The sequence below is a fragment of the Passer montanus genome, unplaced genomic scaffold (genome assembly GCF_014805655.1).
Source record: "Passer montanus isolate IOZ18808 unplaced genomic scaffold, ASM1480565v1 scaffold2, whole genome shotgun sequence".
NCBI classification, from domain to species: Eukaryota; Metazoa; Chordata; class Aves; order Passeriformes; family Passeridae; genus Passer; species Passer montanus.
The window spans coordinates 11416222-11633173 of NW_024366591.1; the positions used below are offsets into that span (position 1 = coordinate 11416222).

Consider the following 216952-nt stretch of genomic DNA (forward strand, 5'->3'; position numbering starts at 1 on the left):
TTCACCAAGGTTACAAAAAAACCCAAAACAACCAAACAAACAAAAGCACCCAAAAAAGCCCAACAAAAACCCATAACCAACCAACCAAGAAAAAAACAAAATCAAAAAACCAAAGTCCTATTCCTATGTTCTCTGTCTCTTCCACTGCTGTGATTTTCTAGACAATGTTACTAAATATGGCAACTTCACTATATTATTTTTCCCTGACAGATAGAAGCCAAATCCACTTTCTTCTCTTGACTAACACTGGGAGACAAAGCACAACACCTCCACAAAGACACTTTTCTTGTAGGGCATTAGTTCTCGTCATATTTGTCTAAACATTGAGTTAGAATCATTTAATAATTGGAAGAAAAGAGGTTCAGGAGCAATTTCTTTGACTCGCACAAGAAGTAAAATTAGCTTATATAGTGCTAAAGATACAAAATCACCCCTTATGTGACTCAGTAAATGATCAGTGCGCAGCCCTCTGTGGAGGGATGGAACCAGGATTGTAAGTTCAGGGAATCCCACACAAAGTCTTGTCATTGAAGTGGAGGGAGCTCTGTAGGCCAGTGAGATGGAGCATGTTCAGTATCTGCTTAATTTGCTGTGGTGACAGCTCTATAGACAAAATGAAGTCAAAAGGAATTGTTCCCATTCAATTTCTAAAGCAATATTGTCATGATTTTTGGGTATCATTTTGTTTTTTTGGAGGTTTTTGTGGGGGGTAGGAGGTGTTCAGGTTTTTTTAAACAAAATATATTTTATTATTTTTCTGACTGTCCTGTAGCTTCTTATATTGCTTATGCTATCTTCCTCATCAATATCTTTGCTTCACAAGCTATCTTCATTAAATAGTCTGAAATGATATCTTCATGGTAGTCTTGCTAACTTACACTCTAGCAGGATAATTCTCCTGCTTTGAATTACGGAGTTTTCAGATGGTCATGATGTCTTCTTGGTCTAATTCTGTGTCTTAATAATGATGATGCAGTCAATGTGAGGGTGAAGAAAATAGTGAGCTCATTAATATCCTTTATATCTAGTCCTTTAAATCTTAGACTGGGGAGGAAATCTCATGAAGTAGGAATACTGTGATGTTCACATGGCTACATTTGCAGGTTGCTGGAATTCTTTATTCTAGAGTATGGAAATTTCACCGTTTTTGGCTAAAAATATATATTGTTTTAAATAAACACTTTAGCTGTAATCTAGACTGAAAATATAGCAAATAAATAGTCACATCTCATGCTTTCAAACTAAATGAAACAACTGTTCTACTCACTGCCTCATTATATTTAACTTTTGGGATGTACACGCAAGATGATTCTCAGGAATTGTATATCTTTCAGGAGAATTTTCAAAAAAGTTACATCATCATATCTACTCTCAATTACTTTCAGGCATCAAACTGATTTTCCAGTGTGAGTGCTACACCAAAAGGATAGCAGCTCTTTCTGAAACACCACACCCCAGCCATGTCTTGGAGCACCAGCACTGGTTGTGTAGCTCATTCTTATTCAGGCTGCTGGTGTCCCAAGTTCTTATGGAAGAGGAAGTTTCCTGTCAGTACTTCATCTTTGAGGGATGTGATCATTAATTTAGATTACCATTAGCTTCTGAACAAAGAAAAAATGTAATTTACAAAGGGATACTCTTTGCTTCTGTCCTTTGCTCATCCAAACACAAGAAATCTGACAAAAAAAACCCTTCTGACAAATGTTGGATGGACTCAATGTCCATCCAAGTATGATTCAGGTGATCTGTGCCTAGTCAGGAAGTCTGACAGCCACAAAGTATGTATAGTGTCACTGCACACTTAGAAATGGATTTTTCCTCCTGTACATAGCTCAGGATCTTGGTTTGCCAATCATTTGGTTACCTCTTCAGTGAAGGTGCAAGAGCTGTGAAAATCATAGGGAAAGATGAAATATATTGCTTCTTTTCCTCTGTTTCTTAGAAAAATATCAATATTTTGCTCCTAGAACCATAGAAGTTGTAAAGGGAAAAATGTGCATGTATTGCTTTTATCTACATTTAGCTGTCTTGGTGTTATTTCTTCCTCTCTCACTGACCTTAAAAGAGAAAAGTTTTCAAAACTTCTAAACACTCCTTGTAGGCTTCATGAGGTTCTTTGATTATTTTTTTTTTTGTTCACATTAAAAAAGCCAGAGAGTGCAGAAAGAAAGTATTTCAGGTGGGAGGAAGGCTTAAAATAATCCGTGTAACTTCCATTTACCCTGAGAGGAATGAGAGTCTGTCAGCTAAGACTTATCCTGTAATACAGTGATTCAAGGACAGAGCAATGCCCCTTGAAGGTCACCTTCTGAGCATGAGACTTCCTCAGAGCATGAAATGAATTGGAACAGAGAGCTGCATTCTGTGTCTCTATTACCACAGTCCTATGAAATCTAAACCACAAATCTGTCATCTTCCCCCTTCCCCTGATGCAGAGCTCCTTCAAATTACATGAAAAATAAATCACTTTACAGTATTAAAAACTCTGCTTAAAATAAATAAAGGGAGTGAAGGGAGCTTACTGGAAGCTTAGGTGCCAATCACAGATTTATTCAAATCCACTGCTTTTGTCAGTGAAACTCCAATATCCGTTAAAAATTAAAATGTCAGATTCTTCCCTGATTTGCATACTAGTTCTACTTCAGTGAGACTGTAAAGATATAAAATTTGGGAAGAAAACTTTATTCAATATGATTTGCTCCATAACGTAACAGACAGTTATGTGGCATATTACTAGGATCACCTATGTTCCTCCAAAAAAAACATATAACACATGTTCAATAACTTTTGTGCTAAGTCTTTTAAGCAGTGAAATTTCTTAAGGCATTTAGGATTTATTTTTTTAACATTCCTGTAAATGTCAGTGGCTGTTAACATCTGAATCAAACTGTTCCCAGTTCATGTGACTGGAAATGGTGCCCAGAGCAAAAAAGCCAGACGTTCTGACTCTCATATAAGTATAGTCTGTGTGAAATGTTTCTCTGAGCAGAAGTAGAAGTTGCTGAGATCACATCAGAATACATTTTGGCAGGAAACAAGGTAAGGCTGCATTATGACCACTTTATTATCATTATTGCCTTTAATTAAAGTATGTTTGGAAAATACATGGTCTAAGAGCTGAAGAAAAACACAACAATCTAAATAAGGATTCTGGCTGGACACAGGGCTAAGTGCCTGACATGTTGCTGGCAGTATCTGAAACTCTTCTGGGATTATATTGGAATTATCTCACAGGATAGAAGGCTGAATTTGGGGTTTTAGCTTATAGCCACTTCAGGGAGCAGTTCTGAACAGCCTTAGGCTCTTAAGAGGTTTTCTACCTTTTAAGTAGAAGGAATGCCACACAGCAACCAGCTGTGCATAAGGATAAAGGGAATTTTTAGGCATGAAGACTGAAAGAGACAAACTGAACTCTGTGCACGTGTGAATGAGATTTATTTGGAGTGTTGCATGGGTGGTATCAAAGACAGAAAACTGTGCCAGTCAGAGATGGCTGGACTGGGAGCAGCTGCAGACTTGCACTTGCATTTGCATCCAAAGGTGTTAGTGTCGCTAAATATACTTAAGACGTAAGACTTGACATATGCACATAGTTCCAGAGAAATTGGAAGGTCTAAAACCATAGCAGAAGATCTGTAACTGAATTCCTGCCTCCCTATGAAGCTCACAGTCCAAAAGAAAAAAAGGTTTTTTGTTGTTGCAAGAAAGTTGATCGTAATTACAATCTCAGATGAGTTCTCTAAACTTTATCTGTCATTAGGAATAAGCCTTTTATTAGACTAAACACTGGATGGCCAATGCAAATAGTTAGGGTGTATGTTAAGATACTACTTTACTGAAAGGAGAAACAGGGAAGAGTAATTAATTCTTCCTCTCCAGTCTCCACCTCTCTTCTCTTGTTGTTACCCAAGACTGTTTGCATGTACCTGGCCACATGGAAGCAAGCAGTAGCTTCAGACCATGACAGCTGTAGTGCTTTGTGCTTTGTTTCTCTTCTCTTTGCCCTGCATCCTGCTTACAGCATGTGCACCAGTAGGAGAGGAACAGGACAGAGACGCAGCTGCACTGCACAGGAGGTTTGCTGCTTTGGCAGGACAGCACTTTTTTTCCTGTGTAACTACACGACAGGCTGCCCACATAACACTGCACTAACTTATATTTATGTACCCAGGCTACCAGACTAAATGGATGGATTTCTTGGCGGGGTTTTTTATCATCTTCTTTAATGAAAAAATTTCTTTCCTACTTGCCTGCAAGAGGAGGAATGGTAGGGGTAAACTAGGAAAAATAGGTGTCAATTAATTTGACAAAGGAGACTAATATTTCCAAAATAGCCTTGATGTAGTATCAGACTGTGCTCATTCTACATCCTATCTGTGCTGTATGTGGATTTTGATTTAAAAACAAATCCTCAAAGAAAAACATGATGAGTGTGTTAAATAAATAAAGAGCAGATAATGATACTTTAGAGCAGCTCATGTGCAATCTTCCAAGATCTGCAAGTGTTTTCTCTAAGCTGGATTGTCATCATTATCTGACCATTTTTAACTGATAAGAAGTTATGAGTTGTCTAGAGACGTTGAGGGAGAAGCAGGGGGAAATCTTACCGCAGACAAAAAGCGATACCCAAGTATTTAAAAATAAAAAACCAAGTAGGTGGCTTAGTACATCAGAACCATTTTATCTGGTTTGAGATGATACATGAGGTGGCAATATAAACCCAGTTTCTGTGGATATTTTTTTAGAAGAAGAAACAGTGTAAAATATGAGAAAAAAGCCACAAACTGTTAAAATAACTAATACCACATAATCAAAGTTACATCTGTGTGCCTGTAGGAAGCACTTGCACTCAAGAGTACAGAAGAATTGAAAAGCACCTTGTTTTGAGGTTTTATTACTTTTTTTTAACAGAAAAAAGTGAGACAATGTTCTTTCATGAAGTTTTTGTACACATGGTTCTATAACAGAAAAATCTAGATGTGCCAGGTAAAAGGACATTTAAATAGTAAAAACTTATTTTAGATAGATCTGAAATAGTCTTGTAATCAATTCCAGTTACTGAAATGCTTGGTTTTTGCAAACTGTCTGTAAGATTTCTCTTCATCAGTCTGAGTCATCAGATGAAATCCCCTAAAACTCAGCAGTTTTTAAAGTTTATCATCATACTGAACTTATGTGATTTTTGTTTTTTATATGTACATACATCCCTGACCTGGATCAAACTTCTTTTTTTTATTTTAATTAAAATTATTTTCAACATAAGAAAATAATTCTTTGTTGCATATGAAAATCCAAAATGAAAAAAAAATATATTTACATGTTCAAATTTTAAATCCTTACCAATGCTAAGTTCCTTATGATGTCTTCACAATTCTATATAGGAAAATTCAGTTTATTTCCAATGCTTTAATCATTACATTCCAATCTGGAGGTTTCTCTGCTTCATGCAACAGCCTGAAGCCTTTTCTGTCAGAACTTTATGACTTTCTTGAATGTTAGACTCTGTAACACAGAGTAGTTACCATTTATATACATACTATATTTCAATGGAGAGTTTGAACTTGTGTTCTCTAAAGCTGCCTTTACATACACTCATTATAAATATTTCAAGACTCTCTTCTCTGCACTAATTTTCAGGATAGCATCAGAAGAGAATGTGGAATGAAACATAATCAAAACAGAATAACTCACAGCAGCCACTATTATTAGAAGAATTTTTAAGTAACATGACATTCTATCTTTTTGAAATATAAGCTATACTGAATGTTAATATTTGAGTAAGAAATGGTTTTCTAGGTCATGAACAAGGTATTTTTGTCTTTTATCTGCATGCCTTCCCCAGACAAGAGTGGGCAGAATCTATTCATTCCAAACTACAACAACAGGAGTATCAAGAGTTCTAGGCCACAGCTGGAGCAGACCCTAATTGAGGGATCAAGGCAGCTGTGTCAATATACATGTATATTTTTAAATAAAGATGGCTTTGGTGTGGGTTTTTCTTAAGGTCTCACTGAAATCTTCCATGCAGTTAGGGTTTTAATTGACAACATAAGAGCCCTATTATAGACATGATTTTGGCTAATGCCAGTTTAAGAAACTGTGCTGAGAATTATAGGAGTTGAATTAAAAAATATATCTTTTATGCTTTTTTATCTTTAAAAGGAATTATGATTTATATATGGAAATTTTTCAACTTCTACTATCAGAAAAATCATATTTCCAGCATACTGCTAAACAGATGTTTATTCAAAGCTATTTCCAATTGACTTATTCCTGCCTGTGCAGACAGTCTTGAAAGCTGTGGTTTAATGGAAAGACATCTGATTTTCTGTCTGGGACACAGCTGGATTTCCACATCAGAGGGAGAAATGTTAGACTGTTAATATAAAATTTCACACTGAAACTTTGGATTGCTTAGAAAACTGTTATGGCACTTGATATTTTTTTTATTTGCACTGAATTAAAAGGAACAGCAGAAGCTTATTTGTGTCTAATCAGATATTGACATGATGGCAGAAGATAACAATGGTGTCATGAATAGTTCCTAATGGGAGTGAATAACAGTGAGGTCAGTGGAATGGAACAGAAAGAAAGCAAGATCTGTAAATATCCTGTCAAATTATTTTCTCCTTGTTTTTTCAGACTGGTATAAGGTATTTATCTGACAATATAAAGATTAAAATAAGGTGTAATTTTTAATCTTGCATATTTCTTCTTCATTGATAATCATCTTGTGCCTCAAGTTAAATTTTAAAAAAATACATAAATAAAAGAAACCAAACCTACATCCAACATAAATCACCAAGCAGACTCCCCAAAACCCCAAACCTTGTCTTCTGCTCTGCTTAATGCAGAGTGAGCCCTTGGTCTATATTAGTCTTGTCATGAGTGTCCTTCTCTTTTGTATACTCACATTGAGCTAGAGTATCTTACCACAAAAGCAGCATTGGTAACAGCAATGGTTGAAAATAATGCTTGGTACATTCACATAAGTAATTATATGTTCCTGCAATTGTACAGGAGAAATCCAGCACTTTGTTGTTTGTAAGACAGCAAAGGTCGTCTTTGCTTTTTCAGAGCTTGAGAATTCATGTATTTGGATGGAATGGAAATATGAGGTTAATGTCTACACCCAGAGTTAAACTACGCAGGAATCAGAGAGTTCAAGACAGCTCAAGGCAATGCTTCCTTATGATATATTACGGAAAAGACAGATCTTCCATCTGTCCTCAGTTTTCCTTTTCTAATTCTTCCTTTACTTTCCTACACTTCCTTATCATGCTATATTGAGATTGAGCATTTCATGTCATATTCATCCCATGTCCGTGACACCTATGATCTGTACTGCCTGAGCCCTTCTGTAGCTTGTTATCCTTTGATTTGAAAGTACTGACAGATTTAGAGCTCTCTTTTCCCACTTTACACGTATTTGCTATAAACATGAAACAGCCACTTAATTTTACTAGGTCAGGATGTCTATCCTGTCCACACTAAGAACCTATTTCTAGCTCTTATTTTCTGTAAGGCTACTGATATTTGTCCATCAAATACCTCTTCACTGCACAGTGATGCAAAAGCGAAAGTGGTGAAAGGCAGGGGGAAGAGAATAAATGTAATTGAGTTAATGAGGTTATCCATGTGAGGCTGCTTAGATTATCAGCTCTCTAGTGCAGGAACAGGGCACTCGCAGCACTTTGTTTAGTGCTTGGTGCAGCTGGTCTCACCTTTGACTGACATGTCTGTGGGCACAAAACACAGCTAACATGATAGCACACCCTGAACAAGGTGTCCAGTACAAGAGTGTTTGGAGTTGTGAGACTCAATTAAAACAAACAAACCAACCCCCTTATCTAAGGACATCCATTAACCTGAATGACGGACTTGGGGAATTAAATTTCCTATTGCTTACACTTAGAGTGTTTCCTACATCATTGTGTCTGCAGTCTGTCAGACTGCTAGGAGCTTGATGTTGAACCAGATGTATCTCCAGTCCGAATCCTGAGTTTTATTTACTCTTTCAGGTAATATATCCTGAAATATTTCGGTATCTGTGGATATTGGGAAGATTTCTGGCACAGAAGCAACTACAGTGCCAGATGATAATGGGAACACCCTATTTAAAACTCCCTTTATAACTTTTTTTTCTCTTTGTTTACACTGTGCTACGGTAGCCTGACACTACTTTAGTAAAGAAAACACCTCCTGTAATATCATCCCAGGTGAACTGGCTCAGGGAAGCCATTCAGAATTTTTCTAATTGAACATTTAATCTTTTTTCCCCAGGTGGTGTACATGATTTTTAAAAATTGAAAAGTAAGGTCCCTTAGGTCATAATTTATCTTTCCTATTGTAAACACATACAAAAAGATGAGCTGTTCTATGGGCAGTTCACACAAAGTCTCTTTCAGTTTAATTTAGGACTGTTGCTGAGTGTATAAATTTTGTTATTTGAACATCTTTCCTGAACATAAATGAAATGGAAATGTCATATCATTTAATGTGCAAAACGGGCCAGCTTGGATGTTGGGAAGAACTTCACTTTCTAAAAAATTTTATTTAAGCTCTTAATATAAGGATAATGACAAGGTTGGGGACAGATCACAGTAAAACATTTTATTGAAATGTTTCTTGCCAATTGTTGCATAAATTAATGTTTGCATTGTACTTCAGGTTCTATAACCAATTTCCCAAAGCACTCTAGGCTGCAACAGCTTCATGGAATCATAGAATTTGCTTAGTTGGAAGGGACCCATCAGGATCATTGAGTTCAACTCCTGTCCCTAAGCAGAATACCTCAAAAATCACACCATGTGCCTGAGAGCATTGTTCAAACACTTCCTGAACTCTGAGAGGCCTGGTGTTGTGACCACTTCCCTGGGGGCCATGTTACATTTTTAGGAGAAATTAAGACCTTGAACAAGCAAGCATTCTCTAAGTTATAACTCCCTACACTCTTTACAATTCTCTCTCAGAAATTAAGTTTTTATTAATTAAATATAATTTTCCTTAATCTCTTTTCTACATGTTTTCACAGGGTAAACTCTCTTTAAAAAGGTAGGGAGGCAAACATTTAATTATTTCCTTTCTCTTTCTGACCAGTTCTGTTTGGAGTGACACTGTAGAATACTGGAATCCAGCTCAGGGTTTTCACAAAGGGGAAATGAATCTGCTGCATAAAGCTAAAGTAAATTGTATAAAAATTATAAATAAAATAGATTATGAATACAGAAAATCCTTTACATTGTCAGTCATGTCTTGACAATATTTGAAAGACATGGGCATTAACATTTACTAATGTTATCCAAGAAGAAAGATATGGAAGGCAAAATTAAAAACAATTAAAATTCCTGAACTGTAAACTGGTGAGATAATTTCATTGTATTCCTTACCCAAAATTATAGATGAAAGAAGGTGATGTTTGGTCCTACATGCTTCCACTCATTACTGGCTATCTATCAAGAGCTGGAAGTGACTCCTTCCATCATAGCCACAGATGTGCCTCTCGGAACAGTTAAAAAGATTTTGAATGAATAGATAAAAAATGAGTGAAGATACAGCATTTAAGGACAGGACAGTTATCACATATAGAAAAGAATGGGGTTACTTAGCAGAAGGGAGAAATGAACTGCCAGGGGAGGTGCAGTAGAAACTGGTAAATGAATGTAAGCATTTGAAATAATCAACAACTTCAGAAAAATGAATTAATGAAGATAAACCAATATAGAAAAAGAGGTGCCATTTTGTATCTAGAAACAGGTCACCCATCATATTGAGGATATTCTTGGATAAATCATGAAATGATTTGTCTCTTATAAGCCTACCTGTGCCAATGATTTAATGACCTTGGATAAATCATGAAATAAGAGACATCAAATGAAAAATTCTCATATACAGCAGTGGTGGAGGCTAAGTCAAAAAAAAGTTGCTCAGGACAAAAAATTCAATAAGAGGGTTGATATTAGGTACTTGGTCAGATGAAGATGTTGAAGTTGAGGAAGAAGGCATAAGACTATGAAAGACTGGAAATGGGTATAGTGAGCAGAACAGCAATCTGGAAAAATTTAGCTTTCTATTGATCAGGAAATGAACATCCAGTCCCCTAACAGGATTGCACTAATTGCTCTATGTGTTTAGCCTCACAAAAGCTGTAGTTCAGTGGTACCTTCTACGCATATCATAATGCTATTGATATAAAAACATCATCATCCTAATTGAATTTCATGACCTTTATCTAGGCATCTGGGTCCTTTATCTTGACTATGTTTCTTCTGTCTCACTGTAGTTAAATGGTTTGCCACCTGTTCAACCCTTATTGATAATCGGGACCTTAACTCAGTTTATTATGATAACAATTCAGCTGAGAAAAGGAAAGCCATTTTAACTACAAAACCAGTAAGAAACCACTGTACTAACTAGGCTGTAGGTCCCTCATGCTAAGGTCTAGCTGAGGATATACAACATAAATTATGGATTGAGCCCACTTTGCGTAGTTGCAGCTGTCTCAGTGCAGGTAACTGCCTAGTGAGGCAGCCAGGACTGCTTGGGTGCTAGCAAGTACTGTGTGTAGGTAGACTGGTAGACCAGCTCATGTCCATTGTCCTGCTTTCTAATTGCCAAAAGTATTTGAAACAATGCAGCAAATTAGTACAAAATTAAAATTATCACATTCTGAAAACCTGTTCAAGTGATTTACAGAGTATGCCCCAGGACTGTTCCCTCTATGGAGAACATACTTAAGGCAATTGATAGGAGAATGTTTGGTGTTTCAACAAGAAATGAGAGCTGATCAAATGCTCTCTTTTTTTATTTGACCCAAATTTTACACATCCACGTATGTGTATGCAACAGAACAATAACTGATGCCTAAAATAATGGAAAAATTAATATTATTTCTTCTCTTCATGTATTTTTTAAAACAATCAATGTAATCAGTTGAGATTTTAAAAAACTTCAAAAGGAATCTCAGGAAAAACTGATCTTTGTCGATTTTTCCTTTAGACTAATAGATAATTTCTCCAGTAGAAAAGATAAAATTACAGTACTTAGTACTTTAGTTAATCCCTTGTCTCCTGAAGAAAAGGAGTAGGCTCAAAAATACGCCATTGTTTCATGGTGTTTTGGGCTCTCTGCAGGCAAAAAGGTTCACTGATACGATCAAAGTCTACATTTTTCAAACCTGTCATTAAGTACTCTGGGAGTTGTCCAAGAAAACCAAGAAGACAATATGTAATTTTCCACTCGATTTAACAGAATATGTTCTTTTCTATGGAATGAAAATGAGGAGGCCCAGTTTCCTACAGTTTTGTGTTCTTTGTTCCTTTCTCTATCCTCTAGTACAATAAATCTTGTCCACTTTCATTTTTTCCTATGAAATGCTTGCTTGTGGTAGGTAGTTCCAAGCTACGTTAATCCTATTTGATCAGCTGACACAGTCAGTTCTGCTTATCTTCCCCCCCTTTACACAAACAGTGATTCTGCACGTGTGAATTTTGCAGGGGTTTAATGATTTCCATCTTAAAAGTTTGGTTGATGTTCCTACTGTGTTCAAAAACTATTATGAGGTCTGAGGAAATAACGTTATTGCTTAAATTTCATTTCTTTAGAAAACAAAATTATAACTTAGACCGTTACTCCATGTTTTGATAGTGTTTTACAGTGGCTTAGATGATAGAAACTGGTTTTTCTTTACAATAACAGTCTGGTCATCTGATATTTTGCTATTTCTTGGTGTAACCTAAACTGAGTTTCACTGAATTTGTTCAGCATATACCAGCAAACAAGTGCTGGCGATCTGCATTCAACATCCAATTTGTCTGAAATAAACTTTATGCGAGGAATATGGGAAGCTATGCCACAAGACACCTCACTTTTCAGTCTGTAATAGGGAATAAACCAGATTTTCAGACTTCCTCATTGCTTGGGTTTGAATACAGTAGCAGTGCAGTACACTGTGCTCCAAATACAGGAGTGAATGGTTGTAGTATTTGCAGAGGCCTGGACTTCTGGAGCCTGTTTCTGTGACCTAACCCTGAAATGCAATGCATAAATCTCGGGAATGCTGGCAAGGGTTTGAGTGCAGCTGTTCAGCCAACTCCTCCCATATAAGTAACTGTGTTAGGTTCTGCAAGCTTTTATGATGAAAAGAATATTTTACAATAAAGAAGCAGTAAGAATATGGAAATGCAAAGGGAAAACAATAAAGCAATTTACTGCAATGTCTATGAGTTTTGCTATGTCAACATGATTGTATTTTTAAACAAAAATGGCTCTATTTCACAATACATAAATGTATTATTTCATTTAGGTGAAAAATTCAGAAGGTTAAATGCTTCATAGAGATTTTGGCTTCTAGCCAGTGCCCTTCTGCAGCAAGTAGCTGGCAAGCATTGCTTTGCTGGAGACACTGCTTCTTCGAACACATTAATTTTAAATGATAGTTCTCACTAGCTAGAAATTATAAGAAAGTACAGCACTATGTAACAGGCATTGAAAATTCCAGACAATAGTTTTTTATGCACTAAATAAAAGTTCCTAAGCAAGTCAAATCTCACCTAGGATCATTGCTTGTTAGGTTCAAGCTCCTTGAACCTTCCCAAAGGAAGCCTTTTAGTAGGTAAACCGGGTTTCCCAGTAGCTGGATCACCTCTATGTAACATAAATACAATGCATAAGGCATTGTAACAAGTAATAAAAGAAAGAGCAGAATCTCATATCCACTAGAAGCTAAATGAAGCAAGGGCAGAATTGGCTTTAATCCTGGCCACTATGGTCTCTTTTCTGGTTTCCTGATTTATCCTTTGCCAGTCACACCTAGAACTTGTGAAGTTCTAAAAGGCAATTCTCCCTATAACTGAAAGAGATGGGAGTGTAGGGGCAGGAAAAATTTTTCAACTGCTTTGAGCCTGACTTTCGTAATGTAAGGGAATATTTAATGGTAGTTGGTGCCTTCTGGGAAGATAAATTTTGCATCACACTCAGAATGGCAGTCAGGGCAGTCTTCTTTCCGCCACAGGACAGCAGGAACTGGGACCAGGTTCCAGCACTGAGCTGAGTGAGAATGAGTATGAAAATTCAAGCCATAGATGGGTGGAATGTTTTGGTCTGCTTAAACAAATCTTTCTTCATACTCTCTGCATTACCATATCCCAGTCAGGAACGTGACACCAGAGTACTTTAAAATTCTCCTGTTACTCTATGTGCCTTTATCTCCAAACCAAACCCAGGCACATTGAGCCACTCACTAATATTAATCTCTGCAGGGTGTGTATGGCATATGTGAGGATCCCCTGCAGCCATGTCTTCTCTGGGAGCCGTGTGAGGAGAGGCTGGAGAGCACACAGTGCTGGGGGAGCAGAGCCCAGCTCCCAGGGCCTGCAGTACCGTGCTGAGGCTCTCACACTGCTGCTGCCCCAGCCTCAGCCCACCTCTGTGTGGAGCCTGAGTCCTTGGAGATGGAGATTCAGCCCCCTCTAGTCAGCCTCTACCCTGGCCTGCTGTGTTGTGTCTTATGCCCAGGAGAGTGCCTGCCCTGGGCTGCAGCAGCCTTGTCTCCCCCCGAGTCTCCCAGCAGGGAAGAGGCAGGGCACAGAGCCCACGTACACATGTGTGTGTAGCCTGACCAGCCACAGTGGGCTCCTGGAAGGGCTGGCTGTGAGTGCAGAGCCTGTCCCTCAGTCACTCTGCAGGGTGCTACAGGGGCACACGGCACAGGTCATTCTTTGCCCTCCACATCTTTGCTGTAGTGGTGCTGATGCAGCACCACTGCTGGGATGCTGCTTTGGGTCCTTGTCCTTTGTGCCTTGTCACCATTCCTGTGCATTAAACCCTTTCCTGGGGTCCTGTGGGTAAAGCCTAACCCTGCCCAAAGGCTTGGACTCCAGCAGGCACAGCCTGAGGCAGTAACAGAGTGTTGTCTTCACTTTACTGGGACTTATTCAACAACTAATGTTGAGAGCAAAATCAAATGCCAGTCAGTAAAGCGTGATGAAAACTCATCCACCCCAAGAAAGCTGTGGCTTCACTGAGTGCAGGCTTCCCTAGGCACCCCTCTTTTCCTTCAGGCAGCCCATGTTTTCCATAGGTCTGAACTAGCAGGATGCCAATTGGTCACCCAGCCTTTTTGTGAGGAATTGGAGGGAGAACTCCTGACCCGACAGGAGGGCAGCACTCTGCCTTGGCTGTGCTCCAGGAGGCTGAGCCCTGAACCCAGGTGTGGGCAATCGGGGCTGCCCTTCCCCTCCCAGCTGATCAAAGGTGAGGCAGGCACTGCTGGGGGAGCTGCTCACCTTTCCAGCGAGGCTGCAGGGAATGGTAACTATCTTGAAAATAATCACAGTCCTGTAACAGGGTTTTGTGTTTTTAACACAAAATGTGGAGGTCTCTGGGAGCACAAGGACAACGTGTCTTGAGTTGTAAGTTTTGACTCTCTTCTGTGTGTTGCTGTTTGCATCTCCTTTGCATCAGGAGGAGAGTGAGAGGAAGAGGATCTCAGGTCAATGCTTGTAGTGTCACCCCTCAGTGGTTTTGGTTGAGCACTGGCAAATATTGAATAAGCTAGGCAGGCAAGTTCCCTGTCTAGCCTCAGGAGTTTGTTGACAATTTATAGCAAGCTAAGAATAAGTTATGGTAAATCAGAATGAGTTATTATCACTCTTTAAAATGAAATATCTTCATTGGACACCTAAATCCTTTTCTTTTCTCTATTTTCTGTCTGTTGAAAGTCTCTATTTTTTTGGTGTAAAATATTAAATGCCATGTCAGCTTTTAAAATGTAGGTTATATTGATGCCAAAATGATTTCTTGCTGACTGTTGACAGCATGGTTTTCTCTAGAAGCTAAAAGACTGAGAATAAACATACCCCAAAATATTAACATTTGTTTTTTTATTATAATATATTTAAACTTTGAAAATATCTATGGCTATACATTATTTGGGGTTTTTTTTTAATGACTGACTCATCAGGATGTGCTGTATGAAAACTTCTAGGAAACCTAAGTACTTACATGATTAAACCTATTATAAGCTTCTAGTATCTAATTAAGAAATGAAGATTGGTCTTTAACTTGACTCACTTATAAGCCTACCTGTGTCAATTACTTGGTTTTGCAACACAATTTGCAGAGTAATCACTGCTGGTGATTTGTCATTAGTTGGAAGTGTATAGGATTTGCCAGGCAGCTTTACAGGGAAGGGAGTGTTTCAGAACACTGCACTAATTCTACAGTTCCCTTACACATTTGGTCCTTTGTAGCTTTATTTTACTCCCACATTATGTTAATTTCTGGCAGATTTTACTAGGAAAAGGGTTTTTAAGTGAGATTGGAAGATACAAGTACTCCAGTTGTAATCAAGGCTTAGGTTTGTCAGTTCTAGTCAGCTAAAATACCCATCAAGGTATTATTCTACTGCAATGGGTCTCTCAAACTGTGCCTTAATTGTTACTGTATCTTCAGTTGGACTGAAATTATTTGTGCTTTCAAAAGCCTTTTCCAAGTGCATAATAGCAATGTAAGAGGTAAAATACTGCAACAAAGTAGAAACTAAGTAGCATAACAGAAAGCAAAAGCAGGAATAGAGTAAAAAAGAAAAATCACATAACATGCTCTTGCAGGTTTTGCTATACTAGTTCTTGTTAGTATATTTATAGTTGTTAAGTGTTAAAAGTAGAAAAAAATAGATGTTTGACTTGGTTAGATAAGGAAAAATAATTTAAAAAGAAACACCACCAAATCATCCTACTGACTATACAGTCATCTGACCCAAATAAAACACTCAAGTTTTTGTAGACAAGAGGTTTCTTTCTCATGCCTGAACCACAGGCCCCTCAGGACAGGGCTTACATCAGAGCAGTAAGTGACCAGGAAGCACAAGGAAGAAATTATGATAGTCCAAATTAATTAATTTGCATGTGTTATTACCAGTGTTATTGTTTCCAAAACAAATAAAAAGCAATTATTTGCTGTTTATATAATAAGAGCCTAGATTTGTAAAAGTATTTAGAAATCTTTGGGAAAAAAATTCTGAATGTCTTGGAGAAGGTGGGGGGAGGGATTGAGGGGAGGATGCCTGTATCACTTTTGAAATGTGAATGGTACTCCTCCTTCTTCTTGAATGTCTGTTGAGGCAGAGGAAAGAAGTGAAATCTCTGGTGGGAATTACATTAAGAGTTAGATAAACCAGTAAAATGTGTTTCCCTGGAATGAAGTTATTGGTTTAAGCAATCCCTGATGCAAGGGAAATTGCAAGTGAGGAAGGTCATAGCCATGAGGAATACATAAAGTCTTTCACAGAAACTGAGTCTAATAGACTGGGAAGTTTAGAGATGGTAAGTTATAAACAGAAGATCTATCTAATTACTACCTGTTTGGTGTTAAACCAAGGTATTGGACAGCTGAACTGATCCAACTTGGCAATTTTGCATTCTCAAGTCCTTTGATTTCTATTCCAGTTATATTAATTCCAAATTTTAAAAGTGGAAGGAAATATTTGTCTAAAGGTTCAGGAAACGTATTTATGAAGTCTTGAAGCTTATACATCTAAAGCAAAAATGAGGGAGAAGCAGCAACTGATTAAAACTTTTTGAACAAGCTTCCAAAGTAGTTAGGAAGTGTTCCCACCTAAATCAATTATTAAATATGTTGGGTGAAATAGAGGAGTACTTTACTGTATCTTTTTCCTTAGTAGCACTTGAATGCAGCTATTTTTCTTTTTTTGTTTTATCTTGTTTCGTGCCAGATGTTCTTACCAGGGAAAACAATGGTGATGTGTTTTAATATTGATGAGCTGATTCTCCTGGGAATAACAGTATATCTACCTTCTCAGAATACAAATTGTGGGAGGTTTTTTATAGCATAATTACCACAATGCATGGAATTTTAAGTGCGCCTCTTTAAAACTGTGAAAAGAACTTTCTGTTTATTATCTTTATTTTAACTAGTTTAAAAGGAGAATTACTCTTCTTTTAAAATTCTGTATTGTTTTGGTGGCCTTTAAAAAGCAAGTATATAAATCACCAGAGGTATTGTGTAATCTGTCAAAGCAGCATATGCTTAAGCACCTTATAAACTATTAAATAATCATAATATTTCTCTTTCCAAGTTTGTTAGTTTATTTGTTTGAGCAGTTGCAGAGCAGTTGCATAGTGATTAAAGTACCTTGCTTTAACTTATTTTCTCTCCTTTTTCCTTTCAGGAGCTTGAACTACTGAAATCATAAATGATTTAGTGACAAGCTGAGCTTGCAATGCAGGCAATAAAAACGGTGGAAAAAGAAGTGACTTTTATAAAGGAAACACTTTTCACAGAATCCTTCCTAAAGCAACAAGAGTGCAGCAGAACCCCGACGAGCAGGCAGCTCCAAGAGCAGCAGCCATTGGAAGGAGCTGTCTGCAGCTCTCAGTGCTGTACTGAGCATGTCCCAGCGGAGCCCAGTGCAAGCAGCACATTATGCAAAAAGGCAGCTCCAGCAGATGGGAGAGAGGCACAGCAAGCGTTTGCTTCACTTGCATCACCGCCGCCTGCAAACAAACCTGGATCGCTAGAGGGGATCTCGTCAGCAGGCCAAAGGAATGAAATCCGGGAGGATGGCTTGATTGCCAAAGGTGTTGCACTGCGAAAAATCATGGGGAATCAAGATGGGAAGCTAAAGAAAAATACAGGTGATGTGCAGGAAGGAGGAGAAGATGCCTCTGGGCCCAAGGATACGGACGGCACAAAGAAGGTATCGGGAGGCAGAAGGGGACTGGGGAAGCATGCAAAAGGAAGCGAATCGGGTAAGAAGAAGGGTAAGTCAGACTCCAGGCCCTCTGTGTTTTCAAATCTGAGGATCAGAAAAAATCTGTCCAAGGCTAAAGATGGGAATAGCAGTTCACGGGAGGATGTTTTGGAAAGCCAGGCCTTGCAGCCTGGGGAGCTGGACAGTACTCATTCAATTGTAACCAAAACTCCCGATATAAGCATCTCTGCAGATGAAGGGGGTCTCTCAGACACAGATGTTGAACATTTTGAAATCAGAAATGAAACTGTTCCAGCTGCTGCAGAGACACAGGATGGACAAAGGACCAGCTCTGGCTCTGATACGGATATATACAGTTTCCATTCAGCTGCAGAACAAGAAGATTTGCTCTCTGATATCCAGCAAGCTATTAGACTGCAGCAGCAGCAGCAGCAGGGGGCAATTAACATTGGAACTGAGGACGCTGTCACCAAAACAATGGGCCAACACATGGCTAATTCTCAAGCAACCCCCTTAGATTTTGAACGGTTTTTTTCAGTAACTACCACTGACAAAGAGAGGAGCCCAGACACTGAGGGGGCTTTTCCAGCAGTATCGGAAATTGTGGAAAACGTTCCCGTCTCCTGTGCAGCTGAACGTGAACCGAAAGAGGCGGTAAATGGCACAGGCTCTCCTGGTAACGGCTTATTTGAAACACAGGAACGCCAGCTACTGACTGAGGAGCAGCCTCTTGCTGGAGTGGATGCTGTAGCCAGTGAGCTACAAGATGGTTTGAACAGAGCTGCAGCAGAAAACGGGTCTCAGACAAACAGCTGCACAGAACCTCTTCCATCTCCAGTGGCAGATGCTGAGGGTAAAATTGCTGAGGTGCAGGCTGTTGATTTTCAGAGCTCAGTAACAGAGAGTGGTATTTCAGATGCAGGCCGTGATCATGCTGCTGAGACTCAGGAAGGGAAACACACTCTGTCAGCCAGTCAAGAGGAGATGCATAATGGTTTATCCACGGAAATGAAAAATGGCAGTTTGTCCTCTGAAGGAACAGCGGACAGTCCGATGCTTGGTTCCCGATGTTTTAAGCCCTATCTAATTAATCCCTGTTACATCAAAACCACAACAAGGCAACTGAGTTCTCCCAACCATTCACCTTCTCCCTCCCCATCCCAGAGCCCACTTTTCACAAGGAGGCAGGACTCCTTCCACAAGAAGGAAAAAGTCTCAATCAGGAAGAAGAGGTCTGCTAGTCTGGCAGGTTTGTTCAGTCGTTCTGCAGACTGGACAGAAGAGGTGTCTAATCACAAAAGCGAGATAACAGAGAAGGTGAGCTCTGCAGACTATTTGGAGCACAAGGGGTTTAGAGAGAAATTTCAAGTGGAAAGAGTGCCTTTGACTCATTCAAGAAAGTCCTCAGGGGTCCAGGCTTCTACAGAGACATTTCCCAATGTCTTTTCAGGTGAGTGATATACATAATCAAGAGGTTTGATTTTGTGGGGTTTTTTTACCCACAATAGCTTTGAAAATATTTTTAAAATACTTTAATTCATTGCATGCAGTACCTTGGCCTTATAATCCAAGGCCTAATCTTACAAACACAGTCACATTTCATCAGTCTGGCAGTACTGCCAGTAAAGGAAGTGCATAACTCTTTGAAGTTTTTCTTTCTACTTGTCTCCTTTGTCTACTGAATGCCTTAAATTATTCTTGTTGAAAAATGCTAAAAGCTGCACGGTTGTAGGCAGATCAGCTCTCTGCATAAATAGATCTTTCAAATGCAAAGCTTTCTGTAACTGGGGTCCTGTTTGGGGTTTTCTTGTGCTAGGTGCTGTTCTCTTGTACTATAAACACATGAGAGCTGCACCTGGTGTTAGACTGAGACAATGATGAGGATTTGCTCAGTACAAAAAGGAAAAAGCCATGCTAAGCACAGATGGACAGCACTTCAGAAAGGAACTAATTTCCTCTTCAGAAGGGGAAAGGAGGTGAAGAAAAAAAGTCAATGTATTGAAGGGCAGCAAAAACAGGGGAGGAGAAGGGAAACTGGAGGTTGTACAATTTGGTAGCTGTGACAGGCTGCTGCTCAGGCTACATAAGGTGACTCATTCAGTAAACCTTTACCTTGCCTGTTAGGCAGCTTTTATCCTATCCCAAGGACATGGGAATAGAATAGAAAGTTCACAAATGAAGTAGTGTGAGTAGTTATGTTGTCCTTCGCTCAGAGGGGTTTTTTTTTCCCTTTCTCTTCCCCTGACCTGAAGTTTCTTTCTAAAGGTAATATATTCATAATTAGGAACACTTCTGCCACATAGGAGGCATGTATACAAAGAAAACTCAGCAGCATATTCCATACGTTTTTCACCTGAGGAATCTGTAGAACTAAGAGAACATACCCTGCTATTAAATAAAATCAGGGGTTTTTTTTAATGAAATCACTTCTAGATGCATGAGCACTAACCATACATGTGCACAAGATCCTTGTGAAAAATTGAGTGAGGTTTTTTGTGGTTTTATGAAAAGCAAACAAAAAAGTACGATTTAGGAAGTAAATAACTGAAATGGTTTTCCAGATTCAAATACATTGCTTTAATTCTTTATTAGCCTTGAACTAAAATCCCCAATTTCAGTGTAGAAAATTAGAATTTAAAATTTTTAACACAGAAAAACCAGCCCCGCTGAGATTAGCCCAACGTGAAGTGAGCTGAATCTTTTTTAAAAATTTGCTTTAAATCTCTTTCATCTGTTTATTAGACTTAATTTTGGACATGCTACCTAAACTGTTCCAGTTTGAGGAGCTCACTACTTCAATAGCATATAAAGAGCACACTAGTTTTTTTGAGCTATCAATATTTGACAGCTTATAAACAACTCAGAAAATTTTTAATTGCTATGTCTGTAATTAGACTTTATGGTGGTGCTATGATGGAAATAAGTTGTATATGGCAAACCTCAAGAACATGGTACTTCTTTTTACATACCTGTTTTCTGGGAAATAGACTTTTTCACATTTCCTCACAAGGTGCTGATTTACTTAAAAATAATTTTTGTTTTGGTTTGGGGTTTTTTCCCACCAATGCTTTAGACTGTTATTGTGAAGGGACCAGTGTCCAATGCAACAGTAGTTCTATCTCTTATGGAAATTACAGTGACCCTCATTTGCATGTACATACCAGCTGTCTTTACGAGCAGAGGACAATTATATCTTTCAGTTCATGCAGAAAAGCTTAAAGTGAGGGAACTGGAAATGACTCATCTCTGCTTGGCCATTCATAGTTTCAAAAAATGTATTTACAAGCTAAAATTCATTGAGAATTTAAAGATAACAGCTAGCGTACATAAAAAAAAGGGAAATTAAACTTCACATTACTATTTCCATAAACTATTGCTATTGCTGTAAGAGCAGAAAAGCCTCTTTAAATAAACCATTCTACACAACAACGATTACAGAAATAATTTCTTTGTAATTTGATACTACTTGTGAAAAGTGTTGTATTTTACTTGCGTGCATGAGATACATTGATTTGGGAATTAGCATCAGGCTTTTAGAAATAAGATTTTTTTTTCCTAGTGGGATATTTCTAGCCTAAAAAAAAAAAAACCAAAAACAAAGCAAAGCCAGTCCAAAGCAGCTTCTTGCCTACAGCATGAAATCCCATTTTGCTGTGCAGCAACTGCAGTGTTGCTCTGCATTTCTAACTGGAATCAAGTAAAATATTCCACAGCACTTTATCATTGATTAGCTTTTAGAAATAAGATTTTTTTTTTCCTAGTGAGATATTTCTAGCCTAAAAAAAAACCCCAAAACAAAGCAAAGCCAGTCCAAAGCAGCTTCTTGCCTACAGCATGAAATCCCATTTTGCTGTGCAGCGACTGCAGTGTTGCTCTGCATTTCTAACTGGAATCAAGTAAAATATTCCACAGCACTTTATCATTGATTTCAATGACAGCAGGTTCTGTGCAGATGATTGGCCTACTTTTGCACCGTGTTGTGGTTTGGCTGTGTGCCATTTGGTTTTCACAGAGAGCCATATGAACTCTTTAAGACTCCTTTAATGTCAAATGTAGATGGAAGCCAAGTACTTGAATGGCAGAGACTTGGCATATTTTAATTTTGCTTTATATAAGAAGAAAAGTATAGTATGTTGAATTCTATGCATTTTTTAGGAAAATGGTATGAACAAGTTTAAGGGCACTTTGTAATTCAGGCATTGGATCTATTTCATATTTTGTGTGGACATCTGTATTTGAATGTGCAGTGACAGTAATTACAAGTTCTAGATTACCCAATGCACAGTGGAGCCACGATTTTTAGATGGTGGTCCCAGGAGAACAAGAGCTCAACAAGAGCTGGTTCTCTCTCTTTGGTGTGTGGCAGTGAATAATTTGCACTAAAGTGAAGTGAGTATCTGGGTGGGGAAATGAAACTGATGTTTCCAAATGTTAACATAACTCAAATGAAAGAGCCAACAGACAGATTTAGTAAAAAGGATTTCATTCTTGCATTAATTTGAGGTGCAGTGATTGCAGAGGAGCTAATAAGGGTGTCTTTTACATGAATTGAATGAGTCCCAGCAGCTGCCCCAGATGGTAATTAAACTTGACCCAGACAAACCTATGCCCTTCCTAATCACTGTTGTCTGGTTGTAACACACTTGCTGCATGAAGCGCTTTCAAACAGATAATTTATTTTTAAATTTATCTTCAAATTTATCTTCAGAAATTTATATTTTTTTTTTCTGCTCTATCTGTAAAGAGGAGACAAACAAAAAGCCCTGGTTACCATAAAACAAAACCTGAAGCCAGCGCTCCGCTTGTGTACTCATGTCTGCTGATTTCTTCCACTTTATTTCACTTTTGTACTGTGCTTATGCTGTCTTCCCACTTGCAATTGCAGTGCAGTGTCTGCAGGCATGTACGTACATGGGTTTAGTATAGATAAGTATGTGAAAACTTGAAAAAGTTGGATGAAAGTTTGTTTCTGAGATATGAAGTAGATATTTTTAAATGCTTTTTTTAAGGCTTAAAAAAGGCCCTCTCTGATTCATGTGATGCTGCACACAATATGGATTTGTATTTGTTGGCATACTGAGTGGATTGTTTATCATGCAGCTGTTATTTAAGATTACTTATGGTTTGCTGTTTCACTGCTGATGTTTGTCAGCCATAATACAGATGATTCTTTTATCAGATGGGGTGTAGCCTCCTCTAACTAAGGGAGCTGCCCAGCAGCAAGCCTCCATGTGGTATGTGATCATATGCTACACTGAGTGCTGCTAGCAAGCATCTGAAGGGAAAGATCCTCCTCTTTTTGCCTAATACACACAAAATTTGGGGCAAGGGGATGACTCCAATATTGCACTTCAACTGTACTAAAATGTTTACAACAGTAAGAAAGTGGGCTGCAATATGTTATTGAAAGACTGCTGAGTACTGATAAGTTACTTTAATGTTACTGTGTCAGCACTGCAATATGGGATTTGGAGCCACATGAGTAATTCCACTGGAATTCAGTGCTGCCACAGGCTTGTTTTGATGGGATCTCATGATTAATACTTTGATCTTTATCTAGAACTTCATTGGGAGTAGCAGGTTTTGGTCATGAGATTGGGTGGCTCTATCTATTGGGAGCCACATTCTGAGCAGCATCACATTCTGAGGTATGACTGGCAGCCTGACATGTCTGGAGTAGCACTGTGGGGTCTTGGTTGTCTGATGGTCTTTTGTGGGGTGCAAAGGGCTAAAGAAAAAGGGCCAATTTATAGCCGAAGTGTGTGCATCTCTACTTGATTCTGAGACACAGTACCACTACAATATCTGTCACACAAGGCACCTGTCTGGAACTGACCATTCAAGGATGTTGTGTGCTTCAGTGACTTTGTTTCTGTGAAATGAGCAGTGGATTATTCCAGTGGGAATAATTATGTGGAGGTTAAGTTTGATTATATTTCTTGGGTCTCATTGTGCTTTATTATTTTTTTATGAGTACTGATAAGTTACTTTAATGTTACTGTGTCAGCACTGCAATATGGGATTTGGAGCCACATGAGTAATTCCACTGGAATTCAGTGCTGCCACAGGCTTGTTTTGATGGGATCTCATGATTAATACTTTGATCTTTATCTAGAACTTCATTGGGAGTAGCAGGTTTTGGTCATGAGATTGGGTGGCTCTATCTATTGGGAGCCACATTCTGAGCAGCATCACATTCTGAGGTATGACTGGCAGCCTGACATGTCTGGAGTAGCACTGTGGGGTCTTGGTTGTCTGATGGTCTTTTGTGGGGTGCAAAGGGCTAAAGAAAAAGGGCCAATTTATAGCCGAAGTGTGTGCATCTCTACTTGATTCTGAGACACAGTACCACTACAATATCTGTCACACAAGGCACCTGTCTGGAACTGACCATTCAAGGATGTTGTGTGCTTCAGTGACTTTGTTTCTGTGAAATGAGCAGTGGATTATTCCAGTGGGAATAATTATGTGGAGGTTAAGTTTGATTATATTTCTTGGGTCTCATTGTGCTTTATTATTTTTTTAAAATATGGATTTTTTAAAATATGGATATATTTTTAATAGCTTGGGGCATGGTCTATTAAAACAAACAAAAAACAAAACAACAAAAAAAACCACACCTGTGTGTAGGACTTAATTGCAGAAAAAAACCCAAACCAAACTATCTCTTGAAAAGGGCTATTTCCCCCCCCCCTTCCTGTTCTAAGACTGTGGGGTCTTGGTTGTCTGATGGTCTTTTGTGGGGTGCAAAGGGCTAAAGAAAAAGGGCCAATTTATAGCCGAAGTGTGTGCATCTCTACTTGATTCTGAGACACAGTACCACTACAATATCTGTCACACAAGGCACCTGTCTGGAACTGACCATTCAAGGATGTTGTGTGCTTCAGTGACTTTGTTTCTGTGAAATGAGCAGTGGATTATTCCAGTGGGAATAATTATGTGGAGGTTAAGTTTGATTATATTTCTTGGGTCTCATTGTGCTTTATTATTTTTTTTAAATGTGGATGTATTTTTAATAGCTTGGGGCATGATCTATTTAAAACAAAAAAAAAAAACAAAAAACCAAAGGAAAATAAAACACACCTGTGTGTAGGACTTAATTGCAGGAAAAAAAACCCAAACCAAACTATCTCTTGAAAAGGGCTATTTCCCCCCCCCCTTCCTGTTCTAAGGAAAAAAACCCTTGGATTTCAAAAGCAACTCTAGGGATATTTTAAGCTGACTATATATGAAGGATTAAGTTTTAATGTGAATAATGGTGATAAAACACTACCAAAATACTAATTACCCAAGATATTTTGTTTGTTTAGTGTTTTAATCAAGCTCAGGATATGGTCAAGTGTATTCCTTATGAACTACCTCTGCCAAAATTTCAGCTTACATAAGGAGTAGCAGTGATGAACCATATATGTGTAGGTGTGGGTGACTGCAGCTCTGGTTATTTTTAGGTGCATTTAAAAACATCACTCTGTAGCACTTAGCTGGACTGCAAGTTTCCAGAAACTTACGTTTATGCAGGCAGTTGATCTTTTTTTGGGAATGGGGTGAGTTGGTACAACAGTAACAGGGCAAAAGCAAAAAAGAAGCTCTGATAGGAAGGTGATGGACAGATGTTAGGACTTTACATTGTGTCACTCCATTCCTGCCTCTTGATATGATAATAGAAGGCCTGTTGCATTCCATTAAATGTGTTAGAAATGGCAGCAAAGTGGGTTCAGGAGCTACTATATTCTCTAAGCAACAGCAGCATCCTGCATTCTTATACTGCTGTTAATATAAAGAAAATTAGGGACAACAAGGTGGGCTTTTTTATCTTGCATGAAAAAATGACTGTTCCTCCTTTTATTTCCATGTTGCTGCTGTCCAGAATTTTTTCTTCACGCTGATGGAAATAACTGGGCTTTCTGAACAGGAAGTGAGTTATGTTTTCTGATGCTAAACTTTGTTTTATTCTCAGATAAATACTGACCATGACTTCTTTCATCTGTAGTTGCACAGCAGTAGAACCATTAAGTAAGTTAGCAGTTTTACAACAGTAAGAAGCAGTGGTTATGAGATTGTGCATGTAAACATCACAAGTTCTAAAAGTAAACCCTAATATGTGTAAAGCTAAATGTAAACACATAAATATAGAAGAAGTAGATAAATGTTGACAATTTTATCTTTTTGATGTCTTGACATATATAGATAAGTAGTGGCAGGAAAGCTTAGTCACAAATGAGATTTATTGAGACATTCTTATTTGTCAGTATAAGTATGAATTTTTTGGTGTCGGGATCTATATAAAAGTTATCAGCAATGCCAGAGCTCTGAACCTGGTGTGAATTTGAATCAGGTGAAAACACAGATAACTTTACTGTGGAACTAATTACAGAAGGCACCTTTCATTCTAGAGTTCATTGGATGCTGAGATCTGTCTCAGATGTCCCTTGAAGATGCAGAGATAGGATAGGTGTTTCTTTTTCCCGGCTACATACTTTCTTCTTCCTTGCACTGATAAAGAAAAACAATCACTGTAAAAAAGAAATCTAAGCTGTAGTATCACAATAACTGTCTACATTAACACATCTTAAAAGTCATGGAAGAAAAGGGAGTTTTCATTTTAAAAAAAATTGTCCTCATAAAAGAGGTTGTGTATCCAAGTGCTGTTTTGTCATGCAAAGAGTCAAGAAATAATTTGTGCTGAGAAATTGTTGAAAATATTTGATTACATCACTGAAAGAACATAAAGGCCCAGTTATAGAAAGGGAGTTTGGTTTCTATGTTTCCTTCAAATGGAAGTCTAGAAGAACATGTTTGCACAAATACATTGATGCACGTCTAGTTTTTTGTTTTTGTGGATTGTAGTGATTTCTTTCTGCTTTTGCCCTTTCTTAGTCTAACTGTTGTTTATGGATACAAAGAAAAGCTTTTGTACATCTTGAGAAATATTAAAAAGCAGTTATTAAAATTGGAGATTAGCAGGCCTTGGGAACACAGGTCATGGAGGGGAAAGAAAGCTAGGCATGCTTGGGAGCTCATGAGTAGGTTGAAGGAAATGTGTTATTTGTGTCCCACTTTAAAGACCGCCGAGTTTGGTTCAGTTAGTTGTGTCTTGTGACTTTTGGCTGCTCAAGCACACAAGCTTGAGCTTGAGAATTTACTTCTAAGGTAGGGATAGGCCAGACTGCATTGAATGTGGAATAAAATGTCATTGAGAATAAAGTTTTACAAAATTGGGTTGTAAGGAATAATGTGTATCAGGTTGGACTGACAAAAGAGAGGAGCTTCTTACTTTAAAAGAGCTAGACATCAAGCATTGTGGCTCTCCAGCAGTCTGTGAGAACCTGGCACAGACTACTACATTCACATCACAAATCACCACAGAAACTAAAAGGGTAAGGAGACAGAATTAAATACTTGCTGAGAGGAAGCTAAATACCTGGAAAACACAATATGAAATTTGCCAAAGATGCATATGGTGCCTAAAAGATTTGGTAGACAGACACACATAGGTTCTTCTTCATAATAAATAGGTATAATTAGGAAAGCTTTATAAATGTACCTCTGTAAGCTGCAATGATCCTGCATTAGATACTGCATTAGAGCCTGAACAGAAATCATGTGGAGAGAGACGTCATTTAATGTTGGGGTGGGGGGACATGTTGTTGATATTTTTAGAAAGATATTTTGTACTCTGTGCCACTGCTATATCATAATTGAGGAATTGTCTGGTATTTAACAATCATTTTAAAATTTTCATCTTCTGAAAGTTACTATATGAAAACTTCTGAAAAAGGTGTTCTTCTTGCTTTTTTCTATATCTGTCACATATATATGTTCCTAAATGACATGCATAAATGACATATAGCAAAAGGTAGGGATAAAAGAATAGTTTAATATTCTGTCTCGGCTTATCCTGTTATACATATGTCATATGCAAAAAAATTCACTGTGGGGGAAAGGTGTAAAATCTTAGTCACCATGGAAGCAAAATTTCAAAGAGCTTATGTTCAAGTTAGGGAGACAGAGTGCTTCATAGACTTGCTAATCTGGAAGAATGCTGAAAGCACTGTGACAGTCTATCACAAATATTTTAATATATTTTGAAGCTCTGGTGATGGCAAAGCTATGATACCTTCTTTTTATAAAAAGTAAGATATTATTGTTGCAAATAATCAAGCCGATTTTATCTTGTTTTTGACTGCAGCAGCAGCAAGTCTTTGGAACAAGTCTTGAAGGAGGAAATGATAAGATATAATTAACTGTTGAATATATGACAGAAGGGTAAAGAAAAACAACAAAATGCAGCATGGTTTTAGCAAAGATCAATAAAACTACATTGATAATATTTTATTTACAGCTGCTTTCTAGACAACACAAGAGTTGTGAGAAGGTGTTAATTTGTATTTCCGTACATAATGGTAATGCTGCAAATCATTTATCCAAAGAAGAGAAGTCCTGGTGGTTTTAGATAAGGGACTCTGTCATGTTGCTTCACTACCACCAGAGGAACTGTGTCATTTTGGCCTGCTCCCCCCTAGTGTTGTGATTGATGGGCTAAGTCAGACTGTGGAAAGTTTATTACATAATTAACACAAGAGTAGACCTGTGTCCTGACCTTTGTCCTGACCATAGCACTTGTGGGATTTGATATTTTCATTGCCAAGTAAAATTTTCATTCTACTTCTGTCTTTCTATATTATGACACAAATTTCAAAATTAGGAACTGACCTTAGGATTTCATTCATCAGGATGAAGGTCTGTGTTAATTAGATTTTCACATGCTTTCTAGCATGATTTGTGGAAATATGGTGTCTGTTTATGTAATTTTATAACAGACCACTGGGTTATATGCTGAAATTGGTGGTGTTGTCATATCTCATAGCAAAAATGAACAAGTGGTTTTAAAGTACAACTGCTTGGTTCAGTCAAGGAGAACTATAAATCAAGTAGGAGATGCAGGTTTTTTGAAAACTGTAACATCCTTTCTAAGGTGAATTTTTACTTCCTTAATTCAGTGATCTCTCTTTTTCACCTTTAATTTTGGAGAATCTTTTATTTTTTTTTTCAATTTTTGTCAGACCTCTGCTTTTTCCATCAGAGCATTTCTGGAAGAATTTCAGGGCTATTTTGCTGAGGTGCCATTTTGCCCTGCATGCACTTGGGAGCAGTGGCAGGATTCTCTTCCAGTGGCAGCTAATGCCCTTGCTTCCGAAAGGGAGCATGCACACTTGTTCCTTAGCTCTCTTTGGGATGCCTCAAGCACTTGAAGCTGTTAGCATTATATGACGCCCTTTCTTTTTCTGTGTAGTATGTTGCTCATTCTTAGCTGAGTTGAAATCTCAATTTATACACTTATTAAAGCTGTCTTGTGCAACCCAGAATCTGTTTAAATTTTTAGTGATAAATGTACGGCTAAAATAAAGGGAAAAAATACTTGCTTGAGTTGCACAGGGGTTGAGGTACTCTGGTTCTATCCTCAGAGCTAATGAAGAGTTACATGGAAAATTTTTAATACTAAACAAAGATACTATGAGAGATCGGACATTGTAAAAGGAGCATGATTGAGATGCCAAGAAATTCAGACAACTTGGCAAAAGTAAAGCATGATGTTTACTGTGACAATCAAGTACAAGACTCAGAAAAGTAAAATTAATTGATAGTTTTATTCTAGTTGTTTGAATAGTCTGAGTCTATTCAATCAATACATTATTCTCTGTAATTTAATAAATATATATTTCTGACTTTGAAACTGTGTGTAGGCAGCCATAGAAAACTGTGGGAATGAGGGAGACAATGTTGATATGTCTTTTTCTTAATTCTCAGGCTTAGACAGGCTTTCTACTTTGGCTTCTGAATTTAAGATGATGTGTGGGTTTAGTTCATGTCATCCATATGAACATAGCCAGGAAATCTGGAGGCAGAACGTCAGAGAAGGAAGTACAATCTTCTTTGGTATTTCCAAGTATCCCTAACTTTATTAATGTTCTAAATACTAAAATATAAGATATAGATATGAGAAATAATATTTTATGTATAATATGCTAATATACATTATAAATATATAAAGATAGCAATATATAACATCTGTAGGGGTTTTCCTCCCTTAGAACATAGGCTTTCATCAGTGAAAGCAGAGATCAACTATTACATGGATAATAAGAACAAAAGGAAGTATATTTGACAGTATTATAGCAATGTGTGCCATAACCCTAGACCAATTTTGTTATATTTAAGTTTTATGTTGCCTAGAAATTATAAAGTGTATTTTATTTTGTGTTTATTCAAAGCAGAAGGCTTTTTTTTTGTTATGAAACAATATTGTGTGGAGGCCTGTTGCTTACTAGGTTTTCCATGTTTTATGTAACCAAGCTGTCAGAAATACGTCACATGATTTTAGGAAAGTGTCTGTCAATAAAAATTCAATCCCTTAAAAAAATTTAAAAAGAAAAAAAAATCCCAGAAAACAAAACAGCTAAATCAACCTCACAGGACGAAAAATCTAGAACACTTTACCAATCTAAATCAGAAGAGGATTAGAAATTCTGCAGTGAAAAAGACCAATAAATGAAGTTTCTAATCCTGGAATTTTGGGTGTAATCTCCCAGGTCAGTCTTCAGGCAAACAACAGACAAAATTAAATTGCTTCTTTTATACTGCAAATGTATATTTAATATGCACTTATGCAGTACTTGGACTTATCATTTGAAGAAAAGTTGGCAAGAATAGCAATTTCTCTTTTCATTCTGCACATTCCCAGGTTTCATGTGCATCTTGAAAACCTCTTCTTTCTCAACAGTCATGTTTTGCACATTATATTTAGGCTGAGTGGTACAGGTTAGGAAATTTGCAAAACTGGAAATTTTAAAAGATTGTGACATGAAATAAAAACACTAAATAACTTTAATGCTTTGTATCATTGAGGTAATAATTTTATATGTAAAAAATTAGTGTGCTTGAAATATTTCAGACCTGGTAAAGTATGCTGAACAGCAAAAAGATGCAAATGGAGTATGATTGATTTACCTTGAAAATGATTCATTAAGCTTTTGCTGTATATTTTGAGCGAATATGATGAATGGGTGACTATGTACTGAAAATTATTTAAGAAATTACATGTAGTTGCAATTGTCATCTCAGCTGAAAATATTAACATTGCAGTATTTTTGTCTCTCTGACACGTTTGTCCTGTTCTGGCATTCTGGGGCATGTTTGGTGCTGCACTGTTGAGGTACTTTGCCAGATGACAGAGGCCTGAGTTAGCTGCCACCTTGCTGGCAGCTCACAGAGAAAAGGAGATAGAAAAAGAACTGGAATGAAGGAATGATGTAGACTAATATGGAAGTGCAGATAGCTGAAGTACAGCATTTCCTAACTTTTGGATGCAACTCCTTTTTTTCCTTGCCTATTTTCTCTGTCTTTTAGTTTGGGGTTTTTAGTTTGTTTTTATTCTTTGTTTCTAAAACTATTTTCATAACTGAAATCCTTTCTGAATGAGAAACCATAAGAAGACTACAATGCAACTCCTTTTTTTCCTCGCCTATTTTCTCTCTGTCTTTTAGTTTGGAGTTTTTAGTTTGTTTTTATTCTTTGTTTATAAAACTATTTTCATAACTGAAATCCTTTCTGAATGAGAAACCATAAGAAGACTACAATTGTCTTTTCACATTTTGCAAGACTAAAAGAAAATATTTGAAATGGAAATTCACTATTTTGTCTATTTCTTCTTCCTTTTCCTTTATTTCCTGTACTGTTTCCCAAAAATAGAGCAAAGCCTGTGGCACATTTGGCTTCAAAGCTTATGAAATCACTTTGCTGTGTGAGCATTTCTGATCTTACTAAAATGGACAAAAGGAGGAGTAAATTGGGGAAAAGGAAGCAAGCAGATGTCAGCTTTTGAAGATGCAAGCAGTATGTGCATAAGCCATGTTAGCTCTTGAGGTCACTGAATAGGCTGTTCAGAACTGGTGCTATACTGAAGCCATTCGCTCTGCTTTAGGAAGAATAAAAATAGAAAGTTTGTCTCCAGTGTGTGTGTAGGTTAAGATGTACGGATGCAACTGCTGTGTTAATGGTGAAAGTGTGGTGTAGTGCTCTGTTTTTCGGAGAGACAATCACTGAGACTGGCAGAAGGGGGAGCCTTTGGAGTATAACTCATTTTGATCATTAGTCTCAACTGGTGCTTACTGACAGCCGTGCTCCTGGGCTTTTGCAAATCCAGGGTAAGGAGGATAGAAGAACATCTTTAAGGAAAAATGCAAAGTTATAACAGCACGATCCTCAGGGAAGCATTATTGCAAGCTCTGCTGCAGCACAGTGCCTCGGTGTGTATGTTTTCTGTATGACTATGAGTACAACTACTCCAGTTTTCTTTCTCTCCTATTTTCACTTCCATTTATGTCTCTTTGTCCTCTCGATAATTAGGCAAATTCAAAGCTAACATTTTTATTATATTGCTGCTTCTTAAAGATTTTGTTGCTCACCTTGTACCTCTTTGAAAGGTTTGTCTCCTGAGCATATCAAAGATCTGTAATGTGAATTCGTCGAGTCAGGATTTGCTTGTATTTCTCTGTGGACAATACTGAACACTCTTTTACCCACATTTTTCATACAGGGAGATGGTATGAATGGAAACCGTACTGGAACATGTGAATTTTCATTTTGTAGTGAATAGATTACATATCCTACAGAGATGTCTTTCATGAACAGTGGTGTTCAATTCTTGATCATAGGGATTGAATGAGGACCTGTTGTGTCATAGTGGAGGAGACAAGACCAATAGTGCTTCATCTTCATGGGAATGGGAGAAAGAGGCAGGTCATATGGAGGTGGAGAACAAGGAACTTGGAAGCTGAGCCAGACGATTCTGGCTGAGTCACAGTAGCAAAATTGTAACAAAATATAAACAGAAGGTCAGAATACCTGATCCTTAAACTCATGTTCTCATTCTTCCAGTTGATTAATTGTGTAATCCTTTGCAATAGAAGAAAAACAAAAGTCTCTTTATCCCTCACTGGGGTTTAATAAGTTATTCTAAGCTTCTAAAAATATCTTCTGAGTTTATAGTCATCTAACTTGCTGAAGATTTTTGGCAGGGTCCTCAGAATACTTATTTGATCTAAAGCTGAAGTTCTTGTCTAATTCTAAATTTAGTATGCCTTGCCAAAATAATTAGGGGAAAGGTAAGAATTGGGTTCAAGAACTGCAGGACCTGGCATTTCTAAGAAGAGATGTTTTAAATGTAAATAGTGGTCATTTAACCTCTTAGGGGATAAAAGAGATCTCAGAGATCTTGGGGTTTTTTTTACTGTTTTCATGGCAGGTAAAGGCAGTCAAGAGAAATTTTTTGCCATACCATTTATACTCATAGCAGAAGTCAGCCGATCATCTAATAATTCTAAAATTATACATAATTTAATTATTCCAGATTATTTGCAAACATCTTCACCTCCAGAAAATATTACCACATGTAATTACCTCATGAATGATTAACGTGTCTGAGGCCAAAAGCTGTTGCTGCTGCCTTTTATTTATAAGTTAACAGTGTAAAATTGTATTTCAAAATCTTGTACTTGACTGAAATTTAGCCTGAAATCAGTTTAAATCAAATTTTTGATACTTCTAGGTTAAGAAGTACTTGCTAATATAATTAAATAATTTTTACTGTCTTATTCATTCCAAGACTACTTCATGCTCAGGTGGGCAAAATTATATAATTTATCTTACCATAGTATGAATTAATTAAATTATTTAATGACTTTTTTTACACATATACTTATTTTCTGTTGTTTAAATAGTAAAGTTTTTTAGAAAATAGTTAAAAACTACTATGAAAATTAAACTCCAGTTGAATAGCAATTAAGATTCTGAACAATGCATTTGAACTTGAGCAAGACAGTTAAATGCTAGAAAAGTTAGCAAATGACTGCGTGAATTAAGGGGGGAAAAGCTACTAGTCCTTTTTTGTAATTTACAGATATTTTTCCTGCTAATTAGGTCACAGCAAAAGGAAGGGGCTATTCTGGTTCTGAATATGCAGGAGAAGACTCTCTAAACATGACAAGATTATTTAAATGTTGAAATGTCAAAGGGAAAAAAAGAAAATCTATCAAGGCTGGCATTTAGTAGTCATGGATAACTATTCAATATATAATATAGCATGCAGAAATGTAGGGGTTTTTTGTGTAATTCTTTCTTTTTGGGTGTGAGCAAAGTGATCCTCTGTGGTCAGCAAGAAAGATGCCTTGAACTAATAAATTATTTCAAAGAATTAATAGCTGAACTCTGCTAGAGGGTTATGTTGAATAAGCAGTTTAGTTGGCATTGCATTTTAGGTGGTGCAGCCAAGGAACAGAGACAAACTAACTTGTAAACGTAACAAAATTTATGTCTTGTACAAGTTTATCTCGTAGTTTATATCCTGTTTTATTCCCTTGAATGTATTTTATTTTGTCTAATAAAGGGCTAGCAAACTTGGACTAATAATCAGATAATTATCAGATCTTTAGATGTGGAGAAGAAAATCTTGGAAACTTCCAACATTTTAATACATTGTTTATTTTGGAGTGTATTGCCACATGAAATTAAAATATTACAGAGACTTCTAGCCAAATGTGACTTACAGTATCCTTGTAAAATTGCTTCCACATGTTTAAAAGAAAAACCTTTTTAGTATGTTCAGAAAGCCTGGGAAATTTTACATTTTGAATAAAGTTAATGTTCAATCAGAAATCTTGCACATAAAAAAATTAGAGTTATAATTATCAATATTATTATTATGCTTAATTACACTAAAGATGCTTTTTTAACACAGTTTTGGTTTTTGTTTGGTTTTTTTTAAAATACCTTTGACTTTGAATGAATGGGTGGAAAACAACAGGCTATAGAAACTTATTTAGGTACAAGCTGTAATCCCTGCTAGTTTATACTCAAACATGAAATCAACTTTATTACTCTATTTGTCTTTTCTCTTCCAGTAGATCTATTTCATCTCTTTATCCATATAACGTGAATCTGAACTTTAGCATCTTTTTCCATCTGACATTTTAGAGCTTAAGCAACTTAATTTTCTTACAATGTAGATTTTACTTCAACCTGCGTATGTTACTATTTTTTATAGTCTATTTCTGGCTAAACTCACAAAGCATTGTCATAGTTCAAACCACTAAGATTTTATCCTCTTATATATTATATAACATATACTTTCCTTACATTTTCTTGTTGGATAACAAAAGAAATCACTTTGATCATGAAATCTAGCCCTATAAGAGGAATAAGTATCTTCTTGCTCTTTATAAGCTTCACTTTTCTGAATTGCTGCTTGTTACACTGCATTTTAGTTTGGAGCACTCCACCACTCTGGAGCTGTATACAATACAATTTTAATCAGAATAGTTATGAGGATTTTTTGTTACTATTTTTTTGTTGAGGGTTTCTCTCAAGAAACACAGCAAAATTTCTCAAAGACTATTACAATTTTATGATCCAAAAAACAAAGGCTCGTTCCAGGAGCTAAGCTAAACTCTGTATTAACTTTGTGTGACTTCTTTGGAAGAAGTTGTTTCATTTCTTGCTAATGTCGTGATTTTCCCTTCAGAAAAATTTTATAGGAAATTGATGTTACAATAACAACTCATGTTTTTTTGTTCCTACTTCACAGTACAGCAGGCACACATAATATATACATATATTTTCTTGAAAATTGCCTTGATCTTAATTAATCAGGTTCCAGAATACTTACAATCATTATGTAGAACTATTTTATATTAAAGACTTACTATCAGATACATTTCTTAAGAATTTTTTTTAAATTTAATATGTTTTACTTCTAATAATTCATGTTTTCAATACACATTGTGATACCTAAATACTCATGTCCTGTGTGTAGCTACAAATTCTTATTGCTCTGTCATCACCTTGGCAGGACGAACTCTGCTGGAAAAGCTTTTCAGCCAGCAGGAAAATGCACCACAAGAAGAAGCAGAAAAACTGTGTTCTCGCATTATTGCAATGGGTCTTTTGCTTCCATTCACTGACTGCTTCAGAGAGCCATGTAACCAGAGTGCCAAGCAAAGCACACCCACGTTTGATGTAAGTACTGAAAAACTTGCCTTTTGTCTCTTTTGTGAAGCAGGACATGATTTTCTAATAGTTTATCCCTCCTGAAAGAATTTGGTTTGTCATTTTAAAGAAAATTGCCCTTAGGAGAGTGACCAGCTATTTTTCTGTGCTCAGGTATGTACACTTTTATATCCATTTAAGCATGTTCTCCCATAACTTGAATTCATAACTTTAAGTCATATTGTAAGCCTTAGTCTGTTCTTCATTTACAGTTTTCATTGTTGTCTTCTTTGAATCAAAGCACTTTGTATGATTACCAAGATTTCTATCACTAGCTGCTTCACCAAAGAAATATATATCAAAGGAAAAACAGAAAAAAACATGTCACAAAATTTCACAGAACACGAACTAGATGTGTACGCTAGTTTTTATGTTTTGGGGGTTTTTTTCCCCTGAAAATGTTTTTTGATACAAAATAGTGCAGGGGTCAGTGCCAATATGCTGGCATTCCAGCTACGGGGTTATCTGTACCTGTGGGCTATCTGGCCAGGTGTTTGCCTACTGTCACAAACCTCAGTGCAGACATAACCTCACATACTTTTCCTTTCTCTTGGATAATTGATTCAACATTGGGATCTTCTTGTTGTAACCTATGGCAATTTGTACTGTTTTATGTGGCTAAAGATAATTAGGTTTTTTCTCTCTACTAATTAGCTTCAAAATATTGTACAAATATAAACTAATCTACTTAGTGTCTTGCTGATATAGTTAAGATCGTCCCTACTCTACACATTAAGCTGAAGTTTGGTTACAAACACTCAAAAAAATTGGCATAGATACGAGAAAACATGATTACTTCCTAACTCTTTAAATCTTTCTCATCTTTCCTGAAGAATAGTTTAACACAACTGGTGAAGGGAAAACTGAGAGAATAATTTTTTCCAATTTATTATTATAAAAGCTTTCCTAAATAACCCAGTTTATCTACAAAGTTCTCTAATAATATAATATGTTTATATTTTGGCTGTGGAGTTAAACGGTTTGTTTTTCTTTAAGATGCAACATTTGAAGCATTTTTTAAATTAATTTTTGACATTAATTGAAAAATGCAGTTTAACTATAAAACCCAGGTTTCTCAGGCAACTTTAAATCACACAGCATTTGAAAGTGCTTATGGTTAAATATCCTCATAAGAGTTGCTGGAATAGAAAACTTTCTTATTTTTCATGTTGTTTAAAAGAGTCGGATAGTATTTTCCACTCCTCTGTTGTTACCATATATTTAGCAATCTCCTTCAGATTATTGAATACCTTTTTTTTAAAAAGCTTCCTTTGCATTCTAAATAGATGTTTTATCAGATTCAAAATTTGCAAATGAACAGAAAATACTCTTTTTTTCAACTGATATACCATGCTTTTTCTGAGTAGCAGATATTTTAGTTATCTTTTGTTTAACATATCCAAAAAGAGGGACATAGTAGTAGCCTAGTGCCACATCAGCCATCTGCCAAGGTCAAGAATTTAAGATGTTGCTGGATTAGCAGTGATCTTAATTTGACTTGCTCTATCAGTAAGCCACAAATGTCACAGTTTCTGTGACTATTTTTCTGTATAAATCCCCTAAATAGATCACACTCCTGGTAAAACAATATCAGGAGTGGTGTACAGCTCTGTTATGTAACCAGTAGTTCATCGTACTTCAAAAGAGCTTACAGCTGTCTTGAACACCAGATCTCCATAACTGAATTCCATGTGGTGCATAGCTGAGAGCTGCAGATGCTGACTTTTGGAATATGCTTCTACTCCAGCCTTGGTGACCAAAAACAGTACAGGAACACCTATCAGTTTATTCATTACACATTCTCTGGAAGAAAAATATCTAGAACTTGCAGTATAAATTGTAATGGCTGAAAACTTGAAAATTGTGCATCTCCTTGCTTCTTAGAGTAAATTTAAGTATTTTACAGGAATAAATGCTAATTGCTATGTTAGGGAATTAAACATTTAAAAATTAGCTTGGAAAAAATTATGGTGATGCTGAATATTACTTTAAAAAGACATGTAACTTTGGTTAGTTGTATCCTCTCTTGTATCTCTCTCCATGTGTGTACTTTGGGGTTTTTTCCTCTTCATATTTTTCTTGTTTGTTTGCTTGCATTTTTTAAATTCATTAGAGCAAAAATTTAATATTGGTCTAACAGCTTATTTTAAAGATGTAGGAATCAGGACTTAATTAAGAACTAGCCTTAATACCTAAATTTCACCCATCTAGAATTAAGAGGTACATCTTCTTTGACCTTACTCCAAAATTAGGAGCAGAGCCAGATCCATATTCGAAGTTCGTCTTTGAGTTCATCAGACCCCTAGTTCAATTTTGGATTGCCTCCAGTTTGGCTGATATCCTTTTCACTTAGCTGAAACTGCCATCAGCAAAGCTCCTGCAGCCCTGTCCTGGTCCCTGCCACCTTGTTGGCCTTCCTCCCTTCTTTATTGAAGTCATGGTGCTTGCTGTTCCTTGGTGTTACTTCTTTGGCTATCTTCATTTTCATCTTAGTCTGGTGCCTGTAAAGTCTCTTAGTCACTCTTTCAGAATATTTTTTTTTTTTTTGCAGAATTTCCAACATATTTTCCACTGAAACCCATCTTTGAATCCTTTTCTCCATTTGTGACTGATCCCTTGTATTTCTGAACTTTAAAGTACTATTTTTTTAATTGAATAAAATCCATTATTCCCTTCTTGCTTAAGTGTGGTCCTGCAGACTTGTTGTTTTTAAGATGTTAGGTTAGAGTTTATGAAAACAATTCAATAAGTTTTGTTCACTCTATGATCTATTGCTCATGGCTTGAGATGGATATTATCAGATTATTTAAAAGTCCTATTCTCTCCCTCTGATGCCTTTTTCTGGATGGTGTCTAGTGAATTTAATTTAACATGGCTAATGCTGAAATCTCTTGAAATGTTTTCAATTGCACATTTTGATTATATTCTCATTTTCTTTATTATTCATGCCTGCTGGTCACGTCTACTTCTCCCTGTCTTAGAAATGTTTATCCAAATCTCGTGTCTGTTTTCTCTGTAATGCAAGAGGTCTGGTTTGCTTTTCTTCTCCCAAGATATTCCAGGCTTCAGTGTAGGCCATTAAAAAATAGTACAAGCCCTCTTTTTGATTTCTCTTTGGATCCTATTTCTTTCTCTTCCCCTTTGTCTGGCTGCAATTAAGCCGTGCATTAAAAGTAAAGACTTTCACAGCTCTTAGTTTCTTAGGCTAGTTTTATAATGGATCCTAAAATTCAGTTTAATTGAAATTCTTGGCACTTGTGTCTCTGGTGTTCACTATGGTTTGAGGATGTGATGCTTATGCCTTTTTTCATATATGGCAAACATGAAGGATCAACAAATGCCAAATGAGAGCACACATCTTCAGAGATCTAGCAGCTGTCACCACATTAATGCTGAGGTTAGTGTCCACTTTCAAAAGGCTTTTATATTACTCAGGCCTTTGGATAGATTTTAATGATGATTGGACATGACATGTTCATGAAGTATCTCTGACCTTTTTGTCAAATTAGCCCAAAGGTCAGAAATTTTAGAACTGTTTTAATAACATGAGAAAAGTTGCATGTTCAATCTTGGCCTGTTTTATCAATTATTTCTTTCGAAACTGTTGATGGCAGTTGTCCAGAATAAAAGATTAGTCTGAAAAATAAAAGTTGAAAAAAAGCTTTAAAAGTAACATAAATAGACAAAGGTTGTTTTTTTTATGATTTGGCTGTTCAGAATCAGTGGAAGCTTTTGTTATAGTTCTTCCTACATACTCTTACAACATAAAGAGGAAGTAAATGTTCAGTGGCAGGTTCTCTGTCTAGATACTCATTGCCCTTACTGCTGGTTTCCCGTTTGCATGGGAGGCTGCTAATTATTGCTTCATTTATGTCATGACAGCTTACTCATCAGGCTATCTTTAGTCTTTAATGCTTCTGCTAGTATTTTATAAGATAAAAACAGAGTTTAACTAAAAAATAAAGTTGAGCAAGTAAATGGGAAACTTAGATTAGTAAAAGCCTACAGAAAGCGTGTTTTCTGAAAAAATTTCTTGCCTTTTGAATAGCTATTGCCTTTAAAATTTTTCCCTTTTTAGCAGACATGAGTTATTCAAGAGGGTTTCTAAAGATTCAAATTAAAACAAAATATCTTCTGAGTGAATGATATGCAAGACATTAATGCCTTCTGAAAAAGTCTTCCATTCATAAACCACAGAATCATAGAATTGTTAAGATTGGCAAAGACATCTAAGATTATCAAGTCCAACCTTTAACCCAGCACCACCATGTTCACCATTAAAGCATATTCCTAAGTGCCACATCCACATTCCTTTTGAAAGCTTCCAGGTATGGTAATTCCACCACTTCCCTGGGCAGCCTGTTTAATGCCTGACTACCCTTTCAATGATGAAATCTTACCCAACCAAAACCTCCCCTGGTGCAGCTTGAGGCCTTTGCCCCTTGTCTTGTCACTTGTCACAGTGAGAGCTACCTACCTTCCTACATGTAGTGCAGCTGTAGCCTCAAGGTTTTTAGCATGGTGCCTCATTATATTATCTTAGTAGAGTAAAATAATGCTGAAATTGACATGTCTAAAGGGTGCATCTTCAGTAAGAATGTAACAACAGGCAGGTTTTTCCTTCTTGTTGGAGGATTACATTCTTTAATAAGTAGAGATCTCAACTGCTTAGCTCCTCTCTAAATAATCACCAAAGGTATAAGATAGAGCCATCAGTAGTATGCATAAATTATAAATATTTGCATTAGAATCTAAATTGTTCATACCAAGGAAGGAGCTGGCATTTTCCTATCAACATGAGGCAACTTTCTTTATCAACTCAGAGGTAAGAAATACTGATAGTACTTGCTGTTTGAATTTTATCCAGTAGTTGCAATTAACAAACACTGTGTATGTGTAGTCCCTAACTATGACTTCCCGTTTCAGATTTTCCAGTTCACGTTGTATGTCTTAAACTATGGACAGCTTTTTCTTTCATAACAAGTTCCTAATTTTTGCCTGACAAGCTTTTCAAGTAACTTTGTGTTGTTTCTGAGCATTAGGTTTAAAACACCTAAATTCTGAATGCAAAATTATTTTGTGATAGGGGTCTTCTTTTATAATTTTGTAAGTGCTTTTGAGAAGAAATATTCCTACTGAATTCCTTGTTTGAAGAACTTAATCTCTATTTCACACTTAAGGGTCTAATAATAACTACTTTTCAAGTGACACTAAAAAAATATCTTTCATCTTTCTTTGTGATTTGATTTTGACTCAGCTATATCTCTACATCTCTTTTCAGTGCTTCTATTTAATGCTTTTACTGTGTTGAGTACAGCTGTTAATGCCTTTTTGATTTATTAACAGTTTCAGCACATTATAGAATGAAAGGGCTAAATAAAGTCTTGTGGATGGTATATTTTTTGCTGTGTTATGATGTGATGTCATGTTTGGCAGTTTGAGATAGTCACTTCCCCTTGTGCCACTTGCAGTTATGATGCCTGACTAGGCTGTCATCTGTTTCTAAAATATTGCTTCCCCAAGGAAGCAGCGAGACAGACAGCATGAATGGAAAATGCTGCAAAAAATGGCTGTTTTCCTATTATCTCCTGGCCACCTGTGGTGATGGAAATGCTTTCTAAGGAAATAAAGATACTGCTTTCTTTCTGCTGAGTAGGAGCAGATGGTGGGACTTTGCAAGTCAGAAGGAAAAGAAATTAGTGACATGAAGGCTTGACTTAATTTTAACTTATTTGTACTGCTGACATCAGTCTGAAAATTAGTAGGAAAACAGATTGTAAATACACTCCTTTCTCAGAAGACAGAGACACAAGATACCAGTTTCCAAAGAACTTTCCCAAGTACTGACCTCAGCTAGGAGAACTTTAATTCTAAATTGCAGCACATAGCTGGCAACAATGCATGCAGCATTTTTTCAAGCATACTTTCAAGGCTTGGGCATATAATATGTAAGACTGAATGCAGTCCCATCTCAGAGTATTTATCAAGGCAGTGCATTGGAGTACTCGATTTTATCATGGTACATTGGAGTCAATAGTGAATAAGATTTTAAAAGTGAACATGTGAAAACTGGGTACTATAGCAGAGAAAACAGATGGTTAATTTGCTGTCTGAATCTTGTTTGCAGTGTAGGTTACCATAGCAGTTCCTTTTGGCCGAATCAAAGCCCCCATGTCTCCTCTTCCATTGCCCAGTCACACTTAGGGACACTTTGTCTTTTGTGGTGAGCAGTTCTGAATGTTCTTGAGACTAGCAAAATGCAAACAGTTGGTTGGTCATTGGGCTGAAGTATTGTTCTTATGCTACTTCCCTGCTTCCTTTCTTAGAAAAAATAATTTATCTTACTATTGTTAGCTCAAGCCCCGAGGTCTTCTACTCCTTTTACTCTTTTGTTCTTTGTCTTTCTTCATTCTGCTTCCTTGTGGTGATGCTACTATATGCATTTTCAACTTAGATGTTTTATATGTAGGATGTTGCTAGGTTTTCAGGGGACTTTTTTGCAATTTGGATAACTTGCTTGTTGTTCTGAAGAACTGCCTCAAGAGCCATATACTGAATGTTAAGTTTACACCACCTGTTTAAATTTTTTAGTATCATTGGGCATGTGATGAAGGTGGTGGTCAGCCTGTCACCTCGAGTGATATTTATATTTTATGACTTTCTGTAGGTTAGTTCTTTTTCTTCAGAATGTCAGTCATGAAAAGATGTCTTTTCTCACTTGGAATTGCAAACAAATTGAGGGTTGGATTTGCATATATATTGCATTTCTCTTTCAAAGAGAGTTATTGCAATAGTAAAAATTACATTGTCAAATCACATAGAGAAATTTTCTAAGGAAGCAGGTTGATTTGCATAATTCAAATTTTTCATAGTCCAAACTTATGGAAGAACTGTGTCAATGTAAAGGAAAACAATTCCTGATGAGGAAGCTTCTTGTCTCAGCTTATATTTTCTGATGAGTCAATGAGAACACAAACCCTCAGGTCATGTCAGTAGCAGCTGATAGCCTGTGGTCTTGGGATGTAGCCTTCCAATTAGGTATTCTAGTTGGATGGGTAGAGAAGCTAGGTCTTGATCTGTTTTCTTGAAGGTTAGCCACTCCTCCTTCTTCGAAGGAAAGTTTACTGTAAGCTCACCAGTTGAACCTATTCAGCTCTGATAAATGTAGAAGTTACTGGGGAGCAGGAAGACCAAGACAACACTGTTACAGAATGAGAATAGATGTGGAAATCTGAAATTTAGTTTCCTGATTTCCTTTCCCAGTGAGAGGTCTAACTGCAGAGCTATTGGCTTTTTTTTTACCTCTCCTGGGATATAGTGTTGAATCCTGAGTGAAGTTTAATGGGATCTAACAGGTTTTTTCTCTTTGGTTGCGGAGGCTGAAGTCATTTGAAGGGAAATAAATGTTTCATGATTTTTGACAATTGAAGTGTTTTTAAATTCGTTGTTGAGGCACATTGGTTCCCTGAAAAGAAAAAAAACCATTTCACTCAAGTAAAATGCTTATGAAACAAATTTAGTTCATGAGTACAATGTGCTGCTTCAGCTATACATTACAGTATTATGAAGGACTTGCTGTTTTTCAACCTTGGAAAGCATCTGTGCTCACTAGTGCAGCCAAAGGCAGAAGAAGTTAAGGGCCATGTTTAATCACTGCTCTGTTTCTGTCACTGGCAAGACAGAGCTTTGTTACTGAACCTGTCTTCAAAAAGTAAGCCACTTTCCCCATTCTTAAAAGTATTGATTTCTTTATTTTAAAAGCTGCTTAAAATAAAGCAGTCTCCTGCTGATAAGAGCATTCTGAGGTAGTCTGGCTCTAGTTTCTCAAACTAAAACCTTGCTTCTACAATTAACTCTTTGTATGCAGTGGAGAACATGCAGTTGACTTTCTTTCATTTTAGAGGCTGTATGCTTACTATACTAGAATGATTAAACCTCCTGAATGAAAAAAAAAAAATTCCTTCCACACACTTGAAACAGAATAAATACCAAGGAATTATACACAAATTTGGACAAGGTCTTTGGAGCTCTTAGCCTAGAAAACACCTCTGTGACGTGGAGTCTGGTCCCTTCTTATTCCAAGTAACATAAAATGGAATTCCTCTATGAGTTTATCTCATTACATCCTAAGTGCAGTTATACTTTTTCCTTTCTCCATTCTTCAACTTCTTCTTACTGAAAGAATGTCATCCAGAATGATTTGATGAGTAGGAACATCCTCGTAATCACTGCTCTGTGTTTACTCCTGGCCCATTTATAAGTATAAAACCTAATATAAAGGTTTTATACTAATAAAGCCTGAGAACATGCCAACGCTTCTGTTCTTCTCTTTTCAGGATAACTTTGAATGTTTATAGTTCTCGTGAAAAAATTTTCAAGTTTACTATCAAAGAAAAAAAGTTCTGCAAAATAGAGCCCTATTACATCACAGCTCAATACAGGAACCATCAGGCACATTAGTGCCAATGCATTCTCATGTAAGAAAGTTTAGAGGTACTGCCAAAGTACTTGCTCCCTCTACTGCTACCCAATACTAGAGCATTGTGCTGCTGTACTGCCTCACCTTTCCCACCTGACTGTGCTTTGGCTTTTTTCTCTGAGAATTTTCTAAATACTTCTGGTAAGATCTTTTCCCCCTTGATCCTCGCATTGCTGATTCATGATTTTGCAGCCATTTGGGGTAAAGGTGCCTACACCTATTGCTATTTCAACTCCATCTCCTCACTTTTAAGCTTTTCTCACAGTTTCTGTTCTTTGAACTGGAAGCAGATAAACAACTGATTAAAAACTGAAATGACATTGAGCAGATGGTTGTACTACCTGTATATTTCCAGCAGCAATATAGCACACATTCAAGGTTGCATATTATATTCCTGCCGTGAGGGATATGCTAATCTGTAATTTAGTCTGTGGCTCAGGGAACAAAACTGGTCTCTCCATGTAAAAAACATGTGACCTCTCTTCTGAAAGGTCCAGGGCCGCCAGAATGACTTGTGATGTTTGCTGCAGGTCTGACTCATGGCCCTACTTTTGGGTTCATCAGCCACATGGCATTTGCTAGGGGCCTTTTTCTGAGTAGCTTCCAGTACTCACTTCCATTTTTTAAGATGAGCCGGAAAGAATCTCCAGCTTGAGCAGTGAGGTGAATATTTGAGTTTTAATTTATGACATAGCTTAAGTGTAACACTGTGGCACCAGAGAATGAAAAGTTGTAACAAAAAGCCATTCTCTGTGCATACTGAGAGCTGTCTGGGAAGAGAGTGAGTTAAACTACAGACCTGACTCTGTGATTCTAAAGGCTAGCATCTATAAGTGGTAAAATGTATATTGATTAGGTACCATCAGATCCTGCAGGCAGTTTGCCTCGCCCATGTGCAGATGCTCTGCACTTTTAAGCACCAGAGGAAAGTGCTGTGTAAGGATGTGTGGAAACAAGAACTCTTCTTGACACCATGTTTAGTGCACTGGACTCAGACAGCTTGAAGCCTCCAGATATGAGTCTGAATAAATAAGACTGGGATCATTCTTTACTAGGACATATATGTGATTTTTTTTCCCCTCAAAAGAAATGCTATAAAGACTAAATAGTGGAATCTGAGCAGGACGAAGGGGAAATGGCAGATGTATCCAAAACTTGATCACGGTAAGTGTAGTCACTGACTGTATGTACAATGATATTTAGTAAAAATTGCCTCTGAAATGAAAAGATTAAAGAAGAAAAATTTGAATGTGGAAATCTAGGTTCATGGATGATTGCTTTGTAATTATTTGTACTAAAAACAAATCTGTGGGGGTTTTTTATTTGTATTATTTTGTTTCTTTTGCTTGAACAGGACTTCAACACCACAGAATTTCATATCTCTTTCTTCAAACATTTCTAAAAATCATGCACATTTATGGTATTATCAGATTTGAAAGAGAAATGAGGTGGGTTACTATATTAACTGACAAGTAGCTAAAGACAAAATATAAAGAGGATTAGGTTTGGATCATAGCTTCAGTACATAGGAATTAAGATATTCAAATGATTTGTATCTTTTGAAGGGCATGAAAGTAGAGACAGGGTTAATCTTTTCCCTTTTAAAGTGCAATTTATGGACTATCAACTTGCCATCCAGAACTTCAGACAACCTTTCTGTCATGAGGGCATGAAGGTTTTTCATATTTATATAGCATTTATAAGCTTGCAAGTACCTGAAAGTAGTTGCTGTTAAATACCTTATTTATACGGATATGCTTTCATTATAGTGCAAGTCCCTTGGAGGCATTTTTGATAATCTACATTTACATCTGTAAATTTCCATTACATGAGGCATCTATTCTATTGTTCTTCTCTGTATTGAATAGAAAACAAAGAAATCCCCCCCAAATATAATGCAAACAAAAATTACTGTCTTTTATACTCACAAACAAAGCTCCCATGCTGGGTTAAGAGTTTTTTATCAAGTTGTGTGATGTTTTAGTTTATTACTGCTCATATTTTATAAGCTGTAATTTATATCAGCAAGAACATAGGTACTTCATATTTTCTTACCTTCATAATGTATACCATCTGTACAATAATTCTGAGCTTTTTTTTTTAATACATCTTGATTCATGTGGACTAATCTTATTTCAAGGATCTATTGCTAAATTATTCTTTCAAGAACTGGCATGGTGAAATGTCATGTCCAGGAACAGTTTAACTCTTTGTCTTCCTCATTTATGCTATGTCAACCTTACCTGGAGTCAGCTGTCTTTTGTTTTACTGTCCTATAACCCTACATGTAATCCTGTGAAAGTCATCTGTGCTTAGCCAGTTAACCCTGTTCTTCCCTGTGTTCCCTGGACTGCAAAAGATGGTAGTGGTCAAGAAAAAAATTGTCCTGGTTTGTCTCACTGACTTTTTGAAGTCTTATTTTCCTCTGTGTTTTTGAGATTTAAATTGTGCAGCAACATGACTATATTTCAAGACTATATTTCAATATAGATAGCAAATTCCAGGACTTTTTCTTCACACAACATGTACAGGTAGGACTCCCTCTCCTTCTTACTCAAACAGTATTGGAAATTGGGCAGTAACTCAGAAACAGATATCCTCTGGAAATAAACAAAGGGAAAGAATTAAGTAACTCAAAGGACTGAATTAATCAAGCCTTTTCAGATGTTCAAATAGAGTAGCATGGTAATGCTACTCTAATGGACAGGGGTTTTGAGGATAATAGAGTTGCGGGCTATGTGAAGAACCTGATGTTATTTTTTTATTAAGCTTTTTATCCTTTTATTTTTACCTTTATCTAAAGTCAATGTATATGTCTGGATTTTTGACATGTTTTTTGTACTGGGAAGGTCTAATGAGCTTCCTTTGCCCCTGACTGAGACACCCTCTGTGAAACAAAGGTTCTTTCTTTATTACCAGCATTTGTCTGTCCAAGTAAGTTGCTCCCAATAGAACATTTTTACTCTTATAACAGTTTATTTTTAGGCAAGTAGAAACTTAGTCACACAAAACAATGATTATCCAAAAAACAAGCAGCATTTTCTTCTTACACCTGCATTTCTCTTCAAAGTTCATTATCTGTCAAATTAAAAAATATATTTTTAATCTAAAAATGAAATATGTACCAACTTTTACTCAGGCAGTAGAATGAGTGAAGTCCAATGAACATCATCTTTGTAAGAAGGTATTACTGTGATATGGCTGTATTTTCATCCTGTGACTTGATTTTTTTTTCTAGTTTTGTGCCACAATATTTGCATCTGTCCAGATAATTTCTTAGGTTACTTGTGCAATTCCTGTGAATGATCTCTATAGAATTCACAGTATTATAAATGTTTAATCACAAGGTGTGCATGTTGATGCAGACTAGGATCACAAGAATAACTACTTGAATTGTGATAATCTAAAATCTTGCTGTTAGCCTAAAGGTTGCTGTTAGCTTCTCATCAGAAACTCTCTATGTCCTGCTTTTAATCAGACTTAAACTCAAAACTGTTGAGCAATAAAGATATAATCTGGTTTGAGCTCAGAGGACTGAGAATACCTCTAGCTGTTGGTTTAGGGGTTTTTTTTACTTTTTATTCCAAAAGAAAATCCACCTTTTTACCTGCTTTTCTAAAAATAGTAAAATGGAAATGATAAAAATAGGGCTGCAGTTTAATATCAGTTTAATTCCTGCTGAAATAATTCCATTTATTTTCCTTGCTTATGTGTTTGGTGGAAAATGATTATGTATGGTGTGGAGAGAAATATTTGCCTCCAAGCCATAAACTGGCCACACGTGATGAAGTGCAGTCATGATGGAGAGAATGTGTTATCACTATAGGAAAAGAAGTGACAAAGAGTTCCTCACTCAAAAAAGTTTTGAACTGTATCTTAACATGTTGTTGGGTTGTAGAAAATGAAAAGCTTTATTTTTCTGTTGTTAATGAACATAACTATTTCAATATAGATTTATTTTAAGTCTTTATCAGACTGAAGAGCATAAACCCAAGTCTGTCTTGATAGAGGAGATGTTGAGTTATTTGTACTGGAAGCAAAAGCTTAGCTATTTTGACCTTGCCTTTCTATATGAACTTTTCCACTGTTTTGTTTGTTTTTTTTTTTTAATCACAGCAAGACCAGCTTTATACTTGGGCTGCAGTTAGCCAACCCACACATTCAACAGATTACATTGAAGGAAGCTTTCCAAGGAGAATTCCATCTGCGTGGCCTCCACCCAAACCTCCAGATGAAGAACAAAGGCTCAAAATTTCAGAACAAGGTAGAGTTCTTGGATACAGAGAAGATAAATGTATAGGATATAAGAAGCTGCTGTGTTTTAGAATCTGAAACATAAACTTAGTATCTTAGCTACTAACAAACACCTGGTTTTGAGAATCTTGGATTAGCATCAGAAATAATGTCAGCTAATATGCATCCAATAAAAAATATTCACCAAAAATGCATTCTTTTTGTTAGCAACCAAGATGTGTACCTGGCATCTGTTAAATAATGGATTTTGCCAAGTGCTGTGATCTTTATTATTTTCCAGTATGCATACCTTTAGAGCTATGAGATATGAATTCTTTTTTCTTCTTAAAAATATGAAAACTTCAGAAGCTGACTGGCACTATACTGAAAGTTATTAGAGTGATTTAAGGTATTCCTTTGTAGATTCAGCAGTCCTGTGCTGACAAACGAGTAGGAAAAACTATCTAAAAAAATAAAATGAGGACTTGTTTACAAATTCAGTTTACCTTAAAATTTGTGAGGTTGTGCTACCAGATGAATTTCTCCAGTCTTCTTCATGCTCTTTAAGAGCTTTGTTGATACTTACAATTAAAACCAAGCAAGAAAAATAACTCCCTTGTAATTGACAAAGAAATTTAGAAGAGGATTTCAAGCCTGTTTTCTGTTGGCAGCGTTGACCTGTAAATACCACAGGTTCTTGGAGGCTTTGCTTTCCATTAATTAGTATTCAGCAGCTCTCAAAACTATAGACTGCATTCATACCCATGCTCTCCATGGAGAGCCACTAGTTATTCTCAAATTTTTCATTCTTTTCCACTCCTCCTTTTCATTGCTCTGAGTTGAAGAGTTAAGTCATTATTTCAACAGATCTCTTTGTATTATTTGTAGGCTTTGGGTGGAGTTAATTTCAGATTTGCTTCTCTTTGAGACTTTTCTACCACTTGCTCTGGAATATGACCAAAGTATTTCTTGCATGGACACCTCTTACCATGGCAACCTTTTACTTTTACTGGTATCACTTATTTCAGTGTTCACAAGCAAAGCAAATGGTGTCAACAAAAATGTGATATTGCTGTATTATTCTGTTTAATACTATGCCTTTTACCAAAGGAATTCTATTGGAGATCAAGGAAACATTTCTGCATCCATCTCACTGATGCAATTCAGAGTGTGGAACTCTGTAGTGCTGGATGGTTGAGCTAGTCCAGGTTTTAACCAATGATCTCCTGTTTTATGCTGTATTCAATGAAAGTGCTGCCATATGTGGTGGTAGAATTCACTGCCAACTACTCAAAGACTTCTGTATCTCAGCTGGGAGACTTACCTAATAAATGCAATTACACTCTTTATGAACATACTGTGCATACTTGAAAAACAAAAGGGTGAATTTCAAATTAAATTATTTTGAGGTTAGTGTAAGTCAACAAGAGTTTTGTTTCTCTAAAATCTAAAAGAATGTTGATAACATAAAATATTTTGAAATTTAAAGCTCCACTTAGTGTATTTCTATCAAAAGGATAATACTAATGGTTTTTAAATGTATTAATTTTGTATGTGATTTGTTTCCATCCTATGTATTTTTGTTTATTATACCTACTACACAGATTTAATGTGCACAGCACTTGGCTACTCCTTTTCTCATCCACCTCCCTCTCAAAAAACCCCACAAAAATATTAAGAATTAGAGTTAGAAATAAAGGAAAAAATTGTGTATTGGGAGCTTTTCGAAATTTAATACAAGTAGTTCTTAAAATGTATTCATTGAAATTTTGGTGTGATTTTACAATATAGGACATGGAGGAAAAGCAAAAGTTATAATTCTTTTGAGTACAACTCGGGCAGATGAATAATTTAACTTTCTTTAATTGTTCACATGCTTACCATTTGGAAGAAGCTGGAGGTGAGTGATGTGAAACCTGAGGATAAACATCTTCCTCAAAATTTGTAACTAAATTATTTTGTGTATTTATGCCTTTGCAGTCTGTAGAAGACAAATATTTTTTTTTAATGTTTAAATTATCTGCAGGGTAGGTGTATTTTGTTTTGCATATAATTATTGCTGTCTGGATTAAAGAGCTATATTAACACTAGAAACAATAGCTCATTAAAAAAAACATGCGTTTTAGACAAAAGCATTGATTGAAAGAGGATGCAGCATGATTTTTTATAGAATCTTTGTTTTTATTGTATACAATAAAATACTGTATACAATATTAGAAAAGATAGTAGGCCTTCAAGCTTTAAGGCAAGAGACAAAATTCTTCAAGGTAGTTAATAATCTGTTTAGTATAGTTTGCATTTAATAGTGTTCCTGTTTGCTCTGTAACATGTGAAGCATTGCTGGATGTGTGAAAAGGGCTGATAGAGTGGCTGGGAGTTTCCGGGGTTTTGGGGCAGTGGATTTCATCAGGTTAATTATTGTTGTTTGGTGATTTTTTTAGGTTGGTTATTTATTTAAAAACAGACATTTGGAAATGCCTAATATGAATTTAGGTTCAAGTCAGCAAATAGTTACGCTAAAAGCATTTTTCAGTTCTGGATTTAGTTAAGGTTTTGGACAAAATGAGCCAACGTCACCAGTAAGATCAATGTGTATGGGATTAATTTTCTATTTGAACACCCAAATCTCTTCCTGTCTCTTCTTATGGCATTTCCATAAGAAGAGATGTGATAATGGCACTCCACCATTATCACATCTCAGCACATTGCCTGAATCTAAACTCAAGAGGGTACTTTATTTTAATTCCTGGCTGATGACACTATTCTACTTGACATACAGGAAAAGGCAAGTAAGCAGGCACTAAAGTCCAGTCATCCTATCTCCCATGGGGCTGTTAAACCACTTGTGAACACATTCAAAGATTATGCAACTTCTGCAAAATGAAACAGTCTGAGACCACTAAATATCAGTTTGGGTTTACCTGAAATCTATTTTAGTCTCTTTAAAAAAATTATATTAAAAAAAAAGAAAAGGAAAAAAAAAGAAATAAAAAAGAAAATTGTTTTATCTGCTTTAAAGGAAAGGTTTCATTTCTCATACAGCACTCTTTTCCCGAACATTTTTTTTTTCTAAAGTGGTGGTAGTGTTTGGGTTTTTGGGATTCTTTTTTTCATTTTGCTTAACAAAAAGGGTTGATTTTTCAGAAGTAGATTTTATTTCCAAATTTTGTCTGACTAGCCTTAAAGTGCTCATATCACCATGTCTTCAGCTTATATTTAGAATCCTTTCTAGAAGGATAACATTTCTGAGATAAAAATAAGCTAGATAATTCTGTCAAATTGTTTAATATTGACCACTACACAGGAGCAGTCTGTTCCTATTTTCTTATGCACTTTTATTTAAGGGAGGTAGTTGTGCTAATTTGCATGGCAGAAAATTCAGCGTTGTGGGTATATGTCTGATACCAGGAAATCAGCATAGAATAAATCTGTTGAGAGCAAAGATCAAACAGATACTAACATTTCTCTAAAACACAAGACAAATCTAAAATCTAAATGATTAGTTATTTCTTGCTAGGTGCAGCTTATCCACATCCAGGTAAAAAAGTTGTGGATTGTTAATTTTCAAGCCTGGTGACAAAACTCACTTGCAATGAAGCTTCTTCCTTGTATGTCTCACTTTCCAACAGCTGGAATTGTCAGAAAGCTGTGAGGAGGCCAAAGGTCCAAAAATTATGAATCCAAAAGCTCTGGTTCACAGCTGTTTCACTCTTTCTGCAAATTGTCAAGAGATTTCCCTGTTGAATAGTGGTACCTTCAAACATATAGGAAAGATGCCACACATATAGTATCTGGTAAAGTGCAGAGAAAACTACTTCAGTTCTTGTTATGTGTAAATAACTGAGCTATGATCAGTAAAGAGGCATCATTAGCTGCAGTTCCTAAACTGATTAAATATATTTGCACTGTGTAGCCTCCATGGAGTTGTTTGCTTGTTTGTTTTCCTTTTTCTGATTCTTTCCTATCAGGCAAAGAAACTAAGACACAGTGTGGTTCTTTAAGGTTAGAAAAGTAATCTGGTTTTAAAATAAGAAATAGGATCTAGCTGTAGAGTGTCTTGCATTTAGTTCTATTTTTAAGATCTGTATTAGTACCTATATTATTGTGGAGTTTTCTGTGGTAGTGGAAGAAAGGAAAACATAGTTGGCAAGAGTAATCCATTTTAAGGATAGGTAATTTTGGGATAATTTGGAAAGTGGGATAGCTAACATTCTTTCCTTTTTAACTTTACACTCCTTTCCGGAATTTCTTAATGTGTATTTCAAAGATCAGTAATTTTTTTTTAATTTATAGAATTTTAAAATCTGTATCTTCTTTTCAAATTCAGAGTCGAAATCTACAGTCCTAGAAACAGAGAAGCAATGCACAGGTGGTGTTCAGCAGGCACAGGTAAGAGTCTAACAGAAATGTTTTATAATTTTTTAAAAGAGGGCAAAAAGCAATACTTCTTTTCAGATATTTTTGAAATAGTTTTGTGCACTAAATGTTCTGTATGAAAAAATTCCCAAGTGAGCATGTTTTATGTGTTCCATAGTGTATCTAGGTATAAAGATTGAATGTTCCTGCCTAAGATGATTCTTACTGTTATTGTCTACTCAAAACTAAGTTAACCCTCAGGTGGCATTAGTAAGGAATAGTTATAAAAGATCATATTATAATAGCTAATCTATAAAAGTTCATGTAAATAATAGTGTCAGGGATTTTTTTTTTCTGACTCTCTTCTCAAGCTTACAGCACTGGTAGTGTGTGAACAGGTTTAGAGGGCATGCTGGACTTAAAAAGGAGACAATGTAATACTGGGACAGTGGAGAAAGTCTGGGTTGGACTTATGCCACAGAAACAGTGTATCTTATTTTTTTAGCATGTCATATACGTTCTTCTATTCATCATTAAAGGTGGTGTAGTTTAATGGGGCTGAGGAACTTCAAATTCTGCTTCCTCAACAGGAAACAGACTTATCTTACTTGTGAATAACACTATTCATTTGTTCTGGAAGTCATTAGAAGGAAGGCTAAGTTCTGAAATCTTGGTTTGAAATAACCAGTGACCAAAAGCTCATGGAATCTCTTTTCTTTCTCCTCTGTTTAGCAGCTTGTTTCCCTTGCTTCCCCCTTTGGGTTTGTTTTGGGGCTTTTTTATGGGGTGTTTTTTGTTTCTTTTGGTTTGCTGGGTGGTTTTTTTGTGGGGTTTAAGGGGGGTTTTTTGGGTTTTGTTTTTTGTGGAGTGTTTTGTGTTGGTGACAGGACAATTCAAGCATTACTGTATCAAGCAGCATTTGTGAAAATGGCCAGTAATTTTCTTTTCAGGGAAAAATAAGGAATGTGAAGTTAAATACACACTACTGATCATTATACTTGCAAATTTCATTTGGGCTTGATTACATGTTTTGTGAGCCATGGGTGGGGAGAGTATGTGCATCAACTTTATGGCTTGCCTTGCCAAAAAATTTTAAAGAGTTCTTCTAGTTGGTTATCTAAATTCTTCTAACTTCATAATATAGAATGTTTTAAAACTGCAGCTTATCAATTAAAATAATATTACAAAATAATTATTCATTCTGGTATTTAAAGTTTAACCTAACATATATTTTTCTCATGCTATTTTTATATTCCAGTCACCCAGGTTTCACTAACAATGGTTTCTATTATTAATGGTGACAAAGCACTTTTTCCCCATACTTACAGAAAGCAATTGCATGTAAGGAGCATATTTAAGCAGTTTTTAGGATTATAATTCATTGCAAGGAATGACCTATATAAATGGTTTTCTTATTGGAAATGTAATTAATTGAAATAGGTTTATGAATATGCAGTTATTCTACGTATTAAAGAAAAAAAGTATCATGAGCATTCATGTGAGACTGAAGTTTATCCAGGAGCTCTGGAGCACTGCATGATCACTTGAATGGCATTTATTTGTGGTTGGGAGCTTTTCTTTCTTTTTAAAACTAGCCTAGTATGTTGTCCAATCCCTGAATTCCGTTTGCTAGTGTTTAGGAGAGCCCCATCCCTCTTACTCCGTCGTGATCCCTTATGGCAGTAACATGAACTTCTTCCATTCCACACTACTGTTCATCAATAACCTGCAGGACTAACAGAATCACCTCACTTGCAGAAAGTCATCTCAAGCTTCTGCTGTATTATGTCATCATCATTCTGGTTTATTTTAAAAATCAGGGTGGAGGTTTTTTCTTTTGAGGAACTGTATGTGGATAAAGTGTCATATGTTTAAATTACTTCTGTAGTGTCCCAAGAAATCAAGCATATTGTACCTATCTATGAGGTTTTAACTACATCAATCTATAAAAACATCTAGAAAGTAGCACGGCCATCATGTTTGTAGGTAAATCCTGTACTGCAATCAGATCATTCTTGGTGTTATCTGTTCATTTTTTAAGTGATGAACATGTTTCTATTAGAGAACTACCCTCTTGTGTGGTCTACAGTTTAAATTTCTGAAAAAAGAAAGCATTGGCTGAAGTTAGCCTAGTAGGTGATTTTTCTTTTTCTTTTCATACATAAATGAATGAGAGCTCTAGTTTAAAATTTAAATTGATCAACTAAGTCTGCTTACAGACATCTTCCCTCTCCTTTCTCTGGGAAAAGACATTTCCCACATACTGCTAATATAATTGAAGATTAATGGCCAGAACAGTGTTGTAACATGACGTGGTGATAAATTTCTCAGGTATGATAAACAATGAACAAAAAGAAACAGAATAATTTTAAATTAAATGCACAAGTAATACAGCCTGGATTGTATACTTTTTTGTCACTTGAAGGGGCTTCTTCATATATATCCTCTCCATTTCCTTATTTTTACAATATTATATATAATCTGCATGTTTTACAGCATAATTTTTGAACTTTTTTAGAGTGTTTTTTTGAGTCCAAAATATCTAATTTTTCTAAATTACAGCTACAAAAACCAGGATGTGGGGTGTGCTTGCTTTTAATACAGGAATTGTTAAGCAGTGGAAAAGTAAGAAAAGTTGGCAGCCATTTCTAGTCCTGGTTTTGAAATGCCAAATAGCAACGATGTCTGCTTAGTCTTCCCAGTATGAACAGAGAACATTTTGTTAGCCTTAACTCCTTTAGTGAAAGAAGATGAGAAAAATTGAGTGCCCTAATTTAGAAACTCCAGCTTCAAACCTGATCTTTAAATTTGACAGCTGTACTTTGTGCAAGAGCCAATTTCTGTTCTATTTGTTCCCCCGATCTTTTGTACTGTCCTTGCACTTTTTCTTATATTTTAACTTAATTTTTGGAGTAGCTTGATTTTGTTTACATGGTAGGTGAAAATAGATTCTTTGCAAAAAAGATGAATCAAAAAAAAGACTCCTTTAATTGTAAGATGAGTACATGTAAACTAGGCTTTAGTTAGTAGAGGGACATTACAGAGCCAGAAACCTAAAGTTGTTTGAAAGGCACTTAAACGCATTGTTTTATACCCCATATTATACAATTTTTTAAAAATTTCTGTGTTTGATATTTTCTATTCTGTGGACCACACAATTTTAAAAACAAAGCCCTTGCTACATTTATTTAATTGTCAACATCCAGATATAATGAATATTTCATGCCACTTTGTGCCTGGTCCCTGTAATCCCACCTTTCAAGAAGAGGTTTTGCCAGACATTGCAGTGCATAGGAGTGTGGTTATAATATAGTTTACGCTGACTATTTAAACCATATTTACCTCAGAAAAGCTTGTCATCACAAAATTCTTATGCTTATAATGTTTCTGTCTTTGTTTGGTTCACCACATTTTACCCAAGAAATAAATCCTCAACCAAAATTATATGCCCTTTTGGAATTCCAAGTACTTCCGCTGGTACTAAAAGCCAGACAAAACGTTGGCAGTTCTGAGGTGCAGAAGACGGGTTTGTACTGCATAATCTGTTGGCATACTTTCCAGCAGTATCATAGGGAAACGATGCTAATCTTAAAAAAAAAAAATCGCAAGCCAGGTTTTGCCCTCTTGATACTTTCTGCTATATAAAAACAGACTCATGGAGTGTATCTCTAGAATATTTCTAACCACCCCAGTTTATGTAACTCCTCTCTCCATAGGGACCTTTCTTCTTATGCTAGTTTTTGACTATGACTTATTGTAATTCCTTAGGGTAATAGCTTAGTGAGATTGGAAATGTTCCAATTTTGACACTTAGTAATACAAGAAAAGTAATACAAGAAAAAAGGTTCTGAAATCCTTTAAGATAAATACATAGTCAGTCTGTTTAAAAAGTATAAAACATTGGTGGGACTGGAATTTACTTTTCATTATTATAAAATGTCACCATTAGAATTTGTCTCAGAAACATGCATGCTGCCCAAAACTCTCTCTTAAGAGAAATTTCAGAGATTATTCTTTACAAGTGAAGGTAAGATAAAGAAGGTAGACGAAAGATTAGTCTGAAATGGTGAAGTACAAAAAAGAATTTTTAAAAAGGTGAGATTTTATAAACCTGATTTAGACTGTTATGACACTGGTAGTCTGGTATAAAGCCTGTTCTATTTTGGTATTAAATGGTTTTCATCAGCACATAGACCAACTATAGACAAGACTAGTGAAACACTGGCTTAAACAGGAACCTGAGGAAAATTGGGAACTCTTCTTCTTGGTTCGCTCACAAACAGCTCTGTGGCTGTGGCATTTTTAACTGCCTGATTCTGCATGTTATTTCTTGAGATATTTATTAAGAAAAAAACTTGTGAAGAAGTGTCATTCCTCTTCCATCCTTTTGCTTTTTGACAGGTTACTTTTTTGTAAGGGGGAAGAGGGGAAGAGAAGGCTTGAGAAAGCAATAAACAGTTACTCTAAAACAATTATTTTCCTACAAAGGTATGACTGCCAGAGTCCTGGACTTCAGCAGGGAAAAATAAGTTAGATATTTGGGTTAAAAAAAATCCAACCAAAAAAATTGATGACATATTCAAAAGGATCTACTATATACAGATGTCTCATTGAGGAAATAAAGGATTATGAAAGAAGTGAATATTTTTGGATGTTTCCATATGAACCAACTGATAGTGAATAGAATTATATATCTTCTTTTAAGAACTGTACCAATGTAAACTTTCTACAAAATCATGCCACCATACCCAAATTTCAGAAAACAAAAAGTTAAAAAAAATTCAGAGGTATTTCTCTGTGGTTTTTTATCTCGCAAAATGTAAAGCCAGATTTGTAATATGTGATGTGGAGGAACTTACATTCTAATTGCAGGTCCAATGTTAGAATTGGAGTAGCTTAGCTTTAAGCAGTTGAATTTCGGGAATCATATGTAGACAGATGGTGTTTTCTTGTTAGCATTCAGAGTAAATGTTTTATCAGAAACATACAGAAAGGAAACAATGTTTGTAGGAAAAGAGGGGGGTTTCTTTGGCCGTGCAAGAAGGATGAGAAGACAAATAGAAATATCACAAACGGGGGAAGAGGAGTACTTTAGAGTCTGGACACCCTAAAGAAGTCTGCCTACTCAGCCACTAGATGGCAGTTAAGTATTTTTTAATGGATTGCAAGGCACTTGCAAGTCATTTCCAGGCGGTCCTGCAGTCACCCTGCAGCAGGAATTTTAATTTTCTTTTCTTTTTTTTCCTTTTTTTTTGTTTTGTTGTTTTTGGTTTTTTTTGTTGTTGTTGTTTTTGTCACAGTCAAAGGAGTGGCTTTCTGCTAATTAATAAGCCTTTAGAATGTACCTACACTTGCTCTGTTTAATCTAACTAAAATTTAGCAACCTGAGCTTCTCTCAAAGCAGATGCTCCAATTTCCCAATCCAGAAAAACACTAAATATTTAGAAAGCACTGCTCTGTCACTGTTGTTTTGGTTAGTTAGTTGTTTGGTTTTTTTTAAACAGTGAAATGAAAACATTTGGTTTGGCCTACCAGTCTTCTGGATGACTCTCTTTGAAGTGATAATTAAAAACTTATCAATGAATTACTATCATTTAAATAAAGAGGTCAATATCCTGTTGAAGATGAAATTTTTTTCTTCAACCACAATCGTGAACCCATATTCTATTTAGTTAGGATGAGGCAGAAGTTTAGAAAAAATAAAAGGGAAAAACTTGTGTCAGACATAATTAATTGACAAAAACATAGAATATAAAATACAGACGACATATTTAAATGAAAAAACAGGAGTATAGAATGTCATGCCTGTGTGGTAAAAAAATGTAAGCAGTTAATTCTCAGAACAAATATTAGTGTTTTGTATTATATCCAGACTTCACAATACTTGGATTGACTTCTGTTATTTTGCTTGAAGGCAGTGTTTGCCTTTTTAAAAGAAACAATACATTTTATTATTTTCAGTGGAGTTGCAATAACCCATTTTTTGCACTCTTCCTCCTAGTCATGGTGAGACTAAAATTTCTTTTCTCTAATCTGTCTTCTTAATGTTAATGTCAAGATGAAGTTTTACTTCCGTGCTCATTTTAGTTTCAAAGATTCTTTATTCTCTTTTTCCACTTTTATTGAGACAGCCATATATCATAGATCTGAAACACATAAAAATCATAGCACAGTTCAGTGTTGAGTGGAACATTAGGAAGTCATGATGTACAAACTCTTTTCCACCAATGTCCTCCTCCAAGCAAGGTTAGTTTTGATGTTTGGTGGTTTTTCTCAGGACTTTGCTCATCTCTGAGCATGGGTATGAGGTAATGGTAGTATGTATTTCCTGCTTTGCCTAGTCAGTGGTAAAATGCTCTGTTTCTGATTCATTGTGTTGATAACAGCCAAAAGAGATGAAAATATGCACTGTAAAAACCTGAATTTCCTCTGAGTTACTCCTAATTCAAGTCCTTTCAGGCATTGATTAAAATTCTTAAGAAATCGTGGTTTAAATTCTTGCAATTAATCTAATTTCACAGCTGCTTCATCACAGATTTTATGAGAATGTATATTAATAATATTAACAACAAGAGTAATAAAAATGTAGATTTTTGCATCCTTTTGTCATAATGGGCATTCTTCTTTTTTTGTCTTGACTATGATTTATACTTAGACAAAGTTGATTGAAAAAAGGGGTTTTTGTCATTTTAGGTACAAATTCTTGGGCATGCAGCATCAATGTTAGGGTTTGGGCAATAATTGATGGGAGGAAAAGGAGAATGAGAGTAAAACTGAGAAAATAATTTATTTTAACATGAATTGTTTGGCAATGCTTTAAATCCTTGACTATAATGTTAGAGACTTTCACTTCCTGGAAAAGAACTAGGGGATAGGGATTGCATAGAAAGAACTATCACTTTTCTGTCTGTGTTTGATTCTGAGCATTAATATACTTCTTCTCTTGCCTTTTACAGTGAGTTTCTTGTAAAATAACAGAGTACTGTAACTTCCCTTAGGGAGCAGTGAATACAAATGCATGATAGGTATATACTTATTGAAAATTCTGTTTAAATTGTTTACTCTCTTCTCCTCTGACTCCTCCCTATTCCTGCTCATGAAAATAGATAAATTTGATGTAGTGCTTATGCCATCTATACATTCCTGGTTATAGCAAAATTTATGAGCTATATTCATTAATTATTAAAATACTTTTTTTTTCTTAAATTCTTTAAACCAGAAATCCTATTTCAGATTAAAATCTATAAACTCCTCTTGTACCAAAATAAGATTTGTACTGTATGTTCCATTATTTACTTATGAAATTTCTCTCATTTTTTGGAGACTACTGGTAAGAGATTTTGTTTGTTTGATGGTAACATCCTGTACTTGGATTATGTCAAATATTTTTGGTACTATAGTATTTACTTTGCAAGCTTTTTTGAAAAAAGAATTCCACAGAAATTGAATAGAACAAATGAAGAAATTACATTAAATACTGGAAAGCAGTTTGAAAAAGTGTATGTGTGTAAGTCTGTGTGTGTGTACATATAGTATGTGAAAACTTCTTGCAACATTCCTAGTAGGACATTTCATTTGGCAAGTGGACTTAAACTATTTGAGAGACCTCATCCACACAAAAGTGAGAACTGTTTCAGGTTCTTCTTATATTTCTCTTGGCATTAAATATCAGGTGCTACCTTTTAGTGATGTAAATCCTGAGATTTTCAACAGGACCCTCTATGTGGAAGGGAGATAAGAAATGCTTTTCTTGGTAAAAAGAACTATTCATTTAACTTAAAAATGCCCTAAATAATTATTTTTTTTAAAAAGAAAAGAAAACTAAACAAGCAATTATGTACCGCCAAACCTAAATGCGACCCTAAAAGTAAGGCTGAGAATAATTTCTGCTCTTTGGATACAAGACAGAGTAACCAGTTTATCTTCTACTTACATTTAGATCAAAAGTTATTATGTTTTCCATCTTAAGTTAGTATAAATAAAAGCAGTAAAATCACTTTATTTTCTTTTCTGTATTTTGAATACCTGTTTTTCTTTGTATTTATTCTTTAGAGAGCAAGCCCAAAACTATTCATAGAAAGTAACTTGCATATTCCAGAATATGTAATTGCTCTTTATCATTATTTAATTTTTTCTAAATATACAAATTGCGTTTGTTGTTTTTTTTTTTTTTTAATGTTCATGATACCAGGAAGATTTTAGTTAACTTCTCAATACTTAAAGCTCAATTTTGATTACTTGATTTTGATTGACTTTTTTTAAGTTTCTTTCACTCAAAGTGATACAGCTTTATTTCTAATATAGCTTTCACAGTTAGAGTTACAGATGAGAGACTTTCAGGCCCCTGCCTTCAGCATGTTCATGGATACAGTTTGTGGAGACTCTTTCCATTTCTTCAAACCTGTTCTGTTGTGAGTAATAGGCTCATGCTTCAGTGTATCTACAAAGATTTATTCTTACTGTGGATATTTTTTGCTGCTTATTCCCTGTTGGAAGCTCAAGACAAAAGCAGCATGTGAACCTCCCATTTTGTGGTCTGGCTGAACTCGGATGAAAAGGGCAAGTACTGTGTAGAAGTATCATACTCTGAACAGTTGCTTATCAGGATGTGGCAAAGTTCATCTGAAAAATCATTACCTTTCTTGCTCTCCCCTATAGAGATAAAAGGTATTCCAAGCCCTTCAAATTTAAACCATTAATGTTCACATTTCGGCTCATAGAATCTATATTGTTATTTCTAGCATAAAAGCTTACAATTGTTGCATATAAAGAGCACAAAAATAATAATAGAATTAGTTTGCACAGTGACTGCTTTCCAGGTTGCTGGATAGTTTCAACTGGAATTGAAAATCAGGGAAAGGTCTGGTGTGAAAAAGTTCAACACCTTTCTCTAATATGTCAAAGCAGTAACATTCAAGGTATGCCAGATTTTATGTTTTAACAGAATGAGATGAATTGTTGCCTTGGCCTGGATACACAGGAAAACTACCCAAACACTTTAGTATAATAGTTGAAATACTTTAGAAAAAAACAAAGGTGACAGAAGAAAGGAAGCAATTAATCATGTGTCAGGCATTTCAGTAAGCAATCTAATATTGAGGAGAAACTAAATCCAGACAGTTTTTATCACAACTCTTAAGGAAATCTGTGACTTTCAAGCTACCTGTTGCTTATGGACTGCTGACAGTAGCTAGGTTCTAATTATCTAGCACTAGCAGCCTCTTTGCAATCTACAGCTCAGTAAATAAAAGACACCAGAAACAGGTAACATAATGTTATACTAAAATTAATAAAGTTCAGCTTTTCTTTCAGTACCAAGTCTCATTTACATACTTGTTTTATGCTGGATGAGTGTTAGAACAGTTAAATGAATTTCTGAGCAAAATTAAGCTATGTGGATAGTAAATCCATTTTGAAGTTTTATTAATTTCTGTACTGTTTCATGCCTCCCTAATAATGAAATTTCATCTAGGCCATGACAGAAACCTTCAAAATTTGACAGGAATTTTTTGGCTGGCTTTTCAACCTGGATAGTCAGGAGATTGCTCATTGCACATGGAACATGCACAGCCTGTTTGAGAAATGCTGGGGATTGTGCTATAGCCATACACCTCTCACTGTATTTTTGTCTTGCTCACTCTTTCATACTCAAGCTACCAGGATAAAGTGAGGGTTAAGCTTCCACAAGAGTTATTTGTGAAGGTTTAAAGTAATGCTGTGTAATACTACAGTAATTAAACTTGATTCCTGCGCATCTCCTAGGGTGGTCAGTGGCTCTGTGAGATTTTTATTTTACCTTGTCTTGTCTTCAGTCTATGAAAATTCTTTTGAGTTTTCTATCATAGTAAAACCTGGGGATAGCCTAAGTTTATTTTCCAGCTAGGTTAAGAGTTACACCTTAAAGAGAGAAAATTCTTTTAGTCTTTGATGTATCTCAAGTTGATTATTTATTTAAATGGGTAATGTAAAGAACTGAGATCTTATTCTCTGAAATATGCTTAGCTCAGGGATAAAGGATTCAAACTGTTCAGGAACAGAAGCTTCAAGAATCTAAGCTCTTTTTTCCTCTGACTTCAAGCTTTCCAAGTCAGCACTTGCAATGCATGCATCTTTCTTCAAGGGTGTATGTTCCCTGTTGATTTTGTGTTAGTTTATTTGAACTATTTGAATTTCAATAATTATTGATCTCTGCATGTAATGGTTTGGGGGTTTTTTGTCACACATGATAGGTGTGACAAAACCACTAGGTTGATTAGACATGTCCCAGCTCTTTAGGACAGGAAGAGCTACCTAGTCCATTGCCAGCCTTGTGCAGGCTGGTGTAATCCATCTGTTGCAATGTGTCACAGAGTGGAAGAGCAGCTCTCACATATTTGATAAATTTTATGACTTCAGACAGGGCAATGCACAACACTGTTTTTGCTTCAGGCCTTGCTTGTTCATTGCTATACTGGGGAGCATCACTTCCTTGTGGCTGTAGGAAGAAAGATGGACTATTGTGAAAAAGTGTACCCCTTGTTCCCATATGTGCAACTTCAGAATAGTAAAAGCTTCACTCAAAAAGGTTTAATCAGGTAGTCTGAGGAGGAAACTAGTACCCAATACTAATTCTACTCCTTCAGTAATTCTCCCTGATAGTATTGGCAAGTTTGCCAACTTTTGTTTCAATTTCTGCTGCTGTAAAAATGCTGCAATGAGCCTTGAGATTAAGTGAAATGTGAGAATTAATTAAATGGATGCTATTTTGTTTGAATGCAAATCAAGTCTCCACTAGTACTTCTCATTTGCCAATTACTGTAGCACTAAAAATGCCTGTTAAATGTTGTGTCTCCTTTTCTTAAGGTTGATCTGCAGTTGCAAGAAGTAGCTTTGAAAATGAGACAGCTTTAAAGAGAGAAACCTGAATAGAGATCACATTTCTCTGACTGAATTAAATTCTTACTGTGGCTCTACTTTGTGCCATTCGGTGAGCGTGCGTGTTCAAAAACGTTTCACTTCGCGTAGAAAAGCAGCATTTATTAACAGAGCCGTTGGAAAGAGAATCCTTCCAAGTTCCTGTGCTTTGCTAGTACCTCCAAGTGCTTCCAGGCACACTTACTAGAAGACATGAGGGGCCTTATTTTGCCATCTTAATTCTGTTTAACTGTATGCTTCTATATCCTGTGTGTTCTTGCAACTAGGTAGTAGCATAGCCTCTGATTCATGAAATGTGATGCAGAGAAACTAAAAAGTTTTTTTGAAAAAAAAAAAAAAGATAAAGCAAATATAATCCTATCATCTAAATATAAATTCCATCCAGAGAGGAAATTTCATGACTCTAAGTGACAACTGCTGAAAATTATCAAACTGCTGATGCAACTTTTTGACTTGTTGTAGCATAAGGTATTAACTTCTAAAACAAAGCTATAACACACCTTTATTTTTCAAATATGCCAAAATTACCAACAGGAACTGTCATTATGTTTTGTTTTTTTTTAAAAAAGATACTTTATGGTTGTTCATAAAGCATATAAGTGAGTGAAAGCTAAGTTATAAAAATATTGACAAGTATATTATACATACACATGTCTGTATATCTATATACACATAGACCAGGCTAACTTTTACAGATGTGGGGTTTTTTTCTGCCTGGAAATTTAGTTATAGAAGGGTCTATAGGTTTCAGTCACTCATCTGACAAACTAGGTTGTCAACTCTGTAGAAGGAGGTAGCTGCACTCTGATCTTTTACATGTTTGAAGATCCTCGACACGTTCTATCTACATAGATCAGCTTTATGCTGGACATCTGAAATGCACATGTGGAAAACATGACAAGATTGGAATGAATTCTATGTAATGTACATGTGCAGATCCAAGTGTACAACCTTTAGCCAGCAAAGCAAATATTTCCAGATCCATGTACAAACAGTCCTATCAGTGCAACCCAGAGATTGGTCCCAGATTGAGCATCCAACTCATTGCACGTGGAACATGTACAGCCTGTTTGAGAAAAGCTGGGCACTGTTCTTTAGCCACACACCTCTGAAATGTTTTTTCCTGCTCACTCTTTCATACTCAAGCCACCAGGATAAAGCAAGGGTTAAGCTTCCACCTTTCTTTCTTTCTTTACAGAAAGAAGACTGTTCCACAGTACCTGGGTCCTGGGTAAGAACTTTAGGCAAGACAGAGTTTCCTCATATCTCTTTTAAACCCCATAGGTTTCTGCTGTGGAAATGTCCTCTGGATTGAAAATGAAGCTTCTTTTCATTATGTGTGTGTGTGGGTTTTCTTAATCTCAGCCTTCTGGTCCTTGTCAACAGCTTTTGACCATCTTTTGCATGTGTGAAAAATGAAGTAGTCTCTTGCTTATTCTCTAAGGAAATAGAGAAATTTTTATTTCTGATTGGATTTATATAGTTTTGATTTTCATTCTTGTTTGATAAGCCCTTTCAAATCTAGAGGTCAACTTTAGGACAAAGGCAAAAATACAATTAAACTGCTCTGAGGACATCTTAAAAGTCTAAATGAAAAATGCGTCTGTCTAAAATAATTATTGCAACACATAAATACTGGGGCTGTGTTTTGTTTTGCTTTTGGTTTCCTTGTTTTTTAGACCAAATAAATTCAAGTACATCATATCCTCTGGATAAATATCTCTTCATTCACATCAAAGTCTTGTTTGTTCATACTGATGTTGTTTCTATGAAAACCTGGATATGTTGGTGATTGTTAGGTATAACCTGATAGGAAATCACCAGCTTGTTTGAAATGCTGTATCTTGAGGCTAGCAGAAATGCTGCTTCTTAGGGTGTGGTGAAAAACAGCCCCTTTAATTCATCAGGACATTTTCATTTCTTGTTTGCATTGCTAATTCATCTCAGTGCATTGCTCATTTTTAAAAAAAACTTTATAAAATAGTTCTTCTCTTGAAAGAAATTTCATTATATGCAGGGCAAATTGTCTTGTAGAAGAGTGGATTCTAGGTATTTCCTGCAACTAACATAGAATTACAGTATTCAAGAACTACTTCTTTTTCTTGTTAAAAGTTGAATCTAATCTCCCAAGTAAAAGAGTGTTTAAAACAGTGAACTGGTCTGAGATCAGCCATTTTTAAGGCAAATCTCTTCAGAGCCATTGAATATTGTGCCTAATCCTGTTGGCAGCAGTTTGTTTATGACGGAAATTAATTACTGTATCTCTTATAAAACCTTTGTGGAGTGTTCTTACAGTATAAAATGGGAGCTTAGGAGAATTACAGTCTGGGGAAACTGGATTTGATCTCAGCTGAAAACTGGTGTGTGGCCTTAATAATCCTAGCAACACATTTCCTTTGATAGTGTTGCCTTTTGAAGAACTGATAGGCCTTATTGCATTTGCAGGTGACTGGTAGGGGGATAAGAGCAGATGAAACAAAGGGATAAACAATATTGTATTCCTCCTTTATTAAGAAATTCTTCAACAAAACTGTTGCTGCTATGAACTATTGAGTTATTAAAGGAAACTGGATGGACTGAAGCACCATGAGTAATTTGTAATGGAAATGTCTTTCTCAACCTTTTTTCCGTCTTATTATACTGTTTGTTATTTTGTTTGTGTTAATTCCTTCACTATTCATTTTTTCACGTTCCTTTCTTTGTTTTACATTTTTTGTCAACCTGTGGCAGGGGGACCTAGTTGTAATATACAACTTTTGGTTCAAATTGCTGTTCCAGAAAGTTCAAACAATCGAAGAGATTGTAAGTTTTTTGATAAGGGTACTTCAAAATCAAGCAATTACTGGCTTAAATGTTTTTGCTGTTTTACTTCTGGGATTGCTTTAGGACAATTAACAAATTCTAAGATAAATAAGAAATTGAAATGTTATGGCTGAAAACCAATCCTCTGCAGAAATATTTTTTAAGTATTATTGAACTGTTAAGTATTATTTTATTAGCAATCCCCAGCTGAAGTTATAACTTTCTTTTCCAAAAAAAAAAAAATTACTTTTAATACTTGCGCATGTGTCAGAAGATGAGAAAAATGTTTCCATGAAACAAATCAAGGCAATTGGTATATCAAGTATTGTATGTTTATTTGTCGGCTTCTTTACAAAATCTATAATTTGAATATTTAAAATATTTCCTATTAAGCAAGACTATGGTCTCATTTGAGATGCATATGATTTGGTAAAAGGAAATAAAAAGGCACTTAAACAAGTTTTGCTGTAACCACTAGTGAAACATCTTGCATGACCAACTTAATTCAAGTAAATCCTTGAAATGCTGGCTAGTATTTCTTTAAAATTGTAGGAATTAATGTGCCTTTAAGGTTAATGGTTCCTCTACTCACTCTACAGCAAGCAGGATCAGATGCTTTAGAGAAAGAGAGAAAAATGTGAAACCTGTCAAGTACAGAATAATCATTTCAGGCAGGAATATTTCCTATCACAGTCTGTCTCTTGGCAGAGTTATCAGTTTGGGGTGGGATGAAAGTTCTCCCTTAGTTTTTTCTTGCTTCTTTTCTTTCCTAGTCATGCTGGCTGGAGAAAAGCATAATTACTCTGTTCTGAGATTTAGCTGTTTTCCAAAAGATAGTGTTCTGCATTCCTGATCTGTGTTGTATCATTAAGGTGTAGATTGAAATGCAGCAGTCAATACTATGCTGAGTCTGCCACTCATGGTGATGCCTTTAAAGAAACACTTAACATTTTTTTCAATTAACAGAATTAAAGTAATGTTGAGCCCTCCCACCACTATGTCTTCATATCCACATGTAGGCAAATGCCTGCACTACTTGTGCTCAGCAGTTGGTTGTTTTCTCAGTCAGCATATTTGCAGGGAGGGAGGGGTTGCTACTGATTTTTCCTTTTTCAAGTGTAATCACAGTCTAAAATATGCTTTTGCTGTCGAAGGTAGTGTCATATATAAAAAAGTAAGTTTCCTAAACTGTCTTCTTCCACTTAAAACGTAGTTAGCCAAAATGATTCCTTCACTTTTTAAAGCCTTGACATAACTAGCTTATTTCTGGACCTCTGGAATACTATTGTTGACCTAAATTTAATTTTTATGTAGTGATGAATGTTATCCTCTTTTGAGCTTATTATTTGTTTTCTTTGAAAGGATGCTTTTGAGGTGAAATCTGAGGAGCGTGCCAGTGTCATCCAACAACTTGAGCAAACTATTGAGGATCTGAGGACAAAAATTGCAGAACTAGAGAAACAATTTCCTGCCGCAGAGGTACAGACTGCTGGGAGGGAGCAGGAAAATGAGCACGCACATGCAGACTCTGGGGAACTCAGCAGTGTGACTCTTCAAAGGAATGAAGAGGAGACCACACCCAGGACTGTGTCACAGGCGAGATCTGTACAAACGTCACCAACAGAGGATTATTTAACACATACAATGCCTTCAGCCAGTGCACTGCCACAGCCAGCCCCACCACCACACTTAGAAGGGGGCAAAAGTGAAGGGCCTACTCAGCAATTGCCAGCTCTAGAACTACAGCCCACATTTTGTTCTGAAATCTCCTTAATTCTGTCACCGAAGCTAATCTCAGTGCCACTGGATGCAAGCCAATCAGTACAGAGTACACCGCAGTCACCTCTTCCAGGACCCAAAGCTGACTTGTCCCTTGCATTTGAAGGAGAGACTGAAATGACAATTTCCCATCAGCCTCTAAGTACTGTAGATGTAACTTGTAGTGAACATCCCTCTTCCTTGCCCCCAGAGCCCACATGTAGCATTCCTCCATCACTGCCAGTGACTGAACAGGCTGCCTCCCTGTCTGGAGCACATGGCCATTCCTTTGTTACTCCCATGTCTGTGGCAGGATTACCACTGCCACCACCTCTACCTGGCTCAGGACTCCCTTCCTCTGCTGTCTCAGCAGTGACAGGCCTGGAGCACTCTTTCCCAGGTGCCACAATGTCACCTCTCCCTCCTCCTCCACATTTGCCAAGTGGGGAGATAGCAACGGTGCCTCCAGCTCCTTTCCTTCCATGTCCTGGATTCCCTCCACCACCTCCACCACCACCTTTGCCTGGAGCAGGAGTCCCATCTCCTCTGCCCGGCTGGGGTATCCCACCTCCCCCTCCACCACCACCACCTTTACCTGGAGCTGGTGTGCCTCCTCCACCTCCTCCTCTGCCTGGCCTGGCATTGCCACCCCCAGCACCACCGCTTTCTGGAGCAGGACTGCCACCACCTCCCCCACCTCTGCCTGGAGGGGGCATTCCGCCACCACCTCCTCCACCACCACCTCTGCCTGGTGCAGCTGTACCTCCTCCTCCACCTCTTCCAGGTTCAGCTGTACCTCCTCCACCACCTCTGCCTGGTGTAGCTGTGCCCCCTCCACCACCTCTGCCTGGTGCTGGTGTCCCTCCACCCCCTCCTTTGCCTGGGTTGGGGATGCCTCCTCCGGCACCACCACCATTGCCTGGAAGTGCACCACCCCTTCCAGCACCAGTCCAGGGCAGCAGCTACCCAGCAGTCCCACAGGGCTTTCTTCCTCCTCCATTACCATCTGGTTTATTTGCAATGGGGATGAATCAGGAGAAAGGGAGCAGGAAACATGTAATAGAGCCTTCTCGGCCAATGAAGCCTCTTTACTGGACAAGAATTCAGCTCCACAGTAAAAGGTAAGTCATAGAGATATGTACAGTGGTGGTTTTGCTTTGGCTGTCTTGATAGTATTGTTCATCGTTAGCAAAAGTCTTTCCTGCTATGTAGGTCTTTGAGAGAACATCAGTGCAAGCAGGTTTTTATGTATAGCTGGATATATAAATAGGGTGCCCATTTTCTTTAAAGCGTGCAAAAGTTATTTGCACATGAAAGCTCTCTCATGGTAGCGTTTTCAGTGTCCTTTGGGGCTACATATCACATGTGGATAAGAGATCTGAGGATGATGGTGTGCCACCAAGTGTTCTGTGAAATTTTTTTCAAAATGTTGTATTTGTGATTCCCCTCAAATTTCAAGGTAGCATTGGTCTCTCTAGAGCATCTTGCAAGTTTTGGTAGTGTCTCCCTTCTAGATGAATGTATGCTGAACACATTCTATCCTTCTCTTTCCTTTCTTCAGTGACCTTGAAATACTTTTTTTTCCACCTTGTACACTCAACAGATTCAGATTCAATCTGAAATTTATTTGCATAAAGCGATTCTGATAGCCCCTACTTTTATATGACTTCGTTTCAGTTGTTGTTGATGTTTTTTGGGGTTTTTGTAAAAGATCGTTGCTGGTCGTGAAAAAAACTTTCATTATAAGTATTTTTCTTATATCTCTGAGTAGTAATTATAAAACCCATCTGCTGTTATTTAATAATGAATTTATTCTTTCTTCTCAAGTTCTTGTCACTGTTGCACAGGTGGTCAGTAAATAACTGTCTATTTCTACTTCTCTTCCTGTCCATGTCTGTACATTTTTATAGCCTATATACAGCCTATTTTTATTCCTAGGCATGTAGAGTGGGTGAACATAAGTAAGCCTGACTGTATCACACATGAAAAAAGAAGAAAACCCAGAAGTATGAGGAAGAATCAACAGTAGTTTTTATCAAAATGCTGCTAGTAGAATTTAGGCAACAACTTATAAATTGCTGCTATTTTATTTTTTTAATTCCTCCATTTATGACCTTATTTAGTTTGACGTTGCCCTACATAGGTCTTTTGCTTAACTTTAGAGATTCTAGTGCTTCACTTGTGTGGGAAAAAATTGAAGAGCCTTCCATAGATTATCATGAGTTTGAAGAACTGTTTTCTAAAACAGCTGTTAAAGAGAGGAAGAAACCCATTTCGGACACCATTACAAAAACAAAGACCAAACAAGTGAGTACTCATTTAATATCAGATCTTTTCTAGGTTATTTTTTCACATAAAGACAGAATTTTGCATGCAGCTGAGATGAATTATGTCTGGTGTAGAATTGTTACCATATATAAATACACACTATAGAAAAATAAGAGAAGGAGAGAATGTAGGATGTATTTCAAAGCTGTACATATTAAAGGCTGAATATTTCTTTTTTCATAAATTACTTTTCAAGTTTGTATTTTCTTAAAAATATCTTTGCTATATCCACTTTAACAAAAATAATACTAAAATAATTAGGTGCATATATGATGCTTTGAAATTGACTGCAGATGTGCAAGGAGTAGTATATATATTATTCTGATTAATTTTATACATTAAATAATGAGTTGCATATGAAGTACCATGACTTCAGAGAAAAATTATGCTTCAGAATCTAATTCCTAGTGTTATACCAATCAGAATGGTTTTAGGTTTGTGTTGTGTTTATGTATATAAAGGATATGAAGTTTATATAGACAATAAATGACAAGCACAGCTGGGAAAAATCCAACATTAATCAAACCGGTTTCATGACACAGAATGGTGTTCAATATAATAAAAAAGGGAAGAATACTTTAAAGTGTAGAAGTTTAAACCCCAGAGTAAAAGAATTTAATCTGAATGTTTACATGACTATTTGGCTGTAATCTTCTTGGTGTCTGTGTAAGAATCAAAATTGTGGGGTATGCTAAGTAATTTTCAATTAAACTTTCAGGTCAGAGAGGGGGATGATCTTATGTGGGTTCCTAAAAAGCCATTAAAGTTCTTGTTTTATCTTTGTTTTGTGTTCCTGTACTCAATTCAAAGCTAGGTAGATCTTTCCATCATCTTTTGACATGCAGGTTAGCGCTCTACAAGACTTTATTCCAACATGGGATACAAAGTGGTATTCTTTAAGATCTCTAGTCACTAAACCTTACATCTGAATATGACCTATGAGTTCTCCACCTCTTAGTTCTGGAGATCTTGCCCCCATAGACACATTTTGGTCAGGTGCTTCACTGTGCTGACAACTTGCAGCAGGCAAAAGAACTGGTAATGAAGGTAGGATGATTATCCCAAAGTGTTGGATAAAACACAAGGATGGATGGATGGACGGATGGACAGAAAAGATAGTGCAAACACACCTACCCTGTGCTGCACTAGGTTGTACTAAGTGGATGGGAGGAAATGTAAGATTCCATTGCTATCTTGCTGTCCTGCAGTAAATCTCCAAAGTGCAAGACCTTTGCTTCTCTTCCCTCCTTGTAGAAAAAGCTGGTTGTTAATGGTTATTCTTAGCTTAATTACTATCGTAGTGGTTTAAGTATAAAAGGGAGTGCAAAAGTGATGCTGTGCCCCTGAAAATTTTGCAAGATTTGGGGATGAAAATCTCCCAACAGAGTGGAAATCATGGCTATTTACTTCTGTAACATAAAAAGAGCTTTAAAGACAGTGATTATGAATAAACATTATATGTGGATTTTAATACTAAATATTTATTTTTCTTGCAATATCATAAATTTAGATCTGTTGTCAGTAACTTAAAAAAATGCAATGAAAGCTCAATTAAAATGTCTGATAGTGTTTAACTTCTTTGAAAAGAGCAAGTTTTTTCTGACAGAAATTTCCACACAGAAGTTTAAGGCAATCAAGTAGTTACTGTCACCCAGGACAAACATTCCTGTGAGCCACCTTAATTCACATAAGATAATTGTGTTTCTCTTCCTCTGATAGTCAAACAAATGTACTGCTCTCAAAACCAGAAAGAAATTGTCTAATAGAGAAGTCTGGCTTGTATCTGGGGAGAAAAGATTAACTAAACAGATAAACAGGCTTTCATTAGAACTATGGTTAGAGCTATCATTTATTGCAGATGTCAAGTTAAATACTCATGTGTGAGAATCCAATTAGGGCTTTTCAGAGTATTTCCATAACACAATTGAAATAGAACAGCTTCACAAATATATTCCACGTATGAAATCTCAGCAGTTTGGAATGCAGGACATTATTTTAGAATTCTCTTAATCTATAGTGCAGTAAACACTTGGATAATGAAGTCTATCCATGTTTAGGAGAAGAAACAGTTACTTGGGGAAAGCATGACTGTAATTCCATAAGTATGGTTTTTACAGGGAGCACCAAATGCTGTTTAAGTGCTTACTGACTTACATGGCTTCTATGATAGTTACGGGTGTTGTAAAGATCTTACAAATGGTGTTTCTGTAGTGATTTTTACAGGGACATGTTATGCAAAGCAGATGTGTTTTGTCACCTGTTGAACTATGAAGAAGCACTGTACAGAACAAAACCAGGACTCTCACTGCTGCTTTCCCAAAAAGCTCTTGTCTGGCAATTGTTTTTGCTCCTTGTGTTGATGTGTAGGGTCTGCTGAGTGAATGTATTGCTTAGATGGACTGGATGTAAAGCACTGGCCACACTGGAAATAGTAGTAATGAAAAAATGTACAGATAACTTTCAAATGTATAAAGTATTCGGTACTCTGTATAAACATATGAATTTAATAAGACTGTTTTTATTGCAAGCTGAAATAAAAATGTGTTTTTCCACATGCCAGGAGGGAGAATTCTAGCTAATCTGTAGAAAGATTTGATAGTTTTGGGATGTTTTAGTGGGTGAAAGATTAATGATTTTGAAGTACACTGCTGTTCTGCACACAGGGCTTTCATTGTCTAAGGCAGTGAGTGTATGGTTGTTTGTTGTGTATGTATATAGCTATGAACTATATAATTATTTCTGAATAGTGAGTACTATTTAAGTGGCAAAATTATTCTTATTGCTCTGAGTTGATTGGTTGTTTGGTGTTTTTTTGTTAATGAATGAATCAATTTCAGCCTACCCAACTATTTGTTCTAATTTTTTTTCTTGGCATGATCATCTGCAAGTAATACAATATAAACCTATAAAACTTTTAAAAAAATCAATATTATACGTAGCATTGAATGAAGGTTTCACTAAAATCCATTCCAGAACCTTAGAGAAAGAATAAGTGTTATTATATATTTGTGAATGCAGCTGATTTTATTCTTACCACCTCTTATTTGGTGCTATGGCACAAACTGTGATTTATTTTGCTCTATTAATGCATATATATCAAATTCTCAGCTGCTGTAAATGTGTGCAGACTCACTCAACGAGAATGCCTACTAAATCTTCAAAGAAAGTCCTTTATAGGCTATATTGTAGGTGGGGCTGCCATTACTACCTATTAAAGTGGTCTGACTTTCATTAGAAGTGCCTGTTATAACGTTACCAAAATTTAGCTCTTCAGACTGCAAGTTTTGTTGGGTTGGGTTTTTCCCCCAGTTTGTGTCTCCTGCATTTTGCCAGTGTTAAGAAAGGAAACAAGGTCTGCTTTTGCTTATGTCCACATAGTTTCCTAGACTTGAATTATGGAGAAATTTTACAACATGTATATTTTTAGCTGTATAAAGGGTGTCTTGAATTTTGACACTTTACAGGTTATAGGACTGTTCCTGTTGCTTAGGAGGGACTTCAGGAATAATCCTGAAGATTTTTCTCTGACCTTTTACTAGTAATTTGGAAAACAGGAGCCTAGAAGAGGGAGGCAAAGGAAGATTAAGAAAAGTAACTGGGGAAGGAGTGAATAACTGGGGAGATCTGACAGTTGAAAATAGAGAGCATATTAGCTGTGAATTCTGTGTCACCTCTTATTCTGTGTAAAGCAATTTCATTCAGAAACTTTTTGTAAAACTGGGGTGGTTTTGATCTGGGCGATTCTTTAAACAAAATTGTCAATCTCATCAAACCTGTGACGTTTGATCCAAGCGGAGGGTAAAACTCACTCTTGTGTCTTGTTCAGATATGTCATGTAGTTACAATAGAAGTTTGGATTATGTGGCTAGGCAGCCTTTTTCACAGAAGCCTTTTCATAGCTTGTGTCATCTGCATGAAATGAGCACAGTCCATAATGATTACTTATTAAATTAAGCTGTTACCTGTGTCAGAAATTGCTTTATAGAAGTTGTTGAAGCACTTATAACACAAGTAATTAGTAAAGGAGGCAGAAAATAGCTTTATGATTAAGGCTCATGAAAATGGTCTTATGATAATTCTCATATTGATTCTCAAAATTAAGAATATACTTGCATGGCAAACATTGGCCAGTGTATATTGAATGAGTTTGGTGGGAAAATGGTACATAATCAGAAAACCTTGATATCAGTCAGCATAATAAGGATATAGAATGGACTGAGCTGACTTGCATAGGTTATTTTCTTCCCTAACTTTTGAACAGTCATTTTATAAACTTTACTGCTAGCCCTCTAACGGCACTTTTGGAAAATATTATTAAAGTAACTGCAATGAACTTTTCAATCACAGACCATGTGCTTATAATCTATCACGTAAATGAAAAAAATGTTAAAGATTTTCTCATGTGGAAAGTCCACTATGAATCTATTGACATTAATATTTTAAACACTACTCCCACCCCAGAATATAAATAGTAGATTGCTGAAATTTCATTTGTTTTCAAAAGCCTTAGGTGCATAAAAGATGTACCAATGAAACAATTTAGATTATGATTTCAGGATATTGGAATTTTAAGTTGGACATAAAGAAGGAAGAGAATACTTCTGGAAATAAAATGCCACTCCCGTCCTTAGAGTTAGAATGTGGGTCTTGTTTTTTAGTAAGGGACATTTTACTATTGCTCAGCCTCCTGTTGAGGAACACAATGCTTATCCAACTTAACTAATTTTTAACTTAATTTAAGCACTCTAAGTATTTTTCTCACCTAATGTTATCAATTATGAATATTAACTGGGGTAACAATGTCTTGGTAAGAGATTACTCCTACAGTAATATTTTTATGATGTTAATTTCAGACAGTGCTATTTTAGTGCTAAAACTGCACAAAATTATATTAATTGTTTCTCATCCATATTGGTAAAAGCTTTGTTTATTAAATAATACAAGAGGCTAATAGAGAAATGTACAAAAAGTAAATATTATGTTTCATTGCTACCCTCAAGCATAAAGTCTCAGACATGACTGCTTGACTTCGTCAATTTGCATAACATGTCAACAACTTACATGTAAAGCTATATGAGAAAGAGAAAGATATAGATTATGAAATTCTTCAGTGGGTAAAGAAACTAGCTCGTTTCCAGAGGGGATTTTCCATTTTGGTTAGGATGGGAGCCAGAGAGATGCTGAAAATTAGGCTTTGTTATTGATGCTCTGTGAGTTCAGCTAAATCATTATGTGCCATCAGCAAGGATATATTGTTGCACAGCTGAGACCAGGTGTTGGTTTTGGGGGCTTAGGCGTATTTTGTAGATATTAAGGAAAATTTTTGATCTCCTACTACACCAAAGTGACCACACTACTTTAAGTAGTCCCCGTTTCCACTCTCACAGTTGCCATTACTAGCCAGAAGTTACTTCTGAATTTACCTTTAAAATAAGGCAAACAAAAGATGAACTAAAATCCACAACACACATAAAAATCCCCCACCTGTAATAGTATGTTATTCTGTTATACCTGTAAGAAGGATATACATGGGGAAGATATGATGGGTCCACTTCTGTGATTGCCCATTTTACACTTGGAATACACTTCAATCTGCAGAAAAGACTTGTCATGATGCCTGCTGAGAAGGTGACTACATTACTTCCCTGATCCTGTCCCTTAACATTGGATTTGGAACGTTATTGTTTCTGCCTCTTCCCTGCCACATGTATGAGTGACAGGTCTTGGTAAAGTGGGGTTTCCTAGACGTGACTTTGTGTTATGTTTTCTTAACCAGTGAGAACTTTGGGATATTTTTTCTAAATGCTCAAAATCAGAAATAGAAAGCAAGAATCATTGAAAAATTCCACGCATTAACTAAATATTATTCTGGGGAAAAGGAATCTTCATAATTTTTGCTTCAGGGTTCTCATCAAACATGTGTCTTGCATTACCTTTCACTAAATATGTCTTTGACTGTTTTTGCTTGTGTTAAACAATCGGGAACAAATTTGGCAGAGGTAGTTTGTTAATGCTCAACAATGAGGACCACTCAAGAATTAGAAAGTTTGTCCTAGACTTCAGGCTGCAGATAATATCTCTAGCTTCCTTTTTATTTATTTTTTTAAAATTTGTTTAAAGCAGAGTTCCAGAATCCAGACTAAAAAGTAGCTGTGTATTGTGTCTGAGGCTTTAGATCTTGCAGAGATTGGATTTATCGAACTTTTGTTGTTCTGCCTTTAAATGGCGTCACTTGTCTGTAGCCTGTAGGCCCAGACTATGCAGCTGATTTATTTCATTGTTTTACTTTTAAATGTGGGGATTGCTTTAGGCATTTATGCTAATATTCATATTTTCTGAATTAGTGTTGTATTGTTATATCCATTCTATTGGAGGAAACTCTAGTATTCATGCAATTGACTGAAATGGGAATGAACAGCATAATAGAGATTAGTGTAGAAGTTGACATAAACTCTACATTTTAAATAAAACCAGGGAAAGTTGGTAGCTGCTATGTGAAACTGTGTTATCTATTGCTGTTCTGCACCCATTCACCTGACAGTCATGCTCTTTGTCACCTTTTTGATATCATCATCGTTCAGAATTTTGGCAGCAAAGATAACTTATTCTTCATGTGGACAGTATTTTTTTGTTTTGCTTCTAATCACCATCAAGACATGGCACTCAGCAACTAATTATTCTCCTGTCTATCACCTCACTTTCAGAAATGCAGCTTCTTTTTTTTCCTGCTGACTTTTATGCCAGGACTTCAAAGGATCTACTAGGTCACTAAGTCTGGTCCTGCCCCCTGGGCAGGAATCATGTTCTAGCCTGCATGACAGCATAATTAATTTGCTTTTTTTTTCCCTAGTGTTGATCCCCTTGTTGTATTTGTAAGCCTGATCTTAGTAGCTCTCTGAGCTTTAGAATTCTGATGGAAGATAGAAACTCTGATTCCACAATTTGAAGAAAATATAACAGCACATAGGTGAAGAATTAGATGTGGGAGATGCCCAAGAGCAGACTCCAACCCATCCATGTTCTTTGGGCCTCCAAGAGGGATCAGTGTAGCTCTGCTTCCTTTGGAAAGGTCAAGTCAGTTCAAGTAGGTTCACACCTGAATGCAGCTGTAATGTTTTTTGGTTTTTTTTGTGGAAGACCACAAAGCTATTTTACTCTTGATTTTCTTTTGTTTTGTTTTACTCCTCAATAACATAGTATCCTACATCAGCTCCATTTCTATGTTGTTTTTGCAGAATGTGAGGAACAGAAAACATACAAGCTTACTTCTGATGAGCTCTTTCCATTTTGTGTGACTATTGTTTTCTGACAGCACTTTTAAGATTAGTTTGCATTTGATTTTTAATTCACTTTATTTGTCAGCTTTGGGATAGTTTTCTAGTTCAAATTAGAGGCAACAAAGGACTCCCATTATATGCTGGCACCAGCAAGTTAGTTATGCTATTAATACAAGATATTTTGGAGTTGAGTGATAATGATAGGAGCTGAAACCAACAGTTCCTCCTTCATCTTCTTTACCAAATTCAGTCTTTTTGATGTTTTTGGAATACACAACTTTAGGATGAAGTTTTTAACTTTTTTTATGTAACATACTATATTGTTTCTTTTGTTGCTCTGCCTTTCCTGCAAGTACGTTTTGGTAGCAACATCAGTTGAAGAAATTCTGTTCCTTTTGAAATTTTGTACACAATTTCTTTTTTTTTTTTTTGATAGAATGGAAAACACTTGTTTGGTTGCTATTACAGATTGGAACTTAATTGTTGGAAAGATTTGATCTAGACCTTGCTACCCAAGATCCACTTTATTTTGTAATCCTTTTGTAGCTGCAAAGAAATAAATCAATAACAGCTTCTCTTTACAAGATGAAAATCTTGTATTGACATAGCTTTAGCTCAGTTCCAGGCTTGAATTAAATTTTTGTTCCATTAAAAAAAAATATTTAGAATTATTATAGCCCATTAGAAGACTACTGCAGGTTATCCTAATTGTATTTTTCTGAATTACATTAGTTTTACATTTGAATTCCAAAGAAATCTGACCATCATATCTTAGTTTTAAATTCCAAATCGCATATTAAATGGATTAAAAAATTACACAGGAATTTCTTGGTAATTTTTGACAGGTGATGTGAGTAGCCATGCCTTGAATTTAGATCTTTAACCTTGTGAATATCAGTTATGATATACTTGTTTTTCAATGTTAAAATTTTCGGTTAATGAGCAGTATTTTTGCTGTTGAGATATCCCACCCCAAAAGGGAAAGGAACACACAAGTGTGTAGATGCTCATGGTGAAAAAGCAATGACAAAAGTCAGAAGGTCTGTAAAAGCTTACAAAGTTTTATTACCAAATTATACACTTGTCATGGAAATTGATATGTTATTCCCTTGTTTTCCAGTATAAGCTCACAGTGGTGGGTTTTGAATAAAGAGGTAGAGTGAGTGAGAGAAACTGGAGAGAGGGAGGGAGAAAGATCACTCGTCCTTGCCCCAGTGTCGATCCAGCTAATGGGATGTCCAGAGTCCTGGAGCATGTACACCTGAGCTTCATGGGGGTACTTTTTATAGATAAGATTTCCCTGCTCTGGAGATAAGTTTCTTGCTTTCTATGCAAACCAGATATCCTGCACAGTTCATTCCTCTAGACCTTTCTGGCAATGGTTTGGAGGGCTTTAGGGGATCTCAGGTGTCTTTATCCCACTCTACTGGGTTGGCTTTTGGTCAGCAATCCTTTTTCTTGACCTCATTCCTGCATGTGCACTGTACCATGCTGTGCTTATCTCCAGGAGCTAGAACAAGGATTTCTGTCCCAAAAAATTGCTGCCCTGCCCCTGCCCCCTTCTCCAGCCACATCCTGTTACTTCTCACAGCATGTTATTACCAAGGATCCTCGGTTGGCAGCACAGCGATCTGGCTGTTCATGTTTGAGACACAGACATTAGTCCTTTATCTTCAGGGCTTCTACAGTTGTATTTTCACTCCACTGCAGCTAGTTTGGCATCTGTAAGAAAAGGGGGATAAAATATCTTCATAATCAATGGTTATGAAGATTTAAGAAGGGAAAAAATAAAATTAAACAGTTGGCCAGCCAACCACATCCTCAGGAAACCTATACTGTAAGTACAGTGTGTTTCTCAAGTTTCCTTTTCTAAGTAGTTCCAATGGCAGAGTTCAGGGTCAGGTTTTTCCTTCTCTTCTGCTGTTCAAACGTCAGTGTACAGACCTGTATCTGAAAATGTAAGTGAATCAAATTTGGCAACGAATCAGTGAATCAGAGGGCAAACATCTTCTGAGTACTTTTTTGAGCTTTTAAGATGTGAATTGGATCATTAAATTCTTTACTCTGGCTAACCTAATTCTACTTTTTCTAATCTCCTTTCTGTTAATTAATTTTTAAATAATTTTGCCAGTGTGGCCTGTAGATGATACAGCCTCCTGGTGGTACAACAGTAGCATTGTAACTTTAAAAATATGTATATGGTTCCTGACATGAACTAACAGTTTTAATTATGTGTCTTTTCTTTTTTCCTCCAAGTGACTCACAAAGGTTTTCATCAGTGTGATTAATACAGTGTAAAACTAAGCAACCTGTGTAAATATTAACCTCTTTCTCCTATGCAATTGTTGAATCCTGGCATTGAAAATTATTTCATTTAGAATAATGTCATTTTACAGATGAGAGTACTTTACTGGCATTACTTGTTTCTACTAACAGAGATACAAAATTTACATCAAGTTTAATTCAAACAACCTAAGGGTCCTTTGTAATAGTCTGTGAATTACATGCTGCTCTTATGCTTGCAAAACCAACATGTATGGAAGTCTATTTAGTCACTGATTTTAACCCCCTAAAGCAAGACACTTTGATGGCTTCATTTTGGTTTTTTTTTCTATTTTGAAAACAAAAAAGCTTTGTGACCTTTTATAATCCTTAAAGTGATCAAAGAAAACCCCAATGTGTACGTGGTTATTTTCATTTTAAAATAAAATTCATATTGGCGCCTACTACGTCAAACATTCAAATAAAATACAAATTCTCACAGTTTTAACTTACATCAAAGATGGAAATCATTGTGTGGTTTTGGAAACCAAAGCAATTCCAAGATAGACACAGTTGGAATTTTTTTTATTTGACAGTGTGTTTCATACACTTGGTAACATCAGTGTGAAGTAGAGTGTACTTTCTAATGAAGAAGGGAATCTTTTGGAATTAAATTCAACTAGGTGATAAAGTTACATACACTTGTAATGGGTTTATACAGTAGAAGTAAATTTTAAGAATAATAAATTTGCTCATTTTTGGATATGTATATAGACTACAAAGAACTAATTCTTCAATATGTTGTTAGTAATGCAAAATATCTTGTATATTATCCTGCAAATGTAATAATACTTGTATTTCTTTTGGCAGGTTGTCAAGTTGTTAAGTAACAAAAGATCTCAAGCTGTTGGGATATTAATGTCTAGCCTTCATTTAGACATGAAGGACATTCAGCATGGTAAGTCAGACAACTATTGATTATTCTCAGATCACATCATTAATTATCTGGAAATGCTAAATATTTATATCTTTTTATATATAAAATAAATTAATATGAGGCCTTTTTAACACGATTTTTTCTGAAAATAGCTTGTTCTGCACTTATATTCCCCTTTCAGCATCAGCTGTATAAGTGGTATATAATATAGACACTTTGATTTTTGGTCTTTTTGAGGAAGAAAGAATGTGTTGTTTATTTTAATTCAGATAACCTTGGGACATATCCAGAAAAGTTAATTATAGTGTTTAATTTATTTGTTTTATAAAATAGTTCCTATATTTGGGTTAGCACAAACTGTGGCATTCTTTCATCTTCAACAGCATTTTTTACAAAGTGAGATCTTCTAGGGGGGTGTAATACTTTTCACATTTATGGTAAGAGACAGTAGTGCAAAAAGGTGAAAAGTGGAATTGCATTTATATTCAGAGCATCCCTTATGTTTCCCAAAGGCTTTGGATAGATTTGAAGCAGATTGAATTATCCTGTGAAGTGCCAGCCTATCTATTAAATAAATGTGGTTTCAAGTATAACACAGACTTCATAAATCACAAAAACATCTTGTGAACTTTCTAGGCTACATATTTACGGCCATGCATTCAGTTTACTATGGTTTGCTTATTTTGCAAAATTATTCATAAATAGGACAAATTTGAGAGCACTCTGTCAGCTAGTGAGTAACTCGTAATCACAGTTTTAAGGTTTTATTAAACTGTTTTGATGGTTACTAGACTTCCTCAAGCTGAAGCACTTAAGATGGTAGTCATAGAGCAAGGCGCCAGTGCTGGCGCCAAGAAGTACTTGGTATTTCCAAAGCTGGCAGATGTAGTTCAGTTAAGTCATAGAGCAAAATCTGAAAACAATGATATGGTCCTTTCCTTCAGTCAAATATTCAACTTGGTTTCAGTTAATAATGAGAACCTTATGAAAAAAGGAGTCCGCCTAACATCTGTGTCTGTGGTAAAGCCAACACAAGTTCATTGAAAATTTGCTTGCTTAACATGCAACACTAACAATAACATGGCATGAATGTCAGTAGTTGAAGGGGTCAAACAATATTATTCTTAACCTTTATCCTATTACGATATTAAGCACACATGATCATCTAAGAGCTGTGTGCAGATTTTGTATATTCCTCTTTCAATAGCTGTTTTCTAAAACCAAGTCTTTGCAAAAGGGAATTTAATAGTTCTTTTTATTCCCTTGCTGTGCAGAAGTGATTAAACAAACACAAGACAACTTTTTCATGGTGGGGGAATTTGTGAAAATGGTTGATGCTAGAAGTCTGTCTTTTTTTTTTTTTTTTAAGAACATAAAACAGGCATGGAGAAAATGTGGCGATGAGCAGGAAATATTTGCATGGTGGGGGCAAGGAAAATAGAGATATTGCCCAGAAGTATTTCTGGCATGAGTCACTTCATGCAAGAGGTCTCTGAGTGATCTAACCATAGAGCCCATGTAGAAATTATAGAATCAAAACCCCAAGTATTTAGCTTTACCTTTATGTATGAAACATTGTTAATTCTTTACTAAAAATAAAGGTTTTACATTTTGAGTGCTATAACATTTAGGATTTTCTGCTGCAATTTGATCATACTAACAAGAATATACACACAAAAATTCAAATAATGATTGAGTGCCTGCACTAACAAAAATAGTCAGTTGATGTACTTGCATCTTTAATATTAAAGTTGTATGACAATGTTTACAGTAAAAATGTGATCAGTGTTTTTTATCCCCTAGCCCAGGGGTAGGCCTCTTAGTAGTGGTCTTGAGGTTTTTCCATGTTTGATGTACACTGACATATAAATTTACACATGTCTCAGTACAGTACAAGCAATTGTTTTTCATAAATAAGGAATGCAGTCAAATGAAACTTTCCTCCACCCCCGTCCTGACAATTTGTAGTACCAGGTAACTCATAGCTTTCTTGTAAATATTCCCTCTATCAAACATAAAGCATATTTTTAGGATGCAGTGTTTATGGAAATCACAGAAAAGTTTTTGACTGTTTGTTTGTTACTGGCCTCAGAAAGGCACCCAGAAGGAGAGAAAAACTTTCAGTGCTGAGTGTGTTTCTTGTTTTGCATGCAACTTGCTGTGTTGTATTTTTCTGGTGCCTTTGAAAAATGTTTAAGTTCTACATGAACAGAAAGGAAAACAATTATGCTGGGTACTAATCCACCTAATAAATTTAGGATTTCAAGTTTTAAATCAGATTGTGTTTAGACAAAGACTTTAAAATAGCTTGAGACCTGGTGAAATGTTGTATTTCATGTCTTGAATTTTTGTTCTTTGGTTGATGTTTTTGGTATCGTTTTATTTGCTTTTTAAGATAAAAAATACAGATGAAATATTGTCCACAAGAATATTGTCTGCATATCCGATCACACGTGACGTTTAATAGAAGATCTCGGTATATTGTAATACATCTTAAATAGTTTTCTTTTATTATATGGTTGTTAAGTGTCTGCTTGCAGAATTGCATTTGTCTGCTTCCAGCTTTGGAAATAGGTTTAGTAAGACAAATGCCCAGAACCTGTCTGATTTAAAGTATTTTTACAGTATGGATGGATTAGTTGTAATAATCAGAGCACATTTGTTCTGTACTCTAGTGTGTCTTTCTAGTAGTGCTTCAAAGTTTGCTTGGTTAATTTTTGTTGTTGTGGGGATTTTTTTAGTAGATTCTAATTCCTAACAGAACTCCCATCTATTTTATGCAGGCAAGGTTAGAACTGTAAGAAATGTTGGTCTCTTTAGCTGCTGTGCCCTTTCTCTGTTATTAGTACAAAAATGAGTACTCGTGGTTTCTCTGATTTCACGCAAATGAAAATTCAGTGCCTGGGGTTTTTTGCAATCATCTATCAACTATGCAAAACACTTTATCCAGGCATTTTGCTTGCTTTTGTATTTTCACTACACCACAAATATCCTTTATCCAGCATTATGTTCCCACTGGAAATATTGCTGTATTTGGCTGCATGATATGGCCAACACTCGAGAAATGCCAAACAAGCACTTCTTACCTCTTTTTCCTTTATAGTTCAGATTTTCTTCCTAGAGAAAAGACTTGGGGTTTAACATTAACATTTTGGGGAGGGGCATTTCTTAACATTTCAGAAATGCAAAGTGTTCTCAGATGAGGGCACAAGATTCTGGTGTAACTGTATAGAGTAACCTATGATGAACACACTATACATTAAAATATAATTACATGTTAAGCCTATGTCTGCATTTAAGGACTGTGTCTTGTAAATAAGGTATCTTTGTTCAAGCTGTCTGTCAGCACTTGAAATATAGCAACTGTTTCACGTTGCAGCCATGGTGCAGATAAAAATTTGTCAGTGCCTTCCCCAGTCCCCTTATTTATAAAGAAACAGTGTATCTTCCTCTGTGTTTATAACTAGTAATAAGTGCAGTAGGAATAGCAAAAAGTTCTGTATGTGTGTAAAAATAGAAGGAAAGAATTAAACTGAAGATGTCAGCCAGGAAAAAAGGCAAATTTGATATTTTGTGCACCTAAATATTAAATTTATTACACAGTGGGATTTTAATCTAGTATTTATTACATGTATGGAAGTTATTCCTTGGCACATGAAAATTGTCTTAGTTCTAAGCATGCCTTGTAAATGTTGAAAGCAACAGTTTCTCAAAAATGGCATACGCAGTTCTTTGTCTTTTGAAGTTGCCTGTTATCTTTTCCAATTGATTAAGTTTCTCTCAACAAGGTTTGTTACTCCAGGGACTGTGCTGCTACAATACTCTTAACTATTTTTCTGTAAAAGTTTACATAGCACCTTGTGGTTGCCCTGGCTTTTTGGAAGTTGTTTGGAGATTTGTGCCTCTGAATTTTGGATGACTTTTCATTTTCTTCATTCAATAAGTCTTTTTTTTTCCCCTCTCTCTGAGACACTGGTAGTCTGCAGAATTTGATGGAACTACCTGTGCCACTCTGATATCTGTAGGGCGGAAAAGAAAGGGAAGGCCAAGACACTGTCTGTTACAGGCCTCAAAAAAGAATGAATTAGGAAAAATAATTACAGAAAGGGCAAGAAGATTCACCTAACAGCTGGTAAGAACCAACCCTGTAATCTGGATTTGAGCTTATTTTACTGGAAGATGTATCTGCAGCAGAGTTTGTTCTGCTAACAGCAGTACAACTTTGAACAACAAATATATCTTCTGCCCTGAATTCAAGACAGATGTGCAGGAAGTGAACATACTTTAAATGTTAGGAAGAAAAAGAAATGTTTATTCTTAGTATTTGACTATTAGTGACAAAAGAACTAGAAATCTTGGGTTTGTTTTCTTACTTGACCACTCACACTGACATGTAGAAATGATGAGCAAGGTGAGACTTTGTCAGAGGTTTAACTAAATGATTTCACTAGAGAAGGATGATAAAATGTCTCTTACACTGCATTATTTCAATGTTCTGAGCACGAAGTATTAATGTATTGAACTATTATGTAGTATAGGTCCAAGAGATGCTCTAAATGGCAAGCAATCAGGAAAGAATGACAGAACATCTGGAAAATAAGACTCAGGATTAGTTTACTTTATAGAGAGTCCAGAGGTGATCTGAGCATTATTTATCCTAACAACGTCTGTGTACAAGCACAATCATTTGAAACTTATAGTACCCATTCTTCACAAATATTTCAGTACCTTCCTAAAAGACATCTTACTGATTAAAAAAGTTATGAGGACAAAACAATACGTGATTGGATCAAGTTATCTGACCACTGTTATACTAGTAAGTATAAGTAAATCTGCTGCCCAAATTTGTTATTTCTGTCCATTTAAGTTAGCAGGGGAAATGTTGGCTGTAGGATGATATGCAGACCTTTTTTCTGTTAGGTGGCAAGTTTGTATTTCTTTATTAAATTAATGATAAAATTATTGCAATCAGTGCAGGTAAATTACAAAGTCTGAAACTTTACCTGTCACTTCAGGTTTATTAGTAGAGAATTGGATTCTTTAAATGTTGCTATTTTTCCTAAACAAATATTGTGTGTGCAAACACCCAAAGCCTTAACAGATTATGGTTTAAACTTCCCCTCTGATCGCCTTTCCAACACCTATTTAGATTCTTCAGAGACATCTGTACCCAAGTACAGATTGGTTTAATTCAGCAGTTTTTTGTCTAGTGCAATTTCTGAAAACTTTACACCATAATTCTGAGTCTTATTTCTCTATTTCTTCTTGACTATATGCTACTATATTCATTACATCATGCCTGATGTTAGATTGTATGCTTACATGTTTTATTCACTTATAATTACTTTACAAGCTCCTATTGGGAAATTATTGGGAAGGAAAACAAAGGAATACACAAAATGACTTCATAGAACACAGGCTAGAATTAAATTAGAGTGTCACACATATGTATTGATGCAGATGTTTCTATTGCTTTGATGCTGTTACTATGCCCCTGGTGTTCTGTATTGAGCAGTGATTTTGGAGCCCTTGTCTGGCCATTCCTGTCAGATGCAGCTGGGGACAAAGGACAACAAAAGTCCTTGGGGACAGGCGGAGTTTCCAGTGGAGTTTCCAATGGATGTGACATGAACCCCTGAGTTGTGGATGAAGGTCCTGAAAACTAGCCCTGAGTATTTAAAGCATGCCTCTAGTCCTCTTTCTATCTTCTAGGATTTTCTGAAACTTAGTTTACAGCAACCAGAGGTCAATAAAGCCATAGCAACAGCTGTTACAAGAAAAATACAACTTCAATTACAATTTTCTTTTAATATATGTACAGTAAATCAAGAAAATGAAAGAAATATTAGTATAATCAAGAAAAGAACTGAATCTTTCATGTCATATGACATTTACATTTAAAAACAAATTTATAAAATTATAAACTTTTTTTCTATAATAGAAAATGCATTTTAAAGAACATAAGTTTAGGGGTCTAAATGAGGAAAATAATATTGAGTTTTCTTCACAATATTTGAATCAGCATTGACTAATTACTGCCACATTGGACAGTTTGGATAATTAAAGATTTTTGTTGTTGTTAAGAACATATGAATGTAATTTAATAGAGAAGTTTTGTAAGAAAATGTAACTGCATTGTCTGTTGTTTCAGTTGAAACCATGGGTTTTTTCTTGCAAGTCTGATCTAACTTCGAAAGTTAGAGAAAAGTTTCAGGAACATTCTTTTCTCCCAAAATAAGCAAAAAAATCCTGTACTGTTATTTCTTGTTTGTGAACTGTATACTCACTCAGAAGAGGGATGATTACAAAATTCTTAGCATAAAGGCAACAAAATGGGTGCTGTTAGCATTAGTACCATGTAAAAATTGGGTGGCAGGAGGGAGAGAAAGAGCACCTTGTCTCTTTTATAGCAGAAGTATTTTGCACTTGTCATACTCTTATACATTGCTGAACTACATAGAGGTTCTAGCATTATGAAAATTAAGAAATCCCTATTAATTAAGACTTTTCAATAATAGTTATATATTTTTTTATTACATGAAAAGGTTTAAAAGAAAAGGATGTTTGCCACAACACTTTGATTTTTCATGCATTTGTTAGACTTGGGTACATTTATACATACAAAAAATTTTCATTCAAAAATTAATGTCATTAATATGTATATAGCTACTAACAATTTAAATACAAGGTAGTTAAAATGGGGACTTAGTATCATTGCAAGAAAAGTAGGCAAAACTTTTTTTTAATATTCAGTGTACATATAACTGTATTTTTATTGGTCTTTTTTAAAAAATCAATTAAAACTATATGTTATATTTGATCAAGTGGCGATCTATCTAGCTTTGTACCTGATCATCTCTGTAGATAATCATAAAATAAAAAGCTAAGGTGAGTGGCACTGACCGCTCATCATGTAATTTTTGTAGGTCTCTTATCTTACTGCAGTAGTACGCTTCAAACTGAGAAGTTTATTTGGAACAGCCTTCATACACGCTATCTGTTCTTCTGATTTTTCCTTGTCACCACTCTACAGCCCATGATTCTTTCTTCTCTTTGCCAAGGAGGTGTCTGGCTGGCTCTGCATGCTGCTCTCAAGATCTTTGTGCACCATATGCCTGTGCCTAGAGGTCACATTGTCTTCTTTCAGGCTCTGTTTTTTTTCTGTATTGCTTCTGATATTTTGTTTGCCCTTCACCGCTGCTAATTTTTGAGCTTATGTTTTCAGGGAACTATGCAAAAAAATCTGAGTGTCTTTTTGTATGCATCGTAGGACTTTTACAGTCTGGGTTCTTTTTTTCCCCATCTACTTTGCATGTATTGACACTGAATATTTGAGAGATCCCTTTATATGTGTTTGTGGTCAGCTTTTAAGTGGTGTTACTATCTGAGAACACTGACGCCTCATGTTCATTGAACAGCACAGTAACCTGTAGAAGTCCTAGTAAGGCTTCTTTGACACAAATTTCTACTTTGAAATCTAATATTTCATTTTGGTAATTAATTTTCCTTTTTTTTTTTTTTGAGCAGGTTTTGGATTTTTATTGGGTTTTTTTGTTTTGGTTTTTTTTGTTTGTTTTGGTTTGTTTTTGGTGTTTTTTTTTTGTTTTGTTTGTTGTTTTTTTTTTGGGTTTGTTGGTGTGGATGTTTTGTTTTTTTTTTTTTTTTTTTTTTTGTTTGTTTTGTTTGTTGGGGTTTTTTTGGGTTTGTTGGTGTGGATGCTTTTAATCCAAGCAGATGTTTCCTCTTACACCACAACAGCATAGTTTTTTCTGTAACCTTAGGTAAGGATAGTGAAGACCTTTTGCAAATTCATTATTAACCTGATTATTCTTACCCAGACCTTTATGGGCACTCCATTAAAGCAGTACTACTTAATTTGTTGTGAGTGCCTACTACAAATTGTGTTACCTTGCTTTCTCTTTACATTGGTTTAGCTGTATGTTCTTTAAAAAACCTGTTCTTCTGTACAACACATAGGCATTTTCCAGGCATAAAAATCAGACTGACTGGTTTGTAGTTTCCAGTATCATCTGAGGAATCCTCTTAAAATTTTTATTTGTATGTTCCGAAGCTTGTTCAATTTGAGACAGTGCCCAAAACATATCACTTGAGAAGTACAGAACTTGTCTGAGAACCTCTTTGACCTTTTCTGTGGTTGCGAATCCTTACACAAATAGTTTGTTTAACCTTTTCTGATTCTCTTTCTTTTGTGCTCTTTTTACAGCCAGATTATCTGCATGCCCAGCTGTTTCCTGTCAGGCTTCATACATGTGATGTGTTTGAAAGCAGTTTTATTACCAGTTTTATGCATTTGGCAAGTTGGGTTCAGACCTTTTTGTTCTTGTCCAATTTACATTGAACTTCCAAGACTTTGCTTTTTGTTTTCTTTGGCTGATTTCCACTTTTGAAGAGTATCTTTTATTTACAGGTGTCTTCCATGCTCTTATACTTAATCATATATGTGATTTTGAGGAGTAGGAATACTGAGGTTGTGAAAAGACAAGGGAGGGAAAAGGGTGCATTTCAATTTATCAGTTGACTTTTTTTCTCTGTGGCTCTAATGAAGTGTCTTTAAGCTTTCTTCTGACCTTCAACCTTTCTTTAGCCTTTCAACTATCCTCTCATTTTAAGCCAATTTCTGGTTGTAAAATCTAAATTTATCGTGTTACTCCTACAAGTCTTATTCCCTTATCCTATGGAGAAATTTTGTTAAAGGCTGGTTCGGCATCTCCAATCGCTTTGTACTTTATTCAGAAGTCGATCAAGCGTTACTTTGCCTCTTTTGGTAAATCTGCCTAGCTGCTTTGAGTAATAACTCTGAGGCTGTAAAATTTAGATTTGAATGATTGCTCAAGAAATATGGCTAACAGATTAAACCTTATGCTAGTATGTTTACTATGTGGCATACTGGCTTACACATAAATGGTAAAATACCATTTAGGAGTAATTTTTAAACTGCTTGTTGAATGATCTGTAAGAGGGCACTGACTGTTTTTTCTGTTCAGGCGAGAACTTCCTCCATAGGGACCGCTGTACATCTTTTACACCCAATTGCTTTATCTTAGCCGGCTAATGCTCCCGTCAGTACTCGCTGCGCATCTTCTGCTGTGTAACCCTTTACTGCACCATGTACAGCCTTACATTGTTAGCGTCACGCTGATTATCGTCCTTCTGTTCACTCGGAACAGCGATTACACCCACCAGCAAGTACAAATCTTCCCTTTGCAGATGCCAGGTGACTCACACATCATTCACCCAGCCTGGCCTTTCCCCGTTGAGCTCGGCTTACCTGAGCCGCCGCTCTGCCTCGCCTCCCTGCCTCAGGCCCGCTCCGCGCTCCTCGCCGGGCGGGGCGGTCGCGGCCCCTCGCCCATCGCGGGGCTTTCGCCTCCTGCCCGGCCGAGCACGCCCGGGCCCGGTCCCCGCTCCGGCAGCAGGTGGCAACAGCGGCCCGTGCTGCTGCTGCCGCCGCCGGGAGCTCCGCCGCCCTTCCCGGGAGACGCCGGCCCGGCCGCCGGCAGAGCGGAGCCGCTGCCGCAGCGCCCGGGAGGCGCCCGGCCGGGCGAGGCGCTGGGCCCCACGGCACCGTCCTCACGCAGGGAATAGCTCCTTTAAACAGTAGCTCCGAGTGCGAGGAAGAGAGAGCATGATTCGAAGATGGTAGAGTGGCTTGTTTGCTGTGTCCATGCATCATCCATGATAGGGAAGGGTAAGGAAGAGTGGCGGAGAAATAATGGTTTTTTGCTTAGTCTGAGTGCCCCCTGCTCCCCATGCTGCAGTCAGTATGTTGGTGTTCCTGTACCTGTCACTTTATGAAGTACCTGGATTTCTCCTGCTTACTGCTTTCTTGTCTTTCTCTTGCTTTGCTGTTATCCACCTGCAATGAGAGATCAGGTTAATTTCTGGTGTTCTGCTGTTTCACATGAAACCTCCCCAAGCAATGGGTGTGCAGTTCTGTTTCAGTGTAGTGTGTTTTCAGTTTAGTGCAGTCGCAATTGCTTTTGCTACCTAGACACAAAACATAGCTCAGTGTTACTGAACTGAAACAATATTGCCTCCTATAACCTTAAAGTGAGTAGGCCAAAGCTAATCATTATATTGTAATAAACATACATATGTGGTTCCAAATAACTTCAAGGGTTTTTTTTCTCTTAATGTATGTATTTTGGCTTTTTGCATACATGGGCATTTGGTTTTTGTTGTTATCCCAGCCTTATTTCCTTGAATTAATACCAGCTTTTGAGAAATGCTTTGGAGTGTGAAAAAAGATGGAAGTTAAAACATACACAGGCATCCGTCTGCACTCAGCTATCACAGTATTGTGATTTGAATTAGTAAAACTGTGTCATCTGTCATGTACCTAGCCAAAAATCTTTTTGCCTTGTTTTCATAATCCCACCACACTTACAACGTGGTGTCACAAGATCATTACATCACTTTCTTAGCATCTGTGCCTCCTTAGTACTCTAACTTCAGAATATTTGGTGAAAGGCTTAACGTGCCTTAATACAATGAAATCCCTGGTGTGTTTATCCAGACATCAGACAGGGCAGACATGTAGAATACTAGGCAACAATAATATGCTCTCTGCAGTGCCAAAAATAAAATTTTAATTTGATTTGGAGAATAAATTAAGAGTATGTGAATTTTTTTCAGTGAGATACTACCACCATTTCACAGAAGGAAAAAGAAATTTAGATTTGAGAGAAAACATCTTGGTTGTTTTGTTTTCATAGTTCTGGACCAAGAAAATTTGCCTTTTGGGTTGTGACTGAAACAGTTTCTTGTACAGCAATTATAGGCAAAGGAGGACCTGCTTTGCATGATGGTTGAAACCCTATGTGTTTCCACACAGTGCTTCCTAATTCTGCTAGTATGGATAGTGATATCACACCCAACTGGCTTGCTGAAACCATAAGCAGGGAAAACTTGTTTCTGAGTGGCAATAGGTGTCTTCATGGCTAAAAGAACTTGCAGTGCTTTCTGTTGTAAATCATCAAATAGTAACGACATTCCATGTAGTATGTGGAAAATGCTTGAAGCTTGCTGATGTTAGAAAAGACTGGTAGAGAATTTCAGAGAGACCTAGCAAAGGGCAGACATGCGGTTCAAGTCTAGGTTCTTAGAAAGAGCATTCTGAGCGTTTAGTCTGGCTGCTAAATAAGGCGAGTTATGTAATATTGCCTGCTAATTTCTGCCTCGGGCTAATAGTCTGTATAAATATGAACATTTTAGCAGTATAAATGATCTTGAGTTCCAGCTGAAAATATGACCCTTCAACCTTTTGCTTTCTTTGAAGTTGCTGAAGGTTTTGCAGTTGGCTTTGGTGAGTCTAGGATTTCATAGAAATACTTTAAGTGATGGAGAAGTCCTATCCCATGAAACATTGTTCAAAAGGTTGATTTCTCTCACTTTTAGCATTTTAAATATGCTTTCCATAGTGAACTTGCCAGATTAATTTACAGATACCCTTCATTCTTTCATGCTTTTGGTCTGTGAAATTACAGAGCCGTCTACTTTCAGGTATCTTGTCATACAGGTATGTAATCATGTAGCTTCTTAACTTTGTCTAAGTTAAATAGATCAAGGAATTCAATAGAAAGACAAGTTCTTGAGGTTATTCTGCTGTCTCCTTTGTTGGTCCTTTTAAAACTATACTGGTTCTAGCTCTAGCTCAAAACTTGCTTTAACTTCTTGCCACTCCTTGAGAGTTTTAGATTAGTCATTGATCATGATTACAAAGAGTGCAATTAAAGCAGTTCTTTGGGTGAGTTTTGATCTGCTCAGCAAAGAGCAGCTCTCCCATTACTGTTGCCATCTGGATTTCATTGAGGATTAATCACTATTTTTAATATCTTTATTTTCAATGTTGATAAAGATATTTGCACTAAGCTGGAAGCACAGTCCTATGAAAACCTAAGATATTCTCTCTTTTGTGGTAATGTTTCAAGAGCAATTACATTTTCAGAACTATGAGCTGGGCAGTTACTAGCTCATTTAGTGTTGACAAATAATTTAGTGTAAGTATTCTAAATTGCCAACCAGACACACCAGGAGATCCATTAACTATGCACTAACTATGGGTAAATTGGGAGAAAAAAAGCTAGGATCCTAAGTTAGCTGCTTACTGCAGAGAATCTATTATTTGGAAAAAAAAGTGTGTCTTAGGTGATAGCCTGATAACTTTATCAAATACAGCAGTTCACTAGTGAATGGTTCCAGATAAATTTCCTCTTCTTCCTTCTCCTCCTGCATTTGGTTTAAATGTATAATTTATAATGAGCTCCCTAAAGCAAGAAATAAAAAGCTTGTCTCTGTTTGTGGACTGCACTTCTCAGAGTTAGACATGACTTTGTTTACTGTGAACTATTCTTATAGAAATAAATTAGGTAGGATTAAATCAAAAGCCAGCAAATTTGAATTCTGAAAAAAATCCACACATAATTCAAAGTCTCAATTAGTTTTGAAGCCTGAAGCTTCATTTGTATTCCAAATAAGTGTTGCTAAGTTCTTCCATTTACACAATCACTGGTAAAATTAGCCTGGTCTTAAAGCCATTGAAACCAATATTGAAAGGCATTACAGCCTATGTGGATAGAAAAGAAAAGTTTAACACACAGGAAACCCAAATTTTATGTCACCTGAATCATTAATTTAAAGCTACAAATCGTGTCTGTCTTCAGACAGATTGATACACAATGCCAGACCTACTGCATATGTGCTTTTGCAGTTCATGTGTTTGTACAGTTTGTTTTTATAACGTGCACTGTAAATACGTACTGACACATAAACATCCCCAAAATATATTCCTCAGATATCATGTTCTAGTAGTCTGCCCCCAAAAAATATATACTTGACAGGTATGACAATCTTTCTTTTGAGAGCCTCTAAATGAAATGCCTGTGGCATGCTGTACTACCTTAACCAGAAAGTGAAAAGGCTTAGTACAAACTGATACTAAAATAAAAGCCAAGGGGCATTGGGGTTTTTTATAGCAACAAGTACATTTTCTGTAACAGAAATCTTATATATAAAACATACCTATATGCCAATATTAATTTTATATTAAAATCTTGTTCTTGAAACACTTTAAAATACATTTAAGGGTCAGGAACCTAGTGAACAACCCCCTACTATAATCATAAAGCACAGTTATATATTTTTTAACTTATTTAAGTGTGTATTATATAATTAGCATTTGTATACTGTTAAGCCTTCAGTAGTGTTTTGGGAGTTATCATAGTGATCCTTTTCAGTTTGCAGAAAATCTTGAATCGTGCCGCTCAGTCTCGCGCTTCAAATATACTCCCCGATGGCCAGCCCCTGGCAGGTTCATTGAGGCTGTTTGCTCCTCTTATGCACTGTAGTTTAAAATACGCATAATCTGGTAAAATGCCAGTCTTTTCTCAACCTTCCTATATCCCACACCCATGTTTTTTTCACCTGCCAAATTCAAACAAATCTTATCTAAACAATTAAGATAAGCATTGAAGTAGTCTCTATAGTCAAATCAGCAAACCTCTCAAAGCCAGAACTGAAATACAATATCTCTAAATTAAACAGTCTACAATGGCAATCATGTTTGTATTTAAACATTTTATTCTGAAAGGATTACAGCATTGCTCTCCACTTTTTTTTTCCTGCCTAGACAAGAAGGCGACATACTGAGTCAAACAAAATATATTTGTTCTCTATGAGCTGAACTTGCGCACTTTTTGTAAACAAACTGTATAGGTGTATGGAGTTTGACTTCACATAATCAGTAACTGCTGTCCTTAACAAAGTAGGCACTTGTTTGAAATGTATGTAATGTAACTGTTTATATTAACTGTGTACAGCTATATAAAATCTGGTGATATATTTTGTTGTATGTGTGAATATATATTTACACGTATGTAGAAAACCTCTATTGATACAGTTTTTATGTTAGTTAGGGAACAGAACAACTGTCTACAAGTTGTCTAAAAGTTGAATTATGTTTAGAAGAGAAAAATCATGCCAAAGATTCAGTCGTTTCAATGAAGTCTACTTTTGTTGCTTCAAATTTTGCCAAACACATTCATACTTAATTGTCTCTTATTGCTTCCTAGAAATATGGGTGCACGTCCTTGAAGGTATTTAAAACTTTTAAGTAATTTGAAAACAGCCTAAAGGAACAGCTCAACCTAATCCATGGCTTCTGCTTGGAAATTTAGTTTACTGTTCTGGTTTCTTATACAAGCTTTAGATCAAGGTGAATTACTGCCACAGTAAAACTGTGTGCAAGCAGTTCTAAGTGGTGTCTTGCCTCTGATCCATGCTGTATGTACCTGTGTTGAAGCTCCAGTCTCCCTAGTGCTTTGTGCACTTTAACATTGTCAGGATGAAAACTTTGAGTATATCTCAATATACAAGTATATCACAAAGGTACTGAGGGCAAGAACGTAAGTAATAATATGAAATTATTAATTTATGGTAACTCAGTGTGAACATACTCCACCTACTAATTTTCAGTGGGGGTGGTTTGCAAGCTATGTGAGTCATATTTAAGAATTCTTTTCTTTCCCTTATTTTCTGAGGATCTTTAAATATTATACAGTCATGACCCTTGTGGGATCGCCACAATTTACATTAGCACAGGGACATAAGGTTTTAGCACTTTTGTGTAAACACAACATTTATTTCAAAGAGCCTCATTTGGTATTTAACTTTCTGCATTAGAGGTTCACATTTCTTTTACTAAAGATAAAGAAGAATCCCAAGAAAGTAGCAGTAGTTGTCAAGTTGTTGGAACTATTACATATAAAAAATATTACCTTGTAAATTTTAGATGAATTATGTCAAAAGTGATATGGGAGAAAAGGAAAAAAACTGGAGTGTGGAGAAAGGGGGGCAGGATTGGGAGGTGGGGGTGGGAAGGAGGGGCTAACCAAGGGATATGAAGTTTTGAAGTTGTGGGTTTCCTATGTAACCAATAAGAGCCTGAAAGTTTTGCAGATTAGTTTATTTAAAAATATAAATACTGAGTATTTGTTGGATGTAAATCTGGGTTTATTTTGCAAGTAGCTCGATGTTACATCCAAACATAATCTTTATAGGAGCAAAAGAAGTCATTGCAGTTTGATCACCTTCTTAGGCTCTTTTGGCTCTTTTGTTGATGAGAATACTGATGCAGGTGTTTTGTCTTCTGCTTCTGAATTGAGCAGTTCAGCTCTCAGTCATTCCAGTGAACCTGATGAAATTGTTTGCATTGAAACTTTTTTTTACATGTGTCATGTTCCATTTTTCTCCAAAGACATCTGTCAGAGAAGGCTTCCATTCTGTATTCACAGATCAATTCTGTATGTATTCTGTATCTGTTATTTTTCTTTGGTTTTTTTGATAAAAGCATAAGTTGATCAAGCTATATATCATCTGACTTGTTTTTCTTGTATCAGAGTTCTCCAATTTTTAAGGTTTTGCCAGTATACTGATTTTCTAATGGTGTTGGATTTTGACCACTTTGAATTTACTGCCTTTACATTTTTCTTGAGGAAGCTATTGTTTGTAATTAACTCAGAAAAACAATTAAGGAAGATCATTCAAAGTGACACATTGGATGTGCTCACGTACTTATGTGTCTTTTTTTTTTCTTGCAAATACCCTTTTTAGATAATTTAAAATAATTATAAGTCCTGTGAAATCTGGTTGAATGAATTTTAGTGGTACCACTCTGCCTAAAAAATTATGTAGCAGTTTTGAGGCTCTAATTATATAAAGCTTACTGTTTCTATATTTATATATATTGATATAGGTTCTTAATAACAACAGAGTCAATTTTTTGTTGTAAGACTGATTGATGCCTTTTCAGGTTTTTTTACTCTTCAGCTTACAGTAATATTCCTGGGGTATAGATATTTCACTGGAGTAGAGATATCTGGGGATCAAAGCCTGGAAAAAGTACCCTGGAAGTTGGAACTTCTCAGTATCCTATAATCTTTCCATGTTAGAGTCTCATGAATGGTGTAACACCCCAGATGAGTGCCACACACAGAACTGTGTGGTAAGAGTACTGTGGTTAGTTGCTGTAGAAACAGGAGGTCCTTCACTCAGTGAAGAAGAATAGATCTTCCTTTGTATTTTGCTGTGCTGACCATCTGTTTCTGCCATTTGTCAGAGAAGTTGTGAAGTCTTGCAGAAACTGCTGGTGTTCTTCTGGAGAAGGAGAGCAGATGTGAGAGTGAGGAGGCAAAGATGTGCAGGAGGAAAAAAGGAGTGGCCTCTTGAAGCAATACTGCTTGGTTTTTGGAGAGTCACAGAGAAGTCAGTTGAGGTGGAAATCAGCAGGAAGGATTTAGATGGATGGTTTGCTTGTTTGCATCCCTGAAGGATAGATCTGAATAGGGCAGTACAGGTTCAGATGTGATTTTAATTCAGCTACTGCTTCTTTATGAGGACGTAAACTGTAATCTGTTATCAGTCAAGTGGGATTTGGAAAATGCTTAGTCAGTTTTTTGGGACACAGCGGTGATTCCAGGAGGTTTCAAGAAGGAGATGCTTAATTTTAGATGGAGTCCAGAGACAGAAAAGCTTAGGAAGCATACTTGGAAAGGCTAGAGAAATTGAGTGTGATTTGAAACCTGCCCTGAGAAAAGGGAAGGCTAAGACTAAGAATTCAACTGAATACCACTTTTCTGGAAGTCATCCATATGTGATTGTGCTAATGAGAGTTTTATGACACAAAAGTTGGATCCAAAGGGTCTGGTTTATAACACTTTTTTTCTTTATGAAATTCTGCTCAGTGGGAAACTTTGAATTTTGGCCTTTTCATTTTAAAAGGAAATTCCAAGGCTTTGGACTTTGAAACAAAATAGGGTTTCCATGGAGTACCCAGGTGTAGGAAGTTGTCTTTTCTCTAACAGCCTGTATAAATGGTACTGTTGGTGGATTTAGATTCATAGCCACAGGGAGATGTAGGTTACCTGTGTCTGCGTTGCCTATTGGCTTTAGTTTAGTGGCAGCTAGTAGTTCATGTGCTCCTAGATATATGAATATCAAGAGCAGTGATCTGTTTAACAAAGGAAAAAAATACAGCAACGTCCTATTAGAGTCTTCCTGACAATACACTGGGCATCCTGCAGCTTCCTGCTCATGGTATTTTCTCATATATTTCCTCTTCACGATTACATTTGCTGTCAATAAGATTGATCTTGTTGTTGGATTGGTTACTGTCTTGCCCTGAAGACTTGAGGGTGGTGATAATTTACTGTTTGGTTTATTTTTTGTATATTGCTTTGTTGTTGGTTTCTTTTCAGTTTTTTGGTTTTGTGGGGTTTTTTTGTTTGTTTGTTTTTGTTTTTATTTTTAAAATATGTCTCGGTTTTAAATTGTCTTCTGTGTATATGGAAGATGATGTATCAATTTTCAGTTCAACTATGCCTTTGAAATGATCATGTGCCCTAATCTCACTTTTTTACATATGTTGCTCACAAGCAACATATCCTCCTGTCAGGGGGCGTAACTTCTACTTGAAAATCTGTTGACAGTAATAAAAATAGTAATCGTTGTCTCTCTATTTGCATTTTTCTTTTGTCTTTCTAGCTTCAATCTAATGTCTAAATTGGCTTTTCTAATGTGAGATTATATATATATTTTTTAAATTCAGTTTATATCGTAGAAATACAGAATGGAAAGAAAACTGTTCCATTCTGCTATAACTTTAATATTCTACCATTAAATAGTAAGATATGATTTCTGTCACAAATATACCAGTTTAGATTTCTGCATAGATTGTAACCCAAACAGTGATAGTATCAGGAAAGCTGAGGAGCAACAAGAGTTCCCCAAACCCTTTGATTTGGCTATAAATCCTTTGAAATTTCTTCTTCTTCTCTGTTATTTATAGTATCAACTAATCATTTGTGATTGATCCCCAACTCTTCATTTTACTAGGTGGATTTTTTGTAGTCATCTATTGACCCTGGCTTGTTTAAATGGAAAAAGAAATTGTTGGTTTGTAATTCTGTTAGTTTTTTTCTGTGGGTGTCTGGACATAGTTGGTTCAAATTTGATTTAATCATATCTATATATTTATGTATATATACATAATAATATATATGCAGCAAATAATTTTACAGTGTTAGGGCTTCACAGTGAAGCTGGTTTAATTGGCAGCAATGGCAATAGGAATGCAAGAAAATAACAAAACTGAGATCTTGACAGTAAGAACTAAATTCATGGGTCTGAAGTGATTAAAGTTCTTTCTGTTAGAGCAAAAGCCAATAGATATTCTTTACATTCATAGTAGTAAAGGCCAGGAAATTTCAATGTCAGCTTTGAAACAAGAAAAAATCACTTTCTAAACCAGTGACATGGGTGAAAATATCCAGCATCTGCAAGACTAATACAAACCCTTCTCCAGTTGTTTCCATCAGAGTATACTGGAACTGCAGCATGGCTAAAAATATTTTCATACGAGGAAATTAATCTTTGTCTGTGTTTCATCATTCTATTGCCACCACATATGGAATCTTTTGGTTAGATATTTGTGTAGTCATGCTGATTGTAGGGGGCATGTTTAACTAGTAAGCTTGGCTACATAAGGAGACATCATTGGGTTTTTTTTTTCAGTTCAAATTGCCTAGATAATGGAATTAAATACGCAGTCATTCTGATTTATGTTGCCAGCTATTGTGTTCTTTAGGACAATGCTCCAGGTTTGCCTAAGAACAGAAGCTCATATCCTCACTCCTCAGAGTATGGGGAGCATGCCTAAGGTGTACATGGAAAAATCCTAGTGAGATGTTGGAGTGCTGCTTATGAACATAGGCAGGTTTAGATGAAACACATAGAAATATATTTCTCTTTGGAGGCAGAGACTTGAAGGATATATCCTAGGATCTAACTTCTCCATGTCCTTGTCTCAGACTGATTTGTTTTAAGCAGCTCCCTGAAGTATGTACACTCTTCTGCATACCTGTTTTGTTGAAAGTACACAGACCTGGCACCATTGTGTTTGCCAGGCGTTCTCTTATCTCCTGCAAGCATTCAAACAAAAGTGTTCTATTGCTCCCTGAGTAATCCGTGGGTGATCTTAACATTGAGCAAAAAGTCAGGGCAGGAACTTATGTTGAATTTCTTAGTGCAGGAGTGGACAGTCTCTGGGAGGAAGGGGGGTGGAGTAGGGAGAAGACAGCCACAACTCCAAATAAATAGCTGAAGGGTTGTAAGTGTGTCTATACATGAAAACATTGCATAAGCATAAAAGTGCTGAAATGTTAGATAGTATAAACTGAGTTTCATAATATATCCTGTGTTTTATAAAGCTGTTTGTATATAGGCTTTGATGTTAGTGTTTTCTTAGAGCTCTCAAACCTATCTTGACCCAGTTTCTATTTGCATGCTACTTTTAGTATCCAGTTCTACAAGGCAAATTTGGCACATTTTTAAGCATACAGATAGTCTTATTGAGCAACAGGGCTTATTAAATACAATGTATAATACCGTGCCCTGTGTAGAGGGCATCTTTAAGTCTCTGTTGCGACAATTATACTTGGATGAGGGAGGGAGGGAAGTTTAAAAATACCCCAAATAATTAGTAGCAGATTTTTGCATATGCCCCCTACCCCAAAAGAAAACAAAAAACATGCTGCTTCCTGAACTGTTAACTGTTACATAGGCTGCTACATTGCTTTCTGGTAAGGGAAAAGTAGAAAAAAAACCCCATGTTATTTCTGAAAAAATAAAGAACTTTTCAATTATTTTTTGGTTTAGTCCTAAAAGTTAGCTTTGTGCTCTGCTTAGAGATACAGTGTGACCTGCTTAGTTTAATCAAGGTCAGCACTTTTTTGTTTATAATTTTCTTATACTGCAACTAGAACTATGTCTCAGGCCTGGAAAGGGGAAACATGATAAGTCCCAGACTCAGAGTGCTATCTCTAGATGGCAATCAGAAACACATGAGCTTGAATTATATTCTGTAGTCTTTAGGTGTATACAGAATTTCTCTGTGACTGTTAAGGACATGGATTTATAGGACAAAAATTAACTTGCTGCAGGGTCTCTCTCTCTGATCAATGTTGCAATTTCTAGATTAATCTTACCTGGGGAGTCATTCAGCTTATTGTACAAGTACACTCACACACCACTCACACACAAACACACACAAAGCCCATTACTGAAAAAGGGTACAAATTAATGACATGCAAAGTAGTAAAAGTCTGGTGTAATATGATAAAAATTATTCATTGCCATCATATATATTCGAATGCAATATTCTAAATTTCAAGATCTGGATGAGGGAAATTTGATTTATATAGCTTTTAAATGAATAGTCACTGTGCTTGCAAAAATATGTAAGAGGAAGACTGAAATGCACAATTTGAAAAATAAATCTTCGTATTTGCTGAGAACAATTTTTCAATAGTTAGCACAAATATTTCCTGTGCTTTGTGAAATGTTTCTATAACAAGTGGTGGGGGGTCAGGGTTCCATTTCTCTATGTGTGTACCTCTTAATGATTTTTTTTTTTTAATCCAGGTTAGGTAGTAGAAATCACTCTATTTGAGCTGGGGGTTTTTGATGCTGAAAAAAATACAGTATGTGTGTGGCGCCAGAATTGGTTGGGAACAGGAAAGGCATATTTTGTATCCATGCTAAATGTGTCGGCTTAGTGCATAGAAGACTTGACCCTTGTCAGGTGTTTTGAAGTTAACTGGCTGACTTATGGATTAATGAGTTTAAGACTGAAGTCAACCAGCGACAGGAATGAGCTTTGTTGTGTGAGTGTGTGTGTGTGGCTGTGGTGCAGATTTACAAATTTTTATAATGCTTTCAGCTGGACCATGAAAGTCTGATGTAAAGCTTATCTCTGATCTCTGACTATGGCCATACTTGTGGGATCATGTTTGTGTGTTTGGGGGGAGGGAGATGAATTCTTTAACACTTGACACCTGGCTCTGCCAGGTTTCTAGCTATACTATACTGCACTATTCAAGGCATTAATAAAGTTAAAACTTTAAGCTGTATGACCAGTAGGTCATAAAAAACTGTTGCCCCAGTATTGTGACCAGCTTTCTTTCACAGCTGGATTATCATCCTGAACAAATAACTCTTTTTTCTTTTCTCTTTTTTATAGCTGTTGTGAACTTGGACAACTCTGTGGTTGACTTAGAGACGCTGCAAGCCCTCTATGAGAATGTGAGTAATCAGAGGAAGTCCATAAAATGTAGGAATAAATGTGTGTCCATGTGAAGGTATTTTTACTTGGCATCAATAATATCCAGAAAGCTTGTAGAAGAAGTCCCATTTCGAAGTGACTTAATTTTCCCCAAAAGCAATGAAAATACCAAGTACTTAAATTGCATTTATTGCCATTGTGTGTTTTGTGAATTGCATGTATTTCTACATAAGTAACATGATCAACTTCTAAATGACTAAACAGACATTAGTTTTGGTCCTTTTTTGGCTTCTTGGGTGTGGCAGTCTTTGATCAATAATACCAAACTTTATGCTCCACACCTTTGACTTCACTTTGTAATTTCATTAATATAAAAATACTGCTAACCTAAAAAAAAAAGTTTTGATAACAGAAGCAATTCTCTTTATGGAACTGGAACACTTAATTATTGTTGTTTCAGCGATTGTTCCAAAATAATTTTTACTTCTTTGAAATGAAAATAATCTCTCTAAGATAATGTAATAAAAAGTAGTATAAACTTCCAGGGGCTTTCTAAATGTCTGATAGTAATAATAAGATAATTTTGGCCTTTAGGTATGTAAAATCAGGGATTCAGAATATGCTCAAGCATGTTCTACAACTTGACAAAGCCTGTCGCATAAAAAATTCAAAATGGTGTCTCTTAGGAGTGCGTTTCTGCCTTTGGCTGAGGCCAGTGAACATTACCCTGTCTGTGAGTGCAGTGCCTGAATATGTGGAGGTCTGGCTAGACATCTCTTGAAAGAGTGAGGAGGCTTTCTCTTTACCCTCCAAAGAACTTGGAAATATGAGATGTAAAGCTGTGAGCCACAGAATGGCATTGAAGGCCAGTGTATGGTATTGTACTAGATCCTTAACTTCCCTCATGTAGTTTTGATAATGTTAATTAATTTAACACCTTTCAGATGTTTGGCTTTTAGACTTCAGCTTTTAGTCATCTGCTTTGGAATGACTTGATGGTTTATGAAGTCCTTCTAAATAATCCACTTTGAGGTGCAAAAAGAGAGACGGTAAGCTCTAGTCCACTTTACAGAAAAACTGAGGAGCTAAACAAAACAGAAAAAAACAAAAGTCAGACAAGAGCTAGAAAGGACTTTTACTATTCATCCCTGAAGAACTAGGTTAACCAACACGGCTCAGGAAGATAATGATCAAAAGAAAAACCTATTCCAACAAAACCTATTCCAAATCTCTATGAACACTTTGCTTCTTTGCTCCACAACATTTCTGTTTTGGCCTATGATATTTTACTTTAAATTACTTTTAATCTGCTTCCTTACACAGTACATATATATTCCATACCATACAGTTTTTAGCATGCAAAAAATTTGAATTAATTTTATAAGTTACATATGTGTGAATGTGAGAGATTTTCTTGTGGGAAGTATGGAATAGATGCTGCAGTCATAATCAGTTTTTGCATACTTCTCTTTCTTATTGTGAACAATTTTTTTTTCATGTCGGTTTGAAAATATATTCCTCCTATGTTGATAATGTACTAAAACTTTTCAAATGTTTACTAAATGTCATCTCTAATATACTTCAGAATCCAAATATAATGGATTATTTGCAAATTTGCAGTTCATTAAAATAACCAAATGTCATTGTGTCCATTTGGTAATTACCTTCACTTATGATAGAAAATGTCTAGGAAATATCCTGATTAAGGAAAATACCATGTGTAAATCTCAGGAAAGACTCAAATTTTTGAATGTCTAATATATTTCTTTGCTTTGAATAGAAAACAGACAAGTCCAACTTTTTTATATTTGTTTGGGTAGAAGACAGAAAAAAACCAAAACCACAACCAAAAACCAAACAGATTGCAGGAAAAGACTCCGTTTACTTGGATAGGATTTTATAGGGGGACGTGAATTTTAATCCTGGATCTTCTTTTTGATGAAACTCTGTCTTGGAAGAAGCTTTCTTTTTAGTTAACTTTTGTTTTCTTTTTTTCCTTTCATCCTTTTGTCAGAACACTTCAGACCTTGCATTTTCTTCCCTTGCTAGCTTCACTAATTATAACAATATTGTTCAATAACTGTTGTAAGTAATGGGTGGTACCAGAGAGCCTGGCATGTTTGATTCCTCCCTTATTTCTCAATCTCATCCTGTGTTGTAAGTGGGAATAACTTTGCAGCATTTACTTCGTAGCCATTTACTTAATTTTTAGTTCTTAGGGGTTTTTTATTGGATTGAGGTTTTTTTTGCTGGATATTTAAATACCACTGTACTAGTCTTCAGTCTTTCTATTTGATCTGTATGGAACATATGGGAGCATTTGTTTTACAGTCTTCCTTCAGAATGTAATAATTTTTTTTCTGATTGCATGTGTCTGGCATAGTGCTTTCCCTTCTTAAATGTGAATGAAATTTGGGCAGTCTCCAAACCTAAACACACCCTAATTTCAAAAGCCACAGTCGCGAGGGTTCAATTCCTGTTTACTGAGGAATTAAACTCCTGTTAAACCACAAAGATATTGTATATATCTTAGTGACTTTTTATAAACTAAGAAGCCCACACCCCACCAAAGACCCAAGCCCTCAATAATTTATTTAATATTATTAAGTAGAATTGTATTAAGTGAGAAAGACCATGTTAGTGCAGCATTGTACTGTACAGTCAAATAGCTCTTAGGTGTGGCTGTGTAGTTTGCTTTGTGAAGAGTTGTTTAAATACGTGTTGATAATTAGTAATGTATCAATATCTAGACAGTTTTAATAGGAGACTCTTTGTAGATAAAACTACATGTGGAAGTGTTACTTAAATATGCTTTTCCAAATTCTCTAACAATGCAATCAGGCGATAGCTATAATTAGAGAGAAGGCAGGTAAAATTCATTCAAATTGCTGTATGGTGTCAGGACATATTGGTTGTGATGAGACATGTAGCAACTGGCAAATCAGTGAATGTTTCCCTTGAAAACAGATTGCCTCAGCAGCTGGGGTTGTAGCTTAAGTATCACTGAAACAAGGTATGCTGCTTCTGCTTGCATCTTTGCTATATCATGAAAACAGTTGTATAAAAACGGATTAAAAATGCTATTGAATAATTTATTATCTTTCGTCTATGAATTTTCCCTTTTTACATCACAAAAGAAACACGTATATTTTCATAATTAGGTTCCCACTAAAATGACCACAGTGTCTTTATCTTTAAAAGACTTAGGTCAATGCTTTCAAATACCTCAAAATGCCTTTACAAGAGAGAAAGGACATCCAGAAGTCTGAGTGCCTGACAGTTCTCTGCCATTAAGATTCAAACTGTCTCCTCAGTTATTTCTTGTGATTTGTTTTTTCTTATTTTAAACTAGCAATTACAATGTGATGTCTTTTTGGTTTTTTTGGCAAAGCCTATAAATTGTACTTGAGTTCTGATGATCCAGCTTGAAAAGAATATGATATTTATTATTAACCAGAGTATCTCTGTATATCCTTGTTTCATCTACTGTTGACAAAATTTCTTAGACAACTCACTCAATGTTTTTGAAATATATAACACAAACTTTTAAAGTCAAGTTTGCAAAAAATAAAATTCCATACATTTAAACTGATCTAAACTTGGAGCTAAGGTTCTGTTGTAAGGAAAGAAAAAACTAACCAGGAAATGTATAAGATTTGTATTGTGAGATGGAAAAAAGGCCCTTATGAATTTTGGTAAGAGCAATTACAGGCTAAATTCATACTCTGGAACAAAATGGGAAAAGAATTAAACTGAAGTAGAATATTTTTGTAGTAATTTAATTCAGATTTATGCTGTCTGATTTTAGATATCATTAATATCAAATTCTAGTACATTATATTATTTTTTCCATTTCTGATGCTATATATCTATATCTAGGTAAAATTCAAGGAAAGAAAGAGCAGTAACATTCAAATAGGTGCTAATGCAATCAGGTTAATGACTGTTATGAGAAGTATTTATTGAATATGTTCTCTCAAAACAAATTTGAAGGCCAGTATAAAAGCTTTTTTAAAAATTATCCATCTGTAAATTGGAGAACAAATAGGCATTTGTTAAAAAAGAACACTGGTAAAATTCTGAGAAATTATCTTTGATAATATTTATGCAATAGACAGAGTATTCCTTTTCTGTCAGAATTTAAAGTACCCATCAATCACAATTCTGGATACCTGAGCCATAATTACTGACTTGAAATTCAGGTTTGATTCTGAGCTTGGATTGTATACTTCAACTTCTTGATTTTGGTGAAGGGTGTAAACTAACTTTCTTGAGTTTTGCTCTGGCCTGCCCGTGAGTGGATCATGCTCAGCCTCTGCATCTCTGACAGTTGTTACTTCTTTGCATACACAACCTGAGAATAATAGCTTAAATAAGGAATAGGGAGTCTGCCTAACCTTTGCCCGTGGGATTTGATGGAGAGACATTGAGAGCTTGAGCATGCATGTATGTGATAGATTGCTGTGATAAGTACTCTAATATTTCAATCTGTGTAGAAGGCCAGGAGAGAGAAAGATCTGAGTATTTATTCTAAAATATTTGCAAATAACCATTCAGTTTTATGCTCCATGCTAAAATACTTACTTCTCTTTAGCTGTTATGAAAAAAATGTCAAGTGATTTTCCTTCAGTTTAACAGAAGCAAAGATAATTTAAAGACAGGCCAGAAATAATGGAACTTTATTTGAGTTGTTAGTACGCAAACTTGCTTAGTTTTACAAAAAGCTAAATTTTTTTTCAAAAATTTACAAGTGTAAATTGAATAAATGAACTTTTTGAAATGTAAGTTGAATAAATAAAATAGCTTTTCCTACAGTCATGTCATTTGCACACCTAGACCTCTGTGCCTCTGATGACATGACTACTGGAACAGTGCTACCCTTCCAGCTTCTAAAATCTGTAGATTTCACCTACTGCCAAGAGAGTTCTTATTTATTTGAGAAGTGATGGAAACTTTATTTTCTTTTAACTCTCACCTGGGTAAGAGTGTTCTAGATTAAGTGTGTCCATGTCCCATTTTCATTGCCGTTTTTAACACAAAACCAAACCCAAGCCTTCTCTGCAACAGCACATGCAATATTTAAGTTAATACTTCTGCAGTTAGTTGTCTTTTTCTAGTCCTCATCCTGTCTCTGGAAGAGTCTTCTAAGATAGGATTAAAAATGGATTAAATATTCTGATCCAAGTATCTTGGAAACATTCTTCTTCTCAGGATAGCATTATACAAAAAACAATTGCTACAGTAATTTTATTCACAGAGCCTATGTCTGCCTTGACTATATGCAGAAAAGTACCTTTAGAGGATGAATCCCCAAGTTTCTTTCCTCAAACTGAAGTAAAACTGAGGTAGAGAATTCACAGTAACTAAGTTTTATAAATGGGCCACTGCCAGTATTTTAAAATTAAAAACTGGTAAATAAGCTTCAGCCTAGCCCTTGTTAGCTGAGAAAGGGCTGATGCCACATGAACAAGCAGACAGAGGGAGGCCCAGACAGGTCAAGGGAAGTGACCTGCTCAGCACTAGTGGGACCAGGTTTAGGATGCTGTGTGCAGGCATGGCCTCTCCAGGGCAAGAGGCAGTCACGTGTGGGAGCAAGGCTAGCACAAAGCAATGATGATGGTTAAAGACTTGGAGAAGTGTTATACAAGGAGAGGCTGAGAGACAGCTGGGGTTGCTCAGTCTGGAAAAGAAAAAGCCAAGTGGAATCTTACCAGTGTGTACAAATACTTGACTGGGGAGGGGGAGTAAAGAACTCAGATCTAGACTCAGGATGCCCAGCATAAGGACAAGACATAGTGGACCTCCTGAATTTGAAACACTGGAAGAGGCTGCCTAGAGAAGTCATCAGGTCTCCATCCTTGGGGATATTCAAAAGCTGGCAGGACGTGATACTGAACAAGCTTTTCTAGCTGCCTTTGCTTTGTGTCAGTGTTCATCTAGACAGTCTCCAGGGGTCCCTTCAAACCTCAGCTATTCTATTAATCTTTGGTACAGGTACTGCCACGAATTTAATCTCTTAGTATCCAGAACAAATTTTATTACTGGACAAAAAATATTTTTGCAATATTTCCAATCTCTTAAAGTGTTTACTATACAAGATCAGACTTTAGAGATGACCTTTGAAGAACATCCACAGAAATGCTGACTAAATACTAGGATACATGACATCATAGATAGCTGGCTTTGCAGTCATTTCCAGGCTTCTTGAAGTAATAAGAGAAACTTTGAAGGGCTTTTGCTATATGACTCTTCAATCTCCTCATCTTTCTACTTCACATCAGTATTTTCAGTTTTTTCACATGGGAAGGTGTTCAACAATCTCAGAAAAGTGTCCAAATCCAAATTTCTGATTTCATGTTCCTGATGGAGCAGACATGATTTGAAACAGCTCTATCCCTCTTCTGCTAACCCTGCAAAAGCATTCAGGAGAGAATGCAGGTGCAGCATATCTTACACTTTGCCATTATCTGAATGATTAGAATATAATTTTCCACTGTTGTCTTCAAGTTCTGTAGTGGAGAAAGTTAAAAAATGAGTGTCATTTTTTCTTAAAGGAATAAAGGTAGATACACCTTTTTTTTAAACTCTTGGGCAAATTAATGTTTTGGATCTCTCTTGGAAACTGCTATAATTGTCAAAAGAAGGATCAGAAGGAGACATTTTCTTTTCACTTTTATTCCTTTCCATGCCATTCCATTTACCAGTACTACTGTTTAAAAAAAAATTTTACGATAGCTTGGAGCACACAAAAAACTGAGGCTCAGTTTCTATTTATTGGAATATTGAAGAAGAGACTTCACAGTTTGCCACAGAGCTCTTCAAGAAGCCAGGCAGTTTATACATACTGGTTTTTTTTCTTATTAAGATAAGAATGAAAGTAATTTTACTTCAAAGAATTATGCAGTAGTTCTCATGTATTAAATGTATGACAGTTCCGTTATAAATCAAATATGGGTTTTTTCCTAAGTGTTTTTTTTAAATCCCAAATAACATTTAAATTGCAGTAAACAACACAAAAATGTTTTCATTTATTTTAAAAAATGTGTTATTTAAATACATATTTAAAGATCAGATCACATTCAAATATAACCCAACAAATTTGTGAAGAGAAATATAACTCTCCTCTTGAGTCCTTCAATTCAAACCCTTTGTAAATGAGCAAAGAAGAGGAATTTGGAATGGACATCATTGTCTCAGTGCATCATTGAATGAGTCGATACTTTGCAGACTGCTAGTAGTCAATATTATTATTTGCAAAATACTCTATTCTGTCAGATCTATTTATACTTAAACCTTGTGGACTTTATACTTATACTTTATACTTATACTAATAGTTTTTCTATAAGCAGATGCTAGAAAGAAAAGAAAAATCTATGAATTTGATTTGTTACAAGGGAATATTTATCTCTGTTGTTTGACTAGTCACAACCATTTGTTGTTGTTTTTTTTCCTTTTTTTTTCAGAGAGCACAATCAGATGAACTAGAAAAAATAGAAAAACATAGCAAGGCATCCAAGGAAAAAGAAAATGCCAAGTCTTTGGATAAGCCAGAACAGTAAGAACATATTTATGATAGAGCAGTTTTGCTCACTTCAGAAAACTTTCTCTGCTGTGGTAAAATATGTATAAAAAACCCCCCAAGCCTGTACTTACTGACAGTGACTCAAACAATTTTTTAAAATTTTCAGGTTCCTCTATGAGCTCTCACTGATTCCCAACTTCTCAGAACGTGTGTTTTGCATCCTGTTCCAATCAACATTTTCAGAAAGCATTGGCTCAATCCATCGCAAACTTGAATTGTTACAGAAACTGTGTGAGGTAGGTTGTGCTCTGTGAAAAAATAGATCTAAATTTCTGCTTTTTAATCTTGTGAAGCTTTACTCATATTTCAAAATTTTTCACTTTATTTACTTAGGTATTTTAAGTATTTAAAATCTGAAAGATAGCAGAATAGCACATTTTATGATTGTATTTTAACATCAAAGTGAATTCTAAGATTATCTTTTGCTACTAAATTATATAATGCTTTTTCCATCAGTGTGTATTAGTCTCTGGAAAACAGTGCACCTTCTCCTTTTTTTAAAGCAAAATCTTCTCTCTTCACAGTCACCATTACCACTCTTTTTCAAAGGAATGCCAGTTCAGCTAACCTTGTGTTGAGAGATGTCAGTAATATCTCTATTATCTAGAGGTAGCAATGTTGTATCTAGTCAAAAGAGATTCCTGGAATTTTGCAGTCCCATGAAAAACAAATACATAGCTTTAAAATGCAAGTTTCACCAGTATTTTAATGACTTAAAGCCATTTCAACTGTTTTATGTTTTACTATGTAATATCTTTTATTTGATTAAATTTTTTAATTGTTCAATCTGAGTGTTTTATGAACTTGATGAATTTTGTGTGAAATTAAATATCTCATTTACAATGTCAATATGAGTTGATTACTATTTTATTTTTCTTAACAGGTCATGTCTGGTATTACTGTACAGATTTTCTGTTATTTTTTCTAAGTATCCATTTTGGAGATAACATTCTCCATTCATATAAAATTACATATTAACATTTTTATACTTCTGCATGTTGCAGTAGAAGGTAACTTCCTTTATCTGAGTCTTCATACAAGTACTATTTCTAAACACAGCATCAACAAATCTGCTCATTAACCATAAACATTCATGGGACTTTGAACAAAATTTTTTTCTCTGTATTTTAGACACTGAAGAATGAATCAAGAGTTATGCGGGTTCTGGGTTTGGTTCTTGCCTTTGGAAATTACATGAATGGTGGAAACAGGACACGAGGACAGGCTGATGGGTTTGGACTAGATATCCTGCCAAAACTGAAAGATGTCAAAAGCAGTGTAAGTTATTCGAGACTTTCTGAAGGCCTGAGAAGGTTAAATTCTCTGAAAATTACTTTGTTTCTGAGTGAATGGTGTGGAGCTTATGAATGCATGTAGAAGGGACTTCTTTTGTTACACTGCTTATCTGATCACACTTCTAGAGCTGGATGCATTTCTGTAGAATTATGAAAATTAATAATCTCTTTTCACTACTGTACAAACAAAAATACCTAAAATTTTTTTTTAGTTCTTAGTCTGATATATGTTTGACTTTCAGCACACGTCATAGTTCCAACTTCTCTTGTAATTAGAAGCAATACTATGATCTTACTGTTAAAAGTTTATTACGAAGTGGAAGGAGTTCCATGCTGATTCAAAATATTTGTGAAGAGAAAAATGTCACTCCTGAAAATGATTGAATAGGCATCCAGAGCATTTGGGATAACCCAAAATTCATTCTTTATGAACACCATGATTGCAGAGTATGTATTTGACACGGGAACATGCAGCCACCTGAGTAAAGGACTTCTTGATTCAAGATTTGTCTAGTGTAGTCATCTCAGTAAAGAGAATAAGTAGTGTTTTTTTCTTGCTCAGTGCTAAACTGTAATTTGTGTGTTATCAGCACTTTTTGTCTTAGGTTAATCAGTTTGGGGTTGCATTTAAATACCTGCTTTTGTTTACAAGGAAACAACCATAGAGTTTCTATGGCTAATGAAAAACCTTATCTCAATGTGACAGATTATAGCAGTAAGTCCTGAGCCTTAAAATTTGTTGCTACATCTATCTGATGAGTCACTGTTCTGCAAAGGCAGAAAAAAGAGTTAGTTTCCCTTCTTGGTCCCTCACTAAATATACATTTATTAGCTGCTGGATTAGGTCATGTGAGCAGAGCTTTTACCCTGGGTTGAGAGAGCATGTCAGCCATTTTCCTTGTTAAATGGGTGGAGGAACTTCCTTCTTGCATGCTGGTTTCTTTGGTAAACCGAGAGGGCAGTGATGTGAATGGCGCTTCAGTACAGCACGTTTAGAGCAGTTGACTCTAGCTGCACCTTCAAATTGACTCTAGAGCCAAGATATCACCTTTTTTAGAGCTCTGATCAGTAGGAAATTTAGGCACACTAAATTTAGTTTGGTAGCTCAAGACTCCAATACATAATTTGCTGGAAATATTATGACTATTAAGCTTTCAGTTGCAAGATATATTTTCAGTTTATTTGTGACTGATCAGTCAGGAAAGTTCTTACAAAATCCATTTCTGAAAATATTTCTGAAAATATCTGAAAATTTAATTCTGTCAGAAATTCTCTTCAAATGGAATATTTTTTGCTGAAGTTTCATTAGAGAGATTACAGAATAGAAGGAATTAAAAAGCTCCCTCAACCCCCAATGCTCCCAGACCCAGGCCCCCAAATTCCATTTTTCAGAATAACTTTCTTTGTTTAATTTAACTTTACTTTGGTTATATTTGTAGTGTTGCAAAAGAACTTGTATACATGAACCCAGAAACAATTTCTCTTTTCCTTCTTGGGAAATTTCAGAATGTAAGGGTGTGGTTTGCCATCAGGTAGCATTAGAAAATCAGGAGTGTGTTAATGAGTGTTTTTTCTTTCTTCATTTTATTTAATGATTAAATGGAACTTCAGGGTGTGATATTTTTTTTTGTTTGTTTGTGTTTTGTGGTTTGTTTGTGAGGTTTTTTTTTGGTTTTTTTTTTTTTTTTGTTTTGGGTGGTTTTTTGGTATGTTTCGAGTTTTGGGTTGGTTTTTTTTAGTGAAGGGACCAAACCAACAAAGTATTTTTTATACACAAAATATTTTATTTATCTGAATTATCTTTTCTGATTTTTTTTCTGTGAGTTTCAGTAACACAGCAAACTCTATCCTTTTCTATACAGGACAACAGCAGAAGTCTTCTATGGTACATTGTCTCATATTATTTGCGTAATTTTGATGAGGTGAGTGAAAATTAAAATTAACTCTTTTACATTCAGATTAAACAACCCAACTTACTAAATTTGTTCTTCTGCTAGTAAGATGCAGAAATAAGTATAAATATTCTCTGTGCTTTCAGTTATATATTTTAATATAGAAGAAAAATAATGAGCACTAGGTAACTGTTCATTTCTTTTTTTTGCCAGGATGCTGGAAGAGAACAATGCATCTTTCCTCTTCCGGAGCCACAAGATCTGTTCCAGGCTTCACAACTGAAGTTTGATGATTTTCAAAAAGATCTCCGCAAAATGAAGAAAGATTTGCGAGGTACTGAACCTAGATTAAATGCTAATTTTGTGTTACTATTATATCTCTTCTGTTCTTGTTTGTATCATTTTGAGAAATTAGATGATGCAGTAAAAATAATTGTGTATTTTTAACTTCTCAATTAGTAGTTTGCTTGTTTAATTTGCTTTTCTGTGACCATTTATGCCATAATCCATAATTTTCTGTAGGTAACCTGTAAGAAGTTTTTAAATTAAACAGCATCAAAACAGTTAGGTTAAATCTTCTGTTTCAAACCCAAACCAAAAAAACTAATTTAGTTTTCCCTTTGTGTAAGCTGATTTCAAATCTTTGACCATAAAAAGCATTGCAAATTGTTGGACCATGTCCATGATAAAAAAAAATAAAAATGTTTATAACTAGATCTAAATACTATCTAGCAGATAAAATAATATGTATGACACTGTTATAGACACTTGAAATATCTGGACTTTACTGAACAGTAATATGCAAAGGAAGTGTTTTTTCTCCTCTTATGAAATTTTTTTAAGTGAATTCAGCAAGCTTAAGATACATTTGCTAGACTTTAATGAAGAATATTTATCATATATTTCTTATTAACATGGGGATTTAACACTGAATTTGTTAAGGAAGAGTAGTTTGCACAAATGATCCAAGATCTTCAATATTTTTGCAAAAAGTCTCTGCGAAATTGGTCAGTTATGTTACTGTGCTAAATCTCTGAAGGAGAGATACAAATTGAGGAGTGATATTACTGTTGCCCTGCTGCTTTTAAATGCCATGCCTCTGGAGACCTAGGAATGGTTTGGTAATCCATTAATCCCTGGACGACCTAGAATGGGAGGTTTTCTGTTACAACAAAAACATAACATGGTTACCAAATGGTATCTGACCTTCTCTTTTGCTCCTATCAAAATTTCTGTTTGCATATTAAAAAAAATTAAACATTTTGAGTATTTATTTAGTATTTTTAGTATTTAGAGTTGTATCAAAGTCATTCAGGGTGACACCGAGGAATGAACAGTAGTATCATCCATTTGCTGCTCCTGGATAACCTAGGGGGAAAAAGTCTCAGAATTCAGTCACAAAAACTTGTTTCTGTACTTCTTGCAACTTCCAGATAGTCTCAGAGCTGACATCTAAGCTTGCACATGTAGAAGAAAGATACTTAGGTCTTATTTCAAAAAGATACTTGAATTCAGGTGCTTGTTAACAAATACACATTTCCTCACAAATTCCTTACAAATTCATCTAAAATTTTGTATATGAGTGGTTGAATATTTTCACATCAAAGTTGAAATTTGCACACAGACATAAATCTCTTGTGGAATAAATCCACACTGTGCAGTGATCAAAGCAGGGGTTCTGTAAAAATGGAAATTACACGCTTCAATCTGCCTTCAGATTGCAGTTGAATTCTTTCTGTGCTTCCAATCCAACCCTTAAGCTCAAGACTGTTGTCAGTCTGTTTTGTAGTTAATGAAACTGAAGAATAACTACAAGCACCATTGCTCTTTTCCTATTGCATTTGGTACAAACTTTTCTGGGGACAGCACCAGCAGCTTCACTCTATCCTGAATATGAAGTGACAGTTTCAACACCAGACTGAAATATCAGTGATGGCTTCTTAATAGTCTCCAAATATGCAAAATGCTTTGTGTGGACTTTCTTTTTCAAAGAAAAGTGGCAAAATAAATTAAAAACCATTTGTGGTAAAAGATTTCATGACCACAAGAGCAGTAGTAGTAAAATTTAGTAATACACTAAAAATTCTGTGTGTTCTGATAGCTTGATTGTTGTGATGATTTCAGTGAGACAGAATAGCCTGTCTCAATCACAATAATTTCTAAATAGAGTACAAGTTTTAACAGAATGTGTAAAAATACTTAAAAGGGGTTATTTTTCTCTTCATTTACTTTAAGTACACTACCAGATTTACTAATGAACATGTGGAATCTCATGAGTTACTAGAGCTAGTAAGTGCCTTATCAAATGTCTGAACAGGAAGAGGGTTGTATGATGCTGAGAAAATTCTGACAAAATTCTTAATGTGAACTTACTCTTTTGAAGTCAATGTGATTAAATGAGTATGGACTATTCCTGGGAAACACTGACTTTAGAGGCATAGAAATAAGTGCCCAGAATACATAAGAATTTTGTACTGTGATGTAGACTGTAACCTTGGACTTACATTCAACAATAATTAGATGGAAGATTTTGTGAGTGGATTTCACCATTTGGTGAGGGTGGGTGTTTGATTTGTTCTTTGTCACTGAGAAACTGAAACTTGTAGATAATACTGCTGCAGGCAGTATCAACAGTTTAATGTTCGTTTCAAATACGCTGAAAACCATGCAGTGAGATCATGATAATTACAATGTGAGAAGGAGGTATTGATTCACCCAGGAAAATAGTCTTTGCAGATATTTTATTGCTGTCTTAGAAAACTTTCCATGATCATTATTCAAAGGTAAATTTTATTTCAGAAAGATCCTTTCATAAAATTAAAAAAAAACCTCAACAGAATATCCACAAAGTAGAGGACAGTTATTATTAAAAGTTTTATAGCTGTAACAATGGCAGTTCTTTTTAGTACTGCTACATTTTTCCATCTAAAGATCTCAGTAGTATATACAGAGATATGCAGATATAAATAATCTTCATGATTCTGTAAAATAATTTTGTTAATGTGTTCTTTTGCAGTTTGGAGTTTGGGTTTATGTTTGTATTAGGGTTATTATGCTGACTGCTTAAAAAGAAAAAGGACCCGTTCAAACTTCTGTGCTTTCTTCCCTTTTCACTATCAAGGCTATTGTCCATTTTCAAGTGTTTATGAACTCTATGCCTTGGCAGTTTGTAAAATTTTGGAAAAGAAAATCTCCTCTGGTATTTCAGATTAAAAGTGCAAGTCCCAAGGGGTTGGAGTCCCATGTGCCTGTTCCAAGATGAAGAAGATAGAAATTTTGGGGTTTTTTTAAATAATACAGATCCAAAGGATAACAATTGTTTACCAGATTTTTTTCTTTCTTTTTTTTTTTTTTGTAAGACAGAAGACCAAAGAACAAGTAGATCCTCTTACTAACAAATCAAGTGAGTTTGGCTCCATCTGTTGCTCCTAGATTTCACAGCTCTCCAGGATTCCCACTTTAGCCTTTTTGACTTCAGTGACATATAGTTTGTTAAGCAACTTGATCTGCTTTTGATCTCTCCTGGCTGTCAGCAACGTTCCTTGATGCAGTCATGCCAAGCAATGACTTCTCTTCCTATGTCATTCCACAGAAGAAACTTTAGTACTTGCCACATGACTTAAATCAACTCACCATGTAAAGAAAATTGGGCATCCAGGGTCACAGGAGCAGTGTGTGACACTCACTGATTAGGACCTCTGTTATATAACTATTAGTATCAGTATGTTTTTCTAGACACTTCAGAGTGCTCCAGGTAGAGCAGAAAGATGTGGAAAACATGTATTAAATCAATCAAGATTCTAACCCTCTTTGTTCTGACACTCTCTTATTGTAAAATTTTGGTTTAGGAAAATGCTGGATTTGTGGCCCAAATCCACGATGGATGTGGATGAAATTCTTCCAGACATATTTGGTTTAGAAAAGAACTAGAACACTAAAATTACATTGAGACTTGTAGAATTATGGCAAGTTAAAAATGTTTAGAAAATATTCTTTGACTACACATTAGCATTCTAGCCTTACAACATTAAGTTTATTCTTGCTAATCAGAAACTAATTCATCACTTGTCACTTATTGCAAAACTTTCATTGAAGCTCGGCTAAAAGGGAATTAGAAACAATGTCAGGCCAAAAGTAAATCTGACTAGAAGAAAAGATTAATAGTACAATGAAATGCAGATTGCTATGAAATTGAGTTGAATTCAGTACTTGTTTATATGTCATAATGTCATATTTAATATATTTGATTGGAAACTGACTACAAGCAATAATTATCATAATTAAACATTATTTTTGTAGTGATGCTTTCTTTTCCTCCTCTGAGTGTTTACAACTCATTGAAAATTCTCCATCCAAAAACAGCTAGGCTGTGTGGCCCAGTACATCTCCCTAGTTTGGAATAAATGTGACTGAGAATGTTTATAAAGTGTTAAGCATTTGCAGAACACTTGGTATTTTAAAAGTATGTTCCATGAAAAGCCCTGGAGTATCTTGGAAAAATACATATTGCCTATTTTTTTCAGTGCTTCTTATGGTCACCTAAAGTTACCTATTCTGTTTCGACCTGCTAGTTGTAGAGCTATTATGTGCTCTTGTGTTTAACACCTGCTGTGTGAATAAGATAATTGAAAGTACTATCTTGTCCTATAAAAAGGCTTTCAAAGGTTGTATTTGGGATGGTGTCAATGTGCAATTGAGAGAGTTTGGGCAGCAATAGGCTTGCTAGTCATTCCTCTTGCCTCAGTAAAGGTTATCCTCAATACCTAGCAAGAGTTCCCAACCCTGAGAGTTCAGTTGAGCTGTAGTTTAAGATGGAATTTTCCTCCTCATGGTCAAATCTGTGTCTAGGGTGCAGGGATTAATTTGCAAAATAAGATTGCATCCCATATTAGTTCTTTAATAAGTAATGTTAATGCTTCAGACTAAAATTAAAAAAAAAAATGCAGATTTCGATTTCCTCCTCACACACACGCACATACACACATGTATTCTTGTACCTTTTCATATTCTCAAGACTGTATTCCATCACAGTTCTGATTATGGATCTAAGACTGGCAACATTCCAATGCCATTTCTTGGTCAGAAGTAACAGTGGTATTAATTGCAACTTCAATTAACAAACTTGAGCAGCCTAAGCCATTTAGGGCCCCACTTCAGGTGGAAGAAATTGAAGGAATTGATCTAAATTTGACTGTCCTGTCCTGTCCTAAAGGAGCAGAGGGGCAATCTAAGGATAGACAGATTTTCCAGTTAAGGAAAGGCCTTGAGCCTAATCTGGTGATCTGTCTTTTAAAAAACTGAAGTTTGGTGAAATAAAGTGTATCCTAAGAGATTTCCCAGAAGGTTTTTTTAATGTGCTTATACACTGATATTTCAAATTTCAAGAGAAGTTGGAGCTGGAGTGGAGACAATTCAAATGAGAAAAAATTGTAGTCTTTGGAGTTTGAATTCATTGTATGATCAAAAACTTTCTGTTTTAAGACAATTTGAAATGTTTGTGGTTTTGTCATTCTCTGTCAATAGTTTTGCTACAAATGTGAATGAAGATATTTCCCAATTACAAAATAGATCCTTTGTTTTTCTTGTATGATCCACATTCTGATGAAAAAATTCATTCAGTCTTCTATAAAAAAATGCCAAATCACTCAAGCAAAATAATATAGCAACAGCAGTGGTTTGGGTCAGTCCTCCAGTTATCTCTACCACCTACCTTTACAGAAACAGGTATTATTTTAACCAAATTAAATCTTCACATTTGCCTACTCATTAACAACTCTACATCCACAAATTCTATCTGTTTATTCTGTTATCACTGAAAGGGTTAATTGGTGCAGCTATGCTGCATGCAGATTCCTAAACCTAAACCAGATGTAAACTAAAGCCAGGCTTTCAGTCAATCTGTGAGTCATATTTTACTGTCCTTAAAACTCCAAACAAGGAGCTGTCTATGGAAGCCCTTGAAGACTCAGCAATTCTTAGTGTAAGTCATTACAATTCCAAAAAAAATAAATAGAAGAAAATTAAGAGCTCTTTCTGTATTTGTGGCTGGGTTCATCAGAGTTTGTCTTTTGATGAGGCCAGCATTGTTTCCTTTAGATAAAGTCTAAACTTTCTTTTAAAGTCACAGGTTGCAGTTGTAAGGAATCCAGAAAGCACTGAGGAAGTTGAGAAAGTACTGATAAAGTTGTTCTATAGTTTTCACACAAGTAGGACGCAGGAACATCTGTGGAAGTCTAAGTACTAAGAACCTTAGAAAATTAAGAACATAATTTCAAAGCTTCCATAAAATCTTAAATACAAATAGTCTAGCAAGTCTCAATTAAAGGTGTGCTCTCAAGTATCTTAAATTATCTTGAAAATCCAGGTGACTTCTAGAAGACTTCTATAGATAAGTATGCAGTTTCTGAATTAGTTAACAAAAACAGCTTAGTGGACCTGTTAACTACTCATCCAAGATAATTAATTAATCTGCTTGCTTGCGTTTTTGTTTGGTTTTGTTGTTTGTTTTTTTTTTATGGGTTGGGTTTTTTATTGTTTGGGGTTTTTGTTTATTTGCTTTTATTTTTCATTTAATTTTTATATTTTGGGGGTTTGAAAAGAAACCTCCTGTTGCCCATTCTTATCCTTGCCAAAGAAAACGCAGTAAGCCTGAGAAGCAGCTGATCATCTGCTCACCCATTTTGTTCAAATAGAAATCTTTTATGTTTAGAAGAGATTTGTGCTTCCAGGGGCTAAAATTTAGCATCCAACAGAACCAGCTGGAGAATGTGCATTAGACAGATAGATATTATGAATGTTGAAACCTTTTTTTTTTCCTCCTCTTCAGAAAGGTAAAGTAACTATTTCTGGTAATGAGACTGAGTGCACTTTACATCACTTACCAGAATCACTTACTGAAAATGCTAGTGCAAAGCACAGATTGTTTTGTCACTTTACTTTTCCATATAGATGTCTCTTAAATTATATTGGCTGTTGTGAAACTTTGTTTTTAGTAAATTGACCTGAAATAAAAATAAAAATATGGGATGAGCAAACTAACACAATATCTTGAAAAAAATGCAATTAATTATGTTTTAACACAGAAATAGAGAATGAGATGAGTTCTTGAGATACTGGATACAGCTGAAATCGCAATTTGTTTAAATCTCTAAACTGGTTTTGAGCACAGAATTTCACATCAACTGTCAGATCAGGAGCATTTGAGACACCTGTGTATGTATGGGCAAAAAAGCTACCAGTTTGAATCGTCCACAAGAATCTGTTTTGATTGCTTCTCTGAAAAATGATGTACAGCTCTCTCTCTACAATTCAATCTTGAAATGCGATGAAATTAGAAGTACTATCCCTTTCCATTGTTTATCTGTTGCTTGTAGGTTAAAATTGATTTAGAGAGTTGGAGAAAAGGTGTCTCTGCCCTTGCCAACTTCTCTTTAGGATGTGAGATTTTTGGAAGGTCTGAAGTGCATAATTTAGGACTTGAGGATACTGAAACCTTCACCTTGCTTCAAAGCAACAAAAAGTATCTTCATTCCTGTTTGGGCAATTCAGTCTTGTGACATCAGTTTCTGCCTAGTGCTTGGTTTTTGTGACTGCCTATATGAGTCTCTTTTGTGGTACCTTAAATATCTTTCAATTCCTTCAATATAAGAAAATTTAAAATCTGCTTGAAGTAAATGGAGTTTTTCAAATATCTTAATTTTGTCTACATTTTTCAATTGTGTACACATCTGCTAAAATGAGAGAATAACTAAACATGAGAATAGGGGACCGTAAGACCAAGTTTTGAGTCGGTTAAGAATAATCAGACAAGCTTTTGCTTTAGACAAAACTTTTACAAAGTCATCACGGCAGATTCCCGTTGCCAGTCTCTTCCTTTGATATTTGGGATGTTTAGCTGAGAAGCTTCATGGAGATAAATGTGTTTGAGTATGAAGCTGAGGATAAAAAATACTTAATTTAGAAGGCTGTTTGTATTCTCACATACTTTTTTTCCTCCCCATGTTTTTCTCTCCATGTTGCTTAGAAGTTATTAAATACCCTCTGACGCAAGCATTTACCCAGTATCTTACTTCTTCATTTGGGAAGAAATACTGGGAACTGGTGTTTTGTACTACTTTCATTAGGATCAACACTCTAAGTTCTTCAGTTATAATGAGGAATAGCAATGGCTTATATGAATAGTGGGGCTTTATATTATAGTGACAAATTCTGGAAAATAATAAATGAGTGCTGTATCCAACAGATTGAGCAGGGAGACTTCAATTCCAGTCTTGGTGATGTGGAGAATTGAGAAAATTAGGAAGTGCTTACAGGCCTATTCATTCTTTAATGAAGAAAATAACTGATGGAGTACTTTGTTTTAAGCATCATAATAATTATTAATATGGTAATAATGACTGGATTTTTTAATTTTTAAAGTCTGGATACAACATAAAATATCTTACTCTCTCTACAACAAGAGAAAGGGATTGTTTTCCCTGTGTTTTCTTTTTGATTTTAAATTATTTATACAGTGTTTACAATTCAGGAGTAAGGTAAAAAATGGACCTGAACTGTTGTTCTTCTGAACATCATTGATTTTAGTTTTTTCACAGAGATTGTGACCAGAAAAGAACAAAAATTACTCCACCAAAAACTGGACAAACAAAGCTATCATTAAATGCACACCCTTTCCCACACCACACACGTGCACAAACAAATCAGCTATGGGAGAGCTCCCAGTATCTGAACAGTTAAGTAAGAGACATTTCATTTTGACAACCAATATTACATGTTTTGTTGAAATGGGTATGGGCTAAGTTTGTTGGTGGGTATGAGTGTTCATAATATACTTCTCTCCCACTGGTTGAGAGATCAGGTGTTCAACTAAGCTGCAGCCATTCAAGAGTATAATGCTGTAGTGCTCTGAAAAGTATTTAATCTATATTCTTGAAAAAGGTATGGAATTTTGGTGATATTAAATGTTATGGTAGTTTTTATCACCTCTTTCAGTTCTGACTTATTTCTGCATAAGAGAAAAGGACAATCCAAATTCTGTATAGTACCATCAGAACATCTCCCTTTGCATAATAGGGCATAGGTCCTCTATATCTTCTTCTGTCATATGTTGTAAGAAAATCCTTGCTCATTTGGATCACTTCCTCTATTTCACATGTGTTGACTAATATTTATTTTAAAACTACAGGCTTTCTATTATATAATTATGTATTCTATAACTATATGGGGGGAATTAGTTTTCTTTAAAATTTATATTGCTTCATAAATAGATTACCTAAATAGACATATTTATCTTTCCCCTAAAAGTCTGTTGTTATTATTTATATTTCTCTCTAGGCTTAAAAAAAAATAATAATTAAAATTTAATTGTTATTTGCACCCTGGTTTTACTCTATTTGTGTCGAGTTACCAGTTATTTAAATCAGTCTGCTTTTCAGTATATGTGCATTTTAAATATTAGTGCTTTCTGCTATCTCAAAATATTTTTTAAAACTTTAACAAGTTTCCTGTCTTCAAAGACATAGTAAAAATTCTTTTTTCCTAAAGAAAACCTGGAGGGTAAGCAAAGAAATTCATGTTTTGGAATGTGTGCCCTAGAACTGGAAATTCTGAGATAGAATCAAGCAGGATTCATTTCTGTTGAATGACAGGAGCTTATGACAGCCTAAAAATATTTCCCTTATGGTGGAAATTGGAGTTTAACCCTCATCTGAAATAATAGTCTTGGGTCTTCACTTAACCCAAATTAAGTTAGCTTGGGTAGCTGGTGGAAGTGTGATGGTACCACTTTACCCAGAAATAATCTATGTGTCAGAGCTGCTTTAGGCTACAGATTCTCTGTCTTGGTTTTTAGTCCAATAAGAAGCAAGCTGTTCTTGTTCAAGCTCTCCCACAGAGTTCAAGCCATGAGTACTCTTAAAATCTTTCACTTTAATCCTTTTGCTCTATTACTTTTGAACAATGCAGAACTCTTTACCGCATCTGTCCTTTTATCAAGCATCAAGCCCTCATCTGGCTTAACTTCCTAAATTAAGGTAATTCCTACTATTTGGTGCAGGTTTTGCATCTGAACCTTATTTTGATTCAGGCATTATTACCTAGAGGCAGGTATATCAGTACAGCCTGGAGTCTGGGTTTTTAATTTTGTTCCCATACAATTCTGCTCCTTAAATTTGTCTTTCTCCTTCAAAACAATTGAATACTTTTGTTAATTTTTGCTACTACTTATTTAAATTCACATACTGGCCAGAAATTATCTGCATATAAAAATATTTTCCTGGGAACATGACTATTCCTGATTCTGCTATCATAGTGTTTGTACTTGTAGTGTGTTTGAGACACATATTCCAGCGATTTCACTGAATGTGAATTAAAGTGTCTTTTGTCACAGTATGCATATCCATGCTATGATGTGTCACCCTAAACTAATCTGTTACTCTGATTTCAGCATGTGAGACAGAAGCAGCAAAAGTTTATCAGCTATCACTAGAAGAGCACCTACAGCCCTTCAAAGACAACATGGAGCAATTCATTAGTCAAGGTAAATAATGAAACGTCACTTAACCTTTTCATGACATTTCAAAGGAAAGTTATGGGAACAATGTTTATACGTTGTGGGGAAGGGACTGTTTATTTTGGCATCATAGAAAGACATGGATTAGTTTGATCAGATGCCACACAGTTCTAACAGATTTGCAAAGTTATTCTCTTGTACTGTAGGTGACTCACTCTCTTTTGTATGACAGCAAAGACAAATGCTATTGGCTTGAGTGTGTGATCTTCTAAGTTCAACATTCCAGTAGAAAACAAATTTACAGCCTTTGTTCCTTGAAAAATTATTGAAGCTGGATTTGTTTCATTAACTTCATTCCAATGAGATAATTCTTTTGTATGCGCCAAAAACATGGAATAAGCATAACAAAAGTAGTTAAAGGTTTTTCAGATATCCTGCAAATCCATATTAAATATTTGGATGTGATTAATAAATAACACTGCAATACAAAGTATATTACAAATATCCAGGATCATCTGGCATCCTGAGTATTAGTAGAAAAACACTTTTAAAATGAATAGACTATGGTTTACTAGACCTTTCTTTGACAAGATTATAGGAAATATTAATAACTTTAGGTTTTCACAAATGTATGTCAGAGCATCTCTTGAAACTCTACTCTGCATTGACAAATTTGCTTTTTAATACAAGTTAGGATTCAATGCATCAGGGTTAAAATACCCTCATGAGTACACCAACATAGTTTTAACATTTTGCTGCTCATTCTGCTTTGAAATTTCCTCTTATAATCAAAGAGCTGTTGTCTCCTGAACAGGCATTATGTGAGAATTCTGTTTCTAGTGCTGATTCACCAATTCATTAACCTAGAGCTACCATATCTAGAAAAAGTTAACTGAATGTGCTTTGTATTTGAGAGGTTTGTCAGATATGCTGTATGTCTTCCTGGTTAGAGTATCCAAGATGACTATCTATCCAAATGTTATAAGTGGGATGCCTATGGAATCACAGAATGGTTTGGGTTAGAGGGGACTGAACCAGGCTGCACATGTGCTGATCCATGCTACAGGACTCTCAATTACAGGGAATAAATTGAGCACACCCAGTATTTTTAATCATCAAATATGGACTGATGTTTTCTAAGACAAGTGGGTACTAGCCAAGCCTGGCAAACAGGATGTCTCCAGCACTAGTAGGTATGAACAAATTTAAAACTGAATTCTGGTTATATATATATGGCATACAAATATTTCGGTAGTGGTATGACTGAACATGTAGCAAGTGTTTTGCATTAGGTTTATATTGTATTTTTTATGTATAGATAGGGGACATTCAAATCACAAGTTTGTCTGTAAGATATTGCTGTTGGCATACTATAAGCCATGTCATATTAACCTTATTAACAGAGTAGGAAATCAAACATGGGGATTATCCCTGGATGTGTTTAGGGACAGGCTGGATGGAGCTTTGAGCAACCTGGTCTAGTGAAAGGTGTCCCTGACTATGGCAGGGGCGGTGGGAACTAGATGATCTTGAAGGCCTCTTCCAACCCAAACCATTCCATGATTATATGATTCTGTTTCAGCAGACAGTAAAATTTCTTAAAATTGTGGTTTTTCTTTTAGAAACCATATTTTTTAAAGTATCTAACTTTATACTTATGCTATTTTATGATTTCTGGCTATACTTTCCAGAATATAATTTTATATATGCTGTATAGTGATCTGGTTTTGCAAGGATATGCAATTGCCTTTGTGATTACGTGTCTGTACTTTAGGAGAGTGAGGAAATAGAAAAGAAAAAAGGATGTCCATCACATCCATTAAGAGATTTGCTGTGTTCTCATATTAATAGTGTATATTGTTGGGTGGTTAACAAAAAAGAAACCCATAATGTCAGTGAAAATATCAGTGTCTCATTTTGATGAATATAATTGGAAATGTGTATTGTGAACACAGTAAAGTGTGACTAAACAATTTCTACATTTTTTTTAATCTGTAGGGCCTATAATGCAGAATTCTGTCCTAATGTAAGAAAGACAAAGGCTAACATATAGCAAGAAAGAATCCCTGGTTAAGTTCCAAAAATAAAGTAATTTAAATACCTTTCATTATGAAATCCTTTGTTTTTACTTCATGGGATTGAATTCCGACTTGAAAGAGGCCATGTTTAAAGCAGGATTTCTCTTTCCTGTTCAGTGTTTGACAGGCTTTTGATCTAGATATTTTTTCTAGGGGCTTTTGTTGTTTGTGTAGACATAATCGATGAGTCTTTTCAGCTAGACTGCACACGTGATCATTTAGAAAAACAGAGGGACAATTCTTGGCACCTTTTGGAGATTTTTTGTTTATATAACATATGCTCTGGGCAAAGAAAAATCAAGCTTTACATTTTTATCTTTTCAAGTTCCAGTTTCTCTAAAGTCAGAAAAAGTTTTAACTTATAATTCAGATGAAAAGCATTTTTCATAAGGTTGAATTATTTGGCATGTTTATGTGATGCCTTTTCAGAGTAGATAACTTGTGTGCATAATGGGACCCAAAAGTTCAAAGGAGCTAGTTACTTACAGCATATTCACTTATACATGTTGCAAGCAGCTAAAATGGAAAATGGTTTTCCCATAAGCATGAAAACTTGGACACCAAATTAAATATCCTTGGCAAGGGGTTGGAAAGGCTATGCTTTATAAGAATAGTTACTGTCACTCTCAGCTAGATAACTGAGTTATGTTACTGCAACTAGTCTAGCTGATTGTTGCTAATGATGTATTAATAAAAAATAGTTTTTTAATGTTAACACTTTTTAGATTTGTCAGAGACAAAACAAGGTTGAATATCATTAGCTTGATCGTAAAGCTGGTTTCATTTGAAAGCTAAAGAAGGGAAAGAGGCAAGAATATGTTCAGAATAATGAAATTTTTAGACTAAAATGGTGGTACGCATGATGAAGGCTGTTCAGTATTTGCCTCGCTATCCAAGTCAGTAGGCTAAACAACCAGCATGTGCATTAAAGTATGCAAATTAGTGACAGGATGCCAGTCCTTTCTTGAGGAACTCATGATCATTAAAGTGATCAATATGCTTAGCAGAAAGTTAAATTACCTGTGCTCTCCCTTCTAAATTGGCTTAGTGGATATTGGAAAGCATGATTTACCCAATGCACTGGATTTTTGAGGGTCTGTGTGCTTCAAAACCTCCAACAATATCCTCTCTGTTCTTCCAGGTTGTTTTCTTCCATGTTTTCTCCTCCTTGTTTTCTTTTCATGTCCTCTTTTTGAGTTCACATACTGCAGTGATCAAATGCATGATTTGTTTCTCTTGTTCTTACAAATATCAATTTTTTTTCTGAACTTCTCCATAGCCATATGGTTTAAAAAGGGAAAAATAAAAAAAGTGGAAAATCTGCTTCAAAAAAGGATATTGAAGAAAAGTAGTCAGAAAATGCAAAACTTCTCAAAATTTTGTTTCTTTTTCAGTTTTTTATTACCATTTACCTAAGCATTTCCAATATGTAATATATAACTATGAACTTTAGTAAAACAATTTTCCTTTTCCAGTTAAAATTTATTCATACCAAACAGTAGGAATTTAAAATTTGCAAGTCCACAGTATAACATATATAGTCACATTTTCTGTCTTTGAGTTATTCCTCACAAGTTATCCCAATTTGAATGAGAGAGAATGAAAGAAAAGCACTGTTATCCCAATTTGAATGAGAGGTATCCCAAGTTATCCCAATTTGAATGAGAGATTGAAAGCAAAGCGCTGTTTGGGAACCTTGTCTCCATTGTTCTATGTGTAGTGTGGGTAGACAGGGATGCAAATACATGAGAGATCACATCCACCAGTTTAGAAAGTTTCAGAAATCACTTCTTTTCCTGGTGAAAATGGGTCAGACATGAGACAGTGGGGAAATGCTGAGGGTACTAATTATCATGCAGTTTGTAGAGGAATTTCATTAGCAGTTAGTAATCCTTTAGCCTTGTCCCCACTGGACAGGTTAGCCAGCTCAAACTGAAAGAATTGTGTCTGCATGAGCCACAAATGTTTCCTAGTCCCCAGGTTTTTAACTGTGGTTAACTTTGCAATGAAAAGAAGTTTCTGGGTGTCTGCTCTTTAGGTGCTGTCTAGGCTTTGCATTCTTTTCAGCTTGATAAAGAAGGAAACTTATAGCAGGAGATAGCAACCATCACTCTCTCAGAATAGCAAGTCCTTTTTGGGAAGTGGGAAGATTCAGTATTTTGAAATCACAGCTTTTCCACTGAGATTCTATAAATTGAAAAAATGTTTCAGACTTCAAATCTGAGCAAATCATCCTACATCATATTAAGAAGCCAAGCCAATATAATTAGTTTTAGACCTTAGAAAAAACATTATGCCATGGGAGAAGTACCAGCATTGTTTACAGAAGTAAAAACAAAAATTTCTGATGCTTGGCTAGTTCATTTAAAAACAACGAGAATTATTCCAGTGTGATTTTAAGTTTTGAACCACAGGGTAACCATTCAGTCTTTGATTCCTTCTAGTCTTAATTTGCAAAACTACAGTTCTGCTGTTGTGAGTGAATACAAGCACCAGGTTTTGTTCTGTTGGACCGAAGAATACAGACTCTTCTCCAGACCTTAATTCTAGTCACATCCTCGTGATCTTACAGAACAAAGATGCTCAAAACTGTCCTGTTGGTTGAACTGTCTGTAACTATCTCCTTCTTTTGCCTGAAAAAGCATTCAGGATCCCAGTTTCCAAACTGTTAGTAAAGGAATGTATAAATCACAGTGAGTTCTATTTATCGCTGTAGCTGCAACCAGATATTCGGTCATGACTTGTTCTTTTAGGTCAAGTAGCAAAAGGCTGTGCATCATCAAATGATGGATTGTGAATGAGACTAAAGCATGAGACTGAATGTTGGATGTCTGGGTTAAGTTCCTGGCTCCAGAAATACTGTAGATGATTGCAAAATGAGTGCTGCTAGGGTGATCTTAATTCTGGCCTTTTCTAACCCAGAATGATTGATATTGCAGATTCCATTTTCTTTAAATATTGTTTTTTCTAATTTGATAGATATAAAGGAGAACATAGCAGTAGTTCATAATTTTTCTAAAAATAATTTGAGAAAAATATGACTGAAACATTATTAGGAAGATATATGAATAAATGTGTTTTTGTTTTTCTTTAAAAAATTGCACGGAACATTAAGAGGTTGGATATTAGTCATTTATGTGGAGACACTAATTTTAAATATTATTATGATTACCAAAATATCCTCATTACTAATATCAAAAAAATATTTTTTTCCTTTGAGAAGAAAATGTTGGAGGAATATGAAGGGCAAGCAACATAAACTCACTAGAACATAAGATGCAGGAATTCGACTTAAGCAGTTTAATTTTATAAATGTTAGTATTTTTCTGTTAGTATTCTTTTTGTTGAATTATTGAAGGAGCTCTTAATACTTGTTCTTTGTGTCAAAGTATTTTTAATCTCACACTGACATCTTAATGCTGATAAATAGTTTAACATCAGCATGATATAAACTTGTCCCTACTTCAGATGTCAGCACCTCCATTGGTGTGCAGTTTTACATAACAATCCTAATTTGGATTGTGTTGCATTTGCAATACTAGACAGGCTTCATTGAATTCGCCTTTCCTTGCTTCAAAGTCCATGAAAGACCAAAGTTTTAAACTGGGGTTGTCAGCTGTTTCATGCCTCTGGCACAGGATCTCATACAATCATTTTTATAGGCATCACAGTGATTTCAGATGTCACAGGTGTGGTAGAGTTAAAAAAAGTATTTTGTCATCACATGAGAACAGATCAATGCATGAGTATCACAATAGCATGATACAAGTAATCCAACTCAAAAGACTATGAAAAATCAATGCCTTCTGCAAAAAAAAACCAACCAAAACTGAAAACCTTGTGGATAGTTGGGGAGAGCTGAAAATTCACATTTTAAATCTCTTCTCCAGTAAAAATATAATCGAATGCGATTTTTTTTATTACATTCTTCCTGGGATGGTGTATGGAAAAGAAGAGGATATTAAAGCTTAAGAGCACTTAGGTTCTTCATGAGCCCTAATCACAAAGGCACGTGTTCTTCAGTACTGTGAAGCCCAGGTTCACAGATGAACAGTTCTCTTGCTGAATCTTTACTGTACCTGAAGACATATATTTAGGCATAGGTATGCTGTCTAGCCTCACATCTTTTTCCTCCCTAGTCCTGACCTGACTGAGACTTTTAAGCAGCATAGAATTTAAGATCAGTAGCTTGGAACATTGAGTGAGGAGCTCAAAGCTGCACACAAAATACATTGTGTTTTACATCCTTGAATGTAACATGACAGCATTACAGTGAGTAGCTGCTAAAAAGACATAACTAAGTATGATGGAGTGATTTGCTGGAGTTTTTTGGTTGTTGTTATGTTTCAGGGTTTTTTTAAATGTTGGACTTGGGTCTCAATTTTGTCTCCCTTAATTCAGCTGTCAGGAGATGTCATCCTTCAAAGGGTGACAAATTACAGAATGGGTTGCATTGGAGGGGACCTTTAAAATCATCTAGTTCTGACCTCCTACCATGGACAGGGATATCTTCCACTAGACCAGGCTTTCCAGAGCCCCATTCAACCTGGCCCTGAACACTTCCATGGATGGGACATCCACAAACTCTGTGGGCAACTTGTTCCAATGTCTCACTGCTGTCACAGTGAAGAATTTATTCCTTGTATCTAATGTAAATGTACCTTCTTTCAGTTTGAAGCCATTTCCTCTTGTGCTATCACTAAATGTCCCTGTAAAAGTTCCTCACCAACTCTCTTGTAAGCCCCCTTTAGGTACTGTAAGGCAGTCCCAAAGCCTTCTTTTCTCTTGTATTCACAGGAGAGGTGTTCCAGCCTTTTTATCACTTTCTGTGTTCTTGCTCCAGAAGGTTGCTGCTTAGGTTGAGGATCCCAGAGCTGGACATAGCTCCCCAAGTGGGGTCTCCCAAGAGTGGAGTAGAGGGAGAAAATCACCTCCCTTCACCTGCTGGCCACACTGCTTTTGATGCAGCCTACAACCCAGTTGGCTTTTGGGGCTGTGAGCATGTGTTGCCCAGTCATGGTGAGCTTCTCATTGACCAACATCACCAAATCTTACTCCTCTTGTCTGTTCTCAAATCATTCTCTGCCTAACCTGTGTTTGTACTTAGGACTGATCTGACTTAGGTGCAGGACCTTGCACTTGGCCATGTTGAACTTCATGAGGTTGACACGGGCCTACCTCTCAAGCCTGTTGTGGTCCCTCTGGATGGCATCCTTCCCAACACCACAAAGCTTTTGTGGTGTTGCCTTCACCACACAACATGGTGTTGTCAGCAAACTTGATGAGTGTGCCCTCAATCTCACTGTCCATGTCACTGACAAAGCTGTTAAAAAGTGCTGGTCCCAAAACCAATCTCTGAGTAATTCCACTTGTCACTGCTTTCTACTTGGACACTGAGCTGTTAACCACCAGTCTCTGAGTGCAAACATCAGCCATTTTTTTATCCACTCAGTGTTCCATCTGTCAAGCCTATGTCTCTTCAGTTTAGAGACAATGATGTCGTGTGAGACAGTGTCAAAGCCTTTGTATTATTCCAGGCAGATGAAATCAGTACTCTTCCCTTATCTACCAACACTGGAACCCCAGCATAGAAAGCCACCAAATTTGTCAGGCAGCCTTTGCACTTTAATGAAGCTATACTGACTGTCACAATAAATTCCTTATTTTCCTTTTGCCTTAGGAGAGTTTTCAGGATAATCTGCTCCATGACTTTGCCCATCACTGACTTGAGACTGAATGAGCTATAGTTCCCCAGATCTTCCTTATTTCCTTTTTAAAATGGAGGGTTGTGTTTCCACTTTTCCAGTCACTGGAAACTTTATCAGACAGCCACAATTTCTCAAATATGATGGATAGGGGCTTAACCACTTCCTCTGACATGGTTAACCTCATCAGGTCCCATGCACTTGTGTACCTTCAGCTTCCTTAGTCTCAAACCCAATCTTCTCCTTCTTCAGTCCTTGCCTTTGCCATCTGCAACTTCGGTAGTGTGGCTGGACCACTTGCTGGACCACTAAGTCAAAAGTAAATCTTGTTTTATAGAGCATAAAGTTTAAATTTTTTTTTTGTACTTTAGGAAGTTCAGGTTTCTGTCCTTGTATATTCAATTAAGTTTTCAGGTGTGCTTCTAAAAATCTTGCTCACAATCTATGGAGGTAGCACATCATTTGTATTCCTGTTCTGTGAATAACATCCTAAGGAAGTATAATCGGCTGGAATAATATAAATATTTATGTATTTACCTAATTATAGGTTTAAAAAAAAAAAAAAGGAAACAATACCATTAGGAAAATCTTCAGCATATTGGATGCTCTGTCCCAAATTATCTTCAAGAAATTTGGGTCTGAATGTTTAAATTTAAATTTTCTATTTAAATATTCTCTTACCTGTATGCATAAAAATCTCGGTATGCATAAAAATCTCAGAAAATGAAATAAGGGGAACAGGTATTCTTCATGCTTACCACCTTATATGAGTTTGTCATAGGAAGTAGAGAAGGATGTAAGACCCTTGATAAGATTCCTGGAAGAAGTCCTGCTTTACTCTCTTGTAAAGCTTTCTTAGCATGAATTTACCCGATAATCAGCCATCCAAATGTACTTGGATCTTTTTTCAGTGTAAATAGGAATTCTCAAAACTATAGCAAACAGCTCTAATGAGTCATTTAAAAGTCTTTGTATCTGTTGGAAAAAAAAGGAAAAAAAGAAAAAAACAACTGGCTCCACTTGAAAGTTACTGGAAAGCACATTCATAGCTAATTATAAACAAATACTAGTTAACACTTTAAATAAAAAGAGAGGAAAAGAGCAAAAATATTTTAGGACATAGACAAGCAGATGAAAGGATTCTTGTTGCCTTCCATCTGAGATTACTCAGATGCATTCCTGTATTCAATTACCTGAGAAGATGTGATATTCCCTTAAGAGAGATCAGGAGATCAGAAGGGATGGCAGTTTCGTGCATCTCCTTACTCATAGCCCTTTGAAACTGGTTCAGCAGAAATAGCTTAAATTGCAGCAGGGATTGGGGCCAGACGGTGACTACAGACAGTAATCACTGGGTCAAGATCATACCACAAACCAACAACAACAAATTCTGGTGGAACAAAAGCTCTGTCAGGGTGTTGAAGGCAGTTTGAGTAGACTTGCAAGGTCTGCTTGGAATACTTTCTGAATAGGCACCAACAGGTCAGCTTGTTGTGTGACTATGCTTATCTAGTATATTTATACATAGAGGACACTGATAATTCTGATTAGTTGCTAGCTTTGAGTCTATTTTTCTCTTCAAATCCCTTCCATACTTTGTACTCAATTCTCAGCTTGAGTTTTATGCTTTTTTTTTCTTTCACAAAGCCACTAAGCAAAAGCCCCTGTCATTGTTTAAAAATTAATGATTGTCTAACTTCAGTCTTTCGCAAGACCCACTTCCTTTTTGATAGTGTCCATCCAAAATGGCTTAGTTCTTCCTAGTGCTACTCATGCCCCAACCACACTAAATAAAACATGCAAAGAGAACAAACACCAACAAAATCAAAAAATTGTGTCAAAACAAATTCAAAAGTCTAAAAGGGAGTAGGGGTAGAGAGGGAGGAGAAGAAAGAAATTTTTCTCAAGATCTTTCTATTGATTCTGGTGTACTTGCTATTCTACTTTGGTGTTTCAAGGTTTTTCAGAACACAGTCTTGAATAGTATGCTAACTGCCAAAAAAAAATTGTTATTTTGGCGTTTCCTGAGGGTGTTTAAAAGCGTATGTATACCAAAGAGAATAGGGGAATTTTCTCAGAAGCACTGGCAGAATTCTTGTAAACTTGGACCTTAGACCCTGATAATGACAGAGTAACTGCATGCTCTTGCTTGTGCTGGTAGTTCAACCAGAATTTTCTCTATATTCATTTTTCTTCTGTCCTGGTTGCATGCTTAAGATACCTACAGGAGAGGTACCACATGGTCTCTGTCAGCACCTCAGGTCCTCAGGCCTTAATGAAGCTGGGTCAGAAGTGACAGGTGAACTGCCTGGGGTTCCATACACTTTTTAAGAAAAAAGGTCATTTTACCTCAGTTTTGTACTTAATTTAGTTTTGTTGGGACGTTTTTTTCAAATTGAGCCTCTGCCAGAGGAGATATTTGGTATATTTTCAAAGCCCCAGCTACTATTCACTTATTGCCAGTGTGGAAGAAAACATGTCCTCTTTAAAGATCCTGGTATATCTCCAACAAGAGTTTTTACAAATATTAGTAATTTTCTCATTTCTTTATTAGTAAGTTTTCTCATTTATTTGGGGTTTTTTTTTCAGTAAAAAGGATTTCTATAAATTTTCCTGCTTTTTGATAATATGTATATAACATTGGAGCACAATAATCCGAAAACAGTTGTTGTATGTCTTGAGTTTCCAGTTAGTTATAAGTCAAGTATTTAGTTTTAGATTTTTTTTAATCCTGTGCAAGAGATGATAGAGTGAAATATCACACTTCCAAACAAGAAATTGCAACAACTAATAATAGAGACAACAGATGTTATTTGCGATATCTGTCCGCACAAAAAAAAAGTGGTCTGTACATATAGAAAATAGATATATTCATGCTATTAGCTTCTTTTAAAAATCAGATTTAGTGCACAAAGTATAGTGGTTAAATTTGGAAAAGACTAGCAGAGAAAGTTTTTTGGACTGAAAATTAGAGGTTACTTGGCAGTTGTATTCATCTACAGTGTGGCTTGATTTCTGCAGAGAACTTAGCACAACATCCAAAATGATCCACTGAGGTCAGAGGGGACAATTTGTGGTCAATCAATGGTTTATATTCTTGCCTTTGAGCCCCTTTTAATTTAATTTCATCTTCTAGGCTTCTTGAAAACAAAATACTATTTGCAGAAAAGTGAATTTTACAATTCTTCTGAAGAGCAGTATTTTCTAAAATGCCTGTGTGTATTTCTCACATTCCGTTTGGTGAGATACATCAGAGTTTCATAAATGCATAGGTCACTTTAGTATAGTTATTCATATATGTGATTTGTAGATGTTTATATGTAACATTTGCAGGACTCCAATCTAAAAAAGAATTGGAAGAGCAAACACAAAACAATGGCATGTATCATTCTGGAATGTGGGTATGTGCTGATAAGGACAGAAGATTTGAGAATTCAGTTAATTAGACTTCATTTGTGAGATCTTGTTTGAAAGCTCATTTTGAACTGCATGAAATGAAGTTTTATGCCCCAATTATAAAACACCAAGCAGTAAATTTAAGCAAATTTAAAAAAAAAGTGATAGAATAGAAATTAGGACATCTGATGCAAGTAATTTTTGAAGAGATACATATGTCCTGTAGTTAAAAGAATTTATATAAGAGTCTTGGATATAGTACAGTCCTCACACTTGGTAAGCAATGACGTAGGGAGGAAGGAATGTACTTGAATTTTGACCAAATATATAAAGTGTTTAGGAAGTACAGACCTTGCTCTAAAAGGAAACCAACTTTAAATAATCTGAAGGTATCTTAATGGAAAAAGCAGACAAGCAGTGGAATGTCATCCAACAAGAAGGCATTGAAGATGCTTTCAGTCTGAAAAGGGAAAATATAACTAAATCAGTACATGTTGTAAACCATTGATAAGGTAGCTTCACTCTGTTAGAGGTCACTTTGACTCTAAGATGCTGTGAGTTTTGAGATGGCCATGTTTTTCAATATGACCTAAGGTTATTTTTCCACTACATTATTTGTAGTAGATTTTTCAGAATATATATGCCTTCAGGATTATGAAAGCTGCATGAAAAGCCCTACAATATATACAGTGTGTGAAGGCCAACGTATAAATCTGCTACTTTTGCTTACCAATGCATTACACAAAATAGAAGGGTTAGTATTTCCTGGTATTATATAGTCTTTAATAGATTTGGAACAGTTTCTTTGGATGTACTTCAGCAATTAGTGTCAAGAATCAAGTTTTTAGCTGGGAGTGTTAGAAAAGATGATGAGCCAATATAATATTTGATAAGAAAACGAACCCAAAAGAAGAAATTCCTGCATCTATCAGAAAACCAGCAAGCAGTCACTGCTATATTAGCTGATGGATTTCAAATATATATAAAATAAGATATGGATACTGCATGACTACAATATTTCTTTAATGTTTTTCAAACAAAATCAAATAATATTTTTGAAATAATCTTATTTCTAGAAGATAGAGAGTAATTGTAGCGGCAGAAGAGAGTGCTCAGATATGGTCAACTGCTATGGTATCCCAGGATTTAGCTAATTTTTCTGTGTTGGCCATTGATGATCACTATGTCATGATCACTGTGGACTGGGTATAGATACTAATTTTTTTTTCTTTTCATTTCACCTGCTATAGATGTTGTCTTTGTAACAGGGAAGTGCACTTTTCTCCCCTGAATGTTCCTCCAAGTTGGGCAACTTTTAGCTGGCACTTGGCACTTAATGGGTATATGCCAAGAATGAAGAAGCCAAACCAGTGCCTTTCATGCACTCTTTTTACACCTGTGATAAGCTGCTTTGGAGAAGGAAGTGACAATATAGGTGTATAATATTGAGTGATGAAGTATAATGCATTCTGGGACAATTCAACTTGATCCACCATAACTAAATTTCTCCTGCCCTTACCCAAAGAGGAAAACATAATTGGAAGTAGTTTACCAATGGAATAGTGATGAGTACAGAGGAAAGGGGATATAACCAGTAATATCAGGTGATACTACTCCCATTCCACAAGTTATAACAATCTCCAGCTGCTTCAACATCTAATATTTATTCCATTGTACCCAGGTGATAGTAAAAACTCTATTGCTTTGATAATAGGAGTTTTTCTTCCCTTACCAATTAAAATTCACTGCATTTCTTCAGCCAGCCACTTTCCACAGCTCCTGGATGTTTACTATGTCTAGTGCAAAAGCAGTCATCTGGTTATTTTCTTTGGACAGGGACAGATCGGAGTGCATATACCAGGTTTTCCCTTTCACTGGTGCCACCTGTTGTCTTGTGGAAGAAGAATTGTTTTCATAATATTTTTAACTTTTTCTGTCTAGAAAAAATGATAATGCAAAAGAGTTGCAAATTAGATGTTCACCTGCATAATATCCTTTTGGTAAAATGAGGAAGTTTTAAAAATATCATCATATTTGGAGCAAACTGCAAGGAAATTCTTCAGAGAATTCTTTATTACATGAATCTCTGCCGTTCAGGGTTCTACAGTTTCTTTTCATTGTGTAATACCAATTCTCTTTTAATTCATTGAAAGTATAGATACCAAAAATAACTTGGTTTTGTTTTGCTTTGTTGTTTTGTTTTAATTGAAAGGAGACTTGTGCCCAAATGGGGATATTCTGACATGCTTTGATGAGCTTAGGATAATATGTTTATACTCTTTCAAAAAATAAGTGGTGGAATATTTGCTGCATTACTAGTGGGTAAATAATTTTTTGTAAACATGTGCAGAACATTTGAAATAAAGAAGAAAGGACCTAAAACAAGGCAACTCTAATGATATTCCATTCCATCAGTCTTGGAAATTATAAAAATATTTATATCCTAAAAATACAACTTATGCAATAGTATGCAATACTGTTGTAGGATGGAATATGGTAGCCTCTCTTTCTAAGCATTGTTTAAGTGAAAGAAGTCCAAATTGTGTTTTTAGTAATAGAATTATTTCTTTTAAGAGGTGTATCCACAGATACTTAGTGGTTGTGTTAATGCAGAATGAGGTGTTTGATCTCGTTTCATCCAGAGAGTTTGTGTGCAGCTTGTCTTTTGAACTATATGTTTTTACTGGTCATGCCTTGATTTTCAGGATTAAAGTATGGAAGAAAATAAAAGTATTAATGAAATTCTGTTAAAGCTGCCACATTTTACCTGGTTTCTTATCCAAAGCAATGCAAGGCTTTCAAGAAAAACTCTAAGTCAGCCCAAATTCACTCAGCACTGGGCTCAACTTCACTCAGAAGAGTTGTGAGCCCTCACAAACCTTCTGAAGAATCTGGGCCAAGATTCAAGTTGGTATTGAAACCTGTAATCATTCAGGATTCACGTGCTCTTCAATTTCCTTGAGAACATTTACCCAGCTCTCCCTCAAGTTTTCTGTGGTTTGCTGGGATTTTTTTTTTTTTTCACTTTCAGGATAACAATGGTGGAGCCCAAGGCTTCAAGTAATGATTACTAAATACATTTCACACTGCAAATATCTGGGCACTAGTCATCAGTGTTACTGCTCAGAAGACTACATTGCTTCTAGTAAAAAGCATTTGCAGCACTAGATACAGCTCTGATCATTGTTGTGACTGGGGAAAGTATAAGGCAATTCCATTTGTATTTCTTTGCTACAGGTTTCACATGCCTATTTGAGTGTATGTTTGTAAATTACTGTTGATTGAAACATTTGAACTGAGAAACAGTGATTATCTTTGTATCTTAATTATGCCATTGATTTGCTTTTTTTTAAACAAATTTAAAATTTTTCAAAGTCAGTGTATCTATTATGCAGAAAAATAATTTTAATGAATTAATATTGTAGAGCTGTGTTGGGAAAGTGGAATAAAAATAGTTGAAAGGTTTCTTCTTTTTTAGATTTCTATATGAATTTTATAGCACTGACATTTGTTACCAGGACAGTTCAGAGCCTTTTCATGTTTCAAAACTTTCTGACTCTTGGGAATCTTATAATTCTCCTTGCAAGTTAACAGTCCAGAAGTGTCCAGACTGAAAAAAGAATCAAGTACCAAATTTGAAGAGCTTTCTGTCTTTCTGTTTAAGCATGCAGACTTTAATGAGATTTAAGTTGTATTACCTGAATGACTGCATAAGTATAAATTTCACCTAAGCTAATGCTCAGATCAATTGGATAATTTCTTTGCACATTGGTGATGCCTAAGTTAACGTGCACATTCTTGTAGATTTTTTATTAAGTGTTCTTTCAGTCATCTAAATGAAATGTGTGCAAAAAAAATTATGAGAGAACATGTGGCAAAATAGAGAAATTTTTCACCAGTGTGTGGGAAGGACATTTTCTTATTGTATTATTAATACAATGCAATTAAAATATTGGTTATATAGATACAATAATACAATTAAAATATTAATTTCCTTCACATATCACCAGATGCTAATATCCTTCATATAAAACTAGTCATGTTTTCAATACAGGCCTGCTACATCACTAGTACTTCACTAATTGATGTGTGTACAGGGAGAGAGAAGACTTTTCATTTGTAATTGCCACGCAACTTGTAGAAAAACTGTAAGGCTGAATCCTTCCTGCTCTTTTGCTCAGCTTTTCCTCCTCTTGGTAGACAAGTTCCCATATTATTTGAGTTTTTGGAATTATTATTTAAGATTTGGTTTTAGGTCAGTTTCATGATTTGGTTGTTTAGATTACTGGAAGATTTTTTTTTTCATTTTCACGGCTTTGAGTTTTGGATTGGTTGTTTTTTGTGGCGGTGGTTTTGGATTTCTTTTTAATGGAGTTATCAAAATTTGTGTAGTTTTGTTTGTGTGATTGTTTGTTGAAGGGGGGGTTAATTGGTTGGTTTTTTTTCTCAGAATTGATCTACATGAGTATATCCTCAGGTGGTTTCTATATGTTTTACACATGACATATGGAAAATTAAAATTATCCTGAAACATCTCTATCTTTCACCTTGTTGCTAATTATTTGATTGTATTTTTACAGCCAAAATAGACCAAGAAAATGAAGAGAAGTCACTGACAGAAGCACATAAAAGGTAAGAAAGAGCAATGTAGTACAACCTTTCTTTGACAAATATGGGGGTGTTAGCAGTTGATGTATTGTTAGCCAGCATTACTGTGTTTTTGAGTGGTACAGAAAAACACTCAGAAAAGTGACAGTTATTGTCAATTTTAATTTGACAATGAAGAAAGATTGAAATTCTTTAAAGAACTATTGTACATTACTCCTGTCTTTCAGAAAATGCATTAACCTTGGGTAAAAAAAAAAATCAGAGTATACCATTTGGACTGAGAGAACACTGTTCATACTACACTAGTATCATGGTGATTTGAGAGGTATTTCTCATTTCCCAAACAAGTGTTATTCATCGGGTACCATTTCCTGTCCTTATTAAATGTCCATTTTATATTAAAAAAAAAAACTTAAAACCTTTTTGTAATAAATGAAGGAGATATATAATTAAATGTGACTTCCTTTGTAGAATTGCTAGTAAATCTTCAAATACTTTTTTTTTTGGTGGCAAAAAGCAAAATAGCTCATTAAATTTCATTATAGATGTGTGCAGTTGAGACAGTTTTCAAAACTGGGAACCTCACTGCATTGCACAATATGTGGTTTGTTCTAATTTTTTTGGAGACTTCTCTAGCAGCAGTGTATAAATTGGAAAGATTCATAGCCCAAATTTAGGGAAATTCACAGTCTGTATTTGTTTTTCTTTCACTGAAAATAACATTTTCTAATTGTACTTGCTACAACTATCACTTAATAACTACTAATGAATTTATCCATTATATATTCCCAGAATTATGAAGTCTCTCAATAGGATTCCTCTAAATGCTATCACGATAAAAGTTTCTAGCTCTTACTCAATTTGTCAGCCATTCTATGGCCTCAACACCCAAATTTGCTACCTGCAGTAATGCCACAGGGTGGTTGATGTCTTTCCTGGTACAATGTCACATTTTTTTCTCTATTCCCTTGGGCTATGTACTAAAGACAGAGAAGCCAAGAGGAGTGAGTGCCACAAGAACCTCCCTTCTTACTTGTGAGGAGATGGTAGGTCCTTCAGTGGCACATCAGGGGTGTGGAAAGGGAGTATAAAAGAATCACAGACAACTGCTTTGAGCAGGTCTGTATTGCCTTAAGTTTCATTACAGAACCACAGAATATTCTGAGTTGGAAAGGACTTGCAAGGATCACCAAGTCCAACTCCTAAATGAATGGCCCACAGAGAGATCAAACCCACAACCTTGGTGCTGTCAGCACAATGCTCTAACAAGCTGAGATAATATTAGGGCATTGCTTTGGCTTAGTATCACGCCTCTTGCTCAAGTATATGAAAGGCATTCCTGACATTTCTTAGGTTTGTTTAGGTGCTCTGTTACATAATTCTTATCTTTAAAATTTTCCTTCACAATAAAACTTTGAGAGAAGTTGGCACTGTTAAGAGATTGTTGTGATCTCTAATTGCTCTTTTAAGGAAAATATTTGTCCTGTCAAAAGTTGATTTGAATACAAATCCAAAGATGACAGAAATCTAATGACAGTGGAATCTTCAATCTGTTCAGAAAATCTTGTGACTTACTGCTGATTTTGGTATCTAATTCACTTCCCCTTCTAATCTTTTTCCTTGACAAGACTGGAACCATCATATCAAAAACTTGTATTGGTTTTATTAGCCTGATGGGAGAAGAAAGCAAACTGCTCTGGGGACTCCTGTTCAGCTTGGTCTGCTTCTTCTGACTTTAATCCCTAATTCCTTCTTCTCCCAGCTCCTTTCACAGAATTTGTCAAAGAAGAAAATTCTGCTTCATTGCTCCTCCTTTCTTTGGATATCTAGCAAGGATATTTTCTTTCTTCCTTCTACCTTCCCACTGAAATTCTTGATCAGATTAGTGCTTTTTGTTAGAACCCTGAAGACAACTTCATATACAGTTTCAGTATTATATGTGATTATTTCAGTAAGATTTTTAATTTAGCTTGAAAATAAAGTGCTTGGGGTCCTTTTTGGCAGGAGTGGATGAAAAAGATGATAGGAGCTTAAGAAGCTAAATAAAAGATTAGTTGCATTTGACTAATCATAGGTAGACAGCAGTGCATAGGATGACAAGACAAGCAAGTAGTGCAAAGAAAAGTGATGGATTAGATGGAGCAAAGTTAATGTGATTAATGTGCTTGGATTTTCCTTGTTGAAGTGGATGACTTCAACCCATGTATAAGTTCAGGTCTACTGCATGGGAGCATTTCTTTAGCTTTCATTTAAAACTATGATTTTTTAAGTTATTATTTTCTTTGTGAGTTTGTCTCTATTAAAATATAAAAGTCCAAAAGAAAAGCTCTTGTAGCAATAACAAAAAATGTTTCTGAAATGAATAATGATTTGGGGAAAATGCAGCAATGTGTATTTTAAAAAAGATCAGTTGTGCAATAGATGAGCTGAAATGGAAAGTTAATCTTACACACAAAATGAAGACAAAGAAAATGGAATGTCTGCTCCAGGGACTCCATACAGTGTATAGCTGTTCATTTGTCACAAGTGAGAAAATGTTTAATCAGTTTTGAAATGATGTATTCTCTCTTTATTTATCGTGTTTAGTGACTTTAAGAGTGTCAGTATGTAAAGTGTTTATCCTAGGAATGGATTTCTGGCACATGGATAAAAATGAAAAGTGAAATGTTTAGCTCACAATAGGCATATGTTCCAAGATCTCTCTGAGTAAGTATCCTGAGATGAGAAGAAAGCACACAGGTCTATGTTTATCTAGCTTACGCAGGCAGACAAGGAAGGCTCCAGCCTGGTATTAACACTGAAGTGACATGGAATGTCTTCACCAAACCCCAAACAATTACATCATTCCCTTAACAATATTGATAAAGTGTAATAAGAAAGAACCTGGCACTTTCCAATTAGATCCTCATTGCTAAATGCTTGAGAAACTGTGAAATACTTGTCAAGTTAAAGCAAAAAATTACTCATTTGGGGGGAGGTGAAAAGTAAAACAGAAAAGAGAAAGGAGTAGGAGAAAGAGATGCTTCTGTATTTTAGGAGTCCCCAGATCTGTGCCCTTTTATTTTTTCTTCTTTTTTTATTTTTAATTTTAAAATAATGTCCCAAGACTGTCCCAAGATTTGTATTATAGATATGCTCTCTGTTTTCTGTATTTTCATTTACTTAATGTTACATATTTTTCATCTTTTCAGATGTTATTTTTACTTAAACAGCAAGAAAAAAATTGAAGTATTATTATTTCCAGGTATGCTTAATACAATTTCAGAATGAGATAGACTTTTATCATATAATCAACAGCAAGTAGGAACCAAGATTGCAACAAAATTATCGTCAAAAAAATATGACAAGTGATACCTCATTTGCTGTGCTAGGATGAAAGGCAATAGCAACAGCGGAAATACCGTTTTGCAGACTTATAATCAGAAATGAGTTAGTTATTCCACTTCTTGCACTTCATTTCTGAAGAACCAATAGCTGAAGAACCTGACTGAAGTTACTAGAAACAGCATTCATTGAAGTTGCAGGTCTTAATTCACTGCTTGCTACCTGAACAGCTCTAGAGGAATAAGATGTAACTTTATTACTTTTTGTTATAATACCTCACCCAGTATTAAATTCTCATCTCCTTAGAAGGCTTCCAGATTCATGTCTTTTTGAAAAGCAAATAAATCCAGACTTGTAACACTGATCTCTCTTCATTGAAATAGCTAAGATTGTTTTCCTTATTTTCCTTTCCCTTTATCTGCAAACATTTGTGTCGTCTTGGAATAACACCTTGGGAATTATTCAGAAATTTAGTTTAAAATCATGGAGTTTTTTATATCCAAGACACAGTCAGATGATCTTCAATTTTTCCTGCTATCTCTCAGTCTAACAATGAAGCATTTGATTCTAAATTCAGTTCAGCAGCACTGAAAGTTGTTCAATTACTCATATTTCATATAATTAACTTATATTCCATTCCTGTAAGAGATAATGTTTGCTAGAAATGTTAAAGACTGCTAAAGATCTTTTTCCTTTTTTTAAGTATTTCAGATAGTATAACCCTGCTTCGAGTGATAAGTCACTAAGTCAACAGTCTCACACACTGGTGGTTTAAAACCATTCACCTGTTTTTCCTGTTGATGCCTAACAAGACCTGGAAAGACAGAAATTCCACTTGCTGTCCCAGCTTTCTGTACATCACTGACTTTAAAAAATCCTAGAATTTTTTTTTTCTTTAGTAAATCTCAGTGCATTATGAGAATATGTATTTGTTTTATAAGAAGTCAAACAAAGGACTTTTTGCCTTTTGACGTAAGTATCAACTGGGGAATTTAGGATGTGTGTGGCTTGGTATAAAATGCTCATCTCTCCATGTCTGGATATTTTTATTTGGTTTATTTTATAATTTGCTTCCATTACTTGCACATTCCAGTGATTTTTGGGCTTTTAAGTGCTTTCTGAGTGCAGCCTCCCAGGCACCTCTTCTGTTTTCAGGACTTTTAATAATCCAGTTAGAAATGTGTTGTTGCTTTCTTTTGCTGTAGCAACAAAATGACATTAATTTTGAAGAGAAATGTTTACCTTTAAATTGCCTGCCCAGTATTCTTGACACAACACTCTTTGCGGACTTCCATTGACATCACTAAACATGAGAACTTGGGGAGGAACAAAGGTTTACACCTGCTTATGAGCTGACAAGTTGATGACATTTAGAGAAATAGCAGACAGTATGGTACAATGGCACTGCTGAAAAGCAACACCTCGAAATGTAGCACCTAAGTCTGGTAATCCTTTAAAACATTAAATGTTCCTCCCACCTCACTACCCTCCACACAATGTTTTGGATTGTTTCCAAAAGTGAACTGCAAAGTTACAGAGAAAATTGAGTTAATGATAGAAATAAACTGGTGAAAAGCGTAGAATGGAAGAGGTATGTAGTTTAAAAAAACCAAAAAACAAAAACCAAACAAACCCCCTCCAAAAAACCCCCACAAAAACCAAGAAAAAATCAGAAGGAAACTTTTAACTGAAAGGCAAGAATATGCTATTGGACTCTGTCTTTCACTACTCTTCGGCCATTCATCTATTGTTGGTTGCTTCACTGTTATGTCTGTTTCTCGCTGTGTGGCTCCCAGCATGTAGGCTGGAATCGCTAAGGGTAATACATTTCAGACCCTAGGTATACATTAGTTGGATCAGCAAAAAGTAAATACTTGCTGAGCAGAGGAAATGTGTATAGAAGAAGCTTACAGACTGTTAAACAGTTTGGATCATTCTAGTTTAGTATCCTGTCTCTGACAAAATATCAGGACCATAGATATGCAGTAATGGAAACTTACCCAGCAGTTCAGTTATGTCAGAAAGTCTCTTCTAAAATATGGCTAATTGGTCTTATCCTGGAAGATTAAGTCCTTGTCCTTTTCTGAAAATATTTGGCAAATGACACAAGTCCTTAACCATTTGGATGATTTGTTTTTGCCTGTAAGAGCATTATCTTTTCTTTTAAAAATTTTGGCCTACTTGCTTTGAGAAACAATTTTATTTTTTTAGTTTGAAATTAGTTGGCATTTAATGGCATTCAGTGCTAGTATGTACAAATGTTAATGCAACTCCTTACAGACTTGGGTGCTATTCAGAGATGTAATATTCTGCCATATAAACCAGTTTTTTATGCAACTTATTATAAAGTTCATGTAGAGGGTTTATTCTTAGATCTTACAGTAAAAGATAAAGGACATTAGTTTAAGGTGCAACTACAGTTACACAGCTAAATAGCATAGATACAAATACAGCTAACACCCTGATTACAATATAGTTAAAATAACTTGGATCTGATCAACCCAAAACTAATGCTATGGCATTAGACTGAGGATTAAAAAAAGAGAAAGGAATAGAAGAACCATGTAGCTAGTAAAATTAGTGGGAAAATAATACATGAATTAAAGTCTTTCAATGTGTCACATTTTGTTTGGCTTCCAGTTTATGTTCAGCAGGTGGTTTCACTGAGTAGCCCTCAAAAATTCAAGATATTCCTCTTGAGCTGTTGCAGCTGAAGTCAAATGCTTGTGTGCGTGTATGTATGTGTGATTAGCTCCAGTGCCTCTCCCTTGTGCATCAGCTTCTGATTATGTTCAGCAGGACTTTTCTTTCATCATATTGTCTACCTGAGCTGTTTGGTTAGATTGTTTCCTAAGACTTTCACGGTCAGTGTTTGCATGTACAAAGTCTGTGACTTAAATGTGGATAGCGTGTCTCCTTTACTCTCTTATGCTGGTTTGCCACTGGAGTTGCTCCTTTCTTCCTTGCTGCATGTTACCATTTGCTTTAAGTATTGCAATATTATGTTGTCGTTGCCATGTATATGCAAATAGAAAAGCAGAACGTCAGGGATGGGATTTAATTAGGTCACAACTGCTGTGTTAACTCATCTGGGAGCTATCCAGTAATAATCTGTACAATATAGGTCATTCCTTCCATAACAATTTCCAGCTGATGGAAGGCTGCCATCCACAAGCTGATGTATGATATAGGGATTGCTTCAGCCTACTGCTGGAACTCCACTGTACTTCTTATATATGGAGCTTAGGTGACTAGGAAAAAAGGCATTTTCTCTTTGCTCTTCCCCAGTTTGTTCCTTGGCCTCATTGCCTTGTTTCTTTAACTGCTTTAACAAGCTAGTTCAGAAACAGCTTCACTGGGCTGGATCCCTTCTGTACTATGTCTTAAATGAGAGCTTCTCATGAAATAACCTCACCTGCTTCTTTTCTCAACTGCTGCCTGAAAGATAGTTCTGCCTTGGTGTGTGGAGGAGGTAAAACTTCCTGCCTCCCGCTAAAGAAAACTATTCAGGTATGGTCACCCCAGACCAGAAACCCCATGGAGTCTCCTTGGAAGGGATGGGAACAGCTCCTCCAGACATGAAATAGGTTTCTTAGGCCAAAGGAATATGGTTTTTCTGGCTTTGCTTGGATGTGTGAATATTGATGATTCGCAAATCCAGAGCTGATATGGTTATTTAATACTATATTTCTATTCATTTCAGGGCTTCCACCTTTTCACCTTTTAGGCAATCCTTATAGAAAGTGCTGCCCATTTTCTGTACTTATCTGCACAAAGGTTCTTTCACTTCTATGAAGAGAATATATTGGGATAACTTGAGACTTGAACCTCAAATGCTTAAAGTTTGAAAAATGCAAATAAAGACCTTTCCAGCCTGACAGTTCATCAAGACAGATTTTGAAGTCTTTCAATTTCCTGTCATGGGATTTTTCTGTAATTGACTTTAAAAATATGAAAGTCCCCATGAACAGTTCTGCTTTCAGCAAAGGATCAATTTCCTCTATTCATAGTTGTGCTGGCCATTATGATATGAGTGGATGCATGTTAAGGAGAGAACTCTTGCACACTGAATTAAGAATGAAAGCAAAGTGTTAAGGTGAAACTGCGTCAAAAGACCTTTAAAATGCTAGGATGTTCTATAATATCCAAGTATTTCAGACCATTTTTATTCTGTAAAGAATAAGGTTTCAAAGAATACAAGCTGAAAACCTAAGTTTGACTTGAGCACCATAATAGAAATTATGATTATGTCAAAAAAAAAAAATCCCTGTACATTCACTTGCTTTATTTAGAGTATATTTTTGTCAATGCATGTATATAAAATTTTATCTATGCTGAATTATACTCTTAAAGACGAGTTAATCTTACATGTACCTGAAATTTTGTAAAACATGGATGTGGTTTCCATCTAGATATCAAAATAATTTGCTCTAGATTAAGAAAAAATATTATTCCATTATATAACTAGTATTATTTTCTTAGATAACACTGACCTTGCTTCTTCATGAATTTCAGTTATGGAAATGAGCCACACCATGAGAGCAGGCAGATTGCAAGGCTGAGGCTGTAATCAATAAATTGAAAAACCGTAATAAGCTTTTAACAGAGTATGTAGTGCACAACAGCTCTGCACTACTTCCATATGTAATTATAACCTCTTTAAGTAATAATGGTTGCTTAGAAGGCCTCCAGCAAACATCAGGAGTGTTGCTATAAAGATCTGAAGTCAAGTTGGGCTTTCACATGAGGCTTTTAACTGTTTTTCTTACAGCACTGAGGCAGCAGATTTTGTGTCAGCCCACTGCTGTTGAAATTCATTCTACCACTGTATTCTGTGTCTAACAGCACCTTATTATTTCTTCAAGTTCAACCAGCCAAGGGTTATTTAATATGTTTGAAGATCACATGTTTGTATTTTTAAGAGAGAAAAATAGTTTTCTCTTCGATATGTTACTGGACCTGACTCTCCAGTGCACAAAATTACATGGTATTGTTTTACACATGCTCATATTGCCTCTGTCTAGCTTAGCACAGAGCTAGCCATATGTCTGGAGCAGCTTAGCTGGCAGGCATGGGCATGATATCCAGACTAACTTGAATTAAAGGCATTGAAGTCCAAGATAGAGAGCCTATACATTTATGCAAGGTACTCTGGTAAGAGTGGGTTGCAGCTAACACCAATGCATCTAGAGACCTTTAACTACTTCAAGCCAAGGTTTTGGGAGAAAGCTAGAACTGATTTCAAGTTGTCATTTTAAAATTCATGGGAAAAGCACATGTGACTTAAAAATGCATTTGAAGCGTCACACTAAAAAATGCTTGATTTTTAGATTTTTTTTTTCTTGGAGTGACCCATTAGAATACAATATCAGAGGCAAAGAAAAGACACAAAGTTAGTTTTGTTTCTAATGTGTTGTCTCAATTCATATTTTATTCTGAACAATATTCTTGAATGGAAATATGACCGATAATATTCACAGCAAAATTTAGGTTCACATAAACCCCAGTCACTGGGTGAGATGTAGCTGACAAATGCTTTGCAAATGATATAATGATATTAGCAAAAGTGCTTCTAACCTCCATTTCCTGATCTTTGATTTTCAAATGGCTGGGATCTGACTCAGTATATGCAGAATGGCTTTTTTAGCACAATATTTTTTGTCACCAGAAAAGTTCTGTTTGCCAAGATAGCTCACTCCTGATAAAACTTAGCACCTAATGCTATGCCACTTTGGATAAAAGATGGTCTTTTTATATTAGTGGAGCACTTGCTTACATCAGAATAATGCAAAAAAACCTGGAATCAACTCAAATGTGTAGAGAGACCAGGTTGTAGCCTATTGTTTTAGAGATGAATGAGAATAAAAATACAAATTAAAAAATAATTAAACCAGTGAGGGAAAATCTTGCAGAATGCTTTTTAAGTGTAGTGTTAACCGTGATCCCTGATAGCCTAATGTTTACAGAAAATATAAGCAACAAGGATTGATTAGGCAAATTTCATCATATCCAAACAATATATCTTAATCTGGACCTGATAAAAATATTTTCTAAAATAAAGATTTTGAAAGGCTCAGTGCTCGCATGCAGCTTTCAACAAAAATATGATTTAATTTAGTTATGGCAATTTTATTTTGCTGGTTTGCAACCTGCTGTTATGAGGCAGTTTGTTCCTGAAAGACAGGAATAAAGAAATATTCTCTCATTGAATTAAGTAAATAGAAGCATATGGAATAGCAGTTTAATTTGAGGTTGAAATAGCAACCTGATATGTGAAGGGTTTATTCACTGTTAACACATTGAGATCATCAGTGTTCCTAAAAGATTATTTTTCCCAAAATGTTTACGTGCAAAGCTATATTCCTAATACGTATTGAATTTAACAGTCTGTGTCACAGTTTGTGCTCTGTACTATGTAACAGCATCATCCAGTTACAGGGTCTGCTGCCATTAGTATAAACTATGGAAGTTCTGCATTCAAGTCACTGATAATTATGTACAACTGATAACGTTGATCATTGTATATCATCACTAAAGTTGCAAACCATTCCTAGGAGAGGGAGGGAGGGAGGGTGTTAAAATTGAACAAGAATAAGACAGACTGGCCTGTCAAAACATAATTTTCTCTTCCTGATATTGGATGCTTTTTGTTGAAGTTTTGTTGGGAAACAAAATATGGTGCTTCAAAGGTAGAGGGATTTTTTTGCTGTTACTGAAGCTGCTAATTTTCATATGGTTGAAGCAATAAAAAACATTTTGGTTTAATATGAATTTATAGAAGGCAAGGGACCAGGCATGAGGGAGATGACTTAGGATTCAAAACATTGCAAATGTTTGGCAGGTTTTTTTTAGAGGGGAAAGAAAATCTCTTGAGACCTTTGTTTTCTAAGGAACAATATTACAAAATACATAGTTACACAATATAAATTGGCAAATGAAAGATGAGATTAATGATTCTGGAAGCTAATTTAAGCTGGCATATTATCTCAGCTTTCTTTTTAATATAAGAAAGTTACTTTTCTTCCTTTATAAAAAGGGGGAAAAATAAAAGGACAAGAAAAAATGTCTTACCAGCCTTCAGGTACTAGATATCTTGAATGAACCTATACTTATTTTGTAATTTTTTCACTTATAATTATGCAGAACAATAGACTGCACTGAGGAGAGCAAATTATATATTGTTTAAAAAGCAAAGAAAAGTTGAAGAAAGTGATGTAAAGTTACAGTGCAGAGAAGGACCCTCAACAAAATACATCAGTAGAAAATTACAGCCTTCACAAAATGCTGTGCATATAGAGTTTCCTAACAGTCTTGTGCTATCTCAATCATCAGGATGCTGGTACTCTTTTATTTTACATATTTTATGTGACCTCGTTGAACTGGTTGGTATTCAGTCTGAAGATTAACTCTTGCTTTCAGATGCTGAATACACTAAGAAAATAGATACAAAGCCTTGGCCTCTTTATAAAACCAACCAAATACTAATATGGTTATTCAAATTATTAGCATCCAGGAACCTATATATTGTTACCTGTCCAGTTACCTATATATTGTACTCACTTTCTGTATGTAGACAACAATTCAGGATCAACACTGTGAACAGGCTTATATGCCCATCAACTCAGTTTGGCTTTAAATAAGACTCATGTCAGATTTAAAGTAGTAGGAGGCAGATATAGTCTTTTCTTTCCCTTTTACCTTCTATCTTTTGGTAGAATGTGCTTAGTTCTAAATTTTATTTATGAGTTTAATTGAACTAAAAGGTACTTCTGTGGTTTCAGCCTGATTTAGAGCTGCTTCTGAAACACAACTTATTCACAAAAGTAGCAAGTGACACCATTTACACTAACTGTTCTTAATTGCTAATGTACATGAGTGATGCTTAGAGATTTATAAAGCCAAAATAGAAAAGAATATCTATGTTCAAACTTCAACCAAAACACTTAGTCTGTTAAATAGAGGAATATTAATCAGAATAGAAACACTTTTTTCTGCTTTTAAATCCACATTGGAGCAAATCTTCACCCTTGTAGGTGATTTAGTTTGCTGCGTGGGGAAACCAGATACTTGTGTGTGTGCTCAGAATGGTCAGCCAGGGTGTGTCTGTACCTGTGGTTACTTTGCTATTTGTTTGGCCAAGGACGCCTGATCAAATAATGCTGAGATGAAGCTACTGCTGTCTTAGTATTGTTGATTTTCTTTTGTACACATTTATAAACCAGCCAATGCATCCCAGACAGCAGGCTTCAATTGGAATTATTGTCTGCAACTTTATGCTGGCTGTTTTCAGAATAGAATAAGAAAAAGAAAGCTGAATAATCCATAGCTGTTCTTAAAATATTCCTAATGGATCAGATCTATTAGCTAGTATTGCTGTCAATGAGCCATTTGCAATGTGAATAGTTTCTTTTCTTTTTCATAGGATTAAATTTGGTTTGGCTGTTAGTACATCCGTTCCTTTCTTTCCTCCAAATAGAAAAATCACTTTCATAGACTCATAGTTGTACTCAAGGGAGCATGCATAAAAGTCCAGTGATTCATTCATCAGATTTCCACATTTCAGTAAGCAGTGAGTTCAGACATCAGTCTGAAGTGATTTTTCTGAATTACCCAAAGACTTGAATCAAAGACATTAGTAGACAAGAAAGGAAGAAAAGGAACTAACCATCTTTCCTGATCTTATTTCCTTCCTTACTTGTCAGAGATGAGCAACTCTTCCATTGTTTTGAGAAAGATTATGTTATTTAATTCTCCTTCAGGGCCAGCATGAGGGATAGGAAACCCAGTCTGAAATCTGATTAAAGATTTCTGTCTTTTGCCATGTCAGGTGAGACGATGGTGTGAACATCACTGCCTTATTTTTAATCATGCTTGAAAAGTCAGGCTGTTAGAAGCAAAGGCAGTGACCTCCTTTGCCTCTTTTAATCCCTGAGTTGCATGCCCTTCTTTCCCTCTTCCATGACTCAAAGACCTTCTCTAATGCACATTCTTTTCCTTTAAGACTCTCAGAAAGAGTATGCCTAAGTAGGAACCTTTTCACTTGAGAAATGGACACTAAACAACCTTTGCAATACTTGTTTCAAATGAAATGTTTAATTTTGCAGATAGTTGAAATGAAATTGAAGGAGGTCATGTGAGTTTGCCAAGGTTGTATGTTGCAGAAATTAATTTGAGTATAGGAACAAAAGGCTTTTGATAACTAGTCTCTTATTTGATTCAAAATGTCTATGTGATGCATAGTTAGGAATAGTAGCAATGATATTTGCAGATACTTTGTTTCAAAATCTGCTAAAGAATGAAAAGGAAAATTTGAATGGCTTGTCCCAGAGCAGAGACCAGAGATATTTAAGATATTTTCTGCCTGGCTGAAGTCTGAAAGGATTGTACCTAGTCTTGGGGCTATGGCAATATCATCCAAAATTCTCTTTGTATTTAAAATGCATGTCCCCTCCTGGAATCAGCCTTGAGATATGTCTAGTTTGACATATGTAAACATTTCCAAATCAGATATTTAAAGACCATGGCAACAGAGAGAGGATTTATTGCTGTCCCTGTTTTATTATTTGATGCATTTGGATTGGCTTTGTTTGCTTTGTCTTTCATGTGTGAAAGATGCCATTTTGTCTACCAAAATAACAGCATCAAATGTATAGCAAGCAGGTTTCCATATGTCTTCTAAATGAACTCTAAGAGACTTTAATGCTAAAAAAGGGTAGACCTCTCTGGTTGTAAAAATCATGGCAACTGTCTTGACTGTTTGATCTGCATGTATAGAAAAAAGTATTTGATTCGTGGAGATTTACACCCTGAAGTATTATTGTGTTGCAGCTGATGTCTTGTGCATTGTTACTGGGCATTAGAAAGGTGTGACATACTAACAATGACAACCTGCTATACTGCTGCTGTTTCACATTTCACAGACAGCTAATTTTCCTTACCTCCCAAACTAACTGCTAGGGAGTCAAGCAACCTGCATGAGCATTTCTCTGCTTTCTTTAAACCTAGTAATTATGTTACAGCTGTTTGACACAGCTGTATGAATGTGTAAGTTTGCAATGGTTATACAAGTAGTCTACCAAGGAAAAAACACTGGTTATCTCCTTGTGCTGTCAGAGGATAGTTGCAATAACTGAAGAGCAATGGAAGTCTTTGCATCTCTAATAGATGTTAGTGCTCTTTTTCTTTTTTTTTTTGAGCATTTCCTTTTACATTATGAATTTCATTTTGTTTGGCTTCTTGTTTCTTGGGATGTTTTCCTGTGATAGAATTCTAGCTCATTATCTCTTATATTAAAGCATTACTTGGGATGGCCATTCACTATCAAATTCTTTTCTCATCATTGTAGTTTGCAAAGTATTTTGAAGATATATTTCTCAAAACAAGGTTTCTTATATGAAATTCTATCTTTCTCTGTTTTGTAAATTATTAATGGACTTAATTCAGAGAGCTTTGTAAAAAATAAGTGACTCAGCTGATGCCTCAAGTTTTCTCTCTTGTTCTTTATTCCTCACGTTCCTCCAAAAATATTGTCAGTTCATTCTGAAAATTCAAACGAGCCTTTGACATGACTTCCCTGCTGGCCAGCTGCAGAGATGTGAGTCTGGGGGAAGAGACTGGGAGAAAAAATACCTCCATGATAACATTTGCGGTCTTGCAAAAAGTTGAAAATATATGACAATAGGAAGAAGTTTAAAACAGTGTAGCTGACTGCAGGGTCAGGGATATTCTGTTTGAGTGATTCTGTGGAGTCAGAGGATAGATGATAAATACCTTTCCCAGTATAAAACTGTGGGGAAAATATAAGTAAGTAAAATGGAGCAATGGAGCATTTTAATCAGTAGTGTTAATCATTAATGAATCATTCAAAAAAAAAAAAATACCCAAACCAAACCCACAACAGAACCCAGCCAAAAACAAAAAAGGCATTTATTGACCAAACACTGAGTTAAAGAACGGAGTGCTATGATAGGTTGAGAGAGCTGAAGAAATTACATGATTAGGTAAGGTGGGGTTTGAGTACCAATGTCATGGGTTTAAAAATGAGAATGTTTTCTGTATTTTTATGTGCTACATCCTTGTTGCTTGACATCTTCAGTTTGCTTCAGCAGATGGAAAAATGAATTGCAAATTAGGAGGAAAAAAATGTGATGTAAAATTTGGTTGGCAAATTGATGCTAAATTTTTAAGATGTAGGCTTTTTTATTCAGCAATATTATAATATATGTAGATGCTTATTTTTCAGGTTGGGAAAAACAACTGGAATATTTGGGTTTGAGAATTAGGGTAAACATTTTCTTGCAGAATTTGCAAGGGTGACCCTTCTGAATAGTTGAATCTTTATATGTTATTTTCACCATCATAGTCCATGAATGAAGATATAACTTCTATGACTAAAATTACATTTCCATCCATTTAGCTGGAATTGGTTTTTCCCCATAATTAAAGTATTAAAACTATGATGTATGATTCAGAGAAAATTATCATAGGAATCAATGAATAGTAATAGATCAGTGAGCAAAGCACCTACAATTATATTTCAAGTGAGATTTTTCTATTGCATTTTTTATGAGCAATTATCCAGCAGCTTGCATATTGAGCTTCAGATCAGGAAAACATTTTTAAAATCTCCTGTATTTACAAAATGTATAATGAAAAAACAAAATGGAATAATAGTTAATCAAGCAATATTTTTAAAAATAATTATTCCGTACCTTCCTGTAACATTCCTGAAATAAAATAGAAGCAGTTCAAACTCAGAAATACATTAAATTTCGGTTGCAGTCAGAGTTGTCACTCAGTGTGGGAAATACAACCTTTGCATTTCAGGAGTAGCTTTTACTTGAGGAGTAGCTCATGTGTTTGCTACACTAGTTTTACTCTCGCTGTGCTCAGAAGGGATTGTTGGACTGTTCTGGTAGTCACAATGGGCACCTGTTTTCTAGCACAGCCATTCCTGGGCCAAATTTTCTGCTGCGTCATTTCTTGTTTAGTACAAAGCAAGTTTGAGTTCTACTATTTCTGTATAGTCTCCAGCCTAAGCTATTGTGTTGTAGCACAGACCTAACAGAACTTGAAGTTTATTTACAGTCCTTTATGGGCTTTGACTCTGTGTTTTGAAAACAGCTTTAAACACAACAGAAAAGCAGTGTATGGGTGGGTGTGGATATCTGGATTTTCAGGGCCGTGGACAGTGTGTCCATTTTAGCTTTTCAAATGGAAAATATTTTGGTCAAAACTAGAAACTGTGATAAATCCCAGATCCCAGCTTTACTGAAGAATCATCTTACATTGTGTACCTACTTATATGTGAGGAGCTCAGAACTGTCGTGTTTTTCTATTATTTTATTTTAGATCTGCTACCAAGAATAATGAAATACTATTTCAGTGTCAAGTACAAAAAAAAATACATCAGTGGGTACTGAAGCATTTGCTATTTCTGCTTTCTTTGACAGCTTTTTGGAAACTACAGCCTATTTCTGTATGAAACCAAAAATGGGTGAGAAGGAGGTGTCCCCACATTCTTTCTTCAGTATTTGGCATGAATTCAGTTCTGACTTCAAAGACCTCTGGAAGAAGGAAAACAAACTTATTCTTAAAGAAAGGTACATTTGTTTGTTTGTTCAAAGGCTTTTCTCAAAGAATGTTATTGGGAGCAATCTCACAGAAACCAGTCAGCCACACTTCATTAGCACACAACCTATTGAATGCCTTTTGGAGTTTTCTCAGGTTTTGTTTTTTTAACAGATCATGACACCCACCCTCACCACCCCCAACGCCCCAGTCATCCTAATTTTTGAATGGAATTTTAATACCAGTTTGTGCTAAAGTTTTTGGGCTCCATTACCTGAACAGTGTTTTTGGCAGAGCATTTAACTACTAAGCTACTATGAATCCAAGCAATGGAAGACTTATTTTAGGCCTGAAAGTTAATTGAAGATTTTTATTAGCATATTTAATCAGAGAAAGTCAAGACATTAAGACATGGCATATTGTAAATATTTGTTTGACGATGCTGGGAAAAAGGAAGACAGAAGGAATAAGTCAATTAACCTTGTGTTAAAAAAAAGCGCAGATTGAACCATATTGCAAATCACAGCCTGGGAGATGGGGTACACAAGAGCAAGTGTGGTATAATATGGCATAAAGAAATGAGACAGTAGCTTTGAAAATCACCCATGGTATCTGGTCCATGTTTCAGAAGAGTTATACTTATCTGCATACAGATTGTGGTCACCCTTTGTTTGTAAAAATTATGCCAATAATTAATCTGTTGCTTAAAAAGTAATAAATTTCATATCAGGAAAAATTAAACTTCTGCAAACATGTAAATTCTAAGCATTGTTATATAATCCTACAACTGTTAGCAGCTTGAATTGAAGCTACATCTGACCATAAACATTGGTGGGATTGAAGCTTTAGATTCATTAAATTATTGACATAAGTCTGTTACTGAGTAATTTGACAAGAACAGGCCCTTTTTTTCAGGTGTACTCATCCTATGTAATTGTCACAGACATCTGACTACAGGTTTAGAAAGTTGCTGAAAACTTCCCTGAGGCACCTATATAGTCAATATCATGTATACCGTATGAATTTGCTCTAAGTGGGTATGTTTTGGAACAAGAAGTCTCACAGAAAAACTGGATTCTGCTACTACAGAAAGAGCATTGTGCAAATGTTAACACAGCACAGCAGATCTCTGGGGATCTCATTCATATTACTGACTGTCTAAATTAATTTTATGTAATTAAGTATATCTCTTTGAAATTGGTTTAACTGACAGTTAAAAATATCTTGGATTTCCTATGCAGGGATTTAGCTGCCTTGTTAATACAGGTTAATTTAGTCTTGTATATTTTATAGAAAAGGATTTAAGCAAAATATCCTTTTATTTCAAAATACTGAGCTATTTTTCTTTTGAAAAAATCCAAAAATCCTCCAGAGGGTTCTTACAGGAAAATAGTTTTCTTTAAAAGACATTAACTAAGTTATCACAAAGCTTCTTCCTCCTTAAACATCTAAAGCTTAAGAGAAGAATGGGATTCAGATACACTGAACTCAAAGAGGGTCAAATGAATGTATGTGTATACTAAGAATATGTGTTGAAGCACCAGAGAAAAAAGCTGTCTGCCAGCCTGTCCCTTCTAGGATAAGGGTGGTTTTAGCCTGAAAGAAACAGAACATGTATAACCTACAACATGGCTGCAGGGGCAAGATGTGACAAGGAAGGGGAAGGGCAGTGAGGAGAACATACAGTAGGAATAGAAACTGGGAGATCCCTTGGAAGAACAGCAGGGGCACTGTTGTTCAAACCTGGACTCCGAAGTGGTGGCTTGAAGGAGACTTTTCCAGGGGGATGGACAGGACTGTATAACTTCAGTCCAGGAATTCACTGAAATTCAGACTAAAAATAAAACATCCTGAAAGTCACAAGTAGATTTTGGTTTGAATTTTAACTTTTACTTGCCTCATCAAGTTTAAAACTTCCGCTCTATTTCTTTTTTTCAGGTGAGGCAGGGTTTAGACTTTAGGGACCTTTGATGTCTTGTGCTCAACTCTCAGATCTTTGGTACAGTGCTGCTGTGTCAGATGTGGCAAAGTGAAGCTCTCTTCATTACATTTTAGGAATTAGAATGTTTTAGCCAAATTAGCAGTAAGAGTAACAGTTTTTCAAGCAAGAAATATCATTTTCCTGAAAATTAAGAATCTTCTTTAGTTAAAGAACTGTCTTACCAAAGTCCTTGTGCAGAAAATACCTTTTCTCCAGTCATACTTCAACCTGATCTCTGAAGTTGTCTTTTAGGCTTTCTTTCTTGATTTCACATTTCTGTCTCTCTTAATGAAAGACAAGATGGTGTGGTATGAAGGTGTCTTGGTATTGAGAAATCAAAGGAGAAAAATCTCAATGAAAAAATACAAGTTGTCAGAGATGTAAGAATGTACATCATGATGGTTTTCAACATCTTGGCCTAGATCAAGAGATCTGTAGGTGATAAAAATCTGAAAAGTGCCTATTTCCACTAAAATATAAATAATTATTTCAAGAAAGTCGGTTTTCTCCTTTAGGTAGTGTTCTTGGAGTTTTTTCTGCTGATAAATTTGAGGAGCAGGCTAAAACGTTAATAATGAGACAAACTTCCTGTAGTTGTTTGTTGGCAGCAAAATAAGTGACAGATATGGTGAGACATTTTCAAAGACTCTGGAATGCCACCTTGGTGAGCTATTGGCCAGGTTTCTGCCTCATGAAACATACTTTATTTACAATAATTATTTATAAAATGTGTAGCTTTATTCCCTTGTCTTTTATAGCTTGATCATCTTTATCAAGCCATGGTTGTTTTGGGTTTTTGTAGAATATTTTGTATTCCAGTTTCCATATGGACTGCTAATAGAGGCTGTTCCTTATTTAGTCTCTCAAATATGTATCTTACTCCTTTACAATAATTCAACCAAAGGATTTTCATAGATGGTATTTCCAAAGGTGGTGCTGTATTTGGTTAGTGATAGGTTAAGCATGTATGTTCTAACAAAAGCAGCCAGACAGTTCATATTTTAAACGCTTTTCTCTTGGCATTTCAACTTGCATATTGGTTTGCCAGGCATTTATATGCAAAAGATAAACATTGAAGTGTCAGACTTTGTATTTCCTTAGGAGAAGATGAGAAAAGAAAAAAGGTGCAAATTTAAAAACAATTTTTCTGAAGTTTTCTACTGCTTTCACTCTTCCCTTATTTGAAGTAAAGCAGAACTAGAAAATACCATCTGTAGGGAAAATTACACATGATAAACTTTTAAATACAGTAGAAATAAAAAGAATAAATGCATCTGAAAATTTTCAAATAGTACTTCTTTCTGATTAAGCATCTTTTAAAAAATCCAAAATAAACAAAAAACCCACCAAAAAACAAACAAACAAAAAAAAAAAAAGGCAAAAAAGCCCACAAGAAAAGGAAAGTCATAATCAAAATTAATAGGGCATGTTTTGAGTTTTTCCAGTTGTGGTGTTGTTGCCATTGTCCTTCAAATATATTTATAACATGTCAGTCATAGTCTATGGTTTTCATTCAGACTTTGCAAACTCTTGAAAGGTTTACTGTCAGTATAGCCTGCATTTTGTGCTTAATCAGCAAGAAAGACTGGAAGAGCTGACATATTTTCCCTAATATTTTTTGATGTTGCTTAAAAAGAGAGCATGTGATTTTGAAATTCACAAGCTTCCTGTTCAGCCCCCTTATTATCTATACATGAATTTGAGGTGTTGCATACCCACAGATGCACATTGCTCTCTGAATATAGTCAGACAATGCACAGCTGTAGTAACAGCTCTGCAAAAGTCTCCCCTTCTTAGGAAAACTCTTAGACAATCAGACCACCAATCTACAAATGCCTAGTTTAGCCTCCTGTTTTGGAAAAAAGTCTTTTATGAGCTGACCTATAAATTTATCAACCCTTTTCTCATTAATCTCTTTTCTTTAGCTTCTAAAAATGTTCCTTTACGTTTCTGAGTTAGGTGTAGTCAATCTGAAGTGCACTATTCCAGTCTAGCACTTCTGTGAGAGCAAGAAGTATTTTTATTTTTCTTGACATCCAGCAAAGGCCTGCAGAATTGTTGCCCACACCCTACCATTTTCCTACCATCCAGGAAAATATATCCTATCCTAAGAATGAAAGATAAAAAGAACTCATGAAGCAACATCCCAAGAGGGAAATCTTGAAATGTTCTAAAAAGTTAAAAAGTTAAGCAACTGCTGGTCCTGGAAATAAAATATAAAACTACAGTTATTTATCAGAAAATTTCATATTGCTGTGGACTACAATGATTCATCTTTAGGACTACATCTTTCCTTTGGCCATGGAAGAGACCCTGGCTCATTACAGTGAGTCCTTTAGAAAATTTTATGTTTTAAAGTTCCATTGCTGTCAAATGTTAGTATCAATATCATCAGGTCATAGATACCAGTTCAGACCTTACTAGAAAAGTATCAGTGATATAGCAGAAGCTCATATGCAGGGCCACAGTTCCCTCTTCCCTTTCTCTGGGTGTGAGTGAGGTGTTTACACTTGTTGGTGCTCTCCAGCTCTGGATGTGCTTCCCTTTCTTCAGACTGTTTGCTGTTCTAGAGGGTCTGTGCAACTTGGGAAAGATTTACCTTGTATTTCTAGATGGGAGAGCTGGAGGAGGAAAGAGTGAGGGGCAGATGGAGGTGCCCTGTAAATGTGGGTATAAGGTACACAAAGGCCCTTGTCTTTACTAAGAGTTGTGTTGCTGAGCAGAGGCTGTGTCAGGGATGCCAGCAGAGGAGAGTTCATAAGCAGGATCAACACAATGGTAAAATTCTGTAAGTCCCTGATATCTTGCATCACACTAAGCTTGAGAATTTCTTTTGGCTGACTTTATTCAACCCTTTAACTCCCACGATAAATCTTTGACACATTAAAAATAATCTATAAACTCAGAAAAATGCACTCGTCTCTCAAATGCAGAAGTTGCCCATTCCCGTAAGAATAGCAGCTAAGCTGGCACCTGGTGTGTCACACTGTGTATATCTAGATGAAAGGGAGATTCCTGGCCAGCATGTCTCCACAGCTCATTGATCTCCCTCTGCAGAAAGACTGGTATGTCTCCCTACAGACTCCTCGGCAGGATGATTTAAAACTTGCTGTTGAGCAATTTAAAGTCTGGCATGGGATATCTGTACATTGCACAGTGAGGAGCATATTGGTAAGCTGCCACTTTTGCTTGCAGAGGAGGGCATTAAATCCCATAGCACGAGCAATGTCCTCTCAGAGTAATTTAAGGGATATTTTTTTAACGCTTATAATATGAACCAGTGAGTCAGACTTGAGAGTGAGACATCGAGGGACATGGGAATAGGTACTTGCAAAGAAATGCAGAGATGGAAGAAAAGAGAAGAAAAATGTATATGGAGCTGCAACATGAGAAGGAAATGATGAACATGTGGAGTATGTTTAGTGGGGTCAAATTTTGCTTGGCATGCTTCTGTAATGCCATCTAAAAGCTCCAAGTGTTATGTTAGTGAGTAGTCATGGGTGGATACGTTTGCTGACGTCTCTTGGAAGCTTTAATCTCAATGTGTTTATTACACTCTAACCAACTGAGCTGCACGCTGGTAGGCATGGGTTTACAACACAGTTATAATGGCATTTCAAAACAGAAGGCGATTTTACATTACATTCTATTGAATAATTACATGGATCTTCAGTTTTTGGGAGTGTTTCAAAATTGTTAACCTGAATAGCTTTCTGATCATAATATACTGTTATGGGCCCTGGAAAATCTACTTTTAAAAACCTAAACACACCAAAGATTCAGCAACTAGCTGTGAGGCAGTACCTCACAAAGACACAGATAAAAGAGGTTGCTCAACATGTATGGTTTGTTTTTTCCTTCCTTGGGTATTTTTGGCAATTAGTTTTTCTGTTTGGTTTGTTTTGGTTTTTTTTGTTTTTTTAATTAATACATTAGTGTCCTTTGGTTAGAGAGAGGTGAACAGAACTTTCATTTCTTAGAATTGCTTTTGAGGGAAAAGTTTGTGGGAAAAAAAGCATTTGGAGATAAGTTTCTCCATTTGGCTCTTTGGTGGAAAATCCTTTTAAATATCTTTGTCTAACATTTTTAAGCAATCTTCTGTTTTATAAGGCAGGAAAAATATTTCCATTTACAGCTGTGAGCCAACTGGTGCTTACAAATATTAAACCTAAACAAAGTGAAGGATCTATTAAAAATCTAGTTCCAAATGTGTAATGTTTCCTAATTTTTGTGACTTGTTTGAGGTTGGATTCCAGAATGGCCCCCACATAAACAGCAGAGGGTTCTTCAGTAATATCTATTTGGTGATGGTATTGTACCGTGCTGCCACATTACGTTGCATCTTAGTATGTGTATTTTGTGTAAAAAGAAGGTAGCTGACAATCATCATTTCATAATGAAGTTTACAGACTGTTTTCATGGCTGTAATGTCAGACTGGTAGTGATGGTCAAAGGTGTGTAGCGGTAGGATAGGACACCACTATTCCTACCATATAATCTTTTCAATCTCTTTTTAACCTTTTCCTATTCACCACCTCTTGAATAAAGAATTACATTTGTCTATGATAAAAACAGGGGCTGTATATTCAATATATACTTGCATATTGGTGAAAATAATTATATAATTAAAAAATTTTAAACAGAACTTTTGTCAGGCACTACACTTTTTATACTTGTCAGTGGTTTTATTCCCAGGTAAAATGATCACTTTGGCATTTGAGGTGTAATAAAGCATTGTAATGTTTTACAAATGAGCAGCATTTGTCATTAAATATTAGCCCCCAAATGTTTGAAATTCTCACAAAGGCTTAAAACTTACTGTAACCCAGACTGATCCTGAGCTACTGAAGATGTGAACTTCCTTGCTCTCCAAGAGTTTGCCAAACCAGTGCATGGCAACATCCATTAAGTGTAAGTGCATGGCTCTGTGCATGTTTATGCAATCAGTAGACGGAATAGTCTAATATCAGGAGGTTTTTTTACATACTTGAGAAGAACCTAACTGTGTCTACAGTAATTTTTGAATTGTTACTTAATGATGGATGGGCACTTTTTACCTCATGCAGCAAAATTAAGGGCCTCTTACTTTCCCATCTTGTGCATTGGAGATCTCTTACTGTTGTGGCTCTCCAGCTGACTTCAGGTTTTTCTATTTTCTCTTCACTGATCCCTTCTATTCGTTCAGTTCTCATATTTGCTTGTACTACAGTTTGGTAGCTACAATTACCCAACGTAGTAGCCCCAACCGATCATAGCAACCCTTCTGTCCATGGTGTGTCCTCATATTCTCTTTAAGAATCATCTTCTCCATGCAGTCTGTTTACCGAGACTTTTCTTATCCTTTTCCACACATTGGGTTTTTGCCTTCTTTTACCCTGTCTGCTGCTAAAAAACATTTTACAGCTAACACAGAGTTTCACACTCCTCTTCATGCATGAGTTTCTTTTGCTTGCTGATTATGTTACCAGTTTTACCAGTTACCAGTTTTCATTTCTAGTCTTCTTCCCTTTCCTTATCATTTCCTGTTAGATTTCCTGGCCAAATAGCCCAAGCGTAGCCAGCTTCTTTGAGAGCAACCTGGCTTCAGTTCCAAGAAAAACAGTGGAAGATGATGACTTTTCATAGAATAATTTCAATCTTGATATGTAAAGTCTGTAGAAAAGTGATTTCCATCTTGCCTGAAGGTAGCCAGGAACAGCCTGCAATACTGGCCACTCTGAGCATTTAATGACAAAGGTCATGAGATGTATTTAAGTGGGGATATGTATGTTTTCATTTTATTACAAACATAGCCATTTTTAACAGTTCAATTCTTTTACTTCATTACATTTTCAATGTGAAATCCTCTTTAATGTTAAAATTATAATGTTTAAATCATGTTTTGCACAGTATTCTCTTTATCTTATTTATTCATATCTATGTATCTCTTCATAGACAAGAGCAGAACCCCTAGATCATCAAGAGCATGATTGCCAGTGGGAAACTAAATACTTCTGAATTACAATACTTTCAGAATATTTTTAAGTGTTTGGTGATGCACAATGAGACTGTAATTGGGAAAGTCTAATTCTCATTTCAGTTGGTCTTGAAGCTTTATTTTAGGCCCATTTGACATGATGCACACTAAAAAAAAAGTTAAATGTATTGCCCAAAGTCTACACTGTTGACAGAGGAGGTATCTTATTCTGCTACAGATTATTTTCTATGTTAAGTGGCCAGATTACAATGTTTTAATCTATTTGTCCGTGGTCCTCTGGGTGAAATCATAATTAATCACTGTGTCTTTCCAACAGCCACTGTCTGCCTCATGGTCCTTGAATTAACCATGCAAGGAGCTGGCAGGGATGTCAGGAGAGTCTAATACATTATCTCTCTGTTGGTAGGCTGAAGTTAGGTTTCATTAGTTTGTTTGAGGGCACCAGGTACATTACAATGTATTTTTTATCTATATAAAGTCTTTGCAGTCAGTTACTGAATCATATCTGTGTCATCACTTCAACCCTGTTGGCATGAAAGTAGAAGTTCTACATTTTTTTATCAGACTTTTATGTTGGAAACTGTAATTTTCCGTTATGGGTTTTGTGTTTTGGTTTCTCCCTTAGCAAAAAAATATTTTCAATATTTTAGTCAACGAAAAAAATATAAGAATATTACCCTGGAAGAGTTTAAGGAATGAGTTTTAAAGTTTTCTGCCCTTGAAATCTGAAAGACATTTGGCATTTGATAATTTAGTGGAGAATTTTTTATTTGTTTTTATATGTAAAGGTGCTATTATTGTTATAAACAAGTTTAACTCAATATTCAACCCAGACAAAGCTACATAAAATATTTTGGCAACACTCCTTTTATTTAACTGATAATAAGCACTTGGTAGTATAAAGAGTATTGGCCTCAACCTTGTTTTGTGTTAAAAAATGCAGAACATCTGCAGAAAAATGTCTTTTGGGTTTCATAAACTATACTGTCAACTGCAAAAGTAATATCTGTCTGAGTTTATCATGGAAGTTTCTGTGAGCACTCTGCTATCTAAGGCGTAACTCTCCAGTGCTCTCACTGTGATTACATTTGTCATGTCACAGTGCTCGCTAGTGAAGTGTAAGGCAACCAAGCCTAGATGGAGCCAGTAAGAAATGAATCTGTCTGCCACAGATACTTCAGACAAAATTATTAATGTTTAGTGGCAGGGAAGTGGCTACCCCTTCAATGGATTGAATGATGACAGAAAGTCTCAAAGCCTTGATAAGGTTGTGGCCAGGCTGGCTTTTGGTCTAGAAGGTAGATAAAAACACTCTGTCTTTTGGGTTTTTAAGCATGTCTGGTTTCTTTTTCCTGTGTGCATGCTGAAGTGAAACTTGCTTATTCATCATACAGGCTGTCTTTAAACTTAATTGTAATTTTTATATGTTTGTCTCACAATAAATATGAGGTAGAAGGAGGTAATAGTGCTGGAGAAAAGTTTTTATTATGATAGAAATAAGAAACTGCTTATTTTGTTACAGGTGACAATTGATAGACTCAATGTTATTAAGTAGCAGATTTCAGGACTATAATTCTCAGGCTCTGTAAGTGACTGGGTATTCATTCCCCTGTAGATTTTTTTGTTTCATTTTTTTTTTAACAGATCCACTGATCACCCTGTGTTCTATATTCCCTTCATGTTTTCTTATTGTTGGGCCTATTTGGAAGTATATTCTTCCTGAAATAATGCAAGAAATGCTTTAGCTAAATCTATTATTTAAGGAGATTCAAGTGATGGACACTCTTAACAGGTATTTATAGAAACTGCTCTAGGCCTAAATAACTGCTCTTCAGATTACTACAGTGAGAGTTAATCAACTCTCTGGTTGTCTAGACTGGGAACTCTGGTTTTTGTAGAATTATGTTCTCACTAAGACAAAATCAAAAAACTACTTGGGAAAAGAATAAGAAGCAAAAATTGCCAAAGGTAACACAGCTGATAGTATCTTTTCTGTCAAACTAATATGCTCACTTTTGAGCCAGAATTGGCATAAGATGGGACAGGGGTGGATAGTAAATGAACCAAAGTAATTTTGCTGAAATAAAGTGATTTTCAGAAGTGGTTGTAAAGTATGAAGTGGGATAGTTTGAGCATCAGTTTAGCAAAGTTTAGCGCACTACAAGCTTGCAAGTCATTCCCACCACACTTACCAAGTTAAGGGTACCACCTGGCTTCTCCAAGAGCACACCATGTCTTTTCCACTTTCATCTTCCTCTCTCACTCTCAGATCATGCCTGGAAGATCTGTCCTGCTTCTGAGGATTTGGTTGCCATTGAGAGTAATGGCTCTGTAAGGGGACCAAACAGCTTCTCTAACAGAAAAGTGTTAGTAGTGAAGAACTAAATAGTTTAAGTAAAAACAGATTTTCAGAACAATAAATCAATCACATGCCTGCTTTTCCTTAAACGTTATAATTCTCAGCAATTGGGGAACACTCACCTTCCTCAGACTTTTCTTCCACAGTCTCCCCAGTGACAGCCTATTTTTCCACAGACGGCCTGACAATTGAATACCCACCCCTTTCCAAGGAATATCTTTTAAACTGTTTTTATTTTCCTCTTTGAGCACTGTATTGGCACAATGGTAGTGTCATTTTGGACTGAAGCTTGGAAATATGTTGTTGTGTTGCTATTGCTTCTCCTTTTGTGACTGTTGGGAACCTTCTGTTGTTTTCTCCAAAAATCCTTTTTCCTCCTCCCATTATTGAATTAGGTCCATTAGTTTCTTCATAAAGCTCTATCAACTCACCACAGTTGAGTTAACCCATAATCAGTAGTGTTCATGCAATTTTTGCACTTTTTTGTCTTAGATTATTTCTTGCACCTCCATGCTGATCCAGGTCCCACTGAAGTCAGTGGGAAGTCGCTCAGGAAAAGCCTGAGCAAGAGGAAGGTACACAGGGATTTGCTTGCCATAGTGAGAAATATGGCTTGAACCAGCCATGAGTTGACAAACAATGTGCTTTTGCCTACGTCTTGTTATTTTAATGCAAAGATGAACAACACATTCATGGCCAATAGAGAAAACCTAAGATGACAAAAACTTGCCAGTGGCAATTATTTTCCAACTGTACTAAGACTATTGCCCTTACTTCAAAGGTAACCTTTTATCTGCTTCTCCAGATCACACAATTTAAACAGTGCAGATGCTCCTACAAAACACATCATTTTCCTCTTCCAGAAGGATTAAGTTATTTTAATTTTACATTTAATAAAATCTTAATTAAGCTGAATGATCAGCCTTCACAAAATATATTTTCACACTCTCAAAATTGCTAACTACACTCACTGATTTATGATTTGGCCCTGTGGAAGGCTAATAGTTGCCTTTGCCTCTATTTCACCAGTCTGCTGGCTTTTCTTTTTTAGATACAGCTGTAGATTTATACACTTCTCCATGCTTCCAGATTTAGTATGGTCACAAACTAAACTTCCTTGAAATGAGCCTTTGGTGCGCTGCCTTTACATTCCCAGGGCATTTCTTGCTGAAGAAGCATATGTATGGGTCACATGGGCTTCACTGAGTCTCTATCCAACCACTTGGAGCTTCCTGCGCAGACAGCAGGATGCAAGCCAGGAGGCTGTGGACTGTCCCAAACCCACACAGTGAGTCAGTGATATGGTTGGAACTGGAACTGAGTGGTTGCTAGCTCTCAGCCTTAAGTGCATTAGGGAGTAATGCTTCTCATCTTCTGTATTTCCCTTGGTATGAATAAATAGGCTCAAACTCCAAGGAATTTCATAAAAGCTCCCAAAACCTTCAGAACCACAACCGTACTATTGAGACCAGCGCCTCTTACATAATACTGGAAATTTGGGAAACACAACTTTAAGAATGTCACTTATCAGTCTGGAGGTTGTGGATCATTTTTTGAAGTGCTCTCTCAGGGACACAGAAGTCCTGACTTCCTTCTTCACAGGGTGGCATGTTATTAACCTTTTGCTGTTTCAAGTAGAGACAGCCTTTCTCCAAAAAGCTCTTTCTCTAATTGAAGCAGAATATGTAGAGATGTTACACTGACAGTGACATTTAATGGGACCTGGTCTTTAAAAAAGAGCTGCATTATCAAGGGTTCCTTACTGTGTGAGGATTTTTGTTTTGAACTAATATGAGACCCACAGGGAGCTGTGTTGCCTCATGACCTGGTATATTTGCAAGCAGTTGGTAGTCCATCCATCCTAGAAGGGGGATGTTTAGGTGGGACGAAGACTGGAATTGAAGATTCCCTGGCATTTCCCAAGCATAACACATGGATCTGTGAGAACTGATTTGATAAATATTTTTGTACGTTACATATGATGCCATTTGCATGTTGAGTAGTTCAAATACCTGCATATATTACACTGCTTTGATAAAACAGTCATTTTTAAAAAATCAATAGTACTTGTATAGTCCCTGTACACGTACAGGGATTTGATACTAATTTACTCATATGTAAGATTTCATTTCGTTATTTAAATGATGTCTACAGTGAAGGGAGCCAGATATACTTGTATTTGAAAAGAGGAAATTATATGATAGATGTGCTATTTTATATCTGACTTTGTAAGAGTGGCTTTTGATAGGTTGGAATGTGTCTGAATATTTAGAAAAGACCATAGGAAGATCAGTCTCAGAGATTTTTTTTTTCCTCCTTTGGAGAAAAGTAGACATGAAGCAGAAGAAAAATTGTTATAGAGAAAAGAAAATATCTTTGAATTTTTCTTCATTCTGCATCATTCCCATAAGTTTCTCTTTGGAACTATCACCACGTTTTAGCTGCTACTTTTACTGAATCTACTTAAATACATTTTAAAGGTGAATTAATTAGCTGTTTGACATTTTGTTCTAGATTATGCTGCAATCTATCTAATTTCAAGCTGTAATGCTTCCTCTCTGACTGCAAATAACAGGTTTCAAAGCTTTTTTTCCCCTTGACCTGTGCACATGAAGGTTGCCCTATACTAACAGCATACAAGGCCATCAAATGAAGGGGGCAGGTTGTGGAAGTGCTGGAAAATAACTGACATTTAAATTAATTTTTGAAACTGTACATTTGAAACTTATGAAAAGACCAAGGTGTGTCTGGTGAAGTAAAGTAGATATGAACATGAAGGGTTTTTTTTTTTATGTGCTTAGCAGACTCAGCTGGAGTTCTATTTCCAAAATTTTGGCCCTTACCACACACACAAAAATATTCAAAAATAATAGTAACACAAAGTTAGATTCTCACTGTGTAGCCACAGTGAAATAACAGGCATACTAGTGGTCTGGAGATGAACTGCAAGGAACCAGCCAAGGATATATGATTTCTTAATATCATTCAACTGTTGTTTCTTTTTTCACTCTTGTATAATGGTGAGAAAAATCAGACTAAGTGCCATCTCAAATCCATATTTTTGGCAAGATCAAGCCAATATAGGATTTACATTTTTGTTTTCTACTTTCTTATTTATCAATACAATTCTCATCTCTCATTAAAAAAAACCCATCAAAATCTCACGTGATTTGATTTTCTCTTATAGAAAGTGTTTCTATAAGTCTTTGCAGCTCAGAGAATTCATAACAAAAATCTGTATTATCAGTGTTCCAACAATCATGTGTGTTTACAAGGTTGATATATAAAATGAGTGAAAATTGTAAAGAAATATTTTACAGTGTGACATTGAACTCATCAGCTGGATTCTGGCACGTTCCCAATCTGAATGTAGTCCTCTGCCTTTCACAGTTTGTTTCCTATCTGCATGACAAAAAAGGACATTTCTCTCACCAAAAATGTGGTGGCATTTCACAAGGTCCTAATTTGGTAGTGTTTGCCATGTCAGGAAGCAGTAAGAAGTGGACCCTTACTTTTAGAACCTGCTCCTCTCTTTACATCCAAGCAGGCAAAGTGCATTCATTCCCAATGGTCATGTAAGCCTTGAGGTTCCTCAGCTTTGGAATTAAAGAGATGCATGCAGTCACATGCATCATCTTGGGTTAAATCATGTTCCATGGAAATTTTAATTTTTTTTGTTTTTAGAGTTAAAGACTGGAAATTTAGGTTAAGCTATTTTGCCATTTTAAATACAAACCAAAATGGGTGGGGGGGAACATAGCTTGGTGACAAACTTTGTTTAAACTGTAAGTGAAGTACTGAGGGTTGGAATAGATGAAGAAATATTTTAAACAGTGATAAAAAGTAAAGGAGTTTTCTTAGCAATATGTGCATGAATGCTCTGAAATGTAAACTTCATATCATCCAGTGTATTTTAAGCCCTTGTACATTTGAATCTTCAGCTACAGTAAGTACTGATTGCTTTTGTAACTAGAATTGATTATGCAATTGATTATGCCTATCCGTGTAAGTGCCAGGTATGGCTACAACAGCCCAGGAATTCAAGAACTATTTTGTAGAGCATGCTAATGAATATATGGAGAATAAAGTTATCTACTTGTGTCCTCAGGCCTTAACTTGTAAGTTTTATACTGCATTATCTCTGTAAATGTTGTTGGTGTGCAGTAGTAATTATAGATTTTGTTTCTCTTCAGAGTCAAAGAAGCAGAGGAAGTCTGCAGGCAGAAAAAGGGGAAGTCACTATACAATATTAGACCAAAACATGACTCTGGAATTGTAAGTAAAATTTGTAGCAATACTTCTGTTTATATCACTTGTTCTGTCTTTTCTCTTTGCATTTTATAGGTAGGTTATTCTTGATGTATGCTTTTGTTCTGGGTTGGTTTTTTGGTTTTTTTGTTTGTTTGTTTGTTTGTTTTTTCTTGAATGTTTAGTAATTTTCTTAAAGGAAAATTAAGCAACTTGAAATCTGCCTATGAATATTACTCCACAAAATAGTTGTGGCATAAGTAAGAGCAGTTTATTATTGCCCCATTGTGCCAATCTGTGTTCTTCCCAGTCTTGGTGTAGGTTGCAAATAGAAGGCAGAAAGGCAGTTTTGGTCTTCCAGCTTATTCAGTTTGTATTCACACTCTTTTGTACAGATACAGCATGAAAGGAAGAATTTTGATAGTTACACATTTTTTCAAGCTGGACCACTGTATCAAATACTGTGTTTTCTGATGCACTGATGTAGATGTTTTTGGAATAGAAACAGTAGAAAAAGATAATATTGTGCTTTCACCATTCTTTTGAAAACAAATAACTCCAGTGATAATAGAGAAGTAATTCTGGTCATTCAATGAAACCTTTCCCCTGTGGCTGCCTAACCATTGTAAGGATCATGACTGATTTACAGAAAAAATTATTCTGGTACCTCACATATAATTCATAACTGTAGCAACTGGCCATCATCTATGTTTGAAAAGTATTAGAAGATTTTTTTTCATGTGTTTGTGTCCCTCTCTGTGTCCTCTGCTCCCCACAACCCCGAGACATGACTTAATTCTTTTGTCCTTTGTAGTCATAGCTGTGTAGTCAGATTATGTGTGATACATCTTTTAAATGAAGCATGAGGTAATTTACTGTGTTCTAACTAACATAATTTGATACAGGAAGCAATAATATTGCATTTATTATTTCTTATTTTGAATGTTTAGTGAGAGTTGACTGTAGCTAGTGCCACAAGAAATGTAAATTGAGTACTAGCTTGGAGTTATAAACTACATTTTATCAATTTTATTTAAAAGGAGATCAACATTTTATTTCAAAAAAAACCCCAAATTAACATTGTTTTGCATTTCTCCATCTAACTTATATACTGCTGTATATGAAGACACTGAGAGATTTCTTTTAAGAAATAACTATTTGTTTAATTATTCCTGTATCATTCTTATTTGCACTGAAACAGGGACCTTCAGTCTTAGTGAAAATTTGATGAGTGAAAAGGAAAGTAAACAGAAATATTTCACAAGCAGTGTATAGCTGTAGTCTACTTCAGTTCTAGCTTCAAAGTTTATTTGTAAAGTCATTTCTACAGTAAATATAATCAAACATTTGCCTATGTATTTCTATGCTTTTCATATTTGTGTAAGGTGGTTTTGTGTACATTCAAATTTTGTCCTTATTTTTAAAATTTATTTTATTTTTCAGAAAGCAAAGATAAGTATGAAAATCTGAGAGAAGAAATTTAAAAGCCATTGTTACCTGGTTACCAAAATTCAACATGCCTGTGGGTGAGGAGTGAGGGGGAAGGAAACTCCATCATCCTGATCATTTGCTTCCTTGACCGTTGAAAATTTGTGTTTTGTTTTCTAGAGTTTTCCACCAACTGATGTGTTATTGTGCATTCATTCACGAATGTAATCACTTTAATGGAGTGCCCAGAAATAGACTAGGTATGGGCTTGAAACACCTTCCCTGTACTCTCTATCTCCTTTGCCACTCAAAAATGGTATTTTGTAAAGTGTATGGTATATTACAAATAGGACAAGTCAGCATGCATAAAAAGTGGTATCTGCATCAGTTCTGAACATGCTGAAGATTGCATTAAGTTGAACTTCATAAGAATGCTACTTGGTACAGTAAAACATTTCCATTCCTACTGGCAACATCTGACACAAATACTTCATGGCACTGCACTTAGTTTAGGGAAAGAAATGTTACTCCTAGTGAATTGTTTGTATCCGTTTCATGTTGGCATTTGTAGTTTGTATTTTGAATTGTTAAGTGCTGTTTATACAGTATAATCAATGCTTTCCCAACTTGTTTGGTTGCCCTCCATAACTAAATATTTGTGGAACAAGATGTTTACTGTAACTATGTTTAAAATCGATAAGGCAGCATACTTTTACTTCATCTTCTGCCAGATAGTGAATGCCAGGTGGTATGGAGGTCAGAAATCCAGCATTAAAAAAAAATACAGAAAAGCACAGAAGTATGAGAGTATGATAGAGAGTATGAGAGATTTGGCTATTATAGTTTGTCAATATATAAAGCAGCTAATACTTTTACATGAACTTTAGAAGGTATAGTATAGATTTAACTTAAGTCAGACAGGCTTTTGGCCACATGTACATGACTTCCCTTCTGGAATTAGCTTTACAGTTAATTTAAAACTCCTTTAGAGAGCTATTAAAAGATGCACATGGAGACAACATTTATGGAAAACAGTAGCCTATTCTAGTGACAGAACATAGACTACCAACTAATTGACATCAATTTCACACTTAACAGAATTACAGACATTTCCTCCAGGCTTTCAGTGTCCCTGACTAGGAGGTTAATGATTGAAATATATGACTTAGGGCTTCCATTTTAGACCACAAGCTTACTTCCTTTTTGCAATCCAAAATTTGCTGTATCAGTTTTGGACTGCTCAATTGATAACAACCCCTTCCTCCAGTCCTTATTTAAGAGCCCCAGACCAATCAGCTTGATTGATAACGTTTTTCTTTCTAAGCTAATTTTTCCTGAAAGCAGACTGTGTGCGCAGCTAAGTCAGATGCACATGCTTACAGCTTTGGAGCCTGAAACATGCTGGGGTAAGACAAATGAGCTCTAACCTGCTGGGTTGCATTATTCCCTGTCTAATCTAGCACATCAAGAGACATTCCGAGCTGTTCAGGCTAATATACTCTACAGGGTGTCATAAAAGGAAGTGCAAAATATGACCTCAGGAATCTGTTATTCTTCACATATACCAAGCACTAGAAAAGATGGTTTTTTTCACTGTGTGAAAAGCAAGTCTCCTGATGCTGATAAACCTATGTGAAAATCTGTACAAAGCAGTAATTTCTGGCAGGGATATAAATTACCAAGAATGGAATTCTAAAATTTTGTGTTGATGGGAGTAACATTACTATTTGGGGAAGAGAAAACGAGAGATTATTTGCTGTTACGACTAACTTATGGAAAAAAACTTTAAAGAGTAAAGCTATTTTAATGGCACTGATTCAAATCCATGTTTGTATTTATGTAAACAATAGTAGTCTTCTCCTCCTGACTTTGCTCCTAAGTGCAAGGATACAGTAGCATGTTTTCATTTGTAGCCTTCCTGTTCTCTTCAGTACCTACAGTATGTATATTACTATACTAAATGAAATAATAGATCATCTAACAAAGATCACTATGTGCAATACTGTATTTAGTGTTTCTATTCCAATTTTTTTAGAATGTTAATTTATAAGAAAATAAAAGGAATAATAATGAAATAACTGCAACCTTCTTGTCACTCTCTGGCTATGCTGTAGTGTGCTACAAACTATTTGCTCCCTAAGCCCCACATCCCATTCTAGCTCCTGTGATCAAGGAAGAGCCTTTATGAAGAAAGCAGAGGAAATAAGGCTTCTCTTTGCTTGCCTTTTGGAAGGGTAGTGACAGTAATTCCCCAATATGTGGATACACTACCTTTTCCCCAGGTAGTGGTAGTGAGAGCTTCAGTGTTCTTTACCCAAGGAGAGTATGTAAAACTCACTTCTCCAGCTTGTGAATGCCTCCCAGTTTTGCATTTGGCTCAGGTTTGTAACCCGGTCCTATTACATTGCTGAGTTAACAGTCTCAAGAAATTGCTAGTAAGGCAAAACCATGCATTGAAAAGTATAATCTGCATATTATAATCCTTTTATATATATACAAGTGTTTTAGCAACCTCCTAAAAGGTCCAGCAACCTCCTAAATCTGTCACATATATAGCTACCCTTTCCACAGGATCTGCAGCATGGATGCTAGAAGTTTATTCAAGCCTCTTTCTCTCTCTGAAGTGCCAAAGGTTGACTGCAGCCGACAGAACTGTATTATGATCTTAAGATACATGCTGCTACATAAATTTCTCTTTCATTTTACTCAGACCTAACCTATTTGATAGAACATGTTTCTCTTTTATACAGCTCTTCTCCAACCTATCTCAAACCTCCATGCAAAGCAGCCCACTATGTGCAGCACCACAGTTGACCCACAGAACATCCAAAGGGCATTCATAGCACAAGTTTTACTTCTGCTCTTTGTTTTTAGCAGCACACTCAACTTTTTACAGAATTCTGGACCAATGCTCTTTTCTTTGTTTTGTGTTTTTTTTAAAGAGGATGAACACCCCACTGGTCCCCTCTCCTCTCATTTGCTGCAATCCCCCTCTTTACTGCAACATCAAGCACTCTACACTGAAGAATTGGCCCTAATTCTACCAGAGTTCTCACAGACAAAATTCTGAGTCTTTGTTGATTGCTAACACCACATATTACTCACTGTTACTTAAATGCAGCAGCAAAAGAAGGACTTTCTATACCTGAGCAGCAGATGTGATGTGCTGGCAATAACAATTTGGGTTTTTTATGAGGAGCTAAGAGGATTCATGTTGTTTTGCCTGCCAATTAAAGCCTTTCAGAAGCATGGCACTTTGTCACGTCATGACACAGTAGTGGGTTAGCTTTTTTTGAAGCAGCTTTCATCATCCCAAAACACATCCAAAACTTAGTTAAGTATTAACCAACTGTGGCAGTGGGAATTATAATTAGAAGGGTCTTCCACAGACTGACTTCTTTTTCTTGCCCAATTTTTCAGTGATGAGCTTAAAAACTTGGAAGCAAATATTAATTTCATTGACAGAAACATATAGCAAGTCATTGTATTGCAATTATTTTGTTGCAGACTCTAAGTTAAAAGCAAAGCCAAATTTGTGACAAAGCCACTACACTAGCTACTTCAGTTACACAAATTTTAAACTATGGACCAAATAAGCAAAAACTGATGAAGTTGAGTTTTTCTGAATATAGTGTAAACAAGTCAGCAAAGGGAGAAAAGAGAAAACCATACCCCAATACCATTCATGTCAGCCACCCATCAAGAGGATTCTCATTACAGAACAGGTTCTCTAAGCTATTCTCTTGCTTACAACTGACCCATCTGTTCCTGTATCTGATATTCTTCCAATCTACTTGCAAGAACATCCATAGGTAAGTCCATTGCCTCAAAAAAATGCTGTCTTTCTGAACATAAAGGGTCCTAATTGCATCAGCACTGTTATTTATTCCCAGCTGCTGCTCAAACTGACCTTCTTAGAAACTTCACGTGCCACCCATGCCAAATTGGGACCTACATGGCAGTCCCACTGTGGTTGAGCTTAACATGCACTGTCCTCCTCGCTTCCCTTGTCCTGTAGCACCTGGCTGCTTTAAGAAGTAACTGCATCTGTCTGACCTCCTCAGAGAGATTTGCCTTGTTCTTGGCTTGCTTCCACAAGTGGGAGATTTTTGGATCACAGAGTATGCCTCTGGTACGATAATGGTTCAACAGCTGGTCAGCAACAGACAGAGAACTGCAGCTGCAGTCTGGGCTGTGCCTCGAGCAGCAGAGGTTCAGGTGGGTGCTGGGCAATCCATGACCTGCAAAGCAGGAGACTGGCCAAGAGATGAGTGGGAATGAGAGAGGGGCATTTGAGGAGGTGACTGCTGAGCTCCCTTTGAGCCAAGTGACAGAGGCGCTTGGGGGGTCTGAGCAGGGACCCTGCCCACACTAGGTAGCTAAGGCAAATGAAAACACTAATTCTCTAAAGGAACAGCTACTAAAAAAAAAAAAAAAGTCTCCAAACACTGAACTGTGAAAAGACTTGGGCAAGAGACAGGGAAAGTGTCTACAAGCCAGGACAGAAGGGAAGACAGAAAAGGGCTCCTACAAGCACAGTGCCATAAAGGACACAGCCCTCCCTTGCTAGCTGTGGTCTAGGTTCTGCTTCTTTCAAGACCCATCACAGGCATCTCTTCTGGTCACATGGAGGCTCATTAATCAATGTGACAGCTCCCTTTCCACACAGAAATCTTCCCTTGGGAAACTGCATTATCTCTGGGTTGGTAAGGGAAAAAAACACCACAAACTCCAAAATACTACCCTGTGTTTGGACTGCCTGCCAATATGTTGAACCTATTCAAGAGCTGATAGCAACAACTAAACCTCACCTATATCTCAGGATATAATATTTTTTTCCTTATGAGTACTTTGGTGCCTGTTACATAAGAATCTGTATATATTTTAAACAAAATTATTTGGGTCAGTTACTCCTCTTATGGCAAACAATGGCAGTGTTTCAGCCAGTGGTGGAGCTTTGTTTGTCAGTTTACCAAAAAACCCAGAATAAGTGCATGAAAAATCAACTCCAGAATCTAAGAATAATGCATTTTATTTTTCCCTCTTGCCTTCCAGGTACTTCTGAGGGGAGTGGGAAACAAGGGAAGAAGTAGTTAGGTTTTCCCAACCTGTCAGGATGAGCTATCATTCACCTATATTTTGGAGGATGAAAAGGAAGCTGGAGAATATACTGATTAGAGAGCAGTTGGACACAAATTGTTGAAGCAAAACACCTGGATACCATATAACCCTAAAGTAGCTTTATTATTTAATCTATAATTTAATAGTTGACCTATAAAATAATTACATTATACTTAAAGCATTTCTTCATTTTTTGTTTTCATTTATAAAACAAGAATTAAATACAGTTTTAACCATTACAAGCTCAACTCAGTTTTTTACATAAACACAGCTCCTAGAAGGAGCTTTAAGCTGCAGCATATTCATATTGCAAACTGGTGAAAAACCCAGGCAGGGCATAGCTTAAAGGTAAAGATTCTTGCATGTTTTTCTTAAGTGAATTTACTAGGGTGCTTTTCTCTCTCTGGTCCAAAATGTCTGACTTTCAGTTGATTCCTTTCAAGTGAAGACTGAGATCCCCAGAGTCTAAGTAGACTATATTGCCACCTTCCCCATCTGCATCCCACCCACACCCACACTCTCAAGACTAGTCTGAATTGGGGCCATCCAGGGGCTGGCACGATGCCACAAGGCAGCAGCTACAGCCCCTAAAGCATTCCCTGCGTGAGGAATCTCCCTGTGCACTTCTGACACGTTGGAAGGTCCCGGCAGAAAAGCGACGTCTGTTCATGTAACAGGGCTGCCAGACCCAACCAACCTCACCCTGCTCACAGCAGTCCCTGTAAACCGCTTGGAGCTCTTGTGGAGATCAGTCCTCAAAGCCTCTTAGGGAGGCCTGTGTCACATCATGGGGACCTGTGGCTCTGAAGCCCTGGCTGGCAACAGTGAACACATTAACCCCTTGAAGTGGCTGCATGCAAAGAGGCTGGCGGGGAGGGGCTCCGGCAGCAGGCTGCAGATGCTGAGCTGTGCGACATGCACAGGGAGTCGGCGTGTCATTTTTAATTTGTAAGCTTCAGACAACTGCGTGCGCACTGGCTTTGGTTTGGGGGAAGGGGCTGATTTGAGACAGGATTTTAATGCAGCTGGGACTAATACAAATCAGAACTGTAAGAAATGGGATATACAGGACATCTTAAACTCCATCAACTGAATAACAACATAGCATGATTTAAAATGAACTGCAAGTGTTCACCAACACTTATTGTGCAGGTCTCAAAAATTGAGTGGACCACCAATAGTGTAGCAATTACAACTTACTCTCTCCCTGCTCCCACAGCTGTGACCCATTCCAGCAGCACTGATTGAGGCGTTTGTCCTTTAACACTAATGCATTAACATGGTTTACAATCATGGGTGAGACACCACTCCCAAAACTTGATGACACTTATGTAGCTTTTGTATTCAGTCCAGCAATGACCAAACTTTGTCCTTTGTGTGACAGTGCTTTTATACCTTTGGGGACACATCATTCCCTTAAGTGTTCTCTCCCACTACCCCTCCACCTCCCCTGGTTTGAGCAGGCATAAATATAAGGTCATAAATGGATGTTGTCCTTTTTGAAGTAAGAAACACACACACATATCTAACATACAAAAACCTACCGAAAGCATAGTAAAACCATGTCCATTTTAAGCCAGGCAGCTGACCTAGCAACTGAGTCTGTTAACATATTTTAATTGCTGGCATACTCTGCCACAAGAAAAATATACATGGCTAGGTCTATAATACTTTAAACAGCTGTTTACTATAGCTAGGTTACAAAATAAACACTGCTGCAGAGGCCATGTGTTCAATATACTCTAACCACAACAGCATCAGAACCCACCCTCAGTCTGCTCTGTGGTCACCGTGGCTGACCCAGCGCCTCACCCTCTTTCCCTTGCTTCTGATCTGCCGTTCAGACAACAAGCCCAGAATCATTTGTCATTGCACAATTAAGCCGTCTTAAGGAGAGGAGCCTCATTGGAAAGTCTCACTTGCTTTTCACACATTGCTCCTCGTTACTCTCCCTCATCTGTGTTCCCCAGTCCTGGGCAGCACCCCAGCACTTCCAAGTGAGAGAAGCAAGCTCCAGACCAAAGCACAGGGAAGGTGTTCTCAACTTGTGGAGGGAACTGGAGTGTAGGGCAGAGGGCTTTACTCCACACAGTGGAAACATTTAATGCTGGATTCAGCCAACTGGTCACTTAGATGATCAATCCCAACTTCTGTGAGCCTGCTCCACTCCAGAAGATTCAACTGCCAGATGATATTTAAAATACTATGAAACTTTGTGATGAAGTGCCTAACACAGCTGGTTAAAAAGCGCTATTCCAGTAGGCAAGTGACAAGGAGCCTTTCCTTGCTGGAGAGATGCCTCCTGAAAGAAAAGAAAACACCAAAAAAAAAAAAAAAATAGGAAAAGAAGAAACAAACCAACAAAATGGATAGTCTGCTCAGTGGGAGAGGAGACGCAGCAGTAAAGCTGATGGAGACAACACCAAGCAGCAGCTATGTGCCTGTTCTCACAGTTTGCCTGAGCTGTTCAGATTCACAGACATGCACCGGCACTGCTTGACCTTCTGAATTTTCTTGAGTCGGAACGGTGGGTCCAGCTCGGGGCACTCCAGCTGCACGGTCGAAGAGGTGACCTTGTGTGGCTTGCAGAAAGCACAGGACTGGAAGGACTCCTCCTCCTTTTTCACGTGCCGCGGGATGTAGAAGGAGTTGCACTGCCCATAGCAGAAGCGGTTGATGATGGTGCGGCTGATGCAGCCCTCCTCGCTGACAGTCTGCCGCAGCGGCTGCGTCTTGCACCAGTCGCTCTTCAGGTACTTCCTCTCGGTGACCACCAGGGCCTCCTGGCTGGAGGCCAAAACCTCCTTGTTCAGCTGCTGCCTCCGCTCCGAGTGGTTGCTGCTGCTGCCTTTGTACGGGGAGGGAATGGCACCTGCAGGGCGGTTCTTCCTGGTGTCCATTACTCGAACCAGTGCTGCCATCAGAAAAACGGACAGGGCAAATTTCCAAACCATCCTGCAAAGGCAACATGAGCCACTGTTAGGAGAATCATATTTTCAAACCACAGAACTGGAATGGAGTTGGTACTTCACGCATGCTTTTAGAAGAAGTGGAGATCTTATCATCTTTATAATCCCATCACTTTTCCTAGATTATCTCTATGCTAGGGTGATTACTTATCAGGAAGAGGCCAGGCCCTTTGGAAAGTCACATTGCTCCCCCTCACCCCTCCCCAAACTCTCCAACTACTTGTTTTTTCCCCACAGGGACTTTGATGCTTTGGTGGTTTTACAAAAGCTTCAGCCAGAAACGTTTCCTCCTTCTCTGTGAAAAGGGACTTTGATGCTTTGGTGGCTGAAGTGGTGGTTTTACAAAAGCTTCAGCCAGAAACGTTTCCTCCTTCTCTGTGAAATCCTGGGCCAAACAGCTGGGCAAGAGCCTGGCTAGCAAAGGCTCAAGAAACTTTTGCCAAGATGGTGAGAGCTGATTTGGGGATGGCAGGGGAAAGGGGAAGGGAATACCAGGTTACACAAAGTGCATGCCCATGTCTCTTCAGCCCCCGAGTACCCGCCCAGCCTCATTCCCCACAGAAGTAGCAGGGGAATGTCCAAAAAACTATTTTCATTATTTTAAATTGCTTCTGAAGTTTCTTGGGGCTCTTATGGCACTTACAGGCTTGTATTTGTTGTCTTTGTATGAGGCCAAAACCTTGATGGATTTATTTTTGCAGTAAGAGGAAATGCTTAAACACAACTTAGAGAACTTCACAACTGCGAGGCCTCTTGGACAAATGGTTTAAGAAGGTTTGTAAACATGAGAGGATTCAATATTTATTTTAGATTTTAAGGAATAGGTTAGAGCATAAGCTTGTTGCTAAGTTAAAATAGTCAGCCAGATGGCAGAAATATTTTTTTCTATGGTTGTCTATTAACGTATTCTTGTTCTGTGTGGAACATCTCTTACCAGCTCTTGTCCAATTCATTTCAGTAATGGGTCTCAATGTGCTTCCAGAATATCAGACTAGGTGTACTAAATTCCCCTATAAAGTCACTAGTGAACTGCTCATTTGGCAGTTCATTTCATATCAATCTCCCTGGGAAAAGAGAACAGAGGGTCTCTTCAGTGCCAGAAGTGGGTACACAGAAGCTTCCCATTTGGAAACCAGAACACTTCCAAGTCTTTCTTTATTCTTACTGAATATTTTTACAGTGTACAGAAGAAAGACTTATCCCTCTCTTCACAGTAAAGCTTCAAACCCTTCCAGTGATTTTAATCATTGGAATGATTTTTTTTTCTTTTAGAGAGATACCTAGACAAAAAAAACTACCATCACACTAGTAATTATAATGTCTAACACTGTAGACACTTCAGATGTTGCAAAGGTACTGTCATCTGGGAAACATGTCACTTTCCAAACAATGACACCAAAAGATCAAAAAAGTGTTTGCAGTAAAGGTGCAAAAGAAGACAAGAATAGCAGTAACAAATGCTTCTCACCTAATAAAGCAGACCTAACATGTTTAACTTCTGTGGAGATAAAGAAAAGGAACTACTCTAGCAGATAGATGACACTGCTGAAAGTTATTTTCTAAGTCTACAAGATCTCAATGTCAGACTTGGACTAAGTTTCTAAGGGGAGAAGCCTGAAGTGCTGAAGGAAACAAAAGTGCCAATCGTATAGCTGTAAACAGAGGATGTTCTGATGCAGAGTTAAATTTCACCCAAGTGTTTGCTTGAAAGAGAACCACCTTTAAATGGAAATCAGTATTTCTAAACCACAAAAAAGTTCATTTATCTGCAACCATGCTGTCTCCCCACTGAACGCCCACTGTAGCCATGGGTACTTTAAATCAGTGGCCTATTTTCACACTGCTTAGCATTCAGCATGCAAGTCCAGAAGTTTTGTCCAAGGTCTTTAAACGAAGCAAGACTAGACTTGGCTTTACAGGCAGGTATTGTTGCCAAGTCCACTGGATGTCAACCCACACAGCCAGGCCAAAACCTAATCAGGTAATTAGTTTCAGTTGAATATAGTGTTCCATGCTCCCTTTCAAATTGTTCTCATGTTATTCTGCACTGATGGCTGCATTTCAGTAGTAGATAAAACAACTGATTCCCAGTGCTTTGTGTTTTATATAGAAAGGGGAGGAAAAGAAACCAGATTTACAAACCTTTGTCTTCTAGAAAAAGACAGAGGTGAGCTCTCCACAAGATGCCTTATGCCACATTTCTCAGGCATACTCTTCTACTCTTTTGAACACAAGGGATACTGCCTCTCCAGTCTCATTTTTCTGATCCTGGCATAGAAGAGGACAGCAAAGGTCAGAAGGAGAGACACACCCTTTCCCTCACCCCCTCCTCTTTTCTTGGGATGATCTTTAAGGTTTTTTCCAACTTTCATGACTCTACAATTCTATGAAACCCCATGTTACCACGCCTGTCCTTTCTCTTCATAAAATGAAACTTGAAAGGACATGTTTCCTTTTTGTGCCAAGAGTGGTGGTCAAACAGAAATCCTATGTAGGAATTCAGGAAAGCTGACAGAGAGCTAACAACAAAGTCTACAATATAGAGAAATACTATAGCACTATTCTGATTGCTTAAATGGTTTTATGTAGGCATGGAGAGCCATTCAATAGAGTAAGTAGGATTTATTCAGTAAGTCTGTGTTTATAACTAATAAAGCATTATTAATCAAAGCCACTATTGTACAGTTATAAACCAAACACTGCAATACATGCAAGTACTTTTACAGACAGGTAGGAACACACCACCTATTTCTGTCATTGATCCTTATCAAACTTGAACTTTAAAATATTTACATAACGGCGTAATAATCTATTCTACACTAGCAGGTCAAATGTGCATTCTGTCAGATCGTGGAATTTCTAATCACAGTGTTACCCCTTACTAGCCTGCAAATCACCCCTTTCTAAGCCCTGGCATACAAATCCCCTATTCAAGCAAGTAAGGGTGCAAACAGGGTCACACGGTGCCAGCAACTTGCCAAGGACTACACATATATTTTCAGTGCTCACATGCAAAGAGAAGAGAAACTTCAGGACTCCAAGAGAAAGACAACCTTTTGGCAAACTCAATTTGAACCCAAAGCAGGATGGTGAATGCTGTCTGTCTGCAGACAGAGTGCGATGAGAAGAAATACAAAACGTATTGAAGAAGAATCTGGCTTTTGGCAAGGACAGGGCTGTTCTGCCCTACTTAGATGGAACAGAATGAAACAGCATGTGGCTGAGACCATGCAAGTGAGAACTGCCTCAGGAGACCAACGCCCCTACAATGTGCACCAATGCCAGCCTGGGCCCCCCCATTCCTGCTGCACTGGGGGTCCTCATAGCAGACCTAGTGGCAGATCTCTTGTGGCTATTTTCAACTTCTTCAAGCGTTGTTGTCAGCTGCTGCCAGTTTCCCCCACACCTTTTTTCCAGTGCATGAGCTGAGAATAACTTAACCATAGACAAGACGCCCAACAAGGCCTGCCTGCATTTACATATCACATGCCAAGTTTTTTCTCCCTGAGATAAGCAAATTAGCATCAAGTATGAGTTCATAAACTCATCAAACCCAGCATGCTGGAGCTGGGCTATCAGGCCCAGGAGTGTGAAAAATCCTTGGCCATGGAAGCAAGAATGTCAAAACCCAGCTGTCATTCAGAGGTCAGGTCACTGCTAGGAGGGGAAGACCCAGGATCACTGTGTCTGCCCTTAGTTTTATTTCTTCTTTGTATCCAATTACTGTGTCATAAAGTACCTACCAATGCAGGCTCCCTTTTTCATACTGACCTCCTGGCCCTATAACTCATGCATTCTTGAAATTAATCCAGCTCCAGAGCAGGACAGGCAGTAATGTAACCCCCAAAATAGCTCATAGTTTTGCACTTAAGGAAGTTCTCTCTGAAGTGGAGTATTGGATTTGCTTTCAGAATTCAAGGTCATCATTTTCAGAGAAGTCCCCCTGAGAAAAATTGGGTGCTATGGTGTGAAAGGCAGGGCAGAAGGTAACACCAGTGCCCATCTGTGCTGAATGGCCTTTCTGATGTTTCCTCTAGTTTTCAAAGTCATGACCAGTTTCTCAGCTCATGATGCAGATACTGACTAGGAATTCCTGTTTTGAAGATCAATCTACTTCAAGGTTGCAAGAGGACAGAAAGAAAGAAGGCTATAACTGAAAGATCACTGTGATATTTTATATAAGCTGCTCAGGAAACCAGGAGGTGTGAGACCCATTTGTTTGCTTTAGCACCTACTTTGTAGCACCTACTTTGTAGCACCTACAAAGCACTCAGCATTATCAGCATTCCTGAAAGCATACACCTCTCTGATATAGGTATGATAGAATCATCTCCTCACCAGACCTTTCTGGAGGGAATTCAGAAATAAAAGTTGCAGGCAATTTAAAACAAAACACAACACAACAACAACCAAAAAACCCCACCAACCAAAAAAAACAAACAAACAAACAAACAAAAAAAAAAAAACAAAAACCAAAAAACCAACCCACAACCAAAAAAATCCAAACCCACAAAATCTGTTTTAGCATGGAATTTGAGACTCTACCTATTCAGCTTAATTACAGTTTACAGTTTGGATTCATGAAGATTTAGTATTATAAACCTATCATACACCCATCAGAAGCACAGCCTCAAGTACTGTAAGAGCCAGTGGCTGGGAAGATGATAAAAAAAAATTTAGAGTTTGGTGGGTTTTTTTTCTCTTTTTTTTTTTTTTGAAAAATTTTAATTTAATTAACAGCTGAAGAGCTTCCCAAATATTTCTCTGTAACTACTAGCAAAAGGCAGGCATTACAGACTAGATTAAATCAGGTCCCATTACGTAGTACAGTACATAGATGGCCACATTTGACCACCTGTATAATTTGCTTCCAATTTCTACCCTGCAAACTTCAGAGACTTGAGAGCTCTCCTTACAAGTCACTTGAGCACGGCTGAATCCAGGAAGCTCTGTTACCAAAAAATTATTTCTAGGCCCCCCTTACTTTCACATTATACCTAGTCAGAAAAAGAATCTGTATAAACCAGTCATATGTATAGTAATGTAAGAACACGAGGTACATGGTTAGTTCTCATATTTAAGATGGGACACAAGAAGTGTTCCTTGAAGACAAGCCAGGCAATAGCTTTTCAAAGAACTAAAACTTGGCTTTAGCAACAGATGTGGATAGCCAGGAAATATCAAATTCTCTACCAGGAAGCCAAAAATGCTATTTATTTAATTTATTAATAGTTAGGCATGATTTTAATGGTACAATGTTCTCATAAAGATTTCAATAAAGACTAATCAGGCATCTGTGTGCGAAGGAGGTATTTGGTGCAAACCTTTCTCTTTTAACTATCCTTTGGAAACTATTTCTCCCATGTAACAACAGCATTAGCAATAACTGAATACTGTATTGTATCTCCTGTTGCAGAGACATGGGTGTCTTATTAAGTCATTCCATCATTAATAGATTCCCATTACTAAATTGCCAAGAGTGAGGCCAGCTACAACAACAAAACATGCAGGAGGCTGGGCAGACCAAACTTTTAAAAATTTAAAAACCACAATACTGCAGCTAGGATTCAGTTATTCAGATCTGCAGTGTAGCAGTAGTTACCGTGTCCTGGGAGTACAACACATCACTTTTCAAAACCACTGCACAAAACACAAAAGGCAGCAATTATTTAAACAAAAATAACTAATGCCATTACTGAAATTTACAGGCAGAAATTTTTCCATTCTTGTCCTCTAAGAACCTTCTACAGTGATTTGAAAGAAAGCTATTTTGTTGCATCACAGCCCTAACAGGATGGTTGGGGGGAAAAACATTTCTTTCAGACTTAATAAATTCCTAGTACCTTCACTGGCTTGACTGAGTGGAGATCCTTCCTCCTCTCCATCTTTCTCTCTCCCTTCCACAAAGGAGATCCATCCTTTTCTCTTGCACCAATGCCTCTCTCCCAGAGAGTCAAGACTGCCTACAGGGCACATCACAAAGTTTTGAAGGAACCAGGCAAGGTCCTCAGGAATCACACTCTACTGTGCAAGCTCTTGCTTTGTTTTTTGAAAGGGGGAGATGAAGTTATGTTTCAACAATGTCAGCCTGCATTCCTCAGAATAGGACAGTTTTCCCCAATAATGCCAGAACTTATAAGTTCCCCTTATCAAGACAGTCCCTGGAAACAATGAACTTAAATTATTGAAAAATAAAGTAAATCAACAAAATGGAAGTATGTAGAAGACACTGGTGGAGACAGTCTACGCTAGTTGAAAGGATGTTCCATTGTACTAATTCAGCTCTCACTGAATAGATTTTCTACTACCAAGAGCTTTATCTTGAATTTTCCCTGAAAAGACTGGGAGTTTAGAAGAATTTTTCATCCATGCACAAAAATATAAGAGGAACTAATAACTCAGCCAATTATTCCTGTCTTTCAGCAATGTGTTATGTGCTATTTTTAGGACAGAAGGAATAATGAAGAAAACTGGAAAGTAAAGTAACCCTTGAAACTAAAACTAGCCAGCTTGAATGCTGGGTTTTTCCTTCTCATCTTGTCCTCTCTCTTTCTTATCTGCCTTTACTCCCAGCAGAAATTCATGTTTAAACCACTGAACTATTCTTTCCTTCAGGAACTTAAGACAAGCTCATTCGAAATTTGTTTAAATGTAGCTGGTCACTTCATTAGTGTTACAGAATCACACTACTCCTGCAGTTCTTTGCACTCTCATCAAGTATATTGACTTAAATATTGTAGTACTGATTTACAGTATTTGGCTCTTCATACACTTCATATCTTGCACAGCATTTAAATCTGTAGGGGTTTTTTGGGGTTTTTTTGTGGGTTTGTTTTTTGTTTTTTTTGGTTTTGGGTTTTTTTTTTTTTTTTTTGTTTTTTGGGGGTTTTTTTTGGTTGGTTGGTTGGTTGTTTTTGTTTTTTTTGTTGTTGTTGTTGTTGGGTGTTTTTTTGGTATTAGTACTGGAAGAATAGAGAGAAGTTTCTCATTTTTTAAAGCCGGAACCAAGAGTTTGTGAGGAGAGTCACTGAAGAACCTGGCTGTAAACTATAGTTCCAGGAGACCAGAGAGAGGGGAAGGAAAGTATTGATGAAGTCAGCCCTGGTATTTTGACATACTTTTATGATTAAGGAGATGGAAATAGGGTTAGGCCACTTCAAATTAATATAGAGAGGTTGCCAGAGAATTAGAAATGAGACAAGAAAGGTTGAGGCTATCTGGAATTAAATCTGGCCAAGTATGTCAATGAGAACAAGAAGAGCTTCTTCAAATGTAACTATAGCAAAAGGAAAACCAAGGATAATGTGGATGCATTACTAAATGGAGTGGGGATGCTGGTAACAGAGGACGCAGAGTTACTGAACATCTTTGGATTGGTCTGATACGACATCTCTTAGGCATCTCTGACCCAGGAGACCAGCATAAAGGAATATTGGAAGGGAGGAGGATTGGGTTAGAGAACACCTAAGCAAATTTGACATTCACAAGTCCATGGGCCCTGACAGGCTGCATCTATGAGTGCAGAAAGAAGTGGTGGACACCATTGTGAGGCTGCTCATGATGATCTTTGAAAGGGTATGGCAGTCAGGAGAGGTGCCTAAGGACTGGAAGAAAGCAAATGTCACATCAGTCTTCAAAAACTGCAAGAAAGGAGAACCCAAGGAACTACTGGCCAGTCAGCCTTACCTCAACCCTGAGAGAAGTGATAGAGCACCTCATTCTGGAGTCTATCTCTAGCCACATGAATTACAAGAATGCGATCAGAAGTCAGCATGGATTCACAAATAAAAAATCATGCTTGACCAACCTGATTGCCTTCTGCCATGAAACAACAACCTATATAGATGGGGGGAGAGCAGTGGATATTGTCTACCTCAACTTTAGTGAGGCTTTCAACACTGTCTCTCACAACATCCACCTCAGTACAACAAAGAAGACTAAATGACTGGAACCTCTCCCTTATGAGGAAAGGCTGAGGCAGCTGGGCCTGTTCAGCCTCAGGAAGTGATGACTGAGAAGGAACCTCATCAATACCTAAAAGATTGTGAAGGGAGGGTGCCAAGAGGATGGAGCCAGGCTCTTCTCAGTGGTGCCAAGCAACAAGCCAAGAGGCAACAGGCAGAAACTGATGCATGGGAAGTTTCATCTGAATATGAAGTAGGACTTCTTCAATGTGCGGATAAGGGTGCAGTGGAACAGATTGCCCAGAGAGGTCCTGGAGTATCCCTGACTAGAAACATTCAAGAACTGTCTGGATGCAATTCTGTGCAATGTGCTCTAGGATGACCCTGCTTGAGCAGGAAGGTTGGACCAGATCCCCCACTGTGGTTCCTCCTAACCTTTCTAGTCCTCTGTGATTATGTCCATGATAAATACCAGCGCTTCCCAAAAAACACACATACATATAATAGATGCAATTACTGAGGGCCCAACTAGAAGAAAATAGTGCAGGAAACAATGCTGCAAGTTTTGTTGGTTTGGGATCTTTTTAAGGCTAAATGTTAGCCAGGTAAGACAGTGAAGAAAGATACCATCAACTTCATATGATCCTGTATTTATCAGTAGCAAAGATTTTGATTCAACAATTGTGTCAGCATTTATCACTTTAAAACAGGAAAAGTGAAATGAAGAGAAGGAACGAAAGCTTTGAGAAATGTAAAAGCAAAGTCATCCATAGTACCTGTGGTAATATAGAAATGCCTTTTTTAGGGGATTAGGAACACATACAACTCTGATTGAATACTAGCAGGTAACTGGAAAAGGGGTGTTTTTTTGTATAATTATGATTAAAAGCCCTAAATTTTGTTGCTATTTCAGCTTCAGGAACTTGTGGTTTTAGAACCAACCACAGACAAATGTCTGCCTGGTGAGCACATGTGAATTGTCCCAAGCAGAGTGAGATGTCCTACTCAGAAGTGTCTGGGTAGTCATCAGTACTGGCAGCATATGCAACACTGGGGAAAAAAAGGGGGAGTGGGAGGAGGGAAAAACCCACAAAATAAAACCAGATTTCTGCTAGCTGTCCATGAGACTGATTCTCTTCCTCCTAACCTGGTTTTGAAGAATGCTACAGTCAGGGGGTGGAAGGATGGATACAACAAGAAGAGCTTTTCTGGAAAGGACTGATACTTCTCCTATGAATCCAAAAAATGTCTCCCTGCAAGAGTGAACTAAGTTAAAAAGATACTTTGTCTCCTTCTCAGTCTTTCTCAGCTTTTCAGCACAAGATGAAGAGCCCCAGAGAGGCAACTCAGTTCTGTAAAACTGCAAAACAGCAAGTAAAAACAGCCTACATTCAACTTTATTCTTCTGTGTTGAACGCAGCTGTTACACTCCCATTTGGCAGCATTTCATTCAGGAGAACACAGCAGACTTCTGCCCTTGGGAAACTAAAAACTAAATATGAAGGGAAGCGGTGACTTAAGCAAATGTCTTTATTTGTGACCATCCCTCGGCCTGTTGGAAAGGAGGAAAGTCAACCCAAGAATGGGGAAAGTTCAGCATTTAAATACAATGGCTCATTTCGTTGCTTCCTCACTGGAGAATCGATGCTACAAAAGACTATTTTGCAATGAACAGTCTCCATTATATTTTTGTTGTTTGCATTACAACAGAACACAGAAATCTCATCCAAGACCAATGCCTGACTAAACGACACAACTTCAAATGTTTGTAGACTGACTTGGTGACCAACATATGGCAGGACCAGAACTGAGCTCAAAAGGGAAGTGAGTTACTGGAGGTCAGAAATTAACTGAGAATGGACTGTATCCAATATTTTTCAATTGCACTGCATGGCACCAATACTCTTGTAATTTTTTGCAGAGAAATAGAGATTTGCTAGCCTTAGGCAAGCTTTTCTTTAAAAACATTATACTCTTGTAAATGAAAATTGTTTTGTATGAAAATTTCCAATATAGTTTCCCTGAGTTTTGATAGAACAGGGATGGAGTTAGGAGCTTCATTTCTTTGTAGCTTCAAACAACACACTACTTTTAGAATGCACAGCTCATTTTCTAGCCTCAATAAGGGAAATGATCATTAATCTTCAATATATGTTCCTTACTGTACTTGCACCATTCTAAAAAGAGGGCATTTGAATGAGTTCTGTTCTAGGAGAAAACTGAGATCTCTGAAGCATCATAAACAAGCTCAAAAGAAGTGCTTGCTTCTCTTAATGATCAGGAAAATGCAGGTACTTCTCAAAATCAACAGGCAGCACGTCATCTTTTATAAAATAAATAATAGATTAATCAGTAGAGAAGTAATATTTAATTTTTCCAGATTTTCTGGTAGATTCAGATTGTTTTATTCTTTCAGGCTCTCTGTCAAGATGCTATCTTCAGTTACCACATTATGACTCTGGTCATGCTCCTGTTTGAAAAATCTAAAATGTTATTGATGGTCTAGTCTTTATATTTTGAATTTCTGTAAGCCAGTATCCTATTTATAGAGCTGAAACACAGATGGTTCAAATAAGAATTGCTCCAATCCCAATATCCCACAGGCTAATCTTTCTATTAGGTAGTATGCAAATTCCCATACGAACAAAATTTCAGCTATATATCCCACTACTTTCCAATTTGTCACTTGTAAGAATCATTCCAGCTGTATTTTCATATAGTTGTCTTAAAAATGGCATAGATTTATTGCTTGGAGCATTTTTCATTTACATTCATCTCTGGTGAAATTTGCCTGACAAAGCATCAGTCCTCCTGACTAAAACTTACAGCAGTTCTGGGGACAGAGTGCAGACCTATGCTAATGAGCAAATAAAACTAGTGTTGACCCCATGTAGCCTGTTAGCTCCAACCAGGTCTATGCCATACAAACACATAACTAAGAGCCTCACCAAAGTTATTAGTTTCACAGAAAAGCACTTTTTCTCCTCAGTGAGGCTAAATCTAGGGAATCCTCTCCTCCTATTTTGCCATTCCTTCAGTTTATAAGCAACACATCTGACACCTCCTCACAATTAATTTGTTTTTTCCTCTGCCAAACTTCAAATGAGTTGGACAGCAAGGCAGGTTTGAAACTTCTATTGCACTGCACTAAGTGTGTTTTATCTCCTAGGGTACAGAGAGAGGCATGAAAAATACTTCAGGGAAGGAGATGGGCAGAACAAATCAATGGTATCACAATTTAGAACAGGAGTAGTGAGTAGTAAAGGGAACATTTAGGGTTACTGTGCTGGACTGGAGCACTGAAGACACCCATAGAAAATCAGAGTTCATGAGCTCTTATGTTCACATGTAACACAAGACACCTTGAAACAGCAGCAGGTCACCTCAAATCCATTTAATACATTTTTTAATACATTCTCTCACCCAGGGTGAAAGCTGGCCTAAGAGTATAAAGCTTGTTTGCACTCTGTCAATAGATGCCAAGCAGGAACAAGTCACTGCTGCACACCACACATGGTATTATCCTTGGATTGATCCTGTAATATTCTGTAACTCCTTTTGTTCACAAATTTAGCTGGAGAATTACCAGATGTTTTCTTCTTCTTTTCCTAAGAGCACCAGCCCTCTGCTTGGCTTACTTTTGCAGTTACTTTTTATGGGTTAACCAATGGCCCATCACAATCCCTGTTTAATTAGTTTCGTTTCAAATGTTTAACTCAGCTGCGGGCTGTGCTCTGAAGGGAACACTGTTCACTCAGGGTCTCTGCAAGAAAACTTGATGTGTGCAACTAAAATATCATTCACACCTACAAGGGCTGAAAAGTGCAGCAACCTTGTGCTCTGACAGGTTGGGGTTTTTTTCTGTGTTTTTCAAGTCCATAAACAAATGTGATATTTGGAGTTGAAAACCTTTAGAGTTACATGGCATCTTGCCTACCCTAGTCCGTGCACCAGTTGATACTTTGCTGCAAGTTCTTCAGTCTAGAAATATTCTGACCCTTGTTTTTAAGTTGTTTTCTAACACATAAAAAAGAATTTTTACTTCACTACATGTCTATTGGTATTTCTAAACTGACAGTAACCTTTTTGACTCTCACAGTTGTCAAATGGACCAAAATAAATCACAGCAGCTCAACACTTGTCAGAAGAAAAAAATCTTTTGAGATGATATGAAGTCAGGAATACAAATAAAATTTTAATTATATATGCACTATCAACATGAAATGCTAAATACCTGTACACTTCAAATTAACTTTCCAGAAATATTAGAAAACATTTAGCACACAGAATGAAAGGGCAAACTGCCATTTATGCACTGTTATTGGCAGTGTGTGTCACAACTAAAAGTAAATAGAAGAAAAATTTTCAGTTAAATGCTACAGGATGATTTGTAGGAAATTTAACATCCAAATACTGGAAATTTACTTTACCCCTCCCACTTCACACTGCTGGCAACACGTGGCTGTCCCACATCTATGTTCTTGTGGCTTTGATTCATGCTCAGATCAGTGATTCTCCCTCTGTCATTACACACAGAATGTAAATATTTGTTCTGTCTGTATTCTGGTTTACAGACCTGACCAGCTACTGACTATGAAGGCTGTAATTCAATCACAGAAGGATCTGTTGCCATGTTAAACCGGGATTTTATGTTTTATGACTTAGGCCTTGCTGAGCAGCCGTCTTCCTACTCACCTCCCCCTCTCCTTGCCCATGACTGAATTATAGTCTGTCTCTAATTGAAGCCTAGTATTATTCTATTTCTCTTCTGCAGAGAGAAAGACCAGAGCTATCATTCTGAATACACAGCAAGCCACAGGAGCCTGAATGAGGTACTCTAATGACAGGTCCTCCTCCACAGCACATTTGCAGTCTTTCTGCTAATTAATTTGATTTCCTTTGTCTAGACTAACATAATACAGCAAGTTATGCTCATTTAAAGGGAGATCGTTTGCCTTTCAGTTCACTCCAAATGAGGAAGAAAGACGAGTCAATAGACTGGAATCTGGGGGAGACTGACTGACTTTGTCCTTGACTACACCATTGCTTATGTTTTCACTTGACCAAGACTATGTCTCCAGGAGAACCCGAGACAGCACTATCATCAGAGGAGAGACTATAATCAAAATCAGATATCGTCGGTATGTGCATGGCAAGGCAGTGGCAGCTACACAGAAGGGTTCTGTCTATGATGGACTGCAGTCAGCAGCCTTCTTCCTGGCAATCACTTGGCATTTGCTGTTCACAGCTCCTGACATCCTCAGAAGGCTGAACAAACATGTAATGAAAAACACAAGCTGATTTCTTCAGACTCCCTTCACAGGACAAAAGGAGATTCAGTAGTGTGCCATTGGACTAGTAAACCAGAGGCAAAGTTAGTGATGGTGTTAAAGTAACTTCCTCGCTGTTTGGAAGGCAAGATCTACATTTGCCAGTTTTGACAATGCTTGAAACTTAGGAGCTAGACAAAGTCTCAGAACTGAGCTGTCAGGCAAATACAGAACTTGGGAAATGGAGTGCTACATGATAAACAGATGATCAGACCTGGATTTGAAAGTTCAGCCTTCTGAGTCATCTGGATAGATCCAGTTTTAAAGCCAGCATGAAAAGTGACAAGAAATCAGACATCATACAGGAGCCCTGTGGGGTGGAATGAGTTCAAACACTTTTAACTAACAGCAGGGAATATCTTCCCCTATGACAAAAGAAGAAGGGCGAAAGCTGACAGAGGCAATCGCCAACCACTTCTGCTCACACATCCACAGAAAAGTGTCAGAGATCCCCTTCTATAGAGAGTTTCAGGACCACAGGACCACTTCTATCTCTATAACCTCAGTTGCACTTACAGTTTTGCAGCATCAGAGAGGAAGAATTCCAACTTCATGACTTACTGGCTAAGGGGTTATTTTTTTGGCTCATAGTAACTGGGCACCTTCTTTACTCAAACACAGGCAGAAGATAAACTGCACCTGGAGGCTCGTTATTAACTTATTCTGACCTTGGTTTTTTTACAGTGTTTGGCCACAAGCCATTCAAACTGTGTCACCACAGTTAAGGTTTGAGTATTTTTCCATTATTCATGCTTTCAAGTTCAGCAGAAATAGACAATACGTAAAAGGAATTCTGAAGATTCTTCTCTTTGGCTCTTTCAAAAAGCTAATCTCAGAAAGGTCAGGAAAGTATTTTGGAAAGAGTTAGCCAACATCTAGCTATAAATTTCAGTGTGAGATTGCAAGCTCCATTTCTCTTCCAGGCCTATTCAAGGACTCTTCCTCAGATCTACTTTAGGCAGCTCTTCTTGAATCTAGACAAGGGAGAGACAACACTTCTAATCTGGTAATCTTGGATGACGTCGTGTTGCTACACAGAAGGAAAAAGATACCAAGACCCCATTGCATGTCAATGCTTAATTGGATTGAGAGTAATTAATGGTCCAAGTAAAGCAGCACAGAGCCTCCCTTCTGACAGGGCTACAATGTGAGACCCTAGCTACAAGTCCACGTGCGACCAGTAAATGCAAAACTGATTGGGAAGAGAGAGAAGAAGTGATCAGGAAGGTTACCCATTCAGGGTTTGCTTTGGTTTCTTTTCTCTTATTACAAAGTAGTCAGAGAACACAGGCATTACAGTTCACACCATTCTACTAATCCTAACTACTAAGTGCTGGTTTAAGCAATCATGTATTTCACACTGAAGCAGCAAGGGAGTTTGATCAGACGAAGGTTTTGTTCAACCAGATGAAAGTACTTGTAATGGCTCAGCAACCAGATGCCATTTGTGCTACCTGCCAAGTCTCACTGTAGCTGATTATAGCTAAATAAGGTAGTCCCAACGAAAATTGTCTATGATCTCTGATCCATAGATTTACTCTGGTTCCTAATGAGCGTTCTCACACACACATCTCACATAATTCATTTATGAGTGATTTAGACCAAAAATACAAAAAACATTATGTACACCCATGAACCAGACTTTTCTAATATTTTTTCCTATGTCTTCGCTAAACAGTAAAATTTTTTAAGAAGTTATGTGTAATACGGGATTAAGAGGATGGGTATCTAAAACAAGGAATGAGGGAAAATATCTTCTGACACTATGAGAACTAGACACATGGAAAGCCTCATCTTGATATTGGAGTAAATACTAATATTGGCCTATGTCTCCACTTAAGATCAGCTAAATAATAAGATTCTGAATTATCCCTTATTTTTCAAGGAGGTGAAGTGAGCAAAAATTGGTTTTATGATATTGTCAATGTAAAATTACTAAATCCTCAAAACCCAAGAAGGCATTTCACAGAGCTAACATGAAACATTTTGTCTCAGTAATGGGAAAGCCCTAAAAATGCATGTAAATTCAAACTAGGGCCTTCAGGTGTTGTATCTCTTCCTTTGAAAAAGTATCTTTGAAAAAAAGTTTTGATCAACACTTCTGAAAACCTTCATTCCCACTCTGTCACGAGAAAATAAGTTTCAACTGAACTTACCACAATTCCTGCAGTATGATGGACCTCAAGGGGTCAGTGAAAACCACAGCCCCATGGGACTTTCTATGCTTGTATTTTGAAAGGAGGCTCAGTAAAGAATTTGGCTTAGGAAAACAAGACTATGCTTCCTCTCTTCCCTTACTTAGTTTCAGAACAACAGCTTTTGCTTTGAGTGATTATTTCAGCTTCTGTAATTTTTCTCCAGCACAAATATAGGGAAGCTTCATACATATCACACCAGTGATTTGGGCAGCATAAGAGCATGGTGAATGTCAGAGCAACAAAATAGTAATTAGGAAAAACACTACAAAAAAAGCACCCAGCAAAGGTAAAGCTAAAAGCAGCTCACCTGTCTGAAAATCTGCTAGCTTGGCAGAACCTCTTCTTAGAGGATCCTAAGATGCTCTTAATTAGCATGAAAACTGAAGAGTACTAATTGCTCATTGGCAAAACTCTGCTTATTAAAAACACAGGGACATTTGTAGGGTTTTTTCCTTTTGATTTTCAAAATCAAACATTTTGTTTTACAACATAAATGACACAAAAAGCTACATCAAAGCAAGTGTACACTTCAGTATCTACATCTTTGTTATAAACTTGAAGAGGACTCAATTTACTTAAAATTTAAAAAAAAAAGAAAAGTAGGAGTGAGAATTAAATCATTAAACTGGTTTAAGCAGAACATGCAATGGCACTTCAGACTTAGAAAATAAAGTGAATAAAGTGGATTTTGAAATAACAGAAACAGACTTTAGAATGCAAGTGGATTTACAGCATAACTATACAGAAGACATAAAGAGCTCCCCTTGATACTATAGTTTTAACAAGGTCTTCTCTATCTCTATTCTCCACCCCCCCACCAAAGCACCAAAATATGTGTTTAAGCTGCTTGCCAAATCCATGGCAAAGCATGTAAGAGAAACAAGAGATTTAGAGACACATTAGAAATAGGCGACAGGGACACAGATATCACTTGAATCAATGTGAGCAATCCAGAAAACACCTGTTCCCACACCTACAAAGCCTCCAGTTTCATTCTGGACTGGGACACTGCTTATGTGTCCACATGTTAGTGTTTCTGTAGAGTTGGGCAGGTGGTGATGCTGTCTGCTGCCATTCACCCAGAAGACAGATGAAATCTGGGGGCCTCTCAGCAGCTCCCCAACAGCCCTGCTTTGTCATGTGTGTTTCACATACAGCCACCACTGAGTACAAGATGAACAGCACAAACGGCTTGCTACCAGTCAGCCAAAAATGTAGCCAGTGGGGGACGCTACTTGTCTTTCTTGTAACAAGCCTTTCAGCAACATCTTCCCTGTTTATGAACGTAAACTCATGATTTCAGTACACACATGAACCAGAGATAATGTGAGCCACAGTCCCCTCCCACTGTAAAAAAACCCAAAAAACAAACAAACAAAAAACAAACAAACAAAAAAACCCCCAAAATAAAATTTTTTTAAAAATTGCAGAAAAGGTTGAGAAAATGGAAACACAAAAGTGAGAAAAGGGAAAGCACAAATAGGCATTTACCGTATTTTACAGTTAAAGGTTGTTTATGAGGTAGGCAATAAGCACAAAATTCCTGGACCTGAAGGGAATTATAGTACCATATTCAACATTGTTTTGATGTCATTAGGTTTTGAGGTATGGAGGGTGAGGTCTTGATTTAAGCTCCCTGTATTATATCATCCTCCCTGGCAGATTAAGAAGGTCAGTTGTTCTAGATTTTTGAGTCCAAATGAAACAAATCACAGATGAAAACAACTAAAACCTAAGCCTTTTCCCCTCAATTTTACATTCTGATTAGAATATTGCAGCATAGTGGTTCAAATATATATTACCACTACATATAGTCATTTTAGGACAGCACAACTCCACTTTCAGGAAGAGTAATGGCACATAGAAAACCCTGTATCTGACCCTGGGAAATAACCAAAACAGCAATTAATGTAAGCTGGATATATTTCTGAATGTAAACCATGCCCCTCTGAGATAAAGCTTAAATCATCTTATGCTGTCATCCAGTCCAGGATGCAGTTCAAGTCCTCTGGACTGTGAGCCACTGTCACTCTGCTCCTGATCTCACATTCCCCCCCACCCAGGACACAGTCAGCAAGACAAGTTTGCTGATCCAGCCAAAAAGGTTTGGCTTTTTCTGTTTTGCCTGCAGGATCAGTGGTGCTGCTGGGCTCCTGTGCCAGTGCTGGGCTGCTCTGCCCTCCCAGTTCCAGCCTACAAGCAGGCTGCCTCCAACCAGTGGCCACACCACGCCCAGATACTCCTTCCAGACTGGGGCCTGGGAACGCTGTCACCCAACTTACCTGTTTCAGGGCGGAGGAGGCTAATGTAACTGGGAGGGTGTGGCTGATAAAGGCGGCGTTGACAGATGAAACTGCATGCTTTGGCTTCCTATAAGAGATGCATGGTCCTTATATCTAAATGCCTTGATGTTAGTAGCACAGTCTGTACCACTGCAGTGAGAAGGATGGATAATAATAATAATAACAATAATAATAATAATAGAATATAATAGAATGTGATGAGTAGTACCATTTCAAATGACCGAGAACATCACAAAGATGGTTTTTTTAGGCTGAAACATCACAGACAGACCCTGTGAGAGATGCACACTCCTCCACAGTGGCCACTGGAAGCCAGATGAGAGATGTGGCAAATTTGAACAGGCAGATGTGTTAGTGCAGCCAGCTCTCCATCAAAACATCCTTCTTCCACAAAGACAAAAGTACTTGATTATGGCAAGTGTCTTAAACACTACAGCTCTAACTTGTGACTAGATTTCCAAAAGTAGTATGTGCAGTTTATCTCAAGTCCTCAATGGATATGGGGTACTTAAGAAGAGGATCTTTCATCTTATCTTGAAAATATGCTCTGCAACTGTAGTACAAAGCTAAATATTAAACATGGAAAAAGAAGAATGAAAATGTAATCTAACTTCTGCATCCTACTGTCTGTCTCCAAGAGACTTTGGAGTCTCTTGCCTGTTAAGTGTAAAGGTTTCTACTGCCAAAATGTCAGGGTTTTAAGTGATTAAACACAACCACTGGTTACACTGCAAAAAAATGGCCTATATAATATATGAAACACTGATGCCTTCTGCTTCACTTTTTCTCCATTACCATTATCACCCTACCTATCCTAACACAGCCTTGCTGGATTCTCCATGCCTGATACAGAATCTAACCTGTAAGGTGGTGGCAAGATGGCTCTTTCTTCATGTGAAGATGCTTCGTGCCTATGCAATTAGTGCAATATAAAATTAAACAAAACCAAATTAAGGACAAACAAAAAAGCAGTGTGATTTAGCAAAAAAAGTTGGAGGAAACACTTTTCCATTCTCTTTCCAGGAAACAGATTTGCCAGAATGCTTATGAGACAGAACCAATCTGCTGGTTTATAGCTTTAAAAAAACAACCAAACTGTCAGGAGTTATAATACATTTTGAATGCAAATATTTGCCCAACCTTCCTTTCAGAACAGAGCCCTAGAGCTGTAAAAAGAGTTGGTCACTTGTTCTGCTATTGAACTCATATGGATTTTTACCCTCCTTAGGCAAAAGCGTAAGTTGTGCACTAACATGACATGGCAAGAGATGGAGTGATGCTGCTAATATCTGAACAAGAAAAACACAAGGCAAACATTCAGGAGCATTAATTCAGCAGAATGCTGAAGCAGTTAGTTCATTTGGCCTCAGACTGTTTCTCAGGTGATGGCTTCAATGCCAAAGAGCACCAGATTGTACATCTGCCACCGTACAGACATCACAATCACCAACCAGTCAAAGGGAACATGTCTTATTCAAGGAACCTGTTCATTAAGTTTCTCCCTTGTAACTGTACAAAGGCACCTTCATTCTCCAAAAGCCTGGGTGATTCCGAGAACCACGTGGGCTAAGGCTTCACATTTAACTACGTGTGCTTTTATGCAAGAATAAATGTAATATAATTAATAGTCAACAGATAGGACTAAGCTCTCATGCAGGTATGGGAGCATTTTAGTAATTAGGGCTCTGTGTAAGACAGGGCAGCTTTAAACTAACACTGTAGAAGTTAAGCAAACACTTAACTGGCTTCCTGCATTCAGACTTAAAAGCCTGTTTAAGTTACCAGACCTTAAAAGAAAAGTGTGGTAATGTATCCTGCACACCAGCAAGTCAGAAGCAGCAGGGAACACACCCTCTACCCACTTGTAATTAGAACTAAGAGATGGAAATTGTACAGCAGTTGAATAAGTTTGAAGTTTGGACCAGCTGGTATTTAAACAGGGAAAGGTGCCTGCCATCTTAAATGTACAGCACTTATTTTTAATCAATTGTAAAGTAATATTTATTCTTCTTAAAGGCTCTGTACTTCACTGACAACTTTTTGTTAAATAGACTTCCATACAGTCCCCCAATTTTCTACTGTTTCACTGTGCATTGGTGCCTCTCACAGTGGCCATCACAGTAATACATCAGTCCCAACACATTCCACACTAGATAAGAAACTCCTCTGCACCTGGAAATTAAAACAAAAATCAAAAAGCAGAAGCTAATGTAATTTATATGCTAAACTCAGATGTGTGACCACCACCCTTTGCTGATGGTACACTGAAGATGTTAAGGATAAATCAAGAGTCTATTTTTGGCCCCGAAAACATGGCTGCACAAACACAGAATGGAAAGTAGCAGACTATGAAGCAGTTCTGGGCACCATGCTTCAGGAAAGCCATGCAGGCTTCCCAAGGGGAGGCAAGGAAGAAAGACAAGAGCATTTATATACACAGAAACCAACTCAATGTGGCAAGATTGCAGGAGTAAGCGGTCTTTAATACAAACATGACAAGTCCAGAGGAGTGACATTAATAGCTTTTAAACGCATAAAAGGCAACAGCAAAGAATGAAATTATGGTTTTAGTCTTCATAGATTCAAATGTAGTAATGTTAGCAGATAAGATTTCAGACAATATCCCCATTAGCAAGTACCATGATACAGATAGTGAGGCATTGGGATTGATTTGCCCAAGTCTATAGACTTGCCATCAGGATTATTAAGGAAAATGTGATGCAAAAGGAAAAAAACAAAATCACATCTGCCATGGATTATGTTAGATGAAATGGATCCCAGCAAACAGGAGTAGAGCCAGACAACTTCCCAAAATTCTTTTAATTCCCTTTTAAGTAAATAGACATATATACATATATAACATAGAACAATTATTATTTGCCAAAGAACCATCTTTTTAATAGGTTATGGAGCTTTTTTGCCTAATTTTGTGATCTCTCTTCTCATCCTAGGCTTTTAGGTTTTGTGCTAACTATCATAGAAATAAATCATCATTCTTCTTGCTACAGGGTCACCAAACCACTACTTAAAGCCAGCTTGATGTTTAACACACTGCAATCTGCTAAATGTGGACCTACCAGGATGATAATGCAGATACTATCAGATGGTTTCAGAATTAAATACTCAGTTTGACTTCTTTTGCTGCAGGCAGAATACACAACTTTTGTGCAATGCTCCCCTGTTAGCAAAAGAAGTCAAGATTCAAGATTTTGAAGAATGCCTTGGCTTTCCAAAATTTCAGTTATTCAGAGGAAGCATTGCCTTATTTATTTTTTGAAGAAAATGAACTTAAGTTATAAATCATTAGAAAATGTCAGGTTTCCTAAAACATATTTAAATATGCATAAAATACATAGACATCATTTTCCATACTAGGCTAATTTGGGCATAGTTTTAAACCATCTTTGACTCCTCTGTCTTGAAATTGGTCTTCAAAACTGCTTAATTAGCCAGGGTGGTTAGATGAGAAGATGGAAATACTGTGCCATGCACACTTTTTCCCCACGGTCCCTCCAGAGTCAGTGGCAGATGCACTGAACTAGAAGGCTGGCAATGGCACTGCTGCTGCAACACCAGCTGATGGAGCTGCCAAATTCCACAATCAAAAACTGAATGGGACAGCTGAGTGGCTTCTTACCCAGAGGTCTCAGGACGACAGAACAGGCTGACAAACAACGACGTCCTCAAAGATCTGAGGCCAACTGCAGAGGTTTGCACAGAAGAAAACATCTGTAATGTCCTCATGACAGCAAACACCCAAATTCCTCTCTATTTGTAATACCTGTAATTAACAGGTGTGGAATAGTTTGTCAACAGCTGTTATCATAAAGCTATGGTATTTGTCCTACAAGCACAGCAGTGCTCTCTGAAGCTGTACCCACTGTCCAACACTCCCTTTCCCACAGAGCACGACAAATAAGATAATGAAATTGCCATCAAACAGAAACTGAACACACACTGGAATAGATTTCAGGTTTCCCACCTGCCTTCTTTATCCTTCCGAAACTGATGTAAGTTTTGAAATATGATTTACTTACTGTTGCTAGTTCCCTAAAATTAATATAGAGAGTAAAGGCATCTCCTTGGCCTTTTTCCCATGAGGAACTGCTTCCTTACCTAGACATAGTCTAATATTTCTGATTACTATAAACAGGTGAGGTGACATGGCAGCGTGTGGTTTCGTAAAAGCAAGGAAAGAGTCATTCACCTAAAAAGCAACCTACAACCCATATTGGTTATTTCTTTACTGTTACATTCTTATTATGTACTGTTATTTAGTAACCAATATGCTGCTATTTCTGAGAGAAGCCAATTATTGAGGTATGTTTTTTAAACCAATGCTACATGTATACTCTCTTACAAATGAATGCAAAGCTAGGATCAAGCAGATATCCATATGTTCATGGTCTAATAAAAAGTAAATCCATCACTCACTGCCAAGGAATTACTGCAGGATTGAAACAAAAGGGAAGTTTAACACAAGACTGAAAGGGAAGTTTAATACCATCCTTCATGCACTAGGCAATAGTCGCAATGCTTCTACCAACAAAAAGTTCCACGCCTGACCACTGTGTTCAGTAAGCTCAGGAAAAGAAAACACGGCAGATGGGTGGATTCTCTGAAAATACGTATTTAAAAATATTTCAGAAGCTTTATTTGACAAATACTGACTTCACTGAAATTAATGGAAAAAAATTCTTTTAGTTCAATAGAGGCAATAATTTTACTCTGTGGAAAATACCAGTACAAAGTCCTTGAGGTTTAAAATATATAGTCATTTAGATCAGGCAATGATCTGTCTTCAGGTAGACTTGCTTATATTTGACACATTTCAGGCAGCACAAAAATGTACTGTCGTTAAAAATACTTGATCAGTTTGAAGTAGCCAGCAAATGCTTACAGATAAGTTATTTTGACAGCTGATAGATAGTGAAAAAAAAAAAAAAAAGACACAAAAATTGCTTAACGGGAAGTAATTTAAGACAACAGATTAATAACATTTATGTTCTTAGAATATCTTGAAATTCTAGTACAAATTATTTTTCATTTGCACTTAATACCATGCTGCTTCTTCCGGTTTTTTTTATATTTAAAATCATATTCTACTTTTAATTATTTTTCTTCTAGCTATGAAGAGGAAAAAAATGGATAAAGGAAGAGAAAACTCCAAAGATGAATGTTTTCTGCCTAGTGTGAAGTGGGAAATAAATCAAGCCTAGTAAATCCTAATATAGGTTAGAGAATTCCTTGGCTTTACAAGACAACCAGTATTTCAAGAGATTCCATAAAACATGGCTAAAAAGATATCCCCCAAAAGTGCCTGGACAAGTTTCCTCTTTTTAAAGACATCCAGTCCAATGAAAAACGGCAAACCAGAGGTAACCCAAACTTTCTGCTTTCGGATTTTTCTTTTTTATGCAAGTTAGTGAAGCTGCCTGGCAAGCTCCCTTAGGACATGTGAGAATGGTTCAGTCTCCCATTAAATGCCCTTCTAAAACTTTGAGTCCACAATAATTTAGTATCAACACACCACAGATAACTATTGACTAACATTTTCTCTTTCCATGACCTTAGGTATAGGGATCTAGTAAGAACTTAATGGAAGACCATTGTGGGTAAAACATTGAAATAAGTGAAGAAGGAGAAGAGCTGTAATACAAAATTTTCTGGAATAAAATTTAAAGAAATGAGGAGTATTTTGTGGCACAAGTGCCATGCAATTCTAAAGCAGTAAATATATAAATATAATAGCAATCACCCCATACTCCATTGATTTACACTCCTGGTTTGAACCAAGTTAAAACTTAGTTAAGGTTCATTTCAGAGACACCAGACCAGCTGAAGAAACCAGAGATATCAGATCATCGGAAGTCATGAGGTTCAGTTTCAGCAACGGTGACACGTAACTGTTTTTCTGAAGCTAATGGTAATTTTCCCACACTGTTTGCATTACTTGTTGGCTTCATAACACAAATGTCTTGTTTGGTAGTTTCCTGGCTGGAAGGACCTAGTTACTGCCAGTTGGCGGTACCAGGCAAATCATTTCAGCAAAGAAAGGCTGATCCTAATCTCTTCTCATGCAAGGCTAATACAGTATCAGTGAGGAATTCAGTATCTGTATTCCTTTGTGTGCACAGCTCCCAACTGAACTTTGGACTCGTAAAATTGGTTGTTATATAGGACTTTGTCATCTTGAAGTAAAGTCATGTTCAGTGATCCTTAAAAGCATCTGGGAAATCCCACAGCACCTGAAAGCCTCACCAGCTCTGAACTGTGACATTCTGGCTACTGGCACCAGGGACCATTCCTTATGTGAGGGCTTGACAGCAGAGTGGAGGGGGGAAAATGTGTATGGCTGTACTTTGGATCTAATTACATCTTCTTATAGCTCCAAGGATCTTATCACCTTTAGCTCCAGAATGTAATTTAGCCTATGCATTCAACCTTCATAGTGATCCTCCCCAGCCTGCAGTTGCACCTTTTTCCATGCAGATTGAAAATCTCAGCAGATACATCCAAAAATGGGAGCATTAAGCAGCACCTTGCAGCATTTCTTAATCATTCTTACGCCTTTTTTTTTTCCAAACACTTCTGCAGAAGCCTCCACTTATGAGATGTAGGGCTCTGTAAACACTCACTTCTTCAGCATTATCTGAAGTTTAATAATTTTCCACTTTGGCACACTGATTTATGCACACTTTAAGGCTAATCCCCCAAACTCCCTATTGGCAGCACAAAGGGTGCAGGTGTCTGCCCTACCTCTGGAATTCCTGATACCGGACATCTAATTTTTGTGTTCTTCAACAGTCCTTAGGAGTCCTGAGAATGATGCCTCTACTGAATTATTTTGGTTGCTCAGTTCCATGTTCAAAAACAGGTGCTTTGGAAAACTATGACTTGCACTTCCAAAATACTGAGCAGCTCAGTCTACAGATCACTTTGTTTTGTTTAGAAGCCACCTAGGCAGGTTACCACAAAGCAGTTTACCTTAGCTATTAGTCTCCTACTTCTCTGCAAGATTTAATAAATTCATACTGTCAGGCTAATATATTTTCACAGCTCCACATACTGAGCAAGAAGCATGTAAAATTCGTAGCTTTTGTAATTTTAGGCAAAGGAAAACTTCAGCACTGTTAATAAAAAGGTTTAAGGCAAGTTACCCAACAAAATGTTTGAGGCTTCATGTTCACAAACTAGCACTCTAAGTATTGTTATTTGTAGAATTCCTTTGACCTTCTTAACTGTCCAGTCTTCTGCATAGAGAAAATAGGCGGGAGGAAAGAAGGCAAAGGCTACCTTTACCTGCCACATAACTAAGCAGTGCCACTGGGATCAGATACACGTAGATTCTTCTCAAGTTCTTTTTGAATTACTCAGAGATTGTGTTGAAATTTACAGAATGAAAGCAAAATGCTCCTTTCATTAACTTACGCATGAATCAAAGTTTTATTGCAAGTCATACACATATGCAAGGCTGGGTGAACAGGTATATTTTAAGTGAAGGGTAAGCTGATATGAGAAGGTGACCGAGACAGAGAAGCAATGTCACAGCAATTCTGGATTCTTGATGTTTTTTTAGTGTAGCAAAATAACACAATCCCATGAGCAGAAAGCGAGAAAGAGAAAATGGCTAAATGCTTAGCCTTCATCTCCCCACTCCCCTACTACGCCCTGCAGAGCTGCCCTGTGAACAGGACAGCAAGCAAATCTACAAATGTGAAATCCTTCTTCTGGCAGACACCAGTGACTGCTGTCCTCAGCAAGATTCAGCCAGCATTTGTCTTTCTCCCTTTTCTCCTGCACATTCCTCCTGCAGACCTCTAACAACTCTGCATTAGGGCAATAGCTGCATGCCACAAGATGATCTGGAGAGAGACTGCTGTCTCAACATAGCATGGAGATGACTCAATACTGACAAAGTAAATCATCCTTCAAAGATAAGTCAATAGTGAATAAGTAATTTTATCTGTCAAGAGTTAACATGCAATGAATACTTGTAAAGGTTACTCAACATAAAATCTACTAGTGGTTAGACATGAGTTCCCTCACATATGCTAACCAAGGAAGTCTATGAAGTAATAAATCCCACTTGACTTCTCATGAAAAGCCTTAAAAACAGCAAGTTGTATGTATACACTCCTAGAAAAAGATTATACCCTAAGACACAGTTAGATTACAGATATCTTACTTAAAGATGCATCTTATAAGTATTTCTTAGGAATCAGGTTAAATTGCCATGAAAAAATACTTTAAAAATAGTGAATGTGTGAGCAGAATAGTTTGCAATGAATAAAAAACCCCTAAAGCTGCTTTAAAAAGCCCAAAACACTTGTTGAAACCACACACACTGTAAAGCCATAAACAGTCTGGAAGTTAACTTCAGACCACTGAAAAGTTCAACTCACTTTTCATTTCTGTCACTATTTGCATTTTTCTTTTTTTTTTTTTTCACTAACATAAAAGCATTCATCTGTTTGGATTTTCTTACTGAATGTACTTTTCAAGTTCTTCTATAAATTTTGAGCATGGCATGATATCTTTCCTATAAACTCTGTGAAAACATAGCTTATGATGTTTAAAACATTCTATTTAATTAAAAGAAATTAACAGTCCTCTTAAAATGTGCAAGCAGCAGTTGTATACTCTGAAATCCAGGCTGTAAGTATACATCCCTTAAATTTTCCTAACTTCTTGAATAAATAGATCCTTTGAGGTTTCCCAGATAAGATATATTTTAGATTACTTAGGCTACCCAAAGAATGCTTTTGCCATTCTGTGCAAGAGCTGAAAGTGCATTTATCTTGCTATAAATAAGGTGACTCTTAAAGAATGAAGTTCAGAAGTGTTAATGTCAACCCTTTAGTGGACATATCTTTAATAGGTTAACTCCATGTCTCAATGCACCTAAGCTAGTTTAACCCAAATTTGAAATAAATTCTGACCTTTACAATATATGCAAGTCAGGAAAAGCTGATTGAATAATTTCAGAATTAAATTATACAAGCTTTATCATAAAACCTAGGTAGGTACAAAGCTGTTTTGAAAGTTCCATTTAAATATTATGTTGACTCACAACTACCATGAAAATCACACAGACTAAAAGGTATAACTGAAATGTCCATGAACAATCTATGTATGGAATAATTCAACTCATCAGAAGCAAATCCTCTCTTCCCTACTTTATAGTACTTGGGTTTAGGTATGCTGCTTCAAAAGAGAAAAGTGCAAGAGCAATCAGCAATTTTTTGTCTCTTTCTTTTACTACAGTTAAATTTTTTTTACAGCTATGGATGGCCTTGTGCAAAACATAGATAAAAACTTTGGATGTCCCGTGTTAGAAACATTAAATAGTGCACGTAGCATAGCAATACACACTGGGGTGAAATTTCTCACTGTATAGAAGGCACGGATAAAAGTGTTAGGTTTATTAAGTATAAAAGAATATTCACATTGTCTTGAAGTAATACATTGTTCTCCTTCTCTGTGCAAGGAATTTAATCCAGTGTGTGCAAATCTGCATTAGAATTCACATCCTTATAGGCTTTGCAGAAAAACAAAACATTTAATTTTTTTTTGTATCTATACACATAAGGTCAGAGCTTTTAGATACTATTCGTATTTGCTTGCATGCACATGTATCACACTGCAACAGCAGTTAATAAGAGAAACATGTGAGCCTTTCATAATTTTTTTTAAGTGCTCAATGACAATAAGAATTTTTACAGTTCATAAAGTGAACCATAAGGTTCTGTTCACAATGACAGCAAAGACAGAATGGTTTGGGTAGAAAGGTAAATTTAAAGACCTGCCAGTCCAATCCCCCTTCCATGGGCAATAACATATTCCACTAGACCAGGTCACTCAAAACCCCCTCCAACCTGGCCTTGAACATTTGCAGAGGTAGGACACACACAGCTTCTCTGAGCAAGCTGCTCCTGGATCTCACCACTCCCATTAGCCCACATAATTTCAGAAGATTTGGGAATTCTGGTCTCCAGGCTGTCTCTTAAATAACAATCTTATCTAAAGATTTTCCACACTTAGCAACTAAGCCCATCTATCTAGACCACTAAGGCCACTCAGTACTAACACGATTTTGAAGACATCATGCAAGGAGTCTGCACCTACAAGCCCCGTCAATTACAGGATATACCATGTTTTGAACACTTATGTCAACATTTACAGCATAGTTTCTGAGCCAGTTTCCCATATGTATTGATTGTATACCATTTCAGACATGTCAGATGGCACAAAGAAAGGCTGGAACAGAATTAAGACACGGCCGAACAGCCAGAAGCAGAGCCAAGGGCAGGATAACCCTTCCAGTTTAAAAGTTTATACCTATGCCTAGCTAAAGTGATCTCACATGGGCACAGGCGTAGGCAGAAGAACAAAACACAGACACTCTCTGGACCATTAATACTTTGTGATGGTATACAGCTATTTTGGATATGACAGTGTTGATAACACAGGAAGTTTTAGTTATTGCTGAGCAGCACTTTCACAGCATCAAGGCATTTTCTGCTTCTGATCTGACCCCACTAGAAAGAAGGCTGGGGATGAACAACAAGTGGGGGGACATAACCATGAGAGCTGACACCACCTCACACGTGGGATATTCAAGACCATTAGGTAACATGGTAGGAGAACTGTTTGCAGTTTGGTATTTGTCTTGCCCAGTCACCACTGGACACGGAGAAGCCCTGGTTTCCTGGGGATGGCTGAACTACCTGCCTGCACATGGGAAAGAGTGAACAAATTCCCTGTTTTGCTTTGCTTGCATGTTCAGCTTTGCTTTCGCTATTAAACCATCTTTATCTCAACCCACAACTTTTCTTGCTTTTACTCTCTTGATTCTCTCTCCCAATCCCACCAGGCAGGGGAGTGCATGAGCAGCTGTGTGGGTAGCCAGACAAGGCTAAACCATGACACAGCCTTCAGAGATTCTTTGATTCTGTCACCTAAAAAACAGTGGTCATGAATTGAAATCAAAAAGCCATCACAGAAGCTTTAGGAAAGGTTTACAATTAGTATGAAGACGGGACTTAAAAACACACTGAAGCATGACTGTCACCCAAAAAATTCTACCATACTACTGTGTGACTAACTGCTATATATGTTATTGTGCATCTAGAAGTTTAAAGTGCATCTGTTGCTCAAATTAAGGCATCAGCCTTAATCACAGTAAAGTAAGCCAGTATTCAAATGTTTTTAAAGGAAAAATAAATATATTGGTGAAAAAATGTAATTTGGAGCACTTCCTAAGCAAAAAATCTTAAATTGCAGTTCACTTTTATAATAGAAAATAAGCCTCCCTTTAATGAATACAAACCTAACCATGCAGATTCTAATTTAACAAGAAAAACAATTAATTTGGGGTAGTTTTATAAACAGTGACAATAAATCTAAACCCATGATAAATAGAATGACCAATAAGTTTCAATGGTCTTAAAAAACACATCTAAATTTCAGTGTTGAAGAAGAAAACCCAAACAACAAGCACGGCATTAGCATGTCAAACTCTCTATATCTTACACATTCATATAAAGTAACAGCTTAAGTCAATCATGTTTGACTGCTATCCAGTTATTTATATGAGTAAATGAAGCTGGCGTCCGAGTGGGGAGATGAACTGGCAGTGTGCCGTAGAGCCTTGAGTTACAATTTGTATATAATGGGAAACACTGCAAGCACTCTGACTGAGTCTATCTATCTATGGGGACAAAGTTAAGCAGAAGCACCAAAACAGGCAATACTCTGGTTCACCTAATGACAAAGCCAGAGATTTCTTCGAACTGCAGGTGAACTTGCCAAGGACAGACCTGCCAAAGAACTCAGCCCTGGAGCGGCCAGCGGAGTTACATACACAGCAGTGTCCCTTGAGACAGGAAACCTTTGGTATGGGTTGTGAACCCCTGCATTTGCAGTTCTACTACCTGAAGGGATCACCAAAAGGCAGAATAAAAACTCCCATGGTTCCTGGAAGTCTCGAAGACTCCACAACATGCTGGACTGTACTCCAGTCATGGTTATAATGGAAAGGCATGGCGTTAATGAAATGATAACTCAGCTGGCATGGACAGGTCATCTCCACTGATTCCACAGACCTTTAAAGACCATTTGGGGGGTGGGGATTGGGGAGAGGAACACAAGAGAATGAAATTATTCCTCCACAGCTTGAACAAATTACATCAGACTTTAATATCTGAATCAGGTTAGGAGCTCACGTTCACATCTTACATCACCAGGAAAAGGAAGGAACAATTTGGGGTGATTTAATGGGTAGCATACAAATCCATAAATTTTACATAAAGAGTGACCCTTGGTTTTTAGGCTTCTTTCTGAGAAATTTCAGAGTTGAGAGGAGTGTGGAAATTAACTAATTTCCCTAATCAGCTATTTATCAAATAAATATATTACCATACACAGCATGAACAGCTAACCACAGTAGCTTCTATAATTAATAGTGACTTAATCCTGCAGTTCCTACTAGTTACCAGCACATGGTGGGAATAATCCACTGGCCTTTTGTGGTGCTCAGAAGCACACAGTGAGTATCTGCCCACTTTAGCAAGAGATCTGCCATTTTGGAGGTGGTGAAGACATTTACAGCAGTAGCTTATGCATCACCGTGTGATTACACATTCCCCTCTACTCACAGAATTTCTAAAAAGATTTCCTGTATGCATTTCATAGCAAAATGTCTTCATTCTATTTTACTGATTTGTAAGCAGCATTTGTGACCACGTAAAAATGACCTCTCAACTCAAACCTAGGAATGAAAAGTCATCCCTGTGGCCTTTTCTTTCTCCAGATTTCACTCTCTAGTTGAAACACTGGCCAAGGCACAATGAGTAAATATGAGACTGGACAGCCATTGCTTCTCAAGAGTAAAAACTGCCAATGCTAGATATGGATCCAGAGATATTGCTGGTTTTACCTCTTCCAGAATAACTTTTCCAAGGAGCTACACCCTTGTCTAGCTTGCTCAAATTCTGAAAATTGCTGTTTATGACTGTGGCTGTAATAGCTGACCTAACCAGGAGTGCCAGGAATCAAACCACAGTCTTTGGAAAGCGATGGGATCCATAAGATACAGACTCCTTATTTTGAGAGACCAGGCTATGAGATTCCCAATCCTAAACCACACGAGATGGCTATGCCAGGATAACAGTTCAGGTTCCACAAATCACATCCATATTGTTAGTAAAAGTTTTTTTAGCATCTGGTGTACTTTTAAATGGACACCAAATCTGTTTGTCAGAGAGAGTCTGAGCTGCTAAATAAATAGTGATAAATTTCCTAATACTACTGGGCAGAGTGTTCCTGCAAGTACAACGTGTGTTTATCAGTTTCCCACTGAGCTAGCGTTGACTTTCAAATTTCCTTTAATCTTATTATAGTAAACATAGTACAGCTCTCTGGCAAACAGAGGAACATTCTTCCTGTAATATCATATGCTTCTTTTAAAGAAACCTTAGAGATGTCCAGAAAATAATTAGGCTCAACTTGGAATAACACAATAAACTTGTTTCCAAAGAAACAAGTTTCTCAAAATATTATATTTTTGGACTGAAAAAAAACATGGCTATTTTTATAAGGAGAAGACTGGCAAATTCTGATAGGTACTCAAAATAGTGTTTGCATGTATCATATTTTTAAAGTCAACTATTGAAACACCAACAGAAAAATATTTTTCTAGTTTGAAGCAGTCTACCTGAATTGAAGGAAAAAGCAACAGGAATTTTGGATTTAAAATTCAGAAAATAGGAGACTTTACTTTGTGAAGGAGCTTTTGCAACGCTCCTTCAAGAAGAAAGAACATCAAGTGCAGACAACTTTAAAAAAATTAGATAAAGAAAACAAAATGGGATCTATAATTGTACAGTTTGTATTTAAAGCCTCTTTTCATTTGAGAGGAATGTACAGTAGACAAAGGTGGGATTTGTCTTACAGTTCAAAAAAACCCGAAAATCTAGGCTGAGTTGTTGAATAACTTTATGTAAGTGACTGAAGGGACTTTGAGAACCTGAAAGTTCCCATACTAGCTCAATTTCCAGTTGTATGTGTTTGTCTTGTTTGCTTCAGGGTTTCTATAGAAAAAGGGTCATTACATATATCAAAACTTAAACACAATGGTGCTATTTTCACATATCTTCTGTGATTTTTGAACAAAATAACAAACATTCCTAATAATCAGTTTCTGTGTCATTCGAATCTTCAGCTACCATTAAGAAGCCACATTCTGAGCTATGACTTTAACAAAGACTCAGCTTCAGTAAGGAAGGGAAGTATTAAAGAGACAGATGAACAATCTTCCCCTGCCTACATGGAATTCAAGATGCTTAGAATTTGTTTCAGTTTGTAAGTAGTCACTCTTCAGATTATCTCAGCAAAAGATGTTCTCACTGAAGAATCAGGCAAAGTTTCCATGGACATCATTAATGAAGAACATAGACAAAAGTCAACAAACATGCTTAGTATAAATCCATTGCATGTAGTAATCTGAAAGGTGTCAGCCAGAGAACAATTTAAATCAAAATACAAGAGATAGCCATCTCTCTCTTTATTAGCAGACTTTACTGGATGCATCCATTAAGTCATGCAACATGTTCGCATATTCCCATCTTCTTTGCCTGTCAGCCTCCTCTTGTTCCTCACAAAGGACACTGAGCTCCAAATTATGTTGACAGAACAAGAATGGACAAACGATAGATGGATCATAACAAAGAACATGCCTAGAGCTAGGATGTCTGATATCTGAGAGCTTCCTTTTGGATGCTTTCCTTTTGGATAGAAGCTCGGACCCACTATTTACACCCCAATCCCAAGCTCTCCCACATATTTTTAAATGACAACTTTCCAGATGTTATCTCAATGGAGACTGGCCAGATTTATGGGCAGGATCTCGCTTAACTCTAAGCCAAGCTAGTGTTTTGGCCTCACTGGAAATGAGATTAGGTCTGAGATTTGCACCAGGGAAAAAACCTACCATTCCATGCCAGAAATGGTCATGGAGAGTTTTTACAATGCTGTTTGTTTTTTCGTTAGCACTACTGTATAATATCAGTCTATTTGAACATTATCATAACAGCACTTAAGCAGGGTAATAGGATAGATGAGACATGGCTGGAATCCACAACACTGCATTTAAACGGAGACGGGCAACTAATTCACATCTAGACCAGCTCAACACAGTCCTCCAACTCCAGAAAGTGTTTGTACAACACAAGGTCAACAAGGCGTTCTGCATGAGCTGTACAAGTGTTGTTTCCAAGTTTTAAGAGATGTTAAAAATTCAGGAAATTTTCAAGATTTATTGTGTTAAATCCACAGTCTGACACTGTATTTGTGCACTGCCCATCACACTCAATAAAAACTGATTCCAAAATGAAATTTGGAGGGTAAATAATATCTTTTCCTTTCATAGTGTACTTTACTTCTCCCACTTCCTTAGCACAAAACAGACAGAAACAAAGTTTTTATGAGTCTTTTTCTACTTGAATAGATCACAATTTTAATTTCCTCAAGTTTCATTGCAAATTATGGTTTCTTCAAATACTCACTTCCTAAGTAACAATGACTTTAAAATTGTTGGGAATGAGAGATAAATTTACCCTTTTTCTTTCTCCAAAAATCTTGTAATAAAGACAGTAGCATGCATATTTCTATGTACAACTCACGTTTACAGTATAACCAATTCTATATGGCAGCACAGTCTACATGAAAAACTGACCTTAGCAAATCCCCCTAACTTTTAAGACTAATCTAAAATGCACTATTATAACTCTGTGAGATATTATCTGGACAGCAACAAAGAACAAAACATTCAAAATGTCATAGATAAGTATGGTTAAACACAGAAGAAAAAATGTTAGAAGTATGTGCTGTAAGATGACTTTTTGAGAAAGACAGGTTACAACTGAAGTTGCCATGATTGTATCATACCAGATACTGAAAGATGGATTGCCTTCTGTTTTAATGTCCTGGAGCGAGACAGATTTTTATGGTCTGCTTCCCTTTCTGAAACAGGCTACAAAAATCTTCTTAAAATTGATAATAAAAGGCTTAATGCATTGAGAACAAGAAATACCATGGTTTCAAGTGACATACCATCATCTACACAACTCATATTAAAATCTATACTTCATCCCACAAAGAAGCAATGCATTGAAATAAGACTTGGAGTGGACAGCTTCTAGCAACAGAAATACAGTCATGGGAGTAGGAAATGTTCTCTTCTTGTTGTTCCACATAGCACAACATTTTCTGCAATCTAAAAGCAGTCTTAGAGCAGTCACAGTGATCCAGGACAAGAAGTATATTTGTATCAAGCATGCTATACACATGCAATACCATCATAATCCAATGGAAATGCATGTAATACTGAAGAGTTGGCAAGAAATGCACTTTTTGCAGCAATTACAACCATCTTCTGTTTCTACATGAAAGAAGGATCTGATCCCTAACTGCTCCAATAATACATTTTAAAGTAAGAAATGCTTTCATGACAGAGATAATTGTTTATAATTAACATAATAATTTTTCAATTTAAATTAATTTTCCCCATAAAGCAAACTAAAGAAAAACATGAAACTGTAAGAAGCCAGACAAATCACCAAAAAACAGAAAATGGAATTTTTTTCCCTTTACAGTGAAAACTGCAGAAAAAAAAGGTTTAATATGTTTTAATCAAGCTTGAAGTTTTAAGTGGATGTTTCTGAACATCTCCCCTTAATCATTCTCCCCTGCTTGAACCAACTAGACTCCAGGATCAGGGCATGATTCTCATCATGTGCTGGAATCCAGGAACTACCCCCACAGGTGAGCAATTCTTCTGGTGCCCTGTGGGAGATACAGTCAGCCACAATGCTGCACCAAGGGAACACAGTGAAGCATTTCCAAATGGCAGTTTTAAAGTCTCATGCCAGCATTTCTCACCACTCCCAAACACAATGAAGAACATAAACAGCCTTATGGACCTTTATATACAGAAGGGCTATGGCCAGTGACAGGCAAAAAAACATTAAGAAGCACCAGTTGGCCCTTCCTAAATGGAACTGCTGTGTCCACTCTCAGGAGACAAGCACAAGGCTACACTATCCAAAGTTCCCACTCAAAAACTAGTCTGCTATCACATGCCAGACTAGGAAAAAAAACCCCAAAATTATCCGTCTTCACTTTGAACTGAAGCGATCTCAGCAGGACAGCCCTGGTTGGTTCAGGGCTGTGCTGTCTGGCTCAGCCAGAGTTTTTTGGTAACAGGTACATGAGCAGTGGTGCAAGAAGCAGGGACTAGCCCACACCCCTGGGAAAGACTGCTAGTATGGTCTTCAGACTGTGTGGTACCTCAGGAACAGCCTGCTGCAAATGGACCAGGTCTACTGTAGCAGCCAGCACAGCCCAACTGGAACTGACAGGCACAGCATAACATTTAGGCATAGAAGACACTTTATGTATTTTATAGGGTTTTACTTCAGACTAGATATGGTCATACAGATTGTATTTCCAGAAACAACTCTAGCACGTCTCTTAGTTTAGATTCATCTTAAAGGAATCCAACTGGCCCACCATGAAGTATATGGAGATGGACCGTAAGTGGAACATCTGAAGGATGGGCAAAAAAAGCCCACTCCTGACATGAATAACAACACTATAAATGCACAACCACATGCAAGAGCATCTGTGAGGGGAGGAAAAGATTTTTTATGCTACTCTTTAAGATACTCTTCTGATATCAGTAAATCTGTGCAGTAGCTTGAACTACTCAATTCTTACTCAGTAACTTCGAACTGCTCATTGAAACAACACTAACTCTAGATCAGAAATTGGTAAATATCACTATACCAATCCCAAATTGGAATTCACCAATTGGGTGATGATTGGGTCAGAATTATTATGTTATTTTAGCAATAGTGTTAGAATTAAACCAGTTACCAGATTTATTAAACAAAACTCAAACAGGATTATTTATTACAAAAGATGATCTGGATCTCTGAGATTTACTCTTTCATAGAGATTGACAAATGGTGACTGAAACCAAGCATTTACTGATGCAGTTGAGTGGGTACTTCAGATATTAATTTTTACCCCCACCTGATACTATGAAAAGAAACAAAAATCTCCACAGTTAAATTCTTCAACTGTTCATGTGTTTGTCGTATTCCCCATTGAAAGTCATGCACAGTCTATTTGAAAGATAGAAAAAAAGAGAATGTATTTCAGCTAAACAAATAAGCTCAAAATCTTGGGTTAGTGGCATTTATTTTTGTAGCACCCTTGTGGAGGGCTTACTTGTACTTTTCACTGACACATCTTTCACTTACTTATTCTACTCCAATGGAAGACTGAGCAAAACTCGCTGCTACCACACAAACCTCCTCCCCGCACACAAGAGCTCTGCCTGAACAGCAGGCTGCAAGAGAGGTGAGAAGGGAAAATTCTACTTGCTAGGTTTCTCGCTCATCCTGTGACAGAGATTTTACAAACCAGTCCTCTCTTTTCAGCTGCACAGTGATCACAAATGTTTTGAACTTAGCACTTCAGCTGGATGACACCAGTTCATGAGGACCATGCTACCAAAGTGAGAGAGAGACCACTCGCCCAGAGCCTGAACACTGCCACAGCACTCACATGTCCTGGCTCTCAGTATGGGCATGCTGCTCTTCCAAACAGTTACTTTCTTGAAGAGATTTTTAAAAAATCTTAGTGTATTACTCTTCAACTTTTGCAAGTAATGAAGAAAGACCAGCCTGAGAAGCAGGAACAAAGTTTTACAAGTGAAGCATCTGCATTAAAACACATCAAGCATTATAAGCACATACTTCAGTCTGTGCATTCTTTTTGAAGTTCAAGAAACAATCTAATCCCCTAAAGAAACATAGCATCTGTATTGTATTGGCACGGGTGGGAACACAAGGTTCTGAAGTGATAGCTAATTTCACCCTGGTTGAGCAAGTAATAGCCTTGAAGCAGCCTGATAAGCAACTTCCTAATTGGGGCTCTGAGCTGACATTACTTGGTCTTGCACCTGCTGCTTCATGATTGTTGAGAGGGCTGTGGGATTCCAAACCTCGGGCTTTTTCTCAGGGAATCTCTATCATTCGGCTGAATTTCACCTGACTCTTACTCACTGGGATTTCATTCCCTTTATTTCTCCTCTTTCAGAAGGGAAAAAAAAAAATTAAAAAAAAAAAAAGTTTTAACTTGTTATGAGCTGTTAATTTTGTCCTCAAAAATCCACCAAAAGTTATATAACCACTTTCACAATAGCATGCTAAAAATAAGAGCTGTTCAGCCAAATGCCACTGCAATTTTTTTATAAGACCTGTGCCTCCAATTCTGCAAGACCTGTGGAGGCACAAGTATTTCTTTAACTTTAGCAGAAAGTCAGTCAGGATCTCCTTGTGAGACAGACATGGATTTGTATAATCCTCAAGTTCAAGGTAAAAAAAATAAAATAGTATCTGTATACACACACGTATATTTCCAAGTCATGACTTAAAGTAATGCTATTCGCTCTTGGAGCTGATCCCTCGTGGGGTTTCATAATCACAAACCATCATTAACCCAAAGCAAAGAAAGAAAGGTACAAAGGGGCACAGGTTTCAAGCACGAGCTAATTTTTTTTCTGGTTTGTCTTTCTTTTTCCTTTGCGAGGGAGCGTGGGGACGCGACGCCCGACGCTCCAAACGCTCGGGGAAGCCTGGCCATCCAGGTGAATTCCCAGGGCGCTGGGAGCAAGGTAGCCAGAGCTCGGCGCCGCTCTCTGATTTCGTTCCGTGCCCCTGCAAGCGCCCCGCGGGCGGCCCGGGCTGGGACGCGCCGCTCCCCCGAGGCGCGCGCGGAGCCGAGCC

At 36.6% G+C, this 216952-nt stretch overlaps 2 protein-coding genes across 4 annotated transcripts in view; one reads left to right on the forward strand and one right to left on the reverse strand.

The window, feature by feature from the left end:
* The first annotated feature begins 14285 nt into the window (after positions 1-14285).
* FMN2 (formin 2) lies at positions 14286-173355 on the forward strand. 2 transcript variants are annotated; one of them, XM_039707424.1, is made up of 20 exons: positions 14286-14411; positions 17192-19184; positions 35640-35806; positions 48432-48579; positions 50440-50448; positions 52876-52937; positions 67983-69499; positions 70541-70685; positions 81116-81203; positions 102277-102338; positions 109782-109873; positions 110007-110136; positions 111032-111178; positions 113058-113117; positions 113301-113421; positions 123532-123624; positions 139357-139408; positions 155161-155310; positions 169789-169870; positions 171287-173355. In XM_039707424.1, the coding sequence occupies exons 2-20, from the start codon at positions 17243-17245 to the stop codon at positions 171311-171313; spliced, it is 5094 nt and encodes a 1697-aa protein (XP_039563358.1). In that variant the 5' UTR covers positions 14286-14411; positions 17192-17242; the 3' UTR covers positions 171314-173355. The 2 variants fall into 2 exon arrangements, with proteins under 2 accessions (XP_039563358.1, XP_039563359.1); XM_039707425.1 differs by lacking the exon at positions 50440-50448.
* A 2334-nt stretch (positions 173356-175689) lies between these two features.
* Positions 175690-216952, reverse strand: part of GREM2 (gremlin 2, DAN family BMP antagonist) — a 41837-nt gene continuing 574 nt past the window's right edge. The window contains exons 2-3 of one of the 2 annotated variants that reach the window (XM_039707427.1): positions 181504-181629; positions 175690-179347 (exon numbers count right to left, since the gene is read on the reverse strand). In XM_039707427.1, coding sequence (XP_039563361.1) covers positions 178840-179347; positions 181504-181571 — 576 coding nt within the window. In that variant the 5' untranslated portion in view covers positions 181572-181629 and the 3' untranslated portion in view covers positions 175690-178839. The remainder of the gene's footprint in view (positions 179348-181503; positions 181630-216952) is intronic. The other variant, XM_039707428.1, reaches the window with a different exon arrangement.

Excerpts from the sequence above, each read along its gene's own strand:
- FMN2 (XM_039707424.1), top strand. The coding sequence starts at position 17,243 with ATGCAGGCAATAAAAACGGTGGAAAAAGAAGTGACTTTTATAAAGGAA. Across the intron at positions 35,807-48,431 it reads AAAGCACACCCACGTTTGAT|CAAGACCAGCTTTATACTTG; the intron begins GTAAGTACTGAA and ends TTTTAATCACAG. Across the intron at positions 70,686-81,115 it reads CAAAAACAAAGACCAAACAA|GTTGTCAAGTTGTTAAGTAA; the intron begins GTGAGTACTCAT and ends TTCTTTTGGCAG.